At 38.3% G+C, this 288,358-nt stretch overlaps 1 protein-coding gene across 1 annotated transcript; it reads left to right on the top strand.

Annotated features, from left to right (window-relative positions):
• The first annotated feature begins 61,635 nt into the window (after window positions 1-61,635).
• FREM2 (FRAS1 related extracellular matrix 2) lies at window positions 61,636-256,254 on the top strand. The gene is made up of 24 exons (XM_033234619.1): window positions 61,636-67,446; window positions 72,622-72,711; window positions 142,060-142,206; window positions 147,234-147,464; window positions 161,019-161,144; window positions 162,503-162,754; window positions 216,598-216,747; window positions 218,479-218,688; window positions 220,093-220,290; window positions 220,999-221,163; window positions 221,738-221,920; window positions 226,067-226,197; window positions 227,809-227,967; window positions 229,250-229,553; window positions 231,388-231,519; window positions 234,236-234,567; window positions 242,741-242,933; window positions 244,452-244,556; window positions 246,302-246,429; window positions 246,528-246,662; window positions 247,402-247,528; window positions 248,418-248,605; window positions 249,114-249,260; window positions 250,581-256,254. The coding sequence occupies exons 1-24, from the start codon at window positions 62,271-62,273 to the stop codon at window positions 251,082-251,084; spliced, it is 9,513 nt and encodes a 3,170-aa protein (XP_033090510.1). The 5' UTR covers window positions 61,636-62,270; the 3' UTR covers window positions 251,085-256,254.
• Window positions 256,255-288,358: the final 32,104 nt, after the last annotated feature.

Here is a 288,358-nt window from a genome sequence, read left to right as displayed (position 1 = left end):
GGAAATCCATTTTCAGAATAGTTACTACCAGGTATTTGGTAAATAATATTTGTGTGTACTCTGACAAGAGTGAGTGAACATACGTTTCATAGATTCACCGGTTATTTTTATTTTGTAAAAGTTTAAGTGTAATTTCACATGAAGCAAAACCTATACATATAAAAATATCACTTATTTTAATACATATTGCTACTGTGAACATACTGCCTGTGAAAAATAATTTTAGTATATTAAATCTGGAATTGAGGAAGCCTTTAATCTGTACATTGTTATTAAATTATCCTCAAAACTACAATTAGATATTACATATCTGATATGGATTTATTAGTCTCTAAGTAACTATAAAAGACTTTAAAAGGTAAAAATTTAACCAAATTTTAGTTTCTTTAAGGTTCTTAGATATTAATAAATTTGTCTAATTTCTATTCAAGGCATACAAATAGTCAATGGAAATTATTCTGCAACTGTGATTTCCAAAATGCAAAATGAACATTTAAATCAATTTAAGTTTTGGTTAGCCATTTGTGTCACCTAAACACAATTTAGGTGACAGAATTACAAAAGTTCACGTGTCTGAGCACAAATACTATACAGAACAGATGATGAGAGGAGAAGTGTACTCTGACACCACAGCCTTTCCCTCTACGATCTTGGAATTAATCATCTTGGTTTTTGTTTGTTTGTTTGTTTGTTTTATGACAAGAAGCCAAAGTACACAGAAGAAGCATGGATTATTCAGTTTGAGCTCATTAGGTAGAATTTTACTTTTGAAGTTAATTAGCAGCCCCTAGAGACATTCTAAAAGAAACAGCATATTTCCAACAACACTTGAGGAAGGATCATGTAAACAATGAAACGAATAAACAAAATTGTAAACAGGGAGCTGAGAAATGATGACAAAAATCCAGACTCAGTGCAGTTAAAGCCCAGACAGGGGTCAGATGAGATCATCTATGGGGGTAACTGAATGACTATGGCCAGGATGGGAGAGGAACGTAGGAGACTGCACCTGTGCTTCCCTCTACTCCGTCCTGAAACTGCACTAAAAAGGCAGTCAAGGGATTTTTTTAAAGCATAAATATACCCAAGGAAATACAGAAGAAGATGTGGCTGCAGCCAGATTTTGGAAGCTGGAAAGCAGGTAAATGGAGGTAACTAACCTGACAAACTAGAGGAAGCCAGGACTTGACCCAGCTGCAGAGAAAAGCCAGCAGCAAGACCATCTGAGCTGCAGAAACCCCAAAAAGGACAGAAATGGAAAGTACCATGTACCTTTGAAAATGAGGTAGCATTTGGGCTAAATGTTCATGTTAGCAGCAATTCACCTCCCAAATCCTGTTTCTTACCCCACCCCGCCAGGTAACTGCCTCACATCACCCCAGGCAGAAGATTCCATGGCCTTCCAGAAAGATTGAGTTAGGAGCAACATGCTGCCGAATCCCAGGCTCAGCTGGCCATGGAGTTAGCTTGCTGACAGTTGGAGAGTCAGTGAAAACCTACATAATGACAAGGAAAATCTCCTACTATGTTACCAAGTCAACTGAGAAAACACTATCTGGCTTATACTCCATATCTTTCCAGGAAGAATAAAGAGTTCCTTTCTGGGGAAACCAACCAAGCCAAGAGAAAAGATATACACATACTGACTCTTGAGGGCTTCTGCAACAAAATAACCCAGCCAGATTCTCCTACAGTGAGAACTACCACCTGAGAAACCCCCTCAACCCCCACCAACATGCGATTATGCGCGCGCGCGCGCGCACACACACACACACATACACACACACACACAGCTTCTAATCAGTCTCTAACATGAAATACAAAGGCCAAAATAATCAAGGAAAGAACAGAGAAAAGGTAAGTCATAGAAGCAAACTTCTCAAAACTCTAATTAATCCTTCAAAGATGTAAAAAAAAATGCATTCTGAACCTAAAATAAAATGGTATTTTTAAAAGAAGCATTTTGATAACATAAACGAACTCAAAGAATTTGAACATATTATAGCAGGAACAGAAAATGCCAAAAAAAAAAAAAAAAAAAGGAGCTGGAATAAAATTGAAGAACTTTTTCAGAAAGTAGAAGAAAATACAAAAAGAAAAATATATAAAGTACTGAAGAAGATCGAAGATCAATATTTACCTAAGAGACACAAGTAGAGAGATGATACGATTTCCCAGGCCTAAGCATGAGTTTCCAGACTGGAAAAAACCGATTTTCCAAAACAATAAAAGACCTTCATGAAATCACAGCATCAGAAAAATTCCAGAACTCTGTTCACAAAGAGATAATTACAAAAATTACTGACAGAAAAATAAAGATCGAAATCAAAGAGTGGAGGATCAAAGTGCCACCAGGTTTCGGAACAATTGGAAGCTGGAAGACAATGGAGCAAGGCTTTAAAATATCAGACAGAAAATTCTTTCCAACCATCATAATTGTCACTCCACTAGGAAAGCACAATGAAGGACTTTTCAGATATGCAATGTCTCAAAAAATAAAAAATTTACACTTGAAACTGAAAACTTAGAAATAACAATAGAAACATTATATTTATAAACATGGAAGTAAATTCTAAAAAAAGCCACCTGCCTCTGGGCATTAAGAATCAGAAGCAGGGGAGTTAATCACTATTTTAGTTTTACATCTTGTAGAACTAATTGACTTTTAAAGCCATTTACCTTTACAATATTGGTTACAATAAAAATTACTTTAAAATACAAAATAAACAATTAAAATTAAGGTGCAAAATATTATATACAGGTTGCTCTCACTGGAATACAAAAGAGCAGAGTTACACATGCCTGTACATGCACAGACTATTTCTAAAGAAGAGGAGGAAGCTGATAACAATAATTGTGCTTAAAAAGAAACTTCAAGTTACAATGGGGGATTTACTTTTAATTGTGTACTTGCTCTCTTATTTTAACTTCTAACCAAGTTGTTTCTATTTTAATGTTTTGAAATAAAGTGAGTGGTTTTGTTGAAAAAATGCTGGAGATTTATCCTCTGCAATTTGTATATTATCTTATGTCCTGGGATTCTTTGTAAACTGAAGATGCCCATAGGTCAACAGTGTATGCTGGAGTCTCAGGATGGAGCAATGACAATGAATCACAGGGAGGTGAGAATTCATCTGCACTCCAGGCAGGATTAATTTGAAAACATATGAACAGATTTAAGAACAAAAGAGAAAAGGAGAAGGGGTATTACCGTACATGGGTTATTAACATTCTTAATCATAATATGTAAAGTACATTTTCAGCTTAGAAATAATCCTAGAATCTAAGAAAACTTGTAAATTGCAGAGGATTAAAGGGCAGGGCTTGATGAACAACTGGATAGAGACAGCGAAGAGAAGAGTCAAAAATATTCCCAACAATTCCTGGATAATAGAGAATAGTCTGCATAGTCCTTAAATGTAAGGAGGAAAAGAACAATACTAACAGTAGTAAATACCTGTCAAGTGCTTGCCTACTATGTGCCAGACACTATTGTAAGCACATACGTGTATTAACTCACTTAATTGCTTGAAGATCACTGTGAGATAGGTACTACCACCACCCTCATTTTATGAGCTACAAAAACAGAAAGTTTTCTGTTTTTTTTTTTTTTGAGACAGAGTCTCGCTCTGTCACCCAGGCTGGAGTGCAGTGGTGCCGTTTCGGCTCACTGCAACCTCTGCCTCTGCCTCCTGGATTCAAGCGATCCTCCTGCCTCAGCCCCCTGAGTAGATGGGATTACAGGCACATGCCACTACACCTGGCTAATTTTTGTATTTTAAGTAGAGACAGGGTTTTGCCATGTTGTCCAGGCTGACCTCAGGTGATCCACCTGCCTAGGCCTCCCAAAGTGCTGGGATTACAGGCGTGAGCCACTGCACATGGCCAACAATGCTATTTTCATTAAAAAAGAAAAATGTGTCGCAGATTCTATGGGTCGCTTTTTGCAAAAGGGTAGCACCTTTCCCTGCATCCTCTCCACACTCACTTCTGTTCTGATCCTGATCATTAATACCTTTACAGGAGAGTGTTTGGGCTTTGATTTGCTTTTCTTATGAGCAAACTGGCTACACTAGACACCTAACTTAAAGTCTTGACCACCTACGTCGCATGATTTGCTAAGAGTTTTAACAAGAAATTACATAACCATCATACAGGTTGCTGCTGCTTTCACATTGTGTATCTTTTATAGAATGACAAACAGATGGAATATTCAAAGGCATGGAAAGTAGGTATGAGCTCTTTCACTTTCATGTGTCACCTTGAATGATCACAGTTCACAAGTGATAAACAGTAAATATGTTGCAAGTTTGGTATCAATAAGGTAGATTCTTTCAAGTTAACCACTACTTACCCATACTCCCATGAATGGTAATCCATAGTTTTTATTCACAAGGGTCCTCAATCACTTTAAAGCAAATTGAAATCCTAGGCACATTTTGATATTTCTTAATATTTTGCTCTAAGTAATAAGAAATCCCATTTAATCTCTTTAGTTTATGGCAATTTTTGCCATTTCAAACTCCTACATTCCTGACGGTAGAAAGAATGAAGGTACTATTTCCGTCAATTATTTGTTTGTGCAAATATAGAAGCCTGTTTTTTGCTATTACTACCCTCTAGTGGAGGCATAGCATACACCAATTTTCATGGATGCACTGGGCCTTTTCCTTAATAATGGCCTTTCAACAGCTATGCTGTCCGATATGGTAACCACCAATCACATATGGCTATTTAAATTTAAATTAATAAAAAATAAATGGAAAATTCAGTTCCTTAGTCACACTGGCAACATATCAAATGCTCAATAATCTTGTGTAGCTATTGACAGCTCTGACATAGAACATTTCCATCATCATGGAAATCTGTGTTGGACAAATGTTTATCCAGATTAATGTATACATTATGGAACATGGAGACATGAACTTATTTAACATGAAGGAATTAAGCTATTGACAATAGATTAGCCAACGCCATCCCAAAACTCTTGATTCTACTCTCAGCATCCAAGGTTTACAGAATCAAAAGCTAACTGTTCTTGAGCTTTTCATACAAAAGTTAACCTCACCTTTTTTTAGATAAATTTTATTTCTTTAAATCCAACAGATTTCATCACTCCAAGCGTTCAAAGGCCTTGCGATGGCTGCCAGGCGTGGTGGCTGATGCCTGTAGTCTCAGCACTTTGGGAGGCCAAGGTGGGAGGATCACTTGAGGTCAAGAATTCAAGACCAGCCTGGACAACATGATAAAGCCCCGTCTCTACTAAAAACACAAAAATTAGCCAGGCATGATGATGTATGCCTGTAATCCCAGCTACTCAGGAGGCTGAGGGAGGCGAATCACTTAAACCTCGGAGGTGGAGGCTGCAGTGAGCTGCCCTCTCACCTGGGCGACAAAGCAAGACTCTGTCTCAAAAAAAAGACCATGTGGTAGCAAATATATTAAATTATTTTCAACATAGTTCTGTGTTGTGAACTTACAAGATAAAACCATAGTATGCCTTCCTTTCTTCCTGAGATTCAGAGAGAGAGAGAGAATAGAACTCACTTATTTTCCTGTTTGTTTGTTTGTTTGTTTTGTTTTGTTTTGTTTTTGAGATGGAGTCTTGCTAGGCTGGAGTGCAATGGCACAATCTCTGCTCAAGGCAACCTCTGCTTCCTAGGCTCAAGCCTCAGCCTCCCAAGTAGCTGGGATTACAGGCCCCTGGTACAACACCCGGCTAATTTTTGTATTTTTTTAGTAGAGACGAGGTGTCGCCACATTGGCCATACATGATGGTGCATCTCGAATTCCTGGCCTCAGGTGATCCACCCTCCTCGACTCCCAAAGTGCTTGATTACAGGCATGAGCCACTGCACCTGACCAGAACCCAATTTTTTTCTAACAAAGGCTAATTTTTAAAAAGTTGGCAAGAGAAGTTTTTTAAAAGAACATATATACCTATAAGAGTTGTAGACAATACTCATACATGACATCTACATTAGAGGAAAGTCCAAAACATTCATGATAAAGGTAACGTTTCTGATTTGGGGGGTTATTATTTGAAAACAAAAGAGGGGGTGAGGGAAGAGTTCTTTGCAATGCTGAATGTAAACTTGCCACTGAGTAAATGTCTTTCTTTAACTCAATCATAAGAGTGTAGGCCGGGCGCTGTGGCTCAAGCCTGTAGTCTCAGCACTTTGGGAGGCCGAGATGGGCAGATCACGAGGTCAGGAGATCGAGACCATCCTGGCTAACACGGTGAAACCCCGTCTCTACTAAAAAATACAAAAAACTAGCCGGGCATGGTGGCGGGCACCTGTGGTCCCAGCTACTCGGGAGGCTGAGGCAGGAGAATGGCATAAACCCAGGAGGCGGAGCTTGCAGTGACCTGAGATCTGGCCACTGCACTCCAGCCTGGGCGACAGAGTGAGACTCCATCTCAAAAAAAAAAAAAAAAAAAGAGTGTCTTAAGCACTATACTGGGCTATACTACACTATACTGCACATACAATTTATTTTCTGGATGAACTAAATTTCCACCCTCTAAAACTTTTAATATTCAATTATAGTTCACACATAAATATTGTGCTTAATTTTGTTATGTGAATATCAAGATATTTGATTGTAGGTATTATTATCTCTGCTTCAAATGTCAAATGAATCACCTAATGGCCTCAAATGAATTCAATCATTATTAGAGTAATAATGTAAATAACCAAAATAAAAGATGTACATAAGAATTATTTTCTTTTTTACCAAAGCATAACCCTACTCTACAAATGCCTAGGGCTTTGGTATTTAGCAATATTGAAGAAACAGTTGGTGGATACCTAGAAGTACTAGATAACCAAAGAATAAGTACAGTCCTTGCCTTTGTGAAATTTGCAGGCTGGTGGGAGAACTGACAGTCACATAGCTATTATGTCCATTTGGACATCATGGAACATAACAAACAGGATCATGAAGTAAACACACCTTAGGAACCTCAGATATAACCCTCAATGTATATACATTTATTTTTTCACTCTATGACTATTGTCTTGTGCTGTGTGTTGAGCACTGTTCTAGGCCCTGGGGATACACCAACAAATTGGACAAGGTCTTATCCAAAGAGCAGTCATAATTAATTTATATAATGATATTCAAGTTTCATCTCTTGCCTTTTTTTAAGGCTCATATATATTTGAGAGGGTTTTTCCCTTGCCATGAATTTCATCTTCTGGTTATTTAGTTTGCATATTGAAAGTAGAAATGGGTCCTCATTGGCTTGTTGAAATGGTAACAAATATTTGTTGAGCATTGAGCTACTTGCCATCTGATAGGAGTAACAAAAAATAAATACAAGGTGACAAGGCTGTAATAAAAATGCATTCAAGGGCCAGGTGCAGTGACTCACGCCTGTAATCCCAGCACTTTGGGAGGCCAATGCAGGCAGATCAGAAAGTCAGGAGAGTGAGACCATCCTGGCTAACATGGCGAAACGCCATCTCTACTAAGAATACAAAAAGTTAGCCTGGCATGGTGGCACGCACTTGTAGACCCAGCTACCCAGGAAGTTGAGGCAGGAGAATCGCTTGAACCTGGGAGGCGGAGGTTGCAGTGAGCTGAGATCATGCTACTGCACTCCAGCCTGGGCGACAGAGCAAGACTCTGTCTCAAAAAAATAAAAATAAAAATAAAATAAAATAAAAAGAAATACATTAAAAACGATTGGCTAATAGAGTAAGAGGAAGATAACTATTACAGGGAAGACTAGGAAGGGTTTATAAAACAGAAGACACTTGACTTAGTATTAAAGAGTAGATGGGAGTTTCCTAAGTGCAGAAAAGCAAGCCAAAAATTGGAAATAAACAGGAGCCTGCTGAATGGAGTCTGGTGATTTAGAGCACAAAGTTCAGGGAGGAGAATGGCAGGAAAACAGGATGAAAAATTGTTCAAGGATATATTTATACCATGAGAAATGAATATGTTTGGGCTGAATCATCTCTCAATAGCTCATTTATAATCTGAATCAAGAGCCAAACGTCTACTTCCTGCTTTTATATCAAGCTTTATCATAAACATGTATTATTTTAAGGAATTCTATTTTGGCCAATACGCTAATGGAGGGTATAAAAATTATTCTTAATATGCTTTTCACTAAATCATTCACTTATTCAACAAATATTTTAAAGTGCCTATCCTCTGCCTAGCATAATACACGGATTTGTAGTAATCCAAAAGGTAAGCAAAATAGAGTCTACATTTGAGAATGTGTTGTTTAACTGGGGAAGCAAAAGTGGCCAAGGTAACTGCACTACAATATGACATGTGTACTGTTGGAGAGAAGGGTGAATTATTTAGGAGCACAGAAGTTGTGGCTACCTCAGAGAAGGTGTAGAATATTTATAGAAAAAGTAATATTTTATGTGTTTTTAAGAATGATTAAGAGTTCACCACAAAGGCAAGTGAGAAGGTATTCTAGGCAGAAGAATAAAGAATAATGATATTTTCTAGCTATAGGAATTCCTGGCAAACATTTCTCTGACCTAGTTTCAAAAATGAATAAGAACATTTTCAAATTTAAGAAAAGCATATTGTATAAAGATACTTTCTGACTATAAATGTATGTTTTATTAAATTTATATGGGGTTAAGTAGATATCATACTTTGGAAAAATATTGTTTATGAAATAAACATACTCCTAAAATCAAAACTGGACCCAGTTTTTAGTCCTCCATTATATTCTGGCTGTATTTCTTCTACTCAGATAACTCTTCTTGATACTGCTATTGACAAGAGTGAGACAAAATTTAGGGCAGAACAAAAATCCTGCTAGCATGGTAGACTGAAGACAGAGAAGTCATACCACTATGATCACAAAATCCGTCTCTAGTGTTTATCTAAATTTAGTCCACAGCAAGACTGGGAACAGCTCAACAATACACATTTGAGTAAGATTTTCCTCCTTTCCTATTGAACTCTTCCAGTATCCCACTCTTCTTTACTTGCAAATTTTTACTAAGATATAATTTACACGTTGTGAAATAGAAAATTCCAAATGTAGTGTTTGATGAGTTTTGACTAATAATACATACATGTGACACACACTGAAAACAAATCAAATATTTTGATCACTCCAAAAAGTTTTCTTTTCCCTCCATGTATAGAAACTGGTATTCATCATTACTGCTGTCTTCATTTCTATACTTTAATTTTATAACCTGCATTCCCAAGTAGACAGGAAGTCCAGTCCCCACCCAAAGAGAATGGTGTTCAAATACATATACATGCAATACATAAGCTAATAATTTAAATTCTGTAACAGTTTTCCTGCATATAGAGTAGTAATTTTAGCAACAAATAGATGCCAAAACATTATCATCACTGAAAACATCATTAAGCATTTTTATTGGAGGAAGAATTTATATAACTGTATTTATGTGAATGAAGCAAAAATCCAAAGTAGAATCAATACCAAATATGAAAACCATGAAACAGTGTAGGCTGAGTGCTGTGGCTCACGCCTGTGATTCCAGCACTTGGGAGGCCAAGGTAGGCATATCGCTTGAGCCTAGGAGTTGAAGGCAAGCCTAGACAACATGGCAAAACGTTGTATCTATAAAAGATAATAATCAATAGGCAGGCTTGACAGAACATGCCTATGGTCCCAGCTACTCAGGAGGCTGAGGTGAGGGGATTGCTTGAGCCCAGGAGGTGGAGGTTGCAGTGAGCCAAGATCTATCCACTGCCTTTGAGCCTGGGTTATAGAGCAAGACCCTCTCCAAAAAAAAAGAAAAAAAAGTGCAAAATACAGCAAAGGTATACACAGACTTCATTATATATACTTCATGAAAAAAATGAGTTTTCAACAGAGTCCTGAGGAAGAAAGAAGGTATAGAAAATATTGGGAAGTCATGAAAGATATGGTCAAAGGAGCGTGTGTGTGTGTGTGTGTGTGTGTGTGTGTGTTGAGGCTGTTGAGAGTAAATTAAACACAAAACAGAGTGTAATTTGTGAAGCATTGGGCATTAGTAATTGCTCTAATAAAAAGTGTTTACTTGAATTGGAATAGACTATAGATCCATTGTGTAACTGCTGAATAAGACTGTCTCAAATTCTGATTTCAAATAAAATGCGGTACAAATGCTACTGGTGGAGAAGATTTTTGTGCTGATTTTGTATATGATTAGCTGACATTGATTGTGGATGAGTGTTTTGGGCTTCTGCTCTTGCATAGTTCTTGCCACTAATGGATGTAATAATGTTTATGATAAACCCTTCCAGGGTTGCAATGAGGATGACATGCTTTATAGAAGAAAACAAACAAAAAACCTCTGAGTCTATTTGCATTACTTAGTGTTATGCCATTCAACTCCTACCACAGTGCTGCAAATACTACCTCATACTGACACAGGAAACCTGTTCTTGTATTTGTTTGCATGCATATGCCTTTGAATTCATTCTTATTTCTCTTTCAAATGAATATGATCTGTCTCTCCCAGTTAGTCTGTAAATGCCCAAATGTCTTGAGGCAAGTTCTATACATTATAAATCTTCACTAAAGGTAGCTTGAGGACTGATTGATTTTAGATGGTCACTTATAATGTAAAATCAAGATGCTTCCTAGGCATGTATAATAAATACAAGTCTTTATTTATGCTTCAAAAAACTACATAGGCCTTTTATAAAACATGAGATATATTTTATTTCTTTATTAACTTTAGGTATTTATTTATACTTTTTTCTTAGATTATAAGGCCCAAGAAGGACATGACTCTCTATTCAGCTCAACTTGAAAATGCCTAACAGGATATAAGGCTTCAGTGGGGATTTAATGATGTTCTAAACTAATGATCATGTTATCTAACTGTATTACGAGTGAAATAATCGGGCTTTCAACAATTGTCTTTAACTGGAAAAAATAAGCTTTTCTGGAAAAGAGGCCTGTGTTTTATTTAAATCAACTCAACATAGAAAAACAGAACAAAACAAAACACTAAAAGGCACTAAAAAATTGGGGGAGAGAAATTACTAAATGTAATCTGAAGTGTGTCTGGGTGTAATGGTCCTTTGATATGTCTACTTGACTAGGCTACCATTCCTAGCTATCAATCAAACAATAATCTAGTCATTGCTATGAAGATATTTTGTAGATGCGATTCAACTCCATAATTAGTTGACTTTAAGTAAGGGACATAATCCTAAATAACTTGGGTGGCCCTGAGTCAATCAGTTGAAAGTCGATAAAAGCAAAGCTGAGGCTTCCCTGAGGAAGAAATTCCACTTGAAGCTATGGATGGCAGCTTCAACTCCCAAGGTCCAGCCTGCACTTCCTGACAGCCTGCCCTATGGATGTTGGACTTGCCTAACCAACCACCTACAGTCACATAAGCCAGTTTCTTATGACAAACCTCTTAATATATATCTCCTACTGATTCTCTGATTCTGTTTCTCTGATTGAACTGTTTCTGATGCCACACATATATTACAAATGTTAATGTCAACTTCCTGTTCTATAAAACTTCTATCTCAGCCCACCATTTTCAGTGGCAGTTTGCTATAATCCCAGCCTAGAGCAGAAATGGCCTGAGAAAATAGAAATTTTTAAAAATAAACTTACTTAAAACAGCTACAAAGAGCTGTCATTAACAAGGAGATAAAAATACATATTCAAACATTTTAAATATTTTAAATGAAGCAAAACATTTTAAATGAATGTTTTGTCATCAGAAAATTATAACCAGGAAAATGCTCTTTAACTCATCTGATGTAACATACAAACAACAGCCAAGAAAATAGCAGTAGAGCCTTTTCAGGCTATTACCTTCATAGGTTTCTAGGCATGTACATAAAGTAATAGTTTGGCATTCCTAGCTTATTTATTTATACAATGAGAGCCATTAATCATTCCATTTGAGCTTAAGTATCTGCATTTGAACTTCAACTAGAGCCTCAATATAGCAGCGTTCTTGAGAACTGCCAATGTGGAATGTCTTTTCTTACTTCAACAAACAATTCAGTTCAAACATTTATTGAATACTCATTAGTTGCTAGGAATATAAATACCCTATGACTAAGTTTTGACTATTTGCTTATTAAATTCTCAAATACAAAATGAATATCAGCATTCAAATGCTTATGCTATTAAGAAATGTTAGAAAAATTTTAAAAATTACCTTTATTCATATCCTGAAAGAAATTTCTTCCATTGACTCTCAAATGAAACTTCTTATAATATTCTCCCAAACTTAAAACATGTCTCTTTCATTTGTAATATAGAGGAAGACATCCTAAATTGCCTTTGTAATGTATTTCTGTACCTAAACTAACTACCACTTGTACTTTTATAATGGATAGATTAGAGGAAAAAAAAGAAAAACATTGGCTAGCAATTTGGTATAAAAATAGAGGGCAAAATTGGAGAAGTTTAAATAATGAATATAAAGAGAGAAGAGGGAAATTAACAAAGAAAATTATACAGAAAAAGGAATAAGAAACAAAGGAGAGATGAGAATTAAAATAGGAAAATGAAGGTAAGGAATAAAACTCAAGCAAAAGGAATTTAAAACTCCATGCTTCTGTAGAATAATCAATTAACAATAAAATATTTTAGAATCCTTAGAGAAAAAGTTATATAATAAATCTCATACAATTTTGTCTCATTCTTTTATCAACTGGACAGTGGGAAAATTAACTAAACTGTTGTTAAACCTAAGGCAAGAATGTTGATTCTCCAGAATTCAGATATGATTAAATAATGGGCATTGGAATATACTAATATTTCCCTACTTAGAAATCTAAGAGTGGTCTAACATCTAAGAAAATGTTCCCTTGACAGAATTATGTGTTGGGGACACAGAACTCTTGGAAACAGGCCTATGACTTCTGATATATTAATAGCATAAAATAATAAATGTTTGTCTGCATCTGCATTTAGCCAACAATGTCTGTGTGGCTGCCATGCTTTATTAAAGACTCTTTTTGTCTTTATGGGATTGAATGGATGTTAATGCGACCTGCCTATGGAATGAACTGACCCAGATTCTACTATCAATCTCCGATGTCAGTTATGTTCTCCTCACAATGTTTAAAATCTCATTCTTTCTTCCTTTCGGTAAAGTAGCAGAAGATGTTGGGCATGAAAGGTTAGTTTGAGACAAATTCTGTGAATCTAGACAAATTGACAGACTGATGTCACAAGGTCAGTTTTATAAAGATTCTTTCCTCTGATTATTTTCTCTCCTAATACCTTCCCTGGTATAAAATAAAGCAATGTGTTTATTTCTTCCAGTCAAGACCCTTAATTCTTTCAAGGCCTGCTAAAATAACACTGAGTAAAGACACAAAAATGGTAAACACGCACCGAGTTACTTTAATGTAAACCCTACCATGAAAAACCTTCATTACAAAATCCCTATTTGTTATGTTAATCTCTTCATCCTTGCCACTGCTGAAGAATTTTCCTCTTCTAGTATTATAAATCCTGGAACATTTCCAAAAATTCTCTAACCCAAGAAAAATGTCTCAAGGCCCTAACCTATTTGTAAAGATTTAGGAACATTACAAAAAATTAAAGATTTAAGTATTAAGTATGGTCTCCCTGCTTATTAGTTTGATGTGTATGTTATTTTCTTAGGCATATTTCACATGGTGTTGCTTTATTGAAATCAGCATGTTCGACATTCCCATTAGTTACTGACATACAAAACACATCCTATGCTGCACTTACCTGCCCACTTAGGATGCATTAAAAAAGAAATGTTTCAGCATTTTAGGAGAAGGGATCAATGCTGTCAGTTAAGTGATCAACTAAAATATTAGGTACTGAAAATAGGCAGGGGAATACTGGAAGTGGGAAAAGACATGAGATGGGAAGAAGCAGAATAATGGATTTCATAAATTTCATAAATATTTTATATTTATTTCATATTTTATAAATAATGGCTATGATACAGTCATACTTCTACTTGCTCATCTCATTCAATCCATATAACAATTTAGTCAGATAAGAAGTAATTTAAGTAATATTCTTATTCCTGTTTTACAAATAAAGAAACTGAGACATAAAAAATAATGTAATTTGTCCAGTGACAGCACAGCTGTTACATGGTGAAGTGGGCATGCAAATTCAGGCTCTCCTACTCCAACTTCCACAATATCACACTATGCCACAGTGGCTTACTTAAATTACGCCCCTGAAAAATACACTAATATCTCTATAATCTAAATTTTACCTTAAGAGGTCAGTAATTCCCTTCACAAAAGCCAAAATGACATATTAGTAAATGTTCCAATCACTTATACAACCTTGACATGTCACCAGACAATGATTCCTCCCAATTTTTTCCATTGTATTATTTGTTTTGTGTTGTTCCATTTTTAATTTTACTCCGAGTTGTTCCCACATAATACTATTAAAAAAAATAAAATAGCAGTTCTCTTATGTTTTCGCCCCATGGCCTCTTCATGCTCTTAAAATTTATTGAGGACCTCAAAGATCTTTTGTTTATGTAGTTTTTTTTTTAATACTTACCATATTAGAAGTTAAATATGACAAATTTTAGAGAGATGTCTATTCACTTAAAAATAACAAAAATAACCCATTAATGTTAACATAAGTAACATGTTCTGTGAAAAACAACTGTATTTTCCAAAACAAAAAACAGTGAGAAAATTGGCATGATTTCACATTTCTGTCAAATATTTCAATGTCTAGTATAATAGAAGACAGCTGAATTTTACATTTGCTTCTACATTCAATCTATTGTGGTCGGTTGTTGGGTTAAAGCATACGAAGAAAATCAGGCCTCAAATAGATTTGTAGTTGGAAAAGGTAAGAGTATTTTAGTAGCTTAATTGCAAATGATCTTCAATATGACACCAAAACACAGTAAGGTGTAGCCTCTTAAAGATTAGTTGCAATGAGCAATCAAACATGTCAGTGAAGATTTTGTATTGTTACATTACAAATCCAATTTTTCTATCTTGAACAAAAAATGGATCTTTTATTCATGAACAATTTTGTAACATCATGCATGGGTCACTAGTAAAATACTGGTTCACTGAGTTACATGGAGCTCCCAAATGTTAACACATTTCATTATTCAACATCAAACAATTACATTTGTTACTTACAAGCTTTTCAAAATACTATTTTGTTTTGAAATCTCAGATTCTATTGTTGACAACAAATACTGCCAGTTGTTTTCTATAAAGTGACAGTCTCATATTCTTTATTTTCAAGAAAATACCTATAAAATATTCAAGTCTGAATAACCATAGTTTGCCTGCCAGTCATTCTTTCAAATAAAAAAGTGATGTTTCATGAAATAAGCTTGCAACTCAAAGAATTGTACAAATACTTTTTCTCAAGACACCCTTCACATTTTTGTATGGAACAAAATGCTTTCTGCATACTTCACATTTGCCCTACATGATAAATAATCTGAAACATTGAGACTTAACAAAATTGATATTTTATACTACTTCATTAATGAGATTCTTAACTGCAAATGTGATTGTGGTGAAAATATGTATCTATATAATGACTACTAGTATAATTTGCTGCACTGTGTTGATATATGCTAAGGTACCAGGGGTTTCGCCCTCCATTACTTTTGCCCCCTCAGTACAAATGCCAACACATTGCAGGAGGCAAATAACATCCTAGTGTTGTTATGAAAATAGCTTTGACCTTGCATACCCTTTGGAACACTATCAAGGAACCTCAGTGGTACATGAACCACAGCTTGAGAACCACTATTCTAGAGAGTACAAAGGCTACTTTTTGAGTTGTCTTAGGTTATGAATGGCTCTCCTTTAACTTTGCAGACTCGACTATCCCTCACCTAGACCTGATATTGTACATTAGAAGCAATCCCAGTCAAAAGCACCATGTACAAAATAAAAAACCAAAGGTAACACTGACCAAATAAACATCTGTCTGTAGATTTGTACTAGTACATCAATTTCAAATGTAATGAAAAAGATTTATTTTACAATACTTTTCATCCTGTTGTTTTAATTCCATGAGGAAAGCTGGGGGGAAAAAAATGAAAACCTCGATCTCATGCCAAGAGCTCAAAGCAGCACCTCCTCCTTTTTGGGTGGCAGCTGTTTCTTGTAACCAAGACACATGTTTTGTTTTCTAAAATAATTGTGAGGACTAAGTAATGACTACAAATGCCTTTGTAAAATTAGCATAGTTGTATTTTTATTTGGTTTGTGAAACTTTACCAAAATAATACATCAAATGTGGTTTAAAGGAATTGTTTGAAGTATGCTGAAGGAAAGGTCGGAGAAACAGTTTTATGATGCTAGGCCTCCTCTTTGATACACACTGCAAAAAACTCTGGGAGATGTTTATGCCCAGCTAAAGAGATTGGTGAATGACTACATGAACAAAACAGCATGACTTAGTAATAAAGAGTAGGCTGGATGGTTTACCAACCTCTTTTCTGGCAATAAGTAGCACCTTGGTTATGTACAAAACAATGAAGTGAAACTAATCATTGTCACAGCAATACTGTTAAAAGACACTATTTACTTGACATCTGCACCATGAGCAGAAAAATATTTCTACAATCAAGGGCTGTAAAACTAAGTTCTCTATTCGTTATTCTAGAGGGCTTCTTTAAGCACAGAACAAATAAATAAAAGAATGGATTGATTCAGAATGGTTGGACCAACACTATCCAATGGGAAGTATAAATTCAAGTCCTGCATAGATGCTTTAACAAGGTTTTTACTATGCAAGGATATTTGCCACCCACTGTTCTTGGCTTTGTCAACCCCCAAACTGAGGCAACAAAAAGAGTTAAGTTTAATTTCTTGTGCCATGTATATTTTCTGAGCATCCAGGCTTTTAGCTAAAGCATTTTCACTAGCTTTACCTAAGTCAATACTCTTCCTATAATAAATCTCACCCTCCAATAACTTCTTATCTGACCAAGGGATTTTCTACTTAGTACATTGTATCATCGTTTGTAGTTGAGGATTTAAGGGTCTATCTTCTTCTGAGGCTTTAATGTTAAGGCTAAAAACCATGCCTCTCCATACCACAGTCTTTGCACAGAGCTTGGCACAGAGCAGGAGCAACAGAGGTACATATGTTACATCCCATAAGAACAGAGACTTCCCACTTCCACATCCCCAGTGCCCAGAACGGCATCTGGCACTCAGTGGATTCTACTGGCTGAATGGCACAGTTATGATTAGAGACCACATATCCTGCTATTGAAAGGTATAGAAACTATGTTCGTTTTCTGTTCATTTTAAACTGTATTTTTCTGGATATATATTACTGCGACTTTGGGGTATACTGACGTGTCCTGGGTAGGCCATTAGATTAATTCTTCGAGGACCAGAGGCAATTTTTTCATATCTGAACTCTGCTTCCCTATTTCTCTTCACAACAGTAGACTCTAATGCTTTTACTCATGGTAAAATGTCATGTCCTTAATTCTTTCATTTTTATGTGAAGAAAATGCTCAATGTATGTTCTTCATGCAGCACTTTCTGCATTCATCAATGAAGCTAACAAATGAATAAACCGATTGGGAATAAGAAATGCTGGCAATATTGAGGGATTAGCAGTAACTTTCTGGAAAGTCAGAAATAACTACAAAGAACTTTGAAAACAAACTGTCTTTAAAAATGCAATTAATCACGCCTGTAATCCCAGCACTTTGGGAGGCCAAGGCAAGCAGATCACGAGGTCAGAGGATCGAGACCATCCTGGCCAACATGGTGAAACTCCATCTCTACTAAAAATACAAAAATTAGCTGGGTGTGGCAGCGCGTGCCTGTAATCCTAGCTACTTGGGAGGCTGAGGCAGGAGAATCACTTGAACCGGGGAGTTGGAGGTTGCAGTGAGCCAGGATCGTGCCACTGCACTCCAGCCTGGCTACAGAGACTCCGTCTAAAAAAAAACAAAAAAAACAAAAAAAACAAAAAAAACAAATAATATAAGCACTTAGTAGAATGTTCTCTGTCTTTCTTCCACTCCTCCCAGCTGTGGTGCATGTTTTTCCTAAGACACTTCCCTGACAGTGTACATCACAGCAGGCAGGGTGTATAGACATCTAGTGTATAGGTTTAACAATGGGCATTACACATAAAATAGCAAAAGTATATAGAATCCTATTTCTGTATGCTGGCTGCTAGAGAAAACTTCTCTACTAATGCAATATTAAAGTTTAATTTGAGTCTAAATTAAAAGTCTAGTTCAATACTACAGCTACAAATGTAACCATATCGAAGTTAAGAAGAAAATAATGTAAGAAAATGTTCTTTAGCATTATAATCTCTGAAATATTTCAATTACTCAAATCAGGATTCAATGTGCAGTTGAATATGGCAATGTGAATGTGATCTGATTAATTTTTTTCTCATAAAAAATTTCTTCTTATTACATTCTTCAGATTGCAGGAAGTTTTATTTGTAATTTTCACATGGTGCCGATGTAGTTTCTCCTGTAATGAATCTTCTCAAAGTAGTTTTCAACAACTCAACCCAATAAAAAATATACATATAAGATAAAAATGGAAATAACAACCATGGAGGCAAAAATATGAGAATGACTTCGAAAGAAATTGTATAAATTGGAATTAATAAGACCATTTATTAAGTCATGGCAGTGTAAACTTAAAATAAAATCCTGAGCCCCCAATCAATTAAACAGATACCCCTTGGCCAAATAGACCCCCCCAACCTTAAAACGTAGTTCCCAACCATAATGAGATAAGAGATCAGACAAGCCTTGTTGTACCCCTTTCCCTTTATAGCTTAGACACAACTAACCAACATTAGTGTTAAAATGAAAATCATAAACTAACAAAATAGACTCTTTGTGACAATAAAATACTAAATTATAGACAAAACTTAAGGCCGGGCTAGGCAAGGATTAAGTCATATATTCCCTACACTTAAAAAATAAACTATGTTCTAACTGCCAAGAATTTTCTTTTTCTCTAATAACTAAACATTAGCCTCAAAATAAACAATGTTAAGCAATTTATAGCTCTTCAAGATACTAACTAAACCCCTGTTCTATTAGCTGTAACTACAGTTTTAATTACACAAGAGACTCATTTCAATAACTTTCTCCTAATAACAAATGCAGCAACTGTAGACTAGTTCTGGCTGGTTTACAGAGATTACACACTTGTGTGCCTTCATGTCCTAAAAAGACCTTTTAATATCTAGAACCTAATTATAACACATTTAGATAATAGGTCTCCATCCCAAAGAAAACATAGGTCATATGTTACATATTTATTCAATAAACGTGTGTCAAGGCCACATTCATAAATATTCATAACTCGTTCGATGACCATTTAAACATGTTTAGTCAACCCCTTCAACATAAAAACTCCTACCCCCAACTCCTCCTCCTTCAGAATGCCTATCTCTAGTTTCATCTGGAGACACACTTGCCAGCCTGCAGAATGGCCACCTTACAGATTTTAATCCTTTATAAAAGATCAAGTTTCCTTTTCTCCTCTCCAGATTTATAAAAGTTACCATTTTTAAGCTAACAGTTATTGCAATGAATGGCATTTGACTAAAGTTCTGCTGCTCTGGTTAAAGAAAAACCTGGAACAAGAAGGAGCTCCCTGCAGGCCACAGCTGCATGTGCCAGCCTCTGGCTGACTTATCTCCACCGTTGATCAAGGTCGCTGGCAGTCTCACCCCACACAAACTGCCCCACAAAACCGCCCCACAGGCCCCGTGTGTGGGTGTGAACGCATCAAGCCTGGCAGCTCAGGTGAGGGTGGGAATTCACAGGAACACAGTGAACACCAAAATGATAAACATGGCTCTTACTCAAAATTGTAGTTGAAACCTCTTTAAGTCAGTTTTATATATTTACATTCTAAGGGAATGTAAGGGAATATAAAGGAAAAGACTTTGGGTGTCATGGAGAAGTCTAAACATGCACAAAACTAAGGAGATAACCCCTCATCCTTCCTTGGGAATGGAAGTCATGAAGTGCACTGCACTTTACTTCTATTAACTGGGCAAACTTAGAGCACAGTATTGTCCTCTTCTTCTATGAAGAAGGCCATGAAAATCTTTATCTATGGCCTCCTTTTTCCTAGACAGTCTGGTTTCATCCTCTCTGTACCACTGAACTGGCTTCTCCAGATTATGAATCATCCCCCGATCATTCAGTCCAATGGCTGGTGCTCACTCCACACTCTGAGTATCCACTGAATTACTCCATTTCCTCTTCCATTTCCCAAGACTACACCATCTGCCCCCTCACTTTTAAAATGAGTTCCTTTGATCTTTTTTTTTTAATACTTTAAGTTCTAAGGTACATGTGCACAAGGTGCAGGTTTGTTACATATGTATACATGTGCCATGTTGGTGTGCTGTACCCATTAACTCGTCATTTACATTAGGTATATCTCCTAATGCTATCTGTCCCCCCTCCCTGCTCCCCACAATAGGCCCCAGTGTGTGATGTTCCCCTTCCTGTGTCCAAGTGATCTCATTGTTCAATTCCCACCTATGAGTGAGAACATGCGGTATTTGGTTTTCTGTTCTTGCGATAGTTTGCTGAGAATGATGGTTTCCAGCTGCATCCATGTCCCTACAAAGGACACGAACTCATCCTTTTTTATGGCTGCATAGTATTCCATGGTGTATATGTGCCACATTTTCTTAATCCAGTCTGTCACTGATGGACATTTGGGTTGATTCCAAGTCTTTGCTATTGTGCATAGTGCCTCAATAAACATACGTGTGCATGTGTCTTTATAGCAGCATGATTTATAATCCTTTGGGTATATACCCAGTAATGGGATGACTGGGTCAAATGATATTTCTAGTTCTAGATCCTTGAGGAATCGCCACACTGTCTTCCACAATGGTTGAACTAGTTTACAGTCCCACCAACAGTGTAAAAGTGTTCCTATTTCTCCACATCCTCTCCAGCACCTGTTGTTTCCTGATTTTTAATGATTGCCATTCTAACTGGTGTGCGATGGTATCTCATTGTGGTTTTGATTTGCATTTCTCTGATGGCCAGTGATGATGAGCATTTTTTCATGTGTCTGTTGGCTGTATGAATGTCTTCTTTTGAGAAGTATCTGTTCATATCCTTTGCCCCTTTTTGATGGGGTTGTTTGTTTTTTTCTTGTAAATTTGTTTGAGTTCTTTATAGGTTCTGGATATTAGCCCTTTGTCAGATGAGGTTCTGGATATTAGCCCTTTGCCAGATGAGTAGATTGCAAAAATTTTCTCCCATTCTGTAGGTTGCCTGTTCACTCTGATGGTAGTTTCTTGTGCTGTGCAGAAGCCCTTTAGTTTAATTAGATCCCATTTATCAATTTTGGCTTATTATTTTCTCACCCTATTCTCCCTTACTCAGAGATCCTGTTCCTTCTCCTGACTTCACAGGCTCCTTCATGTAGGGTGAATTTCCAAGTCCACATTTTCATTCTTGACTTTGACTGAACTCCAGTCCTGCATCTTTAGCCACCAACAGACATTTCTACTTGTCTCTTAAAATACAATATATTTAAAATTGAACTCTTCAACTTGGTCTCATCTACCACTTGGCTTTCCTTCCCTAACTTTTCTTCCCTTTCCTTTTTTTTGGTGGGGGGGAAGAAGGGGCAGGGGAGACAGGATCTCACTCTGTTTCTCAGGCTTGAGGGCAGTGGTGCAATCTTGGCTCACTGCAACCTCTGCCTCCCAGGCTCAAGCAATCCTCCCACCTCAGGCTCCTGAGTAGCTGGGACTACAGGCACACACAACTACGCCTGGCTGACTCTTTCTTTCTTCCTTCCTTCCTTCCTTCCTTCCTTCCTTCCTTCCTTCCTTCCTTTGGTAGATACAGGGGTCTTCGTATGTTACCCAGGTTCATCTCAAACTTCTACACTTTGGAGATCCTCTCCCCACCTTGACCTCCCAAAGTGCTGGAATTACAGGCATGAGCCATCCTACCTGGCCCTAATTTTTCTTATATCTGTTTGTGGTAACATATTTTTCCAAGTTACCTACATATATTTTCTTCAGATATTAAATTTTACTGATTCTTCACCTTATTAGATAGAACCATATGAAATGCCTATTTACATGGGTCAAAAATGGTCAAATATCAGCAATTTCCTATGATTTCCTTCTTAAAATTTCAGATTCTTTTGGTACTTCAGAAAACTCCTGTTTTCTGCACTTCTATTTCTCTGCTTGCAGTTCATTCTGAAGTTCACAACCTATTAATCTTTCTGAAATACTCACCTTTGAGAACTGCAGTCTAAAGTTAACAAGACTTTTCCTTCACTTTTTGTTCACATTTTCTACAATTGGCCCCTAAGCCTACCTTTGCAGTCTTGGCCCTACTCATCTTCAGAGTTCTCTGTTCCAATCAAACCGGCATAAACATTATCTGTCTATCCCCTCTTTATTTAGAGAATTCTCCTTCCTTACTTCAGAAATCCCTCTGCTTGTAGACTTACACAAACTTTAATCTCACACAGTCTAGTGACATGTCCACTGTCCTTCACTTCACTTTTAAATATTCTTACTAATGAGACATCCTTCCATATACTGTTTAAATATCTTGAAAGTTAAAAAGATGTATTTTATTTCTTTATTAAGCAGAGCATGCAGCCTTATCTATAGTAGGTGATCAAAATATGGTTGCTGCTGCTTATTATAATTTTTTAAATGATCTGTCTGAGTTCTGGCCCAGAAACCTTCCCTTAAATCACCCTTCTGAACATAACCCTCCTGCCCAGAGATGAGATGTCTTTTAAAGAAGTTTTCAGATCTGCTCTATTTCCTATCAACACTACTGCTATTTGGGAGATCATGCACTTGTACACCAATCTATCTTCAGGGCAGACTCTTAGATTTCATCAGAATGAAAACTGATGAAAGATTCAGAGATTTTTTTCACAGATTTTAAAATTCTTGGGCTAGATTTGAATTTCTGTATATCTCTAGCAATAAAATATTGGAGAGATGTATAGCAATATATCTCAGAATCTACTAAATCCAAACAGCTCAGTGACTACAGTTAAACTGAGAAGCTTTGATTCATGAATCCTGTTTTCATAGGACCTCATAATCTGTTATCTGAATATCCAAGCAAGAAAATGACTCTTTGTCATCAAGTCATAATAGCCTTTTATTTTCCCCCACTGCCTGCTTGATTTACTTTAACATACCCTTGGTCTTTGTCTTCTTATAGATAAATAAAAATGATTCTTATAAGCCCTACTGGTCCCCTAAGGTTCTCTATCCATGTTTCATCTGTGGTGCCATGTAATTGCCAAGATTCAATCCAAGCTGATTTAAAAATGAGCTAGGTTATGTTTTTAAATAACTCTCTTAAAAAAGAAACCCAAAATCATAGAGTTGTACTTCTTGAGAAATTCCTATTTTGTTGTGTATTTTCTTTTACTGAACCAAGCAAAAAGCAAAAATTATGCTGTTTTCACTTTAAAATACTTCTGCTATTCGTTTAAAAAGGTAAATGTAAGAAATAACTTCTGCAAAGGAGCATACTTTTTTCTGGTTCTTTAGAACATTTTTAAAGGCTAATTATTGAAAACGAGTCAACAGAATTAAACAAAGGTTTGTACCATTAAGCTCCAGTGAGAAAAGATTTAGTTCAGATGACTAAAACAAATGTGAATATGGAATAAAGTATGTTAAATCTGCATGTTTAATTTTCAGACAAGACATACTTAGTTAAATATTCTAAGTATGTGATATGATAGCATCCAAGGTCATTTGGTTTAAATTCACTTAGTTAAATTTTCTAAGTATGTGATATGATAGCATCCAAGGTCATTTGGTTTAAATTCACGATTAAGAAATAGATACCACAGTTATTTAAATGTACTGCATTCATTAATTATTGAGCCACATGACTGAGTTGCTATTTTAACCTTGGTTAAAGATTAGTTCTAGTTGTTCTTAAACTTTCTTTAAGTTTTTTTTTTTTTTATCTTGCAGTTAAGTGGAAAGATTATACTTAAAGTTAATTTCTCTGCCAAATTAGAAAGGAAAGAAAATTGATGGCACTAAGCAGAACAATTTTCCTTAACTCAGTAATATTGATCTAAAAATAGGGCAAATGAAAGTAAAGATTCTGGTTTATTTGTGTTATTTTATTTTTGTTTTGTGTTCTTATCAATTATAGTCTTTGTTTCCCTGTCATTATCTTGGAATGGATTGCAAAGCTTTCTTGCTAAGTACTTTTTTCCCTGATTTGTATTCAATGAAATATTAGTTTTAAAAATTTGCCCAATCAGTAGAAATTCACATTTCCTTTAATTCTTCCCTAAGTACTGGCATTTTTGAACTAAGTGGATTTAATGATAATTCTCAACTAAATATTATAATTCATTTCTCAAAATGAAAATAATTATATTTTAATTTTGTATTAATATTGCAAGTTACACCCCAAATTATTTGTTGAATAGCTACCATGTGGAAATGATTTAATAATTCCAATAGTACTATATAAGAAATCCATGTATATTCTGAAAATTTTCATTTTGTTTATATAAGCATGGTAGGCAGCCTCTAAGATGGTTCCAATGACCCCTGACTTTTTGTGCTTGCACTGTTGTATAGTTGCTTCCCCCAGTTGTATCAGGGTTGGTCTGTATGAAAACAGAATACGGCAGAAGTATGGTATTGTATGATGAAGAACTTCTCTGGCCTTTATCTCTGGTTCCTTGGATGGAAGTTCTAAACCCTTGGAAATTCCCAAGTTATTGGAGTGTCTGCCATTCATGTAGGCCTCTCAGACCACACCTGAGCCTACACTCACAAGGTGTCTCATGGTGGGCTCCTAGATAGGTTCATGATGGGGGATGGCTATGCCAGAAAAACCAACCACGTGATTAGAGAGTTGGGACTATAAGTCATACAACATCAATCTGAACTCCTGGGAGGAAAAGGAAGGTTGAGATGTAATTTAGTCATTAATGATTCAATCAACCAAACCTTTATAATAAAACCCTAGTAATTAAAACCCTGGAGACCAAGAAAACTCAGGTGAGCTTGCTGGTTAGGGATACACAATGATGTGCTATAGAGTAACATGTCCTGAGGACTTGGGAGCTTTGCATTTTGGACTCTTCCACATGTTGCCCTATCTGTCTCTTCATTTGATTGATTCCAATTTGTATTTTTTATAATAAAACTGTGATCACTAGTAAAGTGCTGTCCTGAGCTCTGCGAGTCCTTCCAGCAACTAACTGAACTTGAGGAAATAGTGAGAACCCACAAATTGGTAGGCGGTTGATCAGAGGTGCAGATGACCTGGGATTCCCTGAGGCTTACAGCTGGTATCTGAAGTTGAGGACAGCCTTATAAAAGACTCTGCCCTTAACCTGTGAAATTCAACCAAACTCAAGGAAGTTAGAGTCAGAATTGTATGGTGTATGATATGTCACTTCCAAGAGTAGTTTATAAAAGACATGGTGGCTTCCCACCGTGGATGAAATTTGCTGCAATGATGTAATGGTCCTAGGTTCCATTGGTGATAAACTAGGACCTCCATCCAGCAGCCATGTAAGTGAATCTTCTGTGAAATCAGATCCTCTAGCCTCAGTGAAGCCCCCTAGGTGACTGCAGCCCTGACTGGTATTTGAATTGTAATTCCATTTGAGACCCTGAGCTGAAACTATCTAGCTAACCCACTGCCAGATACTGACTCACAGAAACTAGTAATAGCTGGTGGCTCATGCCTGTAATCTCAGCACTTTGGGAGGCCAAGGTGGGCAGATCACAAGGTAAGGAGTTTGAGACCAGCCTGGCCAACACAGTGAAACCCCGTCTCTACTAAAAATACAAAAAATTAGCCAGGTGTGGTGGCGGGCTCCTGTAATCCCAGCTGCTCGAGAGGCTGAGGCAGGAGAATCACTTGAACCCAGGAGGTGGAGGTTGCAGTGAGCCAAGATCACGCCATTGCACTACAGCCTGGGTGACAGTGCGAGACTGTGTCTCAAAAAAAAAAAAAAAAAAAAAAGAGGAAACTAGTAATAGCAAATGTTTGTTATTTATAGCCACTATGTTTGGGGTAATATGTTGTGCAAAAATAAATAAATAATGAACTAGGGAAATGGAAGCTATTAGCATTTGGTTTTAAGATTCAGATCTCTTGTTTTCCAATTAATCTCAAAGAATAATGTATAACTGCCCCTTCTCTGTCATGGTTTTTCTTATGTGTGGATCTCTGAAAATTTGCATATCTCCCCATTAAAAGTTGAGGTTACCCCTCTTGACTCTAGGATAGGCTAAACCAACCAAATCTGAGTAGTTTATCACACAAAAGTCTATTTCTTAAACACATAGTAGTTATATTGGCTCAGTGACCCAAGTCTCTTTCATTTTTTGACATTCACACACGGGAGAAAGTGAGGAGAGTCTCATATGGGGTCTTATTCCCGGGTTGGAAATTATGTACATCACTTCTGCCCACATCCTTTAACCAAACTTGGTCACACTGCACCAACATAACTTCAAGGGATGCGATGAAATGTGTTTTTACTACCTGACCAAGAAGAGAAAATGGAATTTGTGACAATCAGAAGTCTCTATCAAAAAGTAGAGCTCTGTTTTCTTTGGGGCATACTGGATTTGTCAGGAGTATCAAAAAGTATAAACAACAATATCCAATATAAATAAAGGAGTCTTCATAATTAGCAGAACATGAGCCGAAGTAACAGTAGCATCTCTATGAGATGGCATTTATGGTACATGATGACTTAGCTTCTATACTGATGAAAATCCCGTGCTCCTTACACTGTCACAAAACTAATACAACCAAATGTGGGTTTCTCTGTTTCGCACTAGCATGTTTTATGTTCTATCACACTAGGAACAGTTACAATATTTATATATGACTTGATTGTGAGGGGTGGGTTGAAGGCTATTAAAACTGATGATGAGTGGAGAAAGGTCATTTTCATATGCATTGAAGACACACATTCTCAGGTCACAGGCTTTGATGTGGGTTGCTTCCAAGATGGGCCAGTTGTACCTAACTTCTTCAGCTCCTCTCATCTGCTGGTATTACCTTATTAAACCTTCAGGCTTTGCTCAGCTTAGATACTGAGCCAGTCCTTGCCATGGCAGTCTGCATTCCAATAGGCTCAGGTACATTAATGTATAGTAGTAGGTTATAATTAAATTTTGCTGCCTAAATATGTGTGTGTCTCTCACCTACAACCTTCCTCTCCAATCTGCTCCCCTGCCACCACACACACGCACACAGGCACACACATACACACACACACAACTCTTCCATATGCACCCTGCTTATATGTCTGAGCTTCTGCTTAATCGTCTGTCCATTTCCCATTCTGGGTTGAAGCCCTGAGCTGAAATCTAACTTACTACACTTAGAACCTACTATCCATCTTTGCTCTTGCTAAATTTGAATCTAAAGTCTCCCTATCCCTGTAAGAGCTTTAATTTGAACTAAAGTAGTAGAGAGAGAAACCTACAATATACATATTCCCACTGTCTCTAGAACTACATATGGTTGAATTCTTGCCCTAGCTGGCAGCTGCTGAAGTTACAGCGTGCTTCAGAGCCAGGCTGCCACGGATATGACATAGCACTGTAATTGGTTTTATTCAAAAGTTTTTGAAAGGCAAGGCTTGCTAGAGACAAAAGAGAAACTTAAAAGGACTGAATATTTATCTTTGAAAATGGAATGTTTTAAGTAATCTTTGTTATTTGTGAGATTTCAGAAGTCACCATAATACTGTACTTTTGCATACATAGATGATATTGCTATAATAAAATGAAGAATATAGAAATCAATATGAACATAAAAAATAAATTATCTTTGAAAAGAGAAAGACAACATATAATAATATAAAACAACTTAAATCATTCTCTTTGTGTACTCATTATTTTGTCTCCAGAAAGCCAGAAGAATATATATATAATGTATATATATAATGTATATATATACACACACACACATATATATAATCCAAGGTATTTGAGACTCACACAAAACCTAGAAATTTAAACTCAAACTTGGGATAAAAGCCCATTTTGTGTGTCCTTAGAATACACCCTAAAGAAAAGCAGAATTATCCAAGAATACAGACTCTCCTTTTCCTAAAAACTTGTCTGCAGAGCTATCTAGAATTTTAACAAAAATAACAAAATTGAGGTTTTATCACATTTTATTACCTTTATGAAATATGAAAACCAGGTGAGGATGGAGGTGGTAACTGGAAAAAATATGCACTAACAAACACACTAATTGCCCCTTTTAAATCTTCATTCATCCAGACTTTCCAAGTCTGGAAACTCTCAGCATCTTTTCCTGAGCTATGCTTCTCATCAGTGAATAGATTACAGAAGAGATTTTTAAAACGAAATAAAATAGCCTCATATGTTCTGACCTCTTCTGTAAGGGGCTCTGAAAATATGCTTTAAAAAATAGGCATGCAATATTTTCCTTTCTTTTCTCTTTGGAGGAAGAAAACAGGGGGCAGAAGTTTCCACTGTCCTTTTATTCTAAGCGCTGTGTTTTATCTGCCAACCATGCTTAGTAAAGAAAAGAGCCCGATTACAAAATCAGTTCCAAACCGTCTTCTTACTATGAGAGTTCGTATGAATCATTGAACTGAAGACTTGGGCAGGACCCCAGCTGCTTATAGGCAATAACTCTTCCAGTAGAGATAAAAAGAAAGCTGACACAGAAAAACTTAGACAGAAGCAATTTTAACCCTTTCCTCTCTGAAAGTAACAATTGAGACAATTCCGTCTTCATGTTAAAACTAGGTGGGAAGTTTTTCTCCCAAAAGGAACATACAGAAAATACATTTTTTACTGTAAGCATCAAGTCTGGATAAAAATTCTAACATTTATATGTGACTTGCCATTTTAGAGGCCTATTTTTAAGGCACATGATATTGTTTTTCATCATTTGCTGGCAATTTTACCTGAGAAATGTTCAACATTATGTACCTAACCCCCATCCCCACCATCACTCAAGGTCTTGAGTGGAAACTATGGAGTACAGTTCTTCATTCACAAACTTTTGAGCACAAATCACGTGTCTAACACTATCCTAGATTCTAGGAACAAAAAGATGAACAAGAGGGATGAGGGAAACAGTTTTTGCCTTAACGATGTATAGGATTTTTGCGTCTTTTCTATTGATTTAATATTTAGTTCCCATGATGCAAGCCCTGAGAGGTAGTTTCCCTACTCTAAAGATTATTCCTTTCTTTTCCTAAAGAAATCCAGAGTGCACGTTTTTAAATAAGACACTGAGACAACGTCACCTTCCCCTGGGGTGTCCCAGCTCTGAATGAGTGTGCAAGGTAAGAATAGGAGTCAGGAGGAGGTAGATGGGATTTTAGCTTCTAAAAGGATGCAAAACATTTTCACTGCCCAAAATACAATAAGGTTCTGAGAAACAATTGCCCTGTTGCCCAGATGTGCGTATGACCAGAAGGTAGAATGGCAGGACCGGCTGTAAATGATCCGTCCATCTCATGCTGCCCTATACCCTTCGGAAGCAGCAGCCTTTATAGTACATTACACACTCCCTTACTTGCCTTCTACCTATATACTTCCACTATATACACCTTATATTCCCTTCCTTTCTGAAAAAACATGCTGAATTTCCCTGCAGTCCATGTACCACCTGGAAGACACAATTAAGAATAGGCTGTATTTCAGCACCGTTCTGTTAGGAAAGCTGTTTAGTTTTCCAGAATATCAGGATTTAGCTGCTCTAGGTGGGAATGGGATTATATTGGTACTTCTCGCTAATTATACCAATAAGGTTTTATTTTGTTTTTTTGTTTTTGTTTTTTTTTGTATTTTGTGTTAATTCGGGACATCATGAAGTCGATTTTTAAAATTTGATAATAAAACTGAACATGGTTCTTTAATTCAACAAATATTTATTGAGCATCTACTACATGCCAATCACTTTTCTGGGAAAAAAAATAGACAAAGCAAAACAAACAGACAAAAATCCTCTCTTGGAAAGAGTTTAAATGTGTGAAACATGCACACATACACACAGAAACACACACACATACTTCTACATATATTACCAGCACAGGCAGCGTGGCTCTTATGTTAACTACATAATGCACTGGTGAACTAAAGAACATCTTTTGAAATGATCAGATTAAGCTTTTACGTAATAAAGTTTGGACTAGCATATGGACTATCATATGAACATTAAACAAGTAGTGCTCAATACATTGGAATTTCTTCCCTTACCTGCCACCCTCTGTTTTCATGTTTCAGTTTTCCCACAAGTAATGCCAACCAAAACCAAAACTGAGAAATGTAAAGGTAATCAGTAACTTTTCTCAGTTCTTTAAAGTGCACAATAATTCAGCTGCCCAATTTCTCTCAAATCTTTTCACATAAATGCCTTTTCCCAAAATCCTCTTATTATTACCCTTTCCTTATTTAGTTAACTTGCAATTTCTCCTCGGAAACTTTGACCTCCCCTCAATGCATTCCTTGAGCTCCAGCCACTCTTCCCTCTTGTCACTAATATCAGAGATGTCACTTCCTCTGATGCTATATAGAGTCAACAATTTTTCTAAAGTGCTGGTTCCCCAAACAGCAGCAAAAACAATTCTGTCTTTGTTAATTCCATGAAGTAACCAGTGTGCAAAATAAATTTTTTTTCTATTTGGATTATAGAGTCTGTTATTAAATCTCAGTGTGTCATTGCACTTTCACACTACAAATAGGAGAAATTTTAGTAAAGTCATGAACATTAGGTTACTGTGGGCATCTTGTTTCTTTCATGATGCTGATAAAATTTGCAATTTGCTTGTTTATTATTTGTCTTGCACTAAATTAGAAGGTCTACTGTGGCAGAGCCCATTTGCTTTGCTTTGTTTGGTTTTGTTTTATTTTAATTCAACAATATGAGCTCAGAGCCTAACACACCTGAATGAATGAATGAATGAATGAACGACACAAACTAAAGATTGATCCCGGGAACCAAGAACTGGTTTTGCAACTAGCTAACCAGCCACAAACACAAAATTTATCAAGCATCTACTGTACCTCACACAGCGTGTGAGACAACTGCATTTTGTCTGTCTCTAGAAACGTATATCTGCTTTTCAAACTGTCAGTACTGCTTTTCTTCAGATTAAAGGAGACATGCAGGAGTAAAGAGACAGTAACTACACTCTACATGTTCAAACTTGATGTTGTATTATTTTAGTGTTTGCATAATAAAATCGGCCTAAGAGTGAATTATGTCAAATATGTGTGATTGGTATTTTGCCTGCAGTAGTCCCAGAAATCTTAGAACCTTCAAAACCTTGAGAGTCAAAGACAGACACACAGTGCCAATCACTGGGTTGTAGAGAGGGAAGGTTTTCCCATTTCATAGGAAAAGCAGCAGGCCTGAAGTGAAGTGATTTGCCCACAGTCACGGAGTAAATCAGTGAAAACACCAAGTTAACACAACTTGAGCAAAAAAAAAGGTACTTTTTGTCAAAGAAGCCTATGTTATTTCCACACACTATTTTCATACTTTTAATTTCCATTTGCATGTTTACATCAGATCAACTAAAGCTGAATGACAGAGCAAACAGATTTGACATTGAGTACCACCCACAGAATCAAATGTTGTTTAGTAAAAAATGGTCTGAGATTGATCAATTTTGGTTTAATAGTATTAAAATTCAAATTTTTCTGTAAAGAAACAGAAGAAAAAAGAATCAGATGAAATAAAAATAATGTTAATTTTTTAAAATTTTGCAGAACAGGTGTTCTCAATCTTAGATCCACGAGCTCCTGGAATGATTGGAGGAAACTTCAAAGTTCGTATCCCTCAAATCCCTAGAACTGAAAACAAAATTTGGATGAACGTGCAGACATGCAGTTTACTATAAAGGAGCCAATAGCCTTGATAAAATTGTCACAGAGGTTAACACTACACAAAAATAGCCATTAATTTCTGCCATAAAAATTAATAACCAGGTTATCACAACAAGGTCTATTCAGAATTTTTTAAATGTTTATTTTGTTTAGAAATATGAGGAAAGTATTAGCTGTATAAATATTGTCAAGGCAAGTATAGAGTCAAAGGATCATATAATTACAAATTGTGTTACTGCCATGCTGGCCAGGGGATCATGTAGAATTACAGAACAGTAACCTTTCCTCTCCCCCAAAAAAGTCACCACCCCAAATTTGCAGATGCCCTACACTGTCACTTTTGCTTGATATGTCAAAGAGTGAGTCCTTCTCCCCACTCCCTGTGATGGTTGTACTGGCACCCACTAACTGCTGATGCTTCCTTTATGACATCTCACTTGGGGTTGATGGCTCAGCCCCAGGTGGCCCTCTCATGTCCCCATATTGGATGAATAGATTTGGATTTTAGCAGAAATTAGACTGTAGATACTAAGGGGACAGGAGAAGTAGTGTTGCCATCTTCAGCATATCCTTAGAGCAGCAGTAAAAATGGTAAGAACATGATACAAATTGGCTATGTCCCCACTGAAATCTCATCTTAAATTCCCACATGCTGTGGGAGGGGTCCAGTAGGAGGTAATTGAATCATGAGGGCACATCTTTCCCATGCTGTTCTCATAATAGTGAATAAGTCTCATGAGATCTGATGACTTTATAAGGTGCAGTTTCCCTGCACAAGTTCTCTCTTTGTCTGCTGCCATCCAAGTAAGATGTAACTTGCACTTTCTTGTCTTTCACTGTGATTGTGAGGCTTCCCCAGCCACGTGGAACTGTATGTCCAACAAACCCTTTTTCCTGTATGAATTACCTAGTCTCAGGTATGTCTTTATCAGCAATGTGAAAAGGGACCAATACAGTGAATTGGTACCAGTAGAGCGGCGCACTGGTGAAAAGATACCTGAAAATGTTGAAGCAACTTCGGAACTGGGTAGCAGGCAGAGATTGGAAGGGTTTGGAGGGCTTAGAAGAAGATAGGAAATGTGGGAAAGTTTGGAACTCCCTAGAAATTTGATGAATTACTTTAGGAAATGTGGGAAAGTTTGGAACTCCCTAGGAATTTGATGAATTACTTTGAACAAAATGCTGATAATTATATGGACAATGAAAACCAGGCTGAGGTGGTCTCAGATGAAGATAAGGAACTTATTGGGAACTGGGGCAAAGGTGACTCTTGTTATGTTTTAGCAAAGACACTGGCAGCATTTTTGGCCCTGCCCTGGAGGTTTGTGTAACTTTGAACTTGAGAGACAATTTAGGGTATCTGGTGGAAGAAATTTCTAGGCAGCAAAGCATTCAAGAGGTGACTTGGGTGTGTTAAAGGCATTCAGTTTTAAAAGGGAAACAGAGCATAAGAGTTTGGAAAACTTGCAGCCTGGCAATGTGATAGAAAAGAAAATCCCATTTCCTGAGGAGAAATCCAAGCCAGCTGCAGAAATTTGAATACGTGACGAGCCAAATCTTAATCCCCAAGACAATGGGGAAAATCTCTCCAAAGCATGTTAGAGATCTTCATGGCAGCCCCTCCCAACACAAGATGGGAGTCCTAGGAGGGAAAAATGGTTTCATGGGCTAGGCCCAGGGTCCCCATGCTGAGGATTTGGTGCCCTGTGTCCCAGCCACTCCAGCCATGGCTGAAAGGGGCCAGTGTAGAGCTCAGGCTGTGGTTTCAGAGGGTACAAGGCTCAAGCCTCAAGCCTTAAGCCTTGGCAGCTTCCATGTGATGTTGAGCCTGCGACTGCACGAAAGTCAAGATCTGGGATTTGGGAATCTCCTCCCAGATTTCAGAGGATGTATGGAAATGCCTGGATGCCCAGGCAGAAGTTTGCTGCAGGGGTGGGGCCCTCATGGAGAACCACTGCTAGGGCAGTGCAGGAGGGAAATGTGGGGTTGGAGCTCCTACACAGAGCCCCTACTGGGGCAACACCTAGTGGAGCTGTGAGAAGAGGGGTTTTCCGAACCCCGGAATGATAGATCCACCAAGAGCTTTCACCATGCACCTGGAAAAGGCACAGACACTCATCACCAGCCCATGAAAGTAGCCAGGAAGGAGGCTGTACCCTGCAAAGCCTCAGGGGTGGAGCCGCCCAAAACTGTGGGAGCCCTCTTCTTGCATCAGCATTACCTGGATGTGAGACATAGAGTCAAAGGAGGTCATTTTGGACTTTTAAGATTTGACTGCTCTGCTGGATTTTGGACTTTCAGGTGGCCTGTAGCCCTTTGTTTTGGCCAATTCCTTCTATTTGCAATGCCTGTATTTACCCAATACCTGTACCCCCATTGTATCTAGGAAGTAATTAACTTGATTTTGATTGTACAGGCTCATAGGCAGAAGGGGCTTGCCTTTTCTCAGGTGAGACTTTGAACTGTGGACTGTGGAGATTTGGGAGGGGCCAGGAGTGGAATGATATGGTTTGGCTGCGTCCTCCCGCAAATCTCATCTTGAATTCCCATGTGCTGTGGGAGGGACCCAGTGGGAGGTAATTGAATCAGGGGAGCAGGTCTTTTCTGTACTGTTCTTGAGATAGTGAGTAAGTCTCAAGAGATCTGATGTCTTTATAAGGTGGAGATTTCCTGCACAAACTCTCTCTTTGCCAGCTGCCATCCACATAAGAAGTGATTTGCTCCTCCTTGCCTTCCACCAAGATTGTGAGGCTTCCCCAGCCACATAGATCTGTAAGTCCAATACACCCCTTTTCCTGTATAAATTACCCAGTTTCAGTATGTCTTTATCAGCAGCATAAAAACTCACTAATACAGAACATAATCAAGGTTTAGATTTGCTGATAATGTAGCTACACATCACTGTAGCTACAACTGAGGAACACACATTACCTCAGGTCTTCCAAGAAACAAATGACAAGACAGCATTAGACAAACAAAAGACACACTAGGGGAAACCTATTAAGGATTTTGGGAGAGCCAAAAAATGGCAGAAGGCTTTCAGACCTCAATGCAGTTCCATCAGATACGAAAGCGAGTACAGAAAGATTGGGTAGGAAGAAGTTCAGATCACAGTAAAGTTCTAAAAAAAAAAAATTTAACCAGGCCAATGAAGAGTCCCTAAGCAAAATGTTGTCTGTCAGAGGAATCCCAAATCTGGTGGGAATTAACTGCGTTATTGGCTGGGAGCAGCCCCAGGCAGCATGGCCTGGCATGGGGTAGGTCCAGAGGGATGGCAGCAGGAAGGTGTGAACCACCTCTGCTCCCTGCAGTAGATTCTCTTGAGTAGAAAGCTGATCACATACACTTCAATTGTGTTATCCAAATAAGTAAACTTATTAGAACTATGAAAAGAAAAAAAAATCAAAACGCTGAATATCTAAGCACTACTCTCTGGCCTTGTTCTGCTTTTGGAAAAGAGTGGCGTGGAAATGTTAAGAGTCTAACAGACAAGAAGACAAAGAGACAGAGATAGGCATTAAAAATGGAGAGAAAAAGAGAGCGAGGATGACTAGCAAGCAGGTAGGAGCAAAATGCACGGCAAAATGATAATTTCCACCTCTTGTCTTATGATAACATTCTCTTTCCATGAATTAAAACATAAATAAAAATAACAATTCCCTTTTCAAGTCTATGGTACTTTAAAAACACTCAGAGCTTTTAAATAAGAATACTTATCATATACAAATCTTTGTGCATGCAAATAGAATAAAAAGGGCAAGGAGTTAGCTCTGTGCAACACCATATTATCACTAAATATTTGCCAATTTTTCAGGAAGAGGAACAAATTTATTTTCATTGATAGGCACCTTACCCTTTCCTTTCCAGTATCTTCAGCTCTTGTTTTGTGGAAGTCAAAGCTTTGCTCACAATATTTTATAAAATATTTTCTTCTAAAAAAAAATCCTGGATTTCTCTCCTCCTCTGGTAGCGTATCTAACAGTATCACTGTGACTCTCTATTTTCAGTGACATTACCTATATAGTCAAGTTTCTATTATGTATATTTGCATCCTGAATGACGATGTATTATGTAAGTTTGCAAACTGAATCATAATAGTTTATATTCAGTGATGAGCTTAATATCTTAAGACTAGAAAAAATTAAAAAGATCAGTGAAACTAACAGTTGGCTTTTTGAAAAGACAAACAAAATCAACAAACTTTTAGCTAAATAATAAAAAAGGAGAGAAGACAAATAAATAACATTAAGTAAGAAAAAGGAGATACTACGACTGTCACCATAGAATACAAAAGACCATAAAAGACTACTATGAACAATTCTACACCAACAAATTGGATAATATAGAAGAAATGAATACATTCTTAAAGACATACAACCTACTGAGACTGAATCATGAATAAATAGAAAATCCGAACAGACCAATAACGAAGAATATTAAATAAGGAATCAAAAACCTCCAAACAAGCCCTGGCATAGTGGCTCATGCTTGTAATCCCAGCACTTTGAAAGGCTAAAGCAGGCAGATCACCTCAGGTCAGGAATTCAAGAACAACCCGGCCAACATAGTGAAACCCTGCCTCTACTAAAAGTACAAAATTTAGCCAAGCATGCTATCACATGCTTGTAATCCCAGCTACTTGAAAGGCACTCCAGACTGGGCGACAGAGTGAGACTTCATCTCAATAAAAAATAAAAACCTCCAAACAAAGAAAAGTCTAGGACCCCATGGCTTCATTGGTGAATTCTACTAAATATTTAAAGAAGAATTAGTGTCAATCCTTCTTAAACTCTTTCCAAAAAATTAAAGAGGAGGGAACACTTTCAAACTCATTTTACAAACCCAGCATTACTCTGATATCAAAGCCGGAAAATACATTGACACTACAAAAAAAGAAAATTACAGACCAATATTACTGATGAACATAGATGCAAAAATTTTCAACAAAATACTAGCAAACCAAATTCAACAGCACATTAAAAAAATCACACACCATGATCAAGTGATATTTGTAATTGTGATGCAAGGATGGTTCAACATAATGCAAATCTATAAATGTGATATACCACATTAATCCAATGAAGAATAAAAACACATGATCCTCTCAAGAGATGCAGAAAAAGCATTTAACACAATTTAACATTCTTTCATGATAAACACTCCCAACAATCTACTTATACACGGAATCTACCTCCACATAATAAAGTCCATATGTGACAAGTCCACAGCAAACTTCAAATTCAGTGGCAAAAAGTTGGAAACCATTTCTCTAACATCAAGAAGAAGACGAGGATGTCCACTCTTGCCACTTCTATTCACTATAGTCCTGGAAGTTCTAGCCAGAACATTTAGGCAAGAAAAAAAAAACAAAGAAAAAGGCATCCAAATAGAAAAAAGTAAAATTATACCTATTTGCTGATGACATGGTGTTGTATATAAAAACCTACAAACTCTGTCAGAAAAACTGTAAAGCTAATACATAAATTCAGTAAAGTTGCAGGATACAAAATCAACATACAAAAATCAGTAGCATTTCTATACACTAGCAAAGAATGGTCCAAAAAAGAAATGAAGAAATCGTCCCATCTACAATAGCATCAAGAAAAAAAAAATACTTGGGAATAAATTTAACCAATGAAGTAAAAGATCCATATACTTAAAACTATAAAACATTGATGAAAAAAATAGAAGAAGTTACAAATAATGGAAAGATATCTCATGTTAATGGATTAGAATAATTAATATTGTTAAAATGTTCATTCTACCCAAAGTGATTTGTAGATTTAATGCAATCCCTATAAAAATTCCAATGGTATTTTTCACAGAAATAGAGAAATCAATCCTAAAGTTTATATGAAATCACAAAAGAGCCCAAATAGCCAAAGCAATCTTGAGCAAAAATAGCAAAGCTGGAGGTATCACACTGCCTTATTTGAAAATATACTACAATGCTGTAGTAGCCAAAACTTCATGGTATGGGCATAATAACAAGCCCATAGACCAATGGAACAGAATAAAAAGTTCAAAGATAAACTCACACATTCAAGGTCAATTAATCTTTGATAAAGCTGCCAAGAACACACAATGAGGAAAGGAACAGTCTCTTCAATAAATGGTGTTGAAAAAACTGAATATTTACATGCAGAAGAATTAAATTGAAACCTTATTTCACACCATATACAGAACTCAACTCAAAATGGATTAAAGACTTACATGTAAAGCCTAAAATTGTAAAACTACCAGTGGAAAATATAGGGAGAAAGTTCTAGGCAATAATATTTTCAGATATGACCCCAAAAGTACAGGCAACAGAAGCAAAAATAGAGAAGTGGGATTACATCAAACTTAAATCTCCTGCACAGAAAAATAACTAACAATCAACAACAAAAACAAAAATCTCAACAGAGTGAAGAGTCAACGTACACAATGGGAGAAAATATTTGGAAGCCATACATCCAGATGATAAGGAGTTAATAACCAAAACATATAAGGAACTCAAACAACTAAATAGCCCCCCAAAAAACTCCATTTAAAAATGGACAAAGGACCTGAACAGGCATTTCTCATAAGAAGACATACAAATGGCCAACATATATATGAAAAAATGCTCAACAACGCTATTCATCAGAGAAGTGCAAATTAAAACCACAGTGAAATACCATCTCACACCTGTTGAGAATGGTTATTACTTTAAAAAAAAATAACAAGTGTTAGTAATGATGTGCATAAAAGAGAATTCTTGTACACTGCTGATGGAAATGGAAATGGGCCTAGCCTTTAGGGAATACGATATAAACATTTCTCAAAGAATTGAAAATACAACTACTATATGATTCAGCAATCCCATTTCTGGGCATACATCCAAATAATATAAAACCAGTATGTCAAAGAGATATCTTCATTCCCATTTTTATTGCAGCATTATTTACGATAACCAAGATATGGAATCAACCTAAGTGTCTATCAGTGAATGAATGGATTAAGAAAATGCAGCAGATAGAGAGATAGGTAGATAGATAGATGATATATAGATAGATGGAGACAGAGAGAGAGAGAGAGAGTACTATTCAGCCACACAAAACAATAAAATCATGTCATTTGCAACAACATGAATATACCTGAGGGATACTATGCTAAGTGAAAAAAAATCAGGCATAGAAAGACAAATCCTGCAGGATCTCATTTATATGTGTAACCTAAAAGAGTCAAATTTGTAGAAACAGAGAGCAGAATGGTGGTTACCAGAGTACCAGAGACTGACATGGGGGTTAGGAGATAGTGGGGGAGTTGCAGAGATGTTGGTCAAAGGGCCAAAGTTTCAGCTAAACAAAAGGAAGAAGTTCTGGAGATCACTTGTACAGCATGGTGACTATAGTGAATAATGTGAAGATTGCTAGGATAGTAGTTTTTTTTTTTTTTTTTGCGGCGGAGGGAGGGTGGCGGGGTGCAGAGTCTTGCACTGTTGCCCAGGCTGGAGTGCAGTGGTGTCATCTCGGCTCACTGTGACCTCCACCTCCCGGGTTCAAGCAATTCTCCTGCCTCAGCCTCTTGAGTACCTGGGCTTACAGGTGCGCACCACCAAGCCTGGCCAAGAGTAGATTTTAAATGTTCTCACTACATCTGCAGCACTAGATATGACGGGAAAAAAATGAAATAAAATGAATGTTCTCACTACCAAAAAGTATGAGGTGACGGATATGTTAATTTACTTGATTTAATCACTTTACAATGTATACATATATCAAAACATCATACGGTAAACCTTAAATGTGCATAATTTGTATTAGTGAATGATATCTTAATAAAGCTGCCTGGGGAAGAAATGCCCAATTTTAGAAAAGGTATTCATATACAATCCATCTAAAACCCAGCACCTTTACATTACAATAATCTTCTACTAAAAACTGATTAATCTAATCTAAAAACTAATTTCTGAAGCTGATTGTACAAAGAGATTTTAGAGTAAATCAAAAGTAGATTCTTCTCAAATGTTTGTGCTAATTCTGTATTAGTAACCAAGACACAGGAAGCACAAAAGTCAGGGCGGAAAAAATAGCCCATCATGGGTAAATCTTATTTGACAACTATTTAAAAAATCTGTATTCCTAGGGAAAGATTGGTTGTTCTGTAGCCATGGTAAGAAGTAGCCACCAGAACTCCTTTAAATTCAGTTTAATCAATGACAACTCGCCCCAGGGAACACACTTTATTTTGCAAGTCAGCAGTCAGTAACAGCTCCTTACCTATCAGGAATCAGCCAGGCAGGAACAGACTCAGACTCAGTCCTCTAAACTTGCCTCTACGTGTCAACCAATCCAAGGTAGCCTCATCTGGATAACTATGTCTTGACAGATGATGTCAACCCACTTCTGAAAATCTGTCAAACTCTTAACTCCCTCGCTTCTTCCCGGAAATGGTACGAACAGTCTGTTCCTCAGAGAGAGACTGAACCTGACCAAGGTAATTCTCCTTTATCACAGTAAACAATAAACTTATCTTTCTGGTTTTTGTTTCATTTACTAAGTGTTCACCTCAAAATCCTTTGATAGTCTATGTTGCAGTGACGTCTTTTTTTAAATCAGTGTCTACCACGGAGCAATAGGCTTCAAGAAGGCAGAGGCTAACTTTGTCTTTGCTACTGTTGCATTCCTGCTGCCTCACACAGAAAATACACATATCACATTTGCTGAATAAATACGTGAGTGCATGCAGGGATGGATGGATGGATATATGTATACACAGATGGGTGAGTGGGAGGCTGAATGGGTGAATGGTTGGATAGGTGAGTGGCTCGGTAAAAGACAGAATCATATTGGCATCTAAAGGTTCTAGGCGATGGCACTCTGATAGCAAATGTCATGAAAAGATCCTTTACACAGAGATAGGGATTATATATGAGACCCTGGCAAAGATTCTCAAAAAAGTGATACATTTTAATGGGATCCTTTTCTGGCTTTCTAGAGGTTGTGGACAGGTTTATGAGAGAGGAACTGATTCAGAGACAATAGTGTCTCAATGCAAAATAATCTAATTTTTACCCTTCATCAGGTGGGACCTGAAGAAAATCAGGTTACTGTCAAGGTCTGGAATCCATCACCCCGCAATGTGGAGTGGAGAGTGAGGAAGCCATGTTTTAGCATTTAATTTATTCAAGTCAAGTTGTCTCAGGTTGGGTTTCATGGAAGCAGAGCCCAAGATAAGGATCCTTGCTCAGGCAGTTTATTGAGGAAGAGCTCAGAAAATTGGAAGCGACAGAAGCAGCAAAGCTCAGGGGGAGTATTAAGCAAGAACATAGTCTCAAATAGAGACTAGCTTCAATGTGATCCCACAGGAAAGCTCTGAAGTATGAATTACCCCACAGAGTTGATCTCATTGGCTTTGGTCTGATGGTAGCTTTGGTCTGTTGAGAGTCTTAACCACTCTATCGAGGGGCATCCTGACTGGATAGGAGTAATTCTCTGAGAAAGGAGAAGGCGTGAATGTGTATCAGCCAATGCTCACAACTGCTGGGAGATGGCTGCGCCTTGGAGATCTGTACAAAGCAAAACAGCATTCTCTATACAAAGCTAGGACAGAGTTTCTCAACTGTGCCAGTACTGCCATTTAGGATTAGAAAGTTCCTGGTTATTCAGGAGATACCCGGTGCATTGGAGGAGGTTTGTCACATCCCTGGCCTCTACCCACTAGAGAGCAGTAGCATTCCCCCATCAACTGTGAGAACCAGAAATATCTCCAAACTTTGCCAAATATCTGTTGGAGACCAAAATTGCCCTGGTTGAGAACAACTGAGTGAGTGCAAGAAGCAAAGGAGGGAGTCGATTAAGTAACTTTATACTTTTGCAGCAAGAACAGTGTCTGACACAGAAGAGTCACTCATTAGAGCTTCTGAACAATATTCCAAACTGTGGGGGATGAAAAAGTTATCTTCAAAGAGAGAATTCACAGTTGACTCTGTAGTAAAGACTGTTTCAACAATTACACTCTGTTAGAGTACAGAAGTCTGTAGCTATTAATTTTATTGAATGCATAAATACTTCTACCTCAATGCAACACATTTCCCCCTAAATATTATAGTGTTTTTTCAAGTCACAATGTACCTGTCACCATGGGTTTTTCTGACAGTGACAATTATCACAAACTCTTATTCTTGAGACTGGAAAAGTGAAAAGAAATCCATTGTCAAAAATAGCTCATAGGTGGGGGATCAGGCTAGACAGAACATGAGCAACACTAAGCAAAAAAACTTGGGTAGAGTGAACAAAGCTTAAAGCAGAATGTCAATACAGGAGAAAGGAGAGAGAGGGCACCAGCTGCATTGATTTAAGGGGAGGCTGAGAACATACTCTAAAGTATTTCTGTGAGCAGAGGCTCAGCGGGGCACGTATCCAGCTAAGCTCCAGCACCAAGTATGTGAATTGGTCAGAGAGACCTCAGGTTCAGCAATGAGATGCCCTTCCTATCTGTCTCTTTGATTACTGTGTATGATTCCCTTCCTTAAGGCTCAGTTGAGTTTTTGTCTTCGCTGTGAAAATGTGTCTGGGTCTCCCTACAGATAGAGAGGATGTTTCCCTCTACTGTTCATCCACTGCACCCAGGACATAGCCCTTTTGTAATATTTACCACATTGTTTTTTCACTATTGGTTTGTTTGCCATTCTCCCCAGTGAAGTGGCGACAGTCTTAGGACAGAGCTTTATGCTTGTTTATCTTTATGACTTCAGCCTCTAGAAAGTGTATACAATATTCATTTGGCAAACCTTCACTGAGTACTTGGTATGAATTAGATAGTGTGTTATGAACCAGATATGGTCTGCCTCCACCCTGATGCTCTTTTCTACTTTCCTATAACGAGAAGAGCTGAGCCATCCACGCTCCATAAAGGGAGTATTACTTCTCATTCCTTTAGGAAGGACCAGTCACCTTATTACCTAAGGATCTCCATGCCTCTTAGAAGCCACCGCACTGTGATGGATTCAGTGTCTCATAAAGTCAATGTGCCCCGGGCACTGCCTATAACTCAAGTCAGCCTGTGAAGAAACAAGCCTGGAGCACAGAATCCCTGCTCTAGCTCATTAGCGTCATACGTGTAATGTGTGATTCTGCCGATGAGCCACCGATGCAGAATGCTATCAGCAAAGTGGAATATCGCATTTTATAGGGCTCTGCTGGATTGCCTGATTTTTGTTTCTAGTTTGTAAAATGTTAGTAAATCAGAGCCACCACTTCTCCAGATTTTTGTATTACTAAAACCTAATATGTCCTTTCAGTGACATTGGAAAAACAATAATTGTGTTATATTGGAGGAGTCAAATGAATTCTGATATCTCAATAGTTTTTTTTAATTCACATCACCAGTCTTAGGACTTGCAACATACTTCAAGAAAGAAGCCATATTTAGAATCAATTTTTATTTAGAGACATTAATTAGCTCTTTTAATAGTCTGATTTCCCCCATCTAATATTATCCAGAACACTTCCCAAAATATGTTGATATTTATAGTTATAATACACAAGCACTTTCAGTCACATAAATTCCCAGGTGACATCAGAGTAATACCATCTCAAAGTAGAAAAGTTTTATTAATGTTTTACTATTTCTATTGCATAATATGTTTATAGATTTTATATGCACATATGTATCTTTTTCTATTATTTCTGTAATGCTTTCCTACAGGGACCATTGTAGCAGACCCAGCATCTAAGGCATTATTTTGAAGCACCCCCAGTAGCATGTCTGGGAATATAATAATAATGTGAGTATCATAAGCTACATGCTCTGGGGAACACAGACAGTAAGTAGCTGGTGTCAAATATCCCATCATGGCTGAAGGTAAAATGGCAATTTCTTTTAAGTCATATACCTCTAACAGCATACCTGATAAAAGCCATGGTTTTCTAGATAAAATACAGAACCCAATGATATGTTATTTTTTCCTGAGTTAAGATTCATCTACAAAATCCATCTACCCACACTCTAGAGCTACACTCAAATGCACAGCCAGACAGACATCAACAAGAAGAAATCTTGAGGAATTAGAAAGAGTAAGCATCAATATGTCAAAAAATATTTGTTTAGCTACATAATTAAAAGAAGAAGATTGCTTTTATAATTTAAGTGGCAAGGTACACATTTAAAAACGTTATTTTATTTCAAAATCTAAAATAGCAGTGTAAAAGTTAGAAAAAAATGTTCATTGGTGTTTAAGACATTACAGCTATGATCTATAACCAGAATTCCGTATGAATGTCTTTCAGGGTAATAGCTTTTTACCAGGAATAGATCAAAGAAATTTAACAGCCTTTGTATAAAATTATAAAATTACAGCCTTCCTTCCTTTAATGACAGTACAGTAGATGTGGGTGTGTATACATTTATATGAATGTGTGCTCTTTGGGAAAAACTTGGGGTCAAAGTTTCTTGCTTATGGTCATGTTGAGTTTCATGTATTTGGACTTAGGGTTCCTGTAAACTAAAGCCCTACTAGTTCCACTTCTATTCCTTGTGAAATCTATTTTCTGCCCTAAAGGTGAAGTACGAAGTGTGACCCATGAGGAGGTGCGCTGCACTCCAAAATAACTACGTGGATTTTCCATTTTATACAGACAGAAATCCAGGGAACATGTGTGGGAATGCATAAAAATGGTGTCAGATAACGGTGGAAGGAATATGAAGTTGGATCAAGCCAAATGTGTTGACAATGGCTCACTAAGTAGAGATTCTGCATTTAATGTTGCATACTAGGAAGTTAGAAAGGGCTGTAACAGTTCGTTTGGTTGAGTGGCTGAAACATGAACCAAAAGGTAGCCCACAGTGAGTGTGAACTAAAAATGCTTGATGTGCCTTTGGTTTAACACAGAGGAAGTGATTCAAAAACATCAGGAGATCACACTGTTAGAGTGGATGGGTCATGTAAGAGCTACTCATCCACACTGACAAAGTCATACCTTTAACCAATAATGTGAGAAATAAGTCTGTGAGTGATGCTCCAGCATCCTTGAAGAGCTCTGTGATAGTCAAGATTCAAGAATTCAAGTCCAGGAATCAAAGGATAGAAATAAAAGTGGTATCACTCACTACTGAAACTAGTGACCCACTAGTCAAATTTTTGCTTTCTGTTCCCAGGATCATAGGCTCTGCTGGCCTAAAGGTCTTAGTTCTGATTGGAAGAAGCTTCCACTGGGAGAGATAATGATCCCATTGAAGAGGAAATTAAGACTGCCACCTGGCCACTTTGAACTTCTCCTGCCTCTGAATCAACAGGCAAAGTAGAAATTACTATGTTGATGGGATGACTGATCTTGACTACCGAAGGGAAATTGGACTACCACTTCACAACGGAGTTAAGGAAGAGTATGTCTGGAATACAGAAGATCCCTTACGGCATCTATTATTATTACTATACCCTATGATTGAGGTCAATAGAAAACTACAACCACCAATCCACACAGGATTACTAATGACCCAGATGCTTTAGAATGAAAGTTTGAGTTACTCCATCAGGCAAAGAATCATGACTGGCTGAGGAATACAAAATAGATAGTTAAAAAAAAAAAAAAAGACAGGTGTCAATACCATCTATGACCATGTGACCAATTACAGACAATCAGGATTGTCACTGGTATTTCTTCCTTATTTTGTTATAAATATGTCTGTATGTGTTTATATGTAGCAAGTCTCTTTTTCTTTCCTCTCTTATTTCCTCACCATGTAATGTAAGATAGATCAATTTTATATCATAATATTTACGTATTGTTAATTTTACATCATTCATGGACTTTACCACCTCTTCTAAGGAAAGGGTTAATGAGTTTTTGGTTGTACATAGGATACATGTATCATGTTAAGTAGAATTATAGTCTTGTTATTTTCTTCATTTGGAGATTATATATGGTTTAAGGAGATGTGAATGGATACCAAGATGACAAAGGGAGGACTTGCAATAGTTAATTTTATGTGTCAACTTGGCTGAGCCATGAGGTACCCAGATATTTGGTTGAAAATTACTATAGATGTGCTTGTGAGAGTGTTTCTAGAAGAGACCAATAACCAAATCAGTAGACTGAGTAAAGGAAATTGCCCTCTCTGAGGGGCGGAGCAAGATGGCCGAATAGGAAGAGCTCCAGTCTCCAACTCCCAGCGCGAGCGACACAGAAGACCGGTGATTTCTGCATTTTCAACTGAGGTACTGGGGTCATCTCTCAAGGGAGTGCCGAACAATGGGTGCTGGTCAGCTGCTGCAGCCTGACCAGCGAGAGCTGAAGCAGGGCGAGGCATCGCCTCACCTGGAAGCGCAAGGGGGAAGGAAATCCGTTTTCCTAGCCAGGGGAACTGAGACACACAACACCTGGAAAATCGGGTAACTCCCACCCCAATACTGCGCTTTAAGGAAACAGGCACACCAGGAGAATATATCCCACACCTGGCTGGGAGGGTCCCACGCCCACGGAGCCTCCCTCACTGCTAACACAGCAGTCTGCCGCGATCTATCCGCAAGGCAGCAGCGAGGCTGGGGGAGGGGCGCCCGCCATTGCTGAGGCTTAAGTAGGTAAACAAAGCCGCTGGGAAGCTCGAACTGGGTGGAGCTCACAGCAGCTCAAGGAAGCCTGCCTGTCTCTGTAGACTCTACCTCTGTGGACAGCGCACAGCTGCAGTCCATTAGGGGAAAGAGCGGGGGCGGTGCAGACGCGAAGGACTCTGTCTGACAGCTTTGGGGAGAGCCGTGGATCTCCTAACGCGGAGGTTGAGATCTGAGAACGGACAGACTGCCTGCTCAGGTGGGTCCCTGACCCCTGAGTAGCCTAGCTGGGAGACATCCCCCACTAGGGGCAGTCTGACACCCCACACCTCACAGGGTGGAGTCACCCCTGAGAGGAAACTTCCAAAGAAAGAATCAGACAGGTACACTCACTGTTCAGCAATATTCTATCTTCGGCAACCTCTGCTGCTGATACCCAGGCAAACAGGGTCTGGAGTGGACCTCAAGCAATCTCCAACAGACCAACAGACAGTCCTTCTGACTGTCAGGCGGAAAACTATCAAACAGGAAGGACACCTATACCAAAACCCCATCAGTACGTCACCATCATCAAAGACCAGAGACAGATAAAACCACAAAGATGGGGAAGAAGCAGGGCAGAAAAGCTGGAAATTCAAAAAATAAGAGCGCATCTCCCCCTGCAAAGGAGCGCAGCCCATTGCCAGCAACGGATCAAAGCTGATCAGAGAATGACTTTGACGAGATGAGAGAAGAAGGCTTCAGTCCATCAAACCTCTCAGAGCTAAAGGAGGAATTACGTACCCAGTGCAAAGAAACTAAAAATCTTGAAAAAAGAGTGGAAGAATTGACAGCTAGACTAATTAATGCAGAGAAGATCATAAACGAAATGACAGAGATGAAAACCATGACACGAGAAATACGTGACAAATGCACAAGCTTCAGTAACCGACTCGATCAACTGGAAGAAAGAGTATCAGCGATTGAGGATCAAATGAATGAAATGAAGCGAGAAGAGAAACCAAAAGAAAAAAGAAGAAAAAGAAATGAACAAAGCCTGCAAGAAGTATGGGATTATGTAAAAAGACCAAATCTACGTCTGATTGGGGTGCCTGAAAGTGAGGGGGAAAATGGAACCAAGTTGGAAAACACTCTTCAGGATATCATCCAGGAGAACTTCCCCAACCTAGTAGGGCAGGCCAACATTCAAATTCAGGAAATACAGAGAATGCCACAAAGATACTCCTCCAGAAGAGCAACTCCAAGACACAGAATTGCCAGATTCACCAAAGTTGAAATGAAGGAAAAAATCTTAAGAGAGAAAGGTCGGGTTACCCACAAAGGGAAGCCCATCAGAATAACAGCAGACCTCTCAGCAGAAATTCTACAAGCCAGAAGAGAGTGGGGGCCAATATTCAAAGTTCTTAAAGAAAGGAATTTTCAACCCAGAATTTCATATCCAGCCAAACTAAGCTTCATCAGTGAAGGAGAAATAAAATCCTTTACAGATAAGCAAATGCTTAGAGATTTTGTCACCACCAGGCCTGCCTTACAAGAGACCCTGAAGGAAGCCCTAAACATGGAAAGGAACAACCGTACCAGCCATTGCAAAAACATGCCAAAATGTAAAGACCATCGAGGCTAGGAAGAAACTGCATCAACTAACGAGCAAAATAACCAGTTAATATCATAATGACAGGATCAAGTTCACACATAACAATATTAACCTTCAATGTAAATGGACTAAATGCTCCAATTAAAAGACACAGACTGGCAAACTGGATCAAGAGTCAAGACCCATCAGTCTGCTGTATTCAGGAGACCCATCTCACATGCAGAGACATACATAGGCTCCAAATAAAGGGATGGAGGAAGATCTACCAAGCAAATGGAGAACAAAAAAAAGCAGGGGTTGCAATCCTAGTCTCTGATAAAACAGACTTTAAACCATCAAAGATCAAAAGAGACAAAGAAGGCCATTACATCATGGTAAAGGGATCAATTCAACAGGAAGAGCTAACTCTCCTAAATATATATGCACCCAATACAGGAGCACCCAGATTCATAAAGCAAGTCCTTAGAGACCTACAAAGAGACTTAGACTCCCATACAATAATAATGGGAGACGTCAACACTCCACTGTCAACATTAGACAGATCAACGAGACAGAAAGTTAACAAGGATATCCAGGAATTGAACTCATCTCTGCACCAAGCGGACCTAATAGACATCTATAGAACTCTCCACCCCAAATCAACAGAATATACATTCTTCTCAGCACCACATCGCACTTATTCAAAATTGACCACATAATTGGAAGTAAAGCACTCCTCAGCAAATGTACAAGAACAGAAATTATAACAAACTGTCTCTCAGACCACAGGGCAATCAAACTAGAACTCAGGACTAAGAAACTCAATCAAAACCGCTCAACTACATGGAAACTGAACAACCTGCTCCTGAATGACTACTGGGTACATACGAAATGAAAGCAGAAATAAAGATGTTCTTTGAAACCAATGAGAACAAAGATACAACATACCAGAATCTCTGGGACACATTTAAAGCAGTGTGTAGAGGGAAATTTATAGCACTAAATGCCCACAAGAGAAAGCAGGAAAGATCTAAAATTGACACTCTAACATCACAATGAAAAGAACTAGAGAGGCAAGAGCAAACACATTCAAAAGCTAGCAGAAGACAAGAAATAACTAAGATCAGAGCAGAACTGAAGGAGATAGAGACACAAAAAACCCTCCAAAAAATCAATGAATCCAGGAGTTGGTTTTTTGAAAAGATCAACAAAATTGACAGACCGCTAGCAAGACTAATAAAGAAGAAAAGAGAGAGGAATCAAATAGATGCAATAAAAAATGATAAAGGGGATATCACCACTGACCCCACAGAAATACAAACAACCATCAGAGAATACTATAAATGCCTCTACGCAAATCAACTAGATAATCTAGAAGAAATGGATAATTTCCTGGACACTTACACTCTCCCAAGACTAAACCAGGAAGAAGTTGAATCCCTCAATAGACCAATAGCAGGCTCTGAAATTGAGGCAACAATCAATAGCCTACCCACCAAAAAAAGTCCAGGACCAGATAGATTCACAGCTGAATTCTACCAGAGGTACAAGGAGGAGCTGGTACCATTCCTTCTGAAACTATTCCAATCAATAGAAAAAGAGGGAATCCTCCCTAACTCATTTTATGAGGCCAACATCATCCTGATACCAAAGCCTGGCCGAGACACAACAAAAAAAGAGAATTTTAGACCAATATCCCTGATGAACATCGATGCAAAAATCCTCAATAAAATACTGGCAAACCGGATTCAGCAGCACATCAAAAAGCTTATCCACCATGATCAAGTGGGCTTCATCCCTGGGATGCAAGGCTGGTTCAACATTCGTAGATCAATAAACGTAATCCAGCATATAAACAGAACCAAAGACAAGAACCACATGATTATCTCAATAGATGCAGAAAAGGCTTTTGACAAAATTCAACAGCCCTTTATGCTAAAAACGCTCAATAAATTCGGTATTGATGGAACGTACCTCAAAATAATAAGAGCTATTTATGACAAACCCACAGCTAATATCATACTGAATGGGCAAAAACTGGAAAAATTCCCTTGGAAAACTGGCACAAGACAGAGATGCCCTCTCTCACCACTCCTATTCAACATAGTGTTGGAAGTTCTGGCTAGGGCAATCAGGCAAGAGAAAGAAATCAAGGGTATCCAGTTAGGAAAAGAAGAAGTCAAATTGTCCCTGTTTGCAGATGACATGATTGTATATTTAGAAAACCCCATTGTCTCAGCCCAAAATCTCCTTAAGCTGATAAGCAACTTCAGCAAAGTCTCAGGATACAAAATTAATGTGCAAAAATCACAGGCATTCTTATACACCACTAACAGACAAGCAGGGAGCCAAATCAGGAATGAACTTCCATTCACAATTGCTTCAAAGAGAATAAAATACCTAGGAATCCAACTTACAAGGGATGTAAAGGACCTCTTCAAGGAGAACTACAAACCACTGCTCAGTGAAATCAAAGAGGACACAAACAAATGGAAGAACATACCATGCTCATGGATAGGAAGAATCAATATCGTGAAAATGGCCATACTGCCCAAGGTGATTTATAGATTCAATGCCATCCCCATCAAGCTACCAATGACTTTCTTCACAGAATTGGAAAAAACGGCCTTAAAGTTCATATGGAACCAAAAAAGAGCCCGCATTGCCAAGACAATCCTAGGTCAAAAGGACAAAGCTGGAGGCGTCACGCTACCTGACTTCAAACTATACTACAAGGCTACAGTAACCAAAACAGCATGGTACTGGTACCACAACAGAGATATAGACCAATGGAACAGAACAGAGTCCTCAGAAATAATACCACACATCTACAGCCATCTGATCTTTGACAAACCTGAGAGAAACAAGATGGGGAAAGGATTCCCTATTTAATAAATGGTGCTGGGAAAATTGGCTAGCCATAAGTAGAAAGCTGAAACTGGATCCTTTCCTTACCCCTTATACGAAAATTAATTCAAGATGGATTAGAGACTTAAATGTTAGACCTAATACCATAAAAACCCTAGAAGAAAATCTAGGTAGTACCATTCAGGACATAAGCATGGGCAAGGACTTCATGTCTAAAACACCAAAAGCAACGGCAGCAAAAGCAAAAATTGACACATGGGATCTAATTAAACTAAAGAGCTTTTGCACAGCTAAAGAAACTACCATCAGAGTGAACAGACAACCTACAGAATGGGAGAAAATTTTTGCAACCTACTCATCTGACAAAGGGCTAATATCCAGAATCTACAAAGAACTCAAACAAATATACAAGAAAAAAACAAACAGCCCCATCAAAAAGTGGGCAAAGGATATGAACAGACATTTCTCAAAGGAAGACATCCATACAGCCAACAGACACATGAAAAAATGCTCATCATCACTCGCCATCAGAGAAACGCAAATCAAAACCACAATGAGATACCATCTCACACCAGTTAGAATGGCAATCATTAAGAAGTCAGGAAACAACAGGTGTGGAGAGGATGTGGAGAAATAGGAACACTTTTACACTGTTGGTGGGATTGTAAACTAGTTCAACCATTATGGAAAACAGTATGGCGATTCCTCAAGGATCTAGAACTAGATGTACCATATGACCCAGCCATCCCACTACTGGGTATATACCCAAAGGATTATAAATTACTCTACTACAAAGACACATGCACACGTATGTTTATTGCGGCACTATTCACAATAGCAAAGACTTGGAATCAACCCAAATGTCCATCTGTGACAGACTGGATTAAGAAAATGTGGCACATATACACCATGGAATACTATGCAGCCATCAAAAAGGATGAGTTTGCGTCCTTTGTGGGGACATGGATGCAGCCGGAAACCATCATTCTTAGCAAACTATCACAAGAAGAGAAAACCAAACACCGCATGTTCTCACTCATAGGTGGGAACTGAACAATGAGATCACTTGGACTCGGGAAGGGGAACATCACACACTGGGGCCTATCATGGGGAGGGGGGAGGAGGGAGGGATTGCTTTGGGGAGTTATACATGATATAAACGTCATGCACATGTACCCTAGAACTTAAAGTATAATAAAAATAAATAAATAAATAAAGGAAATTGCCCTCTCCAGTATGAGTGGGCTTTATCCAATTCATTGAAGGTCTGAATAGAACAAAAAGTGGAATAAGGGAGAATTCACTCTCTTCCTGTTTTTGAGCTAAGATAATACTTTTTTTCCTGCACTTCAAAGGAAACGCATACCATTGGCTCTTTTGGTTCTCAGGCATTCAGACACAGAAGATATAAATACCTATATTTAGATAGATAGATGATAGATAGATAGATAGATAGATAGATAGATAGATAGATAGATAGATAGATAGATAGATTTGTTGGTTCTGTCACTCTGGAGAACCGTGACCAATATATCCACATATTTTGACAAAGCTGAACTAAACCAGAGTTTAAGTTTTTCAATAACAAATCTTTATGGAACAATTTTAAGTACTTATTAAAAACTTAATAGTGCATTGTACATCTACACATTTAAATATTGCAAATTGGTTGTTAATTTATTAAATAATTCAAATTCAGGTTGAATTTTTTGGAAAAAAGACTGAGATATTTATTCAAAATCTTGAGATATTTATGTTATGTTTTATATCTCACATTTGAAAACAAAATATAAACATAAACATATTAATTCTTAACATAGGGTTATGATGACATATCTTGTGCTATGAAAAATCATTTTTAAAAATCCAGGAATATGAAGGTCAGAAATTAAGTAACTTTCCTAAGGTCACACATCCAATAAATGCATATAAAGCAAGGAAGAGAAAGGAGATGTAGTAAACCCTTCTTGTACTTATTTTTAGATATCGCCAAATAATTGTATTAGCAATCTGAAAATTATTTCCAATATATCTTTGTATTTATTTATTTATTTATTTATTTATTTATTTTTGAGACAGAGTTTTGCTCTTGTTGCCCAGTCTGGAGTGCAATGGCACGATCTTGGCTCACAGCAACCTCCACCTCCCGGGTTCAAGCAATTCTCTTGCCTCAGGCTCCCTAGTAGCTGGAATTACAGGTACCTGCCACCACACCCAGCTAAGATAGTGTGCCACATACATATTATTCTCTGGAGTTTTTTTAATCCCAATAAATAACATTATTTTGAATGTGCTTTTGATTGAAAAATCTTATTCATATGTAAATATATCCATTGAGTAAAGATACACAAACATTGATATTTGTTATGAAGCAATACCAATGATGTTTTATTTTGTGCCCTCAATGACAAGTTATTTACTCTCCTAACACTAAAGGTTTATAAATGTGATAGAAGTAGCCCACCTAATGCTTTATAATAGGTGAGAAAATGTGTACTTTTCTGGCAACAAAGTATCAAAACCTAGCTCATTGATAAAGCACATTGCATATGAGGTTTTATCATAACTATTGCTCTTAAAGTGGGACCCAATGTCTTAAAAGAAGGCAGAGAAAGAAATAGTTTGTAGTATGATCAATATCTGTCTTAAGCAATCGTGTTTAAACCTGCTGAACTATACGAACTCATTTCTAGGGTGGGTCTTCCACTCACCTTTCAAGAGCATTTAGTGCAGCTTTTTAAGACAAATCTAAATATAGTCATGCATTCCTTAATGACGAGAATACGTTCCAATAAATGCATTGATAGGCAATTTCATCATTGTGCAAATATTATACTGTATTCACATAAGCTCAGGTGTTATAGCCTACTCCACACCTGGGCTATATGGTATAGCCCATTGTTCCTAGGCTACAAACCTGTACAGCATGTTACCGTACTGAATACTATAGGTAATTATAACACAATGAAAGTATTTGTGTATGTAAACACATCTAACCACAGAAAAGGTGCAATAAAAATAAGGTATTATAATCTTATGGGACTACCATCATATTTGCAGTCCATTGTGGACTTATCAGCATAATGCCCTTATCAGCATACAACTTTTAACTTTTTAATTTTGAAACATGTTTTGTTATAAATCTAATAAATGTGGTAACTAGAAAGAAAAAAAAGTTATGCACAAAACCATCAGTACAGGCCAATGATTTTTTTTCTTTTTGCCTATTCTTCCCTTTCTTGTTTATATCTCATAATTCATATATTGTAATCATAGGAATATATACTTAATATAAATTTTCTGTGTTTTTTCTCACATAATTATCATCTTAAATATATACATACCAATATAATGAATATATCTACATATATTATGTATAGATTTTTGAGACAGAAAACTATATATACTATATATGTACATTATATATACAGTATATACTATATATAGTATAACACAATGAAACTGTCTCAAAAAACTATATATAGTATATATAAAATATATACTATAAAAATATATAATGTATACTATATATAGTATAAAATATATACTATATATAAAATATATACTATATATAAAATATATACTATATATAAAATATGTACTATATATAGTTATATATACAGGCATCTTTCTGGGAGAGGGCTGGAAAATTACTGATAATTAATCTAGAGGTTAATTCATAAACAAAAAAATGGAAAAAATAATATTTTAGGGACTTTTTCAGTAATTTACCAATGGAGTTATTATCTTCAATAACTGATTCGTCTTAAACCATAATTTGACAATAAATCTGCAATTGTTTCTCTGTGTTATAGCTTTATAATTATCTTCTGAAACTGTAAAATAAGAGTTTTTTCTCTCTAAAAGTATGTGCACTATTAGCCTCATATTAGAATTCAATTTTCTTTCTAAATGTAAGTCATATCCCTTAGATTACTCTGCTTTACAAAACTTCATTGAAGTTAGAAGTAGAAAGGAGAGAACATTCTACCTCAGAGAGTCTTTTGTCAAATGCCACATTGCATCTCCCAAGGTCATTATGGGTATTACAGTGGAGGCCTGTTAATAAGACTCAAAAATAGGACTGCTGCAAGGAACCCACAGACATTATCTCATCATTTAAAAAATTTATAATGTAAATTTCGGTAAGATAACTTTTTTTCCTTATTTGTTCTTTGTTTAGTTTTTCTGGGCTCAGCTGAGCGGTGGTCTCTTGTTTAAACTGTGTTTAAATTTTCCTTTGTACTAAGTTTTGTTTGAAAACGTACAGGTGAAAAATCCAGGAATATTAATGCCCCAGGATCATTAGCTTTAAAAAGATCTTAACAAATGGCATCGTCAGATGCTTGGGAAAACTTAACTATTTTAAAGGGAAGCAAGTCAAGCCTTTCATGCTGAAACTCGGGCCAACTGAGTGTTTATTGCTGGCTCAGCTCAGATCTCTGCAGCCATGATGACCTGGCCTTCCTCCCTTCCCTCTTCCCTTTATGACTTTCAATATGAAGGGTTTTCACAACTGTGTGGGTAGAGTAGGTTCCCAGTTGTGCACATCCTGTAATTCCCACCTCCAAAGCCTGTCAGAAGATAAGGCTACAAGGAATCTTTCTCCTTGCCCAAGTCCTCAGTCACCCCTTCTCTGCATAAGAAAAGAATAGGAAGGATTCACCAAATTTTCTTGAAAGTAAAAACTGGTATATTTCAGGGTGTAAAAGAAAGAACAGGCCAGGTGCAGTGGCTCACGTCTGTAATCCCAGCAATTTGGGAGACCAAGGTGGGTGGATCACAAGGTCAAGAAATCAAGACCATCATGGTCAATGTGGTGAAACACTGTCTCTACTAAAAATACCAAAATTAGCTGGGCATGGTGGCATGTGCCTGTAGTCCCAGCAACTCGGGAGGCTGAGGCAGAAGAATTACTTGAACCCAAGAAGCGGAGGTTGCAGTGAGCTGAGATTGCACCACTGCACTCCAGTCTGGCGACAGAGCGGGACTACATCTCAAAAAAAGAAAAAGTTATTTTTGTCATATAATTTTGGAAAAGAAAGAACAGACCAGCAGCAAAGTAGTAGTTAGATTACTTAAATTCGAATTCCTTTAATTTTATCTAACTAATTTATTTAATTCTAACTTCATCCATACTTAGGCAAACTTGTAAAAATTACTGAACACTGTGATGTCTCAGTCTCCTCAAATATAAAATGCTAATGCTTATACTTGTCCTGTTACAATGAGCCTTGGTTTTGTTGCGCTCCCCTGAATGTAAACCTCTCCTCCACCATGAGGTGAGAAACTGCCATAGTAGGATTCTTAGTGGTAGGGGAGTCACTCAACACTAGGAGTCTAAAAGGCCAACACTCACTCCTCGTTCCCCTGTGTCTTGGGCAATCAGGGCATAGGCCTATGACTTAAGCTTGAATAATACCATCCTACTTAGACTTTTGAATACCCAGTGACACAGAAAGGTTTATTTGGTCAGTGGCTGCAGTGACATACAGAGTCCAAGAGCAACAGAGACAGAGGCTTCAGGGCTGCTGACTCATATCAGGTGCTGGCCAGAGTAGGGTTGTCACTGCAGGGCCCAGTGTTCAGCAGAGACCACAGTGCAGTACCCACCAGGCCATTACTTGGAGTGGCCTCAAATTTTGGTTCCTGTTCATTTATTTTGATCTTTATGCTCAATCTTCCCCGATCCTGAGTCTTTCCAGGAATTATGGGAACTATTCAATATATTTTCATTTCTCTATTGCTTAATTCAGCCAAAGTCAGTTTCTGTTGATTGTTACTAAGAAAACTGAATAATATGCTTGGTTCCCTCACAAAGCTGTTGTGAGATCTGACTGAGTTTTATTTAAACTGAAAGTACTTGAGAAAGAATAAACTGTAATCTAATTTAATGTGACCAGTATTTATTAAGGATTTTACGGAGTTAAAGGATGAGCAAGATGCAGTCTGTGAGCTCAAGATGCTTTCAAAATAGTAAAGGGCACAAGAATACAGGCAAGTGTAACACAGCTTATGGTAGCAGAGAGTGGCCTCACATGAGAAATATACAATGGAGTTGGTGCAAAAGGAAAAAGGCGGTGAAAAACAATGAAAAGTTGCACAGTTTGTGTTAAAGTGCATAGATGACAAAGATTCCATGGAAAAGGAAGAATCTGACATCATCCTTGCAGGTCAAACTGTCCATAATGAAGGATGTAGACACTAGTCCTCGGAATCAGGAATCTCTCATTCTTTCCAGCTCGATTCCCAGGTCTTAACCTCCTTGTCTCTGTTTCCTCTAATATGAAAGGAGGAAGTAATAAATGGTCTGTAAGGCTGACTGATTCCCAAGGACAGACAGGGATCATGTTACAGAAAAAAAAAATAGAAGAGCAGAGTGAACCAAAAATTAAAGGTAAAAACATGTGAGATGAGGAAAGGTCTAGAAGCAAGACAGTCGATGTGTTCACAAAAAAAATCTGTAGTTTAGTATGGAATGTAAAGATGAAGAGAATGAGTTATGGAATGTAAAGATGAAGAGAATGAGTTTCATTCAATAAGCAATGAGTGGCTATAATTCAAAGAAACTTGGATGAAAAATAATGGTGAACTGAGCTTGGATAATGACAGACAGTAGTGGAAAGACAAGACAGTTGTAAGATACACTGTGGAAACAGATTTTCCCAAACTTGATGGACTGGAGAGAGAGATAGGAGTTGTGGTCAAGGTAACTTGTGACGTGAGCATCACCTTATAGAAGGTTCATGAGTCAGTTTGATGAAAAAGTTGAAGAAGCAGATACAGATGATTCACAGGATTCTGACAGACAGAGATGTGTACAAAGATTGAGGGGCTATCTTTGTAAAGGGAGATTGCTATTCTACAGATGAGAAAAATTAAGCGTAATTGTAATCAAAGATGAAGCAACTAGAAAGAATGGAAATACAGATAAGAAATGAAAACTAATAACAACGAATAGATATAATTGATAGGTATATTATCATTTATTATAATGAAACATTCTAATCTTTCATTTAAGTAATAAGAAATAAATCTAGAAAATACACACACAGAGAAAGAGAGAGAGAAAAGAGAGAAACATGTTTGAAAACAATGATCCTTTCTCCTCATTTCCACTTTGCATATATACCTATACATAAATACATATACATTTTATATTTGTATATAAATGACTTTCTCCTCAATTACACATTTTCAGAGATGATTATAGTAATTGGTCCTGAGCTTCAAGCAAGCAAATGGAACGGCCAGTTTCAAAACAGGTTTTCTGGCTTCTAGTCCAGTGCTCTTTCTTCTTACCCAGATAGACTCCCATCTGAACATAGCTTTGTCTGGAAAGTCTGAGCACTTGTAAAGCCATGTGTCACTCAATAATAAATCCACTTTGAAAATTCACCTGTCCTTATGATGAGTTTAATTAAGTTTTGCATTTCTAGACTTTCATTTCAATTTTATTTTTCATTTAAAAATAATTACTTAGAGATGTTGTATTTAAGCTGTCCATGTCAATTAATACAAATGTTGTTCTGTATATTTTAGGCAGAAACAATTGAGCCGTTGGCAAGGGGCATGAATTTGAGTTCTACATTTTCTGACCTAGTAGCAGTGACGTATTTTTATTAATAGTCTTTCAGGCAAGAATGAGACCTATAGTCAATGGCCAAGGGACATGAGGAAGCAAAATAGCAGGTTGTCCATAAATTTGGTCTTATGCCACAAGCATATTAAAACCAAAAGGGAATTTGTCCACAAAGACTGATTCTCTTGTTCTACAGTTGAGAAGACTATCGTTGGAAAACATAAAGAGGGTTGCTACAAGTCACAGTTTAGTGGATGTCGGAACCACTACTGGAACCCAACTCTTGGTTAATGAGTCTATATCTATTTGTCCTCACCCCTCAGTGCTGCTCTGAAATCGGTGAAGTTTTGTGCTTATAGTCAAACTATGGTTTTGATGCCATTGAAGAATAAACATTTGTTGAGAATGAATAAGGATGTTTCACAAGAAGCTTCAACAATTCATCTGTAAGTATTTTTAAAGTGTCTATGAGGCAATCTTCTCTATTAGAAAATTATGATCCAGTGGAGAAGCATAGGAAAACGAAATAAACTCTATAATGAAAACTATAATTCTCAAAATTTAACTAGATGTGTTTTTAGTTCCAGTCTGACCTCCAGTCCTAGACCTACCATCCTATTTCCACCTAAATACCTACCTTCCTGAATCACAAATTAATTACATTGCTTCCTTTACTTTAGAAAACAAGTTCTCTAGTGCTTAATCTTAGTCTGTGAGTTTTAGCAATCAATAATTTTAACTTTAAGTTGATATGAGAAAACATTTTGGTGTGACTTTAAAGTAGTAAACAAATTTAAGAATGTATTTTCAGGAATGTTTTACCCATGGTATGTATAGGAAGCATTATAAGGTTTAAGAAAGTAAGAAGTGAAAAGTTAAGCTCGAATTTTGTAAAAAAAAACAAAAAAACAAAAACAAACAAACAAACAAAAAAACACATTTGCTAACATTCCTCATGTTATGGAGTGATATTGAGAATGTTGACTGTAAAATAATAATTCTTGCTATTTTAAGCGTTCATATCTTTTAACACTGAGCTATGACCCTAAACAGAGATGATCTTCATTAATAATATTTGCTTTCAAATGAAAATTTGACATCTCACTGTTTTATCAATGATCATCAATGCAAAATATATTTAGGCAAATGATAGTCTGTGTTACCTTCTACTTGATTTACAAAACAAATAACTAACACATTTACCAAAAAATAATAATGATCTCTAAAGAATCATTCTATTACTTCAATCAAGGCAGACTAAATTAAAAAGTCAGAAAGATTATAGTTTATTGATTTCCTTAGACTATGTAAAAATAAATGTGGTCCTGTATTTTTCTTACCATGAAACAAAATATTGAACTCTGCCCTTGAGGCACACTACCATACTTCAAATGCTGATCTTATCCTTGCTTGCAAGTCAAACAGAGCTGGACTTTAAAAGGAAGAAAGGAAAACCCTGGAGCCATTAAGAAGCATCAAGGGTCAAGCTGTTAGTCTGGTTCTGCTCAGAATTTACCCAGGGTCACAATGCCTGGGTAAGGGCCACTTTGCTTCCAGATGACATTTTTCCATACAAACACACCACCAGAATTTGAAATATACTATAAAAACAGCCGTATTCTGAAATTGGTTTTCTAGTTTAATTGGCATCTTATTTGTTCTAATTTGGAACAGGGAATAGCAGAATTTCCCCCCATGTTTCTGTAATTTGAATTCTGTATGCAATAATAAATAATCATAATAAATTATAAAATAATAATGACAAAGCAAATAGGAAATTGGTAAAGAGTTATATGGGGGATTTTCTGATGTATTTAAAGTAAGGGCCACATCCCTTCTATGTTCCTGGATGCTCATTTTGTAATAAATTGTGAAATGTATCCATCAATTTCTAAGTAGTAGTTAAAAGCTCCTCCAACAATGCAGAGCACACAGAATAATCTTAATTAATATTTAATTAACTAAATGTTACTTGTTTGCTTGCTTGCACATTTGCTTGGATGAGTGACTCCTTTAAATTGATCTCTTGCTTCTTTTTGAAAGATTTCAGAACTTCCTGTCTTTGACTCCTGGAGACAGACACCATTCAGTAGGTTTCATGGAGAGGAATCTGGCATCTCCCAGCCATACTTATGTACAGAGTTTGTGCTGCAGCCTGGAAAATAGCTGTAACTATGTCAAGCAAGGATCAAAATCCTGGTCTGAAGGAGCTCATGCTGAAAACACAAAGGGTTAAAAGGATAGGCACTTCTCACAGAAATTAATCCCATAGGCACCTTCTAGCCTCAATTTAGACTGAAAAGTAAAAAGGCATTGACAGTTTCTTATATTTCTCTCTTTTCCAAGTTCAAAATCCCTTGGAGCAGGAAAAGGGCAATTATGACTATTACTCCAATTCTATGCTCCTGTTAGCAATCAGATTTGCATTAGTGGAGAAAAAAATATTATCCTAAATAAAACATTCTGACTATGATTGCTTAGGAGCCAATCCGAAAATGGTTAAGTTTAAATTATAAGGAGTCTTTTTTGAGGGGGGAGGGGAGTTGATAGAAAACCTTTTAGAAAGGGAATCTACACATTACTGAAACCAAACAAACACAAGGGGGCAGGAAGAGCTCAAGCTCTGACTTCAAAACCTGCTGGCTGAAATGAGAGCTAAACTATTTTAGTGTGCCCTCCGGATATTTATCAATTTTCGTGGCATGCAAAGAAATGTGATGCTGACAAGTAGGTTTAGTTTGTGCTTGGTCTAATTACTGAGAAGAGAACAGAAACGTCTCTAATGACAGCTACCCTAACAGAGTCGGATTTGGGAGAGCCTGGGGCCACATTTCCTAGAATTTATTCTTTGGTGCAAGACTAGCGATTCTGATCAGACTGCATTTCTCACGCATTCCAAATCCCTTTTTTCCTTTTACTCTGTGAACCTCGGTTGCAAAGGAGGGGCTTGTTAAAAACTCACCAATCGGAGGACTGTGCCCATTGTAATTTACGAGGAGAAGGCAGCGGGGGGCGCCGAAGGGGGCTGGGCTGGAGTGCAACCTGCTCTAGCTATGGCTTTTAATTCCAGCTGTTTTTTTTTTTTTTTTTTTTTTTTTGTTGCAAATATGCCCCAGAATTTCTTCTCAAACGCTCTGGGTATCGCTTCAAACTCAAAAAGCATTGCGTCTAACTTTCCCCTGGTTGTGCAAGTTTCCTTGAGAAATAGTCATGCCCTGCGCGGGATTTCATTGAATAGGGCGGAGGAGTGGGGGGTGGCTAAAATGGGTAACCCTTGGTCCCCGGCAGATCAAGTGAATCCAGGAGAGCAGTGTGTTCTGGCTTCTCTGCAGGAGTACCAGATCTATTAATACTAGCCCAGAGCGAAGCGCAAGCAGGGGTGGGCAACTCCGGACCACTTCTCCCCTCACTTCCAAGACAACCTGTTGCGCCTCTATCTCCTCCCCTCCCGGCAGTTTCCCCGCCTTAGCCTCTAAGACCTGATTGGCAGAAATTACTACCCAACCCTCAGCTCCGCGCCTCCTCCCCCGATTGGCCAACGATTGGCCTCCTGGGAGGACTGGAGTAAGGGGGTGCGAGGGGAGGGGTTACCCTCAAAGCTCAGGGTCCGGGGACCTGGAAAGTAGAAGTGGAGTGATTCAATACTCCGCGCAACAGAGTCGCGAGCGGCGGAACTGGACGGGCTAGGAAGGGTTAGGCTCCTCCGCTGCGGCTCCAGCTCGGTCGGCGCCGCGCAACTTTGCCATCCTTCTGGCCCAGCCCGGGCTACAGGAGGACCCCGCAGGCAGCGCGCGGAGTTCCTGGCACTTCCCGGCGGTGTCTCTTGTTGTCTGCCCGGGGACTGACTTCGCATGCTCTCAGGCTGACCTGTCCAAGCCCAAACACCCGGACCATGCACGCAGCCAGGACTCCCGGGTTATCCTCGCGCCGGACAGGCAACTCCACCAGCTTACAACCAGGACCGCCACCGCCGCCCCGGCTGCTGCTGCTGCTGCTGCTGCTTCTCCTGTCACTGGTAAGCCGCGTCCCGGCACAGCCCGCTGCCTTCAGCAGGGCGCTGCTGTCCCCTGGTCTCGCGGGGGCTGCAGGGGTTCCTGCTGAGGAGGCCATAGTGCTGGCGAACCGCGGACTCCGGGTGCCTTTCGGCCGTGAAGTCTGGCTGGATCCCCTGCATGACCTGGTGTTGCAGGTGCAGCCCGGGGACCGCTGTGCGGTTTCGGTACTAGACAACGACGCACTGGCCCAGCGACCGGGCCGCCTGAGTCCCAAGCGCTTCCCGTGCGACTTCGGCCCTGGCGAGGTGCGCTACTCTCACCTGGGCGCGCGCAGCCCGTCTCGGGACCGCGTCCGGCTGCAGCTGCGCTACGACGCGCCCGGAGGGGCGGTAGTGCTACCACTGGTACTGGAGGTGGAGGTGGTCTTCACCCAGCTGGAGGTTGTGACTCGGAACTTGCCTCTGGTAGTGGAAGAACTGCTGGGGACCAGCAATGCCTTGGACGCGCGGAGCCTGGAGTTCGCCTACCAGCCTGAGACAGAGGAATGCCGCGTAGGCATCCTGTCCGGCTTGGGCGCGCTGCCTCGCTATGGGGAACTCCTCCACTACCCGCAGGTCCCTGGAGGAGCCGGAGAGGGAGGCGCTCCGGAGCCTCTCCTGATGGACTGCAAAGCTTTCCAGGAACTAGGCGTGCGCTATCGCCACACAGCCGCCAGTCGTTCACCAAACAGGGACTGGATGCCCATGGTGGTGGAGCTGCGTTCACGAGGGGCTCCTGTGGGCAGCCCTGCTTTGAAACGCGAGCACTTCCAGGTTCTGGTGAGAATCCGAGGAGGGGCCGAGAACACTGCACCCAAGCCCAGTTTCGTGGCCATGATGATGATGGAAGTGGACCAGTTTGTACTGACGGCCCTGACCCCAGACATGCTGGCAGCCGAGGATGCTGAGTCTCCCCCTGACCTGTTGATCTTCAACCTTACCTCTCCATTCCAGCCTGGCCAGGGTTACTTGGTGAGCACCGATGATCGCAGCCTGCCCCTTTCCTCCTTCACTCAGAGGGATCTGCGGCTCCTGAAGATTGCCTACCAGCCCCCCTCTGAAGACTCCGACCAGGAGCGTCTCTTTGAACTGGAATTGGAGGTAGTGGATCTAGAAGGAGCAGCGTCAGACCCTTTTGCCTTCATGGTAGTGGTGAAGCCCATGAACACAATGGCTCCGGTGGTCACCCGGAATACGGGTCTTATTCTCTACGAGGGTCAGTCTCGGCCCCTCACAGGACCTGCAGGCAGTGGTCCGCAAAACTTGGTCATCAGCGATGAGGATGACCTAGAAGCAGTGCGGCTAGAGGTGGTGGCTGGGCTCCGGCATGGTCACCTTGTCCTTCTGGGTGCTTCCAGTGGCAGCTCTGCTCCCAAGAGCTTTACAGTGGCTGAGCTGGCAGCTGGCCAGGTGGTCTACCAGCATGATGACAAAGACGGCTCACTTAGCGACAACCTGGTGCTTCGCATGGTGGATGGAGGAGGCAGGCACCAGGTACAGTTTCTGTTCCCCATCACCTTAGTGCCTGTGGATGACCAGCCACCTGTTCTCAATGCCAACACAGGGCTGACACTGGCAGAGGGTGAAACAGTGCCCATCCTGCCCCTTTCCCTGAGTGCAACTGACATGGATTCAGATGATTCTCTGCTGCTTTTTGTGCTGGAGTCACCCTTCTTAACTACGGGACATCTGCTTCTCCGCCAAACTCACCCTCCCCATGAGAAGCAGGAGCTTCTCAGGGGCCTTTGGAGGAAGGAGGGAGCATTTTATGAGCGAACAGTGACAGAGTGGCAGCAGCAGGACATAACAGAGGGCAGGCTGTTCTATAGACACTCCGGGCCCCATAGTACTGGGCCAGTCACAGACCAGTTCACATTTAGAGTCCAGGATAACCATGACCCTCCTAATCAGTCTGGGCTGCAGCGGTTTGTGATACGTATCCATCCTGTGGATCGCCTCCCTCCAGAGCTGGGCAGTGGCTGTCCCCTTCGTATGGTGGTACAGGAATCCCAGCTCACACCACTGAGGAAGAAGTGGCTGCGCTACACTGACCTAGACACAGATGACCGAGAACTGCGTTACACAGTGACTCAGCCCCCCACAGACACAGATGAAAACCACTCGCCAGCCCCACTGGGTACCTTGGTCCTGACTGACAACCCCTCAGTCGTGGTGACCCATTTTACCCAAGCCCAGATCAATCATCATAAAATTGCTTACAGACCCCCAGGTCAAGAACTAGGTGTGGCTACTCGAGTGGCCCAGTTCCAGTTCCAGGTGGAAGACCGAGCTGGGAATGTGGCTCCAGGCACCTTTACTCTTTACTTGCAGCCCATGGACAACCAGCCACCTGAGATCCTCAACACCGGCTTCACTATTCAGGAGAAGGGTCACCACATCCTGAGTGAGACAGAGTTGCACGTGAATGATGTAGACACTGACGTTGCCCATATCTCTTTCACCCTCACGCAGGCACCCAAACACGGCCACATGAGAGTGTCTGGACAGATGCTGCATGTAGGAGGTCTCTTCCACTTGGAGGACATAAAACAGGGCCGAGTTTCCTATGCCCATAATGGGGACAAGTCCCTGACTGATAGCTGCTCCTTGGAAGTCAGCGACAGACATCATGTGGTACCCATCACTCTCAGAGTGAATGTCCGGCCAGTGGACGATGAAGTGCCCATACTGAGTCATCCTACTGGCACTCTGGAGTCCTATCTAGATGTCTTAGAAAATGGGGCTACTGAAGTCACTGCCAATGTTATTAAGGGGACCAGTGAGGAAACTGATGACTTGATGTTGACTTTCCTCTTGGAAGATCCACCTTTGTATGGGGAAATCTTGGTCAATGGCATTCCAGCGGAGCAGTTTACTCAAAGGGACATCTTGGAGGGCTCTGTTGTATATACCCACACCAGTGGAGAGATAGGCCTGTTGCCTAAAGCAGATTCTTTTAACCTAAGTCTGTCAGATATGTCTCAAGAATGGAGAATTGATGGCAATACTATCCAAGGAGTTACTATGTGGGTGACCATCCTGCCTGTTGATAGCCAGGCCCCGGAAATCTCTGTAGGTGAACAGTTGATGGTAATGGAAGGTGATAAAAGTGTTATAACGTCAATGCATATAATTGCTGAAGATATAGATTCCCTGAATGATGACATCTTGTGTACTATAGTTATTCAACCTACTTCAGGTTATGTTGAAAACATTTCTCCAGCACCAGGCTCTGAGAAGTCAAGAGCAGGGATTGCCATAAGTGCTTTCAATTTGAAAGATCTCAGGCAGGGCCACATAAACTATGTCCAGAGTGTCCATAAAGGGGTGGAACCTGTGGAGGACCGATTTATCTTTCGTTGTTCTGATGGTATTAACTTTTCAGAGAGACAGTTCTTCCCCATTGTAATCATTCCCACCAATGATGAACAGCCAGAGATGTTTATGAGAGAATTTATGGTGATGGAAGGCATGAGTCTGGTAATTGATACACCCATTCTCAATGCTGCTGATGCTGATGTTCCCCTGGATGATTTAACTTTCATTATTACCCAATTCCCCACTCATGGTCACATCATGAATCAGCTAATTAATGGCACGGTTTTGGTCGAAAGCTTCACCTTGGACCAGATCATAGAGAGTTCCAGCATTATTTATGAGCATGATGACTCTGAGACCCAGGAAGACAGTTTTGTGATTAAACTAACAGATGGGAAGCACTCTGTGGAAAAGATGGTCCTCATTATAGTTATCCCTGTTGATGATGAGACGCCCAGAATGACTATCAATAATGGACTAGAAATAGAAATTGGGGATACCAAGATTATCAACAACAAAATATTAATGGCAACAGATTTAGATTCAGAAGACAAATCTTTGGTTTATATTATTCGTTATGGGCCAGGACATGGCTTATTACAGAGACGAAAACCTACTGGTGCCTTTGATAATATCACACTGGGCATGAATTTTACCCAGGATGAAGTAGACAGAAACTTAATTCAGTATGTCCATTTGGGGCGAGAGGGCGTTCGGGACCTAATTAAATTTGACGTGACTGATGGAATAAATCCCCTCATAGATCGTTACTTTTATGTGTCCATCGGGAGCATTGACATTGTCTTCCCTGATGTGATAAGTAAGGGAGTGTCCTTGAAAGAAGGTGGCAAGGTCACTCTCACAACAGACCTACTAAGCACTAGTGACTTGAACAGTCCTGACGAAAACTTGGTTTTTACCATCACCAGGGCCCCCATGCGAGGTCACCTGGAGTGCACAGATCAGCCTGGAGTGTCCATCACATCTTTCACTCAGCTGCAACTGGCTGGAAACAAAATCTACTACATCCACACAGCTGATGATGAAGTGAAAATGGACAGTTTCGAGTTTCAAGTCACCGATGGACGTAACCCTGTTTTTCGGACATTCCGTATCTCCATTAGCGATGTGGATAATAAAAAGCCAGTGGTCACCATCCACAACCTGGTAGTCAGTGAAAGTGAAAACAAGCTGATTACTCCTTTTGAGCTCACTGTCGAAGACAGAGATACTCCTGACAAACTCCTGAAATTCACTATCACCCAGGTGCCTATTCATGGCCATCTCCTCTTCAACAATACCAGACCTGTCATGGTTTTTACCAAGCAAGACCTGAATGAAAACTTAATCAGCTACAAACATGATGGCACCGAGTCAAGTGAAGATAGCTTCTCTTTCACAGTGACTGATGGCACACATACAGACTTCTATGTTTTTCCCGATACAGTATTTGAAACAAGGAGACCCCAAGTGATGAAGATCCAGGTCTTGGCTGTTGACAACAGTGTCCCCCAAATCGCAGTGAATAAGGGGGCCTCTACACTTCGCACTCTAGTCACTGGCCACTTGGGGTTCATGATCACAAGCAAAATATTGAAAGTGGAGGACAGAGACAGCCTACACATTTCTCTTAGGTTTATTGTGACAGAGGCCCCTCAACATGGATATCTCCTCAACCTGGACAAAGGCAACCACAGCATTGCACAGTTCACACAAGGTATGTTTCATGTTTCTTTTCTTGGTTATCAAAGGACATTCCAGGTCTTGCTTCCTGAGAATATGGCTTCACTGAAAGCCTCACAAACAGAGCATCAAATTAGAGTCCAAGAGAAGGGAAGGAAACAAAGGGGATGGGGAGAATAGAGGGACTCACTTCCCTGGGAGGACAGCTCCCTTCTTGTCCTACCTCCCATCTCAGTGACCTTCATTAGAGGGAGTACTGATGTATTTTGAAAGTGGCAAGAATATGCTGCTGAAGCAGGGGGTGAACTTTGGTGAATTAAAATTGAAGCAGGCTTTCCAATTCTGTTCCATTTGCCATACCTATCTGAGCATCCTCTGTGTTGTATCCTGCAGATGGTTCATGAAGCATTTTGGCACCTTAATGAAGGATGTGCTTTCTAAATATTGTTTATTCACAGTGCTGTCATTATCAATTACCATTCCAAAAAAGCCTTCAAACTTAGGTTACTTTGATTAAATTTTAAGGGCATTGCTCTGACACAGTTTTGGTTGTTAGGAACTCTGTAACTAAAAGATTTGTTTACATTTATTTGCTTTTTTGCTTTTTAAAATTTTTAATAATATTTCATGACTCAGGCAAATACTCATCCAGAGACATAAGTGATAAACACCTAACTAGAGTTATAACAGTGACGTATAGGTACAGGGCATGCTACTAGGATATACATGAAAAAGGAAAGTATACTTAATGATGTATAAAATAGCAATATATTCATCACCAAAATATACATCTAATTCATTATTGGGAACATGAAGATATGTAAACAAGATTAATAGTAGAAGGGGGAAATTATTTCATCATTGTGAACCTCCTCTCCGACCTGTTACAAACACAGTAACAAAAAACGGTTGCCTCTGGCACCTGCGGTCTTTAGGCAACAGGGTGTTTCTAACCTGAATTTCCTTTGTGGGTGGACACAATCTGAGGCAGAAAGGACAAGTGTCCTATGCATTTAATGAGGGAAGGGAGAAGCCCATTCACTATACTGGCTTGGGAGTCACGACTCTGTTCTGTAGAACGTGCAACTTTCATTACAGCGGGATTTGGGTTGCTTTCATGAAAATCTCACAATGTCAGAATGGACACTAGATCTTTCCTATGTGGGATCCGTAGGTAGAGATGGAGCTTAATCCCAGGGCATCCCAGTGGGGGTGTTCTTTTCCTGCAACTGTGTTGTACTCTTAGATAACAAAAGGTTTAATAAACATGGATGTAGCAAAATGCAGTGTTAAAATGAACTGCTTCTCTCTTTTAGGTGTTGGCAAATAGCTCCACACTCCAACCTCCTGATTCTTGGCTAAAAGCCTGAATGTATCCCAGGGCCTGCAGGGACAGGGAAACCTCAAAGTGCCAAGTGTCATGCCAGACCAGTAGGAAACTTTTATGTGAAGGCTTTCTGAGACTAGCGATGCCATGCCGTCTTATACTGGTTTATTTTCATGGAAAGGGAAGAGAATGAAAGGAATATATTAGATAATAGAAAATGGTTCTTCAAATTACTCCTCTGACCTGAAAAAGAAATCTGATTTAGAGATTTTTTAAAAGGACTATTTTGATGGAGACAGGCAAATGAATTAATTTAAATTCTGTGGACTAAGTCCAACAGCTCACACTATTAGAATATTATTTCTGAAATTTTGAACTCTAAAAATTATGCTATTTCATTATAGGCAGTTGTTCTGTCTCTAACTGACTTTGAGTTACCATGATTACTTTTTATCGTCTTTATAAATGTAGAGAAGTTATGCTTATTATGTGATGTGACTTTTTAAGAATTTTTAAGGAAAATTAGCACATTCCAATACAAACCAAAATATTGACTAGGGAAGCTGTTGGTATTTAATCCCACAGCACTCATTTGAACAAGTCAAGGCTACAGTTTGATTCATAGCTGTTATTTATGGAGATTAGATAAGTGATTTAAAAAATGGAGAAAGCGCCATCAGAAAGCTACCATGGCTCTTCTTCCAGTAGGACAAATGAAAGCAGTGCTTAGAGTGAAGACTATGCAGTCCTTTTATTTGTTTTTGTTTTTACTTTGTCATGAAGGGATAAGGTAAACCTATATTTTGATGGATTTTCAATGCATTGAATTAGATCAAGTTAGCACAGGTGGCCAGAGAAGGTTATCCCTAAATTGATTGACTAAATGGTTCCCAGAAGAAAAAAATTAATTCCTTTCTAAAAGTTATCAAATTGATTAAAAGTTAACAATGTATGATTAGGTAAATTATGGATATCATTTATTTATTTCAAACTTCACCTCTTTCCCAAGTTGTCCCTGTTTCCCCCAGTCCAGATCTAAATTGCATGTCTCAAGTACCTGGATTTTTCTTCCCTACAATGAGTACGTAATGATATATTCTGTGGGATAATTTATAAATCAGTTTCAGGAAAGCAGAAATGTCTTCAAAGAGTTTGAACCAGATGTGGTTGCCTGACATGTTAATGAACTTAGAATTAAAAACAAACAAACAAAAAACTCATGGAATACTTTTGTCGATAAACTGAAACAAATTTAATGTATATTTAGCAACTAGAAGGAAACCTAGATAATTCTTAGATATTTGCCTAAAAAAGATTACATTTTGGCTATCAGATTATCTTTCTACTACTTTTGTGTCTTAAGAAAGCTAGGCATTATATACATTTATGGTATATCTATGTTATTTGTAGAGGTGCCTTTAGAATACCAGTATGCTAATGAAAGTCTTTACTTACTTTTTTTAGAGGCTCCTTTTTGAACCATGAATTATTAATTAGTTATATGAAAAATATAAAAGGTTTTAGTATGTTCCAACTAATCAATAACACATGCCCTAACTTGGAGGGAAAATTGGGTACCAGAGTGCCATATAGTTGCATTTATGTTCTCTTTATCTGAAAAAAAAAAGTTCTTAAAATTCTGTTTTGAAGTGAGGATTTATTTCTTTGAAACTATCCCTTAACGATTAAAATTTTGCTTAAGAAAACACTGATACAGATGCTGGGCATGCTAAACAGAGCCTTTTCTCCTGGTAGAGCCTTTAGATTTTCTTATGCAATTTGAAGGGGTGGGAACATTGGAAGAGGGTCTTCCCCACATGGCCAGAGGTCATGGTTCTTGTAGTAAAAATGTGTTGTCAGCAGAGTTTACTGCTTTTTTTTTTTACTGATAAAGTGAAGGTTATAAAATTAAGAATTATAGGAGTAAATAGGCAAAGAGTTGTGCAGAGGCTTCAGTCCTTACCCTGGCAGAAACATCGTACATGCAAAGGTAGAGATACAAGTGTGATCTACCACTCAGCCCTTTCATTTTAAATTGAGAAATATTTGTGCCTTTGCTACTGTAATATCCTAAGCAAAGAACTGTGGGAAGTTAAGATAGGAAAAAAAAAATCCCAGAAGTGTTCAGTCTACTGGGAAAGATAACCATACAGAAAGATAAAAGTGAAGCTAGGCAGAAAGTGTGGAAAGTTACAGTAGAGTTAGAAAGGTGGGACCCGGTTCAGTGGCTCACACCTATAGTCCTAGCACTTTGGGAGGCCGATGTGGGAGGATTGCTTGAAGCCAGCCTGGACAACATAGTGAGCCCCCATCTCTATATTAACTATTTTGTTTTAAAAGAGAAATGAAGTGCTAAGGGAAATCAAACGTCTTAGGCATGTTTTACCTCCAAATACCTCTATTAGCAGGAAGGTACCATTAACTATAAAATCAGATTTTCCCTTCTGCAAGTGTTCCTAATAATGACTCACCTTTCAAAACTTTATGAGCCAGGGTAGAGCACACATTTTCCATCTGTAAAGTGGAGCTATAGAAATTTGTGGCGTCATTGGTCCATCCTAATGCCTTGCCTTACTTGAGATTAACATTTCGTAAAGCCATTGTCTTCTATATAAGCTGTTGAATTCTATAGCATGAACTTACTAGAGCTTTTAGGAGATGGAAAAACCACAGAACACACACTAGACAGATAAATATTACCTATCATTGTCATAGCTATTTTTAGCCATGATCTTGACTTTATGTAGTCTTAGAAAAGTCCAGATCAATTAATCATCTATTACGAGTATCACAGAACAAAATGATATTTTTTTATTATGTTGTATGTGTGGCATCATTAAGGAAAGGAACTGGTGAGATGGATGAATAAGTTTTAAAATTGTGTCTTCGTAATGAAAACAAACGTATGCACGTGAATTTGATAGAGTAGGAAGTAACATAAGGAACATTTCTGAGGCAATATAACTTTCTGCTATGAATAAAGGTTTCCACTTTTTTTTTTTTTTTTTTTGAGACAGGGTCTCACTCTCTTGCCCAGACTACAGTGCAGTGGTGCAACCTCGGCTCACTGCAACCTCCGCCTCCCAGGCTCAAGCGATTCTCCTGCCTCAGCCTCATGAGTAGCTGGGATTACAGACATGCACCACTACTGCCCGGCTAATTTTTAATAGAGACAGGGTTTCACCATGTTGGCCAGGCTGGTCTCGAACTCCTGACCTCACATGATCCACCCGCCTCAGCCTCCCAAAGTGCTGGGATTACAGGCATGAGCCACCGTGTCCGGCCTGTTTCCACTTTTATTAGATGTTTTTTGTCCTCAACGGGGGGTCATCAGTTATTTCAATGTGTGTGACGTTTTGAAAATATCACCCTATTTTTTTCTCTCAAACTTTGGAGAGCTAAAAAATAGCCTGCTACAGCACAAAAAGTAAGAAAAGTTAGCCAGTGTCAGGGAGCAGAGCTCTGTCCTCTGTGGGCCAGTTCCCTACAGGGAGGCAAAGATGTGATTTCAAGAGTGCCAGGGAATCTGCCATGCCTCAAAATATCTTCCTTTCCACCTGTCATGGTGCCTGACATTCCATATTTAGATAGTCATTCCTTTGGTGCATGCACATGCAAATACCACTGGGAGGGGCAACACCTTGCTATTATTATAAACTAACTCTTGCACTCTATTTATCTGTGTAAGGGATCAGGTTTCCACGGGACAGCTGAAATCTAGGGGCTTAGAGATCTGAGAAATGAAACAGCACTGTTTCTCTTAGGAGGAAAAAGGAATTTAAACATGTTTATAGGAAAGCTAATAAGTCAATAAAATTTACCATAATGAATCATCAATTTTACTCTGGTAATTAATCATCTTGTTTTTTGGTTATTTTCTAGCTGACATTGATGACATGAAAATATGCTATGTCTTAAGAGAAGGGGCCAATGCCACAAGTGATATGTTCTATTTTGCAGTTGAAGATGGTGGTAAGTATTCCCCTCTCCTGGTAGTGACAGCAAGGAGAGAGACTTTTCTTGGTTTCTCTTTGATGACATTATTACAAGAAGTCTTTATCAAGGAGCAATTTCGTGATCACCTAAATTTAACCTGGTATTTGCTGTAGACAATTTTACAATCTCACTGTGACACAACCCTACTATGTGACGGCTATAGATAAAAGTTCTAGTTATATTACTTTTGTCTTACTATTTGTAAAGCACTGAAGAGAGAAATCTGTATAAATAGGATCTCCATGTCTAGTTGTTCAGATTACACCCTGCATGAGTATGCCTACTTGAGTCAGTAAGAGGATGTTGGAATTCAGCTGTGGTTCCACTCATAGCCATGTGCTCACCAAGGTATAGCTGCCCAAAGGAGCTGTTTTTTCCTAATTTGCTCATGGGTTCTGTGTGGGTTAATACTGGTGGATAACATGTTGCATTCACCAAGAAATCAGTAGTAAATTAATGTCTGTTTTATCTCACCAATCTCAGGACTTATAATGATTTTCTTAGTTTGGGGGATTTTGTGATCTAGTCCAGCTAAAAAATTTTCTTGGTTAAGTGCAAAAAATACTGCAGAGTATAGGATATGATTTTTGAGCTAAGCCTCATGGGCAATATTATTCTCATTACTCCCCCAGAACTGCCTGCCACTTCTACTTCGTTCAGCTTTGGATCTCTTGTCTTCCTAACCCTGTGGATGAGTAGAAAAACTGGTCACTTTCAGATTGCTCATAAAGATGTTTTTGTTCTTGCATGTTTTCTTGGGTAGCAAAATAACCTCCCCAAGTACACGTGTTGTGTGAACAGGACACCAGAACTGAGGGTATATGTGAGAGAGAAGAAAGAGGGAGGAGAAAAATAATTCATACTCTGTTATCTGTTTTCTTATGATGCTTTTTAAAAATGGCACACTATTATGTCGTCTATCTCAAAAAGACTGCATCCTTACCCTCCATGTTTTTTGAAGCATTACATATGATTTGTTTCAAATATCACTGGACACAACATGATCACAGTTCTGAAAAATGTCAACTGTTGAGTGTGTGCCAGAGAGCCAAAAAAAAATGTATTAAGTTGGGTTCAAGTGTTTGATTCCTACTATAAATCAGAGAGTCAAATCATGTGAGTGCCTTTATTTTTTTGAGTAACCAAATCATAGTTTAGTATTCTACGTGTTGATGAAAGTGATCCTAGCATAAAACAAATTTCTGAAAAAAAAGAAAACTTTTTCTTGAAACTTGCTGCTCAAATGGGAAATTCTATTGTGACTAACTGTTGAGACCTTGAAATAATCCAAATCTGTGTAACTTATATCAAAACTTAAGGATGAAATTATTGGTTTAAAACACCATGTTTTATCTCTTAAGATGACTGAATAAACCTCAATAGCAAAAGTGTGACTTTCTGTAAAATTACCAAAAAAAAAAGTTTCAAATTCAATGGCTGTGATTACACTAAAATATCCTGTACTTTTTAATAAAATATTTTGCTTTTTTTGCTCATACACAAACACACACACACATTATTTTACCTTAGCTGGGTGGAATGGTAGCCTTTACTTTAAAATTTTGGTCTCTATTCCAATTTTGGAAAACATTCTATAGTATCATATTTCAAAATATTAAGTGCAAAATATTAAGTGAAGAATGCCTAGCTGACGAGGCTGGGTTTATGTTTGAATTTGCTGAAAATGTGGCAAGGCCTCTAAAGATTGTCTTTATGGAAGTAGGAACGTATCATTTTAGGAGTCTTTTTAGAGAGATAGTTTCACGTGGGAGATAAAAATTTCAGATTTTCTTTTTCACACTCTTCCTCTTTACTGGCATAACATTACCTATGGAGCTCAGGCAGATTTTGGCAAGCTGTTGAATAGAATTTACTTTAATTCCTCTGATATAGGAAAACTGTCCTTTGACAGAATAAACACAGAGGCCTGCAAGATTAAAAAGTCACATTCATACCTCTAAATTGTTTTAATCTGATTCTTACATGTTTTTTAGGATTTTTGCATTGCCTTATAAATGTTCTAATGCTTGAATGAGAAGTGCAATACTGTTTAAATTTAATTAGCTGTAGTGATTTATTGTCATCTACTCTATACAGTGATAGTAGGCATATCTGTAAGTCATCCCAATAAAATATGAAATGTGTGAGTATTTCATCCCTGGGAAGCAAGTCAGGGCACACTGGCATAAAATTGAGAACTCTGTATGTCCAGCTTGCTTTCAATCTGATAAATGCATCTTCTTCAAATCAACGTGATTGGTTTTATAACAGTAACTATCTAAGGAAATTAGTGGGGCAACCATAATCCTTGAATAACCTTAAAAATAAAACATAATTCAATGTAAGGGATTTAGAGTAGGAGAAGAGATTGAGAAGAACAGAAGGCTGAGACCTCCTGTTTCAGATTTAATTGTGTTACCATGGGAATCTGGCTTGCCACAGGATTCTTCCGTTATGATGTAGTAATGGATTAGTTACTACCCATTACTAAAAGGACTGTGCTTGGGAACGAGTTACTACCTTTGAAGTTTGGGAGTGCTTTGGGACTTGTACCAAATGAAAGAAGTAAAGAGAGCACTATCTGAGCAATAGATAACATCAGGATCTTTACCTCAGGGGAAGTCTACTGTATTTGGAGTTAATACACGTTGGTTGATATAGCACATGTCCACACACATACACAGATGCTTGTATCTTAGGGTTATTTCAATTAGATTTTAAACCTTCTATGTTATTTATCGTTACTTATGCGATTTTGCCTTCGTAACACATCTGTGAGCAACAAAAACACCGCAAAAAAACACTTAGTATGATTCCTATTTGGCAGATGAGGAAACTGAGTTAGCAAAATAAGTAACTGTCCTCCTTCAAGCTACACAGCTGGGCAACTAGAGGCTGCTTTCAATCTCAAATTCTTTCCTCAAACAATAAGTGATAACTTCCACACTTATTCAGGATAGGGATAAGAGGGGGGAACTCTTGAACTTTTCTGGGTTCTTCAGACCAACTTTCTAGGAATGTTTAATAGATGTGAGTGAAGTCAGAGTGGGATCTGCTTTTGGGATAGACAAAGAGCTTTGTGTTTTCTAAAGTATGCATTTTTATTTTAAAATGCTTTAAAAGTTGTAGAGTCCTAAACTTTGTAGTACTCTTTCTTGGTATCATAGTGTAATTCTCTTTTTAAAAACCTTTGTTTTAGGTTCAGAGGTACATGTGGAGGTTTGTTATATAGGTAAAGTCATGTCAAGGGGGGTTGTTGTGCAGATTGTTTTGTGACCCAGGTACTAAGTCTAGTACCCAATATTTATTTTCATAGTGTAATTCTTAAAATGATTATTTTATAATGCAGTATGTTTATTGGAATACTAGTAAAGAGCATGAAAATGTGATATCAGAATAAGGCACTCACCCAGGTGTTCTGGGCCAGTCACCATAAGTGAATGCACCGTTACAAAGTATAAGGTCAAACTCTGAAGTTCAGGAATATATTCCCGCTATCTGTGGCTTCATCTAATGCGCTCATGTATATATGTGTAGCACCTGCCTACGGATTTAGCTGTCTTCCATTTCTTTCGGTTTTCACGCTTTATATCTTCATGAAGGTAACTTATAATAATACAGCCCTGGGAAATCCATTTTCCTTTGTTGATTACCTCTTTGAATTCTAATTCCAGATCTAGTACTCTGGAATTTTGTTGGGGGGAAATAAAACATTTATTCTTTTATCCTTTTTGTAGTCAAACATTTTTATCTGATTCTTTCTCTGTGTTCAACTCTCTGTAATTTTTCTATAAAGTATTCTAGCATGAAAGTGCTTTGTCAGGCCCTTCTAGCGCCTTATTGTGATGTGAAAGCTATTCTCACATAACTATTCCAGGCATGCCCCACCCTCAACCCTAATGATTGTCAATCACTCCTCAACACCAGGCTCAAATATCATTTCCTCTCCAAAGTTGCTCCCAACATCACAGTGACAAAATTAGCTTCACTCTTTTTTATGCTTTTATCCCCAACTTGATTTACAGTAAAAATTCATATTATGATTATTTGCTAATGTGAAAACCTCCAGTAATAAGGAAGAAACTCCTTCATATCAAAAAAGGTATCATTAATCTTTGTACCTCAGTGCCAAGGTTGAGCACAAGGTAAATACTTACCTAATATTAAAATAAATGAATGGATAAACAGGAGAAAAACAATTGCTCTCTTTTGATATAAAGATCAATTAAATAGTATTATAAGAAAAACTCCTGTAAACAATTCCCGGTAGACTCTTTGCATTCCTTTAGAACGTTGTCCTATCCTAGCATTAATTTAAATCCCTGCGGCACCAGGAAAGTTTTTTAGTGAAGCTTTCACATTTTTAAATGCATGAAATTAACTAAATCAACTGCTGTGAAAATTCCTTTGAAATCTTCAGTGAAATGTACTTAAGATTGAAGTATTAACCACCAGTTCAGAGCTCATATTATTCTTAAAGAAGCCTTTTCAGAAAAAAAAAAAAAAAAAAAAAAACTTGTCAGTTTATGATTAAATAATTATACAATTTAAAATCTAAAAGGAAATAGGATTTCCTATAAGTCACTAAAATTTTCAAGCCAGCAGGACCACTACTGTATTTTCAGTTACCCCAGTATTTTCTTGTGTGATATGAGATAACATTAGGACAGATGGAGAAGCAGAAGACAATATTAGCAAAAAGTACCTCTAGTTTACATTAAAAAATCCTCGTGTAAACTTTTTATTTTTTTGTTTTAAGTCTCAAAGCCTCAGCATCAGATCCAACTTGTTTCTTGATGGGCTTAAGAAAAAATTAGAATACATGATCATCTGGCTGGACATATTGAGTAGGAGGAGTCTTACATTTGTATTCATTATGAAAACCAGCTTGCTGCTTCCTTATTTGAAACCTCTCATATGACATAGGCACGCAGTCTCAGTGAGTTCTGCCTGCTGAGTTTGGCATTGAAACTGGGGCGGCAGACATAATATCTGTGTTGGCCATTATAGTGTTATCTGGGCCACAGCCAGACATTTTTTTGCTGCTGTCTTTGATTATGCCTGTGGTGCCCTATTTTCCATCCCCCAAGATCCTTGATTCATATGCTATTGAAGGATATTATAAATAGTATCTTGACATAGTAGAAGCTGCAAAGTCATTTCTATATATGAAATGTCATTTAAGGTCAAGGCTTTTGAATTGTGCCATATTTGATGACTGACTCCTCAAACACAAAGAGACTACCAGAAGTCTTTCATTTTTAAAAGAAGGAGTACAGTTTTTGCTTGAAAATGACCAACACCTTCGGGGTTTAAGGCAAAATAATTACTGATAATTAGCTGGAAGGTAAATCAAGGGCTGGAAAAATAGAAATAGCGTAAGTAGAAAAGAGAGGTCTGAGTACAAGCATTAAAAGATTATACAGACATATTCAGCTCAGAGAAAAAAGCAAGCATTCTTGGCAATAAAATTAATTGCTAGTGACATGAGAACCAGAGGAAAGATGCTAGTGCCTTAGGGAGTTATAATAAGATGGTGAAGTAATGTCAGGCACTGATACAAATATTTTTAATCTGCAAGAGAGCACAAGGTCTACTAGAATACAGATCTTGGGAAAGAGTGTTGGCTACTGTGGCTGAATGTTTGTAAGCCTTTCACTCTTCATTGAGCAGTTCACAATAGATCAAGTCATCAGGGTGTTTCTAGGCCAGATCCCTGCCTTTAAAAGCATGATTCTGTTAAGGTACCTGTACTGTGTGCAAGAACGAAGTTAAACCTTGTAGACAGAAAAGTATAAAGTCAAGTTTTTATAACTTTTAGATAGAAAACTAAAACTCAATTTTATTTATTATTATTCTTTAGATTCATTCCAAAATTATACATTATATGAATATACTGTTTTCATTGGCTTTAGTTCAGAGAACATTTTTTTTAAATTGTTAAATCTTTGGGTGACAATGAGTTCTTATTAGGAACATTTCTAGACATTTCACATGATTTCATATTACTCAGAACAAATGATAGTCACCCTTTAAACACTAAGCAAATCTTTCATAGGTGATTAAAGTACTATAATCTCAAATCAAATATTTATTTGTGGTATATGTTAATAATTTGATAGTATCTCAGTCTATTTCTTTACATTTGCTCTGATGGCTGGGAGAAGTGGAAAGTTGCTTTCAAAGGAGAAGTACACAGTGGTAATTAGTATTATTCTGTATTTGCTAGAACCTAAGATAATGCAACAGATAACCAGAATGCAATGTAAAAGAAGGGTCAGAGTTTCTATGGTGACTCCTATTTGCTAAAACAAGATTCCCTGTAAATTTATTTATTGAATTATTCAAGAAATATTTTTGGAGCACCCACTCACAATGTTTCAGGTGTCCGTTGGGATCTGGGAAAACAATGATGAATATTACAGTCATGATCTTTGACCTGAGATTCATCCTTAGGATAAAACAGTAGACAAATGAGTTAAACTTTGTTTAAAGTATTCTGACAGTTATAATTAAGCCACAGATAGAGGTACAGCTGTCAGGAAAGGCACCTGAAAGGTAGTATTTAAGTATAGACTTAGGACAGGAGAAGGGAAGAAGAAACCTTCCAGGTGGCAGCAAAAGCATGTGCAAAGGGACTGAACTTTGTGTGTTCAAGTCACCAGAAGAGCACCAGCATACTGCAGCTCCATGAACAAACCAGAGAGGGTAACAAGATGAGGCTGGAGAGCTAGATCAAAGCCCAATGGTGCAGAGCCTTATATACCCAGGGGAGTATACAAAATCTCCAGGGGAGATTTTGTGCTAAAGAAAAGAGAACCCAGCTGTATTAATCAGTTTTCACACTGGTCTAAAGAACTACCCGAGATTGACTAATTTATGAAAAAAAAGATTTAATTGACCCACAGTTATGCATGGCTGGGGAGGCCTCAGGAAACTTACAATCATGGCAGAAGATGAAAGAGAAGCAAGTACCTTCTTCAAAGGGTAGCAGGGGAAAGAGTGAGTGAAGGGAGGTGCCACACTTTTAAACCATTAGATCTCATGAGAACTCATTAACTATCATGAGAACCACATGTGGGAAACCGCCCCCATGATCTAATCTCCTCTCACCAGGCTTCTCCCTCGACACACGGGAATTCCAATTCGAAATGAGATTTGGGTGGGGACACAGAGCCAAACCATATCACCAACTAAATCATTTTAAAGCAAGGTAGCATTGTGTTCCAATTTGTATTTTAGGAAGATGATTCTTGCAGCTGTAGAGGCTCTATAGGAGGGCAGCAAGGGGAAACAGGAAGATTGACATGAGACTGATGCAGAAAGACAGATGTCATATGGGAAGAATAAGGAATATAATGTTGGATCCAAATCTGTAAGACTTCTTGGTGGGTTGGAGTATACGGTAAGAAAAAAGGAGACCGTAAGCATGATTCTGGGTTTTATAGCCAGCAGAAAATGGTGCTGCCATTTATGGAGATGAAATAGACTAGAGGGGCATGGGCTAGGTTCAAGGGAGGAAATTAAGAGGACATTAGAAACATGTTAATTATGAGACCTCTTACTTCTTTGAAATGTGTATACAGGAAGGCCAGCCTTTTGATCTTGCTTATCTTTTCTTCCATCACAGTTAGAAGCACAGCTTTAGGAGTGAGAGCTGGAACAAATACTGGTTGTGCCTCTTACCATAATTGGTGATGTGACTCTGAGCCAAGTGACTGAGACTTTCTGAGCCTCAGTTTCATTTATAAAGTTGGGATAATAATAGTACCTAGCTAATAGGGTGCTTTTAAAGATTAAGTAGATAATTCATGAAAATAAGATCATTCATGCAGCACAATTCCTGTCACATAGTAACAACTGTGCAGGTAGCTGCTGCTACTGTAGCTACTACTCTGAGGGCTTCCAGAGTTACTCTGTTCTTTGTCTTTGTTTATTTCCCCTCCCTCCCTTTCTTCTTTTCTTCCTTTCTTCTTCCTTTCTCCTGTCTTTCTCACAGTAGCTGTCTATACAGTTAGACTGTTCATTTCGTGTTGGTAGAGAGATGGGGAAATACACAGGGATGGAAAGTCAAAACCTGATGCGCCCTTCCGTAGTGCAGCGTTTCAATGCTAAGGAGGCTTCCAAGGTTATTTCACAGGTTGTAAGTAGTTTAACAAATATTTTCATTACAAAAATACTAACAAAGGAGTTTTCACTATGGCCAAATAACAGAAATTTTTAAAAACCCACTGTATTTCTGAAGCTCAGCTTGCATGTTTTATTTCTCCTTTTTAAGGGTTGAAGTGTAAACTTTATAGGCTTGAAGGTTAATACAGTATGTTGATTTGATCGAAATATAACCCTTCGAAACATCTAGGTTTAGCAAACATGAGGTTCAAAGGATAGTTTTGATTGCAAATCTCTAATACACTGAGCCATAAATGGTTGGAGAGATTGACTAAGTGCCATGTTTATTCAGGTATTGGAATTGCCTAAATGTGCTTTGCTATATAGAGAATGATATAGTCACCCCAGTGGCCAGATGCCCCATTTAGTCAGTATCGTAGAGAAAAAAGCAACTAAATAAATGTGCCTTTGAGAAAAACTAGTAAATTTAGGCACTGAGAAGAGCTTGTAAAACTAGTAAATTTAGGCATTAAGGAACTTGAAATTCCTTATTGGGGTCATTGGAAATGAGTGTTGTGTGTATGTAGATACTCCTAACAAGTTCCTTCAGAAGCTCAATGTTGCTTATGGAAACAATTTGTAGTAAAAGAGTACTTCTTGATTTTATTTTATGAAAATGTAAACGCCTACTTTTCCTGAGATTAGAGGAAAACTATGTGCTTTTCAGAATCTTATAATTTTAATATTTTTGTAAGTAATGATTGGGTAATGAATACATGTTTTTTTCACAGCTACAATCACAAACTTTCTACCTGATAAGTATTAAAGTCTTGTACCTTTCTGCAATATCCCAATGAGTTCAAAAGGACAAATGTCATACTTAATCCTCATTGCAAATAAGGGAAAATAAGATTCATTGAAGTTTAACTTTGTGACACAGTGATGAAGGCATGAATCACACACATGAATAAAGTGTAGGTGCTTTTGTTCTTGCTTCACAAATGTGGACTGATTTCATAATGTACATTTTCTAAAAGCAAAAACGTTTGTATAAATGAGAAGAAAATGTTTTCCTTAACATTGTGTTTCCGAACAGTTAGTGCAAGTTTACTAAGATTATTAATTTGTTAGTCTGGTTCTGCCCCTTTACAATAAAAAAATTGCCAAGTAGCTGCATATAAGCAATGTTTTATTGAGGAAATATAATGTTAAAGAAACAGTGTACCTTCATAAGTTTTACACTTAGAATTCTTACATTTTTAGGAGAGAAGTTTCCAGAATGAATTATTCAGTTATAGCTAATTACCATTAGATATGATTCATTTTTTGCAGAGTATTAATATTCTTGGAACAAATAAATTAAAAGAAAAAGATTAGGGAATAAAATTATATAGCTATATTTGGTTTTCAACTTAGAACATCTTTTTCTTCACGTTAATTTCATGCTAAGCTTAGAAAATAGCAGCCTTCGTAGTAGCTTTTGATGAAGGAAGTGAGGACACAATTGTCCTCTTTCTGTTCCCAGAGAGCTCTGACTACATTATTGCAGGCTGAGAGAGAAGAAGTGCCTGCTCTCCATTCCTCTGCTGGATTCTTTAGCACAGGAAGGTTTAATCATTTCATCTTGGTAATGTGCCACCTACTACCTTTAACTCTACTTATCCAGCTGGTAGAGGCATGAGTTGAGAACACTAAAAACAGTGTTTTTAAGCATAGTTCAAGAGTGCCACTTCAGAAACTGAAGATAAACTTGTGAAACTGGTTGGTAGACTTTAGAAATCCCCAAGAAAGAAAAGAACCATTTCGTATCCCCATAATTCTTCTCTTGCTGTACTTGATTTTATGCAGAAATAGCCAAAAATTAAGTGCATTGCATCACTGCTATAAAATTAAGAAAGGTAGGCTACATGTAATCCTTTAGGAAATTGTTTTCTTAATTTCTTCTTGCCACCTAAACCTCAGGGTCATTTCGTTTCACCATCCATGTCCTCTCGGGTGCTAAATCCAGCCAGCTTTCCCTGGTTCCTGAATTTCTGTTGAGTAAGATTCCTACCCATTCTCCATGGCTATTGGTTCCTTCAGAAACATATTGAAGTTTATCTTAAATGACGTAACAGATGTCAACTGCTTAAAATAATCATGGACACAAAGTAAGTGCTATATTCCTGTTAGCCAATTACCCCACTATAATATCATATGCTGTCCATGAGAGCCAGGATTTTTATCTGTTTCTCATTGATGTGCCCTCAGTGCCTGAGCACAAGAAATATTTATTGAGTGAGGGAAAAAAATTCTTCCAATGCAATTCTAATGGATCTCTTTGTCTCTTGTTGCCTTCCCCTCTGACCTGGATACAGCTTGTTTCCAAAATTACCTAAAAATACAAATGTGATTTTAGACCGGGCGCAGTGGCTCATGCCTACAATCCCAGCGCCTTGGGAGGCCAAGGAGGGCAGATCACTTGAGGTCAGGGGTTCGAGACCAGCCTGGACAACATGGTAAAACCCTGTCTCTACTAAAAATACAAAAATTAGCTGGGCCTGGTAGCATATGCTTGTAATCCCAGCTACTTGGGAGGCTGAGGCAGGAGAATCGCCTGAACCCAGGAGGTGGAGGTTGCAGTGAGCTGAGATTGTGCCACTGTACCCCAGCCTGGGTGACAGAGTGAGACGCTGTCTCAATAAATAAATAAATAAATAACCTTTAAAAAAAGTCTTTCCTCCCTTCTTCTGCCATAATTTTCTAAAGTGCAAATTTGATGTTGTCTCTACTTTATAACTCTCAATGTTTTGTTTTGTTTTTGAGACAAAATTTCTCTTTTGTTGCCCAGGCTGGAATGCAATGGTGCTATATCAGCTCACTGCAAACTCCGCCTCCCAGGTCCAAGCAACTCTCCTGCCTCAGCCTCCTGAGTAGCTGGGATTATAGGTGCTCGCCACCACACCCAGATAATTTTTGTATTTTTAGTAGAGTCAGGATTTCATCATGTTGGCCAGGCTCGTCTCGAACTCCTGACCTCAGGTGATCCACCTGCCTCTGCTTCCCAAAGTGCTGGGATTATAGGCATGAGCCACCGCACCCAGCCCCAATGTTCTCTTGTGTGTTAGACACAGGATACAAATTTAGACTCTTCTCATATTGTACAAACTGTGCAGGTCTGACCCAGTGCAATCACACTGCCTACTCAGGATTCCTGCACATGCCATGCTACTTCATGCACACTTTCCTGTCTTCCTCAATCCCCTGCCCACTTTTTCTGCAAGAGATTCTGTAGATATAGCACATTTTCTTTCTGACGCCTTCTACCCCTATCCTTAGGGTCAGACACCTCCTCTGTGTTTCCCATAACTACTCATATTTTGATCTCAAAGCTAGATTCAGAACATTGAGGTATATTGATTTATATAATAATTTAAATCATTATGCCAATTGTAAAATATTATATATGTACATATAACTATGTAAATATATAGACACATACATGTACACAAATACATGATTGCTTACCAAGTAATGTACAGGGCAGAACAAATACTTAATCATATATAATATAATGTAAAAGGTTGTTAGAATATTATGCAGTAGAATATACTACATAGGTATATATCCCTATGTTATATGAAAATGCTTATAAGTGCTATATCATGGTACAAATTGCTCCTCAAATCGCACTGATAATTTAAAAATCTTTTATTCTGATGTCATCTTTTGTTTAAAGTGGCTTTCACAAGCTGAAGGATAGTTTCGTAGGGCCATGATTTGGCACAAGATACTGTACCAGGTAACATTACCTTTAAACTGGTTATTATTAAGTGACTTATAGTCCCAATTGGTAGAAAATTGCTCTTAACATCAGTGATGGCCAGGTGCGGTGGCTCATGCCTATAATCCTAGCACTTTGGGAGGTTGAGGTGGGTGGATCACTTGTGGTCAGGAGTTCGAGACCAGCCTGGCCAAATGGTGAAAAAATTGCTCTACTAAAAATGCATGCATACATACACACACATATACACACACACACAAATTAGCCCGGCATGATGGCACACACCTGTAATCCCAGCTACTCAGGAGGCTGAGGCAGGAGAATCACCTGAACCCAGGAGGCGGAGGTTGCAGTGAGCCAAGATCGTGCCACTGTACTCCAGCCTGGGTGACAAGAGTCACAAAACAAAACAAAACAAAAACACAAAAAGCATCAATGATATTGGTCATGGTGCTAAATCTACTCAGCTTTTCCTGAATGAAAGCAATTACATTCAAACTATTTCTAAGACTTAAAAAATATATGAGACTTATATATTCAGTATCTCTATTTATAGATGAAGTCACAAAAATTATTCACTGGAATGCAAATTTTAATCAGGTGAATCTATGTACTTCAGGACCAATGAGAAGTGAGCCTAGGCATTCTGGCCTTGAACCCTGGCTCTGCCAAGTTTTAATTAAACTTTCTGCTTATCTATTAACTAATCGAGATGCATTTCACTTTAACAATTGGTGTACTGGAACTCTGTACTGGAACTCCTTATCTACATTTGTGTTTACAAAATTTCCCAACTGCAAGAGCTGTTTTATTCATATTTGTGTTTCTTCTTCAGTGCTGAGTCACCTTAGTCACCACATGGCACTTAGTGGGAGGTCAATAAATACGTGTGGAGGGAGTCATAAATAAATGTAAAGCATAGGTGAATTGTTGATTTCTATTTTCTCTTAAAGTTGCACGTGGAGTAACTTCAGAAGTCAAGAGAAGAATCTAAAGGAAAACGGAATAGGCTTATCAGTTAAAAATAGTGTAAAAATAAATGGAAGCTTGTGCTTACTTTCTATATCTTTCAAAGACAGACAGGTGTATATGGACATATACTTTCCTGCAGTTGTTTGCATATACTTATATGGTGACATCAAACTCTTCCTCTTTATAAATGAAGTTGCTCTCCTTATTTGTACACCCCTAGGTATGTTTCTAGCGTAGAGATTTCACTTCCAGATATTCCAGCATTTGTAGATGTTGCCATTTCTTTGACTTGGTTCATGTAGTAAGCATATTGCACCTTCTTGATTTATGTTCTGGATGCTGTTGAGAATGGAGTGAGTTTATACCCTCGTCGTAATGGACTCACTTTACTCTCCCATTTCTCCGCATCACTTTGATAAAACTGAGACAACCACCAGTTCCCTTTCCCTTCCCTTCCCCATCTTCACCTCCAGCCAGTATGTATGTGGTAAAAGTAAACATTAGAGAGTCAGTTCAATGACAATTCATGTCTGTTTCATTTAATGTAAGACAAAGGTAGCACTAAGAGATAAAGTGGACTAGCAAAGCATTTTATACTAGATTAAAAAAATAAGTGATGTTACCAAATGATGTCATAAAGTAAACCTATCTGGAAATATTACTGAATCACTTGTTTTAAGATGCTGTCTTAGGGGTCTATATTTTTTACCATGTTGCTTAAATATTCACTGTATGAACACACATAGTGAATGTAGTGAAAACCATGTGTTATAGAATCTTTAGAATTCTAGATACCATATAGCATTTGATTTTTGATATTTCAGGGAATGGATTTTTTTTTACAAATAGAAGATTCCTCAAGTTTTAATGTCTTTGATCATAAGTGTATTATATTCATGCATAGTTTTTAAAATAGTCTTACTACTTCCCAAAAAATTTCAAAGCATTGTAGGATTTTTAAAGAAATTTTTTCTATGGAAAAACTGAAGTGAACCGAGTTTATGTAAATTTAAAAACCTGGATTAAAAATGTGTTCAACACTTTGTAATTAATATCCCCAAGCATTGAGAGTGACCACAAACCATTTTAAATGCAGTGGCTTATCTTGTGGGTTTCTGAGACTGATAATTTTTTTTTTTTTTGAGAGAGAGTCTCGCTCTGTTGCCCAGGCTGGAGTGCAGTGGAGCCATCCCGGCTCACTGCAACCTCCGGTCCCGGGTTCAAGTGATTCTCCTGCCTCAGCGTCCCTAGTAGCTGGGATTACAGGCACCTTCCGCCATGCCTAGCTAATTTTTGTAATTTTAGTAGAGACGGGGTTTCACCGTGTTCCTCGTGATCCGCCTGCCTCAGCCTACCAAAGTGCTGGGATTACAGGCTTAAACCTCCGTTCCTGGCACCTGAGAGTTTTAAGAACTAGATGCAACAGAACAGAGCGGGAGCATGTGGTGTATACACTGGATGTGGCTAAGGGCTCTTCTGAAATACTCTAGAAAAATATGATTCTGCCTTGTTAGGTAGTTGCTTATTTCATAGTGATTGTATCACCAAGCCCAAGTTTCCTTAATATAAGTAGTAGATCAAACTGATTAGGCCGCCTTAGAATCCACCAAAATAGCTAAATACAAGTTTTGCTATATTCTTCTTTCTTCCTCAAGGACAATGTATTACATAGACCCTTCAAGTATTTTAATGATCATTTAATATATTTATTAATTAGAATATAGAAAGCATTTTGTATGCATTTCAATTTTTTTCCTGTCAGTTGCCCTAAGGCGGGCAGATATACGTACACATTTTCTTTCTTTCTTTCTCTTTCTTTCTTTTCTTTCTTTCTCTCTCTCTCTCTCTTTCTTTCTTTCCCTCCCTTCCTTCCTTCCTCTTTCTTTTTTCTTTCTTCTTTTCTTCTTTCTTTCTGTCTTTCTTGTTCTTTCTCTTTCTTTCTTTCTCTCTCGCACACATACACAAATACACACACACACAAATACACACACAGACTTTTCCCGTGGGATTCCAGTGTATTACTATTTGGGAACCAGTTTTATACTTTAATAAGTCAATAAAATTTTCCTGGTACTAGTGCCAAAATTAGTCTCTTAGGAAATAATATAAAAAAAGGCTGAAAATATTTTATTACATTCTGACTTACTCCTAGATAGTAACATGATTCAGCATTTAATTCTCATAGCAATTAAATGCCTGTATCAGATGTGATTCTTCTGTCATCCCCATTTCTTTCAGTGGTATGTCTGTTCGTTCAACTGTCTAAACATCTTTTAATTCTCCTCCCCCATCCTCTGTCCAAATAGTCCTCACAACCTCTATTTTTCATTTACAATATCTAATTTTACCTTCTTTTACATAACTTTTCTGGGCATCACCCTAGTAGCTTGAGTTACTGAATTATTAATCCAGTACTTTTCTAAGTATTGTTCTCTCTCCGTCTTCCCAACTTCAAATTCCTCCACAGTGCTTCACAGAGGAAGTCTTTGCAGTTGAGAGAATGAGAACCCTGGATTTAAACTCAGAAAATGGGTCTCATGCTCAGTTTTGCCACTTATCAACAGAGTGACATCAGGCAGGTCACTTAACCTCCCAGAGCTCTTGTTTCCTCATCTGTAAACCTGAAAACATAATGTAGCAGTGTCTCAGGAATGTGACAAGGACTGTATGGCACCAGAATGTGAACATATAACCTAATGAATCTATAATGCATACTCTTATTATGGATATATTATTCTATGGCATCATTTTTCATCACCTACTGAAAAATCTTTGATTTTCTTGCTTTATCTACTGACTAGATTGTGTTGTGTATTTATTACTCTAGCTCATGCATTTAAGGTCAGCCATTCTATGGCCTTAACAGTTTGCTCCATTTTTATCTCCTGTGAATTATCCATATTCTCTCTCAAATGGATTTCACCTATGGTGCTTATTTCACAAGTCAACATACATATTCATGCTATCCCTTCTCCAAAGTACAATTTCATGTTCCTCTATTTACTTTTAAAACACCACTCATACACATTAAATTCCATGAAACCTTGTTGTATTTTTTTTATCCCAAAGCAAGCTTTATTTTTTCTGTATCTAAACCAATGGTTCTCAACTGCCCCTCCCAATATATTTGACAATGACTGGAGGCATATTTGACTTGCCCACTTGGGGGAAAGGGATAGAATGCTACTGATACCTAGTAGGTAGAGAAGCCAGAGATGCCTCTGAGCATCTCACAGTGCAGGAGACAGCCTCCAACATCAAAGAACTATGGAGGCCACAATGTCAATAATACTACTGCTTGGAAGCCAGGAGGCTGGTACTCTAATTGAATTGATTATAACCCGACCAGCTTTGCGTTGTCGGCATTGTGGTTCTAGAGATAAACTGTTTAGGGACAGAGGCCTTGTCACAGTCATATTTGTGTCCTGAGCAGTGTAAGGCACCGTGCCGTGCACATAGTGGCTGATCAGTCACATATTCAAATGAGTGAACTTGTTCACTAAAGATATCTGTGTGAATGCTGTATTAAGCCTGTATTAATCAGTGGTTGAAATGAAATTAGAATCTTGAGTTAAGGGATGTGACCACAGGGCATGGGGCTATAAGAACCTCATTTAAAATGACATCAAATGTATAGACATCAAATACTTCTGAAAGTGAAGTTATAATTTGTTGATCAAAAACATTCAATTGTATCCTGTCAAATTTAACGTATTCCATTCAAATGTACAAAAGTCGTGAGAATGAGCAAAGGTTGGGGGAGGGGGATGTTGGCGAAAGGATGCAAAATTTTAGATAGAAGGGTAAGTTTAAAACTGTATGACATGGTGACTATAGTTAGTGACATATATTGTATTCTTAAAGATTACTAAGAGAGTGTATGTAAGCTATTCTGACCACAGAAATGATAATTATGTGAGGCAATGCAAATGTTAATCAGCTAGATTTGATTGTTCCACAATGTATATATACTTCAACATACACAAATTTGGTCATTTCACAATGTATATATATGTACATATCATGTCGTACATGATATATTTATATAGTTTTTAGTTTAAAAAAACTTAATTTTTAAAAAATTACTTAAAAATTGGCCCAACGTGGTAGCTCACACCTGTAATCTCAGCACTTTTGGGTGGCCAAGGCAGGCAGATCACCTGAGGTCAGGAGTTCGAGACCAGCCTGGCCAACATGGTGAAACCCCCTCTCTACTAAAAATTTAAAAAATTAAAAAATTAGCTGGGCATGGTAGCGGGCACCTGTAATCCCAGCTACTCAGGAGGCTAAGGCAAGAGAATCACTTTAACCTGGGAGGTGGAGGTTACAGTGAACCGAGATTGTGCCATTACACTCCAGCCTGGGTGACAAGAGTGAGACTCTGTCTCCAAAAAAAAAAAAACAAAACTTAAAAATTATTTTTGTAGATTTTATGGCCTCATTTGTAAAATTTTGACATCATATTTATTTACATGTGTTTTGTCAAATGGCTTCTATAAGAGACATAGATAACCAATGCAATAGAGAGGAAAAAAAACCCTGTACACCGGAAATCCCATCACATGTTTCGATCGTTTAAATAGTGACTACATACCAAAAGAAATAATTCAAAAAATAGGGAAGGGTGGATGAGATGCAGAGAGGATTCCTTTGCCCTTCCCAAATAAACAAAAAGCGGACTGTCTCCCCAGATAATGTTGGAAGGCTTGACGGATAGTGCCAAGGAGCAGAAGGAGATGCACATGGCCTTTCCTGGCTGATGCGGAGCTCTCCATACAAGACCTATCAGACCTGATCTTTTTGTAGATCCTAATCAGATTTTTCATCTATCCAACAATCACTTCTAATGCACCCAGTTGGTTTTTTTTTTTTTTTAATTTAGAAGGCAATGCTTTTTACAAAATAGTGCTATATAGATGTACATAATGGCCCTGTTAATTGTCTTAGAGAGATTTGTATTTAAAGATTGATGGAGAGAATTCAGGATCTAGAATGATCATTTTATCAGAGAATGATAGAAATGCTGCCTTGGCCATTTATTTGCTGTCACTTTGGTCAAATCTGTTAATTTTTCTGGTCTCCAGTATTCCGTGTATGAATAAGAATGCCTTTTTGTGAAAGAAAATTAATTTAACCTCAGTCTAAGCTTAAATTAAATAACAGAAATGAAAATTTGTCATAAATTATAAAGTGCTATATGATTATAAATTATTTCTTGAAATAATTTGTGCTTAGAATTTTTTGAGTTCCAAAGTTACGTAGTAAATGAAGAGTTGATTTAAGCCAGAGTATAAGCAAGAAGGCAAATGATTTATTTTACTTTAAAATAATTAAAGGCAACACTAGGGAGATGTGACTCTTCCCCTTCCATGTCCTGCCTCACTAGGATGAATGAGTCCCTAAAAAACCTAGAAAAGAGCTCTTTCTACATGGATCAGCTATTTAGAAGCTTTCTTTTCTCGCCCATGACAAAGATCTTTACAGAGGTCTACTACCTTTTCTTCACTGCTGACTTTCACTGTTTTCCTGTGGTCTGTCCCGCTACCAGTTGGTGCAGCGTGCTTTGCTATTTTCATTTCAAAATAGGTACTTATGCAAAATTCTAATCAGCCTGCATCCAGCGTTCCCACACCCCAGAACCTTTACTGCATATATTGGTGGTTCCTTAGCATCAGCACAGCATATTCTCAGTTTAAACCTTCTTCTATATCTTTCTTTCCCATTCTCTTTCCTCATACCTACCTCCACCTTGTTGGCTCAGTAATCACCTCTGCTCTTTTTTTTTTTTTGTCTGAGACAGAGTCTTGCTCTGTTGGCCAGGCTGGAGTGCAGTGGCATGATCTCAGCTCACTGCGACCTCTGTCTCCCTAGCTCAAGCAAGTCTCCTCCCTCAACCTCCCAAGTAACTGGGATTATAGGCGTGTGCCACCACACCCAGCTAAGTTTTGTAGTTTTAGGAGAGACTGGGGTTCACCATGTTGGCCAGGTTGGTCTCGAACTCCTGACCTCAGGTAATCTGTCTGCTTTGGCCTCCCAAAGTGCTGGGATTAAAGGCATGAGCCACTGCGCCCGGCCTGCTCTTTCTTATCTTCCCAAAACACACATGTGCACAGGCACACACACTTTACATAGGTGTGTATGTGTACACACATAGACAAAAATTCAAGTGAGATGTCCTTTTAATTTTTTTCCAATGCTGTGCATCCAGGGATAGAAAGCTTATGCTATAAATGCTTATAAATACCTTCATTTGGAACCAAGATCACTGACTGGAAGAAAGAGAAAGAGATGATTTGACTAACCAGGAAGCAGAAACTCTCACAAGTGCTGTCTGACACTGAGTGAGCTGTCATGTGATAAGAATCTTCCTGTCACTAGAAATATCCAAGTCAAGACTGAATAACCATAGTTAAGGGCTTCAAAACTGATTTATTTTGTTTTAAAATAGTTTAGGGGAACAATAGGGAGATGTGACTCTTTCCTCTTTCCATGTCCTGCCCCACTGGGATGAATGAGTCCCTAGAAAAACAGAACAGGGTTCTTTCCACATGGAAAGATACAGAAGAAGGTTAAAGTTGAGAATATGCAGTGCTGATGCTGTGGAACCACCAAGATCTGCAGTAAACGTTCCGGCCTGTGGGAAAGCTGGATGCAGGCTGATTAGAATTTTGCGTAAGTACTTTTTTTTTTTTTTTGAGACTATGTTTTGTTCTGTTGCCCAGGCTGGAGTACAGTGGCACAAACTCAGCTCACTGCAACCTCTACCTCCCAGGTTCAAGTGATTCTCTTGGCTCAGCCTCCCAAGTAGCTGGGATTACAGGCACACATCACCATGCCCAAGCTAATTTTTGTTTTTTTAGTAGAGTCAGGGTTTTCCCATGTTGGCCAGGCTGGTCTTGAACTCTTGATCTCAAGTGATCTGCCCACCTTGGCCTCCCAAAGTGCTGGGATTACAGGCATGAGCCACCATTCCCGGTTTTAATTGAAAATAACAAGGCAAATGCACAAGAGGTAAGAGACTTGGCTACATATTCGTTCTAAGTTTCCACCATTCAAGCTTCACTTGACAAAATGACTTTCAGATACAGATGGTGAAGTCCTCATCTTGAAAAATATGAATGTTTTCCTAGAAAACATTGCCATTTGATACCCGAAAGACTATTACAGTGAGTCTTCACCAATGAGGTTTATTTCAGGTTTTCTTTTTATACAAGTATACATGCTCATTATAAGAGAAATAGCAAGTACAAAACTAAAAATAACCAACTAGAGAGAATCACAATTAGCAATTAGCTGTGTCTTTTTTCATATGATATGTTTTACCCCAAAAGACATCATTTAACATCTACTCATCTGAAGCCTGGCTTTCACATTTCATAGCATGTTCTGACCACCTTTCTAGATCAAAGAATATAGATCTACAGTTGTTTTTAATGATTGCTTTGTATTCCACTGTATGACTACGTTCTATAACTTATTTTTAAAACTGCAGTATTTAAAAAAAAGTCTATATGTTTAAGAGATGAGCTATTAAATGAATCTTATCTGGTTAGCATTATTAATTATGACAACCCTACTCCAGGGGTGAAAAGGTGTTTCTGGACCCATCCATTTGCCTTCTTCTACTGTGAACAGGTGAAATCAAGCTGCATTCTTGCTGCTTTTAAGAATTGATGGGACCAAGATCCCCTTTACAATTCCTTCTCCCTTTTATTATTAATGGAAATAAAGCATGGTTTGGCCTAATCTTTTGAACTTGGAATTCCTGGAATCCTTATTCAGAGCATCTACTAGCTCAGAAGTCAATTTACATCCTCTAGCAATAAGCTGTATGTAAACAGTGTTTCTGTCGTATTTACTAATGGCTCTCCTTCTACCAGTTTCTCCCTCTCTCTTTGTCTTTCACTATAAAAAATTACTCTAATAGTTTAAGAGATAATTCTGTAATATTTATTAAACAATTATCTCTTAATTACATACCTCCAGTTTTGAATGTGGACATCATAGCAAGATTTATGGTGGCAGGTTGGTAGGTGGGCCAGAAAACAGAGGGCAGAGATAGGAAACAACGTGTATTAAATATTTCATATGTGACACAAACTTTACCCAGGTCACTCATTTGATTATTACAGGAACAGTCAGTGGTTTCTGGTATTCTCATTTTACTTAGGAAGAAATTGAGTCTCAAAGAATTAAATTTCTCAGAGTTACTATATTAATTTCCTATTGCTGCTATAACAAATTATCACAAATTTACTGACTTAAAACAGCACAAACTTATTATCTTACAGTTTGGAGGTCAGAAGTTCCAACTGAGTCTAAGCTTAAGTCAGGTTGTAGTCAGGGCTGTCTTTGTCTGGAAGCCCAAGAGGAGAATCTGTTTTCTTGGCTTTCCCAGCTCTTAGAGGCTGGCTGCTTTCCTAGGCTCATAGCCCCTTCCTCCAACTTCAAAGCCAGCAGCATCTCATATTTATTTTATTTTATTTTATTTTATTTTATTTCATTTCATTTCATTTTTTGAGATGGAGTTCCGCTTTTGTTGCCCATGATGGAGTGCAGTGGCACAATCTCTGCTCACTGAAACCTCCGCCTGCTAGATTCAAGCAATCCTCCTGCCTCAGCCTCTCTAGTAGCTGGGATGACAGGCATGAACCACCATACCTGGGTAATTTTTGCACTTTTAATAGAGATAGGATTTTGCCATGTTGTCCAGGCTGGTCCCGAACCCCTTACCTCAGGTGATCCACCCGCCTTGGCCTCCCAAAGTGCTGGGATTACAGGCGTGAGCCACCGCACCTGGCCAGCAACATATCATCTTTAAGTCTTTCTCTATGCTGACTTTCTCCTTCTTCCCCTTAAAAGGATCCTTGTGATTCTGTTGGGCTTACCCAGAGAGTCTAGGATAATCGTTTCATCTTGAGGCCAGTTGATTAACAAACTTAATTCCATTTTCAAGCTTAATTACTTTTTGCTGTGTAGACTAACATATTCACATATTCCATGGGTCAGAACATGTACATTTTGGGGAAGCTGTTATTCTGCCAACCAGAGTCACCCTACTTGTTGGATATGATTCAAATTTTGAGTCAATTCTAGGTTTGTCTACCTGTTGGTGAAATTTACAGACAGGTTCTTCTGTGAAAAGACAGGTTCTCCTTTGCAAAAATATCTAACCTGCTGCCTGTCACAATACATTCCATCATTGGTTAGTTTCTTTGAGGTTCATATGCAAAAGTCTTCAAGAATCCCTAAGTAAAATTCAGACATTACAGGTCCTCTGGAGAAGGTTTACCCACAGCATATGAAGTACACAAGGAACATTTCAGGGAAAGGAAATGAGGGAAGAGGATAGCAAAGAAGGTCACTGAAAGGGAAGTGTAACAGTGCCAATTTTCCTTCTAGCCTGCTATGTCATTTGGCCCAGAGCTAGTCTAAGCTGTGGGATTTCCCTCTAATTTAGGCGTACAAACATGTACAAACAGCATCGTAACTTTCCTTTTATCTGGTTTCTGAATTACTAATCCTTCTTTACTACTATCTTGTTACTTGGGAGTTTAAAGAAAATCAGTTAGTACTGTATCAACTAGAATGGGATAGAAACTAGAATGGGATAGAGGTTTATCTACAGAGACTGACACTAAATGTAGCCAGTTCAATTTGACACATTTTTATTGACTTCATAGAATATGCCAGCCACATTACTTAAAGCTATAGAACTCACACGTGGGCAGACAGATTCTAATTGCACCTCTGACTCTGGATACATTCTGACATACAAAAGCCTAGGTTTACAAACTCAGACCAGAGTGATCTAAATGAACTAAAGGAAACATAGCAGGAATCACACACCCTTATAAAATCAGGTATCAGGCAGGATTCCTGAGAGCCTAGAGCTGGACCAGGGCAAGGGCATGTTTCTGGTCCACAGAGAAGGGGTAGAAAGCTAAACTCCTTGGTCCAACTGAGTGGTCAATTGAAGATGCTGAGAAGTGTTTTACAAGTACATTATGAGGCAAAATGGCAGAGTCTAAAGAAACCAGAACACAGCAACCAGGCTCAAAAGGGAGGAGGAAAGACTGAATCTATACAGGATGGGTCCTCTCAACCTCACTGGTGAGGAGGGAGATGTCAGGATGTCCAGAGCGCTGGAGTTCAAAACAACAAGTTCTATTTCTAAGATGTATTTTTACTCTCCTCAATATGGATTTTATATTGTTCAGGATATTATCAGAAGTGGAAATAGATGGCTATTTCTGAGCATGAGTTTGATGAAAAGAGACACTATGAAGATTAAAGAAATTGTGTATTTGGTTGGGGGAGGGAGAGAGCATCAGGAAAAACAGCTAATGCATGCTGGGCTTAATACCTAGGTGATGGGTTGATAGGTGCAGCAAACTACCGTGGCACACGTTTACATATGTAACAAACCTACACATCCTGCACACGTACCCTCGAACTCAAAATAAAATATAAAAAATAAATAATTGAAATTTTTAAAAAAGAAATTGTGTATTTGGTAGGGCCAGAAAAAAAAATTATTGTCAGCTGGCAGTGACATTGAAACTAAGTCCAGATGTCCCTGGAACTTGAGGAGAGTGATGTAAACTGACAAGACATCAGAGGCAGGACAGTAGTAGAGAACATAGGTAGGGTCAGGGACAGAGAGAGAGTCAATGAGGCAGCCATGAGTGAGGACAGCAGAGCAGAGGTAGCACAGCAATGGCAGAGGCAGCCACCAGGGAGGGGGATGCAGCACCAGACATCTAGCTGCAGTCAGTGGGTGCATTTGTTTTACAACAGTAGCAAGCTGACCCTCAATGCAGAATAGTTTCAGAACCTGTACAGACCAGAGCTGGGTATATCCATGATCCCCTGTTGATACTGACCCAAAAGGCAGTTTAATAATGAGTTTTATGAGAAAGAGCAGTTGGCCGGGCTAGGCATACTCTAGCTATTTCACAGGTCTTGTTTCTGAGGCTATGTTTAAGCATGGATGAATCCAATTCAATGAAATTTGCCAAATTTCTTTTTAATGAGTCAATTAAGTAATATTTACCCTTGCATTTTAATGGGAGAAAATAGGTTCATTAACTCTTGATAGTACTAAAGTCTACTAATCCCAGAAATTAAACTCCTGATAATATAATATTTGGAGATGATGGCTGCTTCTGTCCTTCCTGTCTACTACTTACTGCTTAAAGAGAATAAGTTCTCAGCCCTGGTCAGATATCAGAGTCCCTGGAGAATTTTTAAAAGTCTCAAAGCCCAAGACAGCCCCAGTAATCTGAATCTCTGGTGCTGGGACACAAACATTGATTGTTGTTGTTGTTTCTTTTTAGAGATACTGTCTCACTCTGTTGCCCAGGCTGGAGTGCAGTGGCACAATCATAGCTGCCTGTAACCTTGAATTCCTGGGCTCAAGAGATCTTCCTGCCTCTGCCTCCCTAGTAGCTGAACGCCAGTAGCCAGGCATGCAACACCATACCTGATTAACTTTTTCAATTATTTATAGAGATGAGGTCTCCATTAGCCCTTCCTTTTTAAAAAACAAAAAAAAATAATATAGAGATGGGGTCTCCCTCTGTTGCCCAGGCTAGTCTGGAACTCCTGGACTCAAGCAATTCTCCTGCCTCAGTTTCCCGAAGTGCTGGGATTATAGGTATGAGCTATCTCGTCCAGCCCAATACATACACACACACACACACACACACACACACACACACACATATATATTTTAAACAAACTCAAGTAATTTTAATTTGCAGGCAAGACTGAAAAACACTAGATTTAAGAGAGTAAATCCTTAATCCTGCCTGGACATCTGACCTCTTTTTTTCTTTTTTTTGGTACAGATGTCACGACTAAGCTAAATCTACCTTTCTTGAACAGCGGTCATCAGATTTTAGCATGCATCAGAATAACCTGGATGGCATCTTATAACAGAGATTGAGGGGCCCCACCCCAGAGTATCTAATTCAGTAGATCTGGATGGGATTCAGGCCATGCCAATGCTATTTACGTTGGAGGCATATTTTGAGAACCACTGTTCTAACAAGATGGTGTAAAGATAAAAATAATCCAGCACAGTGTGTAGCTGGTAACTTTTTCTTTCATCCTACTGCCTGTCCGTCTGACCTCAGAGATTCAATCTATGGCCCAGAGTTAATATCAAACATAAGATTTTAAGTACTTTTTATTACTCATGTCTGATAACCTGTTGAAGAGTTTTGCAGAAAAATTTTTGGTCCAAGTGTTGAATATTTAAACTTTGAGGTATTCAAAACCCAGCTGGCAGCCAGGTGCAGTGGCTCCTGCCTATAATCCCAGCACTTTAGATGGCTGAGGCAGGAGGATCACTTGAAGTCAGGAGTTTGAGGACAGCCTGGTCAACATGGTGAAACTCCATCTCTACTAAAAACAAATACAAAAATTAGCTGCGTGTGGTGGTGCATGCCTGTAATCCCAGCTACTTGGGAGGCTGAGGCTGGAGAATCACTTGAACCTGGGAGGTAGAGGTTGCAGTGAGCTGAGATTGGGCCACTGTACTCCAGCCTGGGCAACAGAGCATGCGCCATCTTAAAAAATAAATAAATAAATAAACCAGCTGGAGATGTCCATGGGAATATGTCTATGTTAATTTGTTTATTCATCTTAAACATGTTAGTATGTACATCAGTTTTTCATTTTGTCAAATATCATAAGATTAATTTTTAAAATACACAATTAACAGTATTTTAAGAGTATTTGTACACTTCCCCTTGCCCCTGCTTATGTGCAGAAAGTTTCCTGTGTTAGCTAAGCTAGCAACTGGGCTTTTAAACTGGGGCTGGATGGGGAACAAGAACTTTTGGTTGAGAAATGTGTGGAAAACATTTTTAGGCTCCTTGCTGTTGCAGGGGCATGATGTAATTGTCTCTTCATTATCTCCATAAGAGAACTCCAATAATTGCTAATATTTATTGAGTTATCTCTATATCTATTCCTTCTCAACCTCCATGAGAGAACTAATTCCTAATGTCCTAAAGCATGCACCGTATGAAACAAATTTACTTCATGACTATACGTCAAGAATGGTACTAGCCATGTACCACTTAGAAAATAATCACTGACATCGCTTCCTTTAAAGGTGGAATCTAGGCACTGCTCCAAGAGCTTTATGGTTTATAGCTTATTTAGTTGTCATTACTCTCCTAAGAGGAGATTCTGTTATTTATCCTCATTCTTACAGGTTAGGAAACAGGCACAACTAAATAATTTGCCCAGGGTCATACAGTAAGTAGCAGAGGAAGGATGCAAGCTACGAGTACCCTGACTCGGCAGCCCATGTTCTTACTGGCTCTGCTACAGTGGGTTCACTACAATGCAAGCGTTCTGGAGTTAGACTTGTATTGCCTTTAGATTCAGTCCTTTGCGAGTCAGGTGACCCAGCATATCCAGGCTCTCGGATGGTCCCTCAGATTGTTACTCCTTCTATTCTATGTGTTTTCTTGCATCTAAAACTAGTTGGGGATGGCAACGTACCTTGGTACAGCAAGGAGGAATGGGCAGCGGACAGAAAGCCAGATCTGAGAATAGTGGGAAACTAACCCTGGTTTAGTGTCTGCCAGGAGCCTAATGCATTTTCTCACTTCATTCTGATATAAAATTAGTACATTTTAAGGTGAAATATTTTGTAGTTTAAAGACACAGAAATTTGGAAAAATAAGGTAACTTAAACAATATTTCACAGCAAGTATATGACAGAATTAGAATTCACACCAGGGATGTGGTGTTGGATTTCAAAGTCCAAAATGTAGATATGCTTATCGCTATCATTTGTAAGATATTATTTAAAGAACTAAAAATTTTAAAGCAATTTTTATGTAAAATGCAAATTATCTTGGTAATAGTAGCATTAGCACTCATGGATGTCAACTAGGGCTCTTTCTGTGAAAGTTATATAAAAAAATTGAAGGCCGGGCACGGTGGCTCAAGCCTGTAATCCCAGCACTTTGGGAGGCCGAGACGGGCGGATCACGAGGTCAGGAGATCGAGACCATCCTGGCTAATACGGTGAAACCCCGTCTCTACTAAAAATACAAAAACTAGCCGGGCGAGGTGGCGGGCGCCTGTAGTCCCAGCTACTCGGAAGGCTGAGGCAGGAGAATGGCGGAAACCCAGGAGGCGGAGCTTGCAGTGAGCTGAGATCTGGCCACTGCACTCCAGTCCGGGCGACAGAGCGAGACTCCGCCTCAAAAAAAAAAAAAAAAAATTGAAATTTGTTTAAGCAAAAAAGTAAATTTATTTGAAGCCAAGGATGCTGATTTCAGGGGTGGTTAGAACCACCATTATGAGAACCTGGGGCCTTTCTGTTTCTTTGTTTGGCTCCACTTTGTTCATTAGTGTCATTCTCTAGAGCAGTATGGTGGCAAGAAGACTGTAACACGCTAGCCCCACATCAGTTACAGTCAAGTCTAGTGGGAAGAGCCAGACTTTTGCTGCAGTAGCTCTCAAAAAATTCTGAGATTTACCTTAATTATAGTAGCTAAGATCATATGTCCATCCAGGAATCAGGAAGTTGTATGGTAAACATACTTGGGTAACAGACTTTATACCCATAGCCAGGGACGTTGCTAGGGAAAAAGAAAATATGTCCTGGAATGGAATATTTTAAATGTAAATTATATTTGTTTTGAAACTTGCCTTTTAGGGAAGGAAAGAAAGAGATAAAGCTAGAGGTAGGACTTTGAGGAATTGTACATAATTCCCAGCCTATGCTGTATAGGCCATAGCCAGTAATCTGTATGTGCAAATAGGAGCGCATACACAAAAATGTATTCATCATTCATTTATTCATTCATTGCTCATTCTCTGCCAATTTTGTGTTAAGTGCAGTACTAGGTGCAGGATTTAGAACAGTGAAGAAAAAGTGGCCTCTCTGCCTTCATAATACTTTACATACATGGGAAAACAAGTAGTAGACAAGTAAACAGGTAAGTTTTTAGGTGGTTATCAGCCATAATGAGTGGTTTAAAACACAAAAGGAAACAAACAAGTGGGTTGCTAATAATGAAACAATGAGTAATTGTAGAGGAGGCTTAACCTACCCATAGCATGGCCAAAGAAAGCGCCAGTTGCACTGTGTTCAAGCTGAGCCCTGATGAATGAAAAAGAGTTTACCCTGGAAAGACTAGGCAGAAAGTGGGCACCTGAAAGGAACAATGTAGGCTCTTTGTGCCAAGGTCTGAGGTAGGAAAGAGCTTCACTGATTCAGAGCTGAGAAAAACCCAGTGTGGCTGAAGTAAAGTAACCTGGAGAGAAAGTGGAGGAACTGAGTGGAAGCCAGTCATTCAGACTCATTTGTTCCTCTTCAGGACTGTGGCTCCACTTAAAGTTTTCAAGCAAGGGAAGATACAATGTAATGTACTTTTGCAGATCTGTGGAGAGCTGGATTGGAAAGTTTTCAAGTTCAAGCGATTGGATGAATGCAAGCCTTGTTACTGACATGGGGGATGTGATTTTGGGGAAATGAAAAGTTTTGCTTTAGGCATGTCAAGGTGGTGATGTCTGTAAGTGAGGTGGCAAGGATGCAATTTCAGATAAAGATGTAGGACTCAAAAAATCTGAGCCTGTTTTAAAGTGGAGGTTTTATTATTCAGGTATCTTGAAGCCAACAGATCAGGACAAACTGCCGTTGAAAAGATGTTTGTTACTCAGAGTTCCCAAGATGAGGGGGTACACTGTGCCATGCAGGGCTCCATGGGGAGGCACTGGGGTTGGTTAGGAAGGAGGGGGCGAGAGAAAAGCCTGGACAGTAACTTTTATTGTGGTTTCTGTGTGAAAAGTGAGGCAGGGTAAGCAGACCGATGACTGGCTCGTTTTTAGTAATTTCAGCAGGCTCCTGGGTAGAGGGCCTATCTGTAATTATCTGGTACTGGGCCCTGAGATGATTAGGGCAGAGGAATGTATTGCCTCCTGGAATGTCAGAGCCAGATAGAGGAGGCGGTTTGGAATATGTGCTCTAGATCAGATAGTTTGCCTGTGGAAGGCATGCTCCTAGAGAAGCAGCTTGCTAATCTCTGGGAATTAGCTAGCGTTAAGAAGAGCAGTTCCTCTTGAGTCAGCAAGGATTCAGATGCCAGAGCATCAAAAATACAGAAAATATGAAAATATAATTAATACGAGGCCAGAAGCACAAATTTGTAAATGGAGTCTATCGTGTGTGGCTTAGGGGAAGAGTGTAGGAATGGGGGCAGGTTGACAACTACTCTGTCACTCTTCCAGATACCCTTGGAAAAATGTTGAAAAGTGCATTCAAAGGGGAGGCCAGAAAATATTATTTCTTTTTATTGTTTTTGTTTCCTTCACTACTAATGATTATGGCACAGGGAGCATAGACAAAGAAGTTGCAGCTGCTGTCTCCGCAACCCAGTCCTGGTGCCTAAACTGCTCTTATATGCTATTTTCGCATAGACATATGATTGTGGGTGGAGGAAATAAAAATATTTACCCATTATGAATATAATGTACTTACAGCTGTTGCTGCACCTTAATTTGGAATCTGATAGTTGTTTCTAAAAGACTTAAGTGGTAGTTCAGTTAATCGGTAAAACTGCCAGGTTGCTAGGTACTTTAATTAAATTGGGTGAAATGAAAGGTGGTGATTGTCAAGTCTGACAAACTAAAATTCTTTATTGAATTTAATTAGGGTGCAAAGAAAGCATTGTTTTAATTCTTCAGAGCTTGTTGGATGTAGTTTTTGATAATGTTGGTAGAGTTTCAGCTGCACTCAAGCAAAGATTCTCATCTATTTCAACAAAACACCTCTAATTCATAGGTATTTAACTTTTACATTTGAATTGAGATTCAAATGTCATCTATGTAGAAATAGGATGTAGAAATTTTACTATTTCATCATAAAAGTAATTCTAAAAGAATAATTCTGGGTACAATACTGTTTTATTTATTTATTTTAAACGCTATTAAAATACACATCTACATAGTGAAACCCAGTCTCTACTAAAAATACAAAAATACAGTGTGGTGGCACAGGCCTGTAATCCCAGATACTTGGGAGGTTGAGGCAGGAGAATCACTTGAACATGGGAGGCGGAGTTTGCAGTGAGCTGAGATCATGCCACTGCACTCCATCCTGGATGAGAGAGAGTGAGACTCCATCTCAAAAAACAAACAAAACAAAACAAAAACTAGATTAACATTCTGCTCTTCAAATGTATTTCAAAATTTTTATTTCATAGATAAAACATTACAAGCTGCATGAAGGCAGAGACTATGATTGTTCACCATTTTATTGAGTGCCTAGCATAGCACTTGACACAAAGTAAACTCGCAATACACACCTAGTGAATAAATGTGCACCGAGTACGTTACAATGGTAGCAAGTATCTGCGCAGTAAGTGTTGCCATCTCTTCATGCTTTGTGTGTTGTGTAGCCTCTCGGTAGCTTGCTTTCTTCAGCTTTTTTTCTGTTTTCCTTCTGGCAATATTTTGTCATTTTCTTATATGATATTAGTAATGGCAAAAATTGAACAAATCAGAACCATAAAATGAATTACATTCCTCTTTCATTATAATTACAAGTTAATCCAAGCTTATAATCTGAGCATGGCTTAGATGGCAGGCAGTTATACTACACTAATATTGCCAGAACTTTCAGGTAAGCTATATTTAACCTCACAAGTACACACTGGACACATGGGTTGGACCATTTCTTGGATGAAGAACATAAGGCAAGTAGAGGTTTAGGATATATTTAGATCAATGCAGTTAGTTAATGGTACATTAAGGACAAGAGTCTTTGGTTTTAAGCTTTGCCCTGTTCAACACACAACACCAATATCAAAAATAATATAGAGTATTTTGTATTCTTTTATTTTTTCCTATCTAGTAATTTTCTGAATCTCTGATAAGGACCAGGTCACGCGTTGTCATTGACAGGACTACTAGTGTTACCATTTTTTACTGAGCAGGATTAAAACTCTAGGGCTGAGTATACAATGAGTGTGAGTTTTCTTGGTCTCCATTTGAGTTATTCAGAAGGTCTCATAACAGGGAACAAATGAAACTTCCAATAGGGAGTCCCACACTATTATTATTCTTTTTAAAATGGGGTCTTTCTTGTCACCCAGGCTGGAGTGCAGTGGTGTGATCAGGGCTCACCGCAGCCTCCACTTCTCATGGATCATGGATCATTTGATCCTCTAACCTCAGCCACCAGAGTAACTGGGACTATAGGTGTGCACCACCATGTCCAGCTAATTTTTTATTTTTGGTATTTTTTTTTATAGAGATGGTGTTTCACCATGTTGCCTAGCCTGGTCTGGAACTATGGGCTTAAGTGAGCTGCCCACCTCAACCTCCCAAAGTGCTAGGATTATATGTGTAGGCCACCTGCACCTGGCTGCCACACTATTATTTTTATGAATATATCCTACAAAAGACCAGGTTCATGAAATACTGCAAGAAGTAAGAATTTTGTAGTCAAATATGTTGGGAAATGCTGCCTACCTTACCCTTCTCTCTCTCTCTCTTTTTTTTTTTTTTTCCTGAGATGGAGTTTTGCTCTTGTTGCCCAGGCTGGAGCGCAGTAACACAATCTTGGCTCACCACAACCTCCACCTCCCGGGTTCAAGCCATTCTCCTGCCTCAGCCTCCCGAGTAGCTGGGATTACAGGCATGTGCCCCCACACCCAGCTAATTTTGTATTTTTAGTAGAAACAGGGTTTCTCCGTGTTAGTCAGGTTGGTCTCGAACTCCCGACCTCAGGTGATCTGGCGACCTCGGCCTCCTATCTTTCTCGTAGAGAGTCACAGTAGTCAGAGAGTCTCAAAGAAAAGAAACCCTGAACTCAGCATTTCTCATACTCATTTGATCACAAGCATTTTTTTTTTTTTCAAATAACACCAATTAATGTCCCACAGAACTTGTCTTTCAAAGAATAGAGCTCATGGTTCACTCTGTGGGACAGAATGATGATTTTTTGTGTGTGTCTATGGCATATGATGCTTTTCTTTTGCTGAATGGTTTTATTTATGCGATAACATCAATAAGAACTTTTAGTTATTCTTGAGATGTAATGCCACACTGCTGTCTAAAAAGAATGTAAATTTGGAATAGTCTAAGGGGTATACTAGCATATGATCTTCATTATTGCAATATCATTAGGATTGTGATTTCTTTATTTTCATAATTATCACTAAATTCTTGACCTAACCAGGAATTTGTGCTAATTGTATTTCTGTCATCTTTAGTCTTACAAAAGGACTTGAATTTAACTCTCATTCGGCTTTTTTTAAACCCAAGAATACTTCTTTAGAGACATGATATTTTTTTGTGAGTGATGCAGTACAACAAATACCGCATGTGTGGTACGACTCCCTGCAAGCTCCGCCTCCTGGGTTCACGCCATTCTCCTGCCTCAGCCTGCCGAGTAGCTGGGGCTACAGGCTCCCGCCACTACGCCCGGCTAATTTTTTGCATTTTTAGTAGAGACGGGGTTTCACCGTGTTAGCCAGGATGGTCTCGTTCTCCTGACCTCGTGATCCGCCCGCCTCGGCCTCCCAAAGTGCTGGGATTACAGGTGTGAGCCACCGCGCCCGGCAAATATATCCTTTTCTAAGGTGCATAATTAGAGTATTTAAACGTGTGTTCCATAGAGTGAGTTAGTAACATCAGGAGAAATGATAGTTTTATCTGTGGTCTGGCAGTAAACATAATGTTATGTTGGCTAACTTGGTTTCATCCATATTTTTAAAAAAGAAGACAGAAACAATAGTCAGAATAAAGCTACACTCTATGAAGTAGAGAGAGCAATTCTTCATTTGAGGGGGTATTTTCTCTTTTTTGTATAATTATTTGGATAATTGTGTAAGAGTGCCTAATGGGAGTGAAACCATGATGGTTAATAATTTAGAAACAGAATTAGAGCACAGCCTTTGCCTAGTGTTAAATGAACAAAAATTCAATTGTCACACACATCTCACGGTAGCACTGTGTCTAGTTGCAATGTGAAGCGGCCTTTGCTGTAACTGAAATGTTCTTATTTTCCACTGTACTGCTAAGTACATTTATGATACATTTGTTTAAAAAAGGAGAAGCAGAGTATGGGGATTTGTCATATATTTAGCTTCTTTATAAATTATATTTCTTTTTGTTTATAAAGTGATTCTGTCTGTTCACCATCATTCAGTGATAAAAATGCAAATGGAATTTGAGAACGTACCATATGGGAGATGTACAGGGAGGGCGAACATGGCACCATGGCAGTTACTCAAGTACTTACATGCTTGATAGAGGGAGCTCTGAGAGCTTTCGCTGTTCTCTCAGTGTGAATCAGTGTCCCATTCTGTTAGAAAGGAATGCTGGATTGCTGGAGATTCTCATTAAGACTTGGCACTTTCTTGGAAAGACCTGCAAGAAGAAAGTAAAAATTATACCTGACCTCCTCCTCAGGCAGCTCACCCTCACTCCCACCTTCCTCCAAACCTATTATTTGCACCTATGTGTTTTGAGATATGTGTTCACAGCTTTATTTTCACAAGACTAAAATGCTTTTATTGAACTGTGATTTGTCATTTAGACAAGGCTCATTGCCTTCATTTTATAAGTGAAAAATAAAATGAAACAGCAGAAATATTATTGTTTGTATATTAAAGAAAAGGTTCAAAGACAGTATTATTATTCAAGTTTTTGAAGTGTAAAGCCTTACTCACCTACATCAAAAGGGCTATAAAAATTTCTTATGGAACCTTGTTTTCTATAAGTTTTTTTTTTTTTTTTCACCACAGTTCTTACCGTCCTCTTTGCTGAGAAATACTAATGCTCTTATGGATATTATCTAAACTGAAGAATTCATAATTATTTTGGATTTAAACTCTTTGGCAAAGCTTAATGCTCATTGTTCAATTTCTGTCTGCCCTTTTAAAATAACAGTGCCCCGTTCCAAATTTTATAACTGAAAATTCTCCTATAATGATGGCAAGAAGACACTTCAGAAATTGAGAAGTCTATGTGAACTTCTAGAAAATGTAGCCTGTGAGGAAATAGATATAAAATATCCAATTAACTGACTTTGTCTTATTTAGAAACTACTTTGTTTTTCAATCAAGAAAACTAAAATGACAAAAACATACAAAGTAAATGAATAAAAGTTATTCTTAGATAAATTGGCTTTTAAAAAAGCATAGAGATATTATTTGGGGATTCCTTAAGTTATAAGATACTAGTGAAGATTGGCCAAGAAGCAAGTTTTCTGTTGAATGCATTAGTTTATTAAATGGGCCTTTTGTTTTATTATCTGTAGACATTAGATGACAATATAATTTATTATCTAGCTAGGATAGTTTTGAGGGAGAAAGCAGGACACTAACCACCCTGGACATGAAAACAACCAACATCAACTGGGACAGCTCTAGAAAAGTAAGAAAGACTGGTCAATCTATGGATTATGGATATTCACAAAAGTAAAACTCTTCAATAATCACAGATCAATATTAGTATTGCATTCAAGATGCTGCACTTGGCATCTTGAAACAACTGAGAAATAACTTGGAAATGAAGAGACAGGCAGGCCTGTGCTCCTGGAATTTGTTTTGTAGGCACCAGCTACAAAACAAACATTTGCCCCAAGTAGAATGATTTATGTTAAATGGCCTCAGTCAAACTGCCACTGTTCGTGTCTGTAAAAGAATTATCATCAGTGTACAGCAGAAACCAAGCAAATAACCACAGTAGAAGAAAATCCACTAGTGAAAAGAAATCCCATGAATGAACAGCACTTGATACCTGGTATAAAAAAGATGATTCTGAATTTTCATCTTGAGTTGTGTCACGTAGAGCTTGGAAATGAATATCCATACTACCAGTTACTTTGTGTTCAGTTAAATTGGTAACTTGCAAGAGAAATATGAAATATAGGAGTATACATTCTCTTTACATTTGGAAGAATGTTGATAATAAAGATGCATAATGTCTAAGCTTCATTAAAATACTCTTAAAATAATACAACTATGTCTGACAAAATGTCATATCTTAGTAGACTTTTAAAGTTGAAATCTTAAATATTATTCACTCCTAGATTTTTAATGCTAAGACTGCGTATAAATCAGAACTTGTCAATTCGGGTTTCACGTCAGAGTTTGCCAAATTCCTAGTTGGACTTCGCTAGTCTATGGGTGTTGCTAATTGAAGAGAAATTGCTGCTAATAGTAAAATATCATGGCTGTGTATTCATTACATTTTGTGATTTGTTTTTACTTAATAAACTACTTTGGTTATGACAGCCATTATTTTCAAAGCGTACTAAATGCCGATTCAAGTGTCTGTTGAACTCTTGTTCTGTGTAGGTTTTACTAGCTCCATATGTGATTCAGAATCAGCAAGGTGTAGCCCCTACCCAGAAGTGGTGTGTAAGGGGGGAAAACTGACAAGTCGGAGAGAACTGGGTTGAAATTTCACTGCTTACATGTGGTGTACTGAGCTGTGCAGTCCTTCTGAACATCACTGAAGCACACAGGAGAAACTGGTGAAGACTTAAGTTCTCAAAGAAATCATTTGAACAAGAGTAGTAAGGGGAATTAAGAAGAAATTAGTAAAAGAATTGCCAAATCCCAGTGAAGATTCCGTGTTGACTACATAGAGAATCTGTAGAGAACACTATTTTATACGGTTCTGGGAACCTCTTGCAGAGCTTAGGAGCCTGGAGGAGCCCATGGTCTCACTGGCTTGGTAAATAGTGAGAAATTTTACTGTATTCTTGGGGTATTGTTTCAGTCACTGATAATGGTGAAAGAACTGATAGGGGTGGAAATGATATCAGAAGATAATCTTTGATATGGATAATGTGAAGGAGACTTTATCGTGGAGGTTTGTTGTTTTTTAGTTATTTAGAGGACGGTTAGCAGATGATGGTGAGAGGAAAACTGTAAACCATCTGCTAGAGTCGTCAAGTAAAGAGGAAGGATATTTTGCAGATCTATACTAAACTGCGGCATCTAAAGAGGTGAAGGGTTTTGAAGAGATGGCAATGAAACCACCAGTTTCTAAGAGGCACTGAGGAGTAAGAAATAAACAAATAGACCAGCCCCTACTCCTCATCTTGTGGGAAGTAGATAGTAGGAACAGAGCAGCCTCTGTTAACTTCGGAGTCAGTGTTTTGTTTTGTTTTGTTTTCTTCTAATGATGGGAAGATTCAATGAAGGCAAAGAAGTGAGGGATCATAGAAAAGCTCAAGTGCGTAGAAGTAGAATTGAACAGCAATGAAACACAGTGTTTCCTGAGATGATACCTCCCCCGACTATCGACCATAAATTGACATTTTCTATTTTATTCCTTTGGCTAAAATGTTGGTTACAACTTACCCACCAGATCTCAGTAACCACTAATGGAATATTTTAGGAAAACACATACACTAGAGTATTTTGGTTTTTGCAATTAAAAAAAGTTGTCAAGAAACTTTATATATATTTACAGCAAGCAGTTCAAATTCCTTTCCTTTGTCTTACTGTTTTATTTTATATTTTATTTTATTTTGAGACAGGGTCTTGCTATATTGCCCAGGCTGGTCTTGAACTCCTGGCCTCAAGCAATCCTCTTGCTGTGGCCTCCCAAAGTGCTAGGATTACATTCATGAGCCACCACACCCAGCCTGTCTTACTGTTTTAAACAATTATTCAAAAACTATTGAGCAAACTACTGCTGATATTTATTTTACAGAAACGTAAGCTGCCTGCATTTGACAAAATGTGTTAGATAGAACTGTCTTTAATGCCCTATTAGTGATAAAATAAATCTTCTAGCATAAGACAGAAAAAAATACTTCACTTAAACAAATATTTAGGAAGACCAATTAATAGGTTGTATAAGTTAATGAAAGAAAAGCAATTGTTTACATTATAAACTAGATCACCTTATGATTAACTGTATTCTTATTAAAAAAAAAAAAAGTTAAGTGAACAAAACTGGTAAAATGAACCAGTCTTAAAGAGGCTTTGATTTGTACACACACACACACAGAAAGAATAAAAGCAAAAGAAAAAGGAAAATTTTTAAAAAAGCAAAGAAACATAACAAAATAACGTGTTACCCTATCTCATTCCTCCCCCCTCAAAATCACATGTTTGCTGAGATTTACATGTTCCATATACATTTTGAGTCTAGCTGGAGGCACAGGACAATATAAGAAAGAAATGACCCAGAGGCGTCTTTAAGAAGAAATGTATTTCTTTCTTTTTCAGCTATGAAATACTTTATATATAACTAGTTAAAAGACTTTTTCCTTAACCCTGCGCCCTTTTGTGATAAATTATTACTTGTACATATTGTATAGCAGCAGTTCTCAGACTTTTAGACCTAGAACCTCTTTCTATTCTTAAAAAAATTGTTGAGGGCCTCAAAGATACTCCATTTGGGAAGTATCTGCTGATATATACCATAATCTAAACTGAAGAAATTTAAAGCATTCATTCATTGATTCATTTAAATATAATAACAGCAAGCTCACGACATATTAAATAACATTTTAATTAGCAGTAACTATATGTTCCTAAATGAAAATATTAGTGAGAAGAATTGCAGTGCTATACATTTTTTTTTTTTTTTTTTTTTTTGAGACAGAGTCTCACTCTGTTGCCCAGGCTGGAGTGCAGTGGCGCAATCTCAGCTCACTGCAACCTCTCCTCCCGGGTTCAACTGATTCTCGGGCCTCAACCTCCGGAGTAGCTGAGACTAGAGGCCTGTACCACTATGCCACTCCCGGCTAACTTTTTATATTTTTAGTCGAGATGGGGTTTCACCATATTGGCCAGGCTGGTCTCAAACTCCTGACCTGGTGATCCGCCCACCCCGGCCTCCCAAAGTGCTGGGACTACAGGTGTGAGCCACCACACCCAACCAGTGCTCTACATTTTTAGAAATCTCTTTAGGCCGGGCGCGGTGGCTCAAGCCTGTAATCCCAGCACTTTGGGAGGCCGAGACGGGTAGATCACGAGGTCAGGAGATCGAGACCATCCTGGCTAACACGGTGAAACCCCATCTCTACTAAAAAATACCAAAAACTAGCCAGGCGAGGTGGCGGGCGCCTGTAATCCCAGCTACTCGGGAGGCTGAGGCAGGAGAATGGCGTGAACCCGGGAGGCGGAGCTTGCAGTGAGCTGAGATCCGGCCACTGCACTCCAGCCAGGGTGACAGAGCGAGACTCCATCAAGAAATCTCTTTAATGTTTAGCGTAATAGAGGACAGCTGGATTCTGAGATCTGATTCTGCATTCAATCTGGGGTGATATGTCGTTTTGGTTGATGTATATAAAGAAACCTCAGCCTCACAACACTGTCCCTTTTATGAAGAATTTTATCATCATGCTGTATTTAATGGTTAGAAATTGAATTTCACCCTTATATAGAAAATATTAAAATCATCCCATGTATAACAATCCTCATACTCCAAATTATAAATGTACCCTTTTAGGTTAGAAATTATGTGATTGAGTTTAGATACATAGAAGCCTATGACAGAAGCATGCACAGCCAGTAATGTCTGTATTTGAAAGTGAAGTTCATTAAAGAAAGGAATTACCTGCTCTCTCTTATGGTTCTCTCTGATTATATCTGTGAAGAAGATAACCACTCCTTTGTCATTTCAGTTTCAATTTTTATTCTTAGTAAAAAAAAAAATCATTTATTGAAATAGTAATTACTTGTTATCATCACAGCAGGAAATTATAGCAAGAACTTAAAAAAAAAAACAAAAAACCCATGCATACTAAGGAACTACTTAGACAAACTTAAATAGTTTTTGCTGAAAGCTTAGGATACAATAATGCGGAGTCCAAAAATGTTTTTCTTACTCCTAAAACAGAGTGGCTTTTCAAGTAGGCCTAGCACCTGAGGTTCTGTTGTCTGAAATCTGCTCCAGGCAGTGAGTTTGGGAGGAGTTAGGAGTACCTGCAAGATTAGATAATAATAATGACTGTTTCCTCTGCCTCCCTATCTGTGGAGCCATCGCCACCAGTATTTCCAGGCAATTAGTGTGGGAATGAGCAGGAGCTAGTACAAACGACTCCTCACAGTCCCAGAGGTGCTGTTAGTGTAAAAGCTGACATCCCCATTTCTCCAGGAAACAGAAGAGCCTCCAGTGGCAGAAGAAGGAGCATAATCTTCCAGGAGGGAGGCCGGTGCAGAACCGAGATCCCTTAGGCTGTGTGAAAGGGCTTCAGTGTATCTTAACCACCCTCAGACCTAGTAGCACAGTACTGGACTAGATTGCACTGTTTATTCAGACCAGCTTTTCTGTTTTTTTTTTTTTTTTTTTTGAGACGGAGTCTCGCTCTGTCGCCCAGACTGGAGTGCAGTGGCCGGATCTCCACTCACTGCAAGCTCCGCCTCCCAGGTTCACGCCATTCTCCTGCCTCAGCCTCCTGAGTAGCTGGGCCCGCCACCTCGCCCGGCTAATTTTTGTATTTTTAGTAGAGACGGGGTTTCACCATGTTAGCCAGGATGGGTCTCCATCTCCTGACCTCGTGATCTGCCCGCCTCCGCCTCCCAAAGTGCTGGGATTACAGGCATGAGCCACCGCGCCCGGCCCAGACCAGCTTTCTTTGCCTCAGAGGTTCACTTAATGATACAAGGTATCTCAAACCTTGAAAGATAATTTTTAACTAGAAAGTAACCTATTTGTAAGAATGATTTTTAGCAAGTGGTTCTAACTGGCATGTGTTTTCTGGCCTTAGGGAGCAACAAAATTGTTTCAAGAGGAAACAAATGGACCTAAAAACAAATGACTGGTCATTGTGGTTGAGAGGCTTACGTGTGAAGGGAATTTGTTTAAAAGTGCCATGATTTTATTAACCCATAGATCATCAAAACCTCTCTGTAACCATGGAACAGGTATCATTTTTAAAAAGCTAGAAAAAAAGTACTTATATTTCATTATAAGGTTTTATGTCATTTTAACGGAAACCTTTTTGATGGTTTACAACAAAATGTTTCTATTTTTACACACAAATGTTTATTTAATGTGGCATTTTCTCTGTATCCACTGTCAGGTATGCAGCGTGATCTTATATAGTAAGACTGTTTTGAACATGAGGCTTATGGAAGAAGCAGACCCACAGTTCATGGTTAAACCTCATCTATTAGAAAAATAAAGAAAAAATTAATGGGTAGTCCTAGTTTAAATAAATAGGGAAAATCACCATGTAAAGAAATGTATATTGATGCTGAAAAGTAAACATTTCCCTTTGATGGAAATTTAAATTAACCAACAGACAGTGTTAACTTTTGGTGAAAGATGCACAGATACATAACTTAAATGCAAACTGTTTGTTTTTGTTTCTGCTTTCTTCTTTGTTCTTTCTGTTTTCTTCTTTAAAGCTCACTTTGAGTGGCCTTGCATTTGGTAGTCTCCCTGGCTCAAATGTTCCTACCCCCTTTCCCTACTTAAATGAATATCTCCCTGTTTGGAGACTCAGATTCAGCACATTCTCATCATGGGAACCATTACTGACTAGTGGGAAGTGACTTCATGCGCCCCTACCCACCAGAATCCTGTGAGTGTATCATGTGTGGGGATTTCAGCAGTGTGTTCTGGCCTGTCTTCCCTTTAGGGACTATGTCACCTTCATTTTTGTATCTGCCACCCCTAATACAGACCCTTGAATGTGGCAGATTTTCAAGGTTTGTTGAATTGAATAAATCAATCAACGGATTTAGCTTTTGGACAATCAGGAACCCAAGAAGGTCTCTAAGCTTTTGTTATTTTAATGCTAGATGGATGGAGTGCACATGTTTTTATTATTTAGATTCTTTTAATTACAAATAGCATCTGAGACATCCAAAGGAAAGAACAAAACAATGTTAGCATATTTCTCTAAAATTAATGGCAAAGTGAATGTTGCTAGACATTATCCACCATCCATAAAACTACCGGAAAACTTTGTTTTGATCTGTGACGTACATACCAGTTATAAAGTATTACTTATACTTTAGAACTTGTATAAGTAAACTTGTAACTTCAGCTCTTGTAAGCTGAAACTAATAGTAAATTAAAACTAAGTAACTGTCAAGAATGTTACAAGATAATAGGATACATCAGTGAAGGAAACAGCCTAGATCAGTGTTCAGTATGTGATATGAGGCCTTCGTTAAATACTTATTAGAGTTGAATGGAAGCCTGGGAGACTGCATCATGCATCTGGACTAATACACAGACTGGTGTGATTTAAGTGAAGGGTTGGTGTGGAGACACCCAAGGGGAATGAGACTGGGAATGTAAAGAAATAAGTGATGAGGTTTTGATGTGTTGTTCTAAGATTTTAGACTTTATCCTCAAGTCAATATGGAGTTAGTTAAGGGTTTTCAAATGGAAATGGTATGATGTAAGCTGGTGTTTTAGGAAGATTGCTGGGGAGCTAATCGGAGGTTGGATAGGGGTGAAGAGAAGAATATGAAATGGGAGGCAGATACACCAGGTAGAAAGCCATTGAGGAAAGATAAGGATGCTGTTGTAGCAAAGAAAAGAGGGTGTGAATTCCAGAGACACTGAGGACTTGGTGACTGATTAGATATGGGAGTGACTGAATAACAGAAGCAGGTTTGACTCTTCATGTTCTGCTCTGGTAGCTGAAAGGAAGAAAACACTGTTTTCTACAGTGTGGAACACAAAAGGAGAAACAGCTTTGCAGGAAAAAATAATGAGGAGATCAGCTTTGGACATATGTAATTTTCAGGTGCTGGCGAGACATCTAGACAGACGTGTGCAATGGAAAGGGGATGATGGGGCTGGGAGCAGTGGCTCACACCTGTAATCTCAGCACTTTGGGAGGCCGAGGTGGGTGGATCACCTGAGGTCAGGAGTTCAAGAGCAGACTGGGCAACATGGTGAAACCCCACCTCATTAAAACATACAAAATTAGCCAGGTGTGATGGCACATGCCTGTGGTCCCAGCTACTTGGGAGGCTGAGGCAGGAGAATCGCTTGAACCTGGGTGGTGGAGGTTGCAGTGAGCTGAGATCATGCCACTGCATTCCAGCCTGGGCGACAGAGTGAGACTCCATCTCAAAAAAAAAAAAAAAAGACAGAAAAAAAAAAAAAAGGAAAGGGGTTGATCTTGGTTTAGAGATGAGAATAATGGTCTGGATGAGTCTACAGATTTTAGAGTGATCTATGTACAAGAGGGTGCGGGAGCGTGAGAATAGATAAATTCAGTCAGATGCAGAGTGTGAGACCAGCCTATCTGAGCACAGAGCTCTGGAGGCCAACAATAACAAAGGGATTCCTTGGGAAAGAGAAGCCCATGAAGGAAACGGAAATGAGACATCCAGAAAGCTCAAAAGTGTAAAGTCACACTGTGAAGATAATAGATTCTGGGGTGAGACAGATGAGGTTTTTAACTTCAGTTCCAGAAATACTAGCTGTATTGCACTCCAGAAGGTAACTAACTTTCCTAATGCCTCGTTTCCTGATTTCAAAATAGGCATGATAACAGTATCTATCTCAGAATATTCATGTGGGAAGTAAGTAGTATTGTATATACAGAATGCTTGGCAATGTCCAGTCCACAGTAAGTACACAATAATTGCTGTTGGTGGAGGCAGTATCAGTAGAAACAGAAATGGTAGAATAGTAGTAGCAATCATCATCATCATCATCATCATCATCACTATTTTGTTAAGAAAGTTTTAAAATGATTGAATATAATTTTAAAAACAGGAAAATACTGGAAAAAGATAAAGTAAGACAAATGCCTGAAACTGCTCCATGGATTTAATAACTTACATTTGTTTGGTGGCCTCGATAAACCCAATTTTAATGGGACAGGAGACCTACTGGCATACCAATAAAGTGTTAAGGAACCAAGAGTGATTATGTAGAGTCCTCTTTTGACTTGCATGGGAAGGAGAAAAATACAGCAACAGTTCGGTGTAGCATGCTCAGCATGTTCCTGCCTCATTCCAACAGGGCTCTTCATGAAGCCAAATCATTCCACTTATAGTTGACTTCCTTTGTCCATACTGTTCTTCCTAGAAAGTATGAGCTCACCCTGATCATCCTTCTCTCTAAGACTCAACCAAACTGCCAGCTTCTCCAGGAAGTCTCCTCTCAACTCCCCCTTTTTCACTGGCTCTTCCGTGGTCACTCCTTTAGCATGTGCCCCTGAGCCACCCTCACATCACCCAGTACAGAGAGCCTTAAAACTAGTCATCTGCTTCTCAGAGAGATTATACACGATGGTTCTAAGAGCGAGGATTCCTTTCCGGTATTATTTGGTTATATAGTGAATGACTGGAATTTGTTTTACTGATAACGATAAAGTAGTTGGAACACATGGCGTAATTTATTTTATTTTATTTATTTATTTATTTATTTGTTTTTTTGAGACAGAGTCTTGCTCTGTCACCCAGGCTGGAGTGCAGTGGCCTGATCTCGGCTCACTGCAACCTTTGCCTCCCAGGTTCACACCATTCTCCTGCCTCAGCCTCCCGAGTAGCTGGGACTACAGGCAGGCACCCGCCACCACTCCCAGCTAATTTTTTGTGTTTTTAGTAGAGACGGGGTTTCACTGTGTTAGCCAGGATGGTCTTGAACTCCTGACCTTGAACTCCAAGGTGATCCACCCGCCTTGGCCTCCAAAAGTGCTGGGATTATAGGCGTGACCCACTGTGCCCGACCTCACATGGCATAATTTAAAGTTGCTTTTTTCATTAACTTAGAACATGTGATATTGATATCAGAACCTCACATTTACATACATAGCTAAGGCATGAGAGCCTTCAGAGAACAGCACTGCCTACTGATGCTAGCAAAATAATTGTCTTTTAAGTTAGAGTGGCTTACATTTAAGTTTCTTTAAAATAAATACAACCATTCGAAATTGCATAACCATTCAAAGCCAAAAATATCATAGTTTTACAAGAACTTTTCATTGTGTTTTATAAGTTCTAAAGAAACTTTGAGTTATGAATCATAATCATCTATTTTAGGATATTCTCAATATGTTTTGTATTAAATAAGTCATGTAAGTGGTAGAATAAGTTTGCTCAAATACTTAGGCTGTGGAGAAAAAGTTATTTAATAAAACATTTCATTTTATACTGTATTTTCATGTTCGAGATATATGTTACTTCAGTTTATAAACATGAAAGACTTGTGATGAGGGAAAAAATGAGAAAGTGATAGTAAACTGAGATTTTGAACAGGCACATTTTCAAACAGTACTTTAGCAATATGTACACTATTAGGAGCTCTAGCTTCTGAAATGAAGTTTAACATACATTAATTGTTGAGGTGATTAATTGTAGCTAGTAGATGAATTTAATGATCATGTTGCTCTCTCTTATATTCTTCATTGGAAGAACAAAAGAGACAAAGGAAATTATTTGCAATCATTATTCCTCATAAGAAAAGAAATAAATCATTCTGTATTCTATTCTCTGATTTCATTATAGCACCTGTCATGATGAAAAATTTACTACAATGCTGTTGGCCCTGTGGGCATCAATTAATGTTGATCATAATTAAAATTTTAATTGCAAATAGAAACATAGTGCATGTTATCACTTTAAAAAATAATTGTGTGCTTGTATATTAAAGTTGCAGGAAACTTTTATTCATAACATTAATTTGGAAGCTTGCCCTTTTATTAGTGGTTACTGTTAGAAGAAGATAAGAATGAGGACTTGCTCACTACTCTTGACTCCTTTTCTTCACAAATAATGATGAGGAAGATAGTTTTTTCTGGAAAGCGAAAAATAAGTTTGACTATTCAACAATGCAACCCTCTGTGTAGGTGCAGATCACAGACCCACACACAAATGTCCATAGTAATATTAGAGTATGTATACTTTTGCCTTATACTCATTGATTTTAAATCCTTACCTTGTAAGGTCTTTATCACCATGTTACAATGTGGGAAACTAAGGCACAAAGAATGAATATCTCACATCAGACAGAGTAATTGGCAGAGCTGGAATTCAAACCCTGCAAAACACGTGTTTCTTCCGCTAAAACACACTGCCTCTTAGGACAATGTGAGTACGAGAAGCAAGTGAGGTTCATGCATGCCCGATTCAGCACGAGAAGGGGTCAGTCAGGGAACCGGTGTTAGACATTCAGAAATACGAAGTTAAGTAGATGCCGGGAGTACCCTGTGCTCTCTTAACATATTTTCAAATATGGAAGAAATCAGTATATCCAGCAAGTCACAAACCACCAGAATTTCTCCCTAATGAAGACCTTCATATGTAGCTAATGTGAGTCACTGAATGACCACAAAATGGGTGCTCGATAAATTTTTCTCAAAAAGCCATGAACAGGGACAATGGAGAACAGCCCTCAACTCAAGGTGTGGACTGCTATTGACTCAAGCAAGTCATCGTTAGGAGCGAATTAAGGTGCTAGAGACACTTAGTTTTAGCTTTTTTCGGACACATCACAAATCGCAGATAGTTATAACTTTAATAGCACTTTAATAGCTCCCGGACTCTTACCCTTTTGAAAGTGTTGTTTTCATTCCCTTACTTGAGTTGAAGCAGATGTTCTCATCAGTCATAGAAAGTAATCCTTATGAATCTGTGGCTCTAGGTATGCATTTTTATGAGGGTGTGAAAATGGGAATCATTTAATCAGTACACCTGTGGAAAACTTTCCAAAGCCGAAGTGTGTAAATCTGTGGCTTAAGTGTAATATGCTTGTCTGGAGAAAAAGGAGGCACTGAGGCTTTTCCGTGTACTTTTTTGTTGTTCATCTGATAAATATTGACAATGAAAAAAATACCTGTCGAGCAGAGGCTGGAAAAGCACTATGAGTAAACAACGGAATGTGTGTTTTGAATTACTGAAGGCAAAGTAGCATCTAAATTATTGAAGGCAAAGTAGCATCTACATTACAATAATAATTAGACAGTCATTTTCCCATCTGTCAACATTTCTTCCTTACACTGCTCTTCAACTATTCAAGTTTTACGTATCTCTACCAGGTATTGAGCCTATCTTTCCAGGTCCTATTTATCAAAAATAGTATAAAAAACAATTTAGAATAGATGAATAAAGATGTATGCAACTACGAGGGTTCTGTAAAAATATACACTTGCAATATCTAATAATGAGTATTGCTGCTGTATTTTGTGAGACAGAATTCCCTAATTTATATGGTCCAGGGATTATGAAAGTGAGGATGAGATCAGATTCCCCATATAGAGAAATTACATGGACTAGAAAGCATACGGGAATGTGAATTTGGCACAGGGGGCAAATAACAGCTAGCTGTGAGGAGCTCCCTGGCACTATCGATTTTGGGGTCTTCTATGGTCCTTTAGGTACAAATCAGGTTGTAGCTGGGTTTTTCCCAATAATGATTTCAAATGTGACGGTCTCTGATATTCTTAACCTTTTACACGTGTCTATTTGCTTTCCAGATTTCAAACGTTGCATTGCATTTGCCCTCTTTCCTGTTTTCTTTGTTCTTGAGGAATTATGCTACTGTATTGTTTACTGGACTGTAGTTTTTGGTGAGGCTTCCCAAAGGGGTAGAACTATCAGTGGTAATCTTTGTGTACTTTTCTAATCATAAGCCTCAAACCTTGTCTTTACTACACTACAGTAGTCCTGTCAATGAATTTTGAGACTGAAATTAGGAATTAACTTGGTTCCCTATATTCTACAGAACCAACAACACGTTTGAATTGTTGCAGGCATTAAAAAATCATCAAATTGAGCAATCCCATTGTTGCTTGGGATGGCTCAATAGCAAGGTCTGAACCAGAATTTCTGCAATAATTTAGGCATTGAACTAGGACAATAATACTGTTAGCACTTCATGGGTCTAAAACTCAACGTACCTAGCAAACTGTTCTATATAGATCACTGGTAAGAAGGCGCATGTAAGCAAAACAAGCTCCTGATGGACAAAATTGATGTTACTAAATCTGTGCTCCAGCTCATCCACCTTTCTGACACGCATACCCCTATGTGAGGGTCTCCTGGCATCCAAATATACACTTGAGATATACAACTCAGGGATGCTCAAGTCAACATTATGCTTGGCATATTTGAGTAAGTTTTCTACCCAGGTTTTTCTCATTCTGTATAGTACATTCCTTACCATTATGCTATTTTAAAATATATATAGCTAGATATATATACACACACACATAAACAGTCAAGAGCATGCTGTTTATATTTGCCATAGTATGTGGCAAGATTTCTTGTATTTGCCTCACTCTGAGCCTATAGAATTTAGTTTGTCTCGTTATTTCAGCCCCCCAGCAAATTTCAAGATTAATATTAGGATGGGAATAGAGTTTCCCAAAAGAGGGATCACTAACAACAGACATGACAGCTAACAATTCACGGTAATAGATGAAAGAAAAAAATCTATTTTGAAACAAGCCTAGAATCTTAAATGGTATGAGGGAGACTACTTAGTGCAAGTACAGAAAGTCTTGTACTTCTCAATAAGCCAAGAAGCATCACTTGATCACAGAGCAGTGTAATAACAGCTGTTGATAATTGTGTTCTGGAGTCATCAAGCCTGTGTGCCCCACCCCTAAACCACTATAGCAACCTCTGCTCTCCACTAGCTTAATCCTTACTGAATAGAACAATAAAGCTCTCTTTCTTTGTCATTTCTCCCACTATATCATGAGCTTGCCTTCTGTGTCTACGTCCCCAGCATCAGCATAGCTCCAAGCCTATAATATCTACTCTCAGTGATTTGTAGGGTGAATGGATTAATGAAATGACTATGTATACATTAGATGTGTAAGTACATTTATAGGTATATATGTTTTATAGAAATAATTACAGGTAAATATTGATGAGAATCAGTAAACTACTTTTGAAACAAAATAAATAAAAACAAAGCCCCCTAATTCTCATGGGAATGAATGGAGACAGGTGGAAAAAAGATAAAATGAATAAACACAAAGATATTTTTGAATTTAAAAAGTGTCAGCTAAGAATATAAACAACTAACATTTGTTAAGTCAGAAGAAAAGCATCTAAAATATTCTGTTGTTATTACTCTAGTTTACAGATTTTTGGTAAATCTTTGTTTTTTTTTTTGAGACAGGGTCTTGTTCTTCCCCCCAGGCTGGTATGCATTGGTGGGATCATAGCTCACAGCAGCCTCCAACTCCTGAGCTCAAGTGATCCTCCTGGCTCAGCCTCCCTAGTAGTTGGGACTACTGGTATACATCACCACACCCAGTTAATTTTTTTGTAGAGATGGTGTCTCACTATGTTGTCCAGGCTGGTTGCAAATCCTAGCTCTTCCTTTAGTGACTCCAACTTGTTACTTAACTTTAAAAGTGCCAATTATTTTATTATTATTATTATTATTATTATTTTGAGATCGAGTTTTGTTCTTGTCAATCCAGGCTGGAGTGCAGTGTCATGATCTCAGCTCACTGCAACCTCTACCTCCTGTGTTCAAGCAATTCTCCTGCCTCAGTCTCCCGAGTAGCTGGGATTACAGGCACCCGCCACCACTCTTGGCTAAGTTTTGTATTTTTACTAGAGACAGGGTTTCACCATGTTGGCCAGGCTGGTCTTGAACTCCTGACCTAAGGTGATCCACCCGCCTTGGCCTTCCAAAGTGCTGGGATTACAGGCGTGAGCCACCGCACCCGGCCAGCTCCAATTATTTTACAGAAAACAGCGAACACTTTAGTGAGAATAGTACCACTTTCCTACCCAGGCAATTAGGCAGATTTTTCAACAGTAATTTCCCTCACAGAGGCCATGACGCAATAACAAGTAACTGAAGCCATTATTTGTGTGCTTTATGAACTAACATGACATTGAAGCTCACTGAATCACCTGTTTTGCACTAGAAGTCAAACAGTGTACATTCTTGTTCTTGTTTTCTCTAAAGCAAATGAATTCTTTCACATTAAAATATTAATTAGGAAGAATGATCCAATAATCCTCAAATATTAAGGTAATGTCTAACTGGAAAATAGAATTGTAAGGAACACACAAGTAGTATATAGAATAGAATCTGAAATAAATTGAGGATATTTACAAATTAACCAGATTCTTTTTTTTTTTTTTTTTTGAGACGGAGTCTCGCTCTGTCGCCCAGGCTGGAGTGCAGTGGCCGGATCTCAGCTCACTGCAAGCTCCGCCTCCCGGGTTTACGCCATTCTCTCGCCTCAGCCTCCCGAGTAGCTGGGACTACAGGCGCCCGCCATCTCGCCCGGCTAATTTTTTGTATTTTTTTAGTAGAGACGGGGTTTCACCGTGTTAGCCAGGATGGTCTCGATCTCCTGACCTCGTGATCCGCCCGTCTCGGCCTCCCAAAGTGCTGGGATTACAGGCTTGAGCCACCGCGCCCGGCCAAATTAACCAGATTCTAATCTGATTCAATTATTGTAAAATTATTTTGAAGTATGTTTTTTAATAGTATAAATATATTAAAAAAGAAAAACTTTGCTGAGCATGCTGTTTATATTTTGTGAAATGTTTTCATGAAGAAGTTCCAAGCTAGGCTGCAAACCCAATCCTGAGACAAACTTTCTTTAAATAAACTTTACTTGAACTTCTATCCCATACTTAATAAAAGCTATGGGTATATTCAATAACATCTCATCATATGCCTCTTTATTTTTCATTGTGGTATAATTGCTAATAAAGATAAAGAGATTCTGTTTAATCAGTTCCCTAAAAACATCAAGTTTACTACAGTTTTTCCTATATGGTTTTGTCTTTTCTATTAAAATGCCCTCCTTTTCCCCCTCTGTTGACCTAAGAAGTCTAGATTGGCACCCTAATCCACTCTTTTCAGGGATCACCATAGATTTTCTATAGAAAACAGTTGGCTTCTATTATGCGTTTGTTGTTGTTGTTGTTTCCAGCATCTCAAGCTCACTGATTCTGTGAGCTTTCTGGTTTTAATCTGGCTTCTGCTTTCTGGTTTTCAATCTGATTGAAACCAGAAATCTCAGAGTCAGTGCTGGGTAATGATCAATATCCTGCCTGTTAGGGACAAGGTTAGGAATTTTCTCCCTGTGTGTATTTGACTTCTTCATCTCTCCTTGCTGCTTCCCCAGCTCCTCACAGCCAAGCCTCTGTTTTGTTCCCTGTGCTAAATTCACATTCCAGTATCATACCATTTCTAGTGCATGTAATTTCTCTATTTGAGGGATTTGATCCGATTTCTTACTTTTATGATTTCTGTATTATATAAATTAGGGAATCCTGCCTCAGGGAACACAGTGAAAAATACTCATTATTGGATTTGCAAGTGCACATTTTTATAGAAATCTTATAGCTGTATTCGTCTCTATTCATCTGTTCTAAATTGGTCTTTAGACCACTTATGCTAAGTAGGAACTCTAAACATAGGCTCAATAACAGTGAACTCTTTTTCTGCATAACAACATCTCAATCCTATTTTACCTTTTGATAAGGCTTGCAAAAAAGTTCATAAGTAGGGAAAACCTGTGCACAGTGAGGCTACTATTAATATGTCTCTGGCCTTTCCCAGTGAAAGATTTGTAATAATGTACAGGTGTGTTGAGTGTAAAGTACAGTAAGGTTCTGCTCAAGATTTTGCCATAAGACATAAAAATGGCCACATTCCTACTCACAATATCCAAGGCACTTTTCTAAACTGAAACTCTCTCCCTAGAAGTGACAGGGCCAGTGGGTGGGAGGCAGAGAGTGGAAGAGAACCAACCCTATGATTTTATGAATTGACTGCAGGGTAAATTACCTAAGAGGAAAGGTCTAAATTAGGCAAAGATTATTGAAGTACTCATGATTAAAATTTTCTCTTCTACTAGAAGAATATTTTATGTCTCAAAGAGCCTCATTTATAGGAAATCTTGAAAAGATAAGCTCATGCATTTTTTAGGCTGAATAACTAATTAAGACAACCTGCTCTGTACCTGACCAATGGCATTCAGGTGAGGGGATATGTCATTTAAGTCAGGAGGGAAGAAGTAAAATGGCTGAGTTGAATGGCTGCCATGAAGGGACTGAGGGCTTTAAATGACCAAAAGAAGATTTAACTCTTCTAGGGAACAAATGAAGGTGTGGAAGAAGATTTTACCAAGACACAAGGCGCACAGAAACAACCTTTGGCGATTTGGCAGCATTTCCTGGGTCCTTGGTAGAAACTGGTGCAGAGTTCCAAACACTGGCCAGGTTGGAACTTCCGAAGCTATCCCGATATTCTAGTGCAGACCTTGCTTACAAGCCTGGGCAGGTCAGCCCAGTTTCCCTTGTTTCGATACATTTAGTCCAGCATCTGTACGTTCCATCAGGTAAATCCTTGAGTCCCAATCCCTACCTACCTTGCCCCCTATATTGGCAAAAGGGAGGCAAGAGAGTAAGAAACAGAAGAAATATAGATGTTTCCCACAGTCTGACTCACTTTGTTATCATTAAGGTATTAAAAGATATTTATGAGATTTTCCTGTCTTAAGAATTCATTCTGAGAATTTTATATATTCCCAAAAGATAGTTATTCTATTATTCTTTGAAGGGTACTCATGGTCTGGTTTTCTCTGTGTGTGCATTTCCTCTTCTTTTACAAATTTTCAGTTTCAGTTTCTTGAGGGCATAAAGCTGATATATATATTTTGTGTGTGTGTGTGTGTGTGTGTGTGTGTGTGTGTGTATTCTGTTGCCCTTAATCTCCAGAGTGCCTGGTGAGTGTGTATATGTATAATATATACACACAAACACACACACACATATATATACACACACACACATTTATGTGTTTTTTTCTTGTCTGTACAAATAACGTAGAAGTAAGTTTAGTTAGTTTTCATTTTCTGACTCATTTGGTTCTCCAGTCAATAAAGGTATTTTCCAATACAACTTATTAATATGATTACCATAATCAGTTGAGATGCAAATCAATGACTCAGAATTATCTATCGGCTTTCTTCGAAAATTGATGAGTACAGAGCTGTTGTATTTATTGCTGTTCTCATGGGAAGTAGTTACTGATCAGGGTGAGGAAGAAGTTCAGACTAGGGAACAATGTGCTTTCAGAATTTTTATCTGTTTATCAGCCTTAAAGTTTATGTTGCAGCATTATCCTCTTTCCAAAACCCAGCTTAGTCCATGCTTCCCATACTGGTTGTTTTAATAGCTTCAGAAGCATTCTTCTTAGTAAGCCTTTAAATCCCTTATCAGAGCTGGGCAGATCGTAGGGTTCAAATATCCACAGGGAGTAAGATCCAACTGAAAACAGGAGGCCGCCATAGCTCGTTGTACACTGTTGGTGATTTTAGCTGTGTTTTTTGGAACTGGCCAAAATCCTAACCTTTGTCTCTTCCGAGATCTGATCCCACATTTGACTAATTAAAAAAAGGGCTGGGGCACTATCCTGTTAAGCTGCAAGAAAAGCAAAGCGTGTGTTCCAACAATAAATGTGGTCTGTCTATGGAACGAATATGCCAGTATTCAGTTGTGTTTACCTGAACTTGTATTTTTCTTGGCATTCCACAAACTAACATGTTTATTTTGCCATTTGGATTAGGAAATGGAAATGACAGGAACAAGAATTTGTATTGCTGGTAGGGAATACATTTTTAAATTTTATTTGGATTTGTTCCTCAAGATTATGACATGCAGTTCTAACTATTACTGTCAAATATGACAAATGAAAATTATGTGACCTGCATGTAATTGATACTACACAGGCTCTCTGCTCATATCTGTGTTTTGAATGGTTTGTACTCAAAGCTAACTTGTCCCAAAAGATGTGCTGTAGATCAGAGTCTTACCATGACGCCTTAAGACACAGGTTCCCTGCTGAAAGGAGATTGAGAAATGCTGTGTGCTCCAATCCCTTCCTTAGACTTGCTCAGTGCGTATTCACATATTAAAGTCCCTAGGAATTACTGCAAGTAAGAATTTTGTTTACATAGCTTAATCCAGTTTATTTCTGCCTTAGTTAACATAGAGTGGTTTTTTATAAATGTAATACCTATTAACAACCAGGAAAAATAAGATTCAAAAAAAGTATTTGGGGAAGTGCTTTCCCAAATTGTTCAGTGGGGAAACATGTAAAAGATGCTGTGTGTTCGATGTTTTTGGAGAGGAAGGCATTTTTGTTCTTTGTAAGAACAAGGTAAGGCTGTGCATGCATGTGTGTGCAGGTGCATGTGTGTGTACTCACAAGCACATGTGCATTGGGAACACGTAGTATTCCTCTTTTGGGCTACAATAAAGACACGGAAGTCTGGATAATTTGTGTTCAGTGCCCAGCCTTGTCTATCTGCAGTTTCCTTAGGAAGCCTTTCTATTTTATGCTCTCAGCTCTAACATGGTTTGGTGAAGCCTAATCTGCTTAAAACATCTAACATGGAAATCATTGCCCACATATTTGATTTCATACTGAAATCCAAATCATGCATACAATATCAAACTTTGACAGAGTTTGGTGCATTGCTCAACATCCTTCCTCACTTCTAACTTCCCAAGGGATTAGCCATAAATTTTGACAGTAGGAAAATTACTGGCTCAACTACTTTCTGCATCAAGAGAATAAACACTTCCTACAGGCAACTTTTCCACATCAGTGATGGACTTGAAAATTTCTGCATATTTATGTAAGAAGAGGAGGCAGTTTTATCATTTGATCATATATATTCTCAATTCAATTTATAGGAAAATATGAATTACCAAGAAAAGTCAGATCATATGTTCATGTTAGGTTATAAATGTTGATATACCACAATATAACAAGTACAGACCATGGTTTCTCAACACCAGTGCTATTGACATTTGAGGCCAGATAATTCTAATGCTGTGTGTGTGTGTTGAGCGGGAGGGTCTGACTCTCCTGTGCATTGTGGGATCTGTAGCTCCCTGGCCCTACCCATTAGATGTCAGTTAACACCCCCTGCCTTGCCCCTCACCCCCTCCCCAACTTGTGACAACCAAAACCGTCTCCAGACATTGCCAAACATTCCTCAAAGGGCAAACTTACTGCCCTTTCTCCAATAACTACTGGTTTAGACCTTATTATTAATTGTAAAGTCAATGTATTCGCTTTCCAAGTCTGCTCTTTAAAAAGTTTCTGCATGCAATTAGTATGAATTCTCTGCAGTAACCATTGTCTCGAATCCTCAGCTATGCAAAAATGCCACCTGCATTGTATATTAACCAAGTGCAGCAAAATGTAGTTTACCTTGGCCTAGGAGAAAAATTTTGTCACACTGATCCTCATTTTCTTCCTAAGTTGAAAGAGAGAGAAGGAAAGGGGTAGGGCCTAACTTTTACCTGTAGGTAGTATGCATATGAATTTTGGCTAAATAGTGGCTTAGGACCAAAGCTCCTCCAAGAAATTTATTCGTCATTTATTTTTACTAATCAAAATAATGGACTCTTTGAGTACCTCTGATATGGTTTGGCTCTGTGTCCCCACCCAAACCTCATCTTGTAGCTCCCATGATTCCCACGTGTTGTTGGGGGGACCAGGTGGGAGGTACCTGAATCATGAGGACGGGTCTTTCCCATGCTGTTCTTGTGATAGCGAATGGATCTCACGAGGATGGTTTTGAAAACGGGAGCCGGCCGGGCGCGGTGGCTCAAGCCTGTAATCCCAGCACTTTGGGAGGCCGAGACGGGCGGATCACGAGGTCAGGAGATCGAGACCATCCTGGGTAGCACGGTGAAACCCCGTCTCTACTAAAAAATACAAAAAACTAGCCGGGCGAGGTGACGGGCGCCTGTAGTCCCAGCTACTCAGGAGGCTGACGCAGGAGAATGGCGTGAACCCGGGAGGCGGAGCTTGCAGTGAGCTGAGATCCGGCCACTGCACTCCAGCCTGGGCGACAGAGCGAGCCTCCGTCTCAAACAAAAAAAAAAACGGAAGTGAGACTTACCTATGAGTGAGATTCATGTGTTATGTATTTTTCTGTGCCTAGCTTATTTTACTTAACATAATGACTTCTAGTACCAACCATATTGCTGCAAATGGCAAGAGTTCATTCTTTTTTATGGCTGAATGGTACTCTACTATATATATAAAACACATTTTCTTTATCCATTCATCCATAGATGAACCCTTAAATTGATTCCATATCTTGGCTATTGTGAATATTGCTGCAGTAGACTTGGGAGTGCAGATATCTCTTCAATACACTGATTTCCTTTCTTTTGGGTATATACCTACCAGTGGGATAATTGGGGTCATATGGTAGTTCTGTTTTTAGCCATGCTGTTTTCTTTTTCCTTTTTTTTTTTTTTTTTTTTGAGACGAAGTCTCACTCTGTCACCTAGGCTGGAGTGCAGTGGTGCAATCTCAGCTCACTGCAACCTCCACCTCTGAGATTCAAGTGGTTCTCCTGCCTCAGCCTCCCAAGTAGCTGGTATTACAGGCACCCACATCCACACCTGACTGATTTTTGTACTCTTTAGTAGAGATGGGATTTTGCCATATTGGCCAGGCTGATCTTGAACTCCTGACCCTTAGGCGATCTGCCCGCCTTGAGCCTCCCAAAGCCATGCTATTTTCTATAGTGGCTGCACTATACTTTACATTTCCACTAACAATTCTACCACAGTTTTGTTTTGTTTTGTTTTGTTTTTTCATCCATGGATAGGCACTGAGGTTAATTCCCTATCTTGGCCATTGTGAATAACGCTGCTGTGAACATGGGAATGTAGATATTCCTTCAATATCCTGATTTCATATTCTTTGAATATATACTCAGAAGTGGGATTGCTGGATCATATGACAGTTCTATCTTTTTTTTTTTTTTTGAGGAACTTCTGTATTGTTTTTCATAATGGCTGTACCGATTTACATTCCCATCAACAGTGTACAGGAATTCTCTTTACTCCACATCTTTGCCAACATTTGCTGTCTCCAAATCAGTATTTCTGAAAGCATGGTGCGAATTATGTCTCTCTATGCCCCAAGTTTCCTTTGTGAGCAGCCTGATTTTCCAGCTTATCTCCTCCTCCCCTTTTCCTTTCACAAACCCTGCAGAGCTGAACTCTTATTCCTGCCCACACACATGCTGCCCTGTCCTTCCCTAAAGAATTTTCTTAGGGCCGGGCGCGGTGGCTCAAGCCTGTAATCCCAGCACTTTGGGAGGCCGAGACGGGCGGATCACGAGGTCAGGAGATCGAGACCATCCTGGCGAACACGGTGAAACCCCGTCTCTACTAAAAATACAAAAACTAGCCGGGCGAGGTGGCAGGCGCCTGTAGTCCCAGCTACTAGGGAGGCTGAGGCAGGAGAATGGCGTAAACCCAGGAGGCGGAGCTTGCAGTGAGCTGAGATCCGGCCACTGCACTCCAGTCCGGGCGACAGAGCGAGACTCCTCCTCAAAAAAAAAAAAAAAAAAAAAAAAAGAATTTTCTTGCAGTTCCTTCCTCTGGGAGGGGCCCATCCTCCATCCACCAACCCTTGTGCCAACCCTTTAATTGGGTCTTTCCAACCCAATGTGCTCCCCTTCCTCCTCTGAGCCCCAGGAGATTTCTGTTTAGCTTTTCACCTTACATGTTGTATTATAACGTATGTATAGCATTTGGTTTACCCTCCTTAGTAGAGTCTACATTTCACAGAAAGGACTATATGTGAACCAACTTTACACTTCCTAACATATGTGCTTTTCATGGAAACCGTTCCAAAATATCAATTAAATAAAACTGTACATTATCTAACTTTTATTTTCTAACAAGGACTGGAGCTCTAAGACCACACCAACTTGTTTTTCTACTTACTTTGTGTGTGTGTGTGTGTGTGTGTGTGTGTGTGTGTGTTTTCCTTTATGCAGCCAAATATACAAAATGAACAGCTTTTGTATTAATCTGAGATAGTGAAATTAATGAGAAGGGCTGCTTTTGTAGCTCTGGCACAATTCTAAAGGGATCAGAGCAATCACCAAAGGGTTCAACTAATTAAATAATACTGCACGCTAAGCACCAAAGTTAGCTTTGCAAAACTAATCTGAAATAAATGAAAAGAAAATGTGAAAAACAACGTATGACATTGATGCTATTTTACTCCATCCTCTCTTTGTCTCTGTCTGTCTCGCCCACACTGTCACTTCCCACCCTGCTCTCTCTTTCCCTCCTTCTCTCCTTCCTTTTTGACAGATTATCAGTGACACATCTCGTTTAGCTTCTCATAGGAGCAATATCTAAGTAACCAGGTATAATGCGATATACGTCTTTTTAAGTCTAGTAGTTTGAAACTTCCAAATCTTGATTTTGCTGCTGAAAACAAATAGAACTAAGAACATGTTCCTGACTTAGATTTTAAAAGCAATAACAACAAATTAAACTAAAATTATCTTCAGGAAGTTCCTATTTCTAATTTTCAATCTCATTTTCTGGGATTCTGAGTTACGATTCACTCACAGTATTTTAATTCATAGAATGGCTTTTCTTCTCCCACCCCACTCCAATCTCTTCATACTAACCATCAGATTTAAATTTTGGTAATAATGGAAAGTAGTCAGATTTTTAAAATGTTTTCTTATTAACTGTCAGACGAAGCTACTTGTATTTTCCCTTTATATATTTTTGTCTCCTAATGTGGATATACCACACTTTCAAAAGATAATCCAAGATACAATTCAGACTGTAATCCATGTTAATTGTAATGACAGTGTCCGAGTATGGTACTGTTATACAAATAGGAATTAGAAAACAGCCTCACTTCACAGAAAATTAACTAAATGGTGCTAAACCGGTTACTCAAAGAGGTGGAGAAGTGTTGAGAACCACTGCTTTCCTTTAGCTTACAGTCTCCTTTGGGATGGGGGGAGAAGTCTGGCGCCACAAAAGGAATTATGCTCTGGTTTGAACAGAGACCTGAAGGCTATTAAGTTTATTTTAAGAATGTGTTGCCAGAGATCTAATAAATTTATTTGTAGCTTCAGGCAGTGCATGCATGAAATCTTGCTGCACCAGGTGTTTTGTTTTGTATTTTCTTCTCTTCCCCGGAGGGAGAAGAGGGTGTGGATCTTCTTGACAAACTTAACTCTTAGTAAAGCGGTCATTTTTTCTGTGACAGTATAGTATTTAAAACATTTTTTTAACTTCTATACAAGTGAAAAATAATTTTAAAAATTGTATCTGGGCTGCTTAAAAGAAAATAAAGTAAGTCCTCCCAAATTATATATACACATATAATTTTATTTAATTTTAAACACATTTTAAAGTAATCTTACGCTTAAGAACAGTATTTGAGATTACAGCCTGTTACATGGAAAGATCACTAAACCAGGAGTGAAATCTCTGGGGACTGAAAATGCTTTGTAATCTTATTCACATCCCAACCTTTCTGAACCTTGGTAAAATGGAGCAGTGAGAAAAGACGGAATCCAGCATTCATTCTGCTCTAAAATGCTTGGCATCTGTTTGTATTATTCACCCACATAATAATTTCTTGAGTTAGTTTGTGTTCTTATTTAAAATACAGTGTTATACTTGCATGTTCAGGAAAAAATAATTCTCAGCCACTCACATCACAGTGTTAAAATGACAAAATTAGCTTGTAATTTAGACTCCAAATGATAATCCAATAACCTGAATGTTGTAAATGAGAGTTCATCTTGCAATTATGCATTTGCTTAGTCCTTTGTCCTCTGTAGATATACACCTGAATTCCATATCCTAAGCATGCATATCAACAGTACAGACATTCATTCCACTAAGTGTAAGCTTCTAATTAAGAAAGCACGGTGTTACTCAATTAAATCAGGTTTGATGAAGGAAATACGCTTAAACCCTAGGTAAGGGGATGTAAATTCATGTTTCTTCCTTCCTTTTGCCCCCTTTCTGTTGCAGGGGATGAAAATAAACACATTCTTTTTATTTTATTTTATTTTATTATTTTATTTTTGAATGGAGCTGGGGGAGGGGGCTGTGCTTAGAGAAATGCAGAGGATCCCTGCAGGCTCAGGCTTGCAGATTCCCATTCCAACCTGGCTGTGGCCTGATGATGCACATTATTTAGCCTAGAAGGAGGATTTTCCTTCTGACTTCCCTGGATTTTGGCTTTGGCTCCAAATTCATTCATCAGACCAGTGGGTCTTAAATCCTGGCTTGTGTTAATTTTTTATAAATCCGTCTTCTCAAATATTTGTTAACCGACTTTCATACCCTTTGCTTCATCATGTAATACTCATCATTTGAGGGCCTCACTATTCACTAGAATCAGAGCTGATAGTAGAGGGAAGCTTACTCAGATGACAGTTTTGCTTCTTTCCAGTAGCACTAATTTATAAATTAAGTTAAGCAAATTAGAATTAAGCTAGAGTAGCCTGCAAATAGGATAGTCACCTAAAGGTCATCATCTGAAGACTCAGAGGAAGTATAGGAAGAATATTAGCAGGCTGCACTTGAATGCTACATCTACCACATACTATGCCCCTGGGAATGTAAAGTGGCTACTTTAATCTGACACTGATTTACCTCATGCATAGAATGTGGAAATACCTAAATTGCAGGGTTGCTGTGAGATGCATTGTGCATATTATCAAAATCACCCTGACCTTGGTCCTCAATCTGTCCAGCTCTCCTCTGCAGGCATTTTCAGAGTCCCCAAGGCTGAGCTCAGTTCAGCCAGTTTATACCTACACTTGAGTTCCAGTTGTTTTTGGTGAGTGTTATGGTTTCTCTTTTGTGTGTTTTGATTGTCCAATGCCTATATTATGCCAGTTCTGATTGGCCAAAGCCCGTGCCACTGGTTGGCCAAGATGATGATGATGATGATGATGAAGATGATTGTTTGAGATGGAGCCTCACTCTGTCACCCAGGCTGGAATGCAGTAGTATGATCTCAGCTCACTGCAACCTCCGCCTCCCGGGTTCAAGTGATTCTCCTGCCTCAGCCTCCTGAATAGCTGGGATTACAGGCATGCGCCATCACACTCGCTAACTTTTGTATTTTTAGTAGAGACCGGGTTTCACCATGTTGGTCAGGCTGGTCTTGAACTCCTGACCTTGTGGTCTGCCTGCCTTGGCCTCCCAAAGTGCTGGGATTGCAGGCATGAGCCACTGCATCCAGCCAGTCAAGATTATTTTTAATATTACTTCTGCCCCAAGGATAGATGTTCTCCATAGTAAGCCAAGTTGCTCAACATCTGCACAGCTCTACTAGAAATCCTATCACAGTGCACAGCTCTACTAGAAATCCTGTCACAGCTATGCCCAGCTCCTCCATAGGAGGAACCCTCCCTGTGGCCCCAGGAACCCCCAGGGGTGGGCCACATAGCTGTGTGGTGATCTTTTCCGTTATTCTCTATTGAAGGAAAAGGGTATCCAAAAGTGTGCTGCTTGGCCCCTGGTGTGAAAAAAGAGACTAATTAAGCATCTCTTTAAATTTCCACAGCTGCTTTCTTTCCCTGGAATCCAAAAATACATCCAGGAGCCTGGGCAAGAATTAGAGATGAGAAAACTTACACTACATTTTGAATCCCTACACTCAGATGATTAAACTTTTGTATAGAGTCCATTGTTTTGCCTGACATCCATTTTCATTACCACAAGTTCTCTCTCCACAGGCTCCTTTATAGCCCCAGAAAATCAGCTTCCATGAGGTCTGTCACTCCAGTTTCCCATCTAAGCATAAGAAGATGGGAACCCCAGATGTGGGCTGTTGCTTAAACCAAGATCCTAGAATGAATTATCCTAAAATTCTCTAGTAGGATTAGCAGTAATTCTTCATTAGAATTCATCCCGTGTATATCACTTTCCTATAGGCTAACAACAGTCCTACAAATTTTCTTTGTATACCCTCAAATTACAGCAGGTAGCCATGCAGGAGCCAGTACACCCTTCACTCCCAAGCCACAGCTATGTCTACATCCTAGTATTGTGGCCAGGGACAGAGGCTGGAGGAAGGCCAGAGCTGCCCATCTGAGCATGCAGTGAGGGTTCCTTTCAATTCACACTCCTGAGCATATGCCAGAAAAGGGATTGATTAAAGGGAGATAAAATGTATGTGGGGTAAACATTTTCCTGCTTCTGTGCTCCTTTTTTTTTGTGTGTTCCCAAAGAATAACCTATTGTGACTTTTACGGAATAAATACAGTTGATTTTATTATTCAGCATAGTTACGTTTCTGTAAAATCACAGTGAATACTGACTGAATTGGCAAATACTGAAGCATTGCTCCTAGGGGAAATACAGGATTAGGTTTCTATGGGCCTCTGGTCACATTTCATCAACCAATCAATTGTAACCTTGTTTTATGTGTGTTTTTATTTAAAGACACCTTATTACATGTATGTTGTTGATTCATTAACACGGCACTTACAGCCCGAACAAAACTTATCTAGCACACAACTTTTCTTTGTGAGGCCCATCACAGCCTTCTTGTTCTTAGGAACACCAGACAGTGCTTTAGCACTATGGTTGGGGGCCTTTTTTTTTTTTTTTTTTTTTTTTGAGACAGAGTATCACTCTCTCGACCAGGATAGAGTGGCATGATCTTGGATCACCGCAACCTCCGCTTCCCAGGTTCAAGCTATTCTCGTGTCTCTGCCTCCCAAGTAGCTGGGACAACAGACATGTGCCACCATGCCCGGCTAATTTTGTGTGTGTGTGTATATTTTTAATAGAGACAGGGTTTCACCATGTTGGCCAGGCTGGTCTCAAACTCCTGACCTCAGGTGATCCCCCCACCTCGGCCTCCCAAAGTGCTGGGATTACCGGCTTGAACCACTGTGCCTGGCCGGTTGGGGACCATTTTTAAAAATACCAAAATCACCAATGAAAAGCACAAAAATATAGAAAATGTGGCACTAAAAAAAAAATTGTGAAAAGGATAGTTCTTTACAGCATGAGAGCTGAAACAAGAAAGCACAGAGTGTCAGGTGATGAGAATTTTTTGAAGCCCCTCTGCACATGTCTGAGAATAATCACAAAAGTACCACATGTATTAATTTGGGGGCTAAGATAAATTTTCATGAGTAGAGTAATTTGTAAATATGGAATCCAGGAATAATGAGAATCAACCATATATTAGTCTTTTGCATAGTAGATGAATAGGAATTTCAGTCTTTGGAACTTGTGTGCAAATACCCATTATATACCCACATTATATACCTAGGGTGGGTATGTATGTAACCATATCATGTCCTCAGGGAACAAAATTACACATAGTAATGTGGATTGTGATACTCATGGCTTGTAAGGTGAACATTGATATATTTGTCAGCCTCCATCTCCACCTCCATGTAATCTGGCCATTTCTTATCTGTCTACAGAAGAATATTGAGTAGAGTATGAAATAATCCATACTTGGTCTCAATTCAGTGTAGTTTGTGTGACAGTTTCTAAGATATCATAGCTCCATTTATTCTTTTGTGTTTGTACATGCCTATCCTAAAAATGGCCCAAAAGATCACTACAAGCCGTGTGTGTCCAATGGAAACCAACGTGTGTCGTGGTGCTGTGCCTGTTTCCCTCTACCTCCTGGGTCTTTGTCATGCCACTCCTCTTTTTTTTTTTTTTTTTTTTTTTTTGAGATGGTGTCTCCCTCTGTTGCCCAATCTGGATTGCAGTGGCGTGATCTTGGCTCACTGCAACCTCCACCTCCCAAGTTCAAGCAATTCTCCTGTCTCAACTTCCTGAGTAGCTGGGATTACACCTGCCACCAAGCGTGGCTAACTTTTGTATTTTTAGTAGAGACAGGGTTTCACCATGCTGTTCAGGCTCTCAAACTCCCAACCTCAGGTGATCTGCCTTCCTAGGCCTCCCAAAGTGCTGGGATTACAGGTGCCACCCACCACACCTGGCCCCATTCCTCTTTCTCTACATTTCTCTACCAAATCTCCATATTTCTTTGTGGATCTGACCCCTGTGCTGTGCTGCCTTGTTTTCAGAATGTGTTAGGCAATGGAAATGGTGAGGAGGGAGTGTTCAGAAGGAAGGGAGAAAACGATATAACAATTATCATAGGCAGCAATTCTTGAATACCTTACTATTGGACTAATCAATACTGAAATTATCAAGTAGTCTAAAGCTTGTCATCCCTCGGTGCCTGAGTCACCTCTCAATGATCCAGGGTGGGCTGCAGATGTATCTTGACCTCGCCTTCTTTGTCTCTAATATCCAATCTCTTAAATAGGAGGAGAAGGAAATAAATATTTAGTAAATGCCCTGAGTGCCTACCACATTGAATTCTTTGAAGTTCCTTTTTTTTTCCACCGGATTTCTTATCTCTCTTCTTATACCTAATCTTCCAGGAACGCCTTCCCCTCCATCTCTCTAAATGTCTAAATACCACCCTGTACTTAAGCCCCCATTTAAACACTATCTCTTCCATGAATTTGTCTTTGATCCCCACAGGCTACAGTAATCCCTCACTCTTGTGAACTCCCACAGCTCATTATCAGTGCCTCTCACAGCATTTGCCAGGCTCTAGTTTGTGCACATTATCTAGGTGCCTGTGCCATCTCCTGCAGTTGAATGCCAGCCCCTGGGGGCAGGGGAAGAGCCAAGTCGGCTTCAGCTCTGCACCAGGTGGTTTTCAGCAAAGAGTGAAGTCAGTCTGACTTTAGGGGCCAGAGAACAGGATTCCACAAGCTCAAGGAGATTCCCCTATGGAAAATTCTAAGGCAGTGCAAAGTTCAAGAGAAGATCATCCTATCACAGAAATGGCAATGAAATTAATCCCTTATTTTAACTTTGATTTTAGATTTGCACCATAATTATTAGCATTGATTCGGATGGTAGCTGCATGTTTGCTAATCACTGTCCTTACTGTCTAAGAGAACAAGACTTCTTAAAAATCTGCTTAAAAATCAAATGATCTGCCCAGTGCAGTGGCTGGCACCTATAGTCCCAACTACTCAGGGGCCTGAGGTGGGAGGATCACTTGAGCCCAGGAGTTTGAGGCTGCAGAGAGCTGTGACAGTGTCACTGCCTTCCAGCCTGGTCAGCAGAGGGAGACCATGTCTCTAAGACAATAACGAAAATCAAATAATCTAATTTCCCCAATAAAGTAGGTAATAGTATTATTATCTTAATCTTTTCTCATATAAATATCTATATCTATTGTTGATTTAAAGGACTACATCCAGCTTTTAAAAATTTCTGTATACTTGCTTTTCAGTTCAGCTTTGAAGCTGAACTTTATTCTGGGCAAATGAGATTTTACCAAGCTAGAAATTACTAACAATATTTTCTATTTGTAACGATTCTCCAAGAAGAAATTTGTTGTCAAAGCTAAATGGACATGTCCCCTTTATCAAATACAAGTCAAAATTGTGGCACTAGTTTCATATTATTGAAGATTAAATGCTTTGTCTTTAGAGAGATCAGGCAGCCCTGAGCTTTTAGAGAGGGCTAATTGGAGTTTGGTATTCTTTGTTATTCTAAAAAAAGAAAAACTACTGAGTTGGAATTGAAGAAAATAAAGAAATCTGAACACCAGCTGGATAAGTTCAAAAGAGGTCTTTTCATCAAAACCTTAATGGTTTTGGTGTCAGGATTTGAAGACAGAGCATTTGGGAGTGTGGTTATCAGCTGTCAGGCACCTGTTATGTGGATTTATGACATGAGTCATGGACTTTAATTTTTTTTCAATGAGGTGCTGAGACTAGCTCCTTGTGCATCATAAATGATAACATCTATTTTAGAAAGGCAACGAATTTTGTTTAAGTAAAAATTTGTCAGTTTTTAACATTACTTAACTTCATCTATAATTTCACATTCAGTAAGCTGTAGCTTTTGTTTAAGTGTCAACGTTTATTATTTCCATTAATTGAGGTTTTAGAGGACTTTACGTGATAGGTAACAAATTAGTAAATAAAGTATCTTTCTATTCTTTCAATAAAATACAGAGTTCAATTATACAAGGTCACAGTTTTAGTAAAGGGAGTTACAATAAGTTACAGCTTGGTTCCTCAAATCTCTATATCCCTCCTGCATAAGAAGTGAGTACCTAAGCTTTTATGAATTCTGAAACCAAATCTGATTCACATGTGTAAGGTTCAGAAGACTTATGTAGTATTTAATTCCATTCAGGGTTAAGCTTTATAGACTTCATATTTTCTAGTTAAATATCTATTTAATTTATATGCTCTGGTTTAAAATCCCAGTTTTAGTGGGAATTCTGAATTTTCTATAATAGTTACTTTGGACCATCTCCCTTTCTTACAAATCAAAGCTTCTTTATATTTTTTCTGCATTGTATTTTGAAATATAATCTCAAGGTGGTGGTTGTACATATGAAATACTAGCAAACTGTTCAGCTACGTGTCATTCAAAACCTCTGACTAACCAGCAACCTGGCACCTTCGTCCTTTCAGAACATAGGCACAAACCTGGAAATAATTTTTACAGATGTTTAAGTAGAGACGAAATTAGGTATCTCTAAAACCATCCACAAAGGGAATGGAAGGGTTAAATAGCCCATTACTCATCAATAATCCCTGAAAGTGTCATTTAGAGAAACACAAATTCCAATAATTCACATTTATGTATCACTTAAAGTCTTTCAAGAAGTATGCAACAGTTTAGAAAGGGTGTCATTAAACCAATTACTGTTTGTTACATTTACATAGAAAATTTATGTTACATTTACATAGAAAATTGATATTGCTCAATAAATGAAGGACCACAGAGCTTTCAACCAAGACATTAGAGTTTCTAATTGATGCAATAGGCATTTTTCTAACGATAAGTAAAATGAGCTCCCTGACCTCCTGGATCACGTGTTGCAGTGGCAGAACACAGCAAATCACAAAAAAAAAAAAAAAAAAAGTAAATATATGTAGGATATAAGATTTTGGAAAGTACTGTAGAGAAAAATTCATCAGAATAAAGGGGTAGACAGTGCTGAAGTCTGCATTAGGCTTGCTGTTTTATAAAAACTGAAGAGAGAAGCCCTCATCGACTCGATACTCTTAAAATGTGCCATATTTAGAAGAGAATGATATTTTCTGGAATATCTCAGGAAAGGGTTAGAATCAAATCTTCAAATTAGCTAAGAATTGTTAAAAGGTAGAGGAATAGGGATTCCCAGGGAGAGTAGGAAAACTGAGGATGCCCTGAGCAGAAGACATAGCACATACAAAAACAGCCACCTTTGTCCAGAAAAGAGTGAGAGGTTGGACGTGAGAGGCTGGATATTTCTCTTTAGGGGGAAGTGATGTGATGTGAAGACATGGGTGTTAGAATGGACAAGAAAAGGCTTGGGAGAGCATGACAAGAAGTCTGGAATGAAACCTAGGCTTGCTGGGACCGCAATTTAAAGTGGACAGGAGTGTGGCATAAAGGTGTTTTCATCTAATAATTTGTTTTGAAATCAGAGCTGTTTTATGTACTAATTTAATCAATTGCATATTATTCTATCTTTTCTATTACTTTCTAGATGATGTTCCAAGTGATGAAACATAAACACAATAATTCTTAAAAATATTTTTAAAAACAATGACAACAAGTATTGGCAATAATGAAAGAATGGGTACTCTCAATTACTGATGTAAATTAGTGCAATTTAGTACAATTAGTAAATTAATACAATTAAATATGAGAGGATACCCACTAAAGTGCACAACTATACAGAGTAATCAATAAGAGAACAGCGGCAGAATCACAAAGAGATGAGAGGGCTGGAGCAGCTGCAGCTGCTTCACACAGGAGGGAGATAGAGCAGCGATAAGGAGTGGGAAGTGTCAGCCAAGGAAGAATAACGGTCCTCATGTTAGGCAAGAGGACAGGGGTGAGGGAAAGAGTGAGGGTGGCACATCCCAGGAGCTGCAGGAATCTTGGCTTGACCTCCAAATGGGCAGATTAGAGCGCAAGGGGAACAATCAGGGTAGGTCAGGATGAACCTGGAAATCTGCAAAGAAAAGTCCACTTGGGCCAGGCGCGGTGGCTCAAGCCTGTAATCCCAGCACTTTGGGAGGCCGAGACGGGCGGATCACGAGGTCAGGAGATCGAGACCATCCTGGCTAACACGGTGAAACCCCATCTCTACTAAAAAATACAAAAAACTAGCCGGGCGAGGTGGCGGGCGCCTGTAGTCCCAGCTACTCGGGAGGCTGAGGCAGGAGAATGGCGTGAACCCGGGAGGCGGAGCTTGCAGTGAGCTGAGATCCGGCCACTGCACTCCAGCCTGGGCGACAGAGCAAGACTCCGTCTCAAAAAAAAAAAAAAGAAAAAGAAAGAAAAGTCCACTTGATATGGGCAAAACTGTAGGCAAGAGGCGGGGCAAAGGAGAAATGAGCACAGGTGGGTGTCAGGCAGACGAATAGTAGTCCAGCAGTGGGCCTGCAGGGTGGGCTTGAGCGTGCATGGTGCGGCAGGGCAGAGGGAGCTTGCATTTGTTGAATGATACTATTAATCTCAGAGTACTGTGTGTGTATATGAGTTATCTGAGCCAATCTTCGAAGAAATCCCAGGTGCTAATTAGCATCACCCTCACTTGACTCTCCAGAAAAGGAAACAGAGAGATCTAGAGAAGTAACTTGGTCAGAGTCAGACAGCAGCTAAAAGTGATGTAGGTGGGCCTTGGACGCCAGTTCTGAGGAGCCTCCTAGCCCATGGCCTTTCCTCTCCAGAACAGCACTCAGGGTGCGGCAGACATTAGGCGTAGTAAGTTTCATCAGGGCAAAATGTGGAATGAGTTTCCTTGTTAAACTGACAAACTTACACAAAATTCCTGCTCTCCAATCTTTTTTTTTTTTTTTTTTTTTTGAGACAGAGTTTCACTCTTGTTGCCCAAGCTAGAGTGCAATAGTGAGATCTCGGATCACCCAACCTCCGCCTCCCGGGTACAAGCGATTCTCCTGCCTCAGCCTCCCAAGCAGCTGGGATTACAGGCATGCACCACCATGCCTGGCTAGTTTCGCATTTTTAGTAGAGACGGGGTTTCTCCATGTTGGTCAGGCTGGTCTCGAACTCCCGACCTCAGGTGATCCACCCACCTCAGCCTCCCAAAGTGCTGGGATTACAGGCGTGAGCCACCATGCCCCGCCCCAATCTATTTATATTTTATAGTTGATAAATTAACTAAAAATAGGAAAGTCCATAATCCCATCATTTAAAACACCAAGCAGCTACACCTGTGTCATGCCTCATTTTACGAAGCTACGTTCACAGCATCAGTACGATTTGTTGTGGTGTTTTTAAGTGTTTTCGGTGTTCCAACAATATTTATTGTTTAGGAGTTGAATAACATTTTATTGATTTGATATACTATAAGATGGTTTTTAAGGTTTGGGGTTATTATAGAAAATATTGCAATGAATAGTTCCTTGCAAATACATTTCTGCTTCTTTTAAAGCAAAAATCCCACAGAAGGAGCTACAAGATTGAATGATATAACCATCTTTTTGCCCCTTGCACACATTGGCACATAGCTATCCAGAAGGCTTGTGCTAATTCGAAAGTCAAACAACAGTAAACAAGAAAACAATTTCCCTACATAATCTCAGTTGTACGGTGTATTCTCTTTAATCTTCAGTACACGTTACGTTGATAGCTCAAAGTTGCTACAGTTTTTAGTTTTTAAAAGTTCTAGCAAAGATGTATGTATTTTCATGTCTTCACTCAACGTTTTCCCTTGTGTAGATTTTTTTGGCATCTATTAAAGTTTTGAGATTTTCCTCTTTCATTTCCTTTTCTGTAGTGAAGCTCTTTGTGAACTGTAAAGAGAAGAAACTAGAATGAAAATTGTGCCTCTAGCTGTGTTTGTTACTTGGGCTTTTTTTTTTTTTTTCCCCACAGCCTCTTTCAGAAAGACTTAAAAGGCATTACTGATGCCTTTGTTTGTAAACCTCACCTTACTCTGAAATATTTTGGTGTAGATCAAAAGAAGTAGAGGGATGCGTGCAGAGTGATCGATCAGCTGATAACTATTTTTCCTTTCATTTAGCCAACGTAGTCGCTTTCACATTAGAGAGATCACACACAAGGTTTATTTTCTCCTGATAGGCAGCCAGCTCCATTTTGGTGGGAAGATGGGAGGGGAAAACCTTATCTTCAGAGTGGAATGGCAATCAATGAAAAGAACTGTCTGTTTGCTCTAAGGAATGGAGTGGAATATAGCGGGGAAGGGAGGCGGAGAAGGGATATTTGTTTTTCCTTAGGTGGTTATAATTAAAACCTTCCACCCAATTGCTCCGTGAACCAGAAAAAGGTATTTGTGAAGTGTGTGTTTTTTTAGAACATCACAAAGGAACCTTGCAGCCTTCTGATTAGAAAACTTGCTCTCCAGCGGCACCTTGTGGGAAGTGAGTTATCCTGCAAGTTGGATGTTTAGTTTTAGGATTAAACTAAACAGCCTCTGGTAGTTGTGCACTTCCTACCCATTACCTACTTCCCCTCCTAAAACAGCAAGGAATTTGTGAAGAATTGTGTCAACGATAGAATTTATGTGTAACAGTCCCTAAACTGTAAGCTGTATTTCCATGTACATATTCCAGGGTTGTGCATCAAACTAAGTAGCTGTATTGATTGTTAATGTTGCTTCATTAATCTGTGGAATTTTTAAGATCACTCATTCAAGAAAGCACTAATTTATGGCTTTAATTTTTTATTTTCAAGGTGGAAACAAGGTAACCAACCAGCATTTTCGTCTGAATTGGGCATGGATCTCCTTTGAAAAGGAATATTACCTGATCAATGAGGACTCCAAATTTCTAGATGTTGTTCTTAAACGTAGAGGCTACTTGGGAGAAACTTCTTTTATAAGTAAGTTTAATTTTTTGTTTCTGTCTCAAATTTTTATTTTTCTAGCAAACGTTTATAATTCTTCTACAGTGATTAAAATATCAGTTTAGTTCACTGATCGAGTTTTCGAGCTTAAAGATTTAAAAGTTCTCTAACTGCTAAAGAAACAAGCAACAGGTTTGTGTTAAAGTACTTATCTCTTCAAGCCTTCTATGTACATATGATCTTTTTCTGATATAAAAATCGACAGGAACAATAAGTTATGAAATAAAAATAAATGTCATTGGATCTTAGAATGAGCTTAGGCAAATCTGTAATTTACCCATGAGATAAAAAGTCTTCTGAAACATGAGTGTCGTGACCTTTCTTTGTAACCAGCAGTAAATCGTTAAATACTAATCATTTTCCTCTGCTTTACTTCGTTTAAATAAAATTGAGAGTGAAAAGCAAACAAATGAAACCTTTTTTCAACTCCAAGTTCATATTTGATTTTCATAGAAGCATAAAATAAAGTTGGCAGTATATTGGTACTTTTAAGCAGCAATATGGTTGGCATAAAATATTTAATATGTTGATAAAAATGGCAGCACCTGAAGCAATTATATTGGTTTTGGTACCATATATTTTATAGACATCTAGGCCAATGGAATTTGCATGGGATAAAAAAAGATTTCTCCTGGCTAACACGGTGAAACCCCGTCTCTACTAAAAAAAAAAATACAAAAAACCAGCTGGGCGTGGTGATGGGCTCCTGTGGTCCCAGATTCTCAGGAGACTGAGGCACGAGAATGGCGTAAACCCGGGAGGCGGAGCTTGCAGTGCTCCAGCCTGGGCGACAGAGCGAGACTCCAGCTCAAAAAAAAAAAAAAACAAAAAAAAGATTTCAATGAGTGAGATTATCAACTAAGGTAGGAATCTAGGAAAATGTTGGCAAAGTAAAAAGTTAGTAAACCTATACTTGTCTCCAAATGACTATTTTGAAATTTTAGCGGGTCCATGAACTTCAAGAGCCTTAAACAGTAGACCTCTATGCACAGAAATACACGTCCCTGCCACCGCCAACATCCCTCCCCAACACCCACACACCCTGCTGTACTTTTGCTGCAGCCAAAACCCCACCACTGTTTTTGATTTCCCCTGACATGTTTTGAATCTGAATATTAATTACCCCTCACTTTAAAAATTCTTTTTTTTTTCCTCTTAACTTCAGAAGACCGGGTTTTCACAAGACACTTTCCCTGTCTTTGAGGTTGCTCTGGCTGCGGAGGAGGGGGCGGGGCTGGTCTCCCCACAGCCTCACCCTCAGCCTCTGCTTCCATCTTCATTGTGCATGAGCCTCCACCTGGCTGTGCTTCTCATGCTTTGTATTTAGCCTAGGATATTCTGAGTGCTCTTAGTGCGCTCTCTTTTAGGGACACATTTTCTGCGCACATGTGCACATCCCGTCTTATCATCAGGAAGCAATTGGTCTTAACTCTGCTTTGTACCTGAACATGTAGCAAATAAATCATAGGGAAAATCATAACTAAAAAACAGAGCACCTTACCAACTATTAAGAATAGGTTTGTCTATTTTTTACCTGAGTTCCCACTCCTGGTGAGTTTATTTAATTTTTCACTCACAACAGGCCCCTGGATAGCACTGGGAAAGTTAACAATAGAAAAAGATTTCAAATTTTTTTTTTTTGCATTTTTTTTCTCCACTGCCTCTTTTTTCTTAAGCTGGATGCTAAAATGTCAAACAAGAGCTCTTTTTGTTGTAATTTTTTCAATGAACTATTATTTTCTACGAATGTGGGGATACCAGCAGTTCTACAAAGACTCATAGGCTTTTCTTGGTTCACTTCACGTGGTTACTTAGTAACCTGGGGTGACAGAAAGTTGGGAAGCCTTCTGTGTGTGGCCCACATCCTCAGTCATTGAAGATGGTAACAGAATTCATGCTAGGACCTGGAATGGAAATCAGATTAAAATGAAGGGTAGCCTCATACAAGTTCTACAGTGAATACATTGCTTATAACTGTTCCCATACAACCTCTGCTTTTATTTATGGACGTTTAGAATGAGATAGATTGCATTATAGCAAAAGACAGAGTATCACTTGAGTACAGCTAAGAAATCATGAATTACATGTATATTCTCAAAGATTATTATTCATTTTATAACCACTAAAATCACTAATAAACTAAATATGTATTTGTATTCCACATTTGTATTTGCATTTCAAAGCTCTTAATGCTACCAGTTATTGAATATTTATTAAAGGCAAGGTACTTCATATGTACCTTAAGCACTTTATCTATCTCTTTTACACCTTGTATCAACTCTTTATTCCCTGACTCAACAAATGTTTTATTGAGTACTCATTATATACCAGCGACTTTGTTAGGTAGTGAACTATGAAGAAACAATGATAGCTAATATTTACTGGGTTATTTGCTGGGCCTACTTCCCAATACCCTACCTAGGTCAGCTGCATGAGAAGCGTACCATGAGACGAGAAAATAGAGAGGCTGTGATACGTCCAAAGTTAGCCAACTAGTAAGGGGCAGAGCTGAGATTTGGCAAAAGGACCATGTTTTTAACCACTGCACCATAGTGCTTCATAAATCCTTCACTAAGATAAGTTAATAACTTGCCTGCAATCCCACAACTGTTTTGTGGCCGGGATGGGATATAAAATCTATTCTCTCATTCCACAAATACCCTGTTTAACCACTTTGTTATTTTTCTATGTCAGAGGAAAAGATCCAATTGCAGTTTCATTTAATAACAAAAGTAAAAAAAATAGGTGTTTTTAGCAGCAACAATTGGGATATGGTATTGCAACTCATTTAATATCAGATGGTATTGCAACTCATTTAATATTAGATGGCTTGACTATCATGTAGGAAGGAGGACTAGTTGGAACTAGCAGACATTCCTTGTATCATACTTACTCAATTTTCGTTTTTAACTCCCTTTTGAAACTCAAAAAAAAAAAAATGCATTGCTGATGAAAGAAAACAAAACAGAAAAGTGAGCAGTAGCTATCAGAGGCAGACTAACAGATTTTTGCTGGTCTTGCCACTGGGGATAGATGGGTCAGTGAGCAGCATGTGTTCTGGAACCTCAGAGAGAATGATTCCTTTCATCAGCATCTTGGCAGTGAATTGTAGTAGATCCAAGAGGTGTTGACAACCAACTCTGTGTGCACGAGGAACCAGAGAGCTATCAGGAAGTCTACAGTATTCAGCAAGATATGCAGCACTGCAATTCCTGGTTCTGTGCCCTTTTTTTCTCTTGCCATTAAATAAATCGTGTTTTACCTGCTACTGTAAAAGAAAAATATGATGCAATATTTATGTCAGTTATTTTTCTGAGATCTGTAAGACAGAAATATTTTTAATAAAATCTTTGTTTTCATCTTCATTTTAACATTAAAATAGCAGTCATTGATATATTCCTATATATAGATACATATTCAAATGACTCTTACATAAGCATTATGAAGGCAAGGGTTTCTGTCTGTTTTGTTCTCTGATACAGCCCCAGCACACAGAACAGAGGCTGGCATGGAAGAAGAACTCAATGAATATTTGTAGTTGAATGGATCTGATTTAGTTCAGTTTCATTTCTAGTGTGAAAAACAAAAGGAATTGTTTTTAAAAATATAATTTTTGATTAAATGCAAAATCTTCCAAATAACTTATTTTCAAGATTCAAAAAATCTAAGTCACAAGACTTTATTTTTCCCTCTTTTATTTATTTATTTATGTATTCATGTGTTTTTAATTTTTGAAGCAGGGTCTCACTCACCCAGGCTGGAGCACAGTGGCATAATCACAACTCACTACACTCTTGACCTCCTAGGGCTCAGGTGATCCTCCCACCTCAGCCTCCCCAGTAGTGAAGACTACAGGCATGTGCCACTACACCCAGCTAATTTTTGTCTTTTTTGTAGAGATGGGGTTTCACCATGTTTCCCAGGATGGTCTGGAACTCCTAGGCTCAAGTGATCCACCCACCTCGCCCTTCCAAACTGTTGGGATGACAATCCTGAGTCACCATGCCCAGCCTTATTTTTCCCTCTTTTACATCTGTCTGTCTTACCAACTTCTCTGGAAATGCCCAGGTTTAGAGAAATATATTTGAAAATTATTGTATTAACTTGACTCATTAAGAAGCTCTGGTTCTGTATTTAAGGATGCAAAAGTCCAAGTACCATTGCCATTTTATAATTTTTCTATGACATTAAATGTTTCCACTGCTTTTGGATAATGTACCCTATGGTTCGGGTACCTGGCATGGTAATAATGAAGATCATCTTGCAATGTAGTTAGAGACCCAGAGATCCTTCAACCTTCCCAGCTAACTGAAATTGACCTTGAATGAACTACCAGAGTAAGCCAAGCATACTGCTCATAATAACCATATATATTTAGCTCTCCAATTCTGTTTATTTAATTTCATGGAATTCTGGGGTGTTCCAGAAAGAAAAAATTGTCAGTGACCATGTTGAAAAACACTGAATTACATTTTTTAAAGGACCCTAGTTCTATTAAGTGCTTAGAGAATACTATCACTTTTTATTATTCCACTTGACCATTTATGACTTAGATTGTGAGTCGGAGAATTCTTTCATGGAGGAGTACTATTGGCTTATATTTTATAGTTAGAGAATTTTTTTTTTATAATATCCAGCAACACATGCAAAAGTAAATGTGAAGAGTTTTAAGATTGCATAAACTTGTAGGAGTAAGGCTATTGTACAATGTGAATATATATTTACTTGGTCTTGTTTGACAAGAAGTTCTAATCCAAATGTAGCTTAAAGCATATATAGCAAAACCATAATTGAGGCAAAAGCAGAACAGAATCACAAACTACCCAACACCTGCAGTGTAACACTTTCATCATCAGACCCATTCCCAGTTTTCCATTTCATGAGGTCAAAGCAGGATCAACTTTGCTTTTCAGGATAAAATGACATGCAAAAAGTTAACAAGGAAAATCTTAATAATCCAAGGGAAAATGAAACTAAGAAAATGATATTATGTTTCTGTAAAGGTATTGGCACAAGAGATGGGACTGCAGAAAAAGACAGAGACTTCAAGGGCAAAGCACAGAAACAAGTGCAGTTCAACCCAGGCCAGACCAGGGCCACATGGCGAGTGCGGATCCTGAGTGATGGGGAGCATGAGCAGTCTGAAACCTTTCAGGTGGTCCTCTCAGAGCCTGTGCTGGCTGCCCTGGAATTCCCCACAGTCGCCACTGTCGAGATCATTGACCCAGGAGATGGTAAGAGCCATTGTCAACTGGTTTATGTTGTTGCTGTTGGGCTGCTATGACAAAATACCTTATAGGGGTATAGCTTATAGTTTTAAATTCAATGTTTGAAATTTCCATAGAGAGAATCTTCTAGATTAATGATTCATTATTCTCAGATATGCTGACAGGAAGAGGGAAACTAAAAAGTAATGAAAGAATGCTCTCTCTCTCTCTATATATATATATAATATTTATATATTTATAAATATTTATATATTATATATAAATTGTATTACTAGATGTTATGTATATATAAATATAATTATATATATTTTCCAGCTAGTACAATTTTCATATTACCAGAAAATATTTTATTATATATATAAATTATTTACATATTTATATTTAATTTTATTTATATATTATATATATATAAAATCATCTATAAAGACTGGGGCTTACTATGTTGCCCAGGCTGGTGTCAAACTTCTGGCCTCAAGCTATCCTCCCAACTCAGCCTCCCAAAGCACTGGGATTACAGGTATGAGTCCCTGTGCCCAGCCAGGGATGCTATATTTTTCCAAGTAAATGAACTACCCATAGAATTACCAACATGTTCTTCCTGTTATTATAAGTCTATCATTTAATACTGCTCATGTCATTTTTGTTAAATTAATTCATCACTTTTTGGAGTCCTTTAAATGTCTTAATGTATCTTTGAAACAAACGGCTAGAGTATGAGATCATTCTTGAATTAATGTGTTCCCCATATTACTTTTAATTATTCAAGATTTCTTTATATATTTACCAGCCAAAAATTTTTATTTGGCCATATGTTTCCACATTTGTTGCATAATACCCACCCCACCCACCCCCATTTTGTAGTGAACACAGTGTTTTGAATCATTGCTGTTAATTTCTGTCAGATTACATTTTCTTGTCAATGCACACCTTGGCTGATGCTGGTAAAAGTGAACCTTAATGCTTTTGTGTGTAATTTGACCTTTTTCTTCCCCCTGTCATACTTCTACAGTCCTGGCTTGTCTTGATCTAGTCAGAAAATTTTAAAAAGAAAAAAAAAAGAAAAAGAAAAAAAGATTGAATAGCTTTTTGAGGGCTGGCATTTATACAAACCCTGTAGAAACATCTAAAGCTAATATCCTGTCAGAAGCCAGACATGACTTTCTTTTAAACTTCCAGCCTACTTTATTTTGTCAATCAGAAAACTCTTAAATGGTTTGCAAAGATACAATCTACAAAGTCCGTGAAATAGAGACCTGTGTGGAAATCCCTGTGTTAAACGACTACGCATAATTAAAGAAAATGAATAAGAAAATTGGAGCTCTGACATCATTTGTTTAACTAACAAGTCTGCCTTTAGTTAAATATGAAGTTCAATTATGTTTGTAATTTTCATTAAAGAACAGTTAGCATTTACTTAATTTTATCTACATTATCCAGAGATAAATAATTAAACTTTCTTTTGGTCTTGAACTTTGCATGTATGCTTGAAAAATAAAGCTTTTCTCTTTTAAACAAGCCCAGGTCAGCTTTAATACGTATAAACTGACTCATTAGTTAAAACTGGAAGCCATTTTTTGATATTTTATTTCCCAACTATTACAATTGCCATATTACTTGAAGAAATAAGACACTTGAATTCGTTTCTGCCTTCCTATTTATAAGCTCAGAGTGACGCTCAGCACCCATGATAGATCTAAGCAGTAGAATATTAAAAACGAAACAAAACACATACACACACTCCACATACACAGCCCGCCACTTATATAATCTTTTCTTAGTGTAGGCTATACCAAATGAAACTTTGCCATAATTTCATTTCATGTATTGATCATCTAAGTTGTTTCAGAATTTTGGAGATAAAATTCAGCTCTGTTTATTTCAAGTCATGATAATCCTTGGATAACTGACAAGTCTTCCATAATGCTTGGTATGCTCCGTGCCTTGTTGAAGACCATTGGTCTTGAAACTGTAAGACCTGACATGGCTTCCCAACTCTATTTCAAGTTGTACGACCTAAAATAAAATAGCTTTTAATAAAGTTTCCTAATGCACAAAATCAGAAAAAGTAATAATTATCATGTTACAGCATTCCTATGAAAGAATTCTATAAAACATAAAGCAGAATGCAAATATTCTTATTTCTAATATCATAAATCTAATGTTAGATTTCATTTTAAGAAATTGAGTAATTTTTTTTCCTAACAAAGGATCACTTTCCCCACCATTTAAAAACTTTGTTTCCTTTTGTACTGTCTCTCCAGCTCTTTGCATATAAATTCACCTGCCCCAGGAGCCATTATGCCTACAAGCTCTCCCTCTACATATTCATTCTAGGACATGTTAGGATGTTTTGTTTTCATGCATTAAAAATTTGTGCAGCTCGGCCGGGCGCAGTGGCTCAAGCCTGTAATCCCAGCACTTTGGGAGGCCGAGACGGGCGGATCACGAGGTCAGGAGATAGAGACCATCCTGGCGAACACGGTGAAACCCCGTCACTACTAAAAAAATAGAAAAAACTAGCCGGGCGAGGTGTCGGGCGCCTGTAATCCCAGCTACTCGGGAGGCTGAGGCAGGAGAATGGCGTAAACCCAGGAGACGGAGCTTGCAGTGAGCTGAGATCTGGCCACTGCACTCCAGCCTGGGCGACAGAGCGAGACTCTGTCTCAAAAAAAAAAAAAAAAAAAAAAAAAAAATTTGTGCAGCTCATATTTGTGCTGGGTTCAGCACTATATATTGGGAATGCAAAGATAATAGCATAGAATCTCTGCTGTCAAAAACCACAGGGGATAGGAAAGAGAGCCCTTTAACTTGTTACAGCAGAATGTGATGTGATAAAACAAGGTATGAACAGTATTGTGAAGTTTAGAAGAGGGAATAACCAACTGTGCTTTATTTTAGGCTGGGAACTGGTTTTACTTATTAGCAAGTTTATGTAAACACATGTAAGTCTATGCTTTCCTCAATACTTTATAATGATAACGACTGAAATCCATTGAGCAGTTACTATGCAATAGAGACTGTGTTTAGCACATTATATATGTTCTCTCATTCAGTCCCTTGTAGACATATGAACCATTTTAGGCATTTTACTTGTTTTCATATACAAGATAAGTAAAACAATGTCATGGTGATAAGTTCACTGATTAATTATGATTTGGGACATTACTTCTTTTCTAACCATGTAAAATGACAGAAGGCCATAACTCAGGGGAAACAAGAGCTCTAGAGGGGGAAACAATATATATATTTGAATATATATTGTTTAGTTTTATTATATATTTATATATATATATTTTTAAACACTGCCTCTGGCACTTATTAGCTGGAGGCTTTCAATTTTATATTTGGCAAGTTTTAGAGCATTAGTTCCAAAATTATATGACAAAAAGAACTTTTTTTTTTTTTTTTGGATGGAGTTTCACTCTCGCTGCCCAGGCTGGAGTGCAATGGCGCGATCTGGGCTCACTGCAACCTCCACCTCCGGGGTTCAAGCGATTCTCCTGTCTCATCCTCCCAAGTAGCCTGGATTACAGGCTCTTGCCACCATGCCTGGCTTCTCACATTTTATAATTATGCTCTTCCAATGCCGTCTATCCATATATTTTTAAAATTATATAGTTGTTACATATGTGAAGATTTTAAATGACTATGTATTTTATTTAATACATCAGCATCTACATCACTGAAAAAGTATCACTACAGTTATATGCTTGATTATTTATTTAACCTGGTCCGATACTCAGTGCCCTCATAGATGTACTGTAATACCCCACCCCTGGCCTCCATGCCTCCAAGTGTCTGTGGCTCTCTGGTTGGGAACCACGGTTCTGCGATCAATAGAGCTGACCCTCATGTAAAGAGTGGGTTCAGTCACTCATTGAGATTGATTCTACAGTCTCCCCACACCCCCTTTTTGTTCGAGACAGTATCTCACTCTGTTGCCCAGGCTTAAGTGCAGTGGAACTATCATAGCTCGCTGCATCCCCAAACTCCTGGGCTCAAGCAATGCTCCCATCTCAGCCTTCCAAGCACCTAGTAATAGAGGTATACACCACCATGCCCAGATAAGTGTTTCTTTGTTTTGTTTTGTTTCTTTGTTTTTTTAGTTGGTTATTTTTTTGCAGAGACAGGAGTCTCACTATGTTGCCCAGGCTAGTCTTGAATTCCTGGCCTCAAGTGGTCCTCCTTGGCCTCCCAAAATGTTGAGATTACAGACATCAGTCACCACACACAGCTTCTTCTTTCTTTTAATATGCACATAGAAAGTTCCAACTGGGAAGGGTTTAAAGTTCGTGAAACACAACTCATTTTCCGGATGAGGAATCTGAGAAATAGAGCTTTGAAAACTTATCTCATTTAAACCTTATGTTTATAACTCTGTGATTTATATATCAATTTACAAAGATCTCTGAGGGTCAAGGAATTTACTTTCCCCAAGTCACCCAGCTAATAAGTGCCAGAGGCAGTATTTAAAATATATATATATGTATATATATAATATAATGAAACTAAACAATATATATTCAAATATATATATTGTTTCCCCTTCTAGAGCTCTTCTTTTCCCTGAGTTATAGTGTTCTATCATTTTACATGGTTAGAAAAGAAGTAATACCCCAAATCATAATTAGTGAACTTATCACCGTGACATTGTTTTACTTATCTTGTGTATGAAAACAACAAAGTAATTTCTTCCCATCTTATGCTCTTCTCTTTTCTCTTTCTATTATATATTAAGCCTCGAATTTATTATATAGGTGAATAAAACTAAGCATTCTAAGAAAATAATTAAGACCAATTCAGCCCCTGCATTATGTATCTGCATATTTGACAAATGCTTATTAAACGTCTACTCTATGCCAGGAATGCTGCTAGGATCTAGGTAGTAGAGAAGAAGGCATACTAACCCTTGAAGTTAATCATGTAATTAGGTGATTGCGTTCCCCTAGATTGTTAAAATTAACAATATAGAATGCTATGTGCCCTCATAAAAGAGCAACTAGAGCCCATAGAAGGAGTATCTATGGAGTATCCAGTCTTGAGAGAGAAGGAAAGGCTTCTAAGATAGAGATTCTTAAACTCCGTGTATTAAGTTCCCTAGCTGTCAGAAATTACACTATCTTTCCTTGCTCTTTAAAGCATGTAGATATTAGTTAATGTGAAACATTTCCATTTTTGTTAAGGGAAAATATACAAGACCTAAAACGTCTTATTTTATACAAAGATCCCATTCTTTTTTGACTTTGTAATTTCTAGCCAGAGTAAATGGAGTTTTATGTACATTTATTGGGAGAAAACAACCTCAAATATAGAAGTATTTGAATACAAATACTTAGCAAAGGTATCTAGAGCCTGTAACAGTGTATGTAATTATTTAGTTTGTACACTTGAAATGTCTGCCAACTTCTGATAGAAATTGAGTCCTTCTGATATTTCCATGGTACCAAAATATGGCCAGGAACTAGTAGATTAAATATTTGATCTCTGTAATCATTTCTGGTGGGCCCATGGCAGGTTAATGCTATATAATATTTAATAGAGAATAAACACATTTTTAAAGGAATGTAGAACTTAACATTAAAGGTTAAAAACCTAGTATTTATGGGTACAAAGAAAAGGCAAAAATATGTATTCTGAATGAGCCAAATCCATGTCATATGATAGAATTCAGATGACATAGGCTGACTACAATATGAAACCCAAACATTCATTCTTATTTTTGAAATTCTACACACTGTCAATGTTGACATAAGGAGGTCACTGGCTAGCTGATAGTTTTAGGTGAATGTGCCAAAATTCAAGATCCAGAATTAATGAAATGCTAGTACACTGCAGATGGTGACAGAGAAATGATAAAGCAGGCATGTGAGAGCTCCAACTTTAGTGAGTCAAACATTTTTTAGAAAACTATCAGTGTGAAGCATGGGTCATCATCTTAAGGCAAACAAAAAATTTCAAACACTTGGTAAAAGTGTAGCACTTCGTTTCTGACACTGAGTAGTGGATAAGAAAAAAAGGTGCAAAATAAAACTTGAGTCATGAAAAACTTTCTGAAAGTTTCTCCATTTACAAAATAAAAACATTTAATCATTCAAATGAAGATTACCAAAAGATTCACTTCATTTACTTATTTATTTAGAGATAGAGTCTCACTCTGTCACCCAGGCTGCAGTGCAGTGGCACAATCTTGGCTCACTGCAGCCTCCACCTCCCCAGTTCAAGCGATTCTCCTGCCTCAGCCTCCCAAATAGCTGGGATTACAGGTGCGCACCACCATACCCAGCTAATTTTTGTATTTTTAGTAGAAATGGGGTTTCACCATGTTGGCCAGGCTGGTCTCAAACTCCTGACCTCAAGTGATCTGCCTGCCTCGGCCTCCCAAAGTGCTGGGACTATAGGCATGAGCCACCACTCCCAACCCCAAAGATTCACTTTAACCAACACATTTGTATAGTACCAAAGGATAGCTTTTGGACCTCATGATATCTTGATGTGAACTCATAGCACTTCTTATCATGTGGTTTGGGTATGTTTACATTACTTTGATGTATTTCTTTTTCAAGCTTCTGTGAAAATTAGTCTGTATTACTATGTCTGTTTTAGAGTAAAACAAACAGACTATAGAAATATAAGAAAGCTGTCCAAGTTCAAATATATCAATGACAGACTCTGCTGTATTCAGTGCCACTTGTTGGCCAGTCTGAGGGCGCCATAGTGGCCTGAAAATGCACTGGAATCTGGAATATCTTCTGAGTTGTTTTTGAATGTGACAAATTTCTTAAAGGCAAGGAACAATCAATGCCTTCATCCATGTACTCTATTTTCTTTTCCTTTCTTGTTCTATTATAGCAGATTTTTAGAAGATACTTTGTTCTATCATTATTTAGCAGAGTCTGTTTATTTTTTTATCCTCTGTAGAATATAATTGAGAGAAGAGACAAAATATACATTCTCTTTCAAATGAAGCTACAACTACTTTATGTCTGAGAACAGAAATCAGTTTTGCCTATGCTGTAGCACAGTCAAAACCTAAAAATAAAAACTGCAGTTACAAATTGCAGTACTCATTACAGTATAGTCACATGGACTAATAAAGAATGCATCCACTTTACTCTTTCTTTCAAAATAAAGGGTAATTAAATCGATCTGGAAGTATAAAAGTAACACATGTTCATTGTCAAAAACAAATACAAGATGTTAATAATGGTGGAAAATGAGAGGGAGTGAAAGGGATATATGGGAACCATATGCACTGTCCATTTGTTGCTCTCTGAATCTAAAACTGCTAAAAAGAAAAAAAACAACAGAGGTCTATTCCCTTAATTTCAAAAAGTCATTTGCAACCTTACCCCTTGGGAGTAACCATTGTTAACATTTGAGAGGACAACCCTGCAGTCATCTTTCTTCTTTGAGAGTTGACTATTTCTATAATGTAGCCCTTATACTTTGTCTCTCAGTGAACACCTTCGCAAAGAGAGCTGCAGTTCCAATCCAGTGTGTTAATGGGATTTGACATGTGTACTTTTATATTATGATATACATACATTATACTCTGTATACATACTAATATACTATATACATTATATACCTTTTCATACTTGTGAAGATTTATTAATATGCATATTGGACATATATTATAAAATTATGCATACTTTTATAATTGTGTATGTATATAATATATATATATATAATTTCTGTGAAAATACTGGGTCTTAAAAAAGAATTCTCAAAATATTTATTTCTAACTTCGTTTTTTTCTGATTCTACTGCAATGGCCATCTCTCTACCTTAGCAATACTTTGTATCGCTCTTTTTCATCTCAATTTAACCTTTTGTTTTCCTCTGATGTAAGTGATGCTCCCACTCCCAGCTACCCTGCACAGTCTTCTCTTAGGCAGTAGCGTGTAGTGGTTATGAGCCTGGGTGGGCTCTGACATGGAGTTTCTGGGTTGAAATCTTCAGCATCGCCACCTACCAACCTAACTTTCAACTGTTCACTTAACACCGTGTGCCTCAGAGGTAAAGTGAGTCATAATAATTCTTACCTCAAAGGTTGTTGCAAGGATAAAACTAGTCAGTCATGTGAAGTGTTTAGAATAGAGCTTAGCAAATAATAAGAACTCTATGCCTACTAACTAATAATTTTGAAGGGTAGTCTACATATGCCACTTTTAGGAATTTTGCACTTCAAGTGCTGTGCTTACTTAAAGCAGTCTGCATAGACACTTCCATTGTATTTATAATGTGAAGTTGGAAAGGAATGTTAACTGAAAAGTCTATCAGGGAAGCCTTTCTTTGTCTCTGTGATGACCCTTCTCCAGTTTTTCCCACAGCCTACATATTTCTGTTAGAAGTTAGGTCAACAGAAGACCTAAACTTGATACTGGGCCTATTTACTCTCTGTCAGATTGACTGTAGGAGTGAATTCCAGAGCGAAGGGCACAGCCCAGACACTCGCTTTTCTTTTTTATTCCTAATTCAAATTTACTGGCACTGGCAAGAAGTCCTGGCTTGTTTCATCAAACCTGCGTGGGTCATAAGGTATAGGAAGAATCAAAACTCAGGTGCTTGAGCTTTAAATCTTTAAAAAGCTTATTAAATTAAAATCCCATACATGGACCACTTCTGAATAACTTATTTGAAAAGAAAACCCTGGCCAGTATAGATTAGAAGTATAGAATGAATATTATGAATAATCAATGCTGTGTTAGTCGGCTCAGGCTGCTGTAACAAAATGCCACAGACTGGGGTGGCTTAAACAACAGACATTTCTTTCTCACAGTTATGGAGGCTGGAGAATCCAAGACCGAGGTGCCAGTAGATTTGCTTCCTGGTGAGGGGCCTCTTTCTGGCTTGGAAATGGCTACCTTCTCTCTGAGTCTTCATAAGATGTTTCCTTGGTGCATACTCATGGAGAGAAAAATACCTCTGTCTTCCTCTTCTTATAAGGACACTAATCCCATCCTGAAGGCCCCACCCTCATGACCTCACCAAAGTACCTCCCAAAGGCTGCATCTCCTAATACCACTGCCTTGGGGATTAGGGCTTCAACATATAATACAGGACGAACACAAACATTCAGCCCATAACAAACCCTGAAGGATGAGAATAGATGGACACATATCAGGAAACAAGATACGCTGGGCCTTTCAGAGGGTGGAGGGTGGGCAGAGAAGGAAGATCAGGAAAAATAACCAATGGGTACTAGGCTTAACATCTGTCCAGCAAGGCATCATGGCACACATTTATCTATGTAGCAAACCTGCACTTGTACCCGTGAACTTAAAACAAAATAAAAGTTAACAAAAACCCTAATAAATCAAACTTTATGTAATATTTCATACTAATGCCACGGAGTCCATGACCTGACGACTGCCAAAATCTAGGTGATACTAGAGCACATTTCCATAAGTTAATGAAAACAAACTCACTGAAACTAATTGAATATTTGACTGGAATTTTCAGTGATACTTGGTATATTATTTGTACTTAAGTCTTATGATAATTTCTACACTGAAGTTTTGTATTTGGTAAAAACCTTAGTTCATAATAATAGGTGTAATTCTTGCTCTTACTAAAACTCATCTTAAAAATAAATCAGCATTCTCAGCAAACTAACACAGGAACAGAAAACCAAAGACTGCATGTTTTCACTCATAAGTGGGAGTTGGACAGTGAGAACACATGGACACAGGGAGGGGAACATCACACGCTGGGGCCTGTTGGGGGGTGGGGGGCAAGGGGAGGGAAATCATTAGGACAAATACCTAATGCATGCGGGGCTTAAAACCTAATGACGGGTTGATGGGTGCAGCAAACCACCATGGCACATGTATACCTGTGTAACAAACCTATACATTCTACGCATGTATCCCAGAACTTAAAGTAAAATTTAAAAAAAAAAGAATATTAAAAAACAAACAAACAAGTACTCATTTGGGCAGGTCACATACTGAAATTGGAGTTAGCACAGCCCCTGTGCAAGGATGACGAGCAAATCTGTGAAGCGTTCATGTTTTTGATGTCTGAGTGATGGTGAGGATGCCCCTAGCTACCAAGATTGCTGATACACGAGTAAAAAAAAATAAAAAGTAAAAACCAGCATAGACATTTCTCTCCATGTCACTTGTCTCCATTTAAAGCAAAACTTCTTGAAATAAATGCCTATACCTGGTGTCACCTGTTCCTGTCCTCACACATCTCTTAAACCTACTTGTTCAGGCTTTATTCACCCTCTACTTCACTGGAACAGTTCTGGTGAAAATAACCAACTTCTGGTGACATGTATTTGCTAAATCTGATGATCCCCTCTCATTTCTTCACTCATGTGAATGTTAGCAGCTTTTGAAACAACTGATCCTTCCCCTTTCCTTGATACGCTTTTTGTAACCAGCCTCCGGGGCCCACACTCCTCTGGTTGTCCTCATTGCTGGGACTTTTTCTCAGCCTCATTCGCTCGGTTTTCTTTATCTCCCTGACTTCTGAGTGCCCCATGGTGAATCCCTAGATCCATTATCTTATTTATCTGTTATCCTCCCCTGTGTGATTTTATTCTGACTTGTGGCTCTACATACCATCAACATGTTCAGTTTAGATTTCCATTCGGACCTCTCCACTGACATCTGTGATTCTATACCCAAATGGCTAATTTGACATCTCAGCTTGGATATTTAAACAGAACCTCAATTTTAATATGTTCAAAATGGAACTGTGGATTTCCACTTCTAAATCTGATTCTCCTACCGTCTTCCTCACCTCTATACACAGCAATTTCATCTTTCCAGTTGGTTAAGATAACAAAACTTGGAGTCATCCTTGATTCTTGTTTCTTGCACATACCACACCTGGTCCATCAGAAAACTCAAATGGCTCAACCTTTATATTCTGTCATGCAGCCCTGTCATTCCACCCCCACTGCCACTGCCTGGTCCAAGCTTCCCTGATCACTTGCCCGCATGGTTGCAAAGTCTCCTGATCAGGCTCCTTACTTCGACTCTTGGACCTGGTGTCTCTTTTATCTTACAGCAGCCACAGCTTATGTTCTTAAAGTATGTCAGACTATGGAACCCTCCCCCCATCTCCAAAGCCTTCTTAGGATTTCATATTGAGAGACTGAATATGGGAGACACATTCAGTCTCGTATGCCAGACCACACATTAAAATACAACTCTGCAGCACAGCCTACAGCAATCGGAAAGCCAGACAACTGTTTTGGCAATCAGTCCCCAGTGGTCAGGATCTGATGATGGCTTTCCTAATTTTTGTCTCCACTTCAAATTTTGGAACAACCAGACAGAGCCAAATAGGCACCTCTAACCATAGGATACCCCACTTCTACGTAATCCATTAGAGCTTCCCCATGCCAACAACCTCCAATGAGGGCACATCTGAAGCCTTCCCTTTTTTCCACTATTAGGCATTCCTGCTTCTCTGCCTGCCTTTGAGTCTTTATCAAAACACAGGTGACAGTGGCTGATTCCATTGCTGAAGCAAGCTCTGAATAAACAGCATTTGCTTGTTCTCTTCCCATCTGGTCTTTGTTTATTTCCATATCTTACCTTGAGTAAAAACCAAAGATCTTCCAATAGTCCCGAAGGGCTCATGTGACCTGCCCACCACCCACCCCTTCACTACCTCTCTAGCCTTATATGTTAGGCTCTCCTCCTTGCCCAATTTGCTTCAAGCACAGTGGCCTCCTGGCTATTCCTTGTACACACTTGGCACAACCTGCCCCGAGGTCTTTTTCATTTGTCCATCCATTTACCTGGAATTATCTTAAGTTGTTCATATAGGACATTTTATTACTACCTTCCAATCTCAGCTCCAATGAGATTCTAATTCTACCAGAGACTTTTTTTTGGTGACTTTCCTGTGTATCTTAGATCCCTCTACTCACATCATATCCAACCACAGCCTTCCCTGTCACCCTCAGCATATTTTATTTTATTCATGTAATTTGTTGCCCCTAATATACTATTTTCTTCCTCCTCCCCACCCCTCAACTATAATAAAAACCCCATGAGGCCAAGGATTTTGTTACTTCTGTATCCCCTGCACAGTGTCTGGCAAGTCAATGTCACTCAATCAATATTTGATAAATAAATAATTAGCTACAAAATCTTATATTTACAGATTTCTTAAAATGGGGGCATTTTAAAAATTAGTAGATCAGTCACAACCTCGGGAGAAAACAAATGGCACACACAAAATGAGTAATTTAAAAAGAATTGAATCACATGACTCTTTTAGAAAGGAGAGGGCAAAGATCCGTTAACACCTAGGCATGGTAAAGTGCTTTGAGACTCGTGAGAGCAGCCGTATCACTACATCTAGGCACAGGACAGGAGAGGCTAGCCGAGCCCAGAGAGTAAGCTAGGCCCTCCACAGGCACTCTAACCTTTTGTGGAGGATGTGCAGCCAGCTCTGGAAACCCTGAGGGAAACCAAGGGAATAAACACCTGGCCCACTCTGCTTTTGCCCTCCAAGTTCCTTCCTGTATTCTGCATTGACTGACCCAACCAGGAGCCAGAATGTAAGGGAAACATTAGGTGTGGTTCTCATTTGTCAGCTCCTGGGGCACAGCACAGGGTGAAGCAGGGTAGAGCATGGAACTCCAAGGCTGTATCTACTGTTCCAGCAATCTTTCATAATCATTAAAAGTCATAAAGTTAACTGTTTTAAAAATAATCATGAAGTGTTTTCTGTGTGGGTGTGAGACTCTCAGTGAAACAGACCCCCAGTCAAATGCCAGAGCATCTGTTTGGGGTTTACAGTGTCAAACCATTGCACTAAATGGTTGTTATTATTTTACATGATACCTGCATTTTTTTAAACAAATTAATTATGCCATTTTTATTATTTAGCATGCCCTTTGACTGTGTTAAAAAAAGAATAAATGGTAATGTTGTATATGTTATTCTGTCAGGAGTAAAAGGGAGCCACAGAAATATTCCTTATAGCTGATAAAGGGATTTATCAATTCTAAGGGAACAGCTATTTTTTAAAATGTTGAACAATGCATTATTGTAATTTTAATCATGAATTGTTCAAAAAGAGCACACTGTGGGTGAAAAGAACAAGAGAACAGACATTTCAAGATCTGAGTTCTAATCCTGACTTGGCTAGCTATTGGCAAATAAGTTCAACTGCATGAACCTCAGTTTCCTCATCTGCAAAGTGGGAGATGGGATAAGATGATGTTTGAGGTCATTTCTAACTCTCAAATTGTACTCCACTGGAAGCTGTTAATGTGTGCCAAGAGAACAAAGTTAGATAAAAACTGTGTCAGCATGACTTATTAATTTAGAAGAAAGCAATGACTGGCGATAAAAGCCATGTTGGGTTTTGTTTTTAGATTTCAGAATTCACTGGCCCAGATCCTATACCCTTTATACCCACTTCTTTTCTCCTCTCCTTCCTGCCTTTCCTCTCACTATGTTATTCTAAAGAATATTCAAGGGGGGAAAAATCAATCATTAGAGAAATTTTAATTCTGTATGGTTGTTTCAGAGGTAAGAAGCTCAGACAAAAATAATGCCTGCAATTGTGTTTTCTCTTTAGAATCAACTGTATTTATTCCCCAGTCCAAATACTCCATTGAAGAAGATGTTGGTGAGCTGTTCATTCCCATCCGGAGGAGTGGAGATGTGAGCCAGGAGTTAATGGTGGTCTGTTATACACAACAAGGTAGCTCGATTTGCCAAAAAACTAAGATAACTCCCAAAAGATATAAATAAGCCTTTTTAACATATTGGAACCATAACATTTTGCCATGAAGGGTATACTTTATTAATTTTCCATAGATACAGAAAAGGATTTATTTAGAAGTCTTTCTTCAGGATTTCTCCTTTGAGGAGTCCTCTTTCTGATTTCACTTGGTCACTTACTGCAATACTCAAGGCTTTTTGGATTTTAAGGAACTAAAGCCCACCCAAGCCTGCTCAAGTAGAAATGGGTTACTATTAAAAAAAAAAAAAAAAGAGGCAAAATGATGCATGCCCAAGGAAAAGAAACTAATTTAAAACCAGTTTGAAACTCATTTCAAAGAAATATCAAAATGTTTGTTTAGCTCATGAGCAAATATCCTATGGAAGGTGATTTTATATAATACAAAATTAAAAGTAATACATAATATTCACTAATATACTAAATACCTTTCTAGAAAATAAGCAGATTTTCTAAAAATGCAAAACCAATGGTTATATATACTGATATCAGAGTAGACCTTTGCTAAAATTTTCATTCATGGATATGTGATTTGAAAGGCAGTACAGAAGAGTGATTAAAAGCCAACTTCAGAGTCCGGGCTTGGTGGCTCATGCCTGTAATCCCAGCACTTTGGGAGGCTGAGTCAGGTGGGCCACAAGGTCTGGAGTTCACAACCAGTCTGATTGACATGGTGAAACCCCGCCTCTACTAAAAATACAAAAATTAACTGGGCATGGTGGCGTGCATGCGCCTGTAATCCCAACTACTCAGGAGGCTAAGGAAGAAGAATTGCTTGAACCTGGGAGGTGGAGGTTGCAGTGAGCGAAGATCACGCCATTGCATTCCAGCCTGAGCAACAGAGCGAAACTCCGTCTCAAAAAAAAAAAAAAGCCAACTTCAGGACCAGCCTTGGACTCTGGGTCCCAGACCAAGTGGTTCAGCTTCTGAAAACCTCAGTTACCAAATGTGTAAAGCCGGGTAGAGTGGTTGAGAGGATTAAGGAGACAAGTATGTGAAGCACTTGGCACTTTGCCTGTGCATAGTAAGCTTTTGAATAGAAGGGGCTATTAATTTGTAACACTGTGTTGATCTAAGTCCATTGACAGGAAAGACAGGAGAGAACACTTGAAATGTAATATTCCTTATAGGTGTATAGGTTTGAGGTCACTCGCAAGTTAACTCATGATACTAGAACAGTATGTAGTTACTATTGCAATTCTAGGGGTGTTCATGTCTACAACTGACCATTAAAATGCTGTGTACGAAAATAATTGTGTCTGGAAATATCTTTGTCTTATGTTCTGCATAAAAATCTTTTGAATTCTCTCTGCTTCCAGAAACAGCAACCGGAACTGTGCCAACTTCCGTGTTGTCTTACTCTGATTACATATCCAGGCCTGAGGACCACACCAGTGTTGTCCACTTTGACAAAGATGAACGGGAGAAACTGTGTCGGATAGTCGTAATTGATGACTCCTTGTACGAGGAGGAGGAAACCTTCCATGTCCTTCTGAGTATGCCCATGGGGGGGAGAATCGGATCAGAGTTCCCAGGGGCTCAGGTTACAATCGTTCCTGACAAAGATGATGGTGAGTACTAATTTACTTGAAAATTCTTCTTGCCGGGAAGATCAACATGAGGAACAACTTTCTAGACAGAAAAAATGGGAATTTAAAACAATGATAATATACACATTTATTTTATGTTTGGTTTTTTCATCTGATTAGGTTTCAAAGTTGGCTGCATCTGTCGGTTTGTCTTCCATGATTTAATGTTTCTAAAGGGAAAAAGTCACAACTATGTGTGTTTTTTTTCCCCTGTGCGGTTTCTTTCACCATGCCTTTTACCATCAGGTGATTAAACTTTTGACATTTCGTGGTGAAGAATTGAAATCTAATTTATTTCCTTCTTGGTTTTTTGTTTTGTTTTGCTTTTAAAAGCTTATATTTTGTAACTTTAATCTCAGTGTTTGAAACCGTTTTCTCAAAGAAACCTGTCAGACAAGGCTGTTAAATGAATAACTAGTAAACATATGGAAAATTAAATCCAACAAGCCACTCTGCCCCAAATTGGAGGGAGGGAATATCCTAGATCATTCTTCCCCAGAGAAACTAAATTGTCGTGAAGTAGAAATAGAGAAGGGAGCAAAAGGATCTTAATCTCCCCAGTTCAAGAAACAGTTTGTACTTTTTTGTGTGGATAGAGAGAGCAAAAGGAAAGATTGTGAGTAGTGTTGTAAGTAAAGCAGAGAGCAGTAAACTGAGAGACGGGACTCCCTAACCCTGGGCTGGTTTTCTTTCCCCCTTGAAATTTTCCTCCTGGTAGAAGAAAGAGGAAGACACTGGGGGATGATTCTTTCAGTTTGGAAAGAAGCTGGAGGACAGTCAAAAGACCAAACTCAGGAAGTTGAAAATAATCTACCAGGAAAGGTCTTTGATAGTTAAATGGCAAAGCATGTGAGAAGTGAACATGGTAATGTGTCTTATGAGCCTATACTCTGTGCTAGGCACGGGTACTGGCTCCTCTGTATATTTTTTTTAAAAAGACCTTTGCATAGGTTTATTGGATCTTCGTATTTCTTTGCATTGTCTATATACAAATTGATTTTCTTACTGATTTATAGTAGCTGTGAGAATAATAGATATTATACATTTTACTGTATGTTGTTAAAATTTCTTCTAGTTTCTGCCATTTCTGTTTGGTTTATCTTATTTTGGTTTTTAAATTGTTTTTGGTTTATTTTATTTTGGTTTTTAAATTGACAAATAATTATGTATATTCATGGGGTACGTAATGATGTTTAGACATATAAAATAGATCAGATCAGCATAATTAGCATGTCCATCATGTTAAACAAGTATCATTTCTTTGTGTTGGGAACTTTCAATATCCTTGTAGCTAGTTGAAGCTATATAATGTATTATTGTTAACTAGAGTCATCCTACAGTGGTATAGAAAACCAGAACTTGCTCCTCTTATCTAGCTGTAATTTTGTGTCCTTTACCTAATCTCTTCCCTGACCCCCCAATCTCTCCTCCCTTCCCAGCTTCTGCTACCTTTGTATATCATTGTGCTTTATCATCCTAACAATTCTGTAAAATATATAACAACATCTGTGTTTTTACTGAAAATGTTTGAAAACACCAAAAATTAGGAATTCTTTTATCAAGAGGTATTGAAAGTCTTGATTCTACCTTAAATGTATATAATACCCTATAAGTATAAGCTGCTCTAATATTTTTAACTGCTGCCTTAATTTATCAGTGTAATAAAAAGTTCTATTCTGTATTTAAAGTACAGAAATTTTATTTTATCTTAAAGAAAGAGCCAATATTTTGAATATAGTCCAAAAAATCTAATAGTCCATGCTAAATGCCTATCTGCTCTTTAGATGATCTATCAATTGTTACAGGTAGAAAGAGGTAGGTCTAATTTAAAAATATAAGACGTAATTCATGTTTATGTTAGTTCAGTTTGTTTTGTTGGCAAAAAAAAAAAAAATCTTTCCTGTATGGATTGATATGGGATGCACATGCAGAAAAAAAATGAAAGTACAGAAAAAAAACCACTTATTTATTAAGTGCCAGGCATTTTCACAAATGTATCTCTAAATCTGCAAAATGAAGGATGATGCCATTATCCCTATTTTACAGATGCCAAGACTGAGACTTAGAGAGACTTGTTGATTAACTTGAACTTATGAAGCTAGTACACAGCAAAGTCAGTATCATGGCCCCCAAATCACGACCTTTCCATGCTATCACTCAACCTTTAAAACGTGTCTCTAGTGGTAATGAAGTTGAGGAACCATTGGTACGATCCCATCATATAATATTCATAGAACATCTTACTATTGTCAGTGTCTTATCAGAGCTTCACAATTCACTCATGTAGACAGGGCAAGTGGCATTATAAGTGGGGTAGCGAAAGCCCAGAAAATTATTTACCCCAGAACACAGGGCTGGTAAATCTGGGTGCCATGGACTTTGATTTTGAGGGTAGTGAGTACCATGCAGACATTAGACCAGCGGTTTGTCAGGAATGCTTTGGTGATTATTGCCCCTCCTTCTTCATTCACTCAACCACTGTTCCGTAAATCAAAAGTCCTGTGCATACTGCTCTGCTTTCTCCCATCTGTCATTTACCTTCCACTTCTAACATCACTACTATAGTTTAGACAGACCCTTTTCATCTCAGATGTAGATTATAGTAAACTTCTCACAGCCTCTACCTCATCCTACCCACACCTTGGTTTCCATTGCCATCAATTTAACCTTTCCTAACCTCCTACCACACCTTTTCTCAGCAAACTTTACCATCATCAGGAAGACAGGCACCTTCCACTTTCCCCAATCAAAAGCCAATAATGCACTAAAAAGAAAAAAGTAAGTAAGTGTGGTTTAATCTCTTCTGGTAGTGTAATGATTAAGAAGTCTAGAAAGATTAAAGTTATTTCCTAATTAAGAGCAATATTTAGTAATGTTATTCAACAAATATTGCAATTATTTTCTTAAAAATGCAACGGTCATTCTAGTCACAGGATAAGGAAAAGGAGAAAGAAAAGAGGAGGAACAAAGGAAATGGCACACAGGGAGGGTAGGTCTCATGCGAGCAAATCAAAGACAGACTGAGGAGTAAGAACAGGACAAACCAAGAAATTGAGAGAGAAAAGGAAGGCACATCATATCTAAAGAAGAAAGAAAAGAACAGTACTGAAAAGAGGAGATGAGACAAGCCCATTCGGGCCTCTACTGTGGATAAACCACATCTTTCATATCCTGGCACTCATTTAGAGGGTTATTTTCTTTCTTTACAGTTACTTGAAATAACACTAGCAAAATAAACCCAGTTTACAGCTCTTTGAGGGCTATATTTTCAAGTCTTCAGAAGCTTTCAGTGAGATCATTATGACCTACCAGAAGGAATTATTCCTTGGGGTGCTTAACATAGCAGATGGCACAAGCTCACCTTGAGGCTTAATCTTCACTCTGAGATTAAAGTTGCAGTTATCCAGTTTAATATTCCATTCAATAAGAAATTTAGTAAGACATAAGTTTGGGGTGGTTTATCTATTAATACCGTACCTTATCCACTGTTGCGTCCCCACAGAATCCTGTTGGTTGAGTGTTTCAGAGACTACCTTACTGACTAAATGATGATTTATAGCACTTTAGTGAAAAATACTCTCAGAAGATCTTCTGTTACTTAAGAAATAGCTACGATACCGAATGTCAACCCTTTATAGAATTGACAATATTGACTTACAGTCCCTAGGTCCTGCCCTGCACTTAGAGCTCAATCATTTCTTTTCATTCACTCATCACAGTTTGTCTTTTCTTTCACAATTCTTAACATCATTTTTCATATTTATTTTGTCATATTGTGCCCATTAGTATAATGTTGGATGGAAGTAGTAGAGCAGGCATTTTTGCCTTTTTATCATTGAAAAGGAAAATCTTATAATCGTCCCCCATTTAAAATAATGTATACTATAAGATTCTAGTAACATTTTATCAGGTTAAGAAAACATTTAGTTTGAGAAGAGATTTTATCAGGAGTAAGTATTAAACGTAAAAATTTCTGCATTTATTGAATGTATTACATAATCTTTCCTTTCAATCTGTTAGTGTAACTAATTGCATTTTTAGATTTACTAGTGTTAAACCACCCATATATGCTTGAAGAAACTTACTTGTTCATGACATAATTTTATAAATTGCTGGATTAAATTTAAGAATATTTCATTTTAGGGCCGGGCGTGGTGGCTCACGCCTGTAATCCCAGCACTTTGGGAGGCCAAGGCAGGCAGATCACGAGGTCAGGAGATCGAGACCACAGTGAAACCCTGTCTCTACTAAAAAATACAAAAAAATTAGCCGGGCGCGGTGGCCGGCGCCTGTAGTCCCAGCTACTCGAGAGGTTGAGGCAGGAGAATGGCGTGAACCCGGGAGGCGGAGCTTGCAGTGAGCTGAGATAGCGCCTCTGCACTCCAGCCTGGGCAATAGAGACTCCGTCTAAAAAAAAAAAAAAAAAAAAGCATATTTCATTTTAGTATTTTTGCATGTATATGGGGCTTTAAATCTGTTGTTTATAGAATCAAGTTTATAATGGCTTCATTAATTGAGTTGAGGTACTATCTTCCTTGTTTCTTTAATCTGTAAACTTCAAATAAGATTGAGATAATTTAATTTTGTAGGTTTGGTAAAATTATAAATCTACCTGTATATATGTAGCTAGATTTTGGCCCATTGTTTGGCTTTCTTAAATGGTTATTTCTTCTTAAGTTTTATTACTGTATTTTTTCCTAAGAAAGTTGTATGTATTATCTATATTTTCAAAATAATAGTGTAAATTTATTATAATTATCAGAACATTCTTAAAAGTCTCTATTGCATGTCCATTTATGTCTCCATTTTATTACTAATAATGTTCTTCTATCCTCTCTCTCTCTCTCTCTTTTCCTTTTCTCTTTCAATTGTCTTTCCAGAAGTTTGTATATTTTATACGATTTTTTTTAAGCTATGTTTGGTTCTGACTTTTCTTTTGGAAACTTCTATTCTTTTCATTTCCTATTTTATTAATTTCTGTTCTTCCCTCAGACTTATCTTCTAGTTGGCTAATTCTCTCTATATCTATTTGCTACTTAACTCATCCACTGAGATTTATTTTGATAACTATACTTGCATTTTGAGAAGATCTGTGTGGAGTTTTTCCACATATTTATCTTTGACTTTCTATCATGCTTTATTTTTTTCTTCACGTAGTTTCTTTTTTACATATTTAATAATTTAGATATTTATTTTATAATCTTTGTTGCACAGTTTTATTACCGAAGATCTAAGGTCCAGATCTTACGTTTTTTGCTTCAACTGCTTCTTGCTTATGGTATATCATTTCCTTGCATATCATAATTTTGTCTTATAAATTGACTTTCAATGGGACTTTATATGCGGAAAGTCTATACAATCCTAGTTCAGGGATTAAACCCTGAGAGCAGTTTTGCTTTTATATTTGCTAGGGTCAATTTCTATATAATTTTTTTTTTTTAATTTGAGGAGTTCCAATGCCAAATAATGTGAATTAGGACCCCCAATCTGTATATTAGAGAGGCCTATTGAGACATTTTTCCCCATTCATAATTTAGGCAGAAATAGCAAGCTCCATAAGAGGACGGAGTTTTATTCTACCTCACACATGTCCTCTGGTATCCAGACTTTATTCTTGGGGTTTCAGTTTCAAATTTCCACTTTATATCACCTGTCCCTGGATGGGCGATCAAATGTAACCCACTCAGTATTAGTTCATTTCACTAGTACTCTGGGTTTTTTTTTGAATTCTGTCTTGTGAGAGTATTTCTTTCTTTACTGTAAAACCTCCATTTAAAGAGTTTCTATTATATTTGCAGAGTCTGTGAGAGGAAGGTTTTCAAGTATGCCCTTTAAAATATTGCTGTTGTAATTCACTAGAAAAGCTTTTATTGAGTGAAAATAACATGTGTCCAGAAGTGTTTTCTGCCGTGGTGCTTATGGACTACTCTTTTCCAAACTAGATTGCCATTTGCACAATCAGTTCTCATGTCAGGAATACCATGGCTGAGTAAAAGATGGGGCACCTAAACTTTGTATTAGGTTGGTACAAAAGTAATTGCTGTTTTTGCCATTACTTTCAATGTCATTGGAAATCACTACATCTACCATATACTTAACACAAATAATACAAATAATTTCAATACATTGAAAGTAATGGCAAAAACAGCAATTACTTTTGCACCAAGCTAATATTTTGTGAGATAAGTTGCTCTTAAAAACTTTAATTTCTAGACATCACCTTTTTGGCAAAATGATTTAATTATTATGCAAATCCCATTTTTCTTTTATTGTACTGAAAGATATCCAAGTCAAGCCCAAAATAGATTATTTGAAGTCTTATTTTAATTAATCCCATTGTATTGTTTCCCACAATGCATCATTCATATAGATGAAATCTTATCATTAAGGTGTCAGGGGGCACAGAAAATTACCATTGTAAACCAAGCTCCCATGTGAAAAGGACAAGAGCACTTGGCAAAGCAGGAAAAACTGGGTGATGACTGAAAGAGTTTTCTTCTCATATATCATCAAGGATTGCTAGTGACTGAGATTAAATGAAGGGGGAAAGGCAACACATTTAATTTGGAACCAGTGAATAAAATAGATTCAGTACTTCTTCAACAACACATTTAAAAATCTATGTTTTAATAGAAAGCATCTGAACAACTCTGTCTTCGTCAATATGCTATTTTGGTGTCTAAGGTGAAAAGAGTCTAGGCCAGGATTGGGTCAAGTGAGAGATCAAGGAACTCAGTTTCCACATGTGAATTTGCTTCTTAAAAACCTCTCATGTATCTTGATTATTCACCCCTTTCTTACCTTGGCCACCATCCCTAAAAGTGCCTGTATGAAGAATAAATGCAAAAGTACAAAAAGCATTGTATTAGTCAGCTCTCACACTGCTGTGAAGAAATACCTGAAACTGGGTAATTTATAAAGAAAAGACGTTTAATTGACTCACAGTTCCATATGGTTGGGGAGGCCTCAGGAAACTTACAATCACGGCAGAAGGCAGCTCCTCCCAGGGCAGCAGGAGAGGGTGAGAGCCAAGCGAAGGGGGAAATCCCTTATAAAACTATCAGGTCTCCTGAGAACTCACTCACTCTCACAAGAACAGTACAGGGGAACTGCCCCCATGATTCAATTGGCTCCACCTGGTCCTGCCCTTGTCACATGGGGATTAGTACAATTCAAGGTGAGATTTGGGTGGGGACACAGAGCCAAGCCATATCAAGCACAGAAAGCTAAAAGCATCATATTTATTTCATTTGGCTTCTATCTTACCACTTCCTTGACTTTCAATGCCAGAAAGTATCTTCAAGTAAAGAGTGAGTGCACTTTGCCAGTAGTATCTTTCTTCCCTCATGTCTTCATCTACTTTTTACCATACTGTAGCAAAACCTATTTTTTGTCATTTAAATGGAAGTCCTTATTGTTTGTCATTGGAAATCACTACATCTACCATGTACTTAACACAAATGATACAAAGAGAACCATGAAAACAAAAATGTCCCTTCAGGCCAGACACAGTGACTCAAACCTGTAATCCCAGTACTTTGGGAGGCCGAGGCAGACAGATCACTGGAGGTCAGGAGTTTGAGACCAGCCTGTCCAACATGGTGAAACTGCGTCTCTACTAAAAATGCAAAAAAACTTAGCCCGGTGTGGTGGCGGGTGCCTATAATCCCAGCTACTCAGGAGGCTGAGGCAAGAGAATTGCTTGAACCTGGGAGGCAGAGGTTGCAGTGAGCTGAGATCATGCCACCATACTCCAGCCTGGGCGACAGACCAAGACTCGGTCTCAAAAAATATATTTAAAAAACTCCCTTCAATTTTTCCACGAATCAAAATGTCTCTGGAGTGTATACAGTTGTCCCCTCCTTGTCATGCTATTAGTTACCTGCAGTAGAGAACAATAAGATATTTTGAGAGAGAGAGAGACCACATTTCCATAACTTTTATTTTAATATGTTGTTATTATTCTATGTTATTTATTATTAATTGTTGTTAATCTCTTACTGTGCCAAATTTATAAATTAAACCTTATTATATGTGTGTACTTATTAGTATTTACAGGGTTTGGTACTATCTGTGTCATCAGTGATCCACTGGGGCATCTTGAAATGTATCCTCCACAGATAAGGGAAAACTACAACATTTGCAACTATAGGCAGCTAATATTCATGCATTTATGCAAAACACTTTGATTTGGGATTTTTTAGAATCATTCCATTTTCATTGCAGTCCTGTAATATAGGAGGCACTATAGCAAGGTTTTTAAGGATACGATAAAACAAAGTAGACAATAAATTTGGCTGAAATCAAATGATTAAATATAAGCAAATACAGCAGTGCCCTCCATTTGAAATAAATTCACACTGTGAAGTTTTTGACTTCATAATGTACAGCATAAATTTTTCTTTGAAAGAAGAAACCTGCCACTTGGAAGATTTCCTAGTTGGAGTAAATCATGAGATGGAATCTAGATAATGTTGAATTGCAGTTTAATAAAGATTTATTTCACGATAAATATTTTTTGAGAATTTGATATCACTCATTCATGCAAAAACTGTGAATTGAGCAGCTGTGTGCCTGCACATGGCTAGGTGCGGAGGACACAACAGCAAACAAGAGAACCATGGCCTCTTAATTCATGGACCTTTCAGACTTTGGGGCTACACAGATAAGTGAACAGACAAGCATAAAATAAATGTGATAAGTGCTCTACTAAGACAAGAACATCCTTCCTAAACCAGGTTCAGGAAAAACTTCTTTAAAAATATTATGTTCTGGCTGAACTTTGAGGATGATATCAAGGTGTCCCAGTGAAGGGATAAGGAAAGTGTGTTTGTGAAGTGAGAAATTCACAAGTGCGCTGGCTAAGTGGATGGGATGCCTCCATGGAATTGAAAGCTTGGATACAGCAAAAAACTAGAGCTCAAATAAGTGAATAACAAGAGTTTGGAGAGGAGGGCAAGGAGTCAATCTTATAGGGTCCTGTGGCCATATAAAGGAGTTGTGTTTCATTCTTGCAATAGAAATAGGTGACACCTAAAAAGTTTTAGGTAAAATGACAAAATTAGATTTATATTTTGGAAATATCACTCTGCTCTGGCTGCAATGCAAAGAAAAGATTGAAGAGCTCATGTGGCTGTTGGAGCAACACAGATGATCAGTTACAGTGGCCTGAACAGGGTGGTTGTAGGAGGATGCAGAGACCAGGTGGCATCTGAGAGATAGTGCTGAGGAAGAACGGGCATGCCGTGGTAATTTATTGCACAGGAAAGACCGAAGGATGATGCTTTGTTTTCTAATTAGAGCTGTTGGGTTAAGAGTGGTACAGTTCACTGAGACAGGGAGAATAAGGGTAGAATGGGCTTAGGAATAAAGAACAATGAAATTATTTAAGGCATGCTAGTATGAAAGAAATGCCTGCTTGACTTCAAAGTGTGGGATATCAAATAGGCAACTGAAGATACAAGCCTGATTAGGAATTCTGCACTAGACAGTTCTGTGCTAGAGGCATTGTGACAAGTTCTCTCTATGGATAATGACAAAAATCTTAGGAAAAGATAAAAATAAGAGACATACAAAAGTGGACCTCGTATGATTCATAATATGGATGGATTTACACCAATTCTCATTTAAAAGAAAGGAATAGACTTCTTGAATGCTAAGCAGAAAATGAGAAATGATGAATAGAATAGTCAGTATTAAGGGTATGACCATCCCAGCAAAGAAGGTACTAAGAAGAATCTAAGAACCAAACACATCTCAGTGTCTGAGTTTTATAAAGCATGCCTAAATCTGCACTGTTCAGCATGTGACAAGCTATGTCATTGTTTATTCCTGTTGCTTACTAAGAGGTTTTAACCAGCTTATTTGGTGTATTTTTCTTTCCCACGTGCAAATATTTCACCAATTTTTGAAATAATAGGAAAGATGAACTTTATTTTAGAGGAATTTGCTTTTTGACCACCTTTGTTGGTATACTTCGTATCTTACTAGCTTCTTGGTCAAATTTTATTAATGTCTAAGCTTCAGTTTCCATGGGTTTAAAATGTGGATACTAGTTTTGCCTGTGTTTTCTTCATTTTTATTTTTAGAAATTGACATCTTGATGTTTTGCCTGTCATGCACATTGTTTATACGTGATAAAAACATTGCCAGCTATACAGTACTGTCTGTGCAGTTTCATCAGTTCAACATGGAGAGAAGAATGCCAAGTTCAGTGGGGAGAAAGCCAGATTTCATTCATATGCAATAATGCACACACAATACTAACAGCTGCCACTTTTGACCACTTTACTATGTACTAAGGACTTTACATGAATAACCAATCCAGTTAAACCTCAAAGCAACTTTATGATATAGGTGTAAGCATCTTCTTCATTTGATAGATGGAAAAATTGAGACTTGAAGAAAATTGCTTAAGATCACACAAATGTGAAGTGTTGAATATGTGTCCTAAATTTAGGTCTGTTTACCTCAGATAACATGTGCATTACCACTAGGCTGTAATGAATCCTGAATCTCCTCAAAGGGATTAAAATATAAGTATTATCTAATGACCTCACTGAAGGGAGGAAATCAGCACTGAATCTAGAAAAAAATGGTCCAAACAAATATAGGTCAACATTGGTCAAAAAGGAGATGTTTCTGAGGGTAGCCAATATTTCGGTCACTAAAAATTATGCAGTTGGAGTAGGGAAAATGTTCAAGCCTATTGTACACCCTGGATGAAGTGTCCCATATGGATTTCCAACATTTTTTTTTTTTCTGATTGCTGTGTTCTTTTCTGTGGTAATGGGTATACTAGATGAGGAATCAACCAAACAACTATTCCCTGACTAAAGATAAATGAATCCCTTGTAACTTTAAAAAAAATCTTTATTTTTTTTACTGATACAAAAAATGTACATATGTACAAGGTACATGTGAATATTTGTTACATGCATAGAATGTGCAATGATCAGATCAGGATATTTGGGGGGTATTCATCACCTTGAGTATTTATCATTTCTGTGTGCTGGCAACATCTCTAGTCTCCTCTTTCAGCTACTTTGAAATATACAATACATCATTGCTAACTATAGTCACCCAAGTCTACAATCAAATATTGGGGCTAATTTGTTCTATATAATTGCACGTTTGTACTCACAAACACGCCTCTCTTTATCCCCACTCCCATCCACATACCCTTCCCAGCCTCTGGTATCTGTCATTCTATTCTCTATGTCAATGGGGATCAGTTTCTTCAGCTCCCACTTACGAGGGAGGACATGCAGCATCTTGCCTTTCCATGCCTGGCTTATGTCACTTAACATAATAACCTCCAGTTCCAACCATGTTACTGAAAAATGACATGATTTCATTCTTTTTGGTGGCCAGATAGTATTCCATTGTGTGTATACACGATAGTTTCTTTATTCATCTGTCAATGGACACTTAGGATGATTCCATATATTTGCTATTATAAATAGTTCTGCAATGAACACACAAGTGCAGGTATTCCTTTGATATATAGCTTTCTTTTCCTTTGGATAAACACCTAGTGCTAGGATTGCTGGATAGTATTGTAGTTCTATCTTTAGTTTTTTGAAAAATTTCTATACTGTTTTTTTTCTGGGTTTTTTGTTTGTTTCTGTTTTTGTTTTGTTTTGTTTTTTTGAGGTAGAGTTTTGCTATGTTTCACAAGCTGGGGTGCAGTTGTGCGATGATAGCTGCAGTCTTGAACTCTTGGACTCAAGCAATCTTCCTGCCTCAGCCTCCAGAGTAGTTAGGATTACAGGTGCATACCACCACACCTGGCTGTTTTCTTTAAATTTTTTGTAGAGATGGGGGTCTGTCTATGTTGCCCAGGCCGGTCTAGAACTCCTGACTCAAGCAGTCCTCCCACCTTACCTTGAAAAGCACTGGTATTAAAGGTGTAAGCCACCTCACCCAGCTTACCACACTGTTTTTTATGGTAATTGTACTAATTTACATTTCCACAAAGAGGGGGGTGAGTTTTCTTTTGTCTGAATCCTCACCTGTTTCTGTTATTTTTTGTCTTTTTAATATTAGCCAGTCTAACTGGGGTAAGATGCTGTCTCATTGTGATTGTGATTTATATTTCCCTGATGCTTAGTGATGTTGGGCATATTTTCATATACCTATTGGCTATCTATGTCTTTTTTTGAGAAATATCTATCATCTCCTTATCCTGGTTTTTAATGGGATTATTTGTATTTTTTTTTAAACTGCTGAGTTGTTTGAATATCATGTATATTTTAAATTTTACTTCCTTGTCAGATGAATAGTTTGCAAATATTTTCTCTCATTCAATAGTTTATCCCTTCACTCTGTTGATCATTTCCTTTGATGTGCAGAGGCTTTTTCATTTAATATAGCCTCATTTGTCTATTTTCATTTCACTGTCTGTGCTTTTGAAGTTTTAGCTGTAAAATCTTTGCCTAGACAAATGTTCCCAAGTTTTACCCCATTTTTCCTAGTAGTTTTACAGTTTCATAGTAGTTTTTAGTTTTTGTAGTTTTATAGTAGTCTTATATTTTATTCTTTAATCCATCTTGAGTTGATTTTTGTATATAGTGAGAGATAGGGGTCCAGTTTCATTCTTCTGCATATAGATATCCAGTTTAGCCAACAACATTAGTCTTTGGGTTTTCTAGATATAAAATAATGTCATCAGAATATAGGGACAATTTGACTTACTTTTCTTCCAATTTGAATTCCTTTTCTTTCTTTCTCTTGCCTGATTGCTCTGGGTAGGACTTTCAGTAGTTTGTTGAATAGGAGTGGTGAAAGCAGGCAACCTTATCTTGATCTTTATCTTAGAGGAAAGGCTTTCAGCTTTTTCCTGTTGAACATGATGTTAGCTGTGGGTTTGTCACATATGGCCTTTATTACTTTGAAGTAAGTTTCTTCCATTCCTAGTCTGTTGAGCATTTTTATTATGATGGGAAGCTTAATTTTCTCGAATGCCTTTTCTGTGTCTACTGTGATGATTATATGGTTTATGTCTTTCATTCTGTTGATGTGATGTGTCATGATTATTGATCTGCATATGTTGAACCATCCTTGCAACTCTGTTTTAAATTTCACTTGATCACAGTGTATTATCTTTTTGATGTGTGGTTTGATGTGCTAGTATGAGAATTTTTGCATCTATGTTTATCAGGGATATTGTCCTGTAGTTTTGTTGTTATTGTTGTCATTGTGTCCTTGTTTGGTTTTGAAATCAGGGTAATACTGTCCTGATAGTGATTTTGGAAGAATTCCTTCTTTATCAATATTCTGTACTAGTTTTAGAAGAATTACTATTAAGTTCTTCTTTATACATTTGGTAGAATTCTGCACTGAATTTATTAAGTCCTAAGCTTTTCTTTGTTGGGAGACTTTTTATTACTGATTCAATCTTGCCACGCATTATTGAACTGTTCAGATTTTCTATTTCTTTCTGATTTAATCCTGGGAGGTTGTATGTTTTCAGGAATTTATCCATTTCCTCTAGGTTTTCCAGTTTGTTTGTTAGTCTGTAGTTGTTCATAATAGTCTCTGATGGTCATTTGAATTTCTGTCATGTCAGTTGCAATGTTTCCTTCTTCCTTTCTGATTTTGTTTATTTGGGTCTTCTATCTGTTGTTGGTTAATCTATCTAGAGGTTTATCAATTTGGTTTAGCTTTTCAAAGAACCAATTTTTTGTTTAACAGATCGTGTGTGTGTGTGTGTTTAGTCTCTATTTTCTTCAGTTCTGTTCTGATCTTTATTATTTCTTTCCTTCTACTAATTTGAGGTTTGGTTTGTTCTTGCTTTTTGGTTCCCCGAGGTGCATCATTATGTTGTTTATTTGAAGTATTGCTACATTTTTGATGTAGGCATTTATTGTTATGAACTTCTCTCTTAGCGCTGCTTTTGCTGTATCACAGTTTATGTATTTTCATTTTTATTTGTTTCAAGAAATTGTTTTTTCTGTCTTAATTTTTTCCTTGCAGTGGTCATTCAGAAGCATGTTGTTTGATTTTCCTGTATTTGTATAGGTTCCAAAGTCCCTTGTTTGTTGATTTCTCATTTTATTCCAAGCAGATACTTGATGAAATTTTTCTTTTAAAAAATTTGTTGAGACTTGTTTTGTGGCCTAACATATGGTCTATACTGAAGAATGTTTCACATAATGATGAGAATAATGTATATTCTGCAGTTGTGGGATAAAATGTTATTTAAAAACTGTTAGGATCATTTGTTCTGTAGTCTAGTTCAAAACTAATATTTCTTTGTTGATTTTCTGTCTCAATGATCTGTTTAGTGCTGTGAGTGGGGTGTTGAAGTCCCTTGCTATTATTGTATTGCTGTCTGTTTTTCTTTAGGCCTAGTAATATTTATTTTATGAATGTTGGTGCTCTAGTTTTGGGTGCATGTATATTTTGGATTGTTATATTCTCTTACTGAATTAATCCCTTTATCAGTATATAGTGACTTTCTTTCTCTTTCTTTTTTACTGTTTTTGACTTAAAGTCTGCTTTATCTAATAAAAGTATAGCTACTCTTATTTTATTTTGGTTTCCATTTGCTTGGAATATCTTTTTCCTCACTGTATTTTTAATCTATCTGTGTCTTTGTAGATAAAGTTAATTTCTTATAGGCAGCATATATTTGAATTGTTTTTCTTTGTTCATTCAGCCAGTCTGTATCTTTCAAGTGGAGAATTTAATCAATTTTCTTTCATAATTATTATTGATATATGAGACTTTGTTACTGTCATAATGTTCATTGTTTTCTGGTTATTTTATCTATTCTTTGTTACTTTCTTTCCCTCTTATTGTTTGTCATTGTGGTTTGGTGTTTTACTGTAGTGCTATCATTTGAGTCCTTTCTTTTCCTCATTTGTAAGTTTAGTTTACCAATGAGTTTTACAGTTTTGTGTGTTTTCATGATTGTGAATGTCATCTTTTCACTTCCCAGTTTAAGGCTCTCTTGGACATTTCATGTAGAGCCAATCTAGTGGTTATGAATTTAACCAGCATTTGCTTATCTAGGAAAGACATTATATCTTCTTCATTTATGAAGGATAATTTAGTTAGATACAGTATCCTTGAATGGCAGTTTTTTTTTTTCTCTTTCAACACTTTGAATATGCCATTATCTCCCAGCACATAAAGTTTCTGCTGAGAAATCCATTGTTGGTCTGATGGGAGTTCCCTTATAGGTCACTAGATGCTTTTTTCTTTCTGGTTTTGTGATCCTCTTTTGCTTTGACTTTAGACACTTTGAGTATAATGTGCTATGGAGAACACCTTTCTGCATTATATCTGTTTGGGGATATATGGGTCTCCTATATCTGAATGTCTAGGTCTCTTGCTAGACTTGGGAAATTTTCATCTATTATTCTGTTAAGTAGGTTTTTTGAAACAGTGTCTCACTTTGTTACCTAGGCTGGAATACAATGGTACAATCTTGGCTCACTGCAAACTCCACCTCCTGGTTGAAATGATTCTCCTGCCTCAGCCTCCCGAGTAGCTGGGATTACAGGTACATACCACCACGCCCAGCTAATTTTTGTATTTTTAGTAGAAATGGGGTTTCACCATGTTGGCCAGCCTAGTGTCGAACTCCTGACCTCAGGTGATCTGCCCATCTCAGCCTCCCAAGATGCTGGAATTATAGACGTAAGCCACCGCACCCAGCAATTAAGTAGGTTTTTTTACCCTTTCATTCTCTCTTTTCCTGCAGAGACAGCAATAATTTGAATGTGTCGTTGCTTTATTTGGTACTAAATGTCATGAAGGCATTGATCATTCTCTTTCTTTTTGTCTGACTGGATTATTTTGAAAGACCTGTCTTCAAGTTCTGAAATTGTTTCTTCCACTTGATCTACTCTATTATTGAAACTTGTGAATGTATTTTGTATTTCATTCAGTGAATTATTCAGTTTCAGAATTTGTTTGGTTATTTAAAAAATTATTTATTTGGTAAAATTATCATTTATATCCTGAATTGTTTTGTTGATTTCTCTCTATTGTTTTTCAGAATTATCTTGTATCTCACAGAGCTTCATTAAAATTAGCATTTTTAATTCTTTGGGATTTTGTGAATTTTCTTTTGATTGAGGTCTGTTGTTGGAGAATTATCATGCTTATTTGAAGGTTTCTTTCCTTGCTTTTTCATGTTTCCTGTGTCCTTATATTGATTATCTGTGCATCTGGTGTAACTGTTGGTTCTAATTTTTTGAATTTGCTTTTGTAGGCGATGACTTTTTCTTGAAGATGTATATATGTGTTTGGTTGGAGAGGGTGCATTACCTTTGATTTTAGGTCCATGCAGTAGTGTGATATTCATATGATTTTACTGACTGTAAATAGCATCAGTGGTATCTGTGATTTTCTCTGTGGCCTAGGGTATCATTATTAGCAGAAGCTGTGTTGAAGATGTTCTGGGAACTAGGATGCTAGGTAGACCAGTCTTTGGGCCCCAGTGGTGGCAGTGGTAAGCTAAGCATGCCTGTCTGTGGGCCCCAAGGTAGTATATGCTGGCACCAGTATTAGTGGGTCATGGTGGGCCAGTTCGTTGACTTTCATGTGAGTTGCTCAGATGCTGTCAGTGGCAATGGTAGGCCAGGCACGTGGGAGGGTTCTTGGTTTTCTGGACCTTGGATATAATGTGGGAACCCAAGAGGTCTGTTGTGGTGGCTGCAACAGATTGGGCAGACACATATGGGTAGATGTCATCTGTGGTGATATCGGCAGGTTGGTTTGCCCCAACCTCAGATCCCAAGAGCATTCAGCTTCCAACAGTGGCAAACTGGGCTGGATGGTTTCCAGACCCCTGGATGGTGTATTCACACATGCAGAGGACAGGACCAAGCTGGTAGACTTATCTTCAGGACCCCTGGTATTGTGTTCAGGTGCTAGTTTTGATAAGCAGAGGTGGGGTTGTCCCCCCGCCACCAGAAGAGTGCTCAGGTGTGGGAAGCAGCAGATTATCGTGGGCCTTCCACCAGGGCAAGTAGGGTTACTCTCAATGGGAACAGAGTAAGGAGGTAGCTGTGGGATGCATGGTTTCCTTGCTCCTCAGTCCCACAGCAGCCTGCAACAGTGACAATTACCTGCTCAGCCTCTCCTCTCCTTTTTTGGCCCAGCAGCAGCAATGGCAACATCAGCCCCAGCTCCAGGGCATAAGGCAGACCTTTGGAGGCCGGGCTTTCAGGGTATCCCCACCTGTGGGCCTGCCACCGGGAAGGCAGGGATATACTTAGTGGGAACAGAATAGATAGGTCGCTGTGGGGAGTGCACTTTGAAAGCACCTCAGTCCCACAACAGCCCACAGCAATGGCAGTCAGATTTTTCCTGGAGGTATGTGAAGATGCTCAGCCTCTCCCTTGCCATCTTCGGCACAGTAACAGCAGTGGCAGCACCAGCAAGACACAGTCCTTTGGGGGTTTAGCTCTCAGAATGGCACCAAGCTGTAGCTGCTGAAGGCTCAGAAGCCTGTGGTACTCAGCATGAGTTTCCTCTGTAGAGCAATGCCTCTGTGCAGCCTGTAGGCAGCTCCCGATGACAATCACAAGTCCCGTAGAGGTCAAGGGGCTCTCCTGTAGCTGGGATTATGAAAGTCTGTAGAGGGAATATGGAGCCCTGGGGGTCTGTCACTTACCCTTTCCCCACTTACGGGAGGTTCTCCCAGCTCCCAGCCAATCCCAGCTGAACAGGTTGCTTGCTTCCCTCTCCTTTGCTTTTGGTGCTTCCCATTGCTTCTTTATTGAATCCCAATATGCTCTCTTAGATTGTCTATTCGAAGTGTGAGTATTTGCTATTCTGGTTCCTTTCCGTAGATGAGGCAGGTACTAGCTGCATCTAGTCAGCCTCTTGAACTCTGGACCTCCTTACAGCTTTGTAACTCAGGGCAAATCTGAAATTTTACATGTGAATTGGTTCTCTAAAGCTGTATTACCTCCCAATAAAATTATGAAATTATGTTTTTGTGCTTGCAGAGTGGAAGACCAAGCCCTGGATTACTAGTGAATTCTCTTAGCTGCAGTGTCTGAAAAGTCCAGCTGGGGCCAAAGCTTTTCTCTGTGCTGACTAACTCTTAACTGTGTACAAGTAGGGCAGGGGCGCTAGAAGTACAGCAACATGTCTTGATGAAACCTGTGTTGCGTCTTTAAGATACAGCTAAAATTTTTATACTGCAGGATGTTTACACACAAGCAACACAACTGATGTTAAGAACAATGCTCTCATTTTGTGCAGATATCCTTAAACATCTTACATAGATGTCTTTGATCCTCAGTACTTTGTAATGTTACAATTCAGTACTGCAGTATTGGTTCAATAGGGTCACTATTAAGTCAGTGTTAACAATGTTTCACTAATCTTTACTGTCAGTCTTAGGAAGGTAATTAAGGCACATTCAAACTGAATCTATTCTCTGCCTTTGTGTGTCAACCCGCAGGGGTTTTAGCTAAAGTGGCTCGCTTCCTGGACCACCCTGGAAAAATTACCATGCTAGATATAAGCCAGGGACATGTAAAAGGCAACATGGTGAGCTCCATGGTAAATGTAACTCAGTTCAGTGCTGTTCAAAAGCTTACTGACATTAGAAAAGCTTTCTCAACAGCAGGAGCACCTTAGAGAAGAAACATTTCTAGTGCTAGAAAAATACATCATGGTATGGTGGGTGAAGGAATGAAAGATTTTTATTCATTTGTGCTCAGCTGAAAGACCTAATCACCATCCGTTTTTGTTTTGAATACAATTATTTGCATTAGTGCAAGCTCCCAAAAAGTAACGGCAGAACAGTTATTATAAGAAATGGCCAGATTCCTTTAAAGTAACAACTTGATAAAGTCATATTCTGTATTTAGTATACTTGAGTTAGAACGAAATGAAAAATCAAAAAGTAGAGAAATGAGTTTTTAATTTCTCAGAATATTAATGCAATGCAGCCACTAGTAGCCTATTTAATACAGTTGATGATTCTAACAATTCAGTGAAAGTCAGTCGATGTTTAGCAAGTGCCAACTTTGTGGAAAGCATTCCGGGGATTCAGTGAATAGTAAAAATGATACCAGTTTTTTCACACGAGAAGGATCCTAGATAGAATAATGTAGATATTATAGTCTGAAAACAAAAATCAAAACAAATCAAACAGTATATGTAAAATATCTTGCCATTAAAAAAAATCCAATGTCAAAAACTACATGCATGTAGCAAATCTTTGCTCTGCACATACTAGATACAATATGTGGGGAATACGAAGACATTTAAAATATAGGCCAAGACCTCACAATAATTAAAATCTGTTTGAAAGGAAAAGCTAAGTATGTAAAAAGCTAAACAAGATTATTTTAGTAAGAAGTTGAAACAGTGAAAAGGAGACTAAGAGAGCAGAGTGTGATTAAAAGCAATTGTATGAATCATTCTATGAGTCAGAGGAAGAACAGATGAAGCCTTTAAAAGATGAAAAGGATGTAGATGAATGGAGAATAAGGCTAAGTGTTGTCAGATTGCATGAGAGAAAGCATGAGGGAGGAAAAGGCTTTTGGAAACAGTGAGCATTCCAGTTTGGCCAGGCTCCCTTTTTATGAGGAAGATTTAGTGCCCAGCTCCTTGAATTGGGAGTTAGGAGTCTTGGGCTGTAGACAAATTTTTGCAATTTTCCAGTCAATAATTCCTAATCAAACAACCTTTCTTCTTAACCAATCCAGCTTTCTTCTCTAGCCAATTTTCCTCATTTAAAGCGTGAGCATATTTTTGCCTGAATTTCTTACCTTATGGATTTTTTGTTAGTATCAAATAATATAATCTGTATAAAAGCACTTTAAAAACTAAGCAAAAGAAAAATAAGAGTTATTGGCAGTAGAGTCTGGATAAACAAGTTGAAGCACATTTGTTTGATAGGAAGCACCTGGATGTTTTTGAACAAGAGAATGAAATAATCGGAGCGGTGTTTCAAGGTTATTAATGATGTAGCAGTGTAAGTGAAAATAAATGTAGGGTGAGGAGGTGAGGCTAGAAAGGAAAGGAATCACTGCTAAGAAAAGCCTGACATAACTAGGACATCACAGAGGGAGGAAGGAGGAGGGGGATTGCAAAAAAAAAAAAAAATCTATGATCCAAAAAGACTGTGCGTGGAAGGTCCAAAAAATTGAGGTACCATCATAGGTTAGCAGAGGGAATTAGTCTAGGGAAAGAAAGTTGGAAGAAGATGAGATTCTATTTATACATACTGAGATAGAGCTATCTGTAGGGCATGCAGGTGAAACCAGGCAATAGGCCAGTAAAATACAGAACTAACTAAGCTGAAGTCTGAGATTTATAAGCCATATGTCTGATGGTGGTAGTTGAAATAAGGATAGATGACATCTACAAGAGAGAGGAGAGAGGGTGAAGAGAGTCAGTTACTCTGCAGTAGAATTTTATCTATAGGTATAATAAATTGAGTATGTGAAATGGAATAATGAAAGGTTACCAGACTATATTTCTACTAAATATTAATGTACAGATTTTTTGGCTGTTAGCTACAAATAGTAATTATCACTTGGTATATATTAAGAAAATTTTGGAAATGTGCAGTATTAAGTACATTAATGGAATTGTCAAATAATAAATATACCTTTAGGCCCTTTTAAATAAACTGTTATTAAATCTTGACTATTAAAAAATAACTGGAAATTAAAATACTGTTGTGTGGTTTCATTCCACCATTTTGTAACTCCTTTCAGGTAAATTTAAACCACTTTTTTGATAGTCATTTCACATCTTTTTTTTTTTTTTTTTTTTGGTAATTGTTTCTGGAGAGAGGTTGCAAAATTACAGGATTCACCCACTCTTAACAAGCACATGAGTGGGAGAGGGTGGGAAAAAAACGAGCATTGTGAAGGTGAGTGAGTCATTCACTAAATACAAGTAGGAGGGTCCAGAGAAGAGACTTCTCCATGTTTCACCTGTGGCAGGACCTGCGGCCCCATGAATCCCAATTTCTAGCCCTTTCTGCTTAATTCTGAACTTTGATTCAGAACCCACCAGGCCAGCTGTTTATGGAGAACAGTTTTATAAGGGAGGAAGTGCGCAGTGCACAGATTAAAATAAAGGCAAATTTGAGCTGCCTAAAGCTGGATACCCATATCTCTCCGAGAACCTGGGAAGTTTTCTGCTATGTCTGTAATACCTCAGAGATGTTAAGAGTTTGGTTCCAGACTGCTGCAATAAAGCAACTATTGCAATAAAGCAAGTCACACAAACTTTTTGGTTTCCCCTGGCATATAAAAGTTATGCTTACACTATGCAATAGTCTATTAAGTTACAGTATTATGTCTAAAAGTGTCCATACCTTAAATAAAAAATACTTAAATTACTTTGTTGCCCAAAAATACTAATGATTGTCGGAGCCTTCAGTAATTTGTTATCTTTTTGCTGGTATAGGTTCTTGTCTCAATGTTGATGGCTGCTTATGGATCAGGGTTGCGGAAGGTTGGGATGGTTGTGGTAATTACCTAAAATAAGACAACAATGAAGTCTCTGCACCTCGTGATACTATTTGATAGCATTTTACCCACAGTAGAACTTCATTCAAAATTGGAGTAAATTCTTTCAAACTCTGCCACTGCTTTATCAGCTAAGTATATATAATAAACTAAATCCTTTGTTGTCATTTGAACAATGTTTACAGCATCTTCACCAAGAGTAGATTTCATCTCAAGAAACCACTTTCTTTGCTTATTCATTAGAAGCAACTTCTCATCCATTCAAGTTTTATAAGATTGCAGTGATTCAGTCACATTGTCAGTCTCCAATTCTAGTTCTCTTGCTATTTTTACCACATCTGTAGTTACTTCCTCCACTGCAGTTTTGAACCCCTCAATGTCATCCATGAGCGTTTGAATAAACTTTTTTCAACCTCCTGATCATGTTGATATTTTGACCTTTTTACATATAGATATATGGTTTTGTTTTGTTTTGTTTTTGGTTTGTTTGTCTGGTTCTTTGCAGAGACAAGATCTCACTATGTTGCCCAGGCTGCTCTCAAACTCCTGGGCTCAAGCAATCCTCTGACCTCAGCCTCCCAAAATACTGGGATTATAGCTGGGATTATAGGCATGAGCCACCATGCCCAGCAAATTACATATATTCTTGATGACATCTAGAATGGTGAATTTTTCCAGAGGGTTTTCTACTTATTTTGACCAGATCCATCAGAGAAATCACTGTCTATGGCAGCTATAGCCTTACAAAATGTGTTTTTTAAATGATAAGACATCAAAGTTGAAATGACTCTTTAATCCATGGGCTGAAGAATGGATTAGCACATTTGAAAACAACATTAATATTATTGTATATCTCTATCAGAGCTATTGGGTAACTAAGTGGATTGTAAATGAAAAGTAATATTTTTAAAGCAGTCTTTTTTTCCGAGCAGTAAGTCTCAATGGTGGGCTTAAAATATTCATTAAACTATGCTATAAACAGATGTACTGTCATCCAGGCTTTGTTGCTCCATTTACAGAGCACAGAGTAAATTTAGAATAATTCTTAAATTACCTAGGATTTTCTGATTGATAAATGACCATTGGCTTCAACCTAAAGTTAACAGCTGCATTAGCCCCTAACAAGAGAGTCAGCCTTTCCGTTGAAGCTTTGAAGCCGGGCATTGAATTCTCTTCTTTAGCAATGAAAGTCCTAGATGGCTTCTTCTTCAAATATAAGGCTATTTTTTTCTCCATTGGAAATATGTTATTTAGTGTAGCCCTCTTCATCCTTCATCTTAGTGAGATCTTCTGGATAACTTGCTGCAGCTTCTATATCAGCACTTGCTGCTTTATCTTGCACATTAATGGTTTAGAGACTGCTTCTTTCCCTAAACCTCATGAACGAACCTCTGTTAGTTCCCAGCTTTTCTTCTGAAGCTTCTTCACCCATCTCAGAATTGAAGAGAGTTAAGGCCTTGCTCTGAATCAGGCTTTGACTTAAGGGAATGTTTTGGGTGGTTTGATACTCTATCCCAACCACTCATACTTTCTCCATATCATCAAAATGGCTATTTCACTTTCTTATCATTTGTGTGTGTTCACTGGAATAGCATTTTAAATGTCCTTCAAGAACTATTCCTTTCCATTCACAACTTGGATAACTGTTTGGCACAAGAGGCTGGTTTCAGTTTTTGACATGCCTTCCTCACTAAGGTTAATCATTTTTTAGCTTTTGATTTAAAGTGAGAGACATGAAACTCTTCTTTTCGCTTGAATACTTAGAAGCCATTGTAAGCTTATTAATTGGCTTAACTTCAGTATTGTTGTGTCTCCGGGAACACAGAGGCCCAAGGAAAGGGAAACTAATGGGAGAACAGCTGACTGGTGAAACACTCAGAAGACGTGCATCATTTATCAATTAAGTTTGACCTCTTCTGTGGGCACTGTTTGTAGCACTCCAAAACAATTGCAGTAGTAGCGTCAAAGATATAGCACACCATAGCACATAGCACACTGTAACAAATATAATAATAATAAAGAAGTTTGAAATATTCTGAAAATTTGCAAAGTGTTACACAGAGAAACAAAGTGAGAGTACATGCTGTTGGAAAAATGATGCAAATAGACTTGCTTGCCACAGATCTTCAATATGTTAAAAAAAATCTGTGAAGAACAATAAAGCAAAACACAATATAAGGAGGTATGTCTGTGTTTCGTTCAACAGGTTTTTGTTGCTTTTCTCCATCTCCTCTCCATCTGACATTCTTCTGATGGAAATAGCTATTCACTTATTGATGTCCTGTTAAGTTCCATAGGCTTTATTTTTTCATTTTTAAAAATTCTTGTTTCTTTATTTTCTTTGATGCATTATTTTAAAAGCCTTGTCTTTAAGTTCAAAAATTCTTCTGCTTGATCTGGTTTATTTTTGAAACTCTCAGTAGTATTTTTTATATCATTTATTGAATTTTTCAGTTCCAAGATTTCTGTTTGGTTCATGTTAATGACATATATCTACTTGGGGAGTTTATCACCATATCCTGAATTGTTTTTTAAAATTTTCTTTATTTTTTTATTTTTGCAGGTACATGTAGTAGGTGTATATATTTTTGTTTTGGTTGCCTGTGCTTATGGGGTATTGTGCAAGAGATTTTTTGCCCAGACCCACGTCCTGGAGAATTTCCACAAAATTTTCTTGTAGTAGTTTTATGGTTTGAGGTCTTAGAGTTAAGTCTCTACCCCATTTTTATTTGATTTTTGTATAAGGCAAGAGATAGGGATTAAGTTTCATTATTCTACATATGAATGTTCAGTTTTCCCAGACTGATTTATTGAAGAGACTTTTTACCAATGTATGTTCTCAGCACCTTTGTCAGAAAGTGAGTTTACTGTAGGTGTATGGATTAGGTTTTTGGGTTCTCTTTTTTGTTCCATTGGTCTAAGTGTGTGTAGATAGTACCATGTTAGTACCATGCTGTTTTGATTACAGTCACTGGGTAGTATAATTTGAAGTCAGTTAATGTGATTCTTTCAGTTTTGTTCTTTTGCTCAGGAAAGATTTAGCTATTCTGGGTCTTTTGTGATTCCATATAAATTTTAGGATTTTTTTTTCTATTTCTACGAAGAATGTAATTGGTATTTTTATAGGGATTGCATTAAATCTATAGATTTCTTTGAGTAGTATGAACATTTTAAAATATTGATTCTTCTAATCTATGCACATGAAATCTCTTTCCATTTTTGTGTCCTTAATTTCTTTCATCAGTGTTTTATGGTTTTGTTGTAGAGATCTTTCATTTCTTTGTTTAAGTTGATTCTTAAGTATTTAATTTTATTTGTGGCTATTGTAAATGAAATTAATTTTTAAATTTCTTTTTCAGATTCTTCATGTTGACATATAGGAATGATATTGATTTTTATGTTGATTTTGTATCCTGCAACTCTAACGAATTTATCAGTTATAATAGTTTTTTTTGGTGGAATTTTTAGTTTTTCTTTCTGAATACAAGATTATATCATCTACAAAACAAGGAAAATTTGATTTCTTTCTTTTCAATTTAGATGACTTTATTTCTTTCCCTTGCCTGATTGTTCTAGCTGAGACTTCCAGTTATATATTGGTTAACGGTGGTGAAAGTGGACATCCTTTTCATGCCCTGATCTCAGAGAAAAGGCTTTCAGTTTTTCCCCATTCAGTATGATGCTAGCTGGGGGTCTGTTGTATATGGTTTTTATTATGTTGATGTATGTTCCTTCTATACTCAGTTTTTTGAGGGTTTTATCATGAAGAATGTTGAACTTTATCAAATGCTTTTTCAGCATCAATTGAAACAAACATATGGTTTTTATCCTTTATTCTGTCGATATGATATATCACACTGATTGATTTGCATATGTTAAGCCATCCTTGCATTCCTGGAATAAATGCCATTTGGTCATGATGAATAATATTTTAAATATATTATTGAATTTGGTTTTCTAGTATTTCACTGAGGATTTTTACATCAATATTCATCAGAGGTATTGGCCCATCGTTTTCTTTTTTTGATATGTCTTTATCTGGTTTTGGTATCAGGATAATGATAGAATGAGTTTGGAAGTATTCCCTCTTCCCCTATTTTTCAGAACAGTTTTAATAGGATTGGTATTAGTTCTTCTGTAAATGTTTTGGTAGAATTCAGCAGTGAAGCCATCAGCTCCCAAGCTTTTCTTTACTGGGAAACTCTTTACAATGGCTTTAATCTTCTTATTAGTCTGTTCAGGTTTGAGATTTCTTCACAGTTCAATCTTGGTAAATTAATTTTTTATATTATATTAATTTTTAATAATTTATCCATTTCTGCTCTATTTTCCAATTTATTGGCATATAGTTACTCATAGTAGTCACTAATGATCCTTTGAATTTCTGTGATATTAGTTTTAATGCCTCTTTTTTATCACTGATTTTATTTGTTTGGATCTTCTGTCTTTTTTTCTTTGGCTAATGTTGTTTGTCAATGTTGTTTATCAATAACAACTTTTTGTTTTATTGATCATGTGAATTATATTCTTCATTTCAAATTCATTTATTTCTGTGCTGATTTTTATTAATTCTTTTCTTCTACTAATTTTGGGTTTGGTTTACTCTTGCTTTTCTAGTTATTAAACGTGAATTATTAGGCTATTTATTTGAAGTTTTTTCTGTTTTTTGTTGTAGGCATTTATAGCTATAAGTTTCCCTTTTAGTACTGCTTTGCTGTATCCCATAGGTTTTGGTATGTTGTGTTTCCATTATCATTTGTTTCAAAAAATTTTTCAGTTTCCTTCTTAATTTCTGCATTGGCCTACTGGTCATTCAGGAGCATATTGCTTATTTCCGTGTGTTTGTATAGTTTCCAAAGTTTCTCTTGGTTTTGATTTGTAGTTTTATTCTATAGTGGTCAGAGAATATGCTTTATATTATTTCAATTTTTATGAATGTTTTATGACTTGTTTTGTGACCTAACATATGGTCTGTTCTTGAGAATGATTCATGTTCTGAGGAGAAAAATGTGTATTCTGCAGTTGTTGAATAAATGTAAATATCTATTAGGTCCATTTGTTCTGTAGTGCAGATTAAATCAGATGTTTCTCCATTGATTTTCTGTCTGGAATATCTGTCCAATGCTGAATGTGAAGACTTGAAGTCTCCAGATGTTATTGCATTGGGGTCCATCTCTCTCTTTAGTTCTAACAATACTTACTTTATGTATCTGTGTGCTCCAGCGTTGGGTGCATATGTATTTACAATTATTGTATCTTCTTACTGAATTGACCCCTTCATCAGTATACAATGACCTTCTTTGTCTTTTCTTGCAGTTTTTGTCTTGAAATCTATAGTGTCTTATGTAAGTATAGCTACTCCTGCTCTTTTTTGGTTTCCATTCATGTGGGATATCTTTTTCCATTCCTTTATTTTCAGTCTATGTGTATCTTTATAAGCGAAGTGTGTTTCTTATAGTCAAGAGATCATCGAGTCTTGTTTTTTCATCCATTCAGCCAGTCTATGTCTTTTTATTGGAGGGTTTGGTCCATTTACGTTTAAGGTTATTATTGATAAGTAGGGACTTAACTCCTGCCATTTTGTTATTTGTTTTCTGGTTGTCGGGTCTTTTCTTCTTTCTTTTCTGTCTTCCTCTTAGTGAAGGTGATTTTCTCTGTTAGTATGCTTTAATGTCTTGCTTTTTACTTTTTGTGTATCCATTGTATGCTTTTTGATTTGAGATTACCATGAGGCTTACAAATACTATCTTGTAACCTATTATTTTAAACTGATGACAACTTAACACGATTGCATAACAACCAAACAAACATGTACAAGAAAACTAATAAAAGCTACACTTTTGACTGGGCGTGCAGGCTCATACGTGTAATCCCAACATGTTGGGAGGCTAAGACAGGCAGTTCACTTGAGAACAGGAGTTTGAGACCCGCCTGGGCAACATGGTAAAACCCTGTCTCTACAATAAAACTGCAAAGATTAGCCAGGTATGGTTGTGTGTACCTGTAGTCCTAGCTACTTGAGAGGCTGAGATGGGAGGATCGCTTGAGCTCAGGGGACTGAGGCTGCAGTGAGCCTTGATTGCACCACTGCACTCCAGTCTGGGTGACAGAGCAAGACCCTGTGTCAAAAAACAAAATGAAACAAAAAGAAAAACAAGCAAAAAAAAAAAAAAAAAAAAACCCACAAAAACCTCTATCCTTTAACTTCACTCCTGCCCCTGCCACCTTTTAACTTTTTGCTACTTCTCTTTCTTAGTGTAGTGTCTATGTCTTTAAAAGTTATAGTTATTATTTTTGATTGATTCATCCTGTAGTCTTTCTACTTAAGAGAAGTTTATAACACCACAATTACAGTGTTACACTATTCTGTGCTTTTCTGTCTGCTTCCTATTACCAGTGAGTTTTGTTCCTTCAGATGATTTCTTCCTGCTCATTAACATCCTTTTCTTTCAGATTGAAGAACTCCCTCTAACATTTCTCGTAGGACAGGTCTGGCATTGATGAAAGCCCTCAGCTCTTGCTTGCCTGGGAAGGTCTTTGTTTCTCCTTCAGTTTTGAAGGATAATTTCACAGGATAAACTATTCTAGGGTAAAAGGCTTTTTTCCTTCAGCACTTTAAATATGTCATACCCCTCTCTCCTGTCCTGTAGGTTTCCACTGTAAAGTCTGCTGCCAGGCATATTGCAGCATATATATCCCTCTCTCTCTCTCTTGCTGCTTTTAGGATCCTTTCTTCATCCTTGACCTTTGAGGGTTTGATTATTAAATGCCTTGAGGTAGTCTCCTTTGGGTTAAATTTGCTTGGCGTTCTATAACCTTCTTGTACTTGAATGTTTATCTTTTTCTCTAGGTTTGGGAAGTTCTCGATATTATCCCTTAGGATAAACTTTCTACCCCTATCTCTTTCTCTACCTTTTCTTTAAGGCCAATAACTCTTAGATATGCCCTTGGGGTCTTTTCTAGATCTTGCAGATATGCTCCACTGCTTTTCATTCTCTTTTGTCTCTTCTGCGTATTTTCAAGTTGGCTATCTTTAACTTGGCTAATTCTTTGTCCCGCTTGATCAATTCCAATATTAATAGACTCTGATGCACTCTTCATCATGTCACCTACATTTTTCGAGTCTATAATTTCTGTGTGAGTCTTTTTTAATTATTTTAGTCTATTTGTTAAATTTATCTGATATTCTGAATTCTTTCTCTGTATTGTCTTAAATATCTTTGAGTCTTCTCAAAATAGCTACTTTGAATTCTCTATCTGAGAGGACTTATATCTCTGTTTCTCCAGGATTGGTCCCTGGTGCTTTATATAGTTCATTTGGTGAGGTCATGTTTTCCCGGATGGTGTTGATGCTTGTAGATACTCGTCAGTGTCTAGGCATTGAAGAGTTAGACATTTATTGTGGTTTTCACAGTCTGGGCTTATTTGTGCTTGTCCTTCTTTGGAAGTCTTTCCAAGTATTCAAAGGCACTTGGGCCTCAAGCCCAAGACACTGTGATTTTTGCAGACTCATGGAGGTAGCACCTTGGTGGTCTTGGTTGAGATCCAGAGCAGTTCTGTGGATTACAAGGCAGAGGCCTTGTTCTTCTCCCTTACTTTCTCCCAAACATATAGAGTCTCTGTCTCTGTGCTGAGCCACCTGGAACCGGGGGTGTGGTGAGGCAAGCACACCTGTGGCCAGGACTATTGGCACTATGCTGGGTCAGACCTGAAGCCTACACAGTACTGAGCCTTGCCCAAGGCCCTTCACTTCAGAATGGCAAGTTTCCCCAGACCCCATATGTGTCCAGGGATGCTGTCTGGGAGCCACGGGATTAGAATAAAAAACCATAGCAACTTACCTGATGTTCTATTCTACTGCAGTTAAGCTGATATTCAAACCACAATACAAAGTGCTTGCTGCTCTTCTCTCCCCTTTTCACAGGCAGAGGGGCCTCTCCCTGAGACCACCACCACCACTGATAGTGGGGGGCTCTACCAGGCCACCACCAATGTTCGCATAAAGCCCAAGTGCTTTTCTCTTAGCTTGTGTTGCATGCTGACAGGCACAGGACTCAGCCTTCAGGACAGTGGGCTCCCCTCTGGCCTAGGGAAGGGCCTGAAGTGCTGTGCAAGAACCTAGACCTTGACTCAGAGACCCTAAGGGCCTGCTTGTTCTTCTACCCTGTTGCGGCAGAGCTGGTGCCTAACTTTTGGCTCTTGTGGTGGTGCTTTTCTGTGTACACATAGTTGTTAAAATTTGGTGTTTCTAGGTTGGGGGAACAAATAGTGTAGCCTTCTATTCTACCATCTTGCTGCACTTCCCATGAATTGTTTTTATTTCATTGCGTTGTTTTTCTGGGTTCCTTGTATCTGGCTGTTTCCTTAAGATCATTATTTTGAATTTTTCAGGCATTTTGTACATGCCTTTTTCTTTGGTTTCTGTTACTAGAGAAATGTTTTGATCCCTTGTAGAAGGCAAGAAACAAATCTCAGAATAGAAAAAAAATGGGAGGCTAAAAAATTCAGAGGATCAACAAAATGAAGAGTTAATTTCTTGAAACAATAACAAACTTGAAAAACCTTTAGCTAGACTAAGAAATAAAAGAAGACAAATAACATCAGATATTAAACAAGAGACATCACAGCTGATACCACAGAAATACAAAGGATGATGAGAGGCTGCCGTAAACAACTATATGCCAACAAATTTGATAACATAGTCCTTTTTGTGCTACCATAAGGGATTACCGGAGGCTGGGTAATTTATAAGGATATGAGGACTATTTGATGCACAGTTCTGCAGGTATAAAAAGCATGGTGCCAGCACCTGTTCAGTTTTTGATGAGGGAGTCAGGCTGCTTTCACTCGTGGCAGAAGGTAAAGAGGAGCCAGAATGTGCAAGATCCTATAGTGAGAGATCCCAAGCTTTTTAACAACTGGCTTTGGTGGGAACTAATAAAATGAGAACTCACTTACATTCACCAAGGGAGGATATTAATCTATTTACGAGAGATCTGTACCCATAACCCAAACACTTCCCATAGACCCCAGCTCTGATATTGAAACCAAAGTTCAACATGAGATTTGGTGGGGACAAACAAACCATATCCAAACTGTAGTAGAAGAAACGGATAAATTCCTGGACACATACAACCTGTCAAGATTGAACCATGAAGAAATAGAAAATCTGAGCAGGTCAGTAATGACTGAGGACATTGAATCAGTAATAAAAAGTCCTCCATCAAAGAAGAGCTCAGTACTGGACAGATTCCCAACTGAATTCTACCAAACATTTAATGAAGAGCTAATACCAGTTCTTCCCAAACTATTCCAAAAAGTTGAAGAGGAAGGAATACTTCAAAAGTTATCTTACGAAGGCCAGCATTACCCTGATTTCAAAATCAAACAATCACACAACAACAAAGAAAAACTACAGGCTAGAATCACCAATGAACATAAATGTGAAAATTCTTAATGAGATGCTAGCAAACTGAATCCAACAGCACATTAAACAAATCATTCACTATGATCAAGTGGAATTTATTCTGGAGATGCATGTATGGTTTAACATTTGCAAACCAATAACTGTGATATGCACATTAACAGAAATAATGATTTTTTAAAATATCATTTCAATAGAGGCAGAAAGAACATTTGATAAAATTTACTATCATGATTAAAACGCTCAACAAATTGGATTCACATGGTACTTGCCTCAATGCAGTAACAGCCATATATGACAAACACACAGCTAACATCATACAGAATGAGGAAAAATTGTAAGCTTTTCCTGTAAGGTCAGTAACTAGACAAAGATGTCCACTTTTACCATTTCTATTTAATGTACTACATGAAGCCCTAGCCAGAGCAATTAGGCAGGAGAAAGAAATAAAAGGCATTCAAATTTGAAAAGAGGAAGCTAAGTGCCACTGTTTGCAGATGACATGATCTCGTATATAGAAAACCTTAAAGACTCCATTGAAAAACTGTTAGAACTAATAAACAAATTCAGTAAAGTTGCAGTATACAAAGTAAACATAAAAAAATCAGTAGCATTTCTATATGCCCATAGTCAACTATCTGAAAAAGAAATCAAGAAAACAGTTTCATTTACAACAACTACAAAAAAAAGATACCTAGTAATAAACTTAGTTAAGGAGGTGAAAAATCGAAAAATCTTTATACGGAAACTATAAAACTTTGATGAAAGAAATGTAAAATAATACAAATACGTGGAAAGGTATCCTATATTTGTGGACTGTAAGAATTAATGTCATAAAATGGCCAAACGACCCAAAGTGACATACAGATTTAATGCAATTCCTATCAAAATATCAATGACATTCTTCACAAAAATAGAAATAAACAATTCTAAAATTTATCTAGAAAAAAAGACCCCAAAACAACCAAAGCAATCCTGTGCAAAAAGAATAAAGCTGGAAGCTTCATACTACCTCACTTCAAAATATGCTACAAAGCTATAGTAACTACAAAGCAACATGGTGCTGGCATGAAAAACAGACACATAGACCAATGGAACAGAATATAGAACCCAGAAGTAAATTTACACACCTACAACCAACTGATTTTCAACAAATGTACCAAAAATACATGTTGGGGAAAAGATAGTCTCTTCAATAAATGGTACTGGGAAAATTAGTTTATCTACATGCAGAGGAATGAAACTAGATCCCTACCTCTCACTATATATAAAAATCAACTCAAAATGGATTAAAGTTCTTAATGTAAAATCTGACTCTAATAGAAGAAAACATAGGAGAAACACGTGAGAGCATTGGGCTGGGCAAGGTCTTAAGGATAGTCAACAAAAGAAAAAATAGGCAAATAGGATTATATCAAACTAGAAAGCTTTTCCATAGCAATGGAAACCGTTAAGAGAGGGAAGAGACAACCTACAGAATGGGAGAAAATATTTGCAAACTATAGATGTGACAACGAGTTAATATCTAGAATATATAAGGGACTTAACAGCAAAACAACAATAATGTTAATCAAAAATGGGCAAAAGGCCATTTTTCAAAAGAATGCATACAAATGACAAATAGGTATATAAAAAAATGTTCAACATTGCTAACTGTCAGAGAAACACAAACCAAAACCAAAATAAGATACCATCTCACTTCAGTTAGAATGGCTATTATAAAAAAAGACAAGTGTTGGTGAGAATGTGGAGAAAAGGGAACACTGACATACTGTTAGTGGGGTTGTAAACTAGTACAGCCATTATGGAATACAGTATGGCAGTTCCTCAATTAACTAGAAACAGGATTACCATATTATTCAGCAATCCCACAGTTGAGTATTTACTGAAAATATTTGAAATCCATATGTTGAAGAGGTATCTGCATGCCCATGTTTATGGCAGCACTATTTACTATAGCTAAGATATGGACTCAACCTAAGTATCCAAAAGATGAATAGATGAAAAAATGTGGTATAAATAGCCAAGAGAATACTATACGGCCATAAAAAATAATGAAATCCTGTCATTTGAGACAACATGGGTGAACCTGGAGGACACCATGTTAAGTGAAATAAGCCAGACAGAGAAAGACAAATACCACACGATGTCACTCATATGTGGAATCTACAAAGGAAAAGAAGCTGATATCATTGAAGCAGAGAACAGAACTGTGGTTACCAGAGGTTGGGAAAAGGAGAAAGGAGAGGATGATGGGGAAAGGTTGATTCATAGGTACGTGTTACAATTACATAGAAAGAATAAATTCCCGTGTTCTATTGCGCAGTAGGGTGACTATGGTTAACAATAACATATTAGCTGACTAGGCATGGCAGCTCATGCCTGTAATCCCAGCACTTCGGGAGGTCAAGGCAGGTGGATGACCTGAGGTCAGGAGTTCGAGACCAGCCTGGCCAACATGGTAAAACCCTGTCTCTACTAAAAATACAAAAATTAGCTGGACAGTGGTTGCAGTGACCCGAGATAGCACCACTACACTCTAGTCTGGGTGACAGAGCAAGGCTCCGTCTCAAAAAAAAAAAAAAAAAAAAATTGCTAGAAGAAAGGCTTTTGAGTGTTCTCATCAAAAAGAGGACATATATAATGTGCTGGATATACTAACTGCCCTTATTGGGTCATTATACAACACAGAAATATATCAAAACATCACATTGTACCTCACAAATATGGGAAATTACAGTGTATCAATTAAAAAGCAAATTTTAAAAACAAAGAAAAAGGAAAATGAGCAAAGATCAGAGACTGCTCGAGTGGGTTTGTTAGCAATAGGAGTCCATTTGACTCAACCTGTTATGGCCAGAACCTCCAAAGGCCCCGGCTGCTATGCTGCTGTGTGCTCGCCTGGTCTTTTTGAAACTGTTGATACAATGCACTGCTCACTGCAGGAAAAGCATTAAAGAGCTTTGTTCCACTGCACACACACAAGCTCGGCAAGCGGCCACTTGAATTTCTCCTGCTAGTCACATAAAAACATTTCACCACCATTACCAGAAAAGGCAAAGGCTCCAAACTTCTTTATGAGAAAAGCTAATCATTTTGTGTAATTTACACTGAAGAATGACCTTTCTGCCCGCAAGAAAGTGAGCACAGGCAGCTGTGCCAGGACGCAGGCCTGGTTCACCCAGAAATGAGCCCTTAAATTCATGAAGTGTACATTTACAAGTATGTAGTCTGCTAGAGTGGTTTTAGGATATCGAGGTTGTGATACCAATTAGGATCATGCTGTTCACAATATTAAATTAACTCATATCTTTATTTTTTAGGGCTTCCTAAATATCATATATTTTTATATAATCATAGCTAACATGAACACCTTCTTAGATGTGCTAAATCTTTTACCTGAACTATTTAACACACATAGGCACATACACAAATTATGAGCCAAGTTGTATTATGCCTGGGTTTTAGCATCTGTGACTGGTTAGATAACTTGCCCAAGGTCAAACAGCCGATAAGCATTTAGCCAGCCTGACTAAAGAGACTATGGCATTAACAACTATGCAGCGCACCTCATATTATAGTAGCAGTATGTATATTTAATATACACAATGACCTTCTGATTCTACAATGTAATACTCAAAGATATTATTAGGTATCCTAATAGGGAAGTTTACAAGATGAAACAAGCTATATATACTTTTATAGACATACAGCACCTGAATATTGATAATTGAAATGTCATAGATGTTAGGATAACTTGTAAATGAACTATTCTTGTTGATCTTTTATCAATTGTAATTCCCCTTAGATCTTTAGGAAAGCTTGTTAGTGCAGTCTCAATCTGGTACTTCAATTGGACAAGGAATAGCACTGCTTTTTCCACATCATCTAGCAAACCCCCCAGTGAAAATGGTTGTCTTTCTGAAAGATTGCATTCTGGCTGTCTTGTCGAGTCCTCATGGATAAATACTGTCTTGAGTTTGTTTTGTCTTTTTCCCAGTAACACTATCTGCCTGCTTCCCATCTCTTCCAAACAGAAAAGTGAATGCTGGCCATGCAATACTATCTTATAGACATCAAGGAATAAATATTTCTGATTTATTACCACCACTAAAACCCTAGAAGCAGTTCACTAAACATTTATAGGAACCTCAAGATCTCAGTCACAGAAAATTGCATTTTAGTGTTAAAAATCACATAAATCTGAGAAGCGACTTCTCAGATACTAGGCTTCGGAATTTGTAAGTTTAAAACGATTAAAATGAATTTTATAATAAAAACCAATAAAGTACATAAAAAGTTGATTACATGGAAAAGATCTCTTACTAAATACTATTGTTATGATCAGAAAGTCCTAATTATTTGGTGGTCACAGAGGACTGGCATATCTTTTTACTGAAATCATAAAATGTACAGAAAATGCTGAAAAGCCAAACATGGCAACTTGGCTGAAAGCAGAGCACTTCAAAGTCTTGGCCTGCATGCCTCAGTGATGTAAAGGGAGGCCAGCATCTGTGAAATGCTGCCATGGACTTGCCGGGCTATGATGATCTATTTTAAGTCTGGAAAACACACTGTGCACCTATGGTCTACTGTTGAAAACATGTACCTCCATTACTAAACAGATGGCAGCATCTCCGTGTATGGTATTAGAATGAAATATTGAGAAAACATTTTGGAATAGATGTACTATTTTCTGACACTGGTGGATATACCAGTGGTCACTATAGAGATGTGAAACTTGTTAGTTTGCTTCCTTATAAGCCAGAAGTAGTTGTCTCATTAGGAGTCCTTCTGGTGTCCCTATGTTCTCTGAGAACCTTCCTTCTCTTTGTAGATAAATGTTACCTTTCAGAGGGAACAGATAGCTATTATGTTTTCCCTGAGAAATAGGTCTTCATTGTATCTGACTGAACATTAGATCTTCTTTTCCCTCATTTATTCCTATGTTGTAAATTGTATACGTATTTTTTTTGTAATTGGCCTTAAATCTTCCTTAAAATTATGTACCAAACCTTACACTGACCTAGAAAGATACAAGATTGCTCAGTGAAATATAGTGCTACTGTTATTTGATAAACCAGTAAAGTATGTGACAAATAATCACAATAATAATTTATATTGAAATTTTAAACATATAGCTAAAAGTAAAAATGCCTTCTTTCTCTAGGCCATTTGTAACAATTTGAAGCACTTAAAATTATGGATGAAGCGTTTCCTTCATACTACTGGAGAAATAAATCATCTTTTTTTCTATTTTTCTATGAAACATGTCTTAGTTTTCTGTCTGTCTGAAACAGACATTTGAAATAATTTGAATCCACACATTTATTCATTTAAAACACACACTTAACATCTCTCATGTTTCCAGATGCCGTGCGAGGGTAGAGGGAATAAGGATTTGTCCTGGCCTCACTTCACTTGTTTATAGGCCCCCACTAAGTGGCCGGCAGTCTCCAGGACATTAAGGACACAGTGGGGAAAGATACTAGCCCAATCTATAGAGACTTTGAGAAGGAAATGGACAAATAGCTCCAACAAGGCGAAGGATAAGTCCAGGTTCCACATGCAGTGACAGCTTTCAGAAGGTTCTCTCGCTTGGCCTCAGGCTCCTGGAAGGCCAGTTCTCTTCCGCACAAAGAATGGAGGAGCCTGAATCATTGAGTGGGCAGCCAGTAAACTGATGCTCAGAGTCACGTGTCTTTTTAGGCTGTGACAGTCTCTCCATTGTGAAGACAACTGCACTATTTGGGATGAGCCAACTTACAGTACAATTCAGCAGTTCCTGAGTTTAAATGCATTCCTGTGAAAAGAAATAAAACAGCTGATAGATCTTTACTCGTGAGTACCTTTTCAAAAAGCAAGAATATAGGTATTGTGAGAGGGAAAAAATAGCTTTCTTTTTACACCTTATAGAGCTGAAATATATCTCAGTTCAATTTCCCTGAGGCTGTTTCACAAACAATGGGTTTCACAGGCCCAGGAAGTACACTACAGAGCTGAAGCTCTGTGGTCAAAATGCCAACAAGGAGCCCATTCTTTCCTTTTTCTTTTTTTTTTCTTTGTTTTTAAGAATCACACTTATTCAGAAGGGTAATTTTTGAGAGCACACTCCCTGCAAGAGAAGGCTTTAAAAAGCCAAAGCCACAGTCTTTCATAGTCTCCGTGCTGCAAGATGATCCTATAAATACAAGATAAAATTGGAAGTGGTCTAGGTGTTGCTTTACGCCTGTGGGTCTAGCGTGCACGGTCTGCATCTCATAAACTGGTGGAATGCTGTTTGCACTAAATAGCGGGCTGAAAGCAGTACAGTTTTGTAAGTCTTTCCAGGGGATCGCTACCCTCCCAACAAACCTAGCATGCATGTTTTCTGTGATGTTGGTCCTCAACATGTATTTTGAAGTTTTTAAAATGACAGTACATCTAAATAATAATATGTATTCGATCTAATTCAGTATACTGAGAGGACATATAAACGCTTTGCAGTAGAAGATGTCAGTTTAGCACTCTGAGGAAAATTTCGTGACTCTGTTCAACACATCCCTTGACATCTCTATGAAGAAGGAAGCTTCATCAAACCCTGTGATAAAATTATGGAAGACACAAGGATTGTGTCATGTGTGAAAACTCTTTTTTTCTTCTTCTTCTTAAACAGTGCAAGAAAAGTAATGTGGGCATACATCTTACCAGAGTTAATGCCTTAGATTCTGAAAAGCATCAAAACAAATCAGGAGAAAAACTCAATAGATTAGAGCACTCAGTCCTTGCCCTGCCCTGTTTTATTATCCCGTATCCCTAATCTTGGTGAATGGTTCTATCAGTACTGGATTCCTTTCTCTCACTCCTCACCCCAAATCCTTGATTCTACCTCCTTCATCTCTCTAAACATTATACCCTTATTATTTTTCCCTGTCTGAACTGCCACCACCTGATCCAAACGAACTTCGTATCTTGCCTAGATTCTTGCACTTGCTAACTAGCTAGACTGCCTGCTTCCAGTTTGCTCAAATCCCACCCCTTTCCACCAGCCCATTCATCCTCCAGACCCCTAAATGCATATTTCATCATCATTTCCCCCCTTTTTTAACACTGAGCACACCTCTCACCTGCTAATTTCTAGGACAAGGCTCCTACCACGAGGTCCTACATGGCCTGGCCATGGCTTCCTGCTTTCCTTGTTCGCCCCATCTCCTCATTCCAAGCAGCATACAATACACACACCAAACTCTGCAGCCCCCAAACACATGAGGCTATCTACATATCTTTAGTTTCTATTTCTGCTTCTACTTGAAAAATTCTCCCTCTCTACCTCCTCATTCATCAGCTGGCTAACTCATATTAATGCCTCAAAATTTAGCTACCAACCATTAAAATAATAATAATAACTTATGTTGACTGAGCACTTTCTATGTGCAGGTAAAGTAATAACTTTATGGTCATCTTATTCTTCCTTTAAAAGTAAACATTCACAATTGAGCAACAGATAAGAGATGAGAGAAGAGCCAGGGGACAGTAGTAATGTGGAAAGAAAAGGATGAAGATGCAAGAAAAAAGGTGTGGCCCACAGTATTAAATTCTTCAAAGATAAAGACAAAGATTTGTAATATGCAGTTGGATTTTGCAAAAAGAAGGGCACTGGCCAACTTGGAGAAAGTATTTCTTGAGTGTTTTGGAGAATGAAGCTGTATTTCAATTAGCTTAAAATTGATGAGAGCTGAGAATATGAAAATAATGGATAGAGCATTTCAAGTTGTTATTCAAGCAAAAGGAAGAAACTTTGAAATCAAATACTGGTGCTTGTGGCAGTGGACGGAGTGGTGATATTGTGGGAAAGATATGTTATGATGATTTTATGTAGGGAAGAAAGATTGAGGAGAAAGAGAGAGTTTTGTCACATAAAGTAGTAAAATTGGGTAGCATCATCTAAGTAATTAAAATTACATCATACACGGAGAGGCATGATATGCTTATGAAGCCATATTGCCCCGTGTCTAATCCTGGCTCTGTCTTATAAGATATATATTCTTGGGATAATTATCTAACTCTTCTCTGCCCCAGTGTCCTCATAATGTAACAGCCTGATGGGTTATTCCTGCTTGGTACACAAATAAAGACCATGGCATTTTAGTAAAGAAAGAGTTTAATTGACACAAGGTCAGCCACGCCATGTAGGAGACAGAGTTATTACTCAAATCAGTCTCATCAAAGGCTCATAGGTGAGGGGTTTTCCAAAGGCATTTTGAGGGAAAAGGTGGGAGTGGCTATGCAATGGGTGCTTGCTGCTGATTGGTTGGGTCAGAGATGAACTCCTAGGGAATTGAAGCTGTCCTCTTGAGCTGAGTTGGTTCTGGATGGGGCCATAGGAGCCACCAGTTAGCAGCTCCAGGTGGAGCCATGGTGTTAGATACACACAGAACCTGAAAGAATATCTCAAAATGCCCATCTACAATAGAAGAGTGATGTTATTTGCAGGAGTAATTGGGGAAGTTGCACCTTAGCAGAATTCAGGCTCCTCTCCTCCTGTAGGCTGGTGGTCTCGCATTAGCTTCATAAAGGCAACTGAGTTTTGGGGACGGGCTGTTTTCATTTAAACTATAAACTAAATGTCTTCCGAAGTTAGCCAGCCTAAACCCAGGCAGCGTGAAAGCTAAAGAAAAGGTCGGGGGGTTGGGGGGCGTGGGCTAGATCAGGTCTCGCTCACTGCCATAATTTTCTCACTGATACAATGTTTTCAAAGGTGGTTTCAATAATAGTATCTACCTCATAGGGTTGTTATAAAGAATAAATAAGTTAATATATGTAAAGCAGTTAAGAATATGTGTTTAGCTGTCATTACTATTACTGCCAAGACAACTGTGCAATGGTGTGTTTGTTTTCTGTTTTAACTACTAGACTAAGAACTCTTCGAAAACAAGGGCTGTGTCTTCATCATATCCCCAGTAGGGAGCACAGTGCCTGATCCATAATAGGTGTTCAAAAAATATATAATAAATTGATGGTTAAATGTATGCAGGCAGGAGGGTTGGCCAGGACTACCTTTCTTGATATTCTTCCTATCACTAATTGTTTTTATAATATACAAAAAAAATTAACCCCAAAGAATAAAGCCTTATTTATTTTAAAAAAACCCGCATGTAGTATATTCACAGAGTGTCAAACATCTAAGAACAAAACATGTGCTTTGTAGCTTACTTGAATTTTCCTAGGTCCTTCTCTGAAAAGCAGTGGTTAACCTACCACCTAAAGGCTGCAGTGAGGCATTGTCATTGCCCTAGAAAGCTCTGGCTGCTGCAGTTTACATTCAGCTATTAGAATGAAAATGATGAACAGTTCCTTAGTGACATTACATTTACCTGAACACCAGTAGCCTTAAATTGGCATTTTCCCATGTCAACCATTTATTTAGCTATCCAGTTCTATTACCCAGGCACCTCTCTGAGCTACCTTTTACCCCATCACTCAGAGGCTCTGCCATGACCATCACTCGTATCAGCCTGACTCAGGGCTGCGCTCCTTTCACTCTAGAAGGTGGCCTTGCTTTATTTTTAAATCGTATTTTAAAAATATATTACACAAGCTTTTATTCTCTATAAATGAAAATACACATTTAAATGATTAAACAAGTTGTTCTCTTTAAAGCCAAGGATGTTACTGAGTAAATGTTATCTGATATAAGAAGTCGTATAAAAATCACAATGCTTATGTTTTCATCTTCTTGGTTACTCCTTAAACACAAACCATTTTAAAGACAAGAATGGTTTTCTAACTCCTATTTTTCCTTGAGAGGAAGCACCTATTATCCTTCCGGTAAAGACTGCAGGAAGTAAGCATGAATCAATTGTATTAAATGTTGAATGAGAGAAATAGCTGCCAACTAGTATCATATCAACAAGAAAACACAAATGTCCCAGAAGAGCAAGAAGAATATCTTGGACCTGAAAGCTTAGAGATCTGACTTCACATAGATCAAATTGGATATTGCAGACCAGAAATCCGAGAACCAAAGAAGTTGATTTCCCCGGTGTCAGGCATTTCATAAGTGACTGAGAGGGGAGTGGCACTCCTGGCTTGCAGAACAACGATTTTTTTTCCCATGTACAACACAAGGAAGCAGTGCAACAGCGTTGGCTGCTAACACAGAGGAACACAAGGATAACCGAGGAAGAAGGATCTCACAATAAAGAAGCACACTCCTTCCAACTTGAAATGGAGTTGCTTTTGCTATTTACTCTGGAGTCCCTTCCTGTGCTGCCTGCAGGCGTGTTCAGGTATCAGTTGTCAAGCAGCCTGTCGTCAAGATTATTTATTTTTTGAGTGTCCACCACATGCTGATATTCCTGAGACCTCACACAGATTGTGTTTAACACCATATTAGTCGTCATTTTTCTTCATTCAGCTGTTGAAATTCCCAAATAAATCACCCTAATGTCACAGTCTCTGTTGATTTCAAAATCTTACTTATAAAATTTACTTTAGTTACCTGGAATAAAAATGTACACGTGACTTCTGATTGGTGATTTTTGAAGCAGTGACAATTTTAAAGGTATGGAGAACTTAAGCATAAAGTGACATCTCATTTTATTTCCCTCTTCCTAGAATGCTGCTACTTTATCTTTTAATTAAGAAATTTTTCCTCACAACTTAGGAATACTGATCTATATAACACATTCTAATTTTCTCTTACATAGAATATCATGTTCCTCCCTTTTTCTTTAATCAGATTCTTATTACACATCTTTTAAAACAAATATTCTAAAAATCTAAACATCTAAAATGTTCACAGGTCCAGACACTTAACCATTTTCAGACAAAGTACTACTTAATTTTTTTACAGTACAGATTTTGTAGCATGATATCTTATGTTTGAATCCTGCTTATACCACATGCTAGCTGTGTGGCCTTGAGCAAGTTATTTAACCTCTCTGAGTCTTGACTTAATTTTGTTTGTAAACAGCAGATAAAAATAATCAGCTCGTAAAGGTGTTGTGAGCATTAAGACAATGTAACAAGGTTTCTAGAGATCCTGGTGCCGCTTGGGCAGAGGCAGTCAGTAAATGTAGCTATTACAATATTAATATTACATTAACTGTGATGTTAAGTGGTGTGTTCTCACATACCTGATGAGATTTATATCCAAAATGATTTCTTTTGATTAGAAACTTAGGAGGCAGTTGTCAGTCTTAGCTTATGCCTCCGCACGTGTTTTGATGACCTTCCATATACCAGACTCTGTGTTTCTCATTGGAGTTTACAGATGAACAATAAGTGATTCCTGCTTTTGGGAAGCTTGAAGATGGATATGTGGATAGATCACTGGAATAGAGCCTGAAAATAATGGAAGAAGTGTGAGAAGGCAAGACTTTCTTGATAGTCAATTGTTAAGTAAGTTATATGTAAGAATGGAAAGGCACAAACTTTGCAGGACCTCAGGACTGTGAGACAATGATGTTTTTGAAAGCACAGTAACTACTCAGTTCCCTAGACAGCATAATCATCCACAACACTGTGAAATGCTACAGCCAGTTGGTAGAGTAGAACCTGTTAAAGAGTAAAAATGTTTTAGAGATCTTAAGGAAGAGGAGAGACTTTCTACACTCCAATATTTTTGCCTAATATTCTGAGATTATGTTTAAAGGAGACAAATTATACACGTTCATCTTTGTTTAGTAATAATATCTTTTATCACAGACTTATTACATGAGTACCAAGAAAGACATCAACTAAATGGCAATAGTCTTGTCATCTTCCTCACAGAAGCCACACCTCTCCCTTGAGGTCATTTAGTATGATGTATCTTTTGATACATCCAATAACATGCACACATTTTTGTTTCATTTTAATTAGAGGAAATTATTGGTAAAGTGGCACCATATTCCAGAGGCAGACTGTCTCACTTCCTTTTCACTTACTGGTTATTGATCTTGAACTTCTGGATCTCAGTTTTCTCATCTGTAAAATGAGGATGATAATAGTTTGTACCTCAAAGCTCTGTTAGGAAGATTGAATTAGTAGATAGATAAAGACAGAAATATATATAAATTGCTTAGAACAGTTCAGATACACTGAAAGTACTCAATAAATATTATGATATACATATTATCTTATGAGATACTTATTTCACGTAAGAATACATAATGGCCAGGCACAGGGATTCATCCTGTAATCCATTTCTTTATGAAGCCGAGGTAGGAGAATCACTTGAGGCCAGGAGTTTGAGACCAGCCTGGGCAATATAGAGAGACCCCATCTATACAAAAATGAAAAGTAAAATTAGCCTGGCATGGTGTTGTGTGCCTGTAATCCTATCTTCTCAGAAGGCTGAGGCAGGAGGATCACTTGAGCCCAAAAATTCCAGTTTACGGTGAGCTATGATCTTGCCACTACACTGCAGACTGGGCAACAGAGAGAGAGAGAGACCATGTCCCTTAATAATGATAATAATAAATTAGTTTAAAAAATAAAATTTTAAGAGAATATATTATTAAAAACTTTTCAGGTCAATGCATATAAACCCAGCTCATTTTTAATGGCTATATAGTATTCCACAGTCTGGCTATAACATATTTAACAATCCCCTATGGATGGGCATTTAGATTGGTTTCAGATTTTTTTTCTAATCACATATGTGCTGTAGTACATATCCTTTTTCACACATGCAGGGTGTCATTTATTTGCCTAGTCTCTGTCATTACATTGAGTTTTAGATGTAACAAAATATATAATATGACTAGAAGTTGTCTGTATTGTGTAATGACAATAAATGATTAACATTTCTGGGGATTAACATTGCCAAGCACTGCTGTAAGCATGTTATATATATTCTCTCATTCAGTTCTTACAACAAATCCATGACACATGTGCTGTCATAATCCCTAATTTTACAGATGAAGAACTGACACACAGACATACAAGGTACCATGTCCAAGGCCATACTGCTAGAAAGTGATTCAGTAAGGCAGTCTTTAAAAAGCTAAGTTATTTGATTGAGAAAAGGCATCCATATTGGAATTCACTGTGCTGTAGCCTATGGTAGCTGGCTATCAATAGTAAGGGTTTCTAACAGGTCTGTATCATATCCCTTAGTAGACAGCATCTGATGATATGGGCCTTCTCCAGAAATGAGGTCCTTTCAGCCTGTCATGGCAGAATAACCCTTTCCAAGATTCCTTTTAACATGACTTCGAAGGAAAATATATCAAACTTTTTCATTAACTATGGTACATAAAATAGCATTTGGGGGCCTACTATGCCATTTGTAGTATAGTACACCATGTTGTGTAGTATGGAAATGGAGGCCTCAGTGAAATATATTTATTATATCCTTTTTTTTTTTTTAGATTTCACATTCAGTGTCTTGATTTTACCTATTAAGTGAGTATAGAGCCCATTCCTCTATGAATAATTTTTTGGGATATGAATAAACAAATTATTTAAATGGTGTCTGGAAACTGAAAGACACAAATGGAATACACAGGTTTGGAGTGAAATTTATTTTACCCACATCACACAATTTGGCTACTTTTCATCAGTGATTTGCTCTCAAAAGTTGTTTCTCTGCAACTTTTGTCTTTACAAATAGACATAATGTTGACTAAATACATTATTTTTACCAGTCTTCTCAAACAATTGTACTTATCACCTTATGTTTAATTACATTATTATCTCTGCACAAATCTAGGGGATGCCCTCATCTATATTCTTAGCCACAAAGTATAGTTGGGAATTTTAATCTTCTCTAAAAGAAGACACATAGGTATGAATAAAGCGTGTTGATATATAGATTTTCTTAGCCAGATAATTTTAAAGAACTATATCATACAAGAGTACTGGGAAAGATAACAAATGAAAGTGAGGAAAATGACTGTGTACCAGAGAAATCAGTTGGCAATGGCACAATGAATGACAACACGAATATTCTTCAAAATTAAAAAGCTGGCCAGTTGATCAAGCGGGCTATCACCCAGTCATCCACTTTGATACTGTCCTTCACATGTGATTGATCACAAAGCATTGTCACTGTATTTCTGAAGCTCTTCTAGAATCTGACTTCTCAGTCTTCCCACCTCCACTGACCTAGCTGAAGACCTCACTGTTTCTCTGAATTGCACTATCCCCTCAAGGGCCACACGGCTTCTAGTCTAATGCTGCTTCAGTTCGCCCACAATGCTTGGTTTGCTTTTTGTGCAAACCAAGTTCTGATGATTTCACTTCCAGCTTAAAAATCAGTGTTGATTCCCTTTTTTCTGTAGTTCTTAGCATGTATTGCGAGAACTTGCAAAACCTGGCTCTCGCCTTAATTTTCTCCCTGGGCTTTTGCCTTTTCCTACGCTACAGCCACACAACTTAGCAACCTACTGAGCACTCACCTCTTTCTTTTCCTTCACCTGAGATGCTCTTCCCCTTCAATACTGCCAAGCCCTGTTCAGTCTACAAGGCCTAGCTCACATTTTTTCTTCTCTGGGTTGCTGTCCTCTGCCAGCTCTCCATGTCAGGAACCTCTGCACTACAGCAGCTGTCACCTGTTACAATCACTCTGTCCTCCCAGACTAGCAGCTGAAGGGTGATGACTGATTCTCAAACTCTAATATGTGTACATTCACCTGAACAGTTTAAAATCCTCGAATGCAAGAAATTTTGGTTTTGTTGGTTTAAGATGAGGCCCCAGGAATGCATGTTTTAAAACCCCTCGGGGACTTGTAATATAGATCTGTGACCACCTTTGGGAAAACGTTTTATATACAATAGTTTAGGAAACTGTAAATTGTACCCCATTGAGTTGAGAAATCAATTAGTAGGTCATGACCAGTTTTTCCTTCTTCTTCCTTGTGTATCATATGGAATAGAAAAAATATTTTAAGTTTTAAAACACTCTTCTAGAAGGCAGGGAGCTCAATAACTTTTGTGGAATAAAGAATGCTCATGAAGCCTCTTCACATGCTACTGGATGTTGGAAAATTTTGATGACTATGATGTTTACATTTTATTTTACACTTATGATGACTCAAAAAGGCAAGAGAAGATTCCAGAATGAAATTACATTGATGGTAGAATCTCTGATATCATTATCTTTTTGAAGAAAGACTCACTATGTATTTTCAACTGAGGTTTTGGAAAGGCTCAGTATTTAAATTGTCATCGTTCTAGACATGTATTGACTTTTCTTTATTCTTGCTGAGAAAATTATAGTTGACAAGAAAAAGAAATGTTAAAACATGTCTTTAAAATGTTTTATACTTTTAAACTTTCCTCTTTATATACATTTTAACTTTAATTTTTTATTTATTATTATTATTATTTTTTTGAGATGGTGTCTCACTCTGTTGCCCAAGCTGGAGTTCAGTGGTGCGATTTTGGCTCACTGCAACCTCTGCCTCCCAGTTTCAAGTGATCCTCCTGCCTCAGCCTCCTGAGTAGCTGGGACTACAGGTGCGCGCTACCATGCCCAGCTAATTTTTTTTTTTTTTTTTTTGGTACTTTTAGTAGAGATGGGGTTTTGCCATGTTGGCCAGACTGATCTCAAACTCCTGAACTCAGATGATCTGCCTACCTCGGCCTCCCAGAGTGCTGGGATTATAGCCGTGAGCCATTGCCTCTGGTCCTGAACTTTAATTTTTCAACAATAATTTTGAAAATGCTTTTTAAAGACTAGATATGAGCTCATTTTTCAGAATGTATGTTTATGTAAAGTATTTATTGAAAGAAAAGTGGGTAGGCCAGGCACAGTGGCTCACACCTGTAATCCTAGCTCTTTGGGGGGCCAAGGCAGGTGGCTCACTTGAGGTCAGGAGTTCGAGACCAGCTGGAAATTGCTTGAACCCGGGAGGCGGAGGTGGCAGTGAGCCAAGATCTCACCACGGCACTCCAGCCTGGGGGACAGAGGAAGACTCTGTCTCAAAAAATAAAAAATAAGAAGAAAAGTAGGGAAAGGCCATGCCTAAATTATTTAAAACTAATTTATTTTTAATGATATTATTATAGGGGGAAGTTCATCAACATTTTTTTCTTCTTTGTTTTTCTTAGTTGCGAAAGTAGTCGATGCTACTTGAATAAGTTAAATGGGTAGCAAATGAATGTATGCAAGAAATCTATAGCAAAGGAAGTGAAATTTCATCAAAATCTCAGCTCTAGGAAATAACCAGTTAGTGGTTTAACATACATTCTTTCTTATTTTCTATGCATCAAAAAATAAACTATACAATTAATTTTTAATAAAATTTAATAATTTTATACATACCATTCTATATCTACCATGTTAAAAAATTTCATTGCAGAAAAGTACACAAACAATATAATATAATACATGCTCTATGTAAAATTAAACAATATTACTGTTTTTCACAGTTGCTTTAGATGTTTTAAAGATATGAAGCATTATACATTAAAATGCTAAGTCTCAGCAGAGTGCAGTGGCTCACGCCTGTCATCTAAGCACTTTGGGAGGCTGAGGTGGGCAGATTGCTTGAGTCCGGGAGTTCAAGACCAGCCTGAGTAACATGGCAAAACCCCATCTCTACATCCGAAATTAGCTGGGCATGGTCACGCATGCTGGTAGTCCCAGCTACTCGGGAGGCTGAGATAAGAGGATTGCTTAAGCCTGGGAGGCAGAGGTTGCAGTGAACTGAGACTGAGCCACTATACTCCAGCCTGGGTGATAGAATGAGACCCTGTCTCAAAAAAAAAAGAAAAAAAAAAGTTAAGTCTCTATTAGTGTCTCTTAACTGCCATTGTCTCCAAGAGGACAATGTCTCAGTTGGAAATGCAGATATTGCCTGCCTTCTGCATTGGTCTTGCTGCGTGCTGCAGACCAGAGCTGTTCCTATTCAGTCACCTTGCCCAGCTTCCTCCTTTTTTTTTTTTTTAATGCAGAGTCTGGCTCTGTCACCCAGGCTGGAGTGCAATGGTGCAATATTGGCTCACTGCAACCCAAATTACCTTTAAATTTTAATCTATCACTGCTGCTGATGAAGCCAACTAGAGAGCATAAGATATAGAATCGCAGAGCATCAATATCTCAAATATTTTTTAACCTGGGGGGTAAAACTAAAATAAGTATCTGTATCTATGTGTATATATATATGTGTGTGTACATATGTATGTGTGTATATATATATGTATATACACACACACACGTATGCTTTATAGTCTAGTAGTCCATTTTGTGAAAGAACTGAATTTAATCCCTTTCTGATAGATTTTGGGCTTGTTTCCAATTGCACCCTAACACAAATGAATGAAATACAATGAGCAATCCTTTGTATGCATCTTTGAACACTTAGGTTAGCATTTCTATATGACACATCCCCATATATTGAATTGCTAGGTAAAAATTTTGTCCATAAGAATCTTGTGAAAACCTTTTATGACTCCTTTCCTGCCTTGATAGTAGTCAAAGGCACAGGCTTTATCTAGATATGCATCCTAGTTCCACTATTTCCCTGATGTACAGCACAACTTTGGGCAAATCTCTTGATCTCCCCAATTCTTGATTTCCTTATCTGTGAAAATGGGATTAATATAGTACACACCTCAGTGGGTGGTTGTGAGGATGAAATAAGGTACTGAATTTAAAACAACTACTACTGTGGTATCTAGCAATTAAGTTACTAGTTTTAAAGATGCTGAAATGAGCTAAAACAATACGCAGACTGCTGACTGCAAGTTAGCTGCCTGTGAAGGTTTTTAAAAACAGTGCTGTGCCTGTGTGGAGGCAAGGGGCATGTGCATGTCTCTGCATCTTCTGCTCAGTTTTGCCATGAACCTAAAACTGCTCTAAAAACTAAAACCTATTAACAAACAAACACAGGTGCCTGGAAGTGCCTGTTGGAGATTCTGATTTGGAAAGTTGGAGATAAGGCCCTGGCATCTGTATTTTTAAATTCTCTAGGATAATTCTAGTATATTTCCTATTTGGGAACCAGTGAAGGCAAAGTATTTCAAAAGAAAAGAAAAAAAAAAAAGCCTCTTCTCTTTGAGTTCATTTTAATTCGCTTTTCCTTACCCGTGAATTTCTTACAGATTCAAAGGGCAGCCTTACAAAGTCGTTTTACTGCAAAGAAAAGCACTGGCTCCTCCTTAGGCTTCTTAACTGCTACTGCCTGATGCTAAGAGTGTCCTCTTCTGACTCACCCACCCCAAAGACAGACGTAGTTATTCATTTGCTGTAGCAAATAAATAATTCTACTCTGATGTTAATTCATTCTACACATGTTGATTGCATACCTATTACATTGATTAAGCTATGTGTTAGGGAAGTACCAGTGAATAGAGGAAGCTTGATTCCTCCCCTTAGAGAGCTCAGAGACAATGGGGGACATACTCCCAGTGACAGCGGAAGTTGAGCCAGGGCTTTGTTTGGTAGGGGAAAGCAGGGTGCTCCCCACAGAAGTGACTTCTCAACAGAAGCCTGGAAGATGAGCAGAGCAGGAGATATCCGGATGAGGAGGGAGGAATATTCAAAGCAGCAGCAGCAGCCATAGAGCAAAGGCTGGGAGGGGAACATTGAAGACTGGATTGTTTACTAGAAAAGGGGCTAATATGAGCTTGAAAAGGCAAACCAAGGTCAAATGTTTCAGTGTCTTGTAAACCATGTTAAGTAGCTTGTGAATAATCCCAAGAACAGTAAGGAAAGTTGAGAGGCTTTCAGCAAAGGGAGTACTATGATGAGATTTGCTTTGAGGGATGACCACTTTCCTTAAGAGCCTGGTTAAGTGGCTGCTGAGAAAACTCAAAAGGAAGGTGTTACTGCCTGCAGCTAGATTAGTGGCAGTGAGACAAAGAGAAACCCGGGGAAGGGGAGTGGAGGTGACCCTGTGGATTCCGTTGTGGAGAAGTCCACCTTGAGGTGCCCAGGGGACATGGATTGATTAGGCAATACAGCTCAGAAGGAAGATCTCATTTGGAAACCATTCCTTTGTATTATTTTCAGCACCGGACAGAAAGGCAGCATTAAAGCTTTTACTTCATTCAGTTCTAAGCAAACACATTGGTTAGATCTACAAAGCTTACTTGAATGATGGTCTATGTGCACGTGAGTAAATAAGATTTGGCTCCAGATAGCAATTACTACTGGCACCTCTTCCTTTCATCTCAGGAGACACAATGTAATTGTAAACATCCATCTAGACACTGGGAAATTTTTTCCCTCAGGGAGAGAAACTTAAATTGTTTCTCTCTGTCTTTGTTGCAGGTATCTGTGCTGTATTGCTCACCTGGCCACCTCTTCTACATTTGTAGGAAATAAATGTGATCCTATCTATGCTGTAGGTAGTGAAAGTATCCCCAACCTTGAGAAGCACATTAATGTTTAATGAGCTAAAATAGACTTTTCTGTAGTCAATGCCTTGATCTATGTCCTTTATTTAAAAGTATAAAGACCTCAAGGGATAGAGTGTAGAGTTTGGCTTCCCTTATGAATTTCACACTCACTAGGCCAAATCAAAACCTCCCTTGCACTGCTCACAGTCAATTTGGATAAATTTATCTTTCCTCTGCATTCTGGAGTGTCATCTGAGGGTGGTGGAGTGATGGGCAAGGACTGTTTTATGGTCTTAGGTGGGTGTAGGCTATGAGATGTGTGGCTTTATTTGATCATCCTCTTATTCCAGGTAATAATATCCTCCACTGATTGTTTTATCCATTAAGTCTGTGAACTTAAACATGGTACAAGGCACAGTGTGTATTTAGGAGCTGAATTAAAGAATTGAATAGACTTCTAGTTTACTTTAAATTGTAACAGGGTAGGGGTTTTTCCATAACTGATCTAGAAGGATCTTCAGTTTACTTATTTTCTTAAAAGAAACCAAGCTTCCAGGCAAAAAAATAAAGTTTACCAAAGAAAGAGGTGAGTTAAAAATCTTGCTCATAAATAGTAATTGTTGGGGAACAAGCAATTATTCTGGATTTTTGCATAGATACCTTTCAAAGGCATGACAGTCACATCCATTTGTTATTTTATTCCTTCCTCTTGCTTAGTACTCATTAAAATGTTCCAGGAATATCTTGCTATTTTTCTTAAGTGACATCTGTAACTCAACTTACTGCTTAATGTGTCTTTAACTCATTCATATTACATAAGGTTTTCTCCCAGTGGTAATGATTATAAACAATATTCAAATTTTAAGTATTTTGAAAAGATGCTGAGAAATTGAAATAAACATAATCGTTACTTCTTTTTCATTCTTACTCATCTAACACTGAAAAAATATGCTGATGTTTAAACATCTTTTTAATTAATGGCATAAGAAACTAGATAGATAGAGGTTTTTTTCCTGTAGAAACTATTGAATGTGTTTTAATCTCAATAATCACATCAAACTTTAACTTCAGTAATTGTAATTGATTATTTGAGTTTTTCAGATTATTCAGTTTTTCAGTCATGATGAGTGGAGCACAAAGAGGGAGAAAAATCATATATATGAATCTACTCATACTCAAAAGCTTTAAGGAAGTGATTAACTTTTCTAACTCCTTTTATTAGCACTGTATTAAAGTTGAAGGATTTAGGGTTAAAATCCCATTTCCATTCTCCCTCCTTCTTTCTACAGGAGATAACAATATATTATGCAATAGGCAACATAATCATGTGGTTTGCATCACTCATATCCGTTTTATTTTTATAACGTTGTCACATGTGCCATGCCACCCCCACCTCTTTCTCTCTTTCTGTCTTGCTCACATACACATTCACACAAATACACCCACATGCATATAAAACACATGTGTCTGTACATACATGGTAACTAATTCATCTTCATTTTGAATGACAACTTAGAAGTTTTCAGAGTACTACATACATAAGACTTCCATATTTTTTCTTATAAAAACTACACATTAAGCTATAAAGTAAAACTACGTGTTTTGGAGTTGACAGAATGAGTCTGAAACATGCAACACACCATTTGGTCCCCGATGTGTAGCTTATTTGGTGTTTAGCAGTTGTATATTCACTCACTTGATTTTATTACGTTGCTTTTTTGTTATGTGTCTGTGAGGACTTGGGAGGTGGGATGACGAGGAGGTATCATTGTCAAATAAAAGGTCCTCCCTTAACTGCATTTCACAGCTCTCTCCCATAACTCAGAAACCTAATTTGGGTGATGATGTGGTTTGTCAGGAATGTGAAGAGACTAACAGAGATCACTTGTTGGATGCAGGTGATCAAGCCTCTGTGATAATTATGGAAGCCTTTTAAAAGACTTACAGATGTGCCCGGTTTGGCCATCTGGTCAGAAGATGCATTTTCAGAGTTCTCTGTCTTCACCTTTGTGCCCTACCTCAGTGTGGGAAATGTCAGGAATGTACTGGCTTGTAGTTGAGTTCTGCTTTGACTGAGGTTAACAGATAACACCTTCGTCTGTACACGTACGCTCATGTGCCCTAGCACCGTCCAAGTTGAAAGGATAAGAAGGAGGTTAACTATGCTGCAGCGACATTTATCACCCTCTGAACCAAAATATGTGAACAAAATTTCTAAGGTTGGTTTTGAACTATTCAAGAATTTGAAGGGGCTGTATGATTTTTATCATGCCCACAATGTGAAGAAACAAAGAAAACAAACTTTTCCAGTTTAAATAAAGGTAACTTATTTGGGGCAAGAAAATAAAGAAATCATACTGAATGTGAACAATGCACAAAATGAATTTTCTTTGCCTTTCCAAGTGGCTTTGTGAGCCATTGTTGTAGAGTTTTGCTTAATTTGGTATGTGTGGGAATTCAGTTAGTTGCTCTGAAACACGATATCATGTTTTTAGTGGCCTTCCTTCTTAAGGAACAGTAATGTGAGTTGCATGTTCTTTTAAATGCAGTCCTTTTGAATCTTGTAAAACTAGAGCCAGGTGACTAGAATGTGTCAAGTCAAAGAGTTGTTCACCTTGTGTGTGTACATTCACTTGTGTCTGTTCATGCATGGTAACTATTATCATTAACCTTTATTCTGGGTGATATAATTTATCTTTCTTAATAATTGCTTATAAAAATAAGCTCACAATGAGTGAAGTATATACTACTTTTACAACTTCCTGTGAGCCTCTATGTAATTCAAAATAAATTTTTTTACAGTAAGATCACAAATTAAATCTGTGTTTTTTCATTGGTCAGCTGACTGCTAAACTTCAGACTTCTAGCAGCTCTGTCACAAGGTAAACCATTGGTCACAGGTTGAGTCAGGCAGAAACGGATTAGATCAATTGCAATGTATCACCAGTATTGGAAAAAAATACGAAGACCCCAAAGCATGTGCCCTAGTTTAGTGACTGAATCTGCCTCATTTTCTTGTGTGTTTAGAATTAATATTAACCCCTTCGTATGAGATTATTTCTTTAGTAAAGTCTCACTTAATATAGAGCATCTTCAGTACTCTATAGGCAACCTGCAGTCAGGCCCTGCAGTCTTCAGGACTAGCAATCATATATTCCAGTCTAGTTATGACAGTAGGTTCTAACCCTTGTGATTATAACACGCCCACATACACTGAATTAAGCCCAAATCTAATGGGCCAGAAAATGGCATAATGCAAAAAGTTATAGCTCTGTTCCAGAGTGGAAATTTGGTAGGAGATAATAAAATGAGTGGCTAGGCCAAACTAAAAAAAAAAAAAAAAAATCAGGTATGTATTTTGTTTCATTTAGTTCTGTTTTTCCAACTAAGCTTCCAAGGGCACTTTTGGAAGCCACTTATAATCCCACATATGAAGGACAAACAAACTTATGCCTCAAGATGAGAATGTTTTATTAGACACTTTACTGTGTGTATGTTTGATTGTAAGCAGTAATATTTTGACCTGAAAAGTACAGATCGAAGAGATGTTATCTCACTAAAAGGAAAAATGTATGATAAGGAAGTCCCTAAGAGTCAGCACACTCTTCTTTGGAATCATGTCAATAGAGTTTGATGCGAAAAAATGAAAATAACAGAAATGATTTCTGTTCCTTTCTTAACAGAACCCATCTTCTACTTCGGCGATGTGGAATACTCCGTGGATGAGAGTGCTGGCTACGTGGAAGTTCGGGTGTGGAGAACAGGCACTGACCTGTCCAAGTCTTCTAGTGTCACAGTGAGGTCTCGGAAAACGGATCCTCCCTCCGCAGATGGTGAGCAGTTTCCCGCTCGGCTCTTTGGACTGTTCTGCAATTTTCAATGACCATGGCACACATTTGTTTAAAGCTGAAACACTTCGCTTCTATTAAAGCAGTTTGGCTGGGTGTATTGTTTTTGCTGAAATTATTACTCTAGGAGGTAAATCTAGGCTTTATTTAGTACTTTGGGAAAGTACATTTAAGGGCCATGAATCAGAAGCTAGGTTACAAACGTGAAGACTCAAAGGATCTATATACTAAGGCCTATATTTCCAGGAAGTGGTTCTCTACTCTCAGCAAAACTAGTATTGCTGAATGTTGTGGCATTATAGGCAGGAAAATCATCTTGCTGCACATAATCTATCCCCACAGAAACCTATGACATTTAGGTACTATGCAGGCATGTGTCTTCAGTTGGCTGTCTCCTTATTTTAACCATGAGTCCCTATAAATACTTCAGATCCAAAAGGTTTTTTCCACACTTCATTATAAAAAATGTACTAACTAGCACATATCTGCATTTTATTCCGGGATCTACATCTCCAAAAAGTTGATTTTAAAGTTTACAGCAAGCATAGAATTCAAAATTTCCTTTTTTTCCCCTAAATGACCAACAATACAAACTTTCTCATGTACACACACATGAGAACACACACGCATGTCATACACACAGCAGACATTCATCACACAAAGCAAGCACAGGTTATACCATTTGAAAAGTCACCCTTAAGTTTTAACTTTTTTAATGTAGTGGAAGCAGTATAGTGCTTTGCATGTAGCAGGTGCCCAGTAAACATTTGTTTAACTAAATTAATCATTTTTAAGAGAAATATTCAAATCAGAGATGATGGGAGGGAGAGAGAGAAATAAGAACAAAGGGGAAGAAGCAGAGGAAAAGAAAAAAATATAAGAAGAACCACAAGGAGATATGGACATTCTACAAAATGAATTAAAGACAGATATGCTCAAGTAAAGTTGCACATTTGGAGGTAAAGTAGATACAAAATGAGAGTCAGAAGAGCAGAAGGTATGAAAACAAAGAAAGAAGCAATTATTATCGACCTATTGCCCACCACTGTCAGTCTTTGAGGATGTAGTGGCTACAGATTAAAAGGCAGTTTTGTTTTTAACTACTTTAGATATAAATGGAGGTATCAACACTAGATATAGCCCCTTTTGTCTGAAAAATATTAAATTAAAGATCAAAGTGTAGAAGCTTCTCTCATTGCCTGGAACAAAGGTGGATGGAGTGTGGGCAGAGCTGGTTCCACTTAAATGTGTTGCTTTAACTAACAGGCAACCATACACCTAAGTAGGATGTTCTACAGCAGCTCCAGCAAAGATACATAAATAATTAATGTTAACAAAATTTTAAATGTCTATATTTCATATGTAATTTATGAGGATCATATATTTGATTGATATGCTGATTTTTCTAAGCCTGATTTTTATTACCTTTATTAGATAATTTTCAAACTAAAGTTAGAGGAACTATAACACACAAAGCTAACATAACTAATCCAAAGGCTAACCATGAAACGTGGATAAAGTTCAGCAGCTGGTCTTTGATCTGTCACCACAGTAGCTATCTAGATATCTATTTGCATTGTATTAAATGTACTTTTCTGTAGGGTTATGCTGGTCTCTGTTTTTTAAAAGAAGAATTATAAATACAATTACATAATTTGTGTCTTATAATTTTTTGAAATTAGTCCCCAACTGAATATTTTTTTATTACTGTCATAGCTGGAACAGACTACGTGGGCATCAGCCGTAATTTAGATTTTGCACCTGGAGTCAACATGCAACCTGTTCGTGTCATCATTCTGGATGACCTTGGAGAACCAGTGCTGGAGGGAATTGAGAAATTTGAACTGGTGCTTCGTATGCCTATGAATGCAGCCCTCGGCGAGCCCAGCAAAGCCATAGTGTCCATAAATGACTCTGTCTCCGATTGTGAGTGTTTATTAATTTTACAATGATAAGTGAAATCGTAAGCTGAGGTTTATATATATATATGATAAGCAAGATGATAAACTATATATAACATATATATGTATGTGTGTGTGTGTGTGTATATATATGTTTGTTTGCTAGAGCTTCCATAACAAAGTACCACTGTCTGGGTGGCTTAAATAACAGAAATTTATTGTCTCATAGTTGTTGGCGAGAAGTCCAAAATTAAGGTGTTGGCAGGCTCTCCTTCTTCTGAGCACTGTCAGGGAAGGAGGTTCCAGGCCTCTCTCCTTGGCTTGAAGATGGCCATGTTGTCCCTGTGTCTCCTCACATCATGTTCCCTGTATGTGTCTCTGTCTAATTTTCCTCTTTTTATGAGAACACCAGTCATATTGGATTAGAGCCCATCCTAAAGACCTCACTGTAACTTAATGACTTCTGTCAAGACCCAGCCTACCAATAAGGTCACATCCTCAGGTGTTGGGGTTGGGATTTCAACATACGAATTTAAGGGGGACACAGTCCAACTCATACAAATACCCTACCTTTCTCCTCCTGATGATTTTGATAGAATTAGACAGTCTCAGAATAAAACTTTTATTCTTTCTCTCAAACCTTAAAGAAAAAAAAAGTGATGTCATCAATATCTTGATTGTGCCTCAAGAATTCCCCTCACGGCAGATGGGTGGAACCACGTGGAACTGCATAGACCCCCTGAGTGTCAGTGATCTTTCTCCACTTCACAGCACAGGACACTTTCTGTCATCTCCTTCCCCTAGACACTCATAAAATTTCTCTGATAATGTGCCAAAAATGCTGTTCTGGGACAACCCTCTGCTGGACACATGGCACATCATCACAAGGGAATTCTGACACACCGTCACAAGGGAATTCTGAACACTTTTCAATCATGAGGATTTCAACCATGCTTGGAGGAGTCTTACCTATTGTCAGTGAGGCCTATACGCAATTAACCTAGCATAGGTGTCACCTAAAAATCACACACACACACACACACGAGTCAACTTTCCCACATGATCTGAGTAAATTATGCTTGTAATTATCTGCACAATATTTAGTGTTCTTCATATCAGGAAATTCTGAAAGCCTCATGACTAAGAAACATGTAGATACAAATATCTTAAGGTTTGTGGTTTTATCTACTTTTTAGCATTTCATTGCATACCCTTACTTTACCAAACAGGCAGAGCAAAATGTCAAAGGTAAGGAAATCAAAACTCTTAAGTGATTTGCTCAAGGTCAAAACATTGGCAAGTGACTGAATGGAGACAGAATCCAGTTCTTCTCATTTACTTTCCATTATTCTTTCCACTAAACCACATCTTCTGAAATGCCATTTTCCGCAAGGAAATTTCCGTTCACTTTGATCCTTTGTTTTTGCAGTGCCTAAGATGCAATTCAAAGAACGAATATATACTGGCAGCGAAAGTGATGGGCAGATAGTTACGATGATCCATAGGAGCGGGGATGTCCAGTACAGATCTTCAGTGAGATGCTACACCCGGCAGGGGTCTGCACAGGTGATGATGGACTTTGAAGAACGCCCAAACACTGATATCTCCATCATCACATTCCTCCCTGGTAAGCTTGAGCTTAAAATTTTTTCGTGAAATTTGAAGAAGCTGAATTTTTACTCAGAAATTTGTATCAGGGAAATACAAGTTCCTTGATACCAACAAGCGTATGGCATGGTTTTATGTGCACTAAATGATGAAAGTGAAATCGATTTTTAACAGGTTGAATGAATGCCCTTTTTGTATCTGCATTAACTTATTGATTCCCAGTGATGTGATATATGGTTTATTCAAAACTTATTCAGTGGACAAAAGCATATGAAATGTACAGATTTTACAATGCTAGGAATTAAACTTAGCTCAATGATTTGTTTAGTAAGTCAGAAGTTAATAATACTAGAAACTAGTGTTGAGGTCAGATTAACAATGATCAACCAGTACAAGGCTGCTAATCTTGCTTTCTGAATGTAATGCTAAAAATTCATAAACAAAAGTGGCATTTGTGCTGTTTCCTTTGTTTTCTAAGATGAGTGGCAGAGCTTAAAGACAGAAATCAAAGAAATTCCCCATACAAATAAGGGCTGGTCATTGCATATACTTAAATATTTATTCACTTATTCAGCAAATATCTACTGAAGGCTTATTACTTGCCAAACACTATTTGTTGCACTGAGATGGCAGGAAAAATCAACATTCTTGCCCTTATGGTGCTCACATTCTAGTTGTAGATATATTCCTACGGGACGTGATTGACCTGCTGACACTGTTGTTCCAGGTGAGACTGAAAAGCCCTGCATCCTTGAGCTGATGGACGACATGCTCTATGAGGAGGTAGAGGAACTCCGCCTGGTACTCGGCACTCCACAAAGCAACTCTCCCTTTGGGGCTACAGTTGGTGAACAAAACGAAACTCTCATAAGGATCCGAGATGATGCTGATAGTAAGAAATCTTTTTGTGTGTTCAACTGTAAATTGGGAACTAAAATCCATTCAAGTCAAGGTTTTAAGTGACTCAGAAAAATCCCCCCGCCTCCTCTACTTTCTGACTAGGATTTTTGATCTATTGAGAAATAGCAAAAAGACAAACAGATGGGGAACAAAATAAACAATTAAAACTGATAATTTTGACACTGGAGAAAATGGCTTACATCCCAACACTAATTCCCAAACATCCATACCGGCCCTCTACTCTATACACACCCTTGGGTACAGGGAGACCAACAGTTTCCTCCCTTCCCCCGCCACCTTCAGTGGCCTGCTCATGTGTAATTTATGGCACATAGACAGCTGGTAGCACATGCTCTCTGGGGGCTGGTTAAATCCCAGGAAGGAGTTGGACAACGTATGCCAGCTTTTCCTTCCACACACATCACTAATTTTGAGTGAGGGGACAGAGAGAAACCAGGAGTGTAATAGTCCTTAAGCCCCTCCCACATGGAAACAAACATTACAAATGGAGGAAAAGCATTCCCCTTACTAATAATTTCATTTGTCTGTGTTTCCCACAATTTTAGAGACTGTGATTAAATTTGGAGAAACCAAATTTAGTGTCACTGAACCCAAAGAACCTGGAGAGTCGGTGGTTATAAGAATTCCAGTGATTCGCCAAGGAGACACTTCAAAGGTTTCCATTGTGAGAGTCCACACCAAGGATGGCTCAGCCACCTCTGGAGAAGACTACCACCCTGTGTCAGAAGGTACAGGGCTCCCAGGGCCTGTCTCCTGATGGATGGATCATGCCAACTCTGTGTGCCAGTGCCAGTGCCCTTAAGGAAAAGAAGGGAAACATCCAATTGAAATAAAAACAGGACACTCTTTTTTGAGGGGTATAATTTTAAGGGGTACAAGTGCAATTTTGTTACACAGTTATACTGTGTCGTAGTGAAGTCTAGTCTTTTAGTATATCCATCCCCCGAATAATGTACATTGTACCCATTAAGTAATTTCTCAGTAAGCACCCCCTGCCACTCCCCCACCCTCCCCAGGTCTTCAGTGTTTATCATTCCACACTCTATGTCCACATGTACACATTATTTAGCTACCACTTATAAGTGAGAACGAGCAGTATTTGACTTTCTGTTTCTGAGCTGTTTCGATTAAAATATAAGCATACTCTTTTAAATTCCTATCATTTAGTAAAACAAACACAATGGGATTTATTTCCAAGATTTTTTCTTTTTGACTTACAGGGTATATGTGTTAGGACTTAGGGAAATTTTGAGTAAATGTGCTAGATAACCTTCTGTTTTGAGTTGACTTTCTATTGGTTTTACCTTCATTGTAGTTACCAGATTAAATAATAATTCCCTTATTTTTCTATGTCATAATAACTGTGATAATAATCTATTTTGGTTTAGAGAACACCAGCAATCTAAATCTAAACCAAAAAAAGGAGCCACTTAGAGATGTCTTTCATCCCTCTCTTTTTGCAAATGTTGAGCCATGTCATCATCTTTTTTTTTTGGGGGGGGGGGGACAGAGTCTCTCTCTGTTGGCCAGGCTAGCATGCAGTGGCATAATCGCAGCTCACTGCTATCTCCGTGTCTTAGGTTCAAGCGATCCTCCCACCTTAGCCTCCCAAGAAGCTGGGACTACAGGCATGCGCCACCATGCCCAGCTAATTTTTTTGTATTTTTGGTAGAGATGGGGTTTTACCATGTTGGCCAGGCTGGCCTCAAACTCCTAGTCTCAAGTGATCTGCCCACCTTGGCCTCCCAAAGTGCTTGGATTAAAAGCAGGAACCACTAAACTTGGCCTGCCATTTACTTTTATCAGTAATTAAAACAAATCAGTTCTAGGCAGGCACGTTGGCTCACACCTGTAATCCCAGCACTTTGGGAGGCCCAGGAGGGTGGATCACCTGAGGTCAGGAGTTCAAGACCAACCTGACCAACATGGCGAAACCCTGTTTCTACTAAAAATACAAAATTTAGCTGGGTGTGGTGGTGCATGCCTGTAATCCCAGCTACTTGGGAGCCTGAGGCAGGATAATGGCTTGAACCTGGGAGGCGGAGACTGTAGTGAGCGGAGATCACACTATTGCACTCCAGCCTGAGAGACAAGAGCAAAACCCCGTCTCAAAAAACAAACAAACAAAAAAAACTCAGTTCTCTCTCAGTTGCTCTCTCTCTGAATTATTTTGCTTACAAAAGAAAAGTAACTTTATGTCCAAAATTACGTTTATGAATTATTTGGAGTCTAATTATTCACTGTTTTCTACTTTCCCACCTCTCCCTATCAGGAGTCATTCGTTCTTGATGATCTTAGCCCTTCAGGCATTCATCTTTATCCAATTTACAAACAAAGCTGAGAAAACAACTGATAGGTATCCCTGAATCAGTAACAAAGTTAGTGAGGCAATATAAAAAATGGCGTCTTCTACAGAGGAGCTTGTATCAAATTGTAACCACTATATGGAAAGAATATACAAGCTTCAAAGTTATCCCCAGATTATTCTCTATGTAAAACATAATATATATTTGAAATAAATCACACATAATCCCAGAGAAAACAAAACTGATAAGCTACTGAATTATAAAATATAAAATGTATTTATATAATGAGCAGATTTTACATGAAAGAAGAATCTTCTAAATATTGATAACATGATCTTTAACAAAAAATGTTTTTCTTGAGAGTAAAATGATTCCTTTTGCTAAACAGAAACAAAATTATAGCTATGTAAACTGAAAAGTAAAGTCAGAAAAAAGTTAAAATATTAAATAAACCTGTTGATCTCTTTTATCCAATAAATGTCAACATGTGTTTTATAATGTTTATACTAAAAATTTAAGGAATATTTTTCTGAAACGTTTTCTAATTTCTCCTGTAAAGGTTCAAACTGAAGTGAGTTCTTTGCAAAAAACAGAAAAAAATTAAATATAGGACAAAAGTTGAAATTTTTTGCGTACTAAAATAGTCTAAAGTGACAGAAAAAGATAAATGTGAGTGAGAAAACTTGCCCACTATCCAGCAAGTATACTATCAGAAAACAATAACAAATATTTAAAATAAATATTTAATTTTTTAAATTCTAAGAAATTTGGTTTGTATAACTCAAGGCATTACAAAACCTTGAATGTTTACACATCTAAGATAAGCAATGAAAACGAGTAAAGCAAGGAAAATATGAGAGAAAATGGAGTGATTCTAATGTCATTAAGCCAGCAAGCCCATTCCTTGCCGAGAAAAGCCTGTATTATCATAGCCTAGTGGTCATAGTCTCCTGCCATGCAGGAAGGTGCCAAAAAAACTCAAAAATCTCTGTTTTCCTATGAAATTCCCAGATATTTAAATGTTAGAAACCAATTTTTAATGTCACATGATACAGGTCAAATCAAGCAAATGATTAGCTATTTTCTTCTCTGGAACAAGATAAGTTCTCTCAGGGTATAAGAAATCTGGGACTGATAGGCTCAAATAATATGTGAAGGCTAGTAGAAATAATTGCTGTATCTAGAAACAGAGAACTAATGTTACAAAGAAAAAGAAAATTATTTAAAGATAAAGGGAAGAAAATTCCTCCTCATACCTGATAATTTAAAAATTGAAGCAGAAAAAAGAAAGCGCCCTGGCAATTCATTTTCTTCTTCCAGATGCTAAAGGATTTGTAATTTAGAATTATAATAACTGAACTGCAGCTACAACTGGCATCTGTTGACTCTTCTAATTGGGATAATTATACTTTATAGGCTTTATATTTTCTCTTTTGAAACAGTATCTCAAAAGGTATAGTAAAACCAACAAAGTAGTTTATCCATGCTTTACAGTATGATCAGTTGCTTAATTATGACTTCCATAAAATCTGATAATTTTCATGATTTTTAGTAATTTTGAAATGAGTGGTTAAGAAAAGAATTCTGATTTTTTTTAGGATTCTAGATTTAACTTTCATGACATTGAAGCAATTCTTTCTTAGTGAGAAAGGACAGGGTGAAGAGAAAACAATCACTAGCATTTATCTAATATTACTTGTCTACGTTTCCCTGAAAAACACAAAGAAGTTTTTTTGAAATATAATTTGATATTGTGTAAAAAACTCAACAGTTATTTATCCGGCTCTTCTACATATATACATAATGTAAATCCCATTCACACTCTATTATACCTGTGATCATATTCATTTGTCTTGAGTCCTATTGGTTTAGAAATTCTGGAGAATAAGATGTTAATTTTTCTGATTATGTCCCCATATTAGCACTACTGATTGTCCCTCCTATAATTCAGCATATTTTCAAACTGTGGGCCAAAAACCAATGTCTTATTATTAAAATTTTTCTTCAGATAAAATCACATTCACAGCAACCTGGATTGAACTGGAGACCGTTATTCTAAGTGAAGTAACTCAGCAATGGAAAACCAATCATTGTATATTCTCACTCATAAGTGGGAGCTAAGCTATGAGGATGCAAAGGCATAACAATGATATAATGAACCTTTGGGACTCCAGGGAAAGGGTGGGAGGGAGGTGAGGGGTACAAGACTACAAATTGGGTACAGTGTATACTGCTCAAGTGATGGGTGAGACAAAATCTCAGAAATCAGCACTCAAGAACTTATTCATGCAACCAAACACGACCTGTTCCCCCCAAATCCTATGGAAATAAAAAAATTGAAAAAATAAAGTCTTGGGAAACAAGAAAATATTAAAGTAAAATGCATAGAGTAAGAATTAGTGATGTTTGTTAAACATTTGATTTCGTTTCTCACACACACCCAAAAATAATGGACCACAGCGTAAAATGTATTTCTCATTGCAGGCCACAGACCAAAAAAAAAAGCTTGATAGGAAACTTCTAATATTCACATGCAAACGATTTAAATCTGTGATTTTGCATTTGTAGAAATTGAGTTTAAGGAAGGGGAAACCCAGCATGTGGTTGAAATCGAAGTTATCTTTGATGGGGTGAGAGAGATGAGAGAAGCCTTCACTGTTCATCTAAAACCTGATGAAAATATGATAGCAGAGACACAGGTAAGTAATGTAATGTGTATGTAAATTCATGGCCAGCAGTTTGTCAGAGAAAATGCATGAAAGCAATCCCATAGTGTACAATAAAATGAGGAGACTTTGTACAAGCCTTACATGAAAGAGATATGCATAATCTGTTTTTACCTCTTAAATATATTTTCTTCTGATTAGATCATAGTCAAGAAATTCCTATCTTTTTCTCTGAAAAATATGTGTTGAAACTCAAGGACTGAAGTCACTGAGCCCCAAACCAGTGCACTTCCCTTCCCCATGTCAGTCAGTAATAATTGATTGACCTTGGGATTAACCATCAGAGAGAAAGTAGCATCTCAGAGTAAAGAGGGAACTATTAATTCAGTGCCACAACTCATAAAACATATTCAAACCCACAAAGCAGTTTGCTAATCCTCCAAATCACGATCTGTTTCCCCTGGCTTTATCAGAATTTGATGTCCACAGCCTCATGATCAAAATGTTGCAGTCCTAAATCTTGTTGTCTCTACTTACTTAATTTATATTGTCTCATTAACCAGATTTTCCTCAAAATGAACATAATTCCACAGAATGTTGACCTTGTCAAGGGAAATAATTTTTAAAACTACATGTCTTTTTGGAATATATTAATTTTTTATATCTTTGCTTACATTTGCTGTATTACTTTTTTGTTTGTTTCACTTTAGTATGAGTTTAAGCTGGGAAACTTTTTTCCATAAATATTTTTATCATTTTGTAATCTTTACTGCTTGATGGTTTTTCTACTACAGTGCCTTGCTTTTCATCAAGTTATTTAAAATTCAAGTATGGGCAATCTTTATCAAATATAGTTTTGTGTCTTCATCACATAAGACAAATCTTTTATTATTATTTTTATGTGGTAGCGTATGAAATTCTTTTGGGTGAAAAGAATATTTACTCAAGTTACTTCCAGTGATGAAAGCTTCTTTTAAAAATATACATGTAAAGATAGTTTGGGAAACTATGCTATGTAGTCAGATATTGGAAGGTTATTTGGGAGTCAGGGCAAGTTCACAGCAAGGTGTTCTTGTCACCTTGCCTAGCAGCAAGTGTTCATGGATTCCTCTTCTGTCTGGAACTCAAATTCTCCCCTGCCTGGGTTTCAGGTGGTGCCTTCTGCCCTTGACTGCTTTAAAAAATTTCTTATTACTGGCATCTGCTTCACCCAGGCTCACACTATCCCATGACCTCTCTGATCTTCCTTCCTTCAGAATGCCCTCCAGCTCTACTCCCACTGTCAAAGAATTGACTCCTTCATGAAATTTCCCTTCACAACCCCAAGACAGGTTTAGTGACTGTCATCACAACTGGAGAGAAAAAAAAATTAGAGCCCAAACACCTCGTGGGCCGCTGGCCAACCTTTGGATTGACTGCCCTGGGCTCAGCTGCCCTCCCTGGAACCATAAGATGTGAACAAGGTGTCAAGGTTGTGTGCACCAGGCCACTTAGGGCCAGTTGCCCTCCAGGGGCTCTGAGTATGACACTTTGCATCATAACGAGGCCATGGGTTTGCCAGGGATCGTGAGTATTGTCCTGTATGGTAGAAGCATCAAAAGTTTAATATTTCACTAATCAGTGATAATTATCTTTTCCTTCTAGGTGACCAAAGCCATTGTGTATATAGAAGAAATGAGCAGCATGGCAGATGTCACTTTTCCTTCTGTCCCTCAAATTGTATCCCTGTTGATGTATGATGACACTTCCAAAGCTAAGGAGAGTGCTGGACCCGTGTCAGGCTATCCTGTCATCTGTATCACAGTGAGTAGGAGATTCACAAAATTGAGGAAAACTGTAAGATAATTATTTCAAATAACTTTAAAGTGGAATCAATATAGCATTGGCTTTGTTATGAGGAAATGAAAGTAGAAAAATACTACATGGTTTAATTAAAGCCTTGAACTTTGCAAATATAACACTAATCAAATAAAGCTCCCATTTTTTCTTTCTTCACCCAGCAAAGGTTCATTAACTGATGTGTACACAGTGTGTTATCTCAGTCTGTCACCAATAGAAAAATAAATGAGATATGAGGTCTGCATTCAAGATATTTATAGATGAAGAAAAGAATATAGGAATTGGTAACTCTAATATAAGGCAAGATATAACCACTATCATGAAAATGATACAAATTGGAAGTCAGAGCTGCAGGTCCATATATGAGGGGAGATTTGGGATGGTCAGGTGGAATTTTGATCATTTAGGATGCAAGTCTGATAAGGGAAGGTCGTTCTAGGAAGAAGGGATTGCAACATGAGCTACAGCTAGAAACAAATAGCATAAGAAATAGCAAATTATCACTACTTTTAAAATTTACCTTTTCTTGACTCTAAATTGTAAGCTCCTTGTGAGCTAAAATTATGACTTACTTATTTTTATATCACAACAGCACTTCTATAATCACTTATATATAAAAGGTACACAATGCATGTTAATTGAGTCAACAAGGCAGAGATGATTTGGTGTCAAAGTATAGGGAGTTTTCAATGTCGTATTAAGAAATTTGGACTTCATTTGTTGTGTAGCGAAGAGTTCTTACACAGGAGAATGATCAGTGGGGTTAAGCTGGCAGGTTAACAGGGCAGTCGTATGTCAGTGGACTGGAAGAAAAGACCCTGAATTAGACAGAGAAGTGCTGCTGGGAGTGGAAAGGAAGGCATCAACTTAAGCAATATTGCAAAAGAATAATCAGCCGAGTTCCTGACTCACTGGATAAGGGGAGTAAGATGAGAGACAGGAAGGGAGGGAGGAAAAAAGAGAGAATAAGGATAATTGGCAAACCTGATGATTCAAGACATTATGATATAAATAACAATTTTACACGTATTAAGTTAGAAATAGAAACATCCAATAAGCTGTTTGAAATGCAAGATCAGCATTTATAAACACTATCATGGCTGGGAATCAAAATTCGGAAGTTGTATGAACAGCATGTGGAAATTGGGGAAATCTGCAGTGAAAACTCGATGACAGAGAACAGGAGAAGAATGCGTTCCACACTGTTCTACACTCTGTTCCTAACACAGTCATTTGTTTTCCATAGGCTTGCAACCCCAAATATTCAGACTATGATAAAACAGGCTCTATCTGTGCAAGCGAGAACATCAATGACACTTTGACCCGGTACCGGTGGCTGACTAGTGCACCTGCGGGCCCTGATGGTGTGACCAGCCCTATGAGAGAAGTGGACTTCGACACCTTTTTTACATCATCCAAGATGGTCACGCTGGACTCTATATACTTTCAGCCTGGCTCCCGGGTGCAGTGCGCGGCTCGTGCTGTGAACACCAACGGGGATGAAGGCCTGGAGCTCATGAGCCCTATTGTAACCATCAGCAGAGAAGAAGGTCAGTCATTGCCATTTTCCCCTGAAGATCACTGGAATACTGTGGAATATTACAAATGTCTACTTTCTGGTTATTAAGACTTCCAAATGTCCCACATATTCCATGTATTTTGTACGTAGTTAAAAATTAAAATCTATTTTTACAAAATTATGTATTAGAAAACAAAATATTCATTCCACCTTTAAGTACCTATTATATGCCGGACACAATGCTTTTTGCTGGCAATAAAATAAAGAATACAGGATCCCCGCTTTTGAGAATTTCTTGGTCCAGTTGAAGATGCGGACACATTTTAGTCTAGACAGGGCACAGGAATGCACAGGTAGAAGTGATTAGTTTTACTCTGAGTGGGTCAGGAAAGGCTCATCAAAGAGGGGAGGCTCAAGCTGAATCTGGAAAGAGTAGAGGAAACCAAGCATGAGCAACAACTCGTAAAAGCAAGAAAGAATGTGAGATATTCTGGGAATGGCAAGCAGAGAAATGGGGAAGCTTCTGAGAGGGAGAGGAGGAAAAACCAGGAGACAAGGCAAAATGGTGTGCAAGGCTCAGATCTGAACAGAGCTCATGCCGTGCCGGGAGCTCAGCTGGTTGTTGGGTGAGTAGGATTTTGCTGGGGACGGGAGGGGAAGGGCAATCCGAGTAGAGGGGTATGTGCAAATGAACACCTTGGTATTAAAAGAGACTGTATTTAAGGCTGGAGCAAAGGCACATTGGGGATGGAGAATAGGACGTGGCTGGGGACGACATTGGAAAGACAGGAAATCCACTGTATAAATAAATCCTTCACTGCAGAATAATTTTTTAATGAGATTTTTCTTAAAAACGGTTGCATATATATGATTCTATTTCTAAATCATCCATTTGCATACTGCATTCAAAAGTAAATTTGCTGCATAAAGAGAGGTCATATGTCCCATCTGCGACTACTGTATATTCAGCATCAAATATTTAAATAATGCCTTAAAATGATTCTCTCTTTTCATAAATCAGACGGCCTCTATGCTGGGGCCTGCCTCTGATTTCGTTGCTATTCTAGTAAATATTTGTCTATTTTCTCTGTTTTATACTAATAGATAAGCAATTGTATCTTTCCAAGTTCTCTTCAAATTATAATTCAGCATCTTGGTCCCTTTCATGATGTTCAAATAAAAAACCCACTGTTTTCTTAAAGGAAATACTGGAGAAAGAGTTTCATGTCCAAATTCTTGAAGGTCACTGGGAGATATGAGAGAGAAAGAGAGATGAATATAAAATGGAGTATAATGTATAATACACATACTGTAAAAAATTACATATATAGAGAAAACTCTACTGTACACAGTTTGTTCTCTGATTTTTAAGGAGACTTTAGTTTTTGTTCCTAAAATGAGCAGTTTTAGTTCTGTTCACTTATAAGTAGTGTAAACATAACTAACGATAAGCATATTATTCTACAGTAAAAATAAAATTTACTTGGTTTAACTACATTTACTTTTATCCTACTGACTTTCAATCATTTTTACTGTATCTGTTCATACTTTATATTTAAATGGTTTTGTGAATATGACCATGACTTAGAATAACCAGCACACATTAAGTTACATTGAATGGTAACTATTTTTTCTCAAAGTTTGAACAATTCCTAAATTGTCAAGTGGCCACTAAACTGTCTGCTGTGATTACTTCTCACCCTGTGGCCTTCTAATTCCTTATGACATGATATAAACTCTTTGCCATGCCCTACTCCACAGAGAAGTTTAAAGTACATAGAAAAATAATAGCTCATATTTTTAAAACATTCTTTAGGTATTATTGATTACCTTCTTTTCGCATAAATATGGTTTTTTTTTTCAAGGTCTTTGTCAGCCCCGTGTACCTGGGGTAGTTGGGGCAGAGCCATTCTCAGCTAAATTGCGCTACACAGGCCCTGAGGACCCAGACTACACAAACCTTATCAAGCTCACAGTCACAATGCCACACATAGATGGTAGGTGACCTGGGTAAGCAAATCTGTGGAATTGTTTGGGACTCCTCATTACCTGGTGCATTTTCCTTCATCTTCTAAATAACCAAGCTTCAACAAATGTTCAGTTTGCAACTTGAGCTTCAAGTCCTTCTGCTTCTTTCAACTTTTTTAGCTTTGTTCTACACAGTTTTTATAACTATGGCAATGTAAGCATTCTTTAAAGTTATATAGATGTAATACATATCCAGACATGATAAAACAAAACTGGTACATAGTCTAGCTTTTATGAAAGAGTACAAATGCATCTTCGATTGTAAACTTGAAGTTACAGTAAAGTATTTGATATCTTAGTGCCTACCTTCAACATGTGTTGCAATTTTATAGCTGGAGTTTTATGTCTCTCTCAATATTTATCATGTAACTAAGACATTTCCTAGATATGTAAATATAATTTAAAAAATAAAACTAACAGGTATTATATATTGTGTTTATTTTCTCTGGCTAGGGAGCTGTGACCAGAATGTGTGTATCAATAACTTTATCATACTTCATGAATATTTTACCATGTGCAGAAGGCATTTTCACGTTATTTTCCACTCAATTCACTTTATACTTGTAGCATATTGTTCGTATTAATTTTATTACTTGGTATGTTAGTTATATTTTATGTAGCTAAGGGAGAGGAAATATGATTAGGAGCTACAAGGTAGAATCTACTCCCCCAGAACAAGAACATCTGCTATGTCTGCCTATCAAAACCTGAGATTTTCTGGGGATTGAAAGGGCAGGTGGTCAGGAAACTGCATTCCTTCCTTGATAGCATAATGTTGGTCCCTGAACCACCCAATCTCTAGGTCCATGTGGAGGTGTGACTTGAGCTGCAAAGGGCTGAGTAGGGACCCATCAGGGAAACACAGACCGATAGGAGTTATTTCCTAAAAGAAAGGGTCGTCTCTTCTGCCACTCCTAGGACTTGGCTTTGCATTTTCTGAATGCAGTGTTCAATGTTCAGTAGCCACAGTTCTGCCAGAAGTGTCGTTGAGGCTGACCACTTCTTCTGTGGGGCCGGAGTTTTGCTCCGAGTGAATCTGAGAGGAAAAGGTGGGAAAGGCTCAAAGAGAAGAACTGGTTCATAGTCTTTTGCTGTATTGCTCATTCCAGGGCTCAGCACACTATGGCCTGTGGCCAAATACAGTCTGCTCCCTGTTTTCATATGGTCTGCAAGCTAGGAATATATTTTATATTTTTAAATGTTTGGGGAAAAAAAGGAAAAACAAGAAGTCTACTTTTGAAACATAAAGATGGTATGAAATTCAAATCCATGGCCCATAATAAAGTTTTATTGCACACAGTTATGTTTATTCCTTCACATAGTAGTGGCTTTCACTCTGATGGCAGCACCGAACAGTCAACAGAGACCTCAGGGATCACAATGCTAAAATATTTACTATTTGACCCTTTACAGAACAAATTTTCAGTCTTTAGCCTGTACTTATATAATGGTGGTAGTTTTCAAACTTTTTTTTTTTTTTTTTTTGAGACAGAGTCTCACTCTGTTACCCAGGCTAGAGCGCAGTAGCGCGACCTCAGCTCACTGCAGCCTCCACCTCCTGGGTTCAAGCGATTCTCGTGCCTCAGTCTCCTGAGTAGCTGGAATTACAGGCGTGCATCACCATGCCTGGCTAATTTTTGTATTTTGAGTAGAGACAGGGTTTCGCCATGTTGATCAGGCTGGTCTCGAACTCCTGACCTCAAGTGATCTGCCTGCCTTGGCCTCCCAAAGTGCTGGGATTACAGACGTGAGCCCCCATGCATGGCCAGTTTTCAACTTTTATGATCCAGGACCTCTTAGAAATTATTGAAGATCTCAAAGAAATTTTGTTTATATGGGTGATATCTATAAATATTTATTGGATTTTAAATTAAAACTGAGGAATTGTTAAATATTTACTCCCTTATTTAAAAATAACAAAAAGAAATACATTACATATTAACATGAAATACATCCTTTAAAAAAACTATGTTATAAAACAACAAAAAAATTGAGTGGTACTTTTATATTCTTGAAAGTATCATTAATGTCTGACTTAATAGAAGATAACTGGATTCTCTGCCTCTGCATTCAATCTGTTGCAATTTATCATATCTTGTAGTCTCCGAAAAACCACACTTGTGAGAGGATATGGGTGGCAAAGTCGCATAATAACTTAGTATCATTATGAAAATAGCTTTTAAGTCATGGATCTCTTGAAATTTTCCTGGGGAACCCCAGGGTTCTTAGTATACCACTTTTTTATTTTTTTGTTTTTTTGGGGGGTTTTTTTGAGATGGAGTTTCACTCTTGTTGTCCAGGCTGGAGTTCAGTGGTGCGATCTCAGCTCACTGCAACCTCTGCCTTCCGGGTTCAAGCAATTCTCCTTCCTCGGCCTCCCAAGTAGCTGGGATTACAGGCACCCGCCACCACGCCCGGCTATTGTAATTTTGGTAGAGACAGGGTGTCATCATGTTGGCCAGGCTGGTCTTGAACTCCTGACCTCAGGTGATTCATCTACCTCGACCTCCCAAAGTGCTGTGATTACAGGCGTGAGCCGCATCGCTGGGCCTGGATGCCACTTTGGTCATCACTGCTGAATGGTATTTTATGACAGTTGTTTTCTCAAGAGATAAAGAAGTTTTAAAGTGTTCAAAATTCTTGGCTACCTGAAAGAATGTTAACAGTGATTTCGATTTACCATAGGCATGCTCCCTGTGATCTCCACTAGAGAGCTTTCCAACTTTGAGCTCACCCTCAGCCCTGACGGCACAAGAGTTGGAAACCACAAGTGCTCCAACCTCCTGGATTATACTGAAGTGAAGACTCATTATGGTTTCTTGACTGATGCTACCAAAAATCCAGAAATAATTGGAGAGACATATCCTTACCAGTACAGCTTGTCTATCAGAGGTTCCAATACCTTACGCTTCTACCGGAACCTGAACCTAGAGGCCTGTTTATGGGAGTTCGTTAGCTACTATGACATGTCAGAACTCCTTGCTGACTGTGGTGGCACCATTGGAACGGATGGACAGGTACAGATTTATAACACCTGAGTTTGGTCACTGTACAAACCAATTGGTTTGTTTTGTCACATTAGATTTGTACTAAGTCCTAACTCCAGTTTTCCATCTTGGTGGTGTAGGTCATTACTGAAAACAGGGGACCGCCAACTGACATGGTGTTAAAATCCATGTCTATTTCTGAACAATGGACCAGAATATATGTGGGTTTTGACAATGGGTTAGAGATATTATATCTATGTCAAAAGGATGCTGTATAATTATTGCCTTAAGCTCAAATCTACTCTGATAGTATAACATTCCAAATACTGACTTCTCTTCAAAGTATACACTATCTGATTTTTGTGTTTGTGTATAGATGCCTGTGATGTTGTAGCATGAGCCACCTAAAATGAGGTTTTACAATCCTAGGAGTCAGTCTAATTTTTCTCCCTCTTTTCTAACTTTCTTCTTCTCTTACTTTTATAAAATTTTCTCTTCTTCTAGCCTCCTTTTTTACTCTCCTTCCTTTTCTTTCTGTTTTTCTCCTCTTTCTTGCTTTTTGATTCATTTATCTATTATTAACATAGTCGAAAGTGTTTTTATTAAAAGCTTATTTTTATTTTCACTCTACAGTTACTGATTCTTCTTCATACTACACAGACATTCACACATAAAATACACATACACACACACAATCCTCACCCCTACCCCATCATCAGCAACAAAGTTGTTAAAATGATAAGGAAGCAAGATCTTCTTCAGGGTTACAATAGAGAACCTAAAATATGTAGGGCATGATTTAAAATTGTTATGAGTATTTGAACTAAAAGCAATGCTGTAACTTACCTGAACTAAACAAGGAGTTACATAAGTAGGTTTATGCGTTGAAGTGTTGAATGGTATACAGACTATATAATGCCCTTCCAGATTGAGCTAAAGTGAGGCTGCATTTTTTGTGCTATATTTATAAGGTGTTGAAATATACAACAACCAGTAGCAAGGAAAAACTAGATAACTAGTATGAGGTAATCCCAGAGTAAAGCTGTGGACTTCGACAAGCTCAGCTGGTGTTGATGTTGAATTGGACTCAGAGGTGGTGAGACATGACCATGGCCAGCTTGTCAAAAAGCAGCAATATTGAGTAACTTGTAGGGATTGCTAAAAATGCCAATAGAAATAGCAATAGAGAGGCAGTATAAGATGGTGGAATCTGGATATTAGAATCAAGCAAATGCTGACCAAAATTTGGCTCTGATATTTTCTAGCTATATGTCTTTGAACAAGTTACTTAAACAATTATAAGTGTTTGTCCTGTAGATTCCTCTTTCCTAACCTGTTTTTGCCACCTGAAAGAAACATGGAAAAATAAAGATTCAATCCCCATAAGAAAAATAAAGGCTCATGTTAACAAATCTACCTTAGCCTTTTTCTTTATAGATCAGGTATCTCTAGTTCCTTCAGGTCTTCTATACAAAGCTGCTTCCAATCCTTTACTAAATTATTTCTATTTCCTTTCTGGTTGCTTTTCTCTCCGATTCTTGCTTACATCACAGCATCTATTGGCATAAACAAAACTGGATATAGAAATAGGATTACATCGTAGTTCTCATTCCTTTTAAAATCACTTCATACACCAGGCGCGGTGGCTCCCACCTGTAATCACGGCACTTTGGGAGGCCGAGGCTGGCGGATAACCTGAGGTCGGGTGTTCAAGAGCAGCCTGACCAACATGGAGAAACCCCGTCTCTACTAAAAAAAAATACAAAAATTAGCCGAGTGTGGTGGCGGGCACCTGTAACCCCAGCTACTCAGGAGGCTGAGGCAGGAGAATCACTTGAACCCGAGAGATGGAGGTTGCAGTGAGCCAAGATCGCACCACTGCATTCCAGCCTAGGTGACAGAGCGAGACTCCATCAACAAAAAAAAAGAAAAAAAAAAAAAAAAAAAACATTAGCCGGGCATGGTGACGCATGCCTGTAATCCCAGCTACTCAGAAGGCTGAGGAAGGAGAATAGCTTGAACCGGAGGCAGAGGTTGTGGTGAGCCGAGATCACGCTATTGCACTCCAGCCTGGGCAACAAGAGTGAAACTTCATCTCAAAAAATTTTTTTAAAAATTAAAAAAAAATCACTTCATGCTATTGAGCTTCTCTGCGGATCTCATCTAGTTCATAGTCTGTTTTTACCTTTAACAATGTTTTCTATCTTCTCCACAAAGTGGCAGCACTTCTCCATCTTTTGTACATGTTACCCAGATAGCGTTTTCTATCAATAATAAAAACCCTACACTTGCCTGCCTAAGCTTTATCCTATGATATCTGTCCACTTTTTTAATGTAGCAAGGCTGTTTTATTTTGAATGCAAAGCACGCCCTCTACTGTGTTCATTCTTCAAATCAAATCTTACTCTAAAATTTAGATTAGCTAAAGTGACTATACTTTGCTAAGTTTTTTAAATTCCAGTTCCTGTATCCAATTATTTATGTTCAGTATTTTTTTTCTTCCTGTGACTTCTGCCAGCTAGAAAAGTCATTACTCTGCTTCTCTATTGGAGCTGACAACGATTCTACTCCATTAGGTGAAAATCAGCAATTGCAGGTTTTCAGTTAAGTTTTGCCTGTTAGAAAAGCTTACGTTCCATATTAGGAGAGAGTACAATATAAGAATTACAACATAATTCAGTTCTTAATAGTTTGCGCTACTTTCTTAAGGAAGATGGCTAACTTGTATGAGTTCCTTCTGAAAGACTTCTTCTGCTTTTGCATTGTTAAACATAAATTTAATAGCATAACCATGATGATCAATATCAGAGTGATGACCAGATTCAGAGTAAATCATTGAGATTTTAGGATCTTGTTATAAAATTCTAAAATCCTTATTGTAAATTAAATGGTAATAGAATTTAATAAAACATGTTGCTTACTCTCTTGGAGTGAAGCTTGAGATATTGTGTTAATCAGGGTTCTCCCCAGAGACGGTATAGGTAGATGAGAAGGGATTCCTTGTGAGACTTAGCTCTCGAGATCATAGAGACTGAACAGTTCCATGGCAGGCCATCTGCAAGATGGAGAACCAGGGAAGCCAGTGGCGTGGCCCACTCCAAGATGCCAAAGGCCTAAGAACCCAGGTAAAGTCCCCAAGTCTGAACACCAGAGAACTTGGAGTTCTGATATCCAAGAGAAGGAAAAGAAGAGCGTCCCAGCTCCAGGAGAGAGAGAGAATTCACAGCAATCCTTTGAGATATAAGTACTCTTTTTGCCCTTTTCTTTTCCTTTTTTGTCTGTCTAGGCCCCAGCCAGTTTGGTGGTGCCCACCCACACTGAGTGAGGATGGGTCTTCCTTACTCAGTCCACAGATTCAAATGCCAATCTTTTCTGGAAACACTCTCATGGAGACACCCAGAAATAATGCTTTACCCACTCTCTGAGTATCCCTTAATCTGGGAAAGCTGAAACCAAAAATTAACCATCACAGATGGCCATCCCATTTTCTTCTACCTTCTTCCTTGAGGTTAAGCTTCTACTTTTCCCCTTGCTGTTGATATTCTCCTACACCCTCACCTCAACATACACACATATATGATTTACACATAGGTGAGGTAGAAGAAATTCAACCCTCTGAGATATTGCCCTAATTTTCCTCCATTAGCTTTGGCTTATAATGAAGAGAACAAAATAATAATAGTACTAACAATAACAGCAACGACAATGATAATTGTAATAGCTTACATTTATTTATCGTTTACTACATGCCTGCCATTCTTCTAAATACTTTGTATATTTCAACTCATTCTAGCCTCAGAACAACCCTTTGAGATAAGTACTATTTTTGCCTTTTTTCTTTGTTTTTTTTTCTGTTGTTGTTGTTTGTTGTTTGTTTACAGATTAGGAAGCTGAAGCAAAGAGAATTCAAATAACCAGCCCAGGTTCATGTAGCTTATAAACTTCAGCTGTTAAACACATCGTAATGCTTATCTGGGCGTTAAATTGAATGTGAGTGAATGTGAGGAATGGATATGGTCACAGATTCAATTGCAAGAAACGCAGATGAACTTTTTCCTTTGTTCTTGGTACAAATATGCTGCCTGACAGCGTTCATGAAAATACATGCCAGATTACATCCACACCCTCTGTTTGTAAAACGGTGCAAATCCATGTCCTAATAACAGTGGTCAACAGCTTCATCTGAATACAGGCAGATCAGTGTTGAATGCAAGCATATTTCATGAGATGGCACCTGAAGGAAAGCAAAGTAAATGCTTGGTAAATTCTACTTTACACTCTATTTTAGAATGTCATGAGGGCCTTCCAAACTTTTGCATTTCAGCATTAAGGATGGAAAAATGGAGAAAAATAAAAAGCAAACCATCAGCACAGACTCCATGTGCTTGTGAGAGGCTTCGTGGTTTTATTGACCACCTCAGCAAACAGCCCCTGCAGCAAGCCAGTGCTGACCCACGTCTGTTTGTCCTCAGTCCCACAGAGCCCAGGCCAAGCGCCTAGCAGACATTACTTGCCCTCCTCCAGTCCTTCCCAAATTTGGCATCTTAGCTCAAGGTAATCACTGTGCAAACACATTTTATCAACTGGTAATTGCTTTTGCTAGGAACAACATGATAGATAATTGATTTTTTACATGTGTTCTTGTCGCTAAAGCTACTACCATAAAATATTGTCAAGTTCCTGCATTTTTCTTTGTAAATGAAAATCTAACCCACTCTGTAAGGGTTTTCTGCCTTCTCCAACCTCCCAATTCAGATGATTTATCTTATTAGTTAACAGGAGAGTTATCTGTTAACAGCAATGAAGTGTGATTGACTTTTATGCAGCTAGGCTACATCTAGCTTCAGCTGTTATTAAAACTATATCTGATGTTGCCATCTCATTTATTTGTATGTTCATTCATTAAAGAAATATTCAGTGAACACCTACTCTGTGCCAGGGAATATACCAAGTGCTCATGAGGACACCAGACAAGAAGCTTACAGAGCAACAAAGTAGTCAGATCATCACTCATAAAAGTGAAGAATTTTACTTGCCGAGAAAAACAAATTTGGAATTTCTCTAATGATATTTGACTCTAAAATGATTTTATTAGTTTCTAAAATATAAACACAGATAAATAGCAGGAAAAGCAAAATAGAGATGAATTAAATAAATGATTCCACTCTACCTTTATGTGTGACACGTATTTTGTAAACAAAATGTAAAGTTGTTTGGGTACACAATACAAAACACTTCAGAGGCAAAATGGTTATTAAAGCTAAATTAAGTTCTTAGAACTATTGAATAGTTTGGTAGCTTTTCTCTTGAAACCAATTTTTTAAAATAATTGAAGACTGCAGATCATTTGACCTTTTATTGTCCTGGCTCGCTGTTTTGCAACGTAGAATCTTAACTCTCCCATTTGTAAGGTAAACAGCGACTGATGCCATTGTTCAATGTGCATGAATAAGCTATAGAAATGCAACCCCAATCATAGTTTTCACTTAAAACATGAAATTATAATGTACTTATGAGAAGACATAGCATAATTTTGGAAAAGTAAACAAATTTTCTTAGTTGCTTTGAGGAATAATTATGCCTCTTTTTTACTGTGCATTTGATTTAGAAATATGAAACTTTGAGGCTGGAACATACTGAAGAGGTCATTTTTCCATCCCACTGTTTTATACTTTGTACACTGATTTTCTTTTATATGTAAGCCACTCTAAATTATTTTGCAAGAGATATACTTACCCCAGTGTGTAGCAGAATAAATTTGACAGTGTGTTACTTTTTCCATGATATTTGCATTTTACACTTTACTTTTAAATATGGAATTTAAAGTATTGCTTGCCTTTGATGAAGAAACTTCAAACAGCAATGAGGACATATGAAATCACTCATTGTGTCTCGGTTTTGTTAAGATTTGACAGATATTTCTTTCATTATAAACAAATACCTTGAAAAGTCCTGTGAGATAGGCTGAAAGAAAATTAAGTGCTTTTTAAGTTGACATCTAAAAGTTGAATGATTGCATTGCACTCTTCACTTTTGAAGAAGGTAGGTGATCTAGATGGTCAAGGTAGCTTCGTTTAGGCTCCAGTTCCTCTAGGTAGAGATTCTAAGTAGACAGAAAGAAGACCTAGCCATGGGTACTAAGAAAATGCAATGGAATGCTGATTCTGTGTCCAAAAATGATCAAACTCTAGTTTACCACAACATCAAATAAAATCAAACAAGAATTAGTCGGGGAGCTGTGCTCCAAGTAACTTATTCTTAGGAAGTGAATATTAGTAATTCCCTCCAAAATAGCATACTCAGTAACATTTGATGGATAGAGTATAATATTGGAAAAGAGTATTCTTAGCACCTATAAAGTTTAATTGGGAATCTATGCCTAAAGCCTAATTATTTTTTAAAATCATGGTTTATTAAAAGTGTAAGGTAAAATATTAAGGACTAGTGGCATATGGATTGACTTAATCACTGTCCATTTCACTGCACTTCAAAATCAATGGCTCAATGAAGTAATAACAGCTGCCCATAGAAACTACTGTCTCAAAGGACTTTTAATGAAAAGCACCTCTCCCGCTGGCCAGGCTAGCAGGTAGTAGGGACTGCTAGCTACTATACTATACAGTTAAGAATAAAATCACTTGTTTGGTTGATGGTTCTTTTCTATGTATTTTTATTAGGGATTCAGGTCATTATTTTTGTGACATGAGCAGTTTACTTTTAACTTTATAAGAATGTTCTAAATTATAGTTCTCGTGGTTTAAATTATTTGCTAACTTATGCCTATGATTCTTGTTGTGAGCTCAGTGTGGAAGGAGAACTAGACCATTATCAGACAGCCTGACTGAAACTTCTATGGAGTGTGATCTGACCTAAGTCCTTTCCTCTTGTGTAGAAGAGGCTGGTTGTATTTGTCCTACTATCGTACAGAGCTATTTTGAGAATTAAATATGATAACCTTTGTTAGATGACCTTAGGACTGCCTTCATCTTTGTTTGGAATACGATGCAGTATGACAGAATAGGAAAAAACATGGGCCAGAAGCTGAGTTCTGATCTTGTCCGAGCCATTCAGGAGGCTTCGAGAATACTGCGGGACATGTGCCTTTTTCCTTTGAGTCTTAATTTTATCTTCTTTTCTTTCTATCTGTCATCCACTGACTATCCAACTATCCATCCATACATGCAAATATAATTATGGTGGAGACTGAAAATATTAAATAGTGTTTATTGAGAAACTAGTACAGTTTCTGAAATGTAGTAAGTACTCAATAAATAAATATTAGTTTATCCTCCACTATTCCCAACCCATCTACTAAATACCAGAAAGAGGAAAACATAAAATTCAAGGCAAGACACTTCATTTCAACTAATTATTCTTGAGATATTATAAATGTTACACATCATTAGTAAATATATTTGCTTCCAGATCTATGTTTCATATTCCTTTAATAAAAAAGTAGCTCATAGCAGCATTTTTTATAATAGCCAAAAACTGGAAACAACCCAAATGGCCGTGAAGTGATAAACAGATAAATGAAATGTAATGCGTGCATGCAATGGGATACAATTCAGTAACAGGGGAATGAAGTATTGAAACGTGCTCCAACATGGATGCACCTTGAAAACATTACGCTAAATGAAAGAAATCTATCACAAAAGACCACATTTTGTATGATTCCATTCATATGAAATGTCCAGGATAGACAAATACGTAAAGACCTAGTGGTTGCCAGGGACTGGCGGGGAGGAGGGATTAGGGGGTGACTGCTAATAAGTACAGGCTTCCTTTTGGAGGCGATGAAAATCTTCCAAAATTGATTGTGTTGGTTGCACAACTCTTGAATATACTAAGAACCATTGAATTGTTTACTTTAAATAGGTGAATTATATGGTATGTAAACTATCTTCATAAAACTGTTCTAAAGTGAAGAGGATTTTGTAAGTATAGTATGCTCAGAATAATGCACTGTCTTAAGGATTTCTGGTACATATCCTTTGTTGCCAATAAAGGTGGTTAAGTAACAACTATTTAATCGATCCAAAATTAAGTGAGGGAAAAACCGTGTTATAAAATGCTGTCATTTCCTCTTCTCAGGGATTACTCAAAATCTTCAGTTAAGCGAAAGGAGACAATGGCTTGCACAAAATGAGGCTCATTTAGTTAACACTGAGTCATGTTGATAGACGGAATTTTATTGTTTTAGGTCCTAAACCTAGTGCAGTCCTATGTGACCCTTCGAGTCCCTCTGTATGTTTCCTACGTATTCCACTCCCCCGTGGGGGTAGGAGGCTGGCAGCATTTTGACTTGAAGTCAGAGCTTCGTCTAACTTTTGTGTACGACACTGCCATCTTGTGGAATGACGGAATTGGCAGCCCCCCAGAGGCTGAACTTCAAGGTGAGTTCCAAAGACTTGGAACACTCTATAGTTTTGTAACCTATTTAGATTATTTAAGAGGATTTTTTTGCCATTGCTAAAAATAGTACAAGCAACTTTCAGTAGATTTTCTTTTTCTATTCTATAATAAGATAATTTCACCTTTTTCATCAAAAAAACTTTAAATCATATTAGGGCTTTAAATTTGTGTAATATGGGATTATTAAATATATTTCATGCATATTTTATCCTTGTGATCTATTTTAGGTGATTAATTATTTATGTGTTACATAACACAACATATATATTTTTCTGGATTCTAGAAAATGGATAGAGGAAGCTCTGACGAAAACAAGAAATGACCAAGGGAAAAAGTTACACATTTTTATTTCAGAAAAAAAGAAGTGCATTTAAATTAAATACAAATCATGGCCTGAATTCTAGTCATGACTCTACAACTAACTAGCTGTGAGATCTCAAGCATATTGCTTAATCTTTCTGGGACTTAATTTTTTCTGGATGATACACAAAACTTCTAATATCTCCTTCTGATTACTCTGGGATACTTTAGCTGAATGTCTGCAAACTCTGTGAATGTCACTAGCTCAAGTTCGCAAGCATTTGCAAAACTTGGTTTCAATCTCCATGTTAGACTCATAGTTCAAAGTCCACAAGCATCAATCTAATAAATCCATTAGTAGGATGCGTGCTTCTTCTTTTTCAGACATATATTACTGTTCTGATTCCACAAACATCCGCAGTGTCATGCCAGTACTACATTTTATCAGCCAGCAGGAAAACAGAGTTAATTGTACACCTCAAATGTAAATCTACTCTCTTAAGCGGATTAAAACCTATTTATGCTCTGTTCATTATGTTGTTGTCTTTTTTCTCCGTGTTTCATTTTGAATAGTTTCTATTTTAGAGCTATGTGACAGGTAATATGATCTCCCTGAGTTATGATTCCTAATTATTTCAAATGTTTTAAGTCCATGTCTTGTTTTAGAAGATGTATATTTAAGTTAATCTTAATGAGGATTTTTCTGTGGTTCCCAACCTCCACATAGGATCTGTTTGCTTCTGATTTCTGGAGCCAAATTTTATCAAACTGCTAAGTTTCTTGGGAAGGCTTCAGAGCTTTCTTTAAGTCCATAAAATTAGGAATAATTCTAGATAACTCAAACCTATTTGTATTTACATGTCCGAATCTCCATCATTTTGACAATTTTGTAATGCCTCTCAATTTACAGCTTCATTTTTGTAAATTCAGATTAAAAAAAAACTTGATCTATTTTAATTAATCTGTGTATTTCATAGTGACTTCACTCATGTTACTTAACAATTCATTTTTGCTCCCTTTTCTGCTTAGAAAAGAAAATGAAGGTACTTCTGCCTCCATTATTCAGAATTCTTCTGATAATACGCTTTGCCCAGAATGCTTAAAGACAAGTCAAACGTGAATTAATTTTTGGAAGGAATCCGTATATAAGAGGTCTCTGGCTACATATATTGTCATTCTTGGTACTTTCTCCATCATAGGCTCTCTCTATCCAACCAGCATGCGCATCGGTGATGAGGGGCGCTTGGCCGTGCACTTCAAGACAGAGGCTCAGTTCCATGGCTTATTTGTGCTGTCACATCCTGGTAAGCCCTGTTATCTTTTAACAACCACTCATCACACAAAATTGAGGTAGACTTTCCATCTTCACACATTTCAGCGTGCTTCCCTGTTACCACTGAAGCCCTTAATCTCAAATGAATTATACATGTTCAATTGTCTCCATGAGGGCTTGATAATTGTTCAGCTTCATCTCATAATCCACAAAATTATCATTATGCAGACTCTCAGAGAAAATGCAAAATAATAAGAGTAAAATTAAAAGGAAACCCTATTGAGTTCATTTTAAGTAAAGTTTTCCTTAAAGAGCATACGAATAATGATTTCTTTCTCTGCTTTGCTTCCATTGTGCAAATTGAATTGCAGATGATTCATTCAGCAGGCAGTTCTCTTTTCACAGCTTTTTCCTAGGTACTGTGAGAAACCCTTTTAATAGGGTCAGAAGAGGTACTTCACTTTCATATTTACGTTTTGGACATGTTAATTATGTTTAATAAGTATTGGCTATGCAATTTTACTAACTGTGATGCACCGTGCTTTGAATATCAATAAGGCAGATAAGGCAGCAGTCGGTAAAATCCCACGTCTAACTTCATTTGTTTTTTTTTTTTTTTAATAAGGGACATTTCACTAGAAAGAGCTTATTTTTTATTTGACTCTCCATATTACCAATTTAGTAACATGGAGAGTCAAATAAAAAATAAGCTATTTTTCTGCCAGCTTATGTTAGATTGGGAAAGGGGAAATAGTTCACTCAACATCTTTTTTTTTTTTTTGAGATGGAGTCTCGCTCTATCGCCCAGGCTGGAGTGCAGTGGCCGGATCTCAGCTCACTGCAAGCTCTGCCTCCTGGGTTTACGCCATTCTCCTGCCTCAGCCTCCCTAGTAGCTGGGACTACAGGCGCCTGCCACCTCGCCCGGCTAGTTTTTGTATTTTTAGTAGAGACGGGGTTTCACCGTGTTCGCCAGGATGGTCTCGATCTCCTGACCTCGTGATCCGCCCGTCTCGGCCTCCCAAAGTGCTGGGATTACAGGCTTGAGCCACCGTGCCCGGCCCACTCAACATCTTTATATCCTTTCTTTTTCTGGGCTGAACTCTAACAAAAGAGAATAGAGCTAAATAATTAGGAAGAGAAAGAGGCTTCGTTGTATTTTTATGGAACTGAGCTACAAGAAAGAAATAATCCAAAAAAATCATTTTGCTTTATTGTATTTGACAGTTCTAGAAAATGAGGATTTTCTGGTCTATACAGTTTTCTTCTACATGCCTACCTTTCTAATAAACTGAATCTTTGTGTAGCCATGATGGCTGGCAATCTAAGTAAAATTAGACTCCATTCATAAATTGGGTTTGCCCAGCTGTGTGGATACTAATAGACTATTTTAAGTTCAGCTCATAGCTTCGGTGTACAATAAATGCATTCACATCACCCTTCATTGTGCTGCTCTGACTCCCCAGAAAGTAGCTCTGAACAATCTGAGTGTTTCTGTACAACTATCTTTTGACAGAACTATAGAGCAGAAACAGCACTGAAGTGGGAATCAGAAAGTCCCATCCTAGCTGTGTGATCTTTGGAAAGTCACATATTCACTCACAGCCCAGTTTCTTCATCTGTCAGAGGAGGATAATTATACCAACCATGACTGCTTTGCAGCCTTCTTACAAAAACGAAGCAAATAATGTATGATAGTGTATTTTGAAAACTCTAAACTGTTACGCACTCTTAATTGAACCACTATGTCATTATTTTCATTACTGGCACTTTCCTAGCATCCTTTACAAGCTCAGTGATCATGTCAGCTGATCATCCAGGCCTGACATTTTCCCTCCACCTGATAAGGAGTGAACCAACCTATAGTCAGCCAGTACAGCAGTGGAGCTTTGTCTCTGACTTTGCCGTAAGTGACTAAGACTCTTCATTGATTTTCTTCTGCTGCTACTGTCTGATTACACCTCAGATTTTTACATGTAATATATCAATGTCTTCTCTTCAAAGGTACGTGACTACTCAGGCACCTATACTGTGAAGCTGGTGCCATGCACCGCCCCATCACATCAGGAATACCGCCTGCCAGTCACCTGCAACCCCAGAGAGCCTGTCACCTTTGACCTTGACATCCGATTCCAACAGGTGTGGCTTACAGAATTATCATCTCATGACTTGCAGAATCCCACTTTGTTTTTCATTTAATAGTTTAAAAAAAGAAGTATCCACACACGAATAACTTTAATTCTGGCATGCTGAAAAGAACAGAAATCAGACAGTTAAGGAAGCAAGGGATAAAAGAATGAGGAAAGATTTGCTCTTTATCTGTTGTTAGCACAGGATGTAAAATTCGGAGTGTAAATGTATGCAATGGTTATTTTTTTCTTATCTGATCTTATCTTGTCTCCTCCTGAAGTTTGCTGTCTTGGAGATTTGAGAATTTTCCCCACACTTCTGCATTTCTTGTCTTGTTCTTCTCTAAAGAGAATGAAATCCTGTAGCTCAAACCACCTCAAAGTACCTAATTGCCATTATGTATTATAAGAAATGTGATGGCATCTTCTTTTCAAGAATTTATACTATTGACCTTCTACTGACAATGATATTTACAAGTCCTTTATATACCCAATAAACCAGCGGAAATGAGCTCAAGCAATGCTATTTAGTCCCATTCAAAAAATGACTTGACCCCACCAGTTTCGCCTTCTCAAGGACAAAAGCAATGTTACAGCTCTCTAAGGTGGCTGGGTAGGGTGTGAAAATTGCAGTGCAGTGCTTCGTGTTCTACAGTCAGTGTACAGTGAATGTGTGTAATCTGTGAACAGTATGTTTGCGTACCATCAGAACCACCAATGCATAAAAGGACTTTTGCCTTTGGTTTTAGGTCAGTGATCCAGTGGCTGCTGAGTTTAGCTTGAACACCCAAATGTACCTGCTCTCTAAGAAGAGTCTCTGGTTGTCTGATGGATCCATGGGATTTGGGCAAGAGAGTGATGTTGCTTTTGCAGAAGGTATCACTTTACAAATGAGAGGGATACTCTATTTGTCATGTATATCTTTTGCGCTTTGCTTTTTGGGGATTGTGTTTGAGGGGGGAAATTATAGCTTCTTTAATGATTTTGAGAATGTAACTGAGTCTTTACTCACGCTGACTGGTGTGGGAAGTCATTGCAATTGTGTATATGTTACTGGATATCTTTTTATTCTGAGGAAGCTAATCTCTAGCTGTCTTACCTAAGTGACTTTTGGAACAAGTCTAAATGATTTTCTTGAATGTTTTTTCCAACCTGCATAAACTTAAATGCTGCAGCTACATGAGATTGTAAATGCCTCTTAAGTGTAGGTCGTGCCTGCCTTGCTCAATGGTGTACATTCAACGCCTAGCACACATACATAGCAAAAACACCTGGCACGCCTGGTAGGGGTTCAATAATAGTTATGAAATAAATAATTGAACACTGGGGGGTTTCATTAAACCCTCTTTCAGAAACAAATAAAGTTAATTAGACTTTTTATTGATACTTTCTTTCTTAGTGTTTTTCCATATTGTATCAGTATATATCTTATCAACTTATTTTTGTAAACTGGACTTGAACCACAATGGGGTATTATTAATGTCAAATTGTAGGCCAGACCTTTGAAATTATTCCCACCTGTGGCTGAGCATCTGAGACTCAATAAATCTTTAGTCACTTGTGGTTAGTCTGCAAAGTGGTCTTACCTGAGGCCTGGGAATGCACCAGATCTTGAAGCTCATATGAACAGGCCTTCAACATTTGATGGTAGATGAGAGTGGCAAGGAAATAATCTCTGTGTCCTCACTGTCATAACCTGTTTACAGTGTCACATTGATATACCTTATCACATAACAGAAATAACATTTCCACATCTCTAATTCAGGTGATATAATTTACGGTCGTGTCATGGTGGATCCTGTCCAGAACCTGGGTGACTCGTTTTACTGCAGCATTGAGAAGGTGTTTCTATGCACTGGAGCTGATGGCTATGTTCCCAAGTATAGTCCAACTAATGCAGAATATGGCTGCTTAGCCGACTCTCCTTCACTCTTATATAGATTTAAAATTGTGGTAAGTGCTTTGACCCAAACAATGAGCTAGACAGATTTTTCAAAGTTCAGCCTCCTTATCTTATATTTAAAAACCAGGCTGGGCACAGCAGCCATACTACAGTCTCAGCACTTTGGGAGGCCAAGATGGAAGGATCACTTGAAGCCAGGATTGATTTCAAGACCAGCCTGGACAACATAGTGAGACCCCATCTCTACAAAAAATTGTAAAAATGAGCCGGGCATCATGGCACATGCCTGGAATCCCAGTTACTTGGGAGGGTGAGGTAGGAAGCTTGCTTAAGTCAGGAATTTCAATCTATGATCATGCTACTGCACTCTGGCCTGAGTGACAGAGAAGGTTCCCATCTCTTAAAAAAAAAATAGAAAAACAAAATGATCATTTTTCGTAAACCAAATGGTGACATTTTATAGTAATTTGTACTTGCACAAAACAAATAGGGAAATATGCTGTCCTGGCAAAAGCTGGCTTTATCTACAGCAATCACCATTTTCCTTACTGCTTAAAGGACAAAGCTCAGCCAGAGACACAAGCGACCAGTTTTGGAAATGTCCTATTTAATGCCAAACTAGCAGTGGATGACCCTGAAGCCATTCTCTTAGTGAATCAACCTGGATCTGATGGATTTAAAGTTGACTCAACACCACTCTTTCAGGTAGGCCAAAAGCAAGCTCATTTGTAATAGCTATGTACCCACATGCAAGTTACGGAACATTTATATGCCTCAGATGTCTCATATATAAATAGCAGTAATAGTAATATTGCATACAGTTGATGGGAACATTGAACAAGATATGGCATAGAAACCACATAGCCCCTTACTGGGCATATGGTGAGTACTCCATAAACCCAGCTTTTATTATTTTTGTTAACAATATATCTGGCTTTCATAGCTTTTATCACTTTTATTAATGTATTAATATTATTTTAAGACTATGTGTAATGAAGAGTCTTATTTAGCCCAGAATGTAAATCTGTGTCTGACAGTCGAGTAATCTGCTTTTCTTATTCAAAACATCCTTCCTGCTGACTTTTCACGCACATCTTAATTAGAGTGATCTTGTGTGAACTACTGAACTCAGGAAAGCAATTGTGCACAGCTCCACTCTCAAAGATTTCAGAAACCAAGATACAAACTCCTGACTCAGGGATCAAAGGTGGATGGGGACACAGGCAGCCACCACAACACTGAGCAGACAAATGCCATAAATTTCAAGATGTGCTTACACTGTAAATCTCTGTCAGAGCAAGTGCACCCTTCAGATATTTACTGAAAATTAACCCGACAGGACGGCCTGGAGATATGTGTTATTTTCATTCAACCTAAGGAAGGAATCTTAAGAAAGCGTGTTTGTTATTCTGAATCTTTTCAAACAAGAAGTTGAAGTATGATATGTTTTATTTTTATTCTTGCCATTAAATCTCAAAGCATCTGACCTCTCTAAATCCTTCATGCTTCAAAGACTCATCAGAAAATTCCTCCTTTTCCAAAACCCCAGAAAAGCTTGATAATTGATTTTGTTTTCCCTCTATGGTCTTTTATGCAATAAGCAGCAAGACACGGTGAAAGGAGTCCTGAGGTTCAGAAGATTTGAGCTATAGTCCTGCCTCTGCCACTAACTAGTTGAGTAACATTGGGCAACTCAGTTAGCTGCTGTATATTCTTATGTGCTCATTTTTTTAATGAATAAGCTAGACTCTATAACCTATTAATAGGTCTTTAGAACTCTCCCATTCTATGACAACAAGTACCAAATATTCACTCCCTTAAGAGTTGCATGGAATGTATCATACAGTGCTTTGCACAGAGCCTTGCACCTAGTACTCATTCAGAAATATTAAGTAAGTTAATTCTGCAGACTAAAATAAATCATCATTTATTAATATCTCTGCCATTAGTTTCTCTTGCAAAGAATGGTGAATTAGGTTGATATGGTATCTAGTATCTCCTAACAAATAGAGTTGTGCTTTCTAGGTCGCTCTGGGCCGAGAATGGTATATACATACGATCTATACAGTGAGATCAAAAGACAATGCCAATCGAGGTATTGGCAAAAGAAGCGTGGAGTACCATTCTCTGGTGAGTCAAGGAAAGCCCCAAGCCACCACCAACAGCCGGAAGAAGAGAGAAATCAGGAGCACACCCTCGCTGGCGTGGGAGATTGGTGCTGAAAACAATCGGGGAACAAACATCCAACACATTGCCCTGGACCGCACCAAGAGGCAGATCCCCCAGGGGAGAGTACCTCCGGATGGCATCCTCCCCCAGGAGCTCGACAGCCCCAGCTCTGCAGTCAGCCTGGTCACTGTGGTGGGAGGCACCGTGGTAGGGTTACTCACCATCTGCCTCACTGTCATTGCAGTGCTGATGTGCAGGGGCAAGGAAAGTTTCAGGGGGAAGGAGGCCCCGAAGGGCTCCAGCAGCAGTGAGCCCATGGTGCCCCCACAGAGCCATCACAATGACAGCTCAGAAGTTTGATGACCGCAGGTAGAATTCACCTTTTCCTTAAGTGTGTCAGAAAAGATCACAATGGAACCCTAAATACTTCTGGTAAACCATAGAGGATGGAGGATGTCTGTGATGAAGCTGCTCAGAGAATATGACTGTACTAATGTTCTTTGATTTGAATTCTCCATACTCGTTTGTGTATCAAAGGACAAATTAAGACATCTTTCCTCTCGCCCCAAAGGCAGCAATGATGTACTCACATGTACACAGAGCCATGGATAGATGGTGAGGAATGTACTCCTCATTTTAGACATATTCTCTATGCGGTGGAGATAAATGTATTAAAAGGTGCTAACAGACTCTCTTACAAGTATAAGAGGAGTCTACTGTTGCTATTTCAGTGTGAATGTTGAAGGTGCAATTATCACATTGTTTATTCATTGTATAACAGATTATTACTAGAAAGGTTTTCCTTGCTAGTCTGGAAAACTGGTGAACACACTGTTTATTATGACAAGTTTTCAAATAGGTGAAGACAGTGTAGCATTGTGAACAGGGGTGGCTCAACCCACAAATCAACTGATCCACTACTTGGGAGACAGTAGAAGGAAAGATCAAGGGAAGGAAGTTCACTCACTTGAATTTGAATTGCTTCTCATTCTCATCAGACTCTCCTTGTTTTGTTTGCTTATTTAATTTTAAATTAAACCAAAGAATATGTTAATTCTGGAAGAGATTTTTAAGAGATACTGCTCTGTTTGGGCATATAGTGAGTAACGGTAGAGCTCTTGCATGGTAATATACCTTATTGGTGCTCAACATTTGTGGGAAATTAGAAGGTTGGTGACATTTTGGTGATGAATAAATGCCATAGCATTAGAGTCACTACAAGACAATGTTCTCTAAGAACTGAGCCTAGATGTTTGCAGTATTGAACCCATAAATGATAATGCGAAACATTATTACAAATATTGAAGGGAGAACGTGGTATGGATTAATATAATGTGTATAATCAGAGTGCCTCTTATACATACTTTATAGAATAAAAGAACATTTTGACAGATGACAGATGAGGTTATCCCTCAGAGTAGCATAATCACACAATAACATTTAGAACTTAAATTGACTATAGGACATTTTATTAACTTTCTGTTCAGCGTCTGGTCCAAACGATGGGACTCTTTGCAACTATCATTCCAGAAATGGTCTTGAAGGTGGCCAGAATCATGGATCATATTTTTCTTTGATTCAAGAAGGCATCACTCTGGCATCCCCAGTTCAGTGAACTGGTACAATGTAGTCCCTCTGAATGTTTAGAAATATCATTGTAACAATGCTTACCATTCACCTCACAAAGCCAAGGAACTTGAGTGAGCTTCCTTGGCAAGCCTCTCACTGCCTTTCTGCATCAATGTGTTTGTTACCAAATCGCAGACATTCTGCTTAGAAAGGGAAAACTTCAGCTTTCCAAAAGCTAGTAAACATGTTTCAAAGAAAAGTAAGGTCAGGAAAAAAGACTAATGCCTACAGATTATCCTTCAATTGCTGGTTAGAATCCCCTTTCACTTCTAGCCATAAGCTGGCCACATTGGACATCTTGGTCGCTGCAGATTTTTAAAAGGCAAACTTCTCAGATCAGATGTGCACATCTTAATTTGGTGTCTATAGTATCAACCATTTCTTGATAAAGATAAGGAAGCAACACTGATACTGAGAGAGAGGTAGGGTGTCCAATAGTTGCCTTTCTTTTAGGCAGCTCTGCACCTCATGTTCAGTCTTTCAGAAATAGACTGTAGTATCCTTTCATTGGAGAATTTACAAAAATACCACCTACATCTCAAAAGTCCCACTAACGGCTTTTACAAACAGAAAGTTCTGTGTAGCCCAGGAGTTTATTTAGCAAGATAAATAGTGGTAATTTCTTAATCATTCCCCTTTCCTTTGCTTTACCTTCTGGCAGATGCTTAGCTACTTCTTTGGTTACCTCGTAATTTTTATGGGAATGAATGTGAATTAGGGAACTTCAAATAGTGTGTGGACTTTTCACTACTTACCATTGGGTTCCATTGATGTAGACTGTTAGAGCAAGTATACTCAATCGACCTGCTGATAGTTTAGTAGTTAACAGCTTCCGAGCCTTTCGTGCAATTTTGGAGTCTGTCAATGAATATAGCAATTGGTGAAGCGTTACTGTAAGATGTCTGTTTTGAGCCTTTGGGTCAGGCTGGTTTTATACCAAATTTCACTCTACAATGCATATTCTAATGAGGCTACTGTATATAAATTGGAGAGCTTATAAAATACAGAACATTTCTATCCTATCCTACCAAATATTTATCCTTCTCTGTCCTCTATTCTCTTACTCTCCTCTCTCCCTTTTTCCTTCCCTTTATTCCCTTGAAAAGAGAGAGTCTGTGGGAAATAGACAGATACTGCTTTTTAAAATATAAAGTACTTGGGATTTTGCATTATTTTTCTTAATATGTATTTACTAAATATGTAATTTAATATACATTAATTATTTTTTTGAAACTCTTTTTAGTGGGAAGAATATGGTAAATTTTTTGTTAAATAAAATAGACCTTATGTTTAGCATTTTGTTTTTAGAGAACTTCTCTGGTACTATCAGAACAAACACGTAAAATAACTTCCCACAGAGAACAGGATATAGCAATAATAGCTCCTTAGATACTCGGTGGCTTCTGACTCCAATCAAGGTCTTGTTGAGGCTATATAGTAAAAATAAAACCAAAAATAAATATTATACTAGTGGCTTTCCTAAGCATATGAATCATGAAGCACTGAAATATGTATTTTAATGATGATCTTATTGATTCCCATTTTTGCCCTTAGTTAACATTTACTGGTGCTCACCTAGGATTGGCTATTCAGAGAGAATGCATAGAAACCAAGCTCCACTTCCTGTCCTTGGGAAGGCTATAACTGAAAGCAGCTCTTCATTTGGACTAAAGTGGCAGGATTTGCATTAGATTCTCTCCTGAACCAAAAACAAAACAGTCATATCCATGAACCACAATTTAAAAATCTTTCTAGAATAGCAACAGCAGACTCCACTCTTGTTTATCTAAAAGAGCCCCACATGTTATGGATCATTCTGATGACAGATTTATACAAAATGATTCAAACCAGTAACTTAATAAAATAGACCTTCGCAAAGCCTCACTGATGGAGTGCCTTAGAGAGCTGTGGGTGGTACTGCGTATTCTTTTCCTCTTAGTAAAAGATAGGCCCACTTTATTCCAAGAATAACAGCACATAAACTCTTCTTCCAGCTCGTTAGCAGCATTAGCACCTTCTGAAGTCCACCCTCTCAGAAGAATCCACAATGTTCGAACAATATGCATGAAGGTCAGCTAGCATCCTGCTGCCAAGCCACTACATAGCATTTATGATAAGGAAGACCAATGCTAGGCTCATATGAAGGGATTTAGTTCTGTAAGCAGCAAAAAAGCGTCTTTATCAAGTCATCTTACCTCGAATTCTTTTCCAGTGTGCCAACTCCAAAGTCAACATCAAAAATGTAAATGGACCTGTATAAATATCACAGAGAGCTTTTCCTTATACATCTCAATGCTGAGAGTTAAAATATGCACAGGTTAAAAATTAAAGTACCGATAATAGAGCTAAATATAATGACATTTAGATTTTAAAAGTTGGATGTTTTATTTCTGCTTTTTGAAAATACTTATTTAGTATTGACTTGGAATCCAATTCGGTCCTTTAGTAAGTAAAGAAAATAATATGTTTAAAAATGTAAATGTTTTACAAATTTGAAATTTTCATAATTGCATTAATCAGAAAACAAGCACATTGCCATTCTTTGAAACTCATGTTTCTAGACATGACAGCAGTAATGAAAGGATGAAAACAAGTGTCTTCACTAAGCATATGGCAAATAAATGCGGCCCACATGTTCAACCCGTTCAATTTACCAAGGTTCAGAAATATGTAATTTAGCAGGATACTGCAAATACCAGTGCTATCCCAGCCACACATGCACACATACAGATATAAAATAACCAAACCTCTCATTTCTAGGAAAGAGATAACACTAAAGGCATAATTTTAACTGAAATAGTTTCTATGAAGTTTTACAAAAAGATCAGCAGAAAGCTCATTTGTGAAAACATGGGAGCTTCTTTAATATTAGTTCCGAGGTTAATATATTTACTGGAGGTATTTTCCCAGAATTGATTTCAGTATTGCATGGTAATAACATTTAATTTTTAAGGAAACATTATATATAGGTTCAAATTATCCCTTAATGTAGATTTCTCCCCTTTTCCATATATTTTGATACCAAGAAACAAAACGCTTTGAGATTTTGGTAACTATTTTGATTTTGATAAAACATTTTAAAATAGAAGGACATGATATTTTTCTGTAGTTTCCACCAGGAAGAGTACATCAAAAACTTTGTAAGGAAAGAAAACTGACTCTCTCTTGAACTAATGTTGATAAAATATACTAATGTCTCTCTTTATTTTATTAGGAGAAAAATCAGAATATTAAATTTGCAAACTTTTAAACAGCAGTAATAGTTCCTTAGATGCTCAGTATCTTTCTTCCCTGTCTTTCAAGCACATTTAATTTCTTTCCCCTGGTATTTGTTTGCTTTGTGTTTTTTCAATATTTTGTTTTGCTAAAGACCAATTGACAACAACAAAGCTGGTCCAGCCATGACACCTACTTTAGCATAACACTAAGTAAATTTATTCTTTCTCTTTCTTTCTTTCTTTCTTTCTTTCTTTCTATTTGTTGAACTATAGGTTTCTTTCTCTGAGATGTATTTTTCATTCTTCTATTAATGCTCCCTTTTTTATTTCAAAACCATTACCACTTTCAACATGTAATTAACATCCTCATTCATCAGAAAGCTGGTAAGTCCACACAGCATTTGTGCAGTATCCCTTCTGCGTAAAATTTTAAGGCTTTCAGATGAAAGAGAAAAGCATTTCCTGCAAAAGATCAAAAGCATCATGCTGAATAAAATGATGACAATCTGTGCTTTGATTTTTCTCTCAGTGGAGGTTCAACGTTGACATTTAAGATGTAAAAAAAGTTACTTTGATGGTTTAATTAAGAATAAAAAGTCAAAGATCACATGTATGCAGTTCTTTTGGATGACTGAATACCTTAAAATGAACTAAATAACTGAAATAAATTGTTAAAATGTTAACAGCATTGAAGTTTTTAAAATTATAATTATTAAATGCACAATGTTCTTTTACCATGCCAAATGTTGCCTACACTGATTACATGATTGTCACAGTTTAAGTGAATTTCTACTATGGATATTTATTTTTCCCAATGTTTGGATCATCCTCTCAGATAAGAATTGTCAGTATTGCACCTCCAGAAAGAAGAAAAATAAGAATGTAAATTTTTAAAAGCTAGCATTGAAAGTAAAGAGCATTACAATAAAAATCACTTAAAATAGAGAAAGGCAACTACTGAGTAAGAAGAAAAGATAATTTCTGTAAAAGCTACATTTATGCACATTACAAAAAGTAGTACAAATCAGTCTTTCACTGTGACTTCAGGAATTCAAATTCAAGTTGTTCGCAAGATATATATACACACACATATACATACATGAATATACACACACATATATACACATACATATATATATATTTTTTTGAGACAGAGTTTTGCTCTTGTTGCCCAGGCTGGAGTGCAATGGCACGATCTCGGTTCACCGCAACCTCCGCCTCCCGGGTTCAAGTAATTCTCCTGCCTCAATCTCCTGAGCAGCTGGGATTACAGGTGTCCACTACCACGCCTGGCTAATTTTTATATTTTTAGTAGAGACGGGGTTTCTCCATGTTGGTCAGGCTGATCTCGAATTCCCAACCTCAGGTGATCCGCCTGCCTCCACCTCCCAAAGTGCTGGAATTACGGTAGCGTGAGCCACCACACCCGGCTGGTCAAGATATTTTTTAAACCCCGTTTGTCTACAAAAGAAAACTCTATCCTGGACAAGGAGCTTTGTGTTTTATAATTGTATTACATGCCTGCTTCCTTCCCAAGTGCCCTGCATAACACTAAGTAAATTTATGTTTATCTAGCCTCTGAGTGACATACCTATGTGTAATGGAATTATTTGCAGAACTTAATAGCCTTTCTTATTTTCCCATGAGAATTTTTCAAAAACCCTCAGGGTCTAGTTTTATCATATATTTACTAAGTTACTACATATTGGTGGACATTGACGTTTATTCCTGGGAATCTAATTTTGCAAACAATTTGGAGCTGTTCGGTCATAAATTCATGTCAACAATAAATCTTGCTGCCACTTGTGTTTCATAACTACACTTGCTTTCCTTCAAAATATATCAAGTGTTTAATATAAATAAAGCCTATATGACTATAAATGTTCAAATGGCCAAGTTATTCTGGTGCATTCTATAACTTAATTTCTTATGCTAAAATCACAGATTCCCGTAGTCTGCAATGAATGTCAGTTATTTTCATTCTGGTTCTGGAGCCTTGAACTTAGTTCTCTGGACTGGTACCTGTGCTCCCACTGCCACTCCTACTGATGGTAAAACTTTGCCACTCCCCAGTAGAATCCACCTTCACGGTCCTGGCACCTGCCCACTAGTTATAAAGAGTGTAGCCAGAGGATCACCAGGGGCAATGCGTATTTTAAGGAAACAACGTATTTGGACTAACTAATTCTTTGTCCCAGCAGTGTGACTAGACCTTGCTATAGTTAGGAAATCCAGCCCAGTGCACTGATGAGGATGAATTAACTAATCTGGTCTTTACTGCCAATGTAGTCTTGTCACCTAAGTTAATTATCAATTGATTTGTTATAAGGTCAGATTTTTAACATGAGGCCACCATTGTTTAATACCAAAAGGAAATGCAAAGACAGCTTGTTTAAGACATTGAAGAATATCCCAAGAAAAGTACAAAATACAAAAAAGAAGGTGAAGTGGAAGAAAAAGAATTGCTATATCAAAGATCTTCCAGAACTTTCAAGACTGGGGAGAGAAAAACATCTATGTTGTAAGAGCAAGTTTGACACCAGTAACAGAAAAGTGCAGCTCAACCAATCTTCACCATGAAAGAAAAAAACATGGGTAGACCTTTCATTGTGATGTCTGAGGCAGGAGTCATGAGGCAGGGTAAACTGGTTTAAGATTGGCTAGTTTGAATACTTTCAGCAGTCTCTAGGGCATAGGGACAGTCTCTAGTTGTCTGGTACCTAGTTCTGCGGTGATTAACCGGTGTGGTGAAGAAATGTCCAAGCTGCTAGGGACAGGGCCTAGCCTTCAGGAAGTCTGAGGAAGGGAACCAGAGAAGGCAAGAGTCATGATTTAGTCCCTTAAGGATATTGACAGTGACAGAAAAAGCCACACCCAGAGGCACCCAATTTAAGGGAAAACCCAGAAACCAGACTTGGTCAAGGTAAACCTGACTAGGAAAACAGACTCATCAGGAACAGAGCAGGGTGATCTGGGACTACACCCTATTGATTCCTCCCTACCCTTCAACCAAGCCAGTAAACTTCCCTCTAAAAACCTTAACAGTCATCTTTGAAAGTCTTACTCCCAACAGCCCAAAGAGCATTCCAGGATGTTCAGATGGCATCCTAGTAATCTAAATGTGACTAACTGCAAAGTGGCAAAGTGTGATGGAGAAAGTTATTGAACAGTGCATGATTAAATCTAAAGGAAATTGGGGCAGGTCAGAAGCATTCTTGGTAGCTATCAGGGAAGAATGTTTGAAAGGGCTATATGCAAAAAAGAAGTGGGCATATTTCCTCAAGTGTTCCATAGAGTTGATACCATTCCAAAGACAGTGAGTTAGAAACATCTAGGCTCCGTGAGAAGACACCATAGCTATGGCCTGATATGATTCAAACGTGTTTGATGAGGACAGGACTCCCATGTCCCTCCACACCACCACTACCACCACTTGGCTTAAAGAGAGACCACTAAATTGGGAGGTACTGGTAATTCCCTAGTGTCTTAAAAGAAGACCCCAAATGCAGTGACCAGAATCAAAGAAGATTTCTTTATAACATTATGATTTTCTGTTGGTATGATCCACATACTGTGTTATTTTTACAGACACGTGTGTGTACATTAAAACAGGTGCCTCGTCTGTGTAGATAATTGGAAAAAAGTAGCCCCATCCATGGAGATGAAGACCCCAGGCTCATAATTTGGTGTTTTTAAATGTAGATTGTATTATTATATGAGTATGACAATGCCAGCAGTTGAGGAGAAGATCGCCATTAAAAACACAGCATGTTATACTCACAGATCGCAAGAGGAGGAGGCACACTGCACCATGGAGGGCCACATGGAGAAGCCTCAGGATTGGTCAGGAGGCAGAGGGAGCTGAGGAAAGCATGGGTAAACCTTTCATTGTGGTGTCTTAGGCAGAAGTCGTGAGGCAGGATAAACAGGCTTAGGACTGGCTAGTTTAAATAATTTCAGCAGTCCTTAGGGCATAGGGACTGTCTCTAGCTGTTTGGTACCTAGTTCTGGGGTGATTAGGACATGTGAATAATGGCTTAGAGTGTGGGCTGTCAGTGGGTTGGTTTGCATGTGAAAGCCATACACACAGGCTAGTCATCTACTGTCTCTAGGAATTGGCTAGTCCTGGGAGAGGCAGTATCTCCTGAGTCAGCAGGGCCCCAGATGTCAGAGCATCAGAAACACGGTTAACACACTTAGTAAGTGGAAGAGGACTTTTCACACGGAATGCATGTATGGTAAGTCAAGCCAGTGTTGTGCTGGGATGTTTTAACAATCAGCTCTTTGAAGAAAGCAGAGTCCAAAATAAGCTTTTGCTGATTTCCTAATGCAAATGATCCCATCGTCCTCAATTCCAAGTTATCAATGTGACATCAGCTAGTTGGAAAAATTCCTGGAAATGTAACAATTGACTCTTACCAGCCAAAACATGTACACTTCAGCACATCACTCAAAGTTTTTATTTCAGTCTTTATGTGCATCCTCTGTCTTAAATCTTTGTGCACTACACAAACTACAATATCACAGGCAGGGGACACAAATTTTTTGTGAAGCAGCAGTTTATAAACCCAAAGTAACTGGTGAACAAAATATGATTACAACAGCCATCTCTAAAGACCAAAGAATTGATGTCTATGAAAGGGTAATCTTTAAAAGTTTAGCCTAATGTCTCAAGTCAGGTTTCTTGGGTGAGTCCTGTGTTTTAGGTGAGGGCTGTTTCTATCACTAAGGAAGGAAAATTTTGGCCAAAATTAGTGGCAGCATCTATTGTTTGAAGGGCTTTAAAACTGAAATGAGAATTGATTAACATGAGCTGAGGCTTTAAGATAGTAATGAGTATTGTTCAAGTATTAATACTTTCCTAGAATTATTGAAAGATTATGTGTTATAAGTATAGGCAGCAAAAGAAAAACACTGAGGCCAAGTTCCTTTTCAGATAGAACTGAATAAAATCTCATTAGACTTAGGAGATGTGTGGGCCTAGAGATGATTTTGTTGTGAAAACAATTAAAATATGAACAAAAACCTACGTATGAACCTAACTGATTTCAGACTCACCACGTACTCATGTCTACTGGCTCTATAATTCTTCCTCTAAAATAACCATACACAATAGAGATGGGAGAAAATTGAGGAGCAATTTGAGCTCTAGTGACATCAACCAGCCCTCTAAGTAAGAGATCTCAGCACCTACCTCACGTAGTACTCTCCTGCATCTCTGGAGACTTGCTACTCCCACCACAATATAATGGCAGTGGAAGTGGAAGTCTACAGAATACTATGGCTTAGTGAACACAGTGGTAAACAAAGGCAGCATTTCTCATACCAGAAGAATAGTTCTTGGCTGGAGCAACCCAGGATAAGGAGACTAGGTGAGACACTATATTCTATATTTAGAAACAATTAGTAATACATTTACAGCAATATATATCTATTCATGCTGAGAAGAGAAAATGGTCCTTTATTGGTAAATATTTCTGTGATATCTCATTGCTAGTTGCTTTACATGTTATCTCATTGAATCTTTATGATGATCCTAAGAAGTGGCTGACAGAGCAGGAGCATTGCCATCTTAGACAAACACGGCCATTCTAAAGTTCCCCTCAATCAAAAACTGCCTAAATCCAAAGGGCATCAGCCTAATGGCTAAGGTCAGCATGACTGACCATAAACCACAAACGACATCTCCAACCAGAAACACTCTAACCCTAAGATAAACCCCTCCCCTATCAGAGACATGCCAGCCCTGTGATAACTTCCCCTCTTGTTGGAAAGATGTCAGCACCAAGATAACCGCCCCTCTAGCCAAAGACATTCCAACCGTGCCATAAACTTTTCCCCCACACAGAAAACATTCCAAACCTGTGATAAGCTCTCTCACCCTAAAACCAATAAATACTCTTACTTTGTAAAAGAGAGCACTCCTGACCAAAAAAAATCATCCAGAAGCCCCTCTCAGGTTTATTCTCCAAAATAAACCTGTCTTTGACTGTTGAACCACTTTTCATGTTTCTTTCCTCTTTCTTTAACTCTTATAGTAGCCTTGTTTCTAATAGAGAGAAGAAACTTGAGATTATTTTTTGCTGTTTTAGTATTTCTTTTTTCCTTTGCCAGTCCTTCAATACCTGTTAAACAAATTCTATGTATTAAATTTAGGACTGACTCCATCTTCCCAATCACTGTAATTACTCTGTCTCTAAACTAATCCCGTTCTTTATTGATTGATCACCATGAATGTGCAGACCTCATCCACTGTCATCCCCTAAAGTAAGTGTTGATGTGAAAACTGAAATGAAGCTGGTACACCATTGTAGGCAGTGGGAGAGAAAGTGAACATGTGTCTGGGTCCCAAGGAGTGGAGATGATGAAATGATGAGCAACTCATTTGGGGTGCCACTGGAATATTGATTCGTGACTAAAATGGAGAGATCACTGGCCACCTATAAGGGAATAAGGCTGGCCCTCATGGTTCCTCCTTTCCAAGATCATCTCTGTTTTTTCTGTGGTAGCAACTTCTCAGTTTCAGTAAATGTCAAATCCTCCAGTGAATGGGGCCATGATAAATTTTAGTCTGTCTCCATCCACCATCATTAAACATGTTGGATTTCAGGAATCATAAGCACAAGCAAATCATTTTTCCTCTTAACAATTATCTTTTAACATTTGAAACAATTTTAATGTAACAATATTTTTATTTTAATTTTTTTCTTACATCTTGTCTCAGTATCTTCCCATATAGAACAACTCTATATATCACAGAATTACTTTTAGGGACCCATTAAACATGGCATATTGAGTTATTAAGTTATGTTATTTCTATTAAAATAACCAGAGAGGAGTGACATTAGTAAAAATAGTAGAGTAAGAACCTTTGAAAATTCACCTCTCCATAAAAGCAAGAAAAATCTGACAAATAATATGATCGAATCAGCTTTTTCAGAACTTTGGAAATTAACCAAAGGCTTACAGAAATCTGGAAGCATGCGTTCAAAAAAAAAAAAATAAATGAAAGGCTAGCTCTCCAGAAGAACAGCACACTTTATTGTGTTTTAACTTGCATTCACCTTTCCCCCAACTCAGTGGTAGTCTTGAAAAATAACAGCATTCCTGTTACAAAATACAGCAGAATGGAATAGAGGTTGAGTGCTTCTAAAGCATGAATGGAGACAGCAGTGGCTCCGAAGCTCCAGTTCCATGCTGCTGCCTAGAGAGTGCTGGGGGCTCTGGGATAACAAATCCAACCCAGGGCTCCAGGGAGCAGTGGGGCCCACTAGAACCCCATGATTCACAGATGGTCCTGCTTGTAGCCTGTACTTGCCATCCTGCTTCTCTTCCAGGCCTCTGCTTTCAGGTGCCAGAAGCAGGTGCAGACCACTGATTGCAGGGTCACCCTGAAGACCACAGGAATGGTATTCACCAGATAGACCCATACCCAAGTGCCACCTTGGACCTCTGGGAGGCAAGGATGGGTTCTGCCAGCATGAGTGCCTTTCCTACATTGCCATTATAAACCCTCCTGCTGAATGCATGGGGCTCTTCACTATCTGGAGTTCATCTTAACATTGGCATTCCTTGCCTAACTGAATGCTGCAACTACCATGACAGGTGCTATGAGACTGGTGACAAAAGCAAGAACAACTGGGAAGAGAAGTTCCAGTATGATTGACTCTCTAACATCTGCCAAAATATGCAGAAAACACTGGGACTGGCTCAGCATGTTCAGGCTTGTGAAACAACAATGCGGCTCTTATTTGACAGTGTCAGACAGTTAGGCTGTAAACCATACCTGGACAGCCAATGAGCCCCATGTAGGTGTTGCTGACAAAGAAATATTTGGTCTTTAAAGAAGTAACTGACAGTTGGTGACAGTAGATGAAAACAGAAGGGCATAGCTGTTGACACAGAAATAATGCTTTTTCAGCATAAGGCTGCCTTATTTTTGTGAAAGGATTATTTTAAGAACTTTTAACACTATAAATATGAGGAAGTCTTCACTTAGAAGTATATGTGTTTACCAGGAAATGATAAATACATTCATGCCTAGAAAGATCTGACTCTTTTTTCTGTTTTAATTACATATAATAGTGTTGTTTCTCTATAACCCACTAAGCAGATAAATAAGTCATAGTTCTGTTAATGACAGGAACATTTCCATGTCTGTTTGCTTTGTAAAACTGGAACCATCAACTGGTAATCTCTTAGGAATATTGACATGTTATGCAATATGCCTAAAAGGTGACATGAACAAAATTCAGAAGGACAGCCACTCTTATTTTATGAATGACTAACATAAAAAAAGTCAATTGAATGCTGTGGCTCACACCTGTAATCCCCACACATTCCAATGCCGAGGCAGGAGAATCACTTCAGCCCAGGAGTGAGACTAGCCTGGGCAACATAGTGAGGTCCAGTCTCTGTAAAAAATGTCTAAATTGGAGAAAAGCTGGATTTAATGAAATAAAAAGTTAAACATAACACACATCAGAGCACTATTTGCTGTTATACTTTAGTGTTTATTTGCTAGCACTTGTTCTTACTTACAGATTTTGGGATTATTTTTAAAGACTGAAAACTTTTACTAATAGTGGTCTTAATAAAAATAGTTCTTGAAAAAAATGCAACTTAAATTTAAAATTCTGTGGACAGGTCAGGCAGCAGATTGGGCACAGTAGAAGAGAAAGTTAATGAAATATAATTCAGAATACAAAAATAGGCTGCCCAAAACCGTGGAAAACATGAGAGGTTAAGAAATGTGGAGGCGAGATCAACATAGTCTAGATATGTTTGGAGACACCAAACAGTAGATTCAAGAAGCCAAATGAACCCTAAACAAGTTAAGATTGTGGTTAACAGGGACGGAGCAGGAAATATGTTACATTTACCAGAGGAACAGTTATACAGAAAGCTGATTTCTCAGCAGCAATTATTAATATGGAAGCCAAAAATCAGTAGAATGTTATCTTTCATGTGATGAAAGACAACAGGTACCTCCCTAGAATCATCTAATGAAAATATGTGTCAAGAATAAGGAGAAATAAAGAATTTTTAAACAGAGATTCATTACCAGGATTAAATATGTATTATACATTTTATTTTATTATATATTACATATTATATATAGTATAGCATATATATTATATATAACATTGTAAATACGTATATATTACCAGTATTACATATATAGGTAAATTTAGGGGAACATTGACAGTATTATATAAAAATTATAAAATGTCTAGTGTTTTTATAAGTTACAAGACGGAATTACAACACAAAGTAACAATATATATAATTTTGGAGGAATGCAAATGGAACTGAAGTATTGAAAATTCTTTGTATAATTATATAAAAAGAGAGACTTTTTAAAAGTTCTAACTAGAATATTAACATACTAGAAGTAGCAGTATATAAAACCAAAATAATATCACAAATCCAGGTCAGTTTATCTGACAAATGCAAAGTTGGTTTAACATAAGCAAATAATGTAATGCAATTCAACACATTTAACAACTTGATTTCCCAGCCTGGGCAACACGGCAAAATCCTGTCTCTACAAAATACTAGCTGGATATGGTGGCACACACTTATAATCCCAGTGATACAGGAGCTAGAAATAAATTATTTAGGGAGATAGTAAGGGTAAAGGAGTCCTCAGCAAGGCTTCCCTTTTAACAAAAAGCAGCCCCAAGTAATTTCTTTTCTGACAAACAGCAGCCTGAAAAATCAAGCTGCAGACATAGATAAGCAAGCTGGAAGCTTACACAGGTGAATATCAGCAGCTGTGCCAAAAGAAAAGTGCTACCTCAGGGTCAGGTATGTTCAACATGGAGGCTCCATCTTCCCTGTTTGTCACCATGTGTACAGTAAAGAAGCAAGCACCATGGCACCAGCTAGATAGAGAACCCATCTGCATGATAAAATATTAGGGTGGGGCAGCCAGCATTTTGGCATGCTATGCAAATGACACACCTAGCCCTACCCAGTTTTTCACACCTTATGCAAATAGCACACCTGGTTCAACCAATCATTTGTGCCCTATGTAAATCAGACACCGCCTCCTCAAGCTCATCTACATAACCCCTTGCATTTTGCCACAGACTGGAAGACCCACTCAGGACCCCTCTCTCCACAGGAGAGAGCTTTTCTCTTTCTTTTGCCTATTAATCATCCACTCTTAATCTCACTCCTTGTGCGTCCACATCCTTGATTTCCTTGGTGTGAGACAATGAACCTTGGGTATTACCCCAGACACACTTTACCAGCTACTCAGGAGGCTAAGATGGGAGAACTGCTTGAGCCCAGGAGGTTGAAGCAGCAGTGTGCCATGATCCTGCCACTGCAATTTAGACTGGGCGACAGGGTAAAACCTTGCATCAAAAAAAAAAAAAAAAAAAGTTAATTTTTAAATGATCATCTTGCTAGATGCAAAATAACTACCTAATAAAACACAACATTTATTTGTAATAATAACTCTAGAAAACTAGTATTAGAAGAGAACTTCGTTATTACAATTTTAATAGTAACATCCATGAGTTTTGCCCCTCAGCATTTTCACCTTATAGAATCCTCCTCTCTTGATTGTGACTGCCTCAGGCTATTAGAATTTTGCAGATGTAGTTAAGGTCCCAAATTAGTTAATCTATGAGTTAATCAAAAGGAAGATTATCCTGAGTGAACCTGATTAACCTGATTTAAGCCCTGAGGCGACAGGCTTTTCTTGCTGGCTTGATGAGGAATTGTTGAGGAATTCCACATGGCCAAGAACTGTAACCAGCTTCTAGGAACTTTAGGCAACCTCTAGGACTTTAGGATAGTCAGCCAAGGGTCAGCAGATGGCTGGGGACCTCAGTCATTCCATCACAAGGAAACATATTTTGTCAACAAACTGAATAAACTTGGAAGCAGATTCTCCTGCAGTCAAGTCTCCAAACGAAAATGCAGCCCAGCTGACACCTTGGTTACAACCTTGTAAGATTCTGAGGAAAAGATCAAGTGAAGACCTGCCCAGACTCCTGATCTACGGAAGCTGTGAGATAATAAATGTTTGTTGTTTAAAGATGCTATGTTTGTGGCAATCTGTTATGCAGCAACAGAAAATGAATATAGTAATAAACAATATCTACCATGAAAACAAAAGGCCACCATCTCCATACTTACTGAAAAATACTATTTTCCCATTGCCATTTCAACAAGATATGAATGCCTACCATCTCTGTATTTGTTAACAGTATTCTTGCAGTAGAAAATAAAAAGAAACAAAAACTCTAGGAATTAGAAAGGATACAAGACTTACAATTTATAGATGATATGTCTGTGTATATAGAAAATCCAAAAGAATCTATAACTAAAATAGTCAAATAAGAAGAAATATAGCTAAGTGTAGCAATATAGCTAAACTATTCAAGATCAATATACAAAATATCAATGTTATTTCTATAAGCAAGAAACAAACAGAAAATTAATTAAAAGATAAAATTTGTAATAGGATAAAATGTATCAAATATTTAGAGATCTAAAATACATATGCAAGACCTCTATGAGAAATTTTTTTAACTTTGAGAGTTAATAAGATAGACTACTAAAATAGTAATAGTTTGGGGAAACTCAATATAACCTTTTCTCTCTAAATTATATATTCAATTCAATTCCAATCAAAATCCTTGCTTTGTAAACCTTGACATTTTGATTACAAAAAGTATATGAAGTTTTTTCCTCCTTTCTCTTCCTGAACATTTCAGCTCACAAGTACGGGGACAAAACAGGGAGTTGTATTGATCCAGAGTGAGGGATTGGGGCCTGAATGAAGTAAGAAAGGCCCTAGTGGTAGAGTGTCACCCTGCAGAGTGCTGGAGGTCAACTGAGAGCATGGCTGTAAGGTGGACCAAAGAAATGAGGTATGAAAGACTGAACAATGTCAGGAGGCACCCACACACAGATGGAGCATGGGTCTTCAGCACCTAAGGGAGGTGAGGATAGGTCATCTGCGTAAGAGGGCAGCCTGGCACAGGGTGTCTGAGGAAGGATCGGGTGAAGATGGCATCCACTTGGGAGGAAAAATGGCAGAGACAACCAATGAAAGGTAAAAGAGTCCTAAGTGGGAACCAAGAGTGCACCTGCATAGGGGCAGGGACACGAGATTGGTTACACGCTCGGGGTTAAACAAATAACTAAATACAGAAAATCCTGGAATAATGCCATTTTCTTTGTTTTTTCTTTTTTTGAGACAGAGTCTCGCTCTGTGGCCCGGGCTGGAGTGCAGTGGCCGAATCTCAGCTCACTGCAAGCTCCGCCTCCCGGGTTTACGCCATTCTCTCGCCTCAGCCTCCCGAGTAGCTGGGACTACAGGCGCCCGCCACCTCGCCTGGCTAGTTTTTTGTATTTTTTAGTAGAGATGGGGTTTCACCATGTTAGCCAGGATGGTCTCGATCTCCTGACCTCATGATCCGCCCGTCTCGGCCTCCCAAAGTGCTGGGATTACAGGCTTGAGCCACCGCGCCCGGCCTTATAATGCCATTTTGTTACATCATTGATGAGAAAAAGAAATCCTAGCCAAAGCCACTGTATGTATGGAGTTTACATGTTTTCCCCAAGTCTGTGTGAGTTTTCTCCAGGTTCCCTGGTTTCCTCCTACATCCCATATCTGGGCACATTACGTTAACCGACGTGTGTACATGTCGCAGTCTGAGTGAGTGTGGGTGTGTGTGAGTGCGCCATGCAATAGTGTGTCCAGAGCCGGTTCCCATGTGGGGCCCTGAGTCACTGGATAGGTTCCAGTCATCTGCCACCCTGAAATGGAATAAGCATGTTGGACAAGGAACAAATAAATGAATGCAAATTACTGTAAAATAAAAATTTGTAAAGTTTATGATAATCTTACAAATGCTGCAATATACAATGATGTGGTACAAAAGTGCTCTATGAGCCTGCCATATTTGTGATTGGTTTTAACTGTATGGAGGTAGGAGGTGATCCTTACAAATTGCACTTTGCCAACGTTCATTTCTTGATTTCACCCACGACCACTACAATTGCCATCACTCGCTGATTCACCAAACATCAGGTAAATAATATCATTTTATTACTCTTCCTTATATGTATATGGAGCTAACATTTATTTTAATGTTCAACATTACAAGTGGTTTTGGTCTTTATTTACATTTGGTGATATTTTTGTGGCCAGAAATATGTCATAGGAACAGATCTCTTGCTTGTATCAATTACCCTACAGTAAAATTGGTTTTGTTTCACATCTTTCACTTAAAGTCAGACAGTTCCCAAGAAGATCTATTGATCATGTTAAGTGAGGATTTACTGTATTCGAAGGATGAAGGGAGCCAAGTTGTCTCAAAAAAGTAACTGACAAATATAGTTGACCCTTGAACAACATGGTTTGAACTGTATGGGTCTACTTATAAGCAGTTTTTTATTTCAATAAATAGACTGAAATTTTTTTTGAGATTTATGATCATTTGAAACAGCTTATAGATGAATCTGCATGGCCTAGAAATAAACAAATTAAGAAAAAGGTATGTCATGAATGCATAAAAAATATATGTAGATACTCATCTATTTTATCATTACTACCATAAAATATATACAATCTATTATAAAAAGTTAAAATGTATCAAAATTTACACACATAAGGTACATGGTACCATTCACAGCTGAGAGAAATGTAAACAAATGTAAAGATGAAGCATTAAATCATAACTGCATAAAATTCACTATAGTATGCACTGTACGATTGAAATGATTTCATAGCCACCTGTTACTTCTGCAGTGAGCTGAAGTGTTGCAGGTATTCCCTTAAAATGCCTTGTGGGCCGGGCGCGGTGGCTCAAGCCTGTAATCCCAGCACTTTGGGAGGCCGAGACGGGCGGATCACGAGGTCAGGAGATCGAGACCATCCTGGCTAACACAGCGAAACCCCGTCTCTACTAAAAATACAAAAAACTAGCCGGGCGTGGTGGTGGGCGCCTGTAGTCCCAGCTGCTCGGGAGGCTGAGGCAGGAGAATGGCGTGAACCCGGGAGGCGGAGCTTGCAGTGAGCTGAGATCCGGCCACTGCACTCCAGCCTGGGCGACAGAGCGAGACTCCGTCTCAAAAAAAAAAAAAAAAAAAAAAAAAAAAATGCCTTGTGACGCTAATCATCTCCACAGAAGGGGTTCATCTATCCAGAAAATTGTATTTCACAGTAAAAAGTGATGACTTATGGTTCTTGCATATTTTTCATTTTTTGTTTAGTTTTGTATTCGAGACCGAGTTTTGCTCTTGTTACCCAAGCTGGGGTACAACAGCGTGATATCTGCTAACTGCAACCTCTACCTCCCGGGTTCAAGTGAGTCTCCTGCCTCAGCCTCCTGAGTAGCTCGGATTACAGGCGCCCGCCACCACACCCAGCTAATTTTTTGTATTTTTAGTGGAGACGGGGTTTTACCCTGTTGGCCAGGCTCGTCTCGAACTGCTGACCTCAAGTGATCCACCCGCCTCAGCCTCTGAAAGTGCTGGGATTACAGGCGTGAGCTACCACGCCCGGCCTTTTTCATTGTTTTTAATGCAATACTGTGAAACTCAAATAACACCATGGAACCCATACAAAGTGCCACCATTGATGCTCGAAGTGCTCCCAAGAAGTGGAGGTCATGACACTGTATTAAAAAGTCTGACATTGTTAAAATAGAACATTTCTGAAAAGAAAACTATGCTTTCCTACAATTAACAAATTATAAACCATTGAAGAAAATAAACCATGAATCCATATTGATACAAGTAAATGAATAAATTGAAAGTTTTAGGAGGAAGAGAGATATTTACATAGTCTCAAATTACCTCCCCACAAGATACTAAGTAACAAGACAAATCAAAATTGTAGGCCACATGATAAGATGCAATGAGACTATTACAGGATCGCTTCTGTACAGGATATACTTGACCAAAGATGTAAAATCTCTTTGTTCTCCATACCTCAGCACAACACAATATACCCATGTAACAAAGCTACACGTGTACTCCCTGGAACTAAAAGCTGAATTTTTTTAAAAGTGTGATCTAAATTTAATCACCATGAAACAGCAGAAACCCCCAACTGATGAACATTCTACATTACTGGACTTTACTCTTTGAAAGATTCAAGGTCATAAGGTCAAGGGAAAATTGAGGAGCTGCTCCAGACAGAGTCTAAGAGATGCAAGAACTAAAGGTGATCCACGGGTCTGAATGGATTATACAATTTTTCTTAAAATCAGCACATATTCTCAGGATGCTTTTCAAACTAGATTTTGATTTAGATGTAACTCATCAGTAGATCCTACAGAAGAGGATAGGTTCCATATAGAGGCTCAGATTCAAATTCAGCAGCACCTGGAAAGAGAATAAAAGAATGATGTGCCTTACCTAAAATACTTCATAGTTAACTAAGTGTAAGTCAGTAAAAGAGAGTGGAACTCTATCTGTGTTAATGAGAAGGAAAAATACGTATGTATGACCACAACACAAAATTACTGTTTAATATGAAATATAATCTGCCCATAGTTGTGCATTGAATTAATTGTCATTGTGGTTAAGTATCAGAGTTTTGGTTTTCTCACTCTTCATTCCTGTATTCAGCAACCATGTGACAATAAGCACTGGAATTACAAGATGAAGATGAACAGTTCACTCCTCGAAACTCATATGCTACAACTTGAAAAACCAAACAGGCAATTTCTTTACAGAATCATAGATACCATGACAGGTATAAAACAGGACACTATTGGAACACACAGAAGGGACACCTATCCCAGTTTTGTGTCAATATTGCAGGCTTTTTGATGGAGGCAATATGTAGGTTGATATCTGAAGGAGAAGGAAAAAATATGGCACATAGAGGGAAGAAGCAAATGTAAAGAGATGAGAAAGAGCACTGTGGAATTCTATGCAGTCTAGTTTGGCTGAATGCTAGAGCAAAGGGGTAGAGTAGGGTATGTGGCAAGAGACAAGGCTGAATAACATGACAAAAACCAAATTGATGTAGGTGTTTTCGTTGCATGCCAAGCAGCTTAGAGCATTTTCTGAGTGCAAAAGTAAACCAATGACAAAATAAATAATTGGAGATTTTAAACATCACCTGTCAAGTGACATGAGATTTGAGTGGAGACACACATCCAAACCATATCAGACATCAAAGATGAAACCAATTAAAACAAAAAATAGAAAAATCAACAACACCAAACACTTTGAGGAGATTAATAACAATGATTAACTTCTATCTAGCCCTGCTGCTCATAAGAAAGATAAGATACAAGTTAATAACTTTGGACTCTGACAATTTTTTACAAAGCATTCCCTTGGGATATACCTGCAGATTATACTAGGATTACTATTAACTATACTATTGGTAGGGAATTAATGCACTAAGAGCTTTTATTTCCCCTTCTTTGTCTTTATCAAATGTATTTATTTATTTAATAAATACCATTTATCAAAATGTGATACCTACCAGTGAACTGGGCTGTACAGTAGCCATAATCCTAACAAAATCATATCAGACTGACAGAAAATGTTATCATTAGCAGGATCAGTATCATAAGCAAAGAATGTCAAACTTAAGGACATGATTTCTGAACAAATAAACTAGGAGCAGTTAGGATAGAGTATACGGTAGTCTCTCCTTATCCACTACACGTGTAGAAAAAACACACTCAACATGTTTTTCCTATGCCCTCACAGCGCAGCAACAATTATCAACACAAAACTTTTCTGTGACCAAAGGTGTGGGTTATTTCCCCACCAACAAGCAAGTAATAATTTCTGCAGCTGACAGCAACTGAGTGACCTCCAATTCAATTCCAATGCTGTCTACCTGGAGACAGCATCAGATCCCAAAGGCTGAAGGCTCAGTCTCATATGACTTCTCCTGCAACCATCAGTTGAAGTTGGGGCCTCCAAAGCTTCTGATTGACTGGCTTCAAGTTAGGGTTCCCATGACCCCATCTTTGGGTTTGATTAACTTCCTATAGCGGCTCAGAGAACTCAGGGAAACATGTTTACCAGCGTATCATAAAGGAAATTACAAAGACTACAGACGGCCGGACATGGTGGCTCACGCCTGTAAACCCAGCTCTTTGGGAGGCCGAAACGGATGGATGACCTGAGGTCAGGAGTTCGAGACCAGCCTGCCTAACATGGTGAAACACCGTCTCTACTAAAAATACAAAAAAATCACTTGAACCCAGGAGGTGGAGGTTGCAATGAGCCAAGATCGCACCATTTCACTCCAGTCTGGGCAACAAGAGTGAAACTCCTTCTAAAACAAAACAAAACAAAACAAAACAAAACAAAACAAACTAACAATAACAAAAAACAAAGACTACAGATGAAGAGATTGTAGGACGAGGTACGGGAGAAGAGCCACGGAGCTTCCATGCCCTCTCTGAGCGCTCCACCCTCCAGGAATCTCTATGTGTACAGCTATCTGGAAGCTTTCTGAACCCAGTCCTTTGGGTTTTTATGAAAACTTCAATATATCCGCATGACTGATTAAATCACTGGCCATCAGTGATCCACTTAAACTTCAGCCCTTCTCCCCTCCCAGGAGGCTGGAGGGTGGGACTGAAAGTCCCAGCCCTCTAATCATGCCTTGGTCTTCTTCCTGGTGACCAACCCCCACCCTGGTGCTGCCAGCCATCATTCAGTAATTAGCATACAAAAGACATCATTTTTGAGATTCTAAGGTTTTTATGAGTTTTATGCCAGGAAACAGGGTTGAAGAACAAACATATATTTCACAGTATTACATCAGCAGTTTTGATTTGTGTGGTTTTAGTTAGTCAACCACAGTCCAAAAATATTAAATGGAATATTCCAGAAATAAACAATTCATACATTTGAAATAGTGTGCCATTCTGAGAAGCATGATGAAATCTTGAGCTATTCTGCTCCATGCCACCCAGAACGTGAATCTTCCCTTTGTCTGGTGTATTCTCACTTTATATGCTGTACTCCCGCTCTGTTCCTGACATCCAACCATCAACATCGTGGCTCCATGATCCAGAATCACCCAAAGCAGTTTACTATACATCAGAAGGTCAGTAGTAACCTAACACTACATCACTCCGCCTACTTCTTTCATCTCACTGCATTTCATCATATAGGCATTGTATCACCTCACATCATTACAAGAAGGGAGATTACAGCATAAGAGATTATGAGAGCCCATATTCATATAACTTTTATTACAGCATATTGTTACAATTTTTCTATTTCATTAGTAATTATTGTTCATCTCTTTCTGTGCCTACTGTATAATTTAAACTTTATCATAGATATATATGTTTAGGAAAAAACAGTATATTTATGGTTCAGCACTAGCCATGGTTTCAGGCATTCACTGTGGTCTTGGAAAGTATCCCCCATGGATAAGGGGAAATCACTGTACTTATTTTTTTATGACACAACACAGCTTCCTCTGCGCTACAGTTGAAACTGTTTAGTTTAAGATAAAACACCCTATTACAAGAAGCTAGGTCTATGGGCACCATATCTTGAAGCATGGAAAAACACAGAAGGAAGTCCAGGGAAAAGGCTCCTTGCAAAGACTTTCCAGCTGCCAGTGGAGAAGAATTCAAGAGAGATCAATGTACTTATTCTCATGAATCCTCTTTTGGGGAAGACGCTGTTAAGTTTATTTAATTCTGGCTATTTTCTCTGCCCCATGTATGGTGTAAACAAGGCTCGAATTCACCTGTCGAATTACCTCCCATGAAAAGGACCACTGGAAAGATCACTTCCTTAAGAGCTTCTCTACTCTGAACTGTACCACTTACTCAGAGAGAAGCTTAAGAAGAAATTCTGGGGAGTTAACAGCAAGTTGCCGGGGCCTCACCGGAAGCTGGGCAGGTGCTGGTGCCATGCTGGTACAGCCTTCAGAATAGTGAGCCAAATAAATCTCTTTTTGAATTACCAGCCTCAGGTATTTTTTTATGATAATGAAAAACAGACTAATACAGACACCTTGAAAATTAGAAATCATGAAAGGTCAAAGTAAGAGAATATGAGCATTATCTCTCAAATCTGAAGTATACAAAAATATATAAAGCCAATAATTTAAGTTGTGTACTTAGCCAAGAAAATAATTGATAAAAATGATAAATATTTCATCTTATTTTGCAATTATAAATAGAAATTAGACACAATATGAATGAAAACTGGACCATCTACATAAGACAATTTTTATTGTAATTTTAAATTAGAAATTATTATGCTTACTTCATCTAGCAATTTTACTGAACTGTTAATCAGATAAGAAGGACAAATTATAATTACCTAATATTGCCATAGTAACTTACATACAAGTACCTGTTATTCACCAAAAGCCAAAAAAGTAGTCTTGCAAGTTTGGATGGATCCTACAACTGAAACCAGTACCATGTTATATCATTATATTGTTTGCATTTAAAATAAAATGTTAAGACAATGACAAAAATTAAGTAGGGGCTATGCTGTGCAGAGGAGATTTCATATAGCAGGCATGAGACTGCCATCTTTAGAAAGGCCTGCTTGCCTGGCTGGCTTCCGGCTGGTGTTTGGGAACTTGGAACTGGGAGAGTTCCCACTATTCCCTAACTGAGATGAGTGGTTCACTGTGTCTTAAACTGTGTAAACAATGGAGTTGTCTCCAAACAGCTGCTTTCCTTTGGGGAGTCTGGAAGTTGAGTACATTTGAGAGAGAGAATGCTTATGTGAGTAGCCTCCATTCAAAACTTGAGTGCAGAGCCTCCAACGAGACTCTGGTACTGAGAGACAACACTGCACATGTGTTGTCAGATTTTGAACCTGAGGGAGTGAAGTACATTCTGGCAGCCCCACAGGAGAAGACTCCTGGAAGCTTGTGTCTGATTTCCTCCAGATTTCACCCAATAACACTTTTTCCCTTTGCTAATTTTGCTTTGTATCCTTTCATTGTAGTAAAGGGCAGACATGTAATAAAGCTATATATAATAAAGACATATGCATATAATAAAATGTATACATAATAAAATCTCTAAGCACAGATCAAAAGATTCCCTTTACTTCTGAAGAGGCTAAAATTTCACAGAAAATACCAATTCATAAAAATAAAAATAATAGAAAGTGAGAAATATTAATTTTCTTCGGAAGAAAATACGATATTTATTAGCGAGGATTCACGTGATTAGAGTTTAGGTTATATATAACTCCACAAGGACCTAACATCATAGGCCCACACAGACTGCTCTAGCCCTTTGCCAATGCAGTAAAACTGTTTATTAAACAGCTACTACAACCACTAACATCTTCTATCCTTCTCTGTACTCACTACATGATTCGAAGAGCAGCCTTTGTAATAAATCAAAGCCCTGAGTATGACTATGTGGTAAGAAGCCCTGTGAGTGATCAATAAAATTACTATTTTCATAACAATTTTTATATTTATAGCAATTATGTAATATTACTATTTATATCAAGTATAAACTGTCTTCAAATCCTTGAAATCATTATCAAAATATACTATAAAACAGGAGTTGCAAACTCTAATACTTACAGAGGCAAAGTAGGTAACCTGAGTAAGTGAAGTCCCTAGAGTAGTCACAGTAGCAAATTGGATAGCATATGGCTCGTATGAAGGGACAATCTCTGCATACTAAATAGTGATAAGGGCTCAGCTGATAGCAGATTTGATTCTTTAAGAAAAGTCTGTAATCTAGATTTCTGCATGTCTCCTAAATTTTACATGTTGACTCACTTTATGGAGCCAAATTTTGCTTTCTTGTGTTGATCTACACTAATTAGGCGGGGAAAAAATCTTAGGTGGGAAAAAAAATTTTCAAAAAAATCAGTTTTACCTTAAACAAATTCAGTATTTTCACAAATATTTACCATAAATGCATAAAAGAAAGCTGTATCTTGTAATAATTCTTTTAAAGTATCAATCTTTCTTTTTCTTTTTTTGAGACGGAGTCTCACCGTCTCCCAGGCTGGAGTGCAGTGGTGGCACGATCTCAGCTCACTGCAACCTCTGCCTGCCGGGTTCAAGCAGTTCTCTTGCCTCAGCCTCCGGAGTAGCTGGGATTACAGGCTAATTTTTTCCTGCTCTTCCAAATAACTTGATTTTAGTTAGCTTGATTTTATTAATAATAAACATTAACTACAAATTTTATACATGCTCATGGCAGAAATCACAGATAAGGGGAAAAAAACTACTTACAATACGAATGCCTAGAAATAACAAATTTTATCACACTTTAATGCATATTTTTGGCTAACACAAGACCATAGTCTGTGTATGTGTAATCAAACTCATTTTTTCTCACTTTATATACCAAAGTACATTTTCCACACATCAACATACTTCTGTATCTATTGACACTTTCAATGGTTACATATTATTCCATCCTATGGATGTAACTGAAATGTATTATAAAATCCATTACAGGGATTCCTCCTACTACATTGCTGTTTTAAGCAGTCTGAGGAAAACAAACCGCATGTGTCTCTAATTATTTCCTAAAGAAATTTTACTGTAATGGAATTGATGGGTAAAGGGCATATGCATTTTTTAAATGTGGTACTTCACCGCCAAATTTTCTATTTGAAAGTTATCAGCAGCTTAAACTTTCAGCAGCAGTTTAAGTATGCTGCTCCTCATCCTCACAAACTCTGTGGAGAGAAAACAGTATTTCATTCTTCATTTCTCTTAAATTCCTTGTCTTAGCAGGAACATTAAACATTTTTTCCTATATGCATAGATCACTTGTAGATCTGGAAAAAACGTACTTTTCCCGATTTTAAATTAGTGTCCTTTTCTTGTTGATTTGAAAGAATTCTCTGTAAAATGGACTTTTTTTCATCTGATATGTATATGTGGTAAATATTTTGCACATATGTTGTCTTTTATTTTGTTAAGTTTTTCTTATATAGAGGGTGTTTTGATTTTTATTTTGCTAAATCAACCTTCAGAACGCTTCAAATTTGTTAAGAGTGGGTCTTACGTATCTCACTACAGGCACACACACACACTATGTAACTATGTGAGGTGACAAATATGTCCGTTAGCTTGATTGTGGTAATTATTTCACAATGTGTGTGTATATCAAAACTCCTTACATATATCCAATTGTACATGTCAGTTATACTTCTGTAAAGTTGGTGAGGGGTAATGATTTCTTTCATTGATCTGCCACATTACCTGCTGCAGGTCAGAGGATTGAAGCAGGGCAGTGCCCACCGTGTGTCTTCCAGAGCCAAAGTGGAACAATGTTTAAACAATACATAGTCATGTTTGAGGGGGTCAGAGGGGTACCAGGCTAAGGAAAAGTTTGACCTCTGGAACATTCTAGGAGGACAGCACACAGGATCCACATCCCACAGCATGCATATGCCTCTCCCTGGGCGATCTCATTCCCCCAGTAGCATCTAGTCCATCCACATGCCAACAATGCCTAAAGTCTCATTTCCAGCCCAGACCCCTCTTTTTTGTAGTATTGGCCCCCCTGACAGCTACAGTCCAAGGCATCCCCAGTGAAGGTGTCCGGAATGCCTCCTTCACTCACCAGCCTGTTCTCATTTATGTCTTTGTTATCTCAGTAAATGGTACCATTACCATTATCCAGCAGTTGCTGGAGTCCATAAATGTAGGACTTATCATTTATACCTCTGTTTGTCTTTTTCACTTGTTTTAAACACATCTCCAAGCCTTGTTCATTTCACTTTCTTTATTTTCATTTTTATCTTTTTGGAAACAGAGTCTTGCTCCATTGCCCAGGCTTCCAGGCTGGAGTGCAGTGACGTGATCCTGGATCACTGCAACTTCCGCCTCCCAGGTTCAAGCGATTCTCCTGCTTTAGCCTCCTAAGTAGCTGGGATTACAAGTACACACCACCACACCTGGCTAATTTTTGTATTTTTAGTAAGGAAGGGATTTCATCATGTTGGCCGGGTTAGGCTTGAACTCCTGACCTCAGGTGATCCACCCACCTCGGCCTCCCAAAGTGCTGGGATTATAAGTGTGAGCCACTGTGCCCTGCCCATTTCAGTTTCAAAATATAACTTGAATATCTCATTTATTCACTTTTTTTTTTTTTTTGAGCAAAACTGCAAGTTTATTTTGGTCACCTAAGGTGTGGGGAAGAGGTCTGTCGGCCTCCGGCAAAGAAGGCCGACAGAGTCCCCCCGTGGGGCTGTCGGAGGGAGTTCCTGCAGTCCCGACATCCCGACAGGAAGGGAGGACTGAGGGAGGCCGCCGGTGGCGTCCCTCCAGAGCGGCTTTTCTAGGACTCGGAGGGAAATAGGTGGGGCACGGGCGTGTCAGGGGGCGTTCCGCAGGTGCGACCAGGTAAATCTTGGTCTCTTCGGATTGACGTCACCTGGTGCATGCCCAGTTGGTCTGCACCTGCTGGACACCGGCTGCATTTTCGCGCGCCCGGGAAAAGTTGGTGAAGAAGAACCCGGAAGTGCACCATCTTGCCTCCGTTCGTCCAAACAGTCCAACCTTTTATTGGTAATAGTGATAAGGGGCGCCGTGGTCTGTCTGGCTACTTCCTGCTGTTAAGGGGCGTCGTTAAGGTCAGGGCCCATGGTTGGCATTTGGATGTACGGATGAAGAATAAAATAAGGCACAGTATTAGCATAGGAATGAGGAATGGAAGCATTTGTTGGAATAGGGGCAAAACCCAGAAGGAAGGTCCCAGCAAGGTTGAGGAGTATGAGATAGTTAAGAAAATTTAGTAAGTTTGAGGCGAGTGGGGGAAAGCCAAACTGATTTCCACTGATTGCTTTCAGTAGGGGCCCTTTTTAGCTGGGAATGAGGAACGAGTGCGCAGAGTAGTTGTTGGCCAGGCAGCAATTAAGGAGTGGAGTTTTTTGTGGAGTGGATGGCTTTCCGCTTATTCCTACTACAGAGATATTGGATGGAAGGCTAGGTCCAGAGAAGGATGGCAAAACAGAATAGGTAGCCTCGCTGTTGATTAAAAAATTGTCTTACCTGCTACCAGGAGAGTTACCCGTGGCTCGGCGAGGGTGATGGGGGGTCCCCGAGTCTCGGCACCTTCAGTTGTCGTCGTCCAGATGTAGGAGCTGGAAGGAGCTCCCAGGATCCTGGGAAAGGGGGTCACGTGGAGACGCAGCACCTGTTCTCAGGGTGGGGCAATCAGACTTCCAGTGTCCTCCCTGCTGGCAAGCAGGGCAGGGCTGCTGGTGGACGAGGGTTAGGACATTCACTGGCCCAATGTCCTGACGCCTTGCACTTATAGCAAGGCTGAGTTGGGGCTCGGGGACCTTGAGGACACCTGTTGGCATAGTGTCCTGCCTTGCCGCACTTATAGCAGGCTCCTTTCGTAGCCTTGGAGTCTGCGGAGTGTGTACTCTCTGGCCTGGGGTTACGACTGGGCTGTAAAGCCGCTGCTAGGAGCTGTAACTTCTGTTTGAGGCGAACCTGCCATCTCCTCTCTGGAGTTATAGACCTTAAAGGCTAATTTAACCAGGTCTTGTATTGGTGCCTGAGGACCATCCTCTACCTTTTGAAGTTTTTTACGAATGTCAGGAGCTGATTGAGAAATGAAGTAAGATGCCAAAATGGTGGCCCCTGTGGGGGAGGCCGGATCTAACCAGGTATGCTGGGTTAGAACCTCAGTCAGTTTAGGGTAGAGGTTAGGATAACCTGGAGGTTATGCCAAGTTAAGTCATAGGCCTGACAAAAGTATCTAAATTCCTTTATGTATATGGTAGGATTAGCTGAGAAATCACCTAAACGCTTCTCAATTTTGGAAAGATCGGCCAATGAAAAAGGGACATGTACTCTGACTACCCCCTCCGCCCCAGCCACCTCTTGCAAAGGTGCTAACACTGTAGGAGGGTGTGGGCAGAGATAGGGTACTCAAGACAGCCAGTTGGGGGCCCCGAAGGAGGCACGGGACCGAGTGGATTACTAGTAGATAAGGAGGAAGAAGGAGGAGTCTGGGCAGGAAGGGAGGGGGTGGAGAGAGCCGGGAGAGAAGGAGGAGTATAGGGACTAGAGCTTAAGGCCCAGAAGCCTTGTACGTAATTAATTTCAGACCATTTGCCTAGCCGCTGGCAGAAATTGCTGAGGTCGATCACGCCACAGTGGAAAGGAAAATTAACCGCTTCCTCCTAAGGTCTTGTTCGAGCTGTAAGGTTTTTAAATTGGCTAGGAGGCACCCTAAGGGGGTGCTCTTTGGAAATTTGGACTGGGGGGTTTCCCGTTTGTTTCCTCTTTACTTACACAATGGACACAATGGAAATGGAAGTGGATCTCTGCCTGGCTTCAAAGCGTCCTTTGGAACCAGCAGAGACAGACTGGAGGCTCATGGAGCCAAAGTGGAGATTACCTTCAGGCGGACATCTCCGTCCTGAACGGGTCTCCCGAGCCACTTGGTGGCTCAAAAGTGGGCCTCGGACCTGCGCAGGATTTTTGGCCGAAGGAGGTAAAGAGGAGACAAGGGCACTTACCCCAGAGAGGCCGGTGCTCTTTGGAAATTTGGACTGGGGGTTTCCCGTTTGTTTCCTCTTTACTTACACAATGGACACAATGGAAATGGAAGTGGATCTCTGCCTGGCTTCAAAGCGTCCTTTGGAACCAGCAGAGACAGACTGGAGGCTCATGGAGCCAAAGTGGAGATTACCTTCAGGCGGACGTCTCCGTCCTGAACGGGTCTCCCGAGCCACTTGGTGGCTCAAAAGTGGGCCTTGGACCTGCGCAGGATTTCTGGCTGAGGGAGGTAAAAAGGAGACAAGGGCACTTACCCCAGAGAGGCCGTGAGAGTGAGGGAAGCGGGTCTCAGGTCCTGGTCCGTCTGCCGCGTGGGAGCAGAAGGAGGTTCCTCAACCCTTCGAGGCCTGAGGAGGGGTCTCCTCCTGGGTCTTCGGCACCAACTTATTTGTTTTTCTAAAGACCACCAGAGCGGGCACAAAAGAACCAGCGAGTAGGCAAGTGTAGGAGCAAAACTGCAAGTTTATTTTGGTCACCTAAGGTGTGGGGAAGAGGTCTGTCGGCCTCTGGCAAAGAAGGCCGACAGAGTCCCCCGGTGGGGCTCTCGGACAGAGTTCCTGCAGTCCCGACATCCCGACAGGAGTGGAGAGCTGAGGAAGGCCGCCTCATTTATTCACTTTCATGGCCACTGTGTGACTCGAAGCCACAGTGACCTCTATGTGACCATAGCCAGTATCAGTTACCCTGACAGCTGCGTGCCCTGCCCACATGCCTGCTTCCCTCTCACTGTTACAATTTTTGCAAAAGTCGTTTCCAAGTACATCCTTGGAGGCCAGGGGCTAAATGTCAAAGACTCAATATTTGTGTCTTTCTGAAATTCATATGTTGAAACTCTCACCCCCACGGTGATGGTATTAGGAGGCAGGCTTTTTGGAGGTGATTACGTCATGAGGGTGCAGCCGTTATACATGGGATCAGTGTCCTTATAAAAGAGACCCCAGAAAGTTTTCTTACCCTTCTACCATGTGAAGAAGCAATGAAATGATGGCTGTCTAGAAGCAAGAAAGTGAGCATTCACCAGACAGTGAATCTTCCAGCATCTTGATCTCAGACTTCCCAGCCTCTAGAACTGTGAGAAATACATTTCTATTGTATATAATCTATTCAGTCTGTGATATTCTGTTATAGCAGCCTGAATGGACTAAAGCATTCAATAACTCAAAGTGAAGTTTTAAGAACAGCAGAGTATAGAATTTGTCATCAGAAGACCCAAGCTTCCTCCTTCCTCACCTCCCTCAAATGGACACTGCCTCCCACCACATCCCTTCACCATTTCCATCACAATCAACACTACTTTCACCTTTTCGACTCCCACATCACATCAGCACTACCAATTGCCTCTGACCTTCTGTTAATGCTACATTTAGAATTAACTTTTTATCTAGAAAGATTCCAACGTAAGTCATAGATTTGGTCCTAAATGGAGGAGAAAAAGAAAAAAGATTTCTAGACCCTGAGTTACATCCGTCCTTAAAGCTGCTCATTTCATTTAAAAGAAACAAGTAAGCTTAATGAATAGATTTAAATACTCAGACAACTAAAGTATGACATACTTTTGCATGGTAACAGTTGGTGAAAAGAGTAAAGACGGATATCTATTATCCATTCCTAAAGGCCTGATTTGATCACAGTCTTAGGTTGAATTTACTCAATTACTATTTTCAAGGATTAGATTTCCCCCACCTCTTTACAGAAATAAAATAGACACACATAAGCCCTGTGAAGTTGAAGGCTAGGGTTCAACTGATTTTCCAGAGCTAATCATGGAAGTGAGGTTTTTAATGACTTGTTTATGAGACTTGAGCAATAAGACTTTTATCACTGGGCAGTGGCCGGTTGGCAAAGATTCAAGGGCCTGTGGATAGGAAGGAACTGATGTGGTAGAAAGGAAAAGACTGAGTTTGTCACGGCAGAAATGACGCAAATAAATGAACGTCATGAAGAAGAAATGTGAATCAATAACAAGCCAAGAATGGTGATTTAAGCTTTCTTCTTTCAACAGGAGTTCTTTTGTTTCATTATCACTGCATTATTTTCAACTCTATTACCTCCAGAAAACAGAACCATTCTTTTCTGTTCTATTTTTTTCTATTTGTTTGAAATTAATTTTTCCTACAGTCTGTAGAGATTTATGCCCTCTTTTTTCATGGTTTCTGTTTAAGGAAGTCAGAAAAGAAAAGAAAAGAAAAGAACCCATGCTCCCCTGAACACTCATCTAAGGTAGAGAATCTCACCGAAGTAAAGAAAAGCTCACACTGGCTGACAAACAATGGCTCAGTGAGAGCAGCTCAAGTTGCATCTGGTTATCTGGTCGTTGTCTGCTGGGCTCTCCGTTAGCTGCTGACCAAATCCTGTTTTAGTGTAGAGATTGTTTTTCTAACTAGGATCCTTCCTTAAGTGTGCTTAATCTGCTGTAAAATGGTGTTTTTCTCTTCAATAAGTGTTACTCTAACTGTTTTTAAAAGTGCACTGCCTGTACCTTGGCAAGCTGTACGCCAATCAGTATCTAGTCCGATGCCATTTCTGCACACATACGTTAATGCTCCGACATTTAGAGGGGCTGGAATTGGGAATGACTTTGTTGATGACTTATGATTAACTATTGTATGGTACTTACATCTCTTTATGTTTCACTGCCCCCACCTCTCACCCTCCAAAAACCAATTAAATCTTACAATAACAAAAACATTTACAATAAGGCCAATACAATAAGAGATAAAATCAATACTGACAAAAAGAGGACAAAGTATTAATTGCCACTACAGTTGGATTTGACATTATTTGTATGATTGAGCTTCAAATACATCTGTAAGCTCCATAAATATGAACCAAGCTCACACAGTTTCACCCATGGTGCTGATCTGGGAGAACACATTCCTACATGGATACCTGCTCCCTTTTCCCAACTGCCCAACCCATCAAGAAATGGACAGAGTTTGGTTTAAGCTGATTGTAATACAGTATTTACCCCTTACTTGAGGTTTTGCATTGTGCAACTTCAGTTACACGTGGTCAATCAATGTCCAAAAATATGAGATGGAAAATTTTAGAAATAAATAATGTACATGTTTTAAATTGCATGCCTTTCTGGTAGCATGATGAAGTATGCTGTCCTGCTCTGTCCCACCTGGGACATGAATCATTCCTTTGTTCAACGTATCTATTCTGTATACTCTACCCGCCCATGAGTCACTGAGTAGCCATCTCAGTTATCAGATTGACAGATCCCAAAAAGCAGGGTGAGTACAGTATAATGATATGTTTTGGGAGAAAGACCACATTCACATAACTTTTATTTTAGAACAGTGTTATGATTGTTCTACTTTATTCTTAGTTATTATAATTAATCTGTTAACCATAATTTTAATTTATAAAAATTTACCTAATTTATAAATTAAAATTTATCATAGGTATGTATGTTTAAGAAAAAACATAGTATATATAGGATTTGGTACTAGCCACGATTTCAGGCATCCACTGTTGTCTTAGAATACATCCCTCATGGATAAATGGGGAGTGGTATGTAGCAAAATAAAATCAATAATACAAAAATGTCTAACTGCATGACTAAAGAAAATATATATATGACATTAGAAAAGATAAAAGGATCAGTAGTCATCATAGCAGCTTCAAGTTTATAATGTAGGAGTAAACACACAATATCCATGTAAAGCCAACATGTTACATGAGAACTTGAGTTTCTGTGGCTCTCAGTAGCAAATTGTATGTTCATGCTGGAACTGCTCTGTGATTCGAAGTGAAATCAATTTTTACGAATTCAGATGACACCTGTAGATTTTACTGAAGGCAGCCTGATGAAAAGTAGGGGTGCAGGGCACCACTAGACAACCACAAGATGCCCACAACTTGTAAGAAGTACAGGAAAGACCATAACCACCAAGGCAGCACCGTCGGCTGGCGGCAGGAGAGAGCAGCAGGGGTCAGCAACCACTTGTAACAGTTGTAACTGCTAGTCTGACTATTCCTTTGCAATGGCTTATAAATTTTTGCATTTGCAAATTTATTTAATGAGTATTTTACTAGCTACCTACTATGTACAAGGCACTATGTTAAGTACTAGGATACATTGGTGATTAAGCCAGGTACCCGTTATCCTTACAAGCTTACAGTGTGAAGGAGAAAGACTTTATGTCAGAATTATACAAATACTTATCCTATTGTATTAAGTTACTATTGTACTATGAAGGATGCCATGGAGTGAATTATAATGTGATCAAACCACGACTGGAGGGGTGGAAGAGAATCAGAAAAGTGTATCTCTCTCTGTCTGCCACTAGACTCACAGCTCTGCTACCTGCACCCAGGAAACCTCTATCCTCCACTCCTATGGTTGTGTCTCTTTCAATCTGTCTTGGGGACAGAGTTAAGTGGACTCTAGAAGAATGTCTAGGACCTGTTAGGTCCACTCCAAGATACTTTGTTATACCCAGAACCAAAGTAGTAAAAACAAAGACTTTCACAGCCATAATCAAATCAGTCAAATTTTAGACTCTTTCTTCCCTTCTCTCAAGTAGGACTCAAGTCCCTCAGAAAAGGATAAAAGGAAAAGTATGTGAATAACAATGAGTCGGCCGGGCGCGGTGGCTCAAGCCTGTAATCCCAGCACTTTGGGAGGCCGAGACGGGCGGATCACGAGGTCAGGAGATCGAGACCATCCTGGCTAACATGGTGAAACCCCGTCTCTACTAAAAAATACAAAAAACTAGCCGGGCGAGGTGGCGGCGCCTGTAGTCCCAGCTACTCGGGAGGCTGAGGCAGGAGAATGGCGTAAACCCGGGAGGCGGAGCTTGCAGTGAGCTGAGATCCGGCCACTGCACTCCAGCCCGGGCGACAGAGCGAGACTCCGTCTCAAAAAAAAAAAAAAAAAACAATGAGTCATCTGTTCCAGCAATGTCCAGTCCTCTTGCCCATTGGTCTGGCCATGACAGATCCTCTAGTTGTTGTGAGCACAGAAACAAGACTCGGGAGAACAAAGGAGATACAGGTGTCTGGATGGGTCTTTCAAATGTTTTGGGGGAAAATCTGGATGAATGAATTTTTGGCCAAAGAACAGTAGACATTCTCTTCTCCTTGCCAAAGTCTCTAATTAATTAATAGATTCTTTTCATAAGGCAAAGAATAAAAGATTCAGACATCCAAGAGACAGAGGAATTTTAAACAATTTGAATTTATATCCAAAACAACATTACATACCAATCATGTTTCTTGCAATCAATATTTTTTTCCCCAACAATCTGCTAGTGAGTTGGTTTTCTTTAATTTACAGGTCCAGCAGAATACAGACCACCCCACTATCTTCTACCCTGTCCCCGCAACCACCTGGAGGGCAAATAGACATATACACAGAGGCAGACCCTCTCAACATGATTTGGCCTCTGCTTCTCTCCCTTGGGATGCCTGCCTCCCTTGTATACCTAAGATGATTGGCAGGGATATCATCCAATCAGCATTTTTCCTTCTGATTTGGAGCACTGAGGAAGGTAATTTCACGCCATTATATTTAAAAACAATGGTTAGAAACCACTGGAGTAGATGACCTTCAAAGTCTTCTCCAGGTTTCATTTCCCCCAGTCCAGACTTCCTTTGCAGCATCTCCCCCATTCTTCAATCTGTCAGTGCCTTTCCATTGTCCTCTGGCAGCTCAGAAGCTCTTGGAATGAGCATTTACCACAACTGGCATTCCACCTGCAAGCATCTGCTATGGTCTGAACGTCTGTGTTGCCCCAAAATTTATATGTTGAAATCCCAACCCCCAATGTGATGATATTAGGAAGTAAGACCTTTGGAAGGTGATTAGGTCATGAGGGCAGAGTTGTCCTGATTGGGATTAGTGACTTTATAACATAGAAACAGAGAGATCCCTCACCCCTTCCACCAAGTGAGGACACAGGGAGAGGGTCCCGTCTATGAAGTGGTCTCTCACCGGACACCAAATCTGCACGCACCTTTATTCTTGGACTTTCCAGTCCCCAGAACTGTGAGAAATAAATTTCAATTGACAGTTTATAAGCTACCCAATTTATGGGATTTTGTTACAATAGCCTGAACTCACTAAAATAGCACCAGGATCACTGGTATGACTTCTAGGCCCAGCAACAAAGGTACAATGTCTGTGATGACTGGGGACTTCAAACCCTGCTTCAGCACTATGGCCATGCCAAACCATTCCTGTTGTTAAAACAGGAAAACCACCTGATTGGGATTATCTGCACCGGCTTCAATATTGATGGTGATGACTGTGAGCCCTGGAGCTGCATTACAAGGAGAATGGACACTTCTCTCTACAAGGGAGGTTTTCTACTCTTTCCCCCTTCTGGCTCACCCTGCCTTCCAACTTCCCTCCCCCAGAAAACAAACAGACAAAAACAAACAAACAAAATCTTTAGTCTTATTCTAGAGGTGCATAGGACTGTGTTTTGAATATTAGCCTTGGCATCCTCATTCCAGAAGAACTCTGACCCTTTCTTGATTCTTCTCCAGACCCTTGGCCCCAAAATATGCTCATCTTCACAGGAGCCTTCTTTAGTCAGCCTTTAGTAGCTAACACAGTAAGTGATCTATTATGATGCTAAAGAATTAATGAAACTTTGTACTGGAGGGGGTGGAATAATTTGAGTTTCCTAAAAGTTTTCAAACTGCATCTCCCACAGCCTCAAATATTCTGATACAGCTCTCATACCCCCATTGCCAATCCACAAGGATGCAACCAGGTTGTGCATTTCAAAAAAGAGGTTCTAAATGAGTGAGACGATGTTTACCTCCAGCAAGAACAACTAGTTTACAATTTGATGTACGTTGCCAGGAAAGATTTGCATTTTTAAGGCAAATCACTGAAACTAAAACAAGGAACAGCTCTAGACTTCTGGAACAAGGCTAAAAAGAGACTTTTGCCCTTGTATAAGCAGGGCCTCCTTCTCCCGTGGCTCTCAGTGTAGGAGGTGCCCTGGCGTGGGTTGAACCTGTGTCATTGTTCTGAATATGTAAGGGCTATCAGTTAAGTGTCTAAATGGCATAACTCTGTGGACTCAGATTCTGGCTGATGCGGATGACCTGTCTTATCGGTTTCTGCCGATGTTCCTAAGTCCTCAATTCCTGTTAAAAGGCAAGTTCTTAGGATATAATGAAAATGTATGAGCTTTAGTGGGTTAAACATGAGTGCTGGAGTCATCAAGTCAGTAGGATCAAGTACTAGATTCAGAAGCTGTGGACTGTCCAACACTCATGTGGTGTCATGGGGGCTGGGGGAAGGTTATAAAAGCAAAGATAGA

The sequence above is a fragment of the Trachypithecus francoisi genome, unplaced genomic scaffold (genome assembly GCF_009764315.1).
Source record: "Trachypithecus francoisi isolate TF-2019V2 unplaced genomic scaffold, Tfra_2.0 Contig01461, whole genome shotgun sequence".
Lineage (NCBI taxonomy): Eukaryota > Metazoa > Chordata > Mammalia > Primates > Cercopithecidae > Trachypithecus > Trachypithecus francoisi.
The sequence above is the reverse complement of the archived record's forward strand: the minus strand, read 5'-3'. Positions and strand labels throughout refer to the sequence as shown.

Bases quoted from the DNA above. Each gene is read 5' to 3' on its own strand.
- FREM2 (XM_033234619.1), top strand. From the start codon at position 62,271: ATGCACGCAGCCAGGACTCCCGGGTTATCCTCGCGCCGGACAGGCAAC. The intron at 216,748-218,478 runs GTGAGCAGTTTC...TTACTGTCATAG, and splicing joins GGATCCTCCCTCCGCAGATG to CTGGAACAGACTACGTGGGC. The intron at 249,261-250,580 runs GTAGGCCAAAAG...TGTGCTTTCTAG, and splicing joins ACTCAACACCACTCTTTCAG to GTCGCTCTGGGCCGAGAATG.